This window comes from Saccopteryx leptura, chromosome 2 (genome assembly GCF_036850995.1).
Source record: "Saccopteryx leptura isolate mSacLep1 chromosome 2, mSacLep1_pri_phased_curated, whole genome shotgun sequence".
NCBI classification, from domain to species: Eukaryota; Metazoa; Chordata; class Mammalia; order Chiroptera; family Emballonuridae; genus Saccopteryx; species Saccopteryx leptura.
Window position 1 is genome coordinate 343,176,138 of NC_089504.1, and position 241,016 is coordinate 343,417,153.

Consider the following 241,016-nt stretch of genomic DNA (forward strand, 5'->3'; position numbering starts at 1 on the left):
ATAAGAGCAAATTAAAAACAAATCCAAATTTATCAAAAGAAAAGAAAGAAAGAATAAAAATCAGGGCCAAAACCAATGAAATTGAACACAGGAAATCAATTGAGAAAATCAACAAAACCAAGAGCTGGTCTTTGAAAAGATAAATAAAATCTATATGCCTGTAGCAAAGTCAACTAAGAAAAAAACAGAGAAAGCAAACTGTTAATATCATAAATGAGAAAATGGATATGGACATTACTAGGATAATACAGGAATATTATAAACAACTCTATGCCCACAAATTTGATAACCTAGATTAAATGGACCAATTCCTTGTAAGAGACAATCTCCCAAAATTCACATCAGAAACAGACATTCTGAATAGGCCTGACACCATTCAACTTCAAGATGTACTATAAAGCTGCAATAATCAAGACAGTGCAGTCTTGGTGAAAGAATGAACAAATAGATCAGTAGAACATAATAGCCCAGAAATAGACCCACATTAATATAGTCAGCTGATCTGCAACAAAAGAGCAAAGGCAATACCACAGAGCAAAGACACTTTTTTCAACAAATGGTGCTGGAACAATTAGACAGTTATTAACGTGCAAAAAATACTAATCTAGACATAGATGTAGCCTGACCTGTGGTGGTGCAGTGGATAAAGTGTCAACCTGGAATGCTGTGGTCGCCGGTTCAAAATTTGGAGATTGCCTGATCAAGGCACATAAGAGAATTGATGCTTCCTGCTCCTCCCCCTTCTCTCTCTCTCTCTCTCTCCCTCTCTCTCTCTCTCTCCCCGCCCCACTAAATGAATAAAGTCTTTACACATAGACATAGACCTTATAGCCTTCACACAAAAAAACTAACTCAAAATGGATCATAGACCTAAATATAGATCACAAAACTATAAAAATCCTAGAAGATAACAGGAGAAAACCTAGGTGACCTTGAGTGTGGTAATGACTTTTTAAATATAAAACCAAAGTCATGAAAGATACAGTTGATAAACTGGACTTCATTAACATTTTTAAAAACTTTAAAAAAATTAAATTAAATTTTTAAAAAACTTCTGCTTTGCAAAAGATGATATCAAGAGAATGAGAAAACCCTGGCTGGTTGGCTTAGTGGTAGAGTGTTGGCCTGGTGTGTGGATGTCCCAGGTTTGATTCCCCATTATGACACATGGGAGAAGTGCCCATATACTTCTCCACCCTTCCCCCTCTCGCCTCTCTCTCTCTCTCTCTCTCTCTCTCTCTCTCTCTCTCTCTCTCCCCCTCCTGCAGCCATGGCTGGATTGGGGCAAGTTGGACCCCCCGTGGTGAGGAAGGCTCCATGGCCTCCTGCACTAAGAAGAGCTAGGTTGCTGAACAATGGAGCAAACAGCAGATGGGCAGAGAATCGCCCCCTAGTGGGCTTTCTGGGGTGGGGGAATCACTGTCTGGGTGCATGCAGGAGTCTGTCTCTGCCTCCCCTCTTCTCACTTAATACAAAAATATAAAAAATAAAGGAGAGAATGAGAAGACAAGCCACAAACAGGGAGAAAATACTTGCAAAAGACACATTTGATAAAGGACTGTTATCCAAAATATACAAAGAACTCTTAAAACTCAACAAAAAAAGTAAACAACCTGATTGAAAATTAGGACTTGGCTCTGAACAGATATCTCACCCAAAAAGATATACAGATGGCAACTAAGCATATGAAAAGATATTCAACATCATATGCCATTAAGGAATTGCAAACTAAAACAATGAGGTATCACTACACACTTATTCTAATGGCCAAAATCTAAAAACAATGGCAACACCATTTGGCAATTAATGTCCAATATATTTATATCCTAATACAGAAAGTACACCCTGGAAATATACCCAGGAGGAATGAATACATATATCCACCGAAAGGTATGCACAAAAATGTTAGAAGCAGCTTTGTTCATAATAGCCAAAAACTGGAAACAACCCAGATGCCCATTAGAAGTAGAAAGGACTGGCCCTGGCCGGTTGGCTCAGTGGTAGAGCGTCGGCCTGGCGTGCAGGAGTCCTGGGTTCGATTCCCGGCCAGGACACACAGGAGAAGCGCCCATCTGCTTCTCCACCCCTCCCCCTCTCCTTCCTCTCTGTCTCTCTCTTCCCCTCCAGCAGCCAAGGCTCCACTGGAGCAAAGTTTGCCCAGGTGCTGAGGATGGCTCTGTGGCCTCTGCCTCAGGCACTAGAATGGCCCTGGTTGCAACAGAGCGACGCCCCAAGATGGGCAGAGCATCACCCCTTGGTGGGCATGCCGGGTGGATCCCGGTCGGGCGCATGCGGGAGCTTGTCTGACTGCCTCCCCGTTTCCAACTTCGGAAAAATACGAGAGAAAAAAAAAAAAGAAGTAGAAAGGATAAATTGTGGTATATTTTTACAGTAGAATACTACATAGCAATGAAAAGGAATGAATGACATATAACATGGTAATCTTAGACATAATGCTGAGTGAAAGGTTACCTGCAGAGGAGTACACACTGAATGATTCTACATACATAAACTCTAAAAACAAGCTAAGCTCTTTATAGCAATAGACATCAGAATACTGGTGACATTTGGAGGGGAATATTGACTTTGAGTGAGCTTGCTAGATACTAGAAATATTCAATATCTTGAGTGGTGGTTACTGCGTGTGTGTGTGTATGACATATATACTAACTCATCAAACTGTACACTTCAGATGTGTATACTTATTGCCTGACCAGGTGGTGGCGCAGTGGATAGAGCCTCGGACTGGGATGCGGAAGGACCCAGGTTCGAGACCCCGAGGTCGCCAGCTTGAGTGCGGGCTCATCTGGCTTGAGCAAAGAGCTCACCAGCTTGGACCCAAGGTCGCTGGCTCCAGCAGGGGGTTACTCAGTCTGCTGAAGGCCCACGGTCAAGGCACATGTGAGAAAGCAATCAATGAACAACTAAGAAGTCGCAAGGCGCAACGAGAAACTGATGATTGATGCTTCTCATCTCTCTCCGTTCCTGTCTGTCTGTCCCTGTCTATCTCTGCCTCTGTAAAAAAAAAAAAAAAAAAAAAAGAAAAAAAAAAAGATGTGTATACTTATTTATGTGTAAGTTCTACTTCAATTTAAAAAAATAAAAATAAATAAATGACAGTAGCTCCCCCATCAAAAAAAAAAAAAAAAGACACGATGAAATCTTTATGTCACTATCTTAAATAAAAATGACAAAACAAGACATTTCCAAAACACTTTAAAATATATAACTTTGAAAACAATATGCTCATCTGTATAGCATCTAAAATTTCTCTACAAACACTGGGAATTCAAGCACCACATTTTGGTTAGTGCATTCCAGGCACACTAGGGGTTTTATATGAGATAGTGCTAGAATATGAACAAACCAGGGAAGGGGTTGGGCCAAGTAGAGAGCTTGTAGTTAGGATTGTGCTTTGTCACCAGCCTGGGCTGGGGTTGTGAAATGTTGAGGCTCTGCTCCAAGGCACAAGGCAGAAAACTGGAAGGGATGGGAGGATGAATTGGGAGAGGAGGCAAAGAGAAAAAGGACCAAGGGCAGATTCCCTCATGCTCTGGCGCAGAGTCCACGTCCTAGACTTCTGACCTCACCAGAGACGCAATAGATGTAAAACAAGCCAATCTGTTTCCAAGTAGGAAGAGTGCCAGGCATGAGTTTTGCTGCCCAAGGAATGAAAAGTCAATAATAATTATTCTTATGATTCATGTTTATCCTGTTTTATTCCAAAGCACTTTATCAAAAGGCCCTTTGGCCTGGCCAGTAAGTTCAGGTCCAAAATCCAGGTCACCTGGACTCCAGATCTGTGTGTGGAAGACTTGGAAATTTCTTGGGGGGCGGGGGGGTCTAAGTTTCTCCCACTGTAATTGTAGCATGTGACATTGTGAAGAATTTTACAATTCTACACATATAATTTCACTTGACCCTTCAACCCTGGTGAGAAAAGCAGAGAACATAGAATTGCTATTATAATTTTATAGATAAGGAAACTGGGATCAGGTGAGGTTAAGAGACTTCATCAAACTCACACACTATTATTAACAAGAAGGGGAAGCTGAGATGCTGGGAAATTGGGATTTATTCCAAATCCTTTGCAGTTTCCCAGTTAAAAAAAAATGTCAGCCTGACCTATGGTAGTGTAGTTGATAAAGCATCTATCAGGAATGCTGAGGTCACCAGTTCAAAACCCCCGGCTTGCTGAGTCAAAAAGCACACTAGAAGCAAATGCTTCCCGTTCCCTCCCCTGGCTTTCTCTCTCTCCTCTCTCAAAAATCAATAAATAAAAAAATTTAAAAGAAACAAAAATCATTTTTGGAAGGAAGAAGGGAGGGAGGGAGGGAGGGAGGAAGGAAGGAAAGTCCCTGTAAGATGGCTTGGTCCTACACAAAATGTCCTGTTTATGTTTCAAGAGCAGAACTGGGTTTCTGGGGCTGAAACTTTAAAAAAATTATGTTTTTTCCAGGCGGGGGTGGGAGGATAACTCTTTAACAAAAATATCGAACGACGAGTCAAAATTAAATACAGGACCTTGGGGACGACCCTGAAAACGAAGGGCCCTGAAGCCTCAGCTGTATTAGCATTAAGGTAAATCCGCCTCTCCTACAGGCCCTGCCCACTAAAAAATCTGGACACACCAGATCTTGAAAGGGTTTTCCTCCTTGTTTATGAAACGTGGCAGATGTGGGCTGTGGAAGTCCTGGGAAAGGAATCTCATTTCTCCCAGGAGACAAGAGGAATTACAACAGCAGCGAGGCCGTTTTGTGAGGATGGAGAAGGGTGTGTGCCGGGGGAGAGTCCAAAGGGGCTGGTGACCCAGCTGGAGGAGATGTGGACAGGAGCAGTGTTGGTGTGGGAGACTGGCGGCCTCAGAGCAGGAGCAATGGCTGCCCCCGGAGCGATGGTCCAAACCGTAGGCACGCCTGTTAGAAGCAGGCGTTCTTTAGACTGTCTTCGGATTCCCTGCGTCCAGATAAACCTTCCTCTGAAGAGGGAAGACTGAGACAGACAACCACAGTCAACAGCAGTGGGAGGGTGGATCATGGTCCCCGCCCAGGCCTTTCAGTCCCCGGCCCGCAGGATGGAGTGCGGGAGGCCTACGTGAAAGCTACCCCGCTGCAGCTCCGACACAGAAGCCGGGGTGCCAGGCTCCACTCTCGGCTCCTCGCCGCCGGTGTGGTAATAGAAAAGAAGGACCAGGCGAGGCGGGGGAGGGCGGTAGGCAGCGCCCGTGGCCTGCTTTCCCAGGGCTGGCCGAGCCTTTTTGACAAGCTTATTGCGTGGAGGGGATTGGCTGATCCCGGCGTGACGCCGGTTAACAACAAAGGTGGAGTTGGAAGAAATTAGATTAAAGGAGAGAAAAAAATTAAAGGGGGAGCTGGCAAGGGACTGGAGGCAGAGGCTGAGGGAGAGATGTGCAAAGCTTGGTCTCCTGGCTCCGGCTTCGCCCGGGGAGGGAAGCCCCTTCCGAAAACCCACCAGGATTTTGCTCTGCACCCCTACCCCGGCCCAGCTAACGAAGCCTGGGTACGAGGGATGGCTGCCGCTTCTTGAGAAACCCCAACTCCCACCCTGACACCCCTTGATACGGCTCAGGAGGAGAACTTTTTGCTCGGACTCCTCGGATCCTAAACCCGGCGAAGGTGAGGGACATTGAGAACGACGCGAGGCTCGCTCTAGACCCGGAAGGCCCTCGGTGGGGCACCGAGATCGGACGAGGCGGGGTGCTCCCCTGGTTTTTCTAAGTGTTGCAAATCTAAGAGCTTATTTTTTGCCGTTTTGTTTTGTAACACCCCCCTCCCTGTGCTCTCCGCCCCCCCCCCCCCCCCCGTTTCGGCTTCAGGGTTGCAAAAGCAAAGAGCAATAAAAAAAAAAAAAAAACGCACACACTCAGACACACACCAGTGGCGACAGGGGAGAGTTGGAAAGACGCAAGAGAGAAGCAGGAGGCAGCGGGGAGGGAGCAATGGGAGAGCGAAGCAGGCAGGTTCCCTCGCAAATCCCCCTCCGGCCCCACGTCGCCTCGTCGGCCCCGGCAGGGGAGCGAGAAGCCGGGCGAGCAGATGGAGGAGTGGAGCTCGCTCTAGGCAGCGGGCTTGGCCGGAGAATGGAGGAGCCGCCAAGCGACCGGCTGATTGGAAGAGAAACGCAGAGCGATGGAGGCGGGGGTAGGAGGACGATTTCTCTGCGGGGACTGGCGGCGGCGTATACGCCCGGGTCGGGCGCTGCAGAGCTTGGCTAGCTTTCAACCCGCGCTCGCCGGCTCCAGCCCCGCGAGCCCCCACCCCTAACGCTCCCGACGGCTCCGCAGGTGAGTGCGAGCTGGGCGCAAAAGACCCAAAAGTCTCAACACGCCCACCCTGCCAAAAAAGAAAAAAAAGAGAAGTATTTTTCTTTTTATTTATTTTCGTGCATCCCCCCAATGCGGAGGGAGGGAAAGGGTGAGGCTGAACAGCCCGGAGGAGGCAGAGGGGCCAGGCGAGGCCAGAGTGGCCCGGGAGGCGGCGGCGCCGAGGCGGCACTGACGGTCGAGCGCTCGGAGCGGCGCCGCGCTGCGCCGAGGCGGGCGGGCGGGCGGGCGGAGCGGGGCGGGCGGAGCGCGGCGCGTGGGGCTCGCCATTAGCCGTCGCTCCGCTTCGCCATCTCGGGCTTTGTCTGGCGACTTGCTGCCCCGGCGTCGGCTGCAGCGGAGCTGCGGCTCAGCTCTTACGCCCGCCGCACCCCTAGGTGCCCCTGGCCCGCGCTCCCATTCACAAGCCCGGTAAGTGAACCCCGGCGCCGCGGATTTCGGGGGAGAGGGGTTGCTGCGAGTGGCAGTGGCGCCGATCTCCATGCGCTCGGGCAGGCCTGGGGAGACATGCCGGGCTGGATTGAACCGGCTCCCAGAGAGGCTCCTCCGCCGGAGCCCGTCATTCCCTCGCCCTTTCTGGGGTGTAAAAAGCGAAGGGGAAAAAATTTTTTATATAAATTTACTGGGAAGACATTTTGTAGAGGTTTTTTTTTTTGTTTATTTTTTAAGTTTCGTGTGTGTGCTGTTCGACAGCGAGGAAACCGTGAGGTAGGCGCCGAAACCTGGCGCCGCGATCCGCGTGCGTGCGCCCCAAGCTGGTCGCCACGCTCCGGGGATGAGGGTGGGCGAGGACCGCCCGCTCCTGGAGGCGGGAGAGGGAAGCGGATGAGGGCTAGCGTGGATGCCCGAATCTGAGCTGGGAGAACTTGGGGGGAGCTCCGGAGCACGGCTACGGACAGCCCTTAAGCCTCCCTGACCACCGCGGGGCCACTGGGCACCCTCGGCTGCCGCTCCTCGCGCCCTCCCTCCCGCGCCGGCCGAGCATGCCAGTTCCCCCGCGGGTCTGGCGAGGTCGCTCTCCGCACCCGCCCGCCCCGGCTCCGAGCCCCGCCGCCATCCGGGCTGCTGCGTGTCTCCCTGCCCCGGCCCCCCCCCTTCCCCGGCAGCAGCAGCCGCTGCCGCCGCCGCCACCACCACCACCAACACCACCACCACCACCACCAACACCCCTCCCCTCCTTCCTTCCCTCCGCCTCGGCCGCCCGGGTCCCCCCAGCTCCCGCCCCTCCTCCCAGCTGCCCCCCGCGGAGCCCGCCCGGGCAGGCTGTGGGAGGGGAGCGGAGCCGGCGAGGCGGGCGGGCTAGCGCTCACTCCCCGGGGGTCGGTGTGCGCTCCACGGGGAAGGACGCGCTCGCTGCCCCGCTTCTCCCGCCCCCCTCCCGCTCCTCCTCCTCCCTCCTCCTCCCCGCTCCGGCGGCGGAGGCTGCGGCGGCGGCGGGGGGTGTGCGAGCTGAGGCCGGGGCCGGCGGGCGGGCGGCGGGCGGGCTGCCTGCAGGCGGAGGGCGCTGTGCTTTGTGCTTTTCGCCGCGAGGAGCAGCAGGCAGCAGCCACTGCCGCCACCACAGCAGCAGCAGCCGCCGCCCCAGCACCGCCGCCGCGCCCGGAGGAGGAGCTGCTGCCGCCGCGGGAGGGAGCTGCGGCTGTGCCCGGCCGAGCGGGGGAGGGCGCCGCCGCTCAGAACCGGGGAGGGAGCCGCCGGAGCGGGAAGTCCGGAGGCCGCGCTGCGCCGAGTAACCGACGCGGCTTGGGACGCATCCGCGACCAGGGCCGGGCGGCGGGGAGCGAACAGCGGGTACGGTGGACGCCCGGAGGGGGCCCGAGGCGACCTCCAGGCAAAGGATTGGGCGGAAGAAGACCAGGGCAGCGGAGAGGACCCCGAGAACCAGGGGAAGGGAGGACAGGAAGCGAGGCCGGAGCCGAGCCCCGGCCGCGAGCGGAGGCCGCACTTCTCCGAGCCGGCAGGCGCAGTTCTCGCGGGCCGCCGGAGGGGGCGGCGGAGCCGGTGAGCGCTGCGCCCCCGCCTCCGGGCCGCCGTCCTCCCGCCCTCTCCTTGGCTCAGCTCCCCGGAGGCCGGGGCGGGGGCGCCGGCGGGGCTGGGCCGCAAGCTCGGGGGAGGAGGTGGCGGTTGCCGCCGCGGTCGCGCCTTTGCGCTGGCTTCCTCCGTGTGCGTCGGGGTGGCTGGGCGGTGGCGGCCCCTCCGGCCTGAGTGGGTGGCTCGAGGACTGGGGGGCAGGCCGCTTCTCTCCGGCTGCTAGCCCGGCCAGGCGGGCAGGGACGGCGTCGGGAGCCCGAGAGGGGGGGCGGCGGGAATCCGAATCCGGTCCCCGGGGGCGGTGCGGCCGCTGCGCTCCCGGGCCGGCGGCGGCTGCGCTGCGTCCGGGTCCCCGCCGGGTTGCAGAGGCGGGGGGAACCGGCCGGGGGGAGGCGGGAGGAGGAGACTGCGGCGCGTGCCCGCTTCCGCGGCCGCGCGCGCCCTTTACCCGCCCTTCCTCCTCCCCCGCCCTCCAGCCTGGGGCCTCCCCCGGGCGAGCGCACTGGGGAGGTTTTTCTTTTTCTTTCTTTTTTTTTTTTTTTTTTTTTTTTTTTGCCTGGGTGGGGGAAGGAGAGCGGAGGGCGGGCGCTAGCTGCACGCGGGAGCTGGGAGCAGTCTCTCGCGTGGGCAGGGGAGGGCGCACGCTGCTGAGTCGGGATGCAAGAGCCGGGGGAGGGGTATAGGAGAAAAAGGAGGAGGGTCTTCTCACACCCACCCACCCATTAAATCTTACTAAGAAGGTCCTGACAGAGTCTCTGAGAGTGAAGAGTGGGAACTTGTGCTCCCCCCCCCTTGGGGGAGGGAGAAATAGAAAGTCCCTCACTTCTCTGCGTCCTGAGTAGAGACTGGTATCTCTCCTAAAGGGTGAGGTGGCTTTGAACCCGTTGCCTGGCCAGCGTGACCTAGGAGGTGGCTGGACGGCTGGAGAATGAACGGAGAAGCTGACTGTCCCACAGACCTGGAAATGGCCGCCCCCAAAGGCCAAGGTAGGAGCCCTCACCCTTAGCCCTCTTTAACTTAAACCTGTTTTCCCACATGGCTTTCTGCAGGGCCCACTCTCCTTCTAAAGGGTTTCTCCAGTCTGCATTCTCTGAAGTGAGATAGAGGGAGGCTGTCTATGAGAGTCAAGCATCCCACACATTGGGGTTTTCACTCAATCCAAATTATTATGCCCTCTATTTTTCACACTTCATTCCCCTCACGCTAAAGAGAGAAAGAGGCCGCTGCAAGCCTTCCTTCTGGGGTTCCCAGGCAGCCTGGGGTATGTCCTCCCCTAGTGTCTTTGGAATGAGAGGAAAGATGAGGGATGTGGAGGAAGGAGAAGAAAAGAAATTGGGAAGGATTTTCAGAGGTTTTTATTACTTAAAGGACATGGTTTTTGGTGAGGTAGTTGGAAAGGGTGTATTGGTGGTTTGAGACCCCAAGCCCAAGAGAATTATGTATATAATGAAACCCTGCCCCACTCAGTAGAAATCAGTGTGTGTGGACACAGGCGGTAAGATGAAGCTGAGCATCTGGAAAGGCCTATGGCCACTGAGAGGAGAGAGGATTATGAATTTATGTGACCTACCCTGCAGAAACTCAGGTTACCAGATGTAAGTGCAAACGAGGAACCCTTTTGACTCCTAGCCTTGGATAGCTGTTCTCTGAGCTTACCTTCCAGGGTAGCCACCCTCCAGAGAGGCCCTCTGGAGCTGCATTTCAGTAGCTGGAAATAGGTAGGCCAGATTCCCTTTATTGTCTATATGGGGAGTTAGGCTGAGAAGACAACTCAGAATGTTGACAGTTCTTCCTAGAGCAAGGCCCTGGGAGCCTTTGCTCACCTACCTTCTTGCCTTGCCTTCTAGCTTCTCTTTATGGAAACGGAAGAACCGTTCCCATTCCTTTTTTTTTTCTCCTTTTTTTCTTACTTGCCTGAAATTCTCCTTTGGTCTTTATTGAGAGGCTGAAGGGTGGTGGTGATACAATACCCATGTCTCTAATGTTAGTTTCCAGCTGTGCTGAAGAGAAACATCTGCATTGGTTCTCCTTACTGCCCACACCCAATCCTCAGTTGTTGAACACAAGGCGTATCTACCTAGAACTTACTTGGACTTGAACTTGGTGACACGTTTAAAACAGTTTTCTCTTTGCCTCTCTGATAAGCTAGCTATTTTCCCACAGGGCCCCAAATCACAGGAACTTCATTTTCTCCACTTCTATACAATAAATAGTACCTTGTGGCATTCAAGTCTGGCTTTATAGGTGTGACGCTTTCTGGATGGGAATCCCTGCTGTAATTTATATGGCCATGGTTTCTCCTTAGGGTTAAGCCATGTTTTGTCTGTGTTTTCAAATGGGAGGTACCCAGGGACTGGGATGCTCTGGGGAGGAAGAGTTGAGCACATGGGACTGGGGAACTGATGGGGGCATAGCATGAGCCAGGCATGATCAACTTTCTTACCCATCCCCAGACCGCTGGTCCCAGGAAGACATGCTGACTTTGCTAGAGTGCATGAAGAACAACTTACCGTCTAATGACAGCTCCAAGTTCAAAACCACTGAGTCACATATGGACTGGGAAAAAGTAGCATTTAAAGACTTTTCTGGAGACATGTGCAAACTCAAATGGGTGGAGATTTCTAATGAGGTAACTGATACTCCTTCCTGACATATAGGAAAATACACCTATACGGCCCTCTACCTTAGCCTTTATCGTGGGGAAGATAAAACACAAGTTTATAAACAGGAAGGAAAGAGACTTACTGAGGTGCTCATGTGGTCGCCCTTGTGTATTTTGGGAGGTGGCATGGTTGACAACACTGGCCTAGAGTTCTCAGTTCTGCCACTTTCTAGCTCTGTGGCCTTGAATACTTACCATCTTGGAGCTTGTGTCACCTGAGCTGTTCTGAGGATTGAATGAGGTGCTGGCATGGACAACCACATTGAGGTCAGGTGGTCACCTTGTTGCTGTCCTTTGGTATGTTTGACTGCCTGAGCCTCTACAGTAGACATGGGCCAGTGCTTAGGTGTCTGCCTGGATGTCGGGCTATCTGAGTTGTGTGGCTGTTGGCCTCTGCCTCTTTCAATAAATTCAGTTTAGTGGAAAGTAGAGGAGACCCATTGGAAAGTGGGGATATGCTAACTGGGTAATGTCCCCTCTCCTGAACTTCCTTCCCACTCATCTCCCTTCTTCTAGGTGAGAAAGTTCCGTACATTGACAGAATTGATCCTTGATGCTCAGGAACATGTTAAAAATCCTTACAAAGGCAAAAAACTCAAGGTGAGTTTTCAGGAGGAGGAACACAAGGGGTAGGAGAGGAATGGTCCAAAGAATAGATGGTGTCTGACCTTCACTGTGTCCTTGTCCCGCCTTCCAGAAACACCCGGACTTCCCAAAGAAGCCCCTGACCCCTTATTTCCGCTTCTTCATGGAGAAGCGGGCCAAATACGCGAAACTTCACCCTGAGATGAGCAACCTGGACCTGACCAAGATTCTGTCCAAGAAATACAAGGAACTGCCTGAGAAGAAGAAGGTGGGGGGAGGGGGGCTAAGGTGGCCGGGAGGGAAAAGGCTGGGAGCAGCTGGTGTTGTGTGGGTCAGCTGTTGGGGCAGGGTATGGGGCTCAGATGGAGGGACTTGGCATCAGGACATGGGTGGGTCAGCAGAGCAGAGTAGTGTCTTGGGCAGCCACACTTGCTCGCGCACTCCCAGGCCCACACACCATAAAGTACAGGCACTGTCACAGGTGTAACCCGGGCTGAAGCAGATGCTGGGACTAACCACAGTCCACAGTGTTCTTTTATACAACTCTGCTCTGCTCCCGTGTGTACGTCCTCACTGTTAGGCCTGTGTAGCAGTTCTTCACCATCTGACATGTCCTGACATGGTCTCATTTGATGCTTGCAGTATCCTTATAAAGGCAACCCTAGGAGAACAGGTTATCCCGATTTTGTGTGCAAGGAACTGGGGTGCAAGAAGGCATTGTTGTGTCCCAAGTCACACAACTAATAATGGTATTATTAGGACTCAGGGTTGGTGCTCTGGGCTCTCTGCCTCATGCTCTTCTCATTGCTGTATCCACATGTTAGGTGGGCCTCCTTCCCCATGCACAAACGTTTGACCAAGGATACACGTTCCTGATCACCTCATGCTATCCCAGACCATTAGAGGCTGTTAACCTTGAACAGAGGTTGCCCTAGCCTCCCAGACAGGGATGGATGATCAAGTACAGTGAGGTCAAGCAGTCTTTCAAAGAGATAGGCAGTAAAGCACTGGAAGAGCATGTAGCTGGAACAAGAGTGAGGCGGGGTAGGGAGAGGTGGACATGAAGAAGAGATGCTAGACGGCGGAGATGGAGCCAGGGAGAGGTGGTGAGTGGCAGCAGGAGAAATGAGACAACAGAGTTGTCTACAGCCAGCTCTCAGGAGGTGGCACTAGCCATGGCACTGTGAGTAGCCCTTTGCTTGGTTTGTGCACCCTGGCATGTCCTTGGTTCTGAACCCAAAAAAGGAACAAGCTTGGCTGGATAAAACCAGCTGTCTGCAACTGCTGCCTGAGCCGAGCAGGAACCCGAATTGCTGGAGCTGTTCTTGACCTTTTGATGAGGATATTGAAGAGCTGACTATACGAACGACACCCAGTCACTCGTGGGAAGGGAGGGAGAGGCAGAGGGGCTGAGGACCAGGGAGGGACAGAAAAAACTATGCGGTAGAGTGGACAGTGTGCTGGCCTAGGGGACGGAAGACCTGGGCCTCTCTTGGCTCCCACTGAATTGCTCTGTGTGGCCTTCGGTAAGTCACTTATCCAGTCCTGGTCTTATCTGACTGAGGTGTGGAGGCCGAGCCTGAGCTCTCTGGTGCCTTCCAGTTTGAAAAGCTGCTGTTGTGTGTGAGGAGGGCTGAGATTGAGAACAAGTAGGCTGGGCTCTGCTCCCAGTTTTCTGCGGGAACCTCAGAGGAAAACGGGGCTCTCTTCCTGTGTCCGATGTTTTTTCCAAGAGGCAGGGACTGGCCTCAAATCACCACTACCCCTGGCTCCCTGCAGTGCTGATGCTTGTGAGTCTTGGAAAAGTGGGGAGGAAGGAGGAGAGATGGACAGTGAGCGGGAGCCAGGACAAGAGGTGGATGAGGAAGGAAAAAGACATTGGAAAGGAAGAAGTGGAAAGGTAAAGATGCAGGGAGGATGACAGTTGGAAGGACCAGGCTAGTGGAAGGGGTAGAGGAGAAGACAGGGAAGCCTAGTGGCAGGGAAGCGATGGCTGAGGAGGGAAGGGGGATGGTGTCAGAATTGTGAAGGACAGCTAGTGACCCAGAGATGGTGGGTAGGGGGAAAGATTCCAATTTAGGAGACAGGTCTGTTAGGATATAATTTGCATTGCAAGAATTCATCCTGGGTTCCCTTCAACACACTTCCCTCATGCCTTAGAAGCAGGGCTCGGCCTGCCCCTGGTCCAGTGGGCCATCTCTGAGGGCCAGACCAATATCAGCTGCCACAGACATAGGAGGGAGCAATAGAGGCACATCCTACACCTCCTGACTCCTCATTGTGGGAGTTTTGAGGTGGAGGGGTAGGTTTGAGGGGAGTCCCAGTCCTGTCACTGTTTATTGTGTGACTGGGCAATGTCATGTTCCCCCTTTAGGACTCTTGGCCTGTCTTGAAGGGAATAGGATGTAGGTGGTGTTCCAGGAGACTCCCTGTAGCTTCCACTAATCTGGGATACTGTTGAGTCCCACTACCTCCCACCCACGCCCTAGAAGGCAGGCCAGCATCCCCTGCCTGCCCATGCCACCCTCACATTTGTCTATGTCACCAACTGGGAGACAAAATAGCAAGGAGGACTCGGTGGCTTTTGTAGCTCAGACCTTGGGTTGTGGATGACCCCGCCCCCTCCTCCCCCCAGATGAAATATATTCAGGACTTCCAGAGGGAGAAACAGGAGTTCGAGCGAAACCTGGCCCGATTCAGGTAAGGCAGTGGAGCCCAGAGAAGGGCCATAGGGCACTGGGTGTAACAGGATAGGGTAATACCTCAACCTTGCCATCCTTGAGGCATGGAAGATGGACGAGCCTCATGTAAACCCTAGTGGGTCATGCTCAAGGGCAGGGACAGTCAAGCAGCCGCTGTCTCCAGTTGATGGGCCTAGAAGCCTTGGCGGGTGGTGCAGCTAGGTGGGCCTACCCTGGCAGGATCTCCCACCTGCTCATTGTTGCTCCCCCCCATGCCCTGGCTAGGGAGGATCACCCTGACTTAATCCAGAATGCCAAGAAGTCGGACATCCCTGAGAAGCCCAAAACCCCCCAGCAGCTGTGGTACACCCATGAGAAGAAGGTGTATCTCAAAGTTCGGCCAGATGTGAGTGTCCGGCCAAGGGGTGAGGGCAGAGGGCACATGGTGGTGGCAAGGGGGGAGCCGCGCCAGGTCGGCTGGGCACGGAGCAGGAGAGGAGGCCCCTCCCCAGGGGTGGGCTGCATGGACAGGGCCTGGGCCAGCTGCGTGCAAGCGTGTGCGTGTGTGTATGTGTGTGAGCCTGTCCCCTTGCACCCAGGCGGGACCCCCGCCTCTCTGCCTTCCCCTCCTGGCCTGTGGGGGACACTCTTGTGACCTCCTGTGGCCTGAGGGGGCGGGGGCCTCTGTGCCCCCCACCCCACTCCTTTCCCCCTGCCCCTGGCTGCCTGTGTGTGTCTGACGGCTTTTGGTTTGCAGGCCACTACGAAGGAGGTGAAGGACTCCCTGGGGAAGCAGTGGTCTCAGCTCTCGGACAAAAAGAGGCTGAAATGGATTCATAAGGCCCTGGAGCAGCGGAAGGAGTACGAGGTTAGGCTTCCGCTGCGCTCCTCCCCATCCGGCTCTTCATGAGCCTCTGCCCTCTGACTCTGGCCTCCGCACTCTGCGGGAGGCAGTCACTCCCCATCCCTCCATTGAGGGAGGGGCCTTCTGGGCCCCTCACCTCTGCCCCTACCCTTTGCCCCCCCTCCATGAGATCTCAGGCTAGGGCAGGGCAGGGCACCACATCTCGTGTGACATAGACACACGGCCACCCCCCAGCTTTGCTCCCTGCCTCCCCTTCCCAGCGGCTCTCCCCTCTTCCTGGCCCTAGCTAACCCCACACCCCGTTGCCCTCCATCCCCCCCACCTCACTCTGCAGGAGATTATGCGTGACTATATCCAGAAGCACCCTGAGCTGAACATCAGTGAGGAGGGCATCACCAAGTCCACCCTCACCAAGGCTGAACGCCAGCTTAAGGACAAGTTTGATGGGCGACCCACCAAGCCACCTCCGTGAGCACTGCCCTGGGGTGGGTGGGTGAGTGGGCAGGTAGAGAGCTGGCCGGTGAAGGACCTCCGCCCACGCTCTGGAAATGAGGAAGCCTTCTGCCCTGGGCAACCCTGTCGCTCACATGGATGCTTCTTGCTGTGGTTCTGATAGGAACAGCTACTCGCTGTACTGCGCAGAGCTGATGGCCAACATGAAGGACGTGCCCAGCACAGAGCGCATGGTGCTATGCAGCCAGCAGTGGAAGTTGCTCTCCCAGAAAGAGAAGGATGCTTACCACAAGAAGTGTGACCAGGTGAGCTGTGGCGGGGACTAGGACTCTAGAGGGAAGACTCCTGGAGACCCTTGGGGGCCTTGGGGATTTGAAGCCTGAAGTCTGACCCCTGCTTCAAACTTGTGCTTGGTTTAGTATCTGGGTAGATCAACAGATAATGTCAGACCTTGTGCTTACCATCTATGGAGGGAGATAAGGCCTCATCCAAGCTCTAGATTAGTGGTCCCCAACCTTTTTTGGGCCACAGACCGGTTTAATGTCAGAAGATATTTTCACAGACCGGGCCTTTAGGGTGGGACGGATAAATGTATCACGTGACCAAGACAAGCGTCAAGAGTGACTCTTAGCCCTGGCCGGTTGGCTCAGTGGTAGAGCATTGGCCTGGCGTGCAGGAGTCCGGGGTTCGATTCCCGGCCAGGGCACACAGAAGCACCCATCTGCTTCTCTACCCCTCCCCCTCTCCTTCCTCTCTGTCTCTTCCCCTCCCGCAGCCAAGGCTCCATTGGAGCAAAGTTGGCCCAGGCACTGAGGATGGCTCTATGGCCTCTGCCTCAGGCGCTAGAATGGCTCTGGTTGCAACAGAGTGACGCCCCAGATGGGCAGAGCATCGCCCCCTGGTGGGCATGCCGGGTGGATCCCGGTCGGGTGCATGTGGGAGTCTGTCAGACTGCCTCCCCGTTTCCAACTTCAGAAAAATATAAATAAATAAATAAAAGAGTGAGTCTTAGACAGATGTAACAGAGGGAATCTAGTCATTTTTTAAAAATAAAACATCGTTCAGACTTAAATATAAATAAAATGAAAGTAATGTAAGTTATTTATTCTTTCTCTGCGGACCAGTACCAAATGGCCCACGGACCTGTACCGTCCGCGGCCCTGGGGGTTGGGGACCACTGCTCTAGACGGTTTGCTCAGGGCTCCTGTCCCTAAGCATTGGAGGGTTTCCGGTGAGCCTGCTGCCAGACTGATCCACTCCCCTTCCTTTCCCAGAAAAAGAAAGATTATGAGGTGGAACTGCTCCGTTTTCTAGAGGTGAGTAGAGGAAGCAGTGGGCAATGAGAAGCCTTGGATTGGTGGGCAAGGCCCTTCAGACAAACTGGGAGCAGACTAGGAACTGGGCGTGCAACCCCATGCTACCTCTTCTCCCTCTGGACCAGAGCCTGCCTGAGGAGGAGCAGCAGCGGGTCCTGGGGGAAGAAAAGATGTTGAACATCAACAAAAAACAGACCACCAGTCCAGCCTCTAAGAAGCCCTCCCAGGAAGGGGGCAAGGTGGGTAGGGAGCATCACTGAGTGGGTGGGGGTTGGGAGGGCAGGCTCCCTATCAACACTCCGCGGACTCTGACCCTCTTTGTACATCTACAGGGCAGCTCAGAGAAGCCCAAGAGGCCGGTATCAGCCATGTTCATCTTCTCTGAGGAGAAGCGGCGGCAGCTGCAGGAGGAACGGCCAGAGCTCTCAGAAAGCGAGCTGACCCGCCTGCTGGCCCGCATGTGGAATGACTTATCAGAGAAGAAGAAGGTCAGGCTGCCCAGACCAGAGGGGCTGCCAGGCGACTGTGTGTGGGCCGCTTCTCCCCTAGGGGCTGGCTGCGTTTCTTCACCCCTGCCCTGTGCAAGCCACACTTGTGCCTGGGCTCAGACGCTGGGACTGGGAACCCAGCAAGCCGGAAGGCGGGAAGCTGTCAGCTGAGGGCTCTTGACTCCCTGGGGAGCGGAGCTGCTGGGCTTCTGGGCGGGGCTAGCCCTAGGCTGGAGACGTCTGCACCAGCCAGCCCACGCCTCTGCTTGTCCCACCCTTGTAGCCATGGGGAGCCTTCAACCACTGGATGGGGAACGCGTGCCCCCTAGGGGTGGCCAGAAGGCTGACACCTGGTGCCATCTCTCTGCAGGCCAAGTACAAGGCCCGGGAAGCTGCACTGAAGGCCCAGTCAGAGAGGAAGCCCGGTGCTGAGCGCGAGGAACGAGGCAAACTGCCTGAATCACCCAAGAGAGCAGAGGAGATCTGGCAACAGAGCGTCATCGGTGACTACCTGGCCCGCTTCAAGGTAGCAGGGAGTGGGGAAGGTGTTCTGCAGCCTGCCCACGCAGGCCTCCTCCAGCCCCAGGTACACCTTCCATAGATGACACCCCTGTCTGTCCCAGAATGATCGCGTGAAGGCCTTGAAAGCCATGGAGATGACCTGGAACAACATGGAAAAGAAGGAGAAACTGATGTGGATTAAGAAGGCAGCTGAAGACCAAAAGCGATATGAAGTGGGAAGAGGCTTACAATTAGTGTGGTGTAGTGCGGTGGGGTAGGGTGGGGTGGAGCTGGGGCCGCCTCCCTCCCCTGAAAACTTGATAGGTCCTTTGTGGGTGTGCAGCTTCCTTTATTGCATGGAACGTGGGCCCAAAGCCCCAGCCTTGGTGTGTGACCCAGAATACGTCTCTTAACTTCTTCCTCTGGGCCTCAGTCATGCATCAGTAATGTGAATGTGATGATGTGAGTCCCATGAATACAATCATGAATGCTAAGGGCAGTGCCCAAGACAGGTGTAAATTGTTAAGAAGTTGCTCCCTGACTGTGCCTTGGGTTCTCTTCCTTCCTTGCACATAAAAGGAGAGCCATCTGAGGCACTGATGGCCTAGGGCAAGAGATAGGAATATGTTACAGGGTGGGGATGGGAAGACTAACCTTTCCGGTGTGCCCCTCAGAGAGAACTAAGCGAGATGCGGGCACCCCCAGCTTCTGCAAACTCATCCAAGAAGATGAAGTTCCAGGGAGAACCCAAGAAGCCTCCCATGTGAGTCTGGAGCTCCCCCTGTAGGGTGGGGAGTGCCAAGGCTAGAGGGCTGCTTGGATGGTACCCTGATCCTCACACCACCCCACTTCCCAGGAACGGTTACCAGAAGTTCTCCCAGGAGCTGCTGTCCAATGGGGAGCTGAACCACCTGCCCCTGAAGGAGCGCATGGTGGAGATAGGCAGCCGCTGGCAGCGCATCTCGCAGAGCCAGAAGGATCACTACAAAAAGCTGGCTGAGGAGCAGCAGAAGCAGTACAAAGTGCACCTGGACCTCTGGGTCAAGGTGAGCGGGCAGGGGACACTTGGAAGACTGAGGCATCGTGCTGGTTGGTCTGCATTGATGATTTCAGTGTCCCAGCAGTCCCACAGGGTAATGACTGCTACGAAAGATAAGGAAGCTAAGATTCAGAGAGGTTAAGTAACTTACCCAAGGTTACACAGGTAGAGAATAGAAAAAGCTAAATCAGACTGCCTTTTCTTTCCCAGCTGGCACTCTCCGAGATTCTAGTTTGGCTCCCGTCTGAGCTTTGGTTTAGCAGTCAGATCTGTAAAGTGGTGAGAATCAATGATGTCCTTCCAGCCACCCAGGCAGATTGGCCAAGGACCAAGGGAAATAACAGGTTTTAGGTATTCAAGAAGTTTGACAAACCCCAGACTGCCTTGTCAGTGACTCCAAGGTTGATGTTGGGGTGGGAGTGATGATGTCAGGCTATGGGGGAGGGGAGTCCTCATGGGGGGCTTCTCTGCGTTGAGGAAGACCCTGACTCAGGAACTTTTCTTTGAGTAAAATAATAGGAGGGATATGAAAAACAATAGTTTTAGGACAGGGTGGCTAGACAAGGATTCAGAGTCTTAAACAGAAATGCTGGAGCTGCTTCTCAGAGCCCAGGGGTTTTCTGCAGAGACCCAAACTATAGGGACAGTGGGAAGGATAAGGATGGTTAGTGGTACATGCCTGGCCCATTGCCTGGCACTGGGTCAGCAGTAGTTTGGAGGGTGTCCCAACCTGTACCCCTCCTTTGTCTCCCCCAGAGTCTGTCTCCTCAAGACCGCGCAGCGTATAAAGAGTATATCTCCAATGTAAGTCTGGGAGCAGGGTTGCCCTGGGATAAGGGGTGATTGGGGGCATCTGGGGCTCAAGGCTGCTCCCTTTGTATTTCCATCCTTTCCTACAGAAACGTAAGAGCATGACCAAGCTGCGAGGCCCAAACCCCAAGTCCAGCCGGACTACCCTGCAGTCCAAATCCGTAAGGAGTCCCTCCCAGAGTGGGCAGGTGGAGGTCCTCGTGCCTGGCATGGTGTGGCAGAGATCACTGATGCGCCTCTGTCCCTCCCAGGAGTCTGAGGAGGATGAGGATGAAGATGAGGATGAAGAGGATGAGGATGAAGAGGAAGAAGATGATGAGAATGGGGACTCCTCGGAGGATGGCGGGGACTCCTCCGAGTCCAGCAGTGAAGATGAGAGCGAGGATGGAGATGAGGTGAGGTGGATGGGCATGGTGGGAAGGGAGGGTAGGGCCCTGCCAGGATGGCCACTTGGTGACAACATGTTCCTTGCCCCCCTCCAAGAACGAGGAGGATGATGAGGATGAGGATGACGACGAGGATGATGATGAAGATGAAGACAACGAGTCTGAGGGCAGCAGCTCCAGCTCTTCCTCCTCGGGAGACTCCTCGGACTCTGACTCCAACTGAGGCTCAGCCCCACCGGGGCTCCCCTCTTCAAATGACCCACCTTTGTTTCTCCCCCTTGTTCTGTCCTCTAGCCCCTGGCTTCCCCCACTTTCTTTCTTTCTTTCTTTTTAAACAAAATACAGTGGGGGGAGGGGCTAGAGGAGCCCAGGCCAGGACTCTGCAGCCTCAGAGACATTAGTCCTGGGAGCCCTCCAGGGAGTGCAGCCATCAGACTGAGCCACCACTGGACTGGACCGTCCCACCCCTCTTCTGCACTTGCGGTTCGGGCATGGACAATGGACCTGGGAGTGGGGTGGGGTCCCAAAGAGTTCAGTGGGGCACTCTACACCTGCAGCCCGACTAAGGTGGGGTGGAAGCTAGGGGAGGACCCCTCCCTTCCCAGAATGGTTTGCTGCCTGGACCCCTACATTGGAACTGGAGGCAGGAAACTTGGGGAGAGGAAGGCGGGTGCTTGTGAGAACATAGGCGCTGCCCCATAGCTCTTTCTCCTGCCCCCTGCAGGAAGGAGCTACCTGGACCCATTCATGGGGGGAGGGACAGAGGTGTTTTTTATATATGTGTATATATTTTTTTTTTAAGCTCTGAGCTGTCAACGAGACGTTTCCTACCGATCTCGGCTGCCGTCTCTGTTGTCATTTCTGGGAGAGGGAGGGTTGGGGGGTAGGTTTGGGACTTTTTAAAAACTTGATGCGTATGGGTGTGTGTATGTGTGTGTGTATGTGTGTGTGTGTGTGTATGTGTGTGTCCTGTACATAGCATGGGTGCACCTGTGGATGTGTGCAAAGGCACATGTATATGTGTGTGTGTAAAAGAAGGGGGAGCCCGTGTCAGTCCATGAATCTGGTAAAAGGGTTGGTGAGGGCCAGGGAGACATTGATCCTGGTGGGAACAGGATGGAGTGGCCCCTTTCTCCACATCCTCTGCTTTGCCTAATCTCTGATTCAATTTGGGGGAGGGGGACATGTACTGAAGCAGCTCTCGGGTGCTTCCTACCAGCTTCCCTCTGCTAGGGCCATATAACTCTGAGATGCTGCTGGTCTATATCCAGCAGAACAGCAGAGAGGGGGACAGACCAGGTGAAACTTAAAGCTTTTATTTGGTGGAAAGGCCTCCCAAACTGATCCAAGGGGTCACCTGGCCACCCTAAGCTCAGCTTGGGCTTCGAGAGATGCCTTGCAAGCTCTCGCGTCCCTTCTGCCTGTCCCCATCTCTTCCAGCTCCCCGCCCACATTTCCTTTGATTTCTCAGGTCTGCTCCCCTCCCGCCCCCAAGCTCGCAGCTGGAGAAGAGGTCTGAAGAAGCTGCTTTTGTAGCTGTCCTAACTTTTCCAGCCACCCCTAAATTTTTGGTACCCTGATTCCTAGACTCTTAAGTCATACCACCTTGTCTCTGTGGATTTAACTTTTTTTATTATTAAATTTTGACTTTTTTTTTTTTTTTTGCAATCATGTCAGCGACCTATTTAATTGAGGCTCTGTGCTTTTCTGCCTTCCCCCTCTGAATGAAAGCTGGGGGGGGGGGTGAATCCTGCTCCCAAAGGAATGCAAACAATCTTTTCCTTGGAGATGGTGCTGGGGGTTGGGGGAGCTAGGGAGGAACACTCACTCCTGCTCCTCTTTGTCCCTATCCTGGAATTGGGCACAGAGGTTCATAGGTTCTAATTTTTTTTTTTAATTAAATGTATTGGGGTGACTTTGGTTAATAGGATCATATAGGCTTATTCTATTTCTTACCAAGAGCCCTGCAAAGAATCCCATTTCCTGTTTGCCCCTGTGCTGTTGTGTTTTAGTGGAATGTGTTTTCATTTAAAAACAACTTTGAATGGGGCGCTTTTTTTTCCTGGTTTTGAAAATTGAAAAATTCTTACAGTACAAACAGGGTGGTAGGGGTGGGGGTGTTGGTGCTGTAAGAGGTCACTCTGAGTGCATTTTGGCACTGGGATGGGATGGCTGGAGTGGGAGGACCTCTGCTCCCACCCCCCTTTTTTTCTAATATTTAAGGAGTGTTTTTGTAGGTTTCAACAACAACCACAACTTGAATTTGTATCATGGGAAGGGGAGGGAGTGGCTTAGAGGTGTCTGCCTAAGCTTAAGGCCAACTGTGGAAGTTTTGTTTTCCCTTTTTTTGTACAATAAAGTAAAAAACAAAGTTTTGGCTGCTGTGTGGTCACTGGAATCAATGAAGGTGGGAGGCAGGGTGACCCAGCAGATTAAATGTGGAAAGACCCTTGAAGCCAGCTTGTTTGCCCCTTTTCTAGAACCATCTTCCTCTTTCCTCAAGATTCTATAAGCAACCTACCTTCATATTGTTCTGTGCTACCGTTCTTGCACATTCTCATTTCAGTTTGTTCACTTTGGGTTGTCAGACCAGATCAAATGACATTTTCAGAATGCATTGCCTTGGGAAACGGGGGGTGACAAACTGTTAGGGTCAGGGTTTCACCCTGGTCATGCAAGGGCTTATCATTGGGAATTGGGGAAACTCTCCCACCTTGAATCCTCAGCCTCACCCAAGGTTAGGAGTGACTTTCTTACTCCACCCAGATGTCTCACGGGAAGTGGGCTGGGCCTCGCTGACTTGCTCCACTGTTAAGGAAGACGGCCTTCCCTGGACAGTCCTTGGCTAGCTTCCTGGAACCACTAAGGGCTGAAGACCCAGGCCCTGTCCAAGAGCTCTTGTCTCAATCGCACAACCCTCTCCTATTCTTGGCAAAGCTTCTGAAAATCTCATTGCCCCTCATGGTGTCCCATTTCCTCACCTCCCACTCACCACTCTACTCCCCTGAGATTACTCTAAAATCACTAACATGTTCATCATTACATCCCATGGGTGGTTGTCTGTCTCTTGACTTCTATTCTGGTATCAGATCCTCCTCATTCTATGAACCTCCAATGAACACCCATAGGTAAGCATACCAGAAGGTGGTATCTACAGAAACCAATTTTCCAAGCTGCAGACCTGTACAGACTTCTGTGTATCCTCTGGGATATCTTGCAGGCATCTCACACCTCAAGATGCAAAATGATCACCAACCATCTAGTTATTCAATCTAGAAACCAGGGTTTCAACCTTGACTCCTCTCTCCCTTTCACTTCCACATTTCTTCCTTTGCCTAAACCTTTGTCCATTCTACTTCCTATATCTCTCTGAAATCTGTCTACCCTACTCCACGATTGCCATCTCTCATATTCAAGGCCACAACATGGTTCAACTTCTGCCAAGATCTCCTAAAGCTGGTCTTCCTGCTTGTACCCTTGCCTCCTACAGTCTATTCTGCACACAGCAACCCAAGATGTCTTAAAAATAAATCTGCCTGGCCCTGGCTGGATGGTTCAGTGGTAGAGCATCAGCCCAGCATGTGGATGTCCCGAGTTCGATTCTGGGCCAGGGCACAGAGAAGAAGCAACCCTCTGCTTCTTCCCCTACCCCCTCTTCCTCTCCTGCAGCTATGGCTTAATTGCTTCAAGCAAGTTGGCCCTAGGAACTGAGGATGGCTCCATCGCCTCCCCTCAGGCGCTAAAATAGCTCAGTTGCCAAGCAATAGAGCAAGGGCCCCAGATGGGCAGAGCACCCCCCAATAGGGGGCTTGCCAAGTGGGTCCCAGGCAGTTGGGGCACATGCAGGAATCTGTCTCTCTGCCTCCCCACCACTCACTCAAAAAAAAATAAAATCTGCCCGACTGGTGGTGGCACACACAGTGGATTTCAGTGCTGAATTCCCAGGTTGAAACCCTAAGATAGCCTGCTTGAGTGCATGCTCATCTGGCTGAGTGAGGGCTCACTAGTTTGAGCACAGGGTTACTGGCTTGAGCATGCAATCACTGACATGATCCCATTGCCGCTGGCTTGATCAAGGGTTCACTGGCTCAGCCTGAGCCCCCTGGTCAAGGCACATATGAGAAGCAATGAATGAATGACTAAAGTGATGCAACTACAAGTTGATGCTTCTCATCTCTCTACCTTCCTGTCTCTCTCGTTAAAAAATTTTTTTAATCTGAGTATTTCTGTACTTAATAATTAATCATGTCTTACTATTACTATTATCCTACGAGGTCTGGGTCTACTTTCCTTCTCTCGCCTTCTTTTACATTACTCTTCCTAATGACTTACAATTGTCCACTCAAGTGATCTCTTTTGTTCCTCAAACATGCCTACCATAGGGCCTTTGCACTTGTTCTCTCTGCCCAAAATGCTATGTCCCCAACTCTACCATAGATGGTTTTCTCATTTTTCAGGTCTCAGCTCAAATGTCACCTCCCAAACAGACCTTCCCTGACCAACCTCTCTAGAGAGGTCTCCTTCTACAGGTCCTTGTTTATATATTTGTTTACTTGTTTATTTTTTTTAATTAAAAAATTTTTATTTAATGATCTCAGAGAGGAAGACAGGAACATTGAGCTGTTCCTGTATGTGCTCTGACCAAGGATTGAACCGGCAATCTTTATGCTTTGGGGCAATGCTCTAACCAACCGAGCTATCTAGCCAGGGCTACTCATTTATTCTCTATCTCCCCAAGTGGAAGATATCTTATCTATATCTACTTATTCATTATAATCCCAGTAAAACTGCCTGGCATACATTTGACACTCAAGAAACTTTTTTTTTTTTTAATTTTATTTATTCATTGGGGGAGGGGGCAGAGCAGGAAGCATCAACTTGTAGTTGCTTCCCATATGTGCCTAGACAGGGCAAGCCCAGAGTTTTGAACTGGTGACTTCAGCATTCCAGGTCGATGCTTTATCCACTGCGTCACCACAGGTCAGGCAAGAAACATTTGTTGAATAAGTGACTATGGCTAACAAGGCAAGGCCCTAAGGGGAATATGTTGCCCCTGCTGGCTTCTCTGTCTCAAATCCATCCATACCAACCACCCAGGTCTCAAACATACCACACTCTCTTCCCTGACCTGTACACACTCTACCTATATACACCATAGGTCCCCTGCCTAGAATGTTCTTCTTCATCTCTCCACCTAGGTTAATTCAGGTCTCCATTTTAAAGGATCACTTACTTCAGGGAAGTCTCCCCTAATCCCCTGTCCAAAAAATCTCCATGCCACTGTTCCTTCAGCAACCTGGATGCCATCACACTCAATTTTACTTCTTCCATATCAGGCTTTTGCTAGGCTGTAAATTTCACTAGGACAAGTATGTCTCTCTGTAACCCCAGGGCCTTACTCAGAGCCTAAATCAGTGCAGTCCTTAGTGTTTATTGACTGAGCAGCCCAGGCCAAGTGCTGAATGAAGAGTATATTCCTGTTGTAAAGGACTTTGGTCTGAGGGTGGCCACAGGTGGGTAAGTGAAGAAGGAAGGATTTAGGCAAAGAGGGAGGGGACAGGAAGGCTTCCTGGGTATGTGTAAATTCCTTAGGGCGGGATATACTGGGCACATTTAGAGATAGATCAGCTTCATTGGAGTGAAGAATTCCTAATTCATACTGTAGAGGTACATGAAGGCCTGGCCTCACTCTTTTCCTCTGGACCCAAGTTCAACCATCTCTGAGTTTCCTTCAACTGATCCCATAGTAATTCCAGCATATCCCATATGAACTTTGTTGTTCTCCTGTATCCTCACATCCCCTCAAAATTCCTCATCTAGGTTAAAGGTGTTTTCAGGGTGTCTTTTTCTTTTAACCTAAACAGCTCAATAATAAAAATCTACTGCTTCTAAGTTTATAGACAGACTCCACATACCTAAGTGATATACAAGTCTGTTCAAATGATTCCCTGAGGATCCTCATGGCCTATAGGTTTAAAGCCCACAAGTTCCTCAACACACCCTTTAGTCCTGTGTGGTCTGACCTACTCACCTCCTGCTGCTTCCCCATTCATTCTTGTTCCAGCCAGTGCCGAGACTGAGCCATACTTCTGAAGCTTGCTGTTTAGGATGTCTAGTGCCTTCTTGGCTTACCTTTACTTGGTTCATCTCCCACTGATCAACTCTTACATAATTTGATCCCTCATCCTGGCCACCGGTTTCCTATACAGATCTCTCTTGTTTTCATCACATTGTTTGGCAATTATTTTCCTATGGGTCTCTCTATGCCACAAATTGTGATCTTGGGGAAGTACAATTATCCTATTTCATATTTGCATCTCAGCAAGGATAAAAATTCTTACAAATCTCCTTAAGAATAAAAGCTAAGATTTACCAGGCATATTGAGAAGGGTTTCACATGTACACTGTACTGACTTGTGAATCCTAAAGAGATAGGTACTATCATTACACCCAGTGACAATAAAGGAAACCGAGGCAACAGAGCCTATTTGTCAAGTCCACAGATTTAAATTGATCTATTCCTGGTCTTAACCACTTGTACTATCTACTCTATAAAAGTTTGCTAAAGATTAAGTAGCCAGTGATGGTTCCAAGGTATACGATTTAAGTCGTTTAAACCTATCTTCTGAGGGAGAAGGTTGTCATACCATTTCCAGGACTCCAGACACAGACTGACCAAGATGGAAACGCTAGTCTAGGCATCTACTGCGGCTAGAAGGCTGGAAGGTAAAGGAGGACTATGAGAGTGGGCAGATATGGGCACACTCAGGAGAGCAGCACTGGGTCCGGGCGGAGAGAGGGAGACGGGGATGGGGGCGGGGGAAGGGTCTGGCCGGTGCCAGGCAGTCTGTATAAGAGATGTGTGTGTGGTGCTGGTGATGGTGGAGGTGGTGAGGGGTGTCCAGCGTGGGTTCCGGAAGCAGGAAAGGCGAGCAGGTGTGGATCTAAATTAGGATGAAGGCGGGGATGACGCTCTGCTCAGAAGAGCACAGCTCCCTGAGGGCGGAGGACCCTCATCTCGGGCGTCTGTTGGTTCGCAGGCCTGGAGTGGGCTGAGACCTGTCCAGAAACAGGGGGAATGGGGATTTAGATGAGCTACTTCAGCTCCATGCATTCTTTTGCTTGAGGTGTTAAATGAGCCCGACTTTAACTCTGGCCTCTTTACAGAAGTGGCTTCACGCTTCAGGGCTGGGGAGTTGAGGGGGGAAAGAGCCGGGAGCCCCGAGGGAAGGGCGGGGGAGCCTGGGCCGGAAGGCGTCCCAGGCTCGGCTGGGAGCCGGCGCTCTCTTTAGACGCCACCCGCTGCCCCCGCCCCGGAGCCGGCCGGGACGGCACAACGTCTCCGCCCCCAGCGCACCGCGCACCTCACCTTGAACGCCGCCCCACCCACCGCCATCCTATTGGGCTGACCCGGCAGAGGAGAGAGAACGATTGGTCGAGGTGTCTCCTGAAGGCCCCGCCCATATCCCCGCCCCCGTCCCCGTCCGCCGGTACTTTGGACGGCGGCGTGGCGCCCCTCCTCCCCGCTCGGTCCCCGCCCCCTGGAGCAAATGCTGCCGAGCTGCGGCCGCGGGGCAGATGCACGCGCTCAGGCCCTTCTAGCAGGCGCGAGCCGTCGCTGGGCGCGCGAAAGCGAAAGAAGGAAGAGGAAGGGAGGGCGGGGGCGGAGTATTGAGGAGGGGCTGGAGGAGGAAGAGGAGGAGGTTGGAGCGCGCTCGCGCTTGGCCTCGGGCCCGCGCGGAGGGAGGGGGAGAGGGGCGCGCGCGCGCACGCTCGCGCTCTCGCTCGCTCCATCCATCCATCCTCCGGTCGCGGCACGCGCGCGCGCTCCGGGCTCGCGCCGCACCCCCCGCCCGGGAGAGGCGGGCTGGAGTGGGGGGCGGGGGGAGGGGCGCGCGGACGGCGCGCGGACTGCGCGCGGGCGGGGTGAGGTGAGGAGGAGGAGGAGGCGGCGACGGGACGAGAAGGGAGGGGAAGGGGCCATGGCCGCCCGGTGAGGCGGCGAGGCGGGGGGGCGGCCCGACCCCCCGGCCCCGGGCCCTGGGCCCCGGGGAAAGGCGAGGACGGACCGACGGACATGGGGCTCCGGAGCAGCCGCCGCCGCCGCCGCCGCCGGAGGACGCGGCCCTGAGAGGCCGCCGGGCCCCGGCGCGGCCCCCCGGGCGGGGTGAGTACGGGACGGAGACGGACGGGGGAGGGGCCTGCGGGGGGCGGGGCCCGAGGCGGGGCTTGGGCCCCCTCCCCCCAGGTCTGGGTCAGCGCCCCTTCCCCTCCCCCCGGGCCGACACGGAAACGCCCGGCTTCCCCCGGCTTCCCGGCCCGGCCGGGGGCCCCTACTCTCCCCCTGTCTGGGTCCCCCCGGGGCGGGGCAGGGCCGGCCGGGGAGGGGGCGCGGGGCCTTTGTTAGGGAGCCAGGCCCCAGCCCCCGGGACAATAGAGACACCCTCCCGGACTCCGCTCCCCGGCCGGCCGGGGCTGTCGGCGGGTGGGGAAGGAGAGGGGCCGGGACGCGTCCCACTCTGCCCACTCTCTAAGGGTCGGTCTGTCCCGGACCGGCGCCGGCCTCCGGCGGCTCGGCTCTCCTCCCCCCAGTCGGTATGATGCAGCAGCAGTGCCGCAGGGACGGGGGAAGAGCCGAGGCCGGGCCTCCTACCCTTCCCAGTGCCCCTGGCTCATTTGTCAGTCCCCACCCCACTCTAGGCCGGCTGCTCCTTAAACTCGTACCCACCGTTCAGAGGGGCCTTGGACTGTGGGCGCTGTTTCTGAATCCTTTAGTGGGGGTTCCTGGACTTTGGGGCTCTTGGAGAGACTTCCGGGCAGGTCCTGAGGGAGGGAGGGTGGCTATCTAAAAGAAGAACAGGTAAGGGGAGTGCTCACTCCTGGCTTGCCATCCCACCGAGCTCTACCCTTCTTCTTGCTCATGGTGACTAGAAACGTCCCCTTAGCTCTAGGTTTCTGTGGGCTCTGCTCCCCTCCTGTAGTGGCAGACTTATTTCAAAGGAAGACAGGGTGAAGGTTGTAGGGTACTAGGGCCATTCTTACTTCTGGTAGCAGTACCCCCCCAAGTGGACATCCTGGCTGAAAGCAGAGGTGACTCTGAGGAGAGTCTAGGGAAAGGGGGGGCTGTATTTAGGAGTCTGTGCAGTTTTTTGCCACACCCTGTGGGGCCTTAGAGTTCCTTCTCCTCCCCCTGCTGCATTGCACCATGGGAATTAAAGAGGGGTTTGAGTTTTGGGGACCTGAGATGAGCTGTAGACCCAGACTCTGATTGGCAGTAGAGTCCAGGGCCTGAGTTAAGGTCTGGGAAGAACTAGGCCGTCTTTAGGTTTCAGGCCCTGAGGACCATCCAGACTTAGTGAGCCTAGGCCTTAGGGAGGGGTATATACTGATGCCAGGATTAACCTCTGGGCAGCGAGGTACAGAGGGGAGGTGGCAATGTTCAGAGGTACCTTGGACTTACACCAACACCCCCACCCCCATGTGTGCAGCCGTGTTGCCGCCCGCTGTGCTATGAGCAGTCAGAGCGCCGTCTCCACAAGAGTTTACAAATGAAAATGGAGGAAATGTCTTTGTCTGGCCTGGATAACAGCAAACTAGAGGTGAGGGCTCCCCCACGTGTGCCTCTAGTTCTTTCTCTTGATGTCTCTACGTCGCTATATCTGGCATCCACACCAAGGAGGAATTTGGGTAGTCAGCCTTGTTCTTTAAAGGGAATAGGGCCAGCTGAAAAGGCCCAAGGATTCAGAAGAAGAAAGAAGGCAAAGTCAAGATGGGGAAAATGGCAAAGAAAGCATTATTTTTAGCCAGGGCCAATTGGCAGGAGATTTGGTTGGTGAAACTTGCTTTCAGTCCATGGGGCTGTGACTCGCATGACCCTGGCTGTTCTCCCCTGCCCCCAGGCCATCGCTCAGGAGATATACGCTGACCTGGTCGAGGATTCTTGTTTGGGATTCTGCTTTGAGGTACACCGGGCTGTCAAGTGTGGCTATTTCTTCCTGGACGACACGGATCCTGATAGCATGAAGGATTTTGGTGAGCTTCAGGGTTGAAGGAGAGCAGTCTAGCCCTGTCCTGGTAGTGCTTATAGGTTCTTCCTCTGGAAACTGCATCAGATGTAGAGCCTGGGGCTCCTGTGAGCTTAGCCAGGGAGTTGGAAGAGGCCATGGGGCCATGGGTGGGAATGAGGTGAGGGGCCCCTGCCTGCCCTGATCGCCACGCCTCTCCTGTCCCCAGAGATCGTGGACCAGCCGGGGTTGGACATCTTTGGACAGGTTTTCAACCAGTGGAAGAGCAAGGAGTGTGTTTGCCCCAATTGCAGCCGCAGCATCGCCGCTTCCCGCTTTGCTCCTCATCTGGAGAAGTGCCTAGGAATGGGTCGGAACAGCAGCCGTATCGCCAACCGCCGGTGAGGGCGTCTCCCCCTGCTAGAACCAGAGCTGCTGGTCTTTTGCAGCTTATGGTGTACTCCCCTGGGGGTATTTGTAGGACATAGAGGGTGGGTCATGCTTGGCCCCAGATGTTCCAGTATATGGGGGCAAGAGAGAGGTGTGGCAGCCTTGGTCCTTTCTCTTTCCTACCTTTGTCAGGATTGCCAATAGCAACAGTATGAACAAGTCTGAAAGTGACCAAGAGGATAATGACGACATCAATGACAACGACTGGTCCTATGGCTCAGAGAAGAAAGGTGTTTGGGGATCTAGGGAAACCTGGGAGTATTGGGGTGAGGTGGGCCAGTAAGAATTGGGTATGTAACAATCAAAAGTTATATTTTGAATGAGGGGGGAGACTGTAGCTTTGTACTTTTTTTTCGGTGCCCTTAGATGGGGAACTTAAAGTGACCCTGCTCTTTATCCTTTTGTCCTACACAGCCAAGAAGAGAAAATCAGACAAGGTGAGAGCTGGGGCAAGCATGGGGGAAATTTGGGCAAAGGACAAATACCCTCCCCTTTGGGCAGGGAGTCCTTGGGTATCTTGACTCAAGTCTGAGGTCATTGGGTACCTCTGGGTTCTGGGATGAGGGTGTTGTGGTGGGCAGAGGCTTTGGGGGATGGGGAAGATATGGGTAGAAAGTAGGAATTTGAGGATGTTTCTTTGTCAAATCTTTTTTCCTTCCCTGGGTTCTCGGCTCCCCCTTATCGTTACCCTTTCCCCAAAGCTATGGTATCTCCCATTCCAGAACCCCAATTCCCCTCGAAGATCCAAGTCTTTAAAACACAAAAATGGTAAGTGGGGCTGGAATAACGTTAGTGATTCTAGCTGTGTTTTCTGGGACTCATTGCTGGGGGGCGGAGGTGGGAACTTGGGGGACAGTGGTATTGAGGGAGGGCCTGTGATCCTTCTGTCACCCCCACTTCCTTTCTGGTTATTTTCAGGGTTCTCTGTCTGTACCTCTGCATCAAACACCCTTCCCCTTCTTTTTTCTTCTTCAGGGGAACTTAGCAATTCGGATCCTTTTAAGGTGAGTGAGTAGGGGCTGCCCTTCTTAGGTTCTCTCTCATTTTCCTTATAAGTTGGTTGGGATTTAGACAAGTGGGATCAGAATGCTGAAAGCCAGAAGCACTGGATAGGGTATTTAGGTCTTGCATATTCATTTTCTTTTTGGGCCCCAGCCCCTCGCCCATGTGTATGTGGGGTGGAAACTGCTGGGAAGTCTTAAGGCCTCCTCACTTAGAAAGAGTTGAGAGGGGCTGGTTCTCCACCCTGTCCCCATCCTACTTTGGCTGCTGCTTCGCTAACCTGTACCTCTGGTTCTCCCCTAGTATAACAACTCAACTGGGATCAGCTATGAGACCCTGGGACCTGAGGAGCTGCGTAGTCTGCTCACCACGGTGAGGGACCAGGGAAGGGGAGGCCATTGGGAGTGGGCTGGAGCCACAGGCAGTGGTCAAGACCCTGGAAGAGGCTGGTGACAGCAATCAGGGCCATATAGTTCTCTCTCTGAAATTAGGTTTCCTGGCCAGTGGTGGTCTGGAACCATCTGCTCTGAACACCTTGGGGCCATCTCTACTTGTGCAATCTAGTATTTATATAGAAGAAAATATCTAGTGTGTAGAGTAGGTTCCCCTCCATCCCTCCTTTCAGCTTATATTCCTCTTCCAGCAATGTGGGGTGATTTCTGAACACACCAAGAAGATGTGTACAAGGTGAGCTCAGACCTAGAAAGGGGGCCAGAGGGGCCTCTTACACACTCACTCTGGGCATGGGTCAGGAGTACCCCTGGACTTGAGCAATGGGACTCCCACCTTTTCCCTCCCCTCTAATGGTCAAGCCTTAGGCCATAATCTGGGGGCTCTCCCTTCATTCCTTCCCTATTATCCATTCTTCCCACCTCTGCTGAGGGTAGGGGCTTCACCTGAGTTCCTCAGACCCTTCCTGCCTTGTCAGGGTCTGATCACTCTACTTCTCACCAGGTCCCTGCGCTGCCCCCAGCACACAGATGAGCAGCGGCGAGCCGTGCGGATTTATTTCCTTGGACCCTCAGCGTAAGTGACCCTCCAAGAAGGGTGGTGGGTTATGAAAGGTTAGGCTGGTGATCGGTATCTGTAAAGTTCTTCTCTGGTCCATCGCCTTTCCAGCGTCCTTCCAGAGGTCGAGAGTTCCCTGGATAATGACAGCTTTGACATGGCTGACAGCCAGGCCCTGATCAGTCGGCTTCAGTGGGATGGCTCCTCTGATCTCTCACCCTCTGATTCAGGCTCCTCCAAGACGAGTGAGAATCAGGGATGGGGTCTAGGTAGGTGATCCAACTGGGCCCGAAGCAAAAAGAATGGGGACACCTTGTGTTTTCTTGCCACAACCCTGGCCTCATCCTTTGTGTCTTTCTCTTCAGGTACCAACAGCTCTGAGTCACGGAAAACCAAGAAAAAGAAATCCCATCTGAGTCTGGTAGGGACTACCTCCGGCCTGGGCTCCAACAAGAAGAAAAAGCCAAAGCCGCCGGCACCCCCGACGCCCAGCATCTATGACGACATCAACTGACTTGGGTGCAAGGGATAGCCTTTGGCTAAGCAGAGCCCTCTCTCCCGACCCCCACCCAGGTGGCATAGCCTGGCAAATGGACGGCTGCTGGGGGTCTGGGCTTGGGAAGCTTGGTGGGCCAGGCAGGCAGAGGATCAAATTATGCGCCCCTGGGGGGTGTCAGGGTCCTCTGTAATGGAGTACGACCCCTCGGCATGCAGGACTCAGACCTGGACATATTATGCCTTGGACATAAGTTTGGTGGGGAGGCGGTTTTCATATTTATTCTGTGAGTTACTGGATGTCCAGCTAGGCCAGGGGCCTGACCTGGACAGTCTGCCAGGGCACTGCCTGCCCCCCACCCCAGGAACTGGACTAAGCCCTGCCGAGGAGCATTGTGGCTACCGGGAGGCTGTGGGTTAGAAGCTGAGCCTGGAGGGGTCCTCCCCCAGCTGCCCTCAGCAATGTGAATGGGTCCGGTGCTTGGAGCTGAGGGGCAGGGCTGGGTGTGTCCTGTCTATGTGCAGAATCCTATCAAATGCCCCAGATCCCAGGGGTAGGCAGGCACAGCGAGCTGTCTGCTGAGGTAGGCATCCAGAACTGCCACCGCCTTTCCTGCCCCTCACAGGGGCAGCCCTTTCCCCTCAGTCCCAATGGGCCTCCTCGGCAGCAGGAGCTGTCCTTTTGTTGTTGGGTGCCAGGAAAGGGCCTCCAGCCTCTACAGCTTCAAAGAATGGGTAAGAGGAGGGTAGGAAGAGGGAGCTATGTATCAAAATGACTCCCCCTGTCTTCTCTCCCTGACCCAGGGCTGGTGAGGAGTGGGGCCCCAAGGTGAGAGGGAACGGTGCTGCTTTATTTGAAATGTTTTCTTACCTCATTCCCTGCCCCAGGAAGGGGCTCAGCCTCACCCTCCTGGGGTGGCCCCATGTTCCTCCTGCCTACCCTGCCCCACTGCCCCTTCCAGGGCAGCCCATGTTCCCAATTGCTGCTTGCCACCCCCCTTTCACTTTGACCAGCTTCAGTTCCTCTCTTGATGCTCCTGCCTCCGAAGCCTGCCCTGTTTCCCCCTTCCTTAACTGCTTTTAAGTTATTTATTCTGTACTTGTGGTTCGGGGCTCTGAGGAAAATCCTGATCTTTTACCTCTTCCCCTTTGCTAGGAGTGGGGTGGGAAGAGAGGGTAGTCTCTGCTCTGTCCATCCATGGAAGGGGAGGGGTATGATGTCTAGGCATTGCCCCTCTGTGAACTGTCATGCCAGTGTGCCCACCTGCCTGGTCTACATCCTGAAGAGATGTACCATTCCACCTCCATGTGGGCACCATCACTCCCAGGAGCTAAGCTGGAGGAATGCAGTCTGGGCTGGGATCAGAGCTGACTGACACAGGTGGAGTCGACCCTAAGCCAAGTTTTCTGGCGTTTGCTGGATGTGTCCCCTGCTCTCCTCCCAGGAGGAGTTATCCCACATTGGGTAGCTAGTACCCAGGACTGGTTGGACTGATTCAGGTTAGGGATCCTAGAAGATTAAGGGAGCAGCAGAGATGGGGTTGTATCCTGTCTGGAACCCCAACTTCCCCTTGGGGTGGTTCTCCTAGTGGCCGACGCCTGGTTACAAATTGGTTTTTAACCCAAGAATTGTGATTATTTTTTAAAAAGCCAAATTTTGGCAGGAGTTAGAATAAATCCTGGGGCCTGGGCTCCTCTGTTCTTGACCCTCCAGTCTTCTCCCTCTAAGGGGAAGCCAAGAGGGAAAGGAGGATCTCAGCCAGCCTCCAGCCTGCTTCCAAATTATGTTTTGGAAGTAGGTTGAAGGTGAAGGGAGGAAGGCCAGGGGCCATTCTCCCTTCTGAGGCAGCTGCAGTTCAGGCCCTAATATACCCTTTCCCCCCTGGCCGCTCCCTTCCCCCCTTCTGGTGGAGGAGGGAGAAGTGGGAAGTAGTTTGGGAACTGGTTTGTCCACATCCACTTCCCCATTGTCCCTCGGCCCACCCTCAGGGCAGAGCCCCCTGCCCAGGCTGGGTAAGAGGTGGGCTTGGTCCAGCAGGGACCCTGAGGGAACAAATCCCTTTCCTTCCCTGGAGAGTATGCCCCCCTACCATGTAGCTGAAAAGGGGCTAGGAGCTCCCCACTACCCTCCCTCTAACAGCAGGCTGTGTGGGTTTCAATTCCCATCCTTCCCACCCTGGCTAGGTGTCGTCCACCCTGTATCCTATCATGTGTCTGAGTGTGTGTGGGGGGGGTTCTGTACTAATTTCCATGGCCGGTGGCTTTTCCTTCCATGCATCACTCCCCCCCGCATGCCCAGGGGCCACCCGCCTGGCATTACCGCATGCTGGGGTCATTGGGGGAGGGGGGTGGGGCTCACGCTGTCCTGTGGTCTTGAGATTTTTATTTTTGCATATGTAATCCATCCTGTACAGGTAGCTAACTTTGTAAACGCTGTGTATTTCCCTACCCCCATGGCTGCTGGTGTAAATAAATTGCATCTCCCATTGGTAGCCTGGCCTACCCACCCTCATTACCATGTTGCTGGGGGCAGAGCAAAGCCATTCTCTCAATGTCACAGAAGGAGGCTCCACAGCCACAAAACGGAACTTTATTCAGTCAGACACTGACCCTCCATCCAAAAGCCCAAGGCAAGGGCCTGGGGCACAGTGTCCATACCCAAAGCTCCTTGGAGTTGGGCAGGGTGGGTCATTGGCTGAGGGTCAGAGCTGTTTCTTGCTTACAGCCTTAGGCCTAGGGTAGCAGCAGCTGTGGACTGGCTTCTCCCAATGCTGGAGGCTCGGCTTTGTGCCCATGCCTTTCCTGACAGAGCTCTATAAAGTATTGTTTTTAAAAAAATATAAGCAAAGTGCTTTGAAAAAAGGGAGAACACCCTATTCCTGCTACAGAGGTAGAGGAATAAGGAAAGGAACTAGGTGCCTACAGGGCAAACTGACAGTCTTCACTCCTGCCTGTGTGCTTCGAGTCTCAAGATGGATATTCCACTAAGGAACTGAAAGATATTCCAGGTTCCCTACAGAAGTATGTTGGGAACCATGCTGAGCTGCCCTGGCAGACGGCCCTGGGTGCTGAGGACAAGCATGCAGGACAATGGGAAGAGTTAGGGTCACAGCTAGAAGGGAATCCTCAGAGCCCAGACTCCCCACTGAGCTGGGCCACCAGCATGTCTCTGAACTGCAGGGCTCTAAAATAGTGAAGGAAGATGACATCATTTCCACCTGAGTTGTGCTTGCAGAGGGGACGTCTGTACCCTCATGGATGTGAAGGGGAGGCCCCATACCTGCTTCCTATGTTCTATGGAAGAGGACCCACCATATCCTTTCCAACCCTCCCTCCTGGGCCCTTAGGCCCAGCTCTGGCCAGGAAAGGGAAGGCCATAAATGAGGAAGACCATGCTTTTCATTTTCTTCCTATGTCCTTATCGTCCATACATGCCAAATACTAGGAAGCTGAAGAAGACGGTGACTCCCACCAAGGAGACAGTGGCAGGTGCTGTGAAGAACTGACGGTAATTGATACGGAAGTACCATACCACACCCAACAGTACCACAAACACAGGCACCATGAGGCTGCCCACACTGACACCCAGGCTAGGGGGCTCAGTGGCTGAGGAAGGGGTCAGGGAAGCTGAGGGGCCTGGAACAGCTGACCCTGGGGGTGAGCGGTGGCAGTGAATCACACAGTTGTTGGTAATGTTCAGGGAACGCAGTGTGCGGGCTGGGTCCTGCAGCAGGCGACCCTGGTAGATCAGTTTCATCTGGTTCTCTTGTCCAGGGAAGTATTTACTGTAAGGATGCAAGAGAAGGAAAGACTGGGCAAGGAATTTAGATACATAGGCCTGAACCAACAAAGTAGGGCAATGAGGGGAAAAACGGAAGCATGAGTTTCAAAGAAATCTCACCCATTACTAATAGGGGCTGGACCTGACACTTCTCTGTTGTTCCCATGTCGATACCAGCCTCCTCTGAGGCAACCAAAAGGCTAGGGACATAGGGTATGAACAGCCTCCCACTTTCCAGCTCACTCACCTTTTTAGAGTACCCACAGTATCTTCTGGTCTGGCCACAGCCAACTCCTCGGTGTCATTGAGGAATTTGAGCCGAACATTGATGAAACTGGGGCTGGGAGGCAGGCAGGTGCTATCCTCAGATCTCAGAGGGGCTTCTGGACTGATGCTCTCTGGGCCCATTTGTCTTTTGGGCAGGCCTTGGATGTCAAGCAGATGCTCAAGGCTAGGCTCAACATCACCCCCAGCTCCAGGCTCCCCCGAGGATTCTCCCCCACCTTCTCCAGCCTCTTCAGCCTTCTCATCATTACCCTCTGATGGATGCGGGAGTTCAGTTGGCTCTGGGGTGCCTTGGCCCGTCACCAGATGGTCCACATGCCCCACATGGAGGATGGATGTGTCGCCAGCTGACACAATAGTGCCCAAGAGCTGGTTGCTACTGTTGTCTGCTACGTAGGTAGAGAGCCAAGCTAGGACCAAGGCTAGAATCAGCACCACCACACCTGCTACCACAGTCACCTCATTACCCACACCCTCAATAAGGGTGACATCAGAGAGTTCCATGGCCTGGCTGCTGACCGCGTCCACACTGCAGGAACAAAGGGGGATAACATCAGCAGGGCCTGTGGGGTTGCAACCAGTTTCTAGTTTGTTTAGGTTCTGACCCAGCTCTGAAAGAAAAACAGTTCACTATCCCGTAGAAGGGGAAACAAACCTTCCTGAACCCCCAACCTAAAGCTAAGGACTTACCCTTGATCTCTATTGTGGAACTATTTCAGGTTCTACACCCTTTCTCTCTCACATTCCAACTCCCCTGAGTTTTTCTAATGGATCATTAGAAAAACCTTACAGCTTTGTTGCTGTTGCAACTGCTTGTTGCTTTTTTGTTAGGTGAGGGAAAACATTTGCTTCTTTGAGCCCTGAGTTTCTCTAATACTTCTATCACGTGGTCAAGCAACTATGCCTCTTTGAGGAGCCTCCAGGTGGCCTCCAAGAGACCAAAAAGCCTCTAATATTTTATTTTGGAACCCCTTTGGAGGCTAAGTGTAACCACTCTTGCCAGACCATCTAATTTAAAACCCTATCTCACTTACAGTCACATATCTGGGTCTAGATGTCAAAAGCCAAATAAAATTAATTACAAACAAATACAGAGTTAGATCCTCCCAAAGGGACAAAAGAGTCAGAAAACCCCAAAGGCCCTGTAGAGGTCATCAGCAGACACTGTGCTGCAGGCATAGTGTCTGCCTCCTCCAAAACTCTTCTGGCAAGCTCTGGGGAGCAAAGTGGGACAGACACCAGACACACACCTTCCTTGGTCACACTACAGGTTCACAACTAAAAAAACCACTACCTGAGTGGAACAGATTTGGAAATCTCCCCAAATAGCTGTCACAATCCATATCTCAATCTCTCCTTTTGTACTGTGTAGGATCTGTTGGCAGTTTTTTAGAAGGGCAAGGATCTCGGCTTGCTCCTTGCTGTACCTACTCCTACTCATTCCCTTGAAGAATCTGCTGCCTTCACCGCTGTCCCTGGGCAAATCCAGTCTAATGATTATCATCATTACCCGACTATTCTCACAGCAACCATAAAACTTCCTTATATTCATCTACCAGTCCATTTCTCTTTATCAGACTCCTGGAAGGCAGGGATCACATGTATTTTTCTATGTCTGTAGTGCCCAGCCATACAACATAGTAGTTACTCAAAAAATATTTGTGGAAAATATCAACATCCGACTAGTTTCCACATCCTTATTTAGTAAATGGACCCTGAGTCAGGAAAAAAACACATAACTAATTCATAATACTGGTCTTGCCTCTTACTGACTGGCTCTGTAACCTCGGACAACCTTTTCATCAGTAAAATGGGGTTAAAAATAGTACCTACCTCATAAGGTTGTTTTGAAGATGACGGGAAATCATCGAAGCAAAATACTTAGCAGAGTGCCTGGCACATTGCAATGTTCACTAAATAAGTGTTATCAATTATTGATCACACCCACAATTAACCCCTAATGGTAAGAAGGTTAACGTTATTAACCCCGATTTACAGAAAAGGAAACTGCGGCGAACAGAGACGAAAAAGACAGGCACAGACCCAGGGAACTTTCGTGGGGAAAGGGCCGGGCAGAACCCCAGGTCTCCCGCCTCGAAGGCCTTTGCTCCCTCCTCAGCCTGTGAGCGACCCTGACCGCGCGGTGAGGGGGCGTCCCCTGCCTTCTCTGGGACGAAGACTCCGCGTCTGGGCGGTCCTATTCTCGCGGCACTGGAGAGGGGTCCGTTGGCCCACACGAGCGGAAAGGTTGCCTGGTCCCAGCCGCCGTACCCAAGCCCACTTCTCCCAGCCAGTGAGGGGTAGAATCCCGTGAGGGGATCACAAACCATCCACACCCCTCAAACTTTGGGGCGGGGCTGGGGGCTGAGGGCGGAGCTTGAGGACGCGGGGAGTCATGGGAAATTAACTGGGGATTGGACCGGTACTATGCTTGGATAGGGAAAAAGTTCCTCACCTGAAATGCCAGACCAAGTGTTTTGACTTCGCCAGGATGGCCCATGGACTCACCTTTCCATAGGGGGCCACGGAAGGGGCTGGCTACCCCCGATTCTATCCAGGGTCCAGTCTCTTCCGGCTTTCCCCGGAAGCTGTTAGAACCAGAGACAGGAAGTCCCTCCTCCGCGCCTTGCACTGATGACGCAAACTCTACGTAAGACGGGATGACGTAAACGCATTCTTTAAAAGGGACAGGTTTCTCAGCGGAAGAAGGGGCGGAGTTATTGTTGGCGGGCTCTTAGCCCTCCCGGGACAAGGCCACGCCTAGTGGGCGGGGTCCGAGGAGCTCTGGGTTGCGGGGCGGAGCCAGGAAGGAGTTAGAGGAGGTGCTTGAAGCGGGGCGTGGTTTCGGGTCTGGAAGATTGAGCGGGCTGGCATCACTGGGCAGAACCCGAGTAGCACTTCCCTGTTTCCAGCCTAGTTCTTCCGGCCTCGCTCCCAGCCTTCCGGTCTGATGTGATTTACTACTGCTCCGGGTTAGTGGAATCAGTCAAGAATGGTCTTTCTGACCTCCAAGAATTCAGGGCTTGTCGGGAGACAGACAAGGAGACAATTCAATCACCATCCGGTGTTCCGAGAATGCGGCCCCAAGGTAGCGTGGGACGTGGGTAAATTATGCAAGAAAGCATTTCAAAGAAGGCACAGATTCAGCGCAGGTTTAGAGCACAAGAAAAGCAGGAGTCCAAATAGAGGTTCAGCTTCCAAGAACTTATCCAGATTTTTGCAATTACTTTTTATTTTCTTTTTAAAAAACATTTATTTTTAGATTTTAATTTGTTGGAGGGAGGTGAGAGAGAGAGGGAGATTGAGAAAGAGCGGGGAGAAGCAGGAAGCATCTACTGGTAGTAGAGTTGCTTCCTGTATGTGCCTTAGATCAAGCCCAGGGATTCGAACTGGCGACCTTTGCATTCAGGTCCATGCTTTATCCACTGCACCACCGCAGGTCAAGCTATACTGCAGTTTTAATTTGCACGTCCCCGATTGCTGGTGATGTTGAGTTATCGTTCATTTACTTGACAGATATTTGAGTGTCTGCTCTTAATTTGCTAGGCATTGTAGAGGCACCAAGTCAGGAATGGTAATAAAACGGATGTTCTGGCTTTCACAGATCAAGGGAATAAAATCTTTTAGCTGCACTACATTCCCCAATATTTTGCCTTTTCCTTGTATTTATGATTTGGTGTTTTTATAAAACTTTTTCTGTATCCAGGCCCTGGCCGGTTGGCTCAGTGGTAGAGCGTCGGCCTGGCATGCAGAAGTCCCGGGTTCGATTCCCAGCCAGGGCATACAGGAGAAGCGCCCATCTGCTTCTCCACCCCTCCCCCCTCTCCTTCCTCTCTGTCTCTCTCTTCCCCTCCCGCAGCGAGGCTCCATTGGAGCAAAGATGGCCCGGGCGGGCGCATGCGGGAGTCTGACTGTCATCTCTCCCCGTTTCCAGCTTCAGAAAAAAAAAAAAAACTTTTTCTGTATCCAGACCTATTCATCTTTTCTTTAATGCTTTTACCCTGGGAAATCTCCCAAATAATATACATAGCCACATATATCTTTTGTTTTCTTTAAGCAGATAACTTGTTGTAGTTGTAAATATAACCAAAAAATGCTGAGTTTGGTGGGGGTCAGTCTGCTTTGAGGGGGTGGACAGCTCAGAATCCTCCCCTGAGACAGAGGCTTCCAGCTTGGGCCCAGGACTAGAGAAGATTTCTCTTCTCCAGCCTTTTAATTTTAGTGAAATTAAACTGAAAATGCCACCCAGAGAGGAGAGGTTGCTGCTCTGCATAAGGAGGTAAAAGCCTGTCTTTGTGTTGGTCAAAGGGCATCTCTGCAGATGTAACGCTACAAAGGTGGAGAGGCTGGGTAACAGCTGCAGGAGGCCAACCTCAGGACTCCTGACTTTTCTCCACCACATGACTCCAAGTGGTAATGGCATTGGGGACCCCAGGGTCTCTCACAAAAAAGAACAGAAGTGCAGACTGTTAGGAGGCCCTCATCAGTTACCTTCTGCAGTGGGAAGGGACTTGGGTTATTCTTATACCCTTTTTCCTATCACAAGAATAACAGTTGTTCAGTGCAGAAAACTTGGGAACCACAGAAGAAGACAAAGTGGCAGAAATAAACATGGAATGATAGGTATCTCGGTCACATTTCAACCTAACAACATCCACACGTTGGTACTGTTGTGCATAAGTAATTTATTTGCATTCATAACAACTAGCTTAGCTTGAAAGGCTTCCTCTTAAAGATAAATGGTAGAACATTTGACTCTAGAACCAGAGGAGAACATGGGGGGAGCAGTTGATAGCTAGTCCTCTTGTCACAGACTCTCAGAAGTCACGAGTGTAGTGACCACTGTTTAAGACACCATGCGTCACTGGGGTGGGGGGTGTGCAACACAACCATAAATGGGAACCAGACATCATGCATTTATTCTTCCTTCAACAACCATTTACTGAAATGCCTGTTCAAGGAATATAGTGCCAGTCTCAGCCTAGTTGAGGTGGACACAGGCTCTAAAGTATGATATCAAGGAAGGCTACTGGCCCTGGCCAGTTGGCTCAGTGGTAGAGCGTCGGTCCAGTGTGTGGAAGTCCCGGGTTTGATTCCCGGCCAGGGCACACAGGAGAGGCGCCCATCTGCTTCTCCACCCTTTCCCCTCTCCTTTCTCTCTGTCTCTCTCTTCCCCTCCTGCAGCCAAGGCTCCATTGGAGCAAAGTTGGCCCGGGCGCTGAGGATGGCTCCATGGCCTCCGCCTCAGGTGCTAGAATGGCTCTGGTTGCAACAGAGCAGCAGCCCAGATGGGCCAAGCATGGCCCTCTGGTGGGCATGCCCGGCGGATCCCGGTCGGGGGCATGCGAGGGTCTGTCTCTCTGCCTCCCTGCTTCTCACTTCAGAAAAATAAAAAAATACAAAAAGAATTTTAAAAAAGGAAGGCAACCTACTAGGTTGGTCAAATAGTGCTATTGAGCTGTCTCGAGGATAAAATCAGCTTCAACTAGGGCAGAAGAAACAACAACATATATATATGTATGGGAGGGCGTACCAAGGAGGGGGAACACCTGGAAGCAAAGGGTTTCAAGAGCATGGGTTTCAAGACCATTCAGTGTGCTCCCCCTTCAAATGACTGACAGGTTGGACAGAGGCAGTAAGCTAGAGGCAGAGTCTGTCACTCTTTAGAAAGCTGAACAGATGCATTAGTGGCAGGGGATGAGGTGCAACAAGGATCACCACCGCCTGACTTGGGGCCTGGGTGGACGGAGGGACTATCATCCACTTAGGCAAAGAAGAGGGTGTGGGTGAAGGCTGAGTCTGCAAGCTTTCCCATCGGAGAGAGGAGCTGAAGCTCAGGTCAGGTTGGAGGTCAGCAGTTGGCTCAAGAAGCCATTGGAGTGATGAGCTAGCCAGGGAGGATATGTGGAGTGTGGACAGAGGGTCTGGAACTGGTTTTCTAGGGCTGGGTGTATGGTGGGTGGAGAGAGCTGGACAAGCTATGGGAGCAGCCTGGCGTGCTGCTCACTGGATGCGCTCCTCCACACGCAGCAGCAGATAGTCCCTGAGGAGCTGGGGCAGTGGGAGGCAGGCGGCGGCCTGTCGGCAGCGGTTACCCAACTGAGCACGCACAGCCAGCCGGGCCAGGTGCTGCAGCCGCCTCGGCTGGTTCACCATGCCCAGGGCAGAGCTGTAGAAGGCTTCATGCTCCTAGGGTAGGAGTGGAACAAGGTCAAATGGCTCAATACCCTTAACTCTGCCCTTCCAATTGGGGGCCACCTAGTGGTAGGGCCCTGGGATTTTGTAACCTGTCCAATTTGGTGCATCCTGAAGAACTCAGATTCAGAACCAGAGGGCCTGCAAGAGTCATGGGAGCTGGGGCCACATTGCAGAGCCCTGTCATAGCCGTATCTGCACCCTTCCCCACTCCAAAGATGCTAGCACAGTGCCTATTGAGTCAGAGATGCCTGATACATGTCTGTGTTGATGTAAGAGAAAGGCTGAGAGGTGTGTGGAATTAGAGGCTGTTCTGAATTGTGAAGGGATAGGGGGACCCCAGAACAATCTGCCTGTCCTCCTTCAGCCCAGGGCCCTCCTGCTCCTCCCCTCAGAAAGCCCATCCTAGAGGGATAGGCCATCTCCCCCAGAGTCCAGGATGGGTCTGTGCCCTGGGGTGGACATACCTGCCGCAGTTCTGGGCGTACTGCCTCCATCCAGGTATCACAGGATGGGACACAAGGGTAGGCATTAAGAAGGACTTCCAGGGCCCGAGGGAAGTTGGCACAGTGTTTCAGCATCTAGGAGTCAAAAGAGGGTCTCAGGAGCACTATGCCTCTCCCAACCAGGGGCAGATCCAAGTCTAGAGACTAAGGTCTGAGTCTCTCGTACTTTTTCATGCCTCAGTTTACCCCACCTTCACGGGTGCTCCACAACCTCCTGGCCCCAGCTAGTTTCCTTGGGACCTCTTTTCTCCCTTGGTTATCTTCCCCCATAGACCTCACTGGTCCTTCCCAAGGTGGGGACAGACCTCTGGCCACAGAGGGAGCGTGGGCTCTCTGTCTTATGGTCCCCTCTCATCTGCCCTGGGGCAGTTCCACAGACAGGTTTCCCCAAGCCAACTGGGGCCTCCTTTCTCCAGCTCTCCCTGTATACCTCAGGGTGCACTGGCTGAGCTCCGTAGTCCAGCAGCGCCGCCAGGAGGACTTCGGGCTCCCAGTTGGGGGTGTCCTGGACAGCCTGCAGCGCGCAGTCCATGGGGGTGTGCCCCGCTGCGTTGGGGACCGCAGCGCAGGCCCCGTGGCGCAGCAGCAGCTCTGCCAAGGCTCCACAGCCATTGGCACAGGCATTGTGCAGCGGCGTGTGGCGTTTGCGCCCAGCTGCCCCAGCATCAGCCCCGGCCTCCAGGAGCAGGTGCGCCACAGCCTGGTGCATCCGGCCACTGCCCAGGCCCTCGGCCCCTGCGCAAGCTGTGTTTAGGGCCGTCTCACCCTGGCTGGTGCGCAGGCCCACATCTGCTCCATATGCCAAGTAGAGAGCCACATGCTCCGCCAGGCCCCCTGCCGCTGCTACGTGCAGGGGTGTCATCTCGCTGTCCCTGGCAGCCACATTCACGGTAGCTCCCACCTCCAACAGTAGCTTGGCACACCTAGGGGCAAGGCACAAGGTGCCAAGGCAAATCCTGAGGGACCAAGGCCTGGCCTGGGTACCCTAATTCTACTGTCATCCCTTACCCCCTTTTTTCTCACCCCCTGAAGTTGCAGGCCAGCCTGGTGTCCACTATCATCAGACTTACAGAAACTTGTGACAGACAGAAGGGCTGGAGAGCCCATCAAAGTCACTAGGAGCATCTTCAGTTTTCATGTGAAAAACTTCAGCCCAGAAGGATCACAGTGCAGGCCCTGGCTAGTTGGCTCAGTGGTAGAGTGTCGGCCTGGGGTGTGGATGTCTTGGGTTCAATTCCGGTCAGGGCACACAGGAGAAGTGTGTGCTTCTCGACCCCTCCTCTCCCCCCCCTTTTCCCCTCCCACAGCCATGGCTCAACTGGTTCAAGCACATTGGCCCAGGCACTGAGGATGGCTCTGTGGAGCCTCTGCCTCAGGCACTAAAAATATCTTGGTTACCAGTATGGCCCCAGATGGGCAGAGCAACAGCCCCAGATGGAGGCTGGGTGGATCCCGGTCAGGGCGCATGTGGGAGTCTGTTTCTCTATCTCCCCTCCTCTCACTGGGAAAGGAAGAAAAAAAGAAAAAGAAAGGTCATAGTGTAGCCAAGGACACATAGCAAGTGGCTACACCAGAATTAGTACTCACTGCCTCAGACAGTCCCTACCAGGGTCTAACCTGATGCCCCAATCACACTGGGACACTAAGGCCTGTCCTGAATAATTTGAGAGTGGTCTAACATTTTGATAGCACACATACACAAAGTTGAAAGCCCACTACTACTGAGTACACTGTGAAACAAAAAATTAATGAGTATGAGTCAGAAAGAAAAAGTAGAAGTCCTAATATTTTTCTTTTGCCTCCAAACTTGAAAACCACCCATCCAGACCAGCCACACCCACTCCAACAAAAGAAGACACTTGGGAACCCACCTACTCCACTTTCAAACAAACAAAACCAAACAAAAACCAGATTTAAGGAAGCACGCTTTTTTCAATCTTCTAGTTCCTGGAAAAAGTATGGGCCAGAACACAGTAAAGGTAAATATTCATTAACCACCATGGGATAAACCAAACACACAACAAACTATTAATAAATTAGTGATGAAACTAAACTAACAGTAACTTAGATTTTAAAAGCTAGAATGGCAGCCACTGGAACTCAGAAGCAGATCCATCAACCCCAATGAAACACTGATGACCAAGTGTACTTCCCCAAAACAGCCAGATTTCAGCTCTCCTTCAGTGCACATGACCAGTAGGCACTTTGTTCAGTGGCCAAGAGTGGATTAGCAGCCAGTCATCCATAACTACTGAACTTATTTCTTTGGCAAGTTCTAATCATGGGCTAAGTTTTGTTTTCAAATACTAAATTTAAATAACACTGAAAAGCTAATTCACTAGGATTTCAGTAAGCAGAACAATTCTCACTTTACTTAAAAGGATAAAGTCTGCTGGAAAGTGTACCACATGCCCATAAGAACTCAAGAAAGGGCTGGAAAATTTGGATTACTCTGGGTCCACCGCTGATCTAGATCTAAGTGGGGTGAAGTTCCCAGCATGTGGGTGATGGAATATCTCCCAGGAGCCCTTGACTCCTTACCACGGCTAACCCTGTCTGGGGACCTGTTGTAAGAGTATAAATACCACCATGTAGGAGGTCCAAGAAACTATTGAGCTTTAAACAGGCGGAGGAAGAGATGTGGGGGACCTTATACTAAGGTTGGAAAACACCAGGCTAGATCTTTTTTGATTTCTACCTCAAAACAGCTAGGAATCTGGCTATGAAGGGTTCACAGGGAATAAGAGACAGTAGTTGGAACAGGGTTTTCCCAAAAAGCAAAGGGCTTCTGCCTTCTGGACTTAGCTGATATGACCTTGGACAAGTCACTAAACCTTTTTTTTTTTTTTTTTTTTTTCTATTTTTCTATTTTTCTGAAGCTGGAAACAGGGAGAGACAGTCAGACAGACTCCCGCATGCGCCCGACCGGGATCCACCCGGCACGCCCACCAGGGACGATGCTCTGCCCACCAGGGGGCGATGCTCTGCCCATCCTGGGCGTCGCCATATTGCGACCAGAGCCACTCTAGCGCCTGAGGCGGAGGCCACAGAGCCATCCCCAGCGCCCGGGCCATCTTTGCTCCAATGGAGCCTTGGCTGCGGGAGGGGAAGAGAGAGACAGAGAGGAAAGCGCGGCGGAGGGGTGGAGAAGCAAATGGGCGCTTCTCCTATGTGCCCTGGCCGGGAATCGAACCCGGGTCCTCCGCACGCTAGGCCGACGCTCTACCGCTGAGCCAACCGGCCAGGGCCACTAAACCTTTTTGAGCCTCAGTTTTCTCATCCATAGAATGAGACCTGTCTCTCAGGTTGTTGTGAGAACATGAATACATGAGGTACCTCTCCCCTTCTGGTCATGTGAGCTGCAGACACACACACCCTTCCCAAACCATATCAAACCCTGGGCACTTACTGCAAGGACTCAGGGGCTGTGCAGAGGTGCAAGGGGGTTGTGCCTTCCTCAGACAACACATTGGCTTTGGCGCCGAAGGTCAGCAGCAGCCGCACACAGTCAGATTGGGCATGGGCACATGCCTCATGCAAGGCTGCCCGGCCCCCAACCCGAGCATCCAGCTCAGCACCCTGCTGAATGAGGTGGCGGGCGCAGTCGGTATAGCCTCGGGCCGCAGCGATAGTGAGGGGTACCGTCTGGTTGGTCTTGGGGGTTAGTACCCAAAACCCTGTGGAGAACAGACAATGTTTGGGTTGGCGGATGTGAGGCTGGCAGGCAGGGCAGGCTGCTGTGAACAGCTGGTGCTGGCTTTTCCTCTGTACCCCTGGCTGAGCACAAACTCTATGCCAGGCTCTTCCTGTGGAGAGGGGGTCACTCAAGCCCTGATTTGGGAGTATAAATAGGAACAGCCTTTTAGAACAGTTTGTTAATCTGTAACAAAACATAGTATGTGTGTCATAGGGTCACATCTCTAATAGTTGAAGCAAAGCAGAAATTTAGATCCTGTGGTAACTGTGAGAACATATATTCTCCAGGGGTTTTGAACCCCCAAATCCATGGGTGGGGTTGGAGACAATCCCTTGTGGATCAAACGGGGCAATCAAAATTGAGGTATTTGTTTTACATGGAAAACCCTCTGGTCAGAATAGATCTTAAGGAAATCAGCTGGCAAGTACACAAAGATATTCATCATATTGCTATTTAAAAATAGTCTTTAAAAAAGGAACCAAATTATCCAATTTATTTGGGGTATAGTTATAGAAATCATGGCATATCCTTACAGTAGAATTTATGCCCCTATATAAAATATTATGTCAACTTATGGTTATTTACATATGCTACATAAAAAAATCAGGTTAAACATGGCATATAAAAATAAATAAATGGATCAATGAACAACTAAGGTGTCGCAAAAAAAAAAACCTGATGATTGATGCTTCTCATCTCTCTCTGTTCCTGTCTGTCTGTCCCTATCTATCCCTCTCTCTGACTCTCTCTCTGTCTCTGTAAAAAATAATAATGAAAAAAATTTTTTAAATAAATAAAAATAAGCCCTGGCCGGTTGGCTCAGCGGTAGAGCGTCGGCCTAGCGTGCAGAGGACCCGGGTTCGATTCCCGGCCAGGGCACATAGGAGAAGCGCCCATTTGCTTTCCCTCTGCCGCGCTTTCCTCTCTGTCTCTCTCTTCCTCTCCAGCAGCGCTTTCCTCTCTGTCTCTCTCTTCCTCTCCAGCAGCCGAGGCTCCATTGGAGCAAAGATGGCCCGGGTGCTGGGGATGGCTCTGTGGCCTCTGCCTCAGGCGCTAGAGTGGCTCTGGTCGCAATATGGCGACGCCCAGGATGGGCAGAGCATCGCCCCCTGGTGGGCAGAGCGTCGCCCCTGGTGGGCGTGCCGGGTGGATCCCGGTCGGGCGCATGCGGGAGTCTGTCTGACTGTCTCTCCCTGTTTCCAGCTTCAGAAAAATGAAAAATAAATAAATAAATAAATAAATAAAAATAAATAAATGGCATATAGATTATAATTTCATTCTGTGTAGGAAAAAATATATAGAAAAACTGCATTAGAATTGTGTTCCTATGTAATTAATATGTGTTAATAAAACATACAAAACACTAACCAAGCCTCATCTCTGTTTAGGAGGGGGCTAGAATGAGCAGGGGGAAGGGATCATGTAGTTCATGATCTGCAGGCAGGGCATGGGGCTGAGATGCTCCCCCTCTCCTCACCCCCACCTCTTCCCTCTCCCCCCTCTTCTGCCCCCACCTGCTGCTCCCTACCCTGTTCAGGCGACCAGGCCAACTGGTTGTTCACAGTCTCCACAATCATGTTGGCGGCATCTTCATCTTGGAACAGGGCTTGGACCTGTTGCAGGTTGCCGGAGAACAGGGCATTGTGGACCGCTGGGTCTCGGCAGGAGTGGCGAGGCCTAGTGAGTCGGGCCTGGGAACTTGGGGGGCACCTTTGGCTCCGGCGCTGCTGGGCCACTGCCCGGCGCCGGTCCTCCCACTCCAGCCACTCTTGCTGCAGGCGGAGAGAGCGCGATGTGGAGGAGGTAAAAGGGAAGGTCGCTTCTGCCATGGGAAGGGGCCCAGGGGTCTGGTCAGTGGCAGCCGGGCAGAGCCTGGTGACTACCACCTTGTTCTGAGGAGCCATCCTGCCCCCTCACCCGTGACCCAGAGAGAACAGCAGCTGAGGCTATAAATAGGCCCTTTGCTCTCTGGTAAACAGGTTGCCCAGAGTCCTGATTCCAGAGAAGGTGTTGGGCTAGCCCCTGCCCCTGCTGATACCCTCTAGTTGGGTAGCAGGCCCTCAGGTGAGGCCATTCCTGCACCCCAGGGTCCATATCCTCCCATTTCTCAGGAGTGAGCACCTTGGGTTGGCAAGATCTGAGGTGAGTGAAGCAGTCAATCAAAGAGACAGACAGGGCCTGGAGGAAGAGCCAGAGTTCCCCAGCCTCTCTGATGTTGGCTGAAGGGTAGAACCCAGCCCTGGAAATAAGGGCAAGGTAGAAATAGTTCGAACAGCTCTTCCCAGCATTCGCAGTAATAGTGATAGCTCTGCACATGTATGCACAGGATTTTACAATATATTTAAATCGCTTTTATATCTATCTTTACTTGGTGACCATACTTTCTGGCTCACCCAGAAAAAAACAGTAAAGTTGGTTTTGGCAATGAAGGATATAAGCAGGCTAATTATTATACTTGAACACCACTGAAATGGGTGGTCTTTCTTTTTTTTTAAGATTTTTATTTATTCATTCTAGAGTGAGGAGAGAAAGAGAGAGAGAGAAGGGGGAGGAGCAGGAAGCATCAACTCCCGTATGTGCCTTGACCAGGTAAGCCCAGGGTTTTGAACCAGTAACCTCAGCATTTCAGGTCAACACTCTATCCACTGCGCCACCACAGGTCAGGCTGGACTTTTTTTTATTTTTTTATTTTAGAGAGAGAAAGATAGAGAGAGGAACTTCGATCTGTTCCTGTATGTGCCCTGACCAGGGATCAAAACAGCAACCTCTGAAAAACAAACAAACAAACAAAAAACCCCAGCAACCTCTGGACTACAGGACAATGCTCTAACCAGCTGAGCTATCCAGCCAGGGCAAGAGATGGGTGATCTAATGCAGGGGTCAGGAACCTATGGCTCGTGAGCCAGATGTGGCTCTTTTGATGGCTGCAACTGGCTCGCAGACAAATCTTTAATAAAAATAATAATAATAGAGAAATGCAAATCAAAACTACAATGAGATACCACCTCACACCTGTTAGATTAGCTATTGTCAACAAGACAGGTAATAGCAAATGTTGGAGAGGCTGTGGAGAAAAAGGAACCCTCATTCACTGTTGGTGGGAATGTAAAGTAGTACAACCATTATGGAAGAAAGTATGGTGGTTCCTCAAAAAACTGAAAATAGAACAACCTTATGACCCAGCAATCCCTCTACTGGGTATATACCCCCAAAACTCAGAAACATTGATACGTAAAGACACATGTAGCCCCATGTTCATTGCAGCATTGTTCACAGTGGTCAAGACATGGAAACAACCAAAAAGCCCTTCAACAGAAGATTGGATAAAGAAGATGTGGTACATATATACTATGGAATTCTACTCAGCCATAAGAAATGATGACATCGGATCATTTGCAGCAAAATGGTGAGATCTTGATAACATTATACGGAGTGAAATAAGTAAATCAGAAAAAAACAAGAACTACATGATTCCAGCCTGACCAAGCGATGGCACAGTGGACACAGCGTCGGACTGGGATGCGGAAGACCCAGGTTTGAGACCCCGAGGTCACCAGCTTGAGCGTGGGTTCATCTGGTTTGAGCAAAAGCCCACCAGCTGGAACCCAAGGTCGCTGGCTCCAGCAAGGGGTTACTCGGTCTGCTGAAGGCCCGCGGTCAAGGCACATATGAGAAAGCAATCGATGAACAACTAAGGTGTTGCAATGCGCAATGAAAAACTAATGATTGGTGCTTCTCATCTCTCTCCGTTCCTGTCTGTCTGTCCCTGTCTATTCCTCTCTCTGACTCACTCTGTCTCTGTAAAAAATAAGTAAATAAATAAAAAAAATTAAAAAAAAAGAACTACATGATTCCATACATTGATGGGACATAAAAACGAGACTAAGAGACATGGACAAGAGTGTGGTGGTTACAGGGAGTGGGGGGGTGGAGGGTAGGGGGGGAGCAGGGAGAGGGGAAGGGGGAGGGGGAGGGGCACAAAGAAAATGAATAAATAATAAAAAAGAAAAAAAATGTATTAAAACAAGAAACTACCTTCAGTGAGTTCCCCACCCCTCACCACACCCAACTCCTAAAAGGGTTCCCATGCTTGCCTGAGGGCTAAGGGCTTGTGGGGACTCCAGACCAAAGACACCTTTAAGCTGGGGACCTATTCACTTCCAGAAGAAAGTTGTTTTGCGTCCAGGAGCCTCTAGGGGGAGGAATGAGGCCATGAAATAACATTAGCTGCTGCGGCTGCCAATCCAGGGAAGGGGAGGCAGGAGAGATGCCAGCCGCTGCTTCAGAAGCTCTCCTAACGAGAAGAGCTCACTCCTTGTGCAGGCGGGCTGGCCCCACGGCCCCTCGCCCCTCAGAGTGGGCCTAGCCTTATCATGCCTTGGCTGCAGTGGCTGGTCTGTCTCCCTCAGTACTGTGGACTCCTCCTGTCTCCTCTGCCCCTGCACTTCCCTCACTGGCTCTGCAGCAGTCCTTGCTCAGTTATCTCTGACTTCTTCCTCTCCCTAGTGCCCTCACACAAACAAGTTCCAGGTCCTGTTCTCACATTCTCAATTACCATTTCAACATCTTGAACCTGGACCAGTCCAGCTTCCTACCTGATGATCCTTCCTCTGGCCACAGCCCCTCTGCTTCACTGTCTACATGGAATGATCTAACTAAAATCCTTAATTCCTGGCCCTGGCTGGTTAGCTCAGTTGGTTAGTGTCATCCTGAAATTCCAAGGTTGCGGGTTCATTCCCTGTTCAGGGAACATATGGAATGCAACCAATGAACGCACATCTAAGTGGAACAACAAATGAATGCTTCCCTCTTTCTCTCTCTCTCTCCCTTCCTCTCTCTCTAAAAAACAATAAAAATAAAATAAAATGGCTAATTCCTAGCTTGAAAACTCCTGCTGACTCTTTTTTTTATTTAAGATTTTACTTACTGATTTTAGAGAGAGGATAGAGAGAAAGGCAGGGGGAGGAGCAGGAAGCATCAACTCGTAGTAGTTGCTTCCTGTATGTCCCTTGACCAAGCAAGCCCGGGGTCTCGAACCGGCAACCTCAGCATTCCAGGCTGACACTTTATCCACTGTGCCACCACAGGTCAGGCAAGCCCAGGGTTTTGAACTGGCAGCCCCAGCGTTCCAGGTCGAGACTTTATCCACTGTGCCACCACAGGTCAGGCAAAACTTCTGCTAATTTTTGACAGCTCCCTTCTCCAGCTGAGCCCGTTCCTTGGTTTGGCCTCACATCACATAGCATTCTCATCGTGACTCCTCACCCTTCCCTGCCATTCTCTCTGCTTGGAATTCCCTTCTGACTCATTCCTCAAAGTCCACCTCAAAGGTACCTGCTCTGAGAGACATTCCTGCAGCAGCCCCAGATCCCCCGCTCTTCGGGTTCCGGTTACTCCCTGTCCATGAACTTTGTAAAGCACTTGTCCCAGTGTACTGTAGATGACAGTCTGCTGTGCCGGATGTGGGCTCCAGGGAGGTTCTGAAATTATTCAGTTGTTTCTGGTCCCAGCAGGGCCTGGCACACAGTAGGTCTTGACATGGTGTTTAGGGGCACTTGGCACTTAGCAGGCTAGCCTCTTATGTGTAGTGCATTGACTGAGGGCCCCTGTTCTCTGCCAGAGCAAACACTCATCTGCCTGTCCAAGTGGGTGGCAGCAGCCTGGGCTGTTTCCAGCACTGCCCTTACCCTGCTGTCATCCACTCTGGCCCCAGCTTCCTGGTGGTATTCCAGGGTGGGGGATCCCAGAGAAGGAATGAGATCATGCACAGAGAGGGCTTGGCGATCCTCAGAGAAAGGCGCCTCTATAAATGCAGCAGTGATTAACCCTGCTGGAACCTATTCAGCGTTTTAATTGCCCCGCCAACGGCCTGGCTGAGCACCCACAGCTGGGTTCCCAGGGTTGGGAGTTGGCAAGGCCGGATGGGGCCAGGAGGGGCCGAGATGGGGTGGGCGTCCCTCCCTCCTGAGGCACACAATAGTCATGGTGTTTGGGGCCCGTGACTGTGTTCACCTTCCAAGCCTCTCTGTAACCTTCTTGTCACACAGGCCTGAAGGTGCTGACTGTAGCTGTCCCCAGAGACCATGTGTTCTGTCTCCTCTCTTTAGCCTTAATTTCTCTCTCTCTTTTTTTTTTTACAGAGACAGAGAGAGGCAGAGAGAGGGACAGACAGACAGGAACTGAGAGAGATGAGAAGCATCAATCATCAGTTTTTCGTTGTGACACCCCAGTTGTTCATTGATTGCTTTCTCATATGTGCCTTGACCGTGGGCCTTCAGCAGACCGAGTAACCCCTTGCTCGAGCCAGTGACCTTGGGTCCAAGCTGGTGAGCTTTTGCTCAAACCAGATGAGCCCGCACTCAAGCTGGCAACCTCGGGGTCTCGAACCTGGGTCCTCCGCATCCCAGTTTGAGGCTCTATCCACTGCACCAGCACCCGGTCAGGCTAGCCTTAACTTCTTAAGGGCAGAAAAACTGTTCTTAGTGTTCACTTCCCGAGGCCTTTACATCAACCCACACATGAGCCCAGAGAGAGCCAAGTGCCAGGAGCAGTGCCAGGTGATTGGATACCCAGCCTGCCGTCTTGGAGCTCAGAGCTGTGGGACGATGAAGCACACCACAAGAAACCAGGACACCACTCAGGACTGAGAGCAGTAGAGACCAGGGATCAAGGGGTTGAATGGGGAAGGGCACTGGAGGCTTGGCAGAGCATGGGGTAGTTTAGGTGCAGAAAGACCACATGTAGCCCAGATCTAAGCTACAAAGGCAGAGCTGGGAAGTCAGCAGCAGGCAGAAGAGAAAGAAGTGCAGGTAGGAAGACCAGATGGGAGTGTGAAAGGGCAAGGTGCTGATGAATTAGCCCTCTATTGCTCCTGGGCTTAGAACACAAAAGCCTCTTAGGGCAGGGCCCTCTGAAACCATCAGTTAGCTGAGCATGTTCTTAAAGCATTTGTTCACTCCAGCCCTGAGACTGCGATCCATGGGATCAACCTCTCTTTGGGAAAAGAGAGATTAATACCTTCCCCCAGAGCAGCACCAAGCCCATGAGAGGTCCTTGACTCACAGATGCTTAGTGAAGACAGGTGGAAGCAGGGGAGTCTGGTGGTCAGACTGGAGTCTTTAACCCACACCCCCTCATCCATGAGTTGAGAGAATCTTCCCGTCTTCTTTAAAATATATATATTTTTAGATTTTTTAAATTCTTTTTTTTTTTTTTTTTTTTGTATTTTTCTGAAGTTGGAAACGGGGAGGCAGTCAGACAGACTCCCACATGCGCCCGACCGGGATCCACCCGGCACGCCCACCAGGGGGCGATGCTCTGCCCATCTGGGGCGTCACTCTGTTGTGACCAGAGCCATTCTAAAGCCTGAGGCAGAGGCCATAGAGCCATCCTCAGCGCCCGGGCCAACTTTGCTCCAATAGTCTTGGCTGCGGGAGGGGAAGAGAGAGACAGAAAGGAAGGAGAGGGGGAGGGGTGGAGAAGCAGATGGGCACTTCTCCTGTGTGCCCTGGCCGGGAATTGAACCCAGGACTCCCGCACGCCAGGCTGACACTCTACCACTGAGCCAACCAGCCAGGGCCAAATTACTCATGGTTTTTAGAGAGAGAGGAGAGACAGAGAGAGAGAGAGAGAGAGAGAGATAGGAGAGACAGAGAGAGAGAAGGGGGGAGAAGCAGAAAGCATCAACTCCCATATGTGCCTTGACCAGGCAGCCAGGGTTTCGAAACAGCGACCTCAGTGTTTAAGGTCGACGCTTTATCCACTGCGCTACCACAGGTCAGGCGAGAAAATCTTCCTTTCCTTCATTTCAGAAAAGCAAAACAAAATTGCCAACTTGGTACTATTAGACCTTTTATACCCCTTGTTCAATTCTGGCCTAAAAGGTGGAATAGAGCCCGGCCTGTGGTGGTGCAGTGGATAAAGCACTGACCAGGAACGCTGAGGTCACTGTTTCAAAACTCTGGGCTTACCTGGTCAAGGCACATATGGGAGTTGATGCTTCCTGCTCCTCCCCCTTCTCTCTCTCTCTCTCTCTCTCTCCCTCTCTCCTATATAAAATGAATTTTTTAAAAAAGGTAGTATAGAGAAGCTATAGTGACCAAGAGTTTCTTGGCAACAAAATAAATAATGTAGTGTTAGATTATAACCCAAAGCATAAAAGAAATACCCAGGAGTTGATACTGATACAAATGAATTAATAAAAAATGAGGGAATAGCCCAATCTCCCATGCAGAGTTCCAAATTATCTATGTGAATATTCTTCCCTTAAGGAATGTAACTCCTCATGCCTGTATGTGCATCGCACACAGCGACTTCCTTCTAAAGAAGGCAGCACGGAAAGGGAAGAGAAAGAAGTGTAACTTTACAGTGGAGAAACCTGAGAAACCTGACAAACTCCACCTCAGCCAGCTGATCAAGGCCAACATCAACCCTTGACATGATGTGATGAGACTAGCACCTTAACTCAGTAGTCTTCTTCCAAAAACATAACACCAGTCTAATCATAAAAAAAAAATCAGGCAAATTCCAGTAGATGGGCACCCTATAACATGCCTGAGCCTCACTCCTCAAAGTTGCCAACGCCATAAAACAAGGAAAGTCTGAGATACAACCACAGCCAAGAGGCTAAAGGCATGATGACTAAACGTATTGTGGGATCCTGGAACAAAGACAGGACCTCAGGAGAAGACTGAGTAAATCTGAATAAAGTATGGAGTTCAGACAGTAATAATGTATCAATCTGGTTCTTTAATTGTGACGAGGCTACCAACTAATGTAAGATGGTAATAATAGGGGAAACTGGGTGTGACACATTATGGGAACTCCCAGTAATATCTGCAATAATTCGGTAAATCTAAAACAAAAGTTTATTAAAGAAAAAAAGATGGGAGGTGAACACATAATACTGTGTACAGAAGATGTGTTATACAATTGTACACCTGAAACCTGTATAATTTTGTTAACCAGTGTCACCCCAATAAATTCATTAAAAAATAATAAATAATTTAACACCTTCAAAAATAAAAATAGCCCTGGCAGGTTGGCTCAGTGGTAGAGAGTCAACTGGAATGTGGATGTCCAGGGTTTGATTCCCAGTCAGGGTATACAGAAGTGACCATCTGCTTCTCCTCCTCTCACCCTCCCCTCTCTTCTCCTCCCACAGCCATGGCTCAACTGGTTTGAGCACGTTGGCCCTGGGCGTTGAGGTTGGTTCCTTAGAGCCTCTGCCTCAGGAGCTAAAAATAGCTTGGTTGCAAGAATCAGAGCATAGGTCCCAGACAGGGGTTGCCAGGTGGATCTCAGTCAGGGTGCATGAGGGATTCTGTCTCACTATCTCTCCTCCTCTCACTTAAATAAAATAAAATGAAAATAAACGAGAGACAAAATGAGTAACTTGGTTCTGCATGGTCGAAGCACCACTGGAAGGGTGAACAGGACAAGGAGCAGCAAGGAAAGAAAGGAGATGGAGGCAGGGGAAGTGGATGACTGCTTTATTTCAGAAGAACGTACCGTAGCCACACCCCTGCCCCTGTGAACCATGGACATGGGTAAGCTGGGCAGCTACAGGCCTCAAGAGACAAAGCCGAGGGAAGTCTGAGTGTGCTCCTTCCCTGTCCACTGCTATAGTGTAGCTCCTCTCAGCATCTCAGCTGTACAGGGACTGAGGAGTAAAGGGACCAGGCCCAACATCCTCTAAAATCAAGATGAGGTAGGAGAGTGACACACTGCCCCTGCTGGCAAGAACAAAAGAATGGCCTGACCAGGTGGTGGTGCAGTAGATAGAGCGTTGGACTGGGATGCAGAAGACCCAGGTTTGAGACCCCGAGGTCGCCAGCTTGAGCGTGCTCATCTGGTTTGAGCAAAAGCTTGCCAGCTTGAACCCAAGGTCGCTGACTCAAGCAAGGGGTTACTCGGTCTGCTGAAGGCCCACAGTCAAGGCACATATGAGAAAGCAATCAATGAACAACTAAGGTGTTGCAACAGCACAACAAAAAACTAATATTGATGCTTCTCATCTCTCCGTTCCTGTCTGTCTATCCCTGTCTATCTCTCTATGTAAAAAAAAAAAAAGAAAGAAAGAAAAAAAAAGAAGGTAGGAGCAGGAAGCATCAACTCCCATATGTGCCTTGATTAGGCAAGCCCAGGGTTTTGAACCAGCAACCTCAGTGTTCCAGGTCAACGCTTTATCTACTGTGCCACTATAGGTCAGGCCAGGAGAGCCAGTCTTAAAGCAAGTTCTGGTATGCCAAAGATGATCTAAAGTGACAGCAGTGCAGATCCCAAGGAACATGGGTGTTGAAAGTGGCCAGGCTGGGAGCAACCACAGAAGTCCTGAGCTTTGCCTGTTCTCCAATCATGCTGGTCTTCCTCCCCCATGGGCACGATCAGACACAATCAGAGCGTTCCCTGGGTGCTCAGAGGCTGCCTGCTCATGGCGGGTGCCCTGCCTTGGAGCAGTCCCAACTGCTGGTCCCGCAGAAGAAGTCCTCAGGGAGCTCACTGAGGAGTCCATCCAGGTCATCTGCAGGGATGGAGAGGGTGGGAAGACTGAGTGACAACATTATAGCGCCACATGACTTCATTCTGAGGCTTCTGCCCTTTAAGAAGGCCTGGACCTGGCAGCACAGTCAGGAAGTGCCTCTCCCTGGGCAGTGGTGCCTGGGCCAAATGGCCTGCGGCTGAACTGATCTCCATCTTCTTTCTGCTCCCAACATATGCACACATAACAAGAGGCAGGGAAAAATGCCCGGGCCATTCTGCTGAGAAAGAGGCTCCCTTTGGGCCTCAGTGGTCCCTCTCTTTCCATCTGGAGGAACAATGCCTGAGCAGAAAGGCTTCAGAGGACCCTGGTGCAACCCTATCATTGGCAGAGGGAGAAACAAGGCTGGAGAAAGCATTCGATGTGTTCAGAATCACATCTATGAATCTGGCTTCTCATCTGAAGATTGGGAGACAATAGCATCCCCTCCCCCAAAGTGCCTCTGTGGATGTAGGGAATAAAAGGACCCGTTCCTGACTGGTCCTCAGGTGGGTGCTTATGTCTGGGAATTTGGAAACTGAGCTGACCTCAGGAATCCCTGTTGCTCCTATTATTGTTAACAATAGCAGCTAACACTAAGTGCTTGCTCTGTGCCAGACACAGGGCCACACATGTCACACTCATCGCTTCATTTACATCTCACAGTACCCTCCTTCATAGGGCATCCCGTGGTAGTTCCTGTTCCAGTTCCCACCCTATCTGAAAGAACAGGGTTAACGAGGTCAAACCACTTGCTCAGGGTGCGCATCCTTAGGCTCCATCTGATGCTACAGCCACAGCTGTCAATAGAAAACTCATGCCTAATGGATGGGCTCAGGCAGCCTTAGGATTTAGATGGGAAACGACACCTGCAGAGCCAGCTCCCAGTCTGGCTGAGCACTCGATAAACATTTTGTTGGAGGGACAGAATCAGTTCAGGGCACTCAAAATTTAAGATGAACAGCACTGTTCGCAGGGAAATAGGACTGGAATTTGATGATAACAAAACAAGTTGCCCCTCACTAGCTACATTATGACTATTTGGAGACACACTATGTTAAATGGAGGGAAATGAGCAGTCAGGAAACTGGGAATCAGAGTAAGAATTAGTATTTCTGTCTCCCAGCCTTGTCCAGCCACCATCTGCTGCCCCCTGGGCAGGTCTGTCTCCGCAGTGGATCTGTGACACCAGCTGCAATATTCTACAGGCGGCTCTCCCACTCTTACTGCATGACCACCAGCAACATTCTGATGGTGATTTGACTTGTCGTCAAGCTTAGTTACAAGGAGAGAGTGCAAGTTTCCACAGAAGATTCCAGCATAAGGAATACTTTTTCATAAATAAGTGGGCTTTGGGCTTTATCCATTGGTCTGTGTATTTGGTTAATGTGGAGATACCCACACTTAACTCCATGAACTTTGGGGCCAGAATGCGTTGAATTTATGAAATCAAAAAGCTAGGGACCACGGCCCTGGCCGGTTGGCTCAGCGGTAGAGCGTCGGCCCGGCGTGCAGGAGTCCCAGGTTCGATTCCCGGCCAGGGCATACAGGAGAGGCACCCATTTGCTTCTCCACCCCTCCCCCCTCCTTCCTCTCTGTCTCTCTCTTCCCGTCCCGCAGCCAAGGCTCCATTGGAGCAAAGATGGCCCGGGCGCTGGGGATGGCTCTGTGGCCTCTGCCTCAGGCACTAGAATGGCTCTGGACGCAACAGAGCGACGCCCCGGAGGGGCAGAGCATCGCCCCCTGGTGGGCGTGCCGGGTGGATCCCGGTTGGGCGCATGCGGGAGTCTGTCTGACTACCTCCCTGTTTCCAGCTTCGGAAAAATGAAAAAAAAAAAAAAAAGCTAGGGACCAGACTTGGACTGTGCTGGCTTGAGTGACACTGCCTCCTGAGGAACAAGCTGGTCTTTCCCTAAGACATCTGTGTTTGCACTGCTCAGCTCTGTATCCTGACTCCCAGCATTGCCTGGAAGGCCTCTGAGCTTAGTCAAGATGTGAAAATCTGCCTCTGTGGTTTGGCCATCAGCCTGCAGAAAACTCAAGGTGTGGCACAAGGATGGTGTCCATTCACTCCTTGTGTCTAACAGCACATGGCCTGGAAATGGGGGAGACCAGCGGATCACACTCCACTTGCTTTATCTGGCCCCTGTCACATGGTTAGTCTGTGGTCTGCAGGTTCACCCAAGAAGACACCACATCTGGTTTCTGTAAGATTTCATAAAATCCAAAGATTCATGGGAGGAACAAGATGCAGCCAGAGAATCTAGCTGAACAATTAAAGAGGAAACAGAAGGAGAACTTTTGCTCCTGGGTGGGCTGACTGCCTTACCTGCTTCTGGGAGTTCTTTGGGGGATGCCCCTGACTCTGGGTTCTGTGCTGTTCTGAGGTCTTTCTCAGGCTTTACAGTCTCATGCTGGAGGCTGCCATGGACGCTGCCTGGATCCTGCGGGCAGACAATCTGGTTACCAATGCCTGTGCCCCTGAAGCCCCTCTGGACAAGCACTACTTCCACCCAGATAACCTCAAACGAATAGGTGGGGGCTTAGGAAAGACAGGATGGAGGAGTGTGGCAAGGGCTGGTGCTGCGGGAGGAAGCTACAACAGCTACATCCAAAACAACGGATAATTAAAATCACAAAACAGAAACAAAAAACCTTTTTGGCTGACTTTCTTTCCTAATTCAATTTTTATCTGCTGTTTCAGGGAATCTATGTAATTGGAACAGAGAGTAAAGGGGCCATTCAGAAATATGTTGAGGAGTTAGCCTGGGATTAAGAATTAGCTGTTGGCCCTAACTGGTTGGCTCAGTGGTAGAACATCAGCCGGGCATGTGGAAGTCCCAGGTTCAATTCCCAGTCAGGGCACACAGGAAAGGTGACTATCTGCTTCTCTACCCATCCTCCTTTTCTCCCTCTCTCTTCCTTTCCCACAGCCATGGCTTGATTGGTTAGAGTGCACTGGCCCCCGGCACTAAGGATGGCTCTGTGGAGCCTCTGCCTCAGGTGCTAAAAATAGCTCAGACCAGCATGGCCTCAGATGGGCAGAGCATGGGCCTCAGATGGGGGTTGCTGGTGGATCCCAGTTGGGGTGCATGTGGGAGTCTGTCTTTCTGTCTCCCCTCCTCTCACTTAGAAAAAGAAGGGAAAAAAAAAGAATTAGTTGTTAACAATCCCCAAACTAGACAATGTTTTTATTTTTACCCTTTTTTTTTCTTTTAGTGAGCAGAGGGAAGGCAGACAAACAGACTCCCACATGTGTTCCAACCAAAATTCACCCGGCATGCCCACTAGGTGGCAATACTCTGCCTATCTGGGGCTGTTGCTCTGTTGCTCAGCACTGGAGCCATTTTTTTTTTTTAGTGCCTGAGGCCAACTCGTTTGAACCAATTGAGCCATGGCTGTGGGAGAGGAAGAGAGAAAGAGAGAAAGAGAGAAGGGGGCATGGAGAGGCAGATGGTTGCTTCTCCTGTGTGCCCTGACCAGGAATTGAACCTGGGACTTCCACATGCTGGGCCGAAACTCTACCACTGAGCCAACTGGACAGGGCCCATTTCAATTTTTTTTTTTTTACAGAGACAGAGTTAGAGTCAGAGAGAGGGATAGATAGGGACAGACAGACAGGAACGGAAAGAGATGAGAAACATCAATCATCAGTTTTTTGTTGCGACACCTTAGTTGTTCATTAATTGCTTTCTCAGATGTGCCCCGACCGGGGGCGGGGGGGGGGGGGGCTACAGCAGCCCGAGTAACCCCTTGCTCAAGCCAGCGACCTTGGGTCCAAGCTGATGAGCTTTGCTCAAACCAGATGAGCCTGCGCTCGAGCTGGCAACCTCGGGGTCTCAAACCTGGGTCCTCGGCATCCCAGTCTGATGCTCTATCCACTGCGCCAATGCCTGGTCAGGCCCGTTTCAATTTTTTTAAAAAAAATTTCATTTATTGATTTTAGAGATGGGAGAGAGAGAAAGAGAATGGGGGGTGGTTGAGAAAAATAAAGATAATTTTTTTGAAGGGAGGTGCTTTTGAGAGAATATGGAAGGTTAAAAAGAAAGATGAGCCTGCCCTGTGGTGGCACAGTGGATAAGGCATCAACCTGGAATGCTGAGGTCACCAGTTCAAAACCCTGGGCTTGCCGGGTCAAGGCACATATGGGAGTTGATGCTTCTTGCTCCTCTCTCTTCTCTCTCTTTCTCCCCCCCAAAAAAAAGAATTAAAAAAGAAAAAAAGAAAGATGAGGAAAATGGAAGTAGCAAGTTAGAGCTAAAGGTATAACTTGTCTAGAAGTCATTAATTCTAAACTATTCGTTTTATAGATGAAGCAATAGTAGGGGAGGAGACAGGACTTGCCAAGCTTACATTACAGATTAACAGCAGAGCAGGAACATGACCCAGGTCTCCTGACTCCCAGGCCAGGCCATGACCCCAGCCCAGGATCCCAGGAAGGGTGGGAGTGGCCATGAGCAGACGCTATATGCCAAGTCAAGCTCCCTGGAGTGGAGCTGCCTGTAAGCCCAGTCTCCCTCAGTTCCCAAACGGAGGGTTCCAACCTGAGTTCTGTGTGTGTATCCCATCACTTAGCAGAGGGAAGATGCAGAGCAAGTGCTGGCTCACCTATCTGTACCTCACTGTTTTCTATACTGCCACTTGTAGATCTGACCCTTAGTCACTTACTGAGGGCCACCACCCCTGATGGACCCTCAACTTGATTAGTTCTCAGTGACTCTTATACTTTCCAATGGTCAAGTCTGCCATTAGACTCTCAGGGATCGCCAAGAAGCTGGCTGTTCCTCTAGGTCTTGTTACTGTGTCATATGGCAGGCAGCTGGACCAGGGACAGGAGGAGATGGCCCTGTCCCCAAAGGCATCTTCAGCTCAGGGTGGAGACAGGGAAGAAATCAGAAGACCCATACAGAAGATGGCTCTACCAGTCCTCATTCCATCCCACTCCTCTTACCTTGGGGAAGGGCTGAGACGGCTTGAGGAAGGTCCCATCCCCACAATCTGGGCTGTAAATATGGACCAGGTTGTTGGGCGTCACATTGAGGTAGTGGTTTCGGAGTGAAGGAGAAAACACTCCAATCTGGAGTGAAGGAAGGGGAAGGTCAGTGCCCTAATGAAACACTAGGTGCGGTCAGCTGGCCACCTGGTCCCTGTTTCTCCCTTGGTAATCTCTGCACCAGGGTCACACAAACTGCTCCTGCCCCAGCCCTAGTGTCAGAGTAGAACCACTTATCACACCCTCCTTCCTGCACATCCCAACCACCCCCAAAGAATGGAGTCAGGCCTCTACTCAGCTCTAGTAAGCCAGGGTCCGGCACCAGCCCAGGCACTCCTTGCCGGGTACTGGGAGGGAAGAAAGCCACAGACAGCTCGGGGTCTCCTCCAGGCAGGACGTAGAGAGCAGCTCCCCATACCTGCTTTAGCAGCAGCACTGAGCCAGGCTTCAGCTCATTCTGGCGTGTCTCGAGCAGCAGCCTATGCACCGTGCCCTGCATCTCTCCTGCAAACACCACATCACCCATCAGTCTCAGGGTCCAGGGCTGCACACTGACTGGTCTGGGTACTGGCTGGGAAGTGGGCTGCTCACTATATCAATTTCCCCAACTACAAATCCTCCTCACCTCCTGACCTCAATGAAGGCCACTCATCAGCCAGTGATACTGTGCTCAAGCTGGTGAGCCCGTGCTCCAATTGGAGGAGCCTGCGCTCAGGCTGGTGAGCCTGTGTTTAAGCCAAAGGAGCCTGCACTCCTGGCGAGTGGTGTTTCCAAGCTGGCGCATTGGTATTTCAAACCTGGGACCTCAGTATCCCAGGACCTAACTCCTTACCCGTGGGGTCCTTGAAAACCACACTGGCGTCCATCGTGCTCCGAGTCAGGGATTTGATCATCACTGCCATATTGGGGACCTTGTTCCTGGGAAGCTGCTTTAGGGCTGCCTGATTGAAAGAAGATGCATTTGGTGAGCCAGCCATGTCCCAGCTATAAGGTTCCCAAGTGTGCCAGGGCAAACTGGGGGGTGGCGAGTGGCAGAGCACAGGTGTGGTGATGATCTTCCTTTGTGGAGAGCAAAGAGGCAGTTTACAGAGCTTATCTCATATCCTTCCAGCATGTCTTCATTTCTCTCCCCCCATCTCCTTTCTTTTATGTCTGTGCTTTTAAGTAGAGCTCTATCATGGCAGACCATGGGCAAGGTTGTGTTAGCACATGTACTGAAATGTGTCTGCACAAGACCCGACCTCTGGGGAACACTTAGGATAGCAGTGTGCTACCACACCCCATCCAGGGCCTGGATGTGCAGAGACATGCCCATAGTACACTTTCTCCGTCTGCCTGAGCTCAATACTACAGATGGTAGTGGAAAGGTAAGTGAATGGAAGATACAACCAAAGGGCTGCCACTCATAAAAAGGCCTGGGGTAAGGGGGAGCAAAGTTAGTGAAAAGGATGAAAATGATCTTCCTTTCGGGTCTCAGCACCCAGGACCCTTACCTTCCGCAGCACCATGACAATGCTGTAGGTACAGAGGAAGCAGGTGGGGTCTCTCTCATCCAGGCCCAGAGCAGATTTCATGGCCAGCCAGGGTCCTCGCACAAAGTCCTCCTCCACCGATGCCTGGGAACTAGCAACAATCTGGCACCAGAGCAGAGGGAGAGCCAGCATGAATGGGTCTACTTTGCTACAGACCTCATTAACCCTTTTAGTAGTGAGTTTTTTTCATGTTCACTGACCCCTGGGAGTAAGGTTTTTTTTCAAAAAATGAAATTAGTTCCAGTTTGTGTGTATGTGTGTGTGTGTGCGTGTGTTTACAGAGACAGAGAGAGGGTCAGAGAGAGGGATAGATAAGGACAGACAGACAGGAACGGAGAGAGATGAGAAGCATCAGTTTTTTGTTGCGACACCTTAGTTATTCATTGATTGCTTTCTCATATGTGTCTTGACCAGGGGCTACAGCAGAGCAAGTGACCCTTTGCTCAAGCCAGAGACCTTGGGCTCAAGCTGGTGAGGTTTGCTCAAATCAGATGAACCCGCGCTCAAGCTGGCAACCTCAGGGTTTCAAACCTGGGTCCTCCACATCCCAGTCTGACGTTCTATCCACTGTACCATCTCCTGGTCACGCCCAGTTACAGTTTTTTTTAACTTAAAATCATGTTTGTTTGATAACCAATTTATGGAAACAAGAAGAACATACATTTGCCTTTTTTAATGTTGCCTTACACATTTTTTTTTTCTGGAGTTGGAAACGGGGAGGCAGTCAGACAGACTCCACATGCGCCCAACCGGGATCCACCCGGCATGCCCACCAGGGGGCGATGCTCTGCCCATCTGGGGCGTTGCTCTGTTGCAACCAGAGCCATTCTAGCGCCTGAGGCACAGGCCACAGAGCCATCCTCAGCGCCCGGGCCAACTTTGCTCCAATGGAGCCTTGGCTGCGGGAGGGGAAGAGAGAGACAGAGAGGAAGGAGGGGGGGGGTGGAGAAGCAGATGGGCCTTTCTCCTGTGTGCCCTGGCCGGGAATCGAACCCAGGACTCCTGCACACCAGGCTGACACTCTACCACTGAGCCAACCGGCCAGGGCCACCTTACACATTTTTAAAACAAATCAATCGTACTCTGGATGATCAGGAGGCACGAGGACGTACGTGAACGTTTGTACTCCTCAAAGGGTTAAGGCAGGATGGGGGGGCAGGAAAAAAAGGGCAGTTTCCTGCAGCATCATGGCCACAGTGTCCCCGTTCATTTATCTCCAAGATCAGAAAAAGGTATGTGAAATCTTGTTGCATATCCCATCATATCACACTTAGTGACAATAGCAAAGGGCCTCTTTATTTTCTTTTATTTTGAATTAAGTCCTGACTTTAATTATGATACATTGAAGCAAAAGGCTATCCATGCTTGTCTCCTGTATTAGACTTGAAAAGTCTCAGAGCTAGGAAGCCCTCACATACATTTATAGGTTTGCAGAGTGCCTTAGTCATTTTGAAACCAGTCATATTTTATTTGGGATATCTGGTTTTGACTATTAACCTTCTTACAGAAAAAAAAAATGCTTTGATTCAGATGAGTATTTACTGCTTTGGGTCTGTAATGGATTGATGGATCTGTGGAACAGCAGCAAAGAGAAAAACTGCTGCCGAGAATTAAAAGCAAAAGTGGGTCTGAACGGCCCTGGCCGGTTGGCTCAGCGGTAGAGCGTTGGTCTGGCGTGCGGGGGACCCGGGTTCGATTCCTGGCCAGGGCACATAGGAGAGGCGCCCATTTGCTTCTCCACCCCCCCCCTTCCTTTCTGTCTCTCTCTTCCCCTCCCACAGCCAAGGCTCCATTGGAGCAAAGATGGCCCGGGCGCTGGGGATGGCTCCTTGGCCTCTGCCCCAGGCGCTAGAGTGGCTCTGGTCGCGGCAGAGCGTCGCCCCTGGTGGGCGTGCTGGGTGGATCCCGGTCAGGCGCATGCGGGAGTCTGTCTGACTGTCTTTCCCCGTTTCCAGCTTCAGAAAAATACAAAAAAAAAAAGTGGGTCTGAGGGAAGAGCAGGTCAACCAGAATGCCAGGGAGGAGGGAGGCTGGGCCTCACCTACTGAAAGGGAACTCACTGGAGGCAAGATGAAGGCAGATCCTTTTCAGCTTAATTCCCAGAAACCTGAGAAGAAGGTTCCTGAGATACAATTTCCTAATACTTATTACATTCTCCTCCTAAGAAAAAGCTGGGCTTTTTCTTTTTCCCCCTCCAGAGACAGAAAGATAGGGAGATGAGAAGCACCAACTTGTAGTTGCATCACTTTAGTTGTTCTTTAATTGCTTCTCATATGTGCCTTGACTGGAGGGCTAGTGACCCCTTGCTCAAGCCAGCGACCTTGGGCTTCAAGCCAGTGACCACAGGGTCACTTCTATGATTCCACGCTCAAGCCAGTGATACTGTGCTCAAGCTGGTGAGCCCGTGCTCCAATTGGAGGAGCCTGCGCTCAGGCTGGTGAGCCTGTGTTTAAGCCAAAGGAGCCTGCACTCCTGGCGAGTGGTGTTTCCAAGCTGGCGCATTGGTGTTTCAAACCTGGGACCTCAGTATCCCATGTTGATGCTCTATTCACTGCACCACCACCGGTCAGGCTGGGCCTTTCTTTCCTGGATGGGAAAGAAGGCTGGCTCATGGCATCAGTTATCACCCAGCTGGCATCAGGATAGGCTTCACTTTTATGCTAGTAAAGTTGTAAACCTCCCAAACTGTCTTCCCCAAATACCCTTTGGTGTGTGACCCCAGGGAACAGGCCTAGCAGCATCAACTCTGATTCTCAACTCCTGAAACATGCAGGGATGTCCTTCACTCTTAAATGACGCTCAGGAAGTTAACGTTTGCACAGATTTAGTTACCTCTGTCCGGAATTTAGCCAGAGCACCATGAGTCGGAGTCTGGGGCGTGGAAACCATGATGTCCTCCATATTTTTCCCACTATGCTACAAGGGGAGAGAGAAGAAGGCGAGAGCAAGCTCAGCAGCTGTTATTTACAAGTGCAGCTTCTTGTCTGGGTTACATAATGAGTTCAGGAAAACTATCAGGGACAATTAACACATATTACATCTCTTCTAACAAAGTCTCAGGAGCCTCACTGGCAGCTCAAGAAAGACACGTTGGGGATTGTTTTGGGAATGTGAGGAGCTACAGCTGGCATAGGAGCAAAACCCAGGGCTTCCTGAAGGAGGCAATGACCTGAATAGAGAGGTCTGTGATCGGCAAAGGAACAGCTTTCTATAAGTCCCTTCTCAGGGTCCCAGCCCTTCCCTATAGAGATCCTGCCCAGGAAGAATGTGGATGGCCTCCTTGGATTTCCCTTAAACTGCTAGGGAAGAGCAACTAACAGGGGCAAACTGTTTCAAACACCTTTTTTTTTACAGGGACAGAGAGAGAGTCAGAGAGAGGGATGGACAGACAGGAACAGAGAGAGATGAGAAGCACCAATCACCAGTTTCTCGCTGTGACACCTTAGTTGTTCATCGATCGCTCTCTCATATGTGCCTTGACCGCGAGCCTTCAGCAGACCGAGCAACCCCTTACTCGAGTCAGCGACCTTGGGTCCAAGCTGATGAGTTTTTTTGCTCAAACCAGATGAGCCTGCGCTCAAGCTGGCAACCTCAGGGTCCCGAACCCGGGTCCTCCGCATCCCAGTCCAACGCTCCATTCACTGGGCCACACCTGGTCAGGCTGTTTCAAACACCTTTAAAATGCTAGGAAAGGGATGCACCTACCATGAGCAAACCAGATCCCCAGTCCACTGATCTAAGATCTGAATCAAGACTAATTTGATGCATCCTGTCACCCACACTGCTGAAACCCAAACTCTCAGCACAGCCACAGCTTCCCCACATGGGTCCCACACAATGAACTGTTCTGTGGCTCTCCAAGAGCATACCGCTCCTGTGCCTCTGCGCCTCTGCACATGCTCTTCCTTTTCTTCCCATTGAAATGTCTTCCAAAGCTCAGCCTTACAACATATGCACCTGTTGACCTACTACTTGTCCATTCAAAGCCTACTCAGCAAGCCCAAGGAACCACTCTCAGCACCCAGAAAATGACCTCTACTCACACAGCATTTTATGAGCATCATTATTATGCATAATTGTTCGTTTCTTCGTGACTGCTTCCTCCCCTAGAAGAAACTCGTTAGGACAGGAACTATTTCTATTTTAATCTATATTCTCATTTCCAAGCAAATTGCCCAACTTAGCAAATATAAGTGGGTGAATACTCCTGCCTCAGTGCTAACAGGTGCTCAACAAATTATGAATATTATTAAGTTCTCAGAGCCTTAAGCACCCTTCTTATGTGTGGTTTTCAAATATTTAATTCTGCCTTCCCACTTCTGTTGGTTCTTCCACAGATCTGAAGACCCTCCCCCTTGCATTTCCTTCCTTCCTTCACTCGTCCCAGGGTGCAGATATTCTGGGACTGGACAGTGTTGGGACTCTGCTTCTTTCCTTTGCCCCTCAACATCCTGGGTGGCCCTGGCTTCTGCCAGAGAGAAGCTGTCACTCACTTGGTGAGGCAGGATCCCTGCAGGGCCTGGGAAGCGACGTGTTTTGGCTCTGGGGGCGGTGCGGGTGGGCTGCTGGGGTGTCCGGCTGGCAGCAGTGACCAGCTGTACCAGGTGATTGGTGACTATGGGCGTCTGCAGAGATGCTTGGGGAGCCAGGGAGAAATGAGGACCCTTACGGGTGCTGACAGGAGACTCGACAGAAGTCATTGGAGCTCGGGGTTGTAAGGGCCCCCGAGGGAAAATCCCAGAGACAGTCCTCGAGAGCGCAGAAGAGCTGGAGTTGGGAGTTTGTGGAAAATTAGGTTTGCCACTTAAGCGGGCAGTCGGAGACTGGAATGACCGACTGGGAAGACGATCCTGAGGGCTACTCTGAACAGGCCTGCCAGGAACTTGGAAAGCCTGGGGTCCTCGAAGTGGAGAACCTTTGGGACAGACTTCCCAGTGGGGTTGCTGAGCAGGAGCTGAGAAGGCAGTTGGGATAGGGAGGTTACCCACGGCACCAGGTCTTAAGTGGGGCTGTGGAGCCCTATGGTAGACAACAGGATCTGGAGGCTGACCCTGGGCTGACATGTTATCAGTTATGTGGGTGGCAGTCATGGGCTCCTTTTGGCAAGATCTGCTCAGATCAGCTATCCGAGCCTTTTTAGCCAAAACTGAGTCTTCCTGCTGCCAGGTGGACAGGGTTCCTGTGGCCTCACTGTTAACTCCAAGTTCCAGCTCCATGCCAGACTCTTCCAGCTCCATGTTTGCCAGGACCTTATCAAATTCATCTTGTTCAGGCCCCTCAAAGCCACCAATCGCCTGCTGTTTTCTCTCAAAGGTAAGCAGGGGGTGGGAGGCTGAGGACTGTGGTCTTGCTGGCCCTCTGAGCACTTCTGTCAGTGTCACCCTTCTCTGACCGCCAGCCCAGCTGCTGGAAGTTGAGATAGGCCTTAGGGGGGTTGTTCCTGCGAAAGGTTGGCCCCTGACGGCCCCGAGCATGCTGGAGGTAGGAAGGTGGAGTCCCAGGGCTGGTAGGTCCGAAGCCTCTGAAGCAGCAGTGGGGCATGATGGCAGCTTCCCAGAAGACTGTGCCTGCTCAGTCTCTTGTGGCCTGGAAGAGACAGGTCTGAGGCAACCAGCATTCACAGGCCCTGAGCCAGCAAACCGGTTTTCAGTGTCCTCCACAGCAGACAAGAAATCCTACAAATAAGCAGACACAGTGGGAAATCAAGAAACACTCTGCTTTTACCGTTTCAGGCATGTGGCATGTATATATGAGCAGATACACACAAGTAAGAAACAAAGGCACGAAAGGCAATGGCGGAGTCTCTCACCACCTTTGCTCTTGCCATGGGCCTACCACTAGGCTTCTACCAGAAATATTCCCATGCTAAGTCTTCAGGTAGCTTCTCTCTTTTTATTCAATCTCAAGTGGGGGTTGAGAGGTAGGGGGTAGACAGTGGTGGCAAGCTGGGGGAGCAGGAGAAGCAAATGTACCACGGCACCAAGGAGTCACACAAATTACCCATGGTTACAAGGAGACTAGCTTTCTGGTGTCCAGCCTGTAAAATAGAGACCTGTCCAGCTGGTCACGCTGCTTGTTCTCAGCCCACTCCTCACCCCCACCATACACATATACACAGCCTTCAGTAAGCCAGGGAGGCCTAATAGGCAGAAGTTAAATATAGCTTTTCAGACAAGTTAAATTAAGTATGGATTCCAGTTGGGAAGCAAGGTGAGATTGACACCTTCAAGAGCAACAGACCTGTTCCGAGGGTGTTTCTGAGTCAGAACTGCTGATTTAACTGACAGGAAGGTCCCCACCGCCCCCGCCCCCTGCTGCCACACTGGATTGTCTGGGCTAGAGAAAGGTTTTTCCCTACTTTGTGTATTATCAGGAGAGGAGCATACTCTAGCACAACTACCTTAGGATCTTTGCAATAACAATATCAGAATTACTGCAGCAATGAAATCTTGGTGATCCTGGGAGTTGATGGATCTCTTTTCTCAGGAGGAACCCCTTTTTAGACATAATGTCATCTGCCTTGGGGAGGGGGAAAGGGACTGGTAATGGAACAGAAACTTGAGCTGTCTGAGTCTTCCCCTATTTTAAAATTTTTCCACGGATTTGAAAGAGGAGACGGGAAAGAGAGAAGCATCAACTCGCCATTCCACTTAGTTGTATACTCATTGACTGCTTGGGACCTTGGCGCTCCAGCATGATTATCCACTGAACCACCTAGCCAGGGCCGCCTTCACTCTTAATTTCATTAACAGCCTAGCAGTCCTACCATCATCCAGTAAGAACCAAGAGGGTCACTTTTTCAAGCCTGTAATCATACATCTCCAAAGCTGAAAGACAAAGACAAGGACACTGCTCCTTGACAAAGCTGGCAGTTTTGATTTATTCGTAAAAAATATCAGTCAAGTCCCCAAGTGATAACAAAGACCTCTAACATTTGAAAAAAAAAAAAAAAGACCTCTAACATTTGAAACCTCGCTGGGTGCCAGGTACCATGTAAACATTTTACTAGGATTTTCTCAAGAATTTTGACATTGGGGCCCTGGCCGGTTGGCTCAGTGGTAGAGCGTCAGCCTGGCGTGCAGGAGTCCCAGGTTCGATTTCCGGCCAGGGCACATAGGAGAAGTGCCCATCTGCTTCTCCACCCCTCCCCTTCTCCTTCCTCTCTATCTCTCTCTTCCCCTCCCGCAGCCAAGGCTCCATTGGAGCAAAAGTTGGCCCAGGCGCTGAGGATGGCTCCATGGCCTCTGCCTCAGGTGCTAGTATGGCCCTGGTTGCAACAGAGCAACACCCCAGATGGGCAGAGCATTGCCCCCTGGTGGGCATGCCGGGTGGATCCCGGTCGGGCGCATGCGGGAGTCTGTCTGCCTCCCCGTTTCCAACTTCAGAAAAATACAAAAAAAAAAAAAAAGAAAAAATAAAAAAAGAATTTTCACGTTGGTCCTGTGAATAGGTACTGTTATTATTCCTGTTTTTTGGATGCAAATACTAAGACCTAGAGACGTTAAGTAGCCACAGAACCAGGAATAGAACCTATACATGCCCTTTTCACTATGTCTTGGGGCCTCATAAATGGACCGATTTTAAGAGGTCTGACAAAGATTGTTTTCCCCCTTCAAACCTCATGTTCAGAAAGCCTCAGAGGAAGGGGCGTATGATGTTGGGGCTGCCAGTAAGGGCCCCTGATGCAACATTCACCATCATACTCAGCACAAATTAGGCATCTGGACAAATTCTAAATGAGATTTTTTTTTTTTTTTACAGAGACAGAGTGAGTCAGAGAGAGGGATAGACAGGGACAGACAGACAGGAACGGAGAGAGATGAGAAGCATCAATCATTAGTTTTTCATTGTGCGTTGCAACACCTTAGTTGTTCATTAATTGCTTTCTCATATGTGCCTTGACTGCGGGCCTTCAGCAGACCGAGTAACCCCTTGCTGGAGCCAGCGACCTTGGGTTCAAGCTGGTGGGCTTTTGCTCAAACCAGATGAGCCCGCGCTCAAGCTGGCAACCTCGGGGTCTCAAACCTGGGTCCTCTGCATCCCAGTCCGACGCTCTATTCACTGCGCCACCACCTGGTCAGGCCTAAATGAGATTTTTAAAGCAAAGCACTGGGAGGCCCTGGCCGGTTGGCTCAGCAGTAGAGCATCGGCCCGCATGTGGAGGTCCTAGATTCAATTCCTGGTCAGGGCACACAGGAGAAGCGCCCATCTGCTTCTCCACCCTTCCCCCTCTTCTTCCTCTCTGTCTCTCTCTTCCCCTCCAGCAGCCAAGGCTCCATTGGAACAAAGTTGGCTCCAGGCGCTGAGGACGGCTCCATGGCCTCTGCCTCAGGCGCTAGAATGGCTCCAGCCTCAATGGAACAACACCCCAGATGGGCAGAGCATCAGCTCCTAGTGGGCATGCCATGGGGATCCTGGTCAGGCGCACGCGGGAGTCTGTCTAACTGGCTCCCCACTTCTAGCTTTGGAAAAATTAAAAAAAAAAAAAAACAACAAAAAACAAAGCACTGGGAGACAAAAAGTAGGCTTGAATGGCTTGTCATTGATAAAACTGAGCAATTTTATTCTATAAATGTCGTTTAGTAATTTCCATGTATGTTAAGACTCAAGTCAGGGGACCAAGACTTCATCTTGGCTGTTGGTGCTTTATTCTTATTTTTTTTTATTTATTCATTTTTAGAGATAGAAGAGAGAGACAGAGAGAAAGGGGGAGGAGCAGGAAGCATCAACTCCCATATGTGCCTTGACCAGGCAAGCCCAAGGTTTTGAACCAGTGAACTCAGCATTCCAGGTCAATGCTTTATCCACTGCGCCACCACAGGTCAGGCATGGTGCTTTATTCTTAAGCGGGTTAATTTACTTTCTGGGCTTTACTCACTAAAATCCTACTCCTTTGTGAAAAGGATTTGGGGTCCCAATTTTGGGCCTCCCATATGAAACTAGATCCTTTGGATCTAAGTGGGAAGAGAGCTGTGGAGATTGCTAGTTCAGCAATTGCTGGCTATACCCAGAGGTCAGAAATACCTCTGCTGGCTCCATCCCCAGAAATTCTGATTTAATTGGTGTGTGGCAGGGCCTCAATAGCAGTGATTCTAATGTGCTAACTTCAGATCTAGTCTAATCCCTCAACTTCTGAGGAGAGTGAGGGAAGGAAAGAGCATTTGAGTCAGAAGAGTGCTTCGCATATTGCAAAAGAAGAAACAGGAGGCCAGAGAATGAAGTAATTTGCCCTAGCTCACATAGCCAGCTGGTGATCCAAGGCCTCCTGCTATTTAATAACTGTTCTGTCTCTGGCTCTCCATAGACTTTCTTCCCACCACAACTATATCATTAAGGTGAATTAGGCTCTGGCTGGGTGGTTCAGTGGATAGAGCATCGTCCTGACATGCTGAGGTCGCAGGTTTGATCCCTGGTCAGGGCTCATAGGAGAAGCAACCAATGAGTGCACAACTAAGTGGAACAATTAAATGGGACAAGATGATGTTTCTCTCTCTCCCTTCCTCTCTCTGTCTCAAATCAATGGGGAAAAACGGTGAATTAAATCATCCACTAACATAGCTTCCAGGCAAGGGCTCTTATAATTTAAAGGTATGACAATCAAGGAGGTCAGCTCTCTGGCTTTTTACCTGTTTCTAAGAGATTTACATTTCTCATCATTCCTCAGCCTTCCACAAACCAAAAGCAATGTACATATCAAGTGAAAGACTGGGTCAGCCTGACCAGGTGGTGGCGCAGTGGATAGAGCATCGGACTGGGATGCAGAGGGCCCAGGTTCGAGACCCTGAGGTTGCCAGCTTGGGCACAGGCTCATCTGGTTTGAGCAAAAGCTCACCAGGTAAGACCCAAGGTCACTGGCTCAAGCAAGGGGTTACTCAGTCTGCTGAAGGCCCGCGGTCAAGGCACGTGTGCGAGAGCAATCAATGAACTAAGGTGTCGCAATGAAAAACTGATGATTGATGCTTCTCGTCTCTCTTCGTTCCTGTCTGTCTGTCCCTATCTATCCCTCTCTCTGACTCTCTCTCTGTCTCTGAAAAAACAACAACTACAAAAAAGACTGGGTCAGATTGCTTCAAAATGTTCTGGGCTTGGATGTTTACAATTTAAGACCTCCTCTGTTCACCAACACTTCTTACCTCATCTTCAAACTCCTCCTCCACAACAAATAGCTTCTGCAAACTGCATGACTGAAAGGAAAACAAAGCAGTTGAGGTTGGAGGAGAAATAAAATTTGCAAGTACACCCTGTCCTCACTCTTCTTCTTCCTAATTCTAACAAAACCATCAGGTGTAATGTCTTTGGTTTGTTTTGCTAGTGTTGGGGAGGGAAAAGCTATGACAGGAGATGGGATTTACTTAGAGACTTAGGTGATTTCAAATCCTTTCTCTGTAAAATAATCTACTCAGCCCCATCTAATCTTAGAAAAAGGGGGAAGAGGAAAGAAAAGGCTGCCAAAGGAAGCATGGGTCATTCTTTAGACTCAGCACTGCACACATGGGCATAAGGATTTTGCAACATCCCAAAGATCTGGTCTGAGGAATTTGTGAAATAAGACACGACCATAAATCCAAGCATGCCTAGCACAATGGTCTTGTTTCTGAAAGCCAAGTCAGTGATTTTCTTCCATCTAATTTCATGCCCAAAGGTTAGGGTCCTCGGAAGGTGGGATGCCCCAAGTCCACAGTTTCTTCTTTCTGGGTAGCAGGGTTGCAGTGGCCAGCTTTAAAATGTGTGTCAAATTCAGAGCCAAGAGCTGTGCCTAACCCCTGATGTCCAAGCAGCAAGAGCTACAGTTAGGGACATCTACCCCTAAGTGTCCTAGAAGCAGAGTGTTTGGGTTGGAGGGAGGGTCTGGCTCAGGAGGCGTTGACGTTTGAACGCATCGGAAAGATAAACATAAGTTCGCCAAGAAGAGATAAAAGGTAACAAGAGGGAAACTGAGGCCCTGAGAGAAGTGGATGGAGAGAGCCTTTCCAGGGTCTCAGGGCGCGTCCGCTCCAGGCCCTGACTCGAGCCTAGGTCTCCCGATCTCACCCAAACCCTAAACCGGCCCTGCACATCGGCCGGGTGAGGAGCTGGAACCCGGAAGGCAGTTCCGGGGCCCTGGAACCAAGAGGCCAGGCGACCCCAGGCGCGGCTTTACCATGGCGACAGCGGCTGGGCTTCCGCCAGAAGGTCTGTCCAGCAGGCCCCAACTCAAGTGGTCGGCCTCGGACTTATCCCGGGGAGGAGGGTGGGAGTCTGGAAGCCGGTATCTCCGGGCCGAGATCGGAGACGTTTCTACGACCTGGGAAGGTACCGAGAGAGGGTCGTCGGGAGCTGAAGACCTGCGCCCAACGCCGTATTCGAAGCCCCCGCCACTCCAGTATCTCCGCCCTCTTAAAGGGGCGGGTCTATTTTATCCTGCCGACACAAAGGCCCTTCATCGGCCAGTCTTCCGCCCGGGCCTTAAAGGGAAAGTGAAGAGCTCTTGGTCGCCCCCGAGTGGCCGCTCGGCCGGGTCAGCTGGTTCAACATGCGTTTCGGTGACCTAGGTTGGCAATTTGGTCCTCTTATGTCTAATCCTGCCGACCCTCCACTCTTATGTTAAGCACGCTAGGGACTGGATAGTTGGGTGTGACTCTCATTCACACCAGAATCTACCCCGTTGGTTTGTCTGTCTGTTTACCCGTCCCTCCCTCCATCCATCCATCTCTCTTTGTTTGTTTGTTTTAATATTTTTAATTTTTTTTTTTTTTTTTTTTTTTAGAGAGGAGAGAGAAAGGGAGAGAGAGAGAGACAGAGAGAGAAGGTGGGGAGGAGCTGGAAGCATCAACTCCCATATGTGCCTTGACCAGGCAAGCCCAGGGTTTCAAACCGGCAACCTCAGCATTTCCAGGTTGATGCTTTATCCACTGCGCCACCACAGGTCAGGCTGTTTGTTTGTAGAGAAAGGAAAAGAATGGGACAGATAGGCAAGAAGGGAGAGAGATAAAAAGTATCAATTCTTCATTGCAGCACCTCAGTTGTTAATCGATTGCTTTCTCATTTGTGACTTGACGGGCAGGTTGGGGGGGGGGGCTACAGCAGAGCAAGTGACCCCTTGCTCAAGCCAGTGACCTTGGGGTCAAGCCAGTGACCATGGGGTCATGTTTATGATCCCACACTCAAGTCAGCAACCCCACACAAGATGGTGAGCCCATGCTTAAGCCAGCGATTTCGGATTTTGAACCTGGGTCCTCTGTATCCCAGTCCGACACTCTATCCACTGTGCCACTGCCTGGTCAGGCCATCCATATATCTTTGCAACACATTTACTAAGTAAACATGTCCGGCCTGGCCTTTGGTGCACAATGGATAGAGTATCAGCCTGGAATGTTGAAGTTGCTGGTTTGAAACTTTGGGCTTGCCAGGACAAGACACATAAAGCAAAGCAATCAATGAACAACTGAAATGAAGCAACTGTGAGTTGATAATTCTCGTCCCCCTCCCCCACACACACAGTAAAATCAATAAGTAAAATCTTAAAAAAAAAGATGTCTGGCTCTTTTCATCTTTCATGTTTCAGCTTAGATTTCAGATCTTCCCTGTCATCTAGTTTCTCATGCAGCACCTTCCCTATCACTATTTTCTTCTCAGCACTTTTTATAATTTATAAATGTCATGGTTTCATCTTTATTGTGTGTTCTCACTAGAATATGAGCTCCCTAGAGGCAGGAACCTTGTCTTGTTTGCCCAAGTTTGTATCCACAATCACACAAGTTTGTATTGTGTATAATGCACAATAGAGTTATTGAATGACACAATGGTTACTATGTATTGGGCACTGTGCTCAACACTGAGGATAGAGAAATGAATGACTGAAGAAAACAAAAAAGAGAAATGAATGACTGTGCCTTCAAGTTCACAAACATATCAGGAAGACACAGATCAAAAGATAGAGTCCAGGAGAGTTATATAGAGAGATGGGCAGAAGCCTAGTGAGCTGGGAAGGCCAGCTTTCATCATAAAGCTTGCTGTGGTTAATGACCCTCAGTCTAACCTCAATTTCTCTTCTTTTTTTTTTAAATTTATTTATTCATTTTTAGAGAGGAGAGAGAGAGGGAGAGAGAGAAACAGAGAGAGAGAGAGAAGGGGGGAGGAGCTGGAAGCATCAACTCCCATATGTGCCTTGACCAGGCAAGCCCAGGGTTTCGAATCAGCGACCTCAGCATTTCCAGGTTGACGCTTTATCCACTGCGCCACCACAGGTCAGGCTCAGTTTCTCTTCTTGCTTGTCACTACAGGGCCTAGTCAGAATGACGGCTAGGGCTGCATCATTTTTGTTTGTTTGTTTGTTTGTTTGTTTGTTTTTAAGTGAGAGAGAGAGAGACAGACAGACAGACAGACAGACAGGAAGGGATAGAGATGAGAAGCATGAACTTGTAGTTGTGGCACTTTGGTTGTTCACTGATTGCTTTCTCATTTGTGCCTTGACCAGGGGGGCTCCAGTGGAGCCAGTGACTGCATGCTCAAGACAATGAACTTGGGCTTCAAGCCAGCAACCATGGGGTCATGTTTATGATCCCACACTCAAGCCAGCAACCCTATGCTCAAGCCAGTTGAGCCTGTGCTCAAGCTGGTGACCTTGGGGTTTTGAACCAGGGCCCTCGGTGTCTCAGGTTGACACTCTATCCACGGTGCCACCACCTGGTCAGGTTGTAGTTCTGAGAACTCAAAAGGCAGGAGAAAGGTTGCTGACTGGAGTTCTTAACCATCTGATCTGAGCCAGCCCTGAATCTTGCCCAGGGTGGTTTGGCCTGGCCTCACCTCTGACAGCCTGTGGTTTCCATCATAGCTTCATGTGGACCAGTTTACTTGTCATATGTCAGAATGGAGGCTAGAACGGCAATGGAGAAGGTTCCTAAATTTCATCCAAGTTAAGAATCCCCTCAGTGCTTCTGAACTGGAAGACAAAATCCCAACCCTCCCATTTACAGGCCTCCTTTCCTCACAGGAATCCCAGACACAGTTCATCCTGAACCACTGTGGATAGTCCTGGAGACCTAGTTATAGGGCTCAGGCTGACAGAGGTCACAGAGCCTAAAAGGCCAAGAGGAATAATGATAACTTCTATCCACACCAGACTCTACAGCTTTCCAGTTTTATCCAGTAACTCATTTTGTCATCACAAAAATCCTGTAAATAGCGAGGGGCAGGTATTACTTTACGGAATAAGAAACCAAGGGGCAGAAAGGAAAGAGATTCTCTCAAGATCACATAGTCACTCAGGGTTGGATCTTCTGGTTGGAAATCCTATGCTTTCTCCTCCATCACGTTTCTAAGTTAAATAAAATTGGCATCTGTTGCCCCTACCTCCTGATAAAACCTGGATTAGGGTTGGACAGTAGCCGGAGCAAATTGAAAATGTGGACCTGGAACATTTTTGAGATGGCCTGACTGGACACAGTATGGAGGTTGTCTGTAATTTTAGAATTGGGAAGGACCCCCATACTGAAAGGTTCTCCCCCAAATTAAATGTCTTCTCCTTCTTAGCACTATAATCTTAAAATAAAGGCAAGGGCCAGGTCTCCATGGTGATGGGGCCCAGGCCCCCTTCCTCCTCTTAGAAGAGGGGTTAGTGGGCTTAACTCTAATAACCAAGCTTGAGGATAATACGTAGTTAGATTGAAAAGGAATGTGTGGGTCCAGGGAAAAGGAGGATGGGTGCTGGGACTTGGGCAGAAGTACCCACACCAGAAGACACCAGATCCGCAGGTGTGAAGTAGGGTACAAAGGGGAGTAAGTGCAATGATAGTATCTCAAGAGTACTGTGATTTAACCTGGCATGATAATAGCCAGTACTTTCTGAGCATTTTCTGAGTTCCAGGCAAAGTTCTGGGGACTTTACATGTATCAACTCGCTTGGTCATTGTAACAAGCGTTAAAGTAGGTGCTAGGGGCCCTGGCCAGTTGGCTCAACGGTAGAGCATCGGCATGGTGTGTGGAAGTCTCAGGTTCGGTTTCTGACCAGGGCACACAGGAGTGCCCATCTGCTTCTCCACCTTCCCCCTCTCCTTTCTTTCTATCTCTCTCTTCCCTTCCTGCAACCAAAGCTCCATTGGAGCAAGTTAGCCCAGGTGCTGAGGATGGCTCCATGACCTCCGCCTCAGGTGCCAGAATGGTTTCAGTTGCAACGCCCCAGATGGGCAGAGCATCGCCCCCTGGCATGCTGGGTGGATCCCTCTCCCGCACACGCAGGAGTCTGTCTCTCTGCCTCCCGCTTCTCAATTCAGAAAATACAAATTTGTATTTTCTGAATTGAGAAGAAAGAAAGAAAAGAAAGAAAGAAAGAAAAATGTAAGTGCTAGCATCACTTTTGCCTTACAGAGGAGGAAAGCATCAATGTCTTGCCCAAACTCACACATCTAATAGGTGGTAGAGCTGAGATGATGAACCAGGCAGTCTGGCTCCAGCCTCTACAGGCTTAACCACTATGTTTTTTTGTCTCTTAGAATTCCAAGAAACTTGTTTCTTAACCTGGGGATTAAGGAAATACAGGATGGGGCAAAAGTAGGTTTACAGTTGTTCATATGCCAAATAATACCGTAATTAATAATTATAATTAATAATTATAATTAATAATACCTTAATTATAATAATGCAAGTAATTAATAAGAATAACCTCTGTGTTTTGCATACTCACAACTGTAAATCAACTTTTGCCCGACCCCATATAAGTGCCCTATAATTAACTGCAAAACATCATGTGCCTACCCACATGTGCCTTGTTCTGAGAAAGAATTCACGGCTTTCCTTCCATTTTCATGGATCAGAAGTCTGTTGCTTTGTTCTATTTCAGAACCAGGATGCACCCCTTCATCCCTCATTTTGTCCAGATGCCTTACTCTGCATCAGGCCTTACTATCTCCTGCCTGGAGATAGTAGCCTCTTGCGTGGTCTCCCTAGTCCAAAGATTCTCTTCCCTTCTGTTCATTCTTTCTAACATGCAAATGGGAAACTATTTTTTTTCATTGTAAAATTCTTCAATCCCCCCTCTCCTGCTTCAGTCACTGGAGGATGACATATAAGATCCCCAGTTCTGGGATGCACTGGCATCTGCTTCACTGCCCTATCTCACCCTTAACCAACTTCCCAGTCAGTATCAACCCTTCTTCATCCCACTTATTCTTCATGCTTTGTGTCACAGGCTGCCTCCTCTAAGAAGCCTTCCTTAACTGCCCCGGGCAGACCCAGGTTTCTTTCTCCTTGGTTTCCTACATTTGGCTTCTAGCTCCACAATAGCTTGGGTTTCTTGTATGCCTTCTACTGTTTTCAGGTTTCCCTCACACATCCTTGCTGGACTTTGAACCCCTTCAGGGCAACAACTATGGTTTTTTACTTTTGTAAACCAGCACTTGGCACAGGACCTGGCACGTGGAAGACACTCAGCAAGCATTTGCTGAATGACTTAATGCCATTTGTAAGGAGAGAGTGTAAATGAGTCTGGGCAACTCCATACTCACTTCTGCAAATACCTGTAGTTGCTGGATGAGGAACCTCACCTTCTTAGATACAAAGGAGAGCGTACTGGAGCATGTGCGCATACAGCATTCTGCATTGACTATGGCAGGGTCCCCAAACTACAGCCTGCATGTGGCCCCCTGAGGCCATTTATCCGGCCCCGCCGCACTTCCGAAAGGGGCACCTCTTTCATTGGTGGTCAGTGAAAGGAGCATAGTTCGCATTGAAATACTGGTCAGTTTGTTGATTTAAATTTACTCGTTCTTTATTTTAAATATTGTATTTGTTCTCGTTTTGTTTTTTTACTTTAAAATAAGATATGTGCAGTGTGCATAGGGATTTGTTCATAGTTTTTTTTATAGTCCGGCCCTCCAATGGTCTGAGGGACAATGAACTGGCCCCCTGTGTAAAAAGTTTGGGGACCCCTGGGCTATGGAATTAGACAAATCTTGGTTCATATTTGACCTTTCTGATAACTGGCTGTGTGACATTGAGAAAGTTACTTTACCTCCCTGAACCTTAGTTGTTTAATCTATAAAAATGGAATAAGCCTGACCTGTGGTGGCGCAGTGGATAAAGCATCGACCTGGAAATGCTGAGGTCGCCGGTTTGAAACCCTGGGCTTGCCTGGTCAAGGCACATATGGGAGTTGATGCTTCCTGTTCCTCCCCTTCTCTCTCCCTCTCTCCTCTCTAAAAATGAATAAATAAAATTTAAAAAAAAATGTGTTTTAAAAAATGGAATAATACACCTTTTTCAGAGGATCACTATGGGGTTAGATCAGGGGTCCCCAAACTTTTTACACAGGGTGCCAGTTCACTGTCCCTCAGACTGTTGGAGGGCCAGACTATAAAAAAAATATGAATAAATCCCTGTGCACACTGCACATATCTTATTTTAAAGTAAAAAAACAAAACGGGAACAAATACAATATTTAAAATAAAGAACGAGTAAGTTTAAATCAACAAACTGACCAGTATTTCAATGGGAACTATGCTCCTCTCACTGACCACCAATGAAAGAGGTGCCCCTTCTGGAAGTGCAGTGGGGGCCGGATAAATGGCCTCAGGGGGCCGCATGCGGCCCGCGGGGCCGTAGTTTGGGGACCCCTGGGTTAGATGAATTAATGTAATAAAATGGCCAACTTCATGGCACATTGGCAAGGGCTCAACAATGTGGGTTCCTTCTCCCCCTACTTGAGCTGGCAAACATGCTGAGATTTGTTATGCGAACCACATGGCTTGAGTTTGTATCTATTTCAGCATATTTGCAAATGCATTTTGCCCTAATTTGTATTTTTATCGTATGAATAGTTGTATGCAAGTCAGTGTGCTGATAGATGTGTTTCTGTGTTTCTCTTGACATTCACTTTGGTATGGAAAGTGGCATACACTGGCATGGTTGTACATACACTGAGAGTCTTGCATGGGTGTTGCATGTTAAGTGAGTGTGTGGAATGTGTGTGGAATGAAATGTGTGTTGTGTTCTGCATACAAGGGCAGGGGTCTGAGTGTATGGAAGATGGGGAAGGGCTGGCCCATTTGTGTGGCTTTCTGTATGTGTGAAGGTAAACACAGTGGAATAGAATTTTCTGAGCTGATGGAAATATTTTCTATCTGCACTGTTCAATACAGTAGCCACTAACCACATGTGGCTATTGAGCACCAGAAATGTGGCTAGTGAGAGTGACTAAAGCAGTAAATTTTTAATTTTTTCAATTTGTTGTTCCACTTTATGCATTCATTGGTTGATTTTTAAAAATTCATTGATTGATTTTAGAGAGACAGAGAGAGAAAGAGAGGGGGGAGGGAGATAAGGAGAGAAGCATTCGTCTGTTGTTCCACTTATTTGTGGATTCATTGGTTGTTTCCTGTAGGTGTCCTGATGGGGGATCAAGAAGCAACCTTGGCAGATCCAAATGACGCTCAGCCCCGCTGGGCCAGAGAACAACGTTTTAATTGTATTTAAATTTAATTAACTTGAATGGAAATAGCCACAGCTAGACTATAGAGAGGAAGCTCAAACTTGTTCTCCACAGACCAGTGGTGTGCAACCCCCTTCCTTTTAACAGGGAAATACAGGTCGCTGGTTCGAAACCCTGGGCTTGCCTGGTCAAGGCACATATGGGAGTTGATGCTTCCAGCTCCTCCCCCCCCCCCCCTCTCTCTGTCTCTCCCTCTCCTCTCTAAAATGAATAACAAGGAAATACATCTAACGTGTCCTAACCCCAGCAGATAAATGGACCCGCTAGAGCCCCGCCCGCGACTGTGTGCGAGTGTGAGAGGTACAGAGGGGGCCTTCCGCCTCCCTTCTCCCCAAGTCTCCAGGCGCGCAGTGAATCAGCCTGACAATGAAGTGAGTCATTCATGAACTGCTCCGGCGACCCAGCAGGTGGGAAGCTAACGTCAGCCAGCCGCCCAGCCCTCTGTTCAACCCCCCAGTGGGATCGCTTAACCCCACGCACTGCAGATGTTGAAGAAACTGACGCGGGCGAATCAAGTCACCAAAACTCACCTCATTAACCCCTCCCTCTGGTTTTCAATCCATTCATACCCCAGCCCCTTTCTCCCCTCAGGTGTCGTGTGAGTCAGTCATCTCAAGATCTACATCCTCAATCCAATCCCCACTGCCCTAAGCATCCCTGAGCTGTTCTCCCTCTAGGCTGGGGGGTGGGAGAGTAGGGGCAGGGAGTCTGGACCCCTGATGGGGTGCCACCATCTGCCTTGGGAAGTGGGGCGGACCCGCTCAAGGCCGAGGGGTGGGCGGGCCTCACTGGCTGGCTGGATCTTCAGAGCTGCCATCCAGCTTGCTTGGAGGAGCGTCAAACAGAGGGGCAGCGGGGAAGGAGTTGCTGAAGCTGCTGCCTGCAGCACCTGTGGCTGGTGGTGAAGAGGGGATGTGGAGGGGGGGCAAGAATATTCCTGTGCTTTCCAAGGAAGTCCCACACAGTGTCTCCCCAGTACTTGAAATCTTCAGAGCCTGGCAGCTTCTCTCCTCTGCACTTCTTCACCTGTCCCCTCAACCTGTACTCCACTACTCCCCATCAATCAGCTTTTTTCTCTTGGACTGAACCTTACCTCAGGATTCTGACTTGGACAATTGGGTCTTATGGTGGCGAACCTTAGTAGGTCAGAAAATACATCATAAGTTTTAAAAATATGTGGACCTTTTGGCCCTGGCCGGTTGGCTCAGTGGTAGGGCATCGGCCTGGCGTGCAAAAGTCCCGGGTTCGATTCCCGGCCAGGGCACACAGGAGAAGCGCCCATCTACTTCTCCACCCCTCCCCCTCTCCTTCCTCTCTGTTTCTCTCTTCCCCTCCCGCAGCCGAGGCTCCATTGGAGCAAAGATGGCCCGGGCGCTGGGGATGGCTCCTTGGCCTCTGCCCCAGGCGCTAGAGTGGCTCTGGTCGCAACAGAGCGATGCCCCGGAGGGGCAGAGCTTCGCCCCTGGTGGGCGTGCCGGGTGGATCCCGGTCGGGCGCATGCGGGAGTCTGTCTGTCTCTCCCCATTTCCAGCTTCAGAAAAATACAAAAAAAAAAAAATATATATATATATATATATATGTGGACCTTTTGACAAAACAGTTCATTTATTTTTTAAATTAATTTTATTTATTTATTCATTTTAGAGGGGAGAGAAAGAGAGACAGAGAGAGAGAGAGAGAGAGAGAGAGAGAGAAGGGGGGAGGAGCAGGAAGCATCAACTCCCATATGTGCCTTGACCGGGCAAGCCCAGGGTTTTGAACCGGCAACCTCAGCATTCCAGGTCGACGCTTTATCCACTGCGCCACCACAGGTCAGGCACAGTTCATTTCTTAAAAAGAAATATTTTATTTATTTATTTTAGGGAGGAGAGAGAGAGATAAAGGAGCAGGAAGCATCAACTCCCATATGTGCCTTGACCAGGCAAGCCCAGGGTTTCAAACACATGACCTCAGCATTCTAGATCCACACTTTATCCACTCAGCACAAAAACAGCTCATTTCTAAGGATACCTGTTTTATCCTAAGAAAATAATAATTGATGTGTGAAAAAATTTAGCTACAAGAATGTGCATCACAGCATTATTTAAAATGGAAAAATTGGAAACAATCAAAATGTTCCTCAAATGGAGACTGAATAAATAAACTGTGGTAAAACAGCACAATGGGATACTAGGCAACCACTGAAAATGATGTGCAAGAAGATTTGATGCCATGGGAATATTTTCATGAAAAATTAGATTGTAAGATATCGTGTACAATGTGATACAGGTTTTCTTGAAAAAATATGAGCATGGAAAAAAGATTAGAAAACTATTTACTCAATTATTAATAATTATTCTCATTGGATTATGGATTTAGAAATGGTTTTATTTTCTTCTTTGTATTTCTCAGATTTCCACCTCCCCAGAATTTCTACATTAAGAGTTATGACTCTAGCCTGATCAGGCAGTGGCACAGTGGATAGAACATCAACCTGGAACATTGAGGACCCAGGTTCAAACCCGAGGACACTGGCTTGTGTGTGGGCTCACCAGCTTGAGTGCAAGGTCACCAGCTTGAGCGTGAGATCATAGACATGACTCTAGGGTCACTGGCTTGCACCCAAGGTCACTGGCTTGAGCAAGGTGTCATTGGCTCAGCTGGAGCTCCCCAGTCAAGGCACATATGAGAAAGCAATCAATGAACAACTAAGATGTTGCAACTATGAGTTGATGCTTCTCACCTCTCTCCCTTCCTGTCTGCCTGTCCCTGTCTATCCCTCCCTCCCTCCCCCTCTTTCTCTCTCTCTCTCAAAAAAAAAAGAGTTTATGGCTCCAGCTGGGTTGCTCAGTGAATAGAGTGTTGTCTCGATGTACCGAGGTTGCATTTTCAGTCCCTGGTCACAGCACATACCAGAAGCAACCAGTAAGTGTACAACTACATGGAACACCTAAGTGGAACAACAAGTTGATGCTTCTCTCTCTTTCTTCCTACCCCTTCCCCTCTCTCTCTCTCAAATTAGTGGAAAATTACCTCAGTTGCTAGCATCATTGGGAACTACCAAGGTTGATGGGGAAGCAACCAATGAATGCTCAACTAAGTGGAACAACAAATGAATGCTTCCCTCTCTCTCTTTCCCTTTCTCTCTCTGTTTCTCTAAATATCAATAACAAAAGAAATTTAAAAATATTTGTGACTTGTGCCTGACCTGTGGTGGCGCAGTGGATAAAGCATCAACCTGGAGCACTGAGGTAACCAGTTCAAAACCCTGGGCTTGGCCTGACCTGTGGTAGCGCAGTGGATAAAGCATCGACCTGGAAATGCTGAGGTCGCTGGTTCGAAACCCTGGGCTTGCCTGGTCAAGGCATATATGGGAGTTGATGCTTCCAGCTCCTCCCCCCTATCTCTCTCCTCTCTCTCTCTGTCTCTCTCTGTCTCCTCTCTAAAATGAATAAATAAAATAAAATAAAATAAAATAAAAAAAAACAAAAAACAAACAAAAAAAAAAACCCTGGGCTTGCCTGGTTAAGGCATATATGGGAGTTGATGCTTCCTGCTCTCTACCCTTCTCTCTCTCTCTCACTCTCTCTCTCCTCCTTCTCTCTAAAATGAATAAGTAAAATCCTTTTTTTTTTTTTTTTTTTTTGTATTTTTCTGAAGCTGGAAACGGGGAGAGACAGTCAGACAGACTCCCACATGCGCCCGACCGGGATCCACCCGGCACGCCCACCAGGGGCGACGCTCTGCCCCTCCGGGGGCGTCGCTCTGCCTCGACCAGAGCCACTCTAGCGCCTGGGGCAGAGGCCAAGGAGCCATCCCCAGCGCCGTGCCATCCTTGCTCCAATGGAGCCTTGGCTGCGGGAGGGGAAGAGAGAGACAGAGAGGAAGGAGGGGGGTGGGTGGAGAAGCAAATGGGCGCTTCTCCCATGTGCCCTGGCTGGGAATCGAACCCGGGTTCCCCGCACGCCAGGCCGACGCTCTACCCCTGAGCCAACCGGCCAGGGCCTAAGTAAAATCTTAAAAAATATATTTGTGACTTGTTACAGCAGAAAAAATAAATTTATTAAATGTTTTTAAAAGCTGTTAGTGAAGGTGGTAATGAGAATTAACAGTGAATAGGCATAACATTGGGGTGATGAAATATTTTTAAATTGGATTATGTGATTATTGTACAACTGGGTAAATTTAATAAAAAATATTAAATTGTACACTCAAAATGGATAAATTATTATTATTTAAGTGAGAGAAGAGGAGATAGTGAGACAGACTCCCACATGCACCCAGACCAGGATCTACTCAGCAACCCCCACCTAGGGACGATGCTCAAATCAACCGAGCTACTTTTAGCACCTGAGGCTGACCTGCTTGGGCCAACCAAGCCATCCTCAGCACTCAGGCCAATGCTCGAACCAATGGAGCTACTGGCTGTGGGAGGGGAAGAGGGAAAGAAAGAGGAGAGAGAGGGAAAGAAAAGCAGATGGTTGCTTCTCCTGTGTGGCCTGACTAGGAATTAAACCCCAGATGCCCATATGCCAGGCTGATGTTCTATCCACTTGAGTCAACCAGCCAGGGTCTAAATGGATAAAATTTATGTTGTATAAATTATACCTAAAACGTTGTCTAAAAGCTCTTAACAGAAGCCATTTGCTAGGCTGTCTGCCATTAAGTTCAGTCTTCCAATCTGACCTCAAGGTCTAGGGGTAGAGATAACAGACAAAATACAGAAAACCACTTAAATCTGAATTTCAGATAAAGAGTAATTTTTTTTAATTAATTTTTTTTTTTAGCAAAAGAGAGAGAGAGAGAAAGGTGGGACAGACAGATAGGAAGGGAGAGCAATGGGAAACATCAACTCATAGTTGCTGCACCTTGGTTGTTCATTGATTGCTTTCTTATATGTGTCTTGACTGAGGGGCTTCAGCTGAGCCAGTGACCCCTTGCTCAAGCCAGCAACCTTGGGCTCGAGCAGCGACCATGGGGTTATGTCTATGATTCCAGCTCAAGCTGGCAACCCTGCACTCAAACTGGTGAGCATGCACTCAAGCCAGATGTGCCTGTGCTCAAGCTGGCAACGTCTGGGTTTCAAACCTGAGTCCTCAGCATCCAGGCCAAACTCTATCCACTTTGTAACCGTCTAGTCAGGCAAGGAGTATTTTTTTTTTCAGAGACAGAGAGAGAGTCAGAGAGAGAGATAGACAGGAACAGACAGACAGGAACGGAGAGATGGGAAGCAGCAATCATCAGTTTTTTGTTGCACATTGCAACACCTTAGTTGTTCATCGATTGCTCTCTCACATGTGCCTTGACCGCGGGCCTTCAGCAGACCGAGTAACCCCTTGCTCGAGCCAGTGACCTTGGATCCAAGCTGGCGAGCTTTTGCTCAAACCAGATGAGCCCGCGCTCAAGCTGGCAACCTCAGGGTCTTGAACCTGGGTCCTCAGCATCCAAATCCGATGCTCTATCCACTGCACCACCACCTAGTCAGGCAAGGAGTAATTTTTTTAAGAAAGATTTTATTTATTGATTTTATAGAGAGAAGAGAGGGTGGGAAACAAGAACTATTAACTCATGCCTGAACAGGTGGTGGCGCAGTGGATAGAGTGTTGACCTGGGAGGCCGAGGACTCAGGTTTGAAACCCCAAGGTCGCTGGCTTGAGCATGGGATCATAGACATGACCCCATGGTTACTGGCTTGAGCCCAAAGGTCGCTGGCTTGAATCTAAGGTCTCTGGTTTGAGCAAGGGGTCACTGGCTCAGCTGGAGCCCCCACCTCAACCGGTCAAGGTACAGATGAGAAAGCAATCAATAAACAACTAAAGTGCTGTAACTACGAGTTGATGCTTCTCATTTCTCTTTCTTCCTATCTGTCTGTCCTTGTCTGTCTATCTCTCTCTCTCTCTCTCTCTCTCTTTCTCAACACACACACACACACACACAAAGTATTAACTCATAGTTGCTTCACTTTAGTTGTTCACTGATGGCTTGTCATATGTGCCTTGACTGAACAAGCCCAGGATTTAGAACCAGCGACCTCAAGTTCCAGGTCAACTCTCTACCTCCTGTACCACCAGGTAGGAGTAATTTTTAATATAAGTATAAAATAAATAAGTTTAAAAAGTCATGAACTTTTTTTTATGAACTCTTAATATAAGTACTCTACAAAATTATTACTGATTTATCTGAAACTCAAATTTAACTGGGTATCTGTATTTTTACTTGCTATTTCTGGCAACCCTTGACTGGAGTCTTTGCTCTTGCGGAATCCCTGGGGCAAGGAAACAAACTAGGGATGGATATCTAGGCTTGCACCCCTATCTGTTCCCAGGGCAATTCTACAGAGCCTGGGAGAGTGGGGTGGGGAGCTGAGGAGCTGGAAACAGCAGGTGAAAGAGGGTGGAAGGTGAATACCTTGCTCTGAATAGAAGTGGCCAATAGTGTTTCAGCAGGTTCAGAACCAAGAAGTGGTAACACCAAGGCTGGAGGTAAGGGTAGGCTTACTCTCTGTGGTGCTGTGGTAGACCTTCACACAGATACTCCATGTTATGCCCAGCAATCCAGTGAGGAACATGTCATTGTCCATTTTTATAGATGAGGAAACAGATCCTAAGAGATCAAGTACATTTCCAAATTCATAGCTAATAAGTGTCAGAACCTAAGTTCAGGTCAAGGTCTTTACCCTCTCACTGGGGTAAAAGCCAGTTGTTAGACTAAACAGACTCTGGTTTCCCATAATCTAAAGTCAGATCCCTGCATCTTTACTAACTGAATTTGTGGCTTTTGGCACATTTCTTAATTCTCCTGAACTTCAGGTCCTTCATCTTACAACTGGGGACAATAATAATAGCACAAACCTTGTGGGGTTGGGAGGATGACATGAAAGTCTGTTTTCTGCTGCTCTGTCTGTCCGTTGGGCGGGAAGTATCCTCATGGATGTGCCAAGCACACTACTACTTAAGGATGATGAAATGTGCCTTTTAGACACATGAATTGAAGACTTCCTCAATCCTGGGAACTCTTTGCGGAGAAAGAGAACATGGCTGTCTCTGTTGATTTGGGGGAGATTCCTCAAACCTGAGGAGACCTCAGCTGGCACTGTACCCAAGGAGCCTGGGTTTTGCCTTGGCCCTGCCACTTACTAGTTGTTTGAGCTTCCTGGGCAGCTGTCTCCTTATAAGATGGAGTACATAATATCTACCTTATACAGTTGTTGGGAAGCTGAGGCAGTGGTTAACAAGACAGCCCCATAACACTTACTTCCACAGTGAATGGTTTTAGCAAGGGCCTACACTGTGGAATCATAACAAAAGATATTTTTTTCTCTGTGAGGAAGTCTAAGTTCCTTAAAGGCAGATTCATTTCTATATTCCCAGCATCCACTACATCTATTCAAGAAACATGTAGAATGAATGTGAAATTACTCAATCCCATTTACTTGAGAAGGGAAACTCTGAGGGCTCATCAGAACTATATATGGTTTATTCTATTAATTAGTGGGCATTTGACCACTGGGGACCAGAGTGATAATCTCAGGTACTTACAGAGAAGGGGGCTAGCTAGAGTGCTGGGCTTGAGAGCCCAGCTCTCCCAGGCCTGTTCCTTATGCTTGGGGGGCAAACAGAGAGACCTAGGTTTGCATTCCTGTTCTTGCTTACATAAACTCAGTGGGCAAGGTATTTAATTCCCTCGTCTATGGAATGGGAAGTGCCTAGCAGAGGTGTTCCACATGAGACAGTTATTGACATATGTCATTCCAGACAGGGAGATTTTTTCCTCTTGTTCTGAGATCTTGAGAGAAGAAATTCCAGTCTTCAGTGCTCCCCAGTCTTTACTGAGTACCTGCTATATGAGAGGTGATGTGCTAGGTGCTAGAAAGGCAAAAAGAAATATAAGCTCTTTTCTCAAATGGCTCATAATCTGCTTGGGGAGGCAAAACATAGCGCTGAGAAAGCAAAATCCCAACTCAACCACCAATGAGAGACAACATAGGTTGTATAAAAGTAACAACAAATGGGTGGCACCATCATTACAGGACAGAGGCAGGAGGACCCCTGTCTTGGAGTGACATAGTATAACTTTGTGTGGATAGGCTTTCTGCTCAGGATCCATTGTCCCGTCAAAGAGTGCTCACCTTGATTTAATCTTTTAACATTCATTCATTTCATTTAATAGTCATTAAGTCTTTTTGTTGTTGTTCCTGGCACTGTGCTTGGTGGAAATGTATGCTTTTTGTATTTAAGAAGCTTACAGAGATGGACACTTACTCAATAATGCCATAAATAGATGTATATTTACAAATTGTTATCAGAATCAATAGAAGCATATATAAAGTAAGCTATGGAGATGGGTTTCAGGAATTAGCATGTTGAACAAACTCTTTAGGTAATCTGTAAGAACCTTATTCTGGGCCAGATACAGATTTCAGTGAGAAAATCGGAGACTTCGAACACTCTTAATTAGATTTGTGTTCTAAAATAGGTCACCCTGGTTTTAAAAAAAAGGCTAAGATGGATGCAGAGAGTGGACTAATTGGGGAGGCAGATATAGTATCTCAGGTGAGAGGTAATTTGGCTTAGTACAAAGGATGGGGCTGGAGTTGTGTCTGAAGAAACTGATTCATGAAATTCTTTTTTTTTTTTTTTTTGTATTTTTCTGAAGCCGGAAACAGGGATAGACAGACAGACTCCCGCATGCGCCCGACCGGGAGCCACCCCGCACGCCCACCAGGGGGCGACACTCTGCCCACCAGGGGGCGATGCTCTGCCCCTCCGGGGCGTCGCTCTGCCGCGACCAGAGCCACTCTAGCGCCTGGGCAGAGGCCAAGGAGCCATCCCCAGCGCCGGGGCCATCTTTGCTCCAATGGAGCCTTGGCTGCAGGAGGGGAAGAGAGAGACAGAGAGGAAGGAGAGGGGAAGGGGTGGAAAAGCAGATGGGCGCTTCTCCTGTGTGCCCTGGCCGGGAATCGAACCAGGGACTTCTGCACACCAGGCTGACGCTCTACCACTGAGCCAATCATGAAATTCTTTGTAGAAAAAAACCTTTATCATTTATTCCAGAAACATTTATTTATGTTATTTATTTTTTTCTGATTAGATAACTAATACAAAACTTCAGGCACATAGGAAAAGATAAAGAAAACAAAGGTAAATATTTTGGTATTTATTCTTCTGGCTTTTTTCTCTACATACATACTCAGACATATAGATTTAGTTTGTTTACAATAATGGGGCAATTCTGTAGTACTTGTTTGATTTCTTATTTTCAAGAAAACAATATAGCCTGACCAGGCGGTGGCGCAGTGGATGGAGCGTCGGACTGGGATGCTGAGGACCCAGGTTCGAGACCCCGAGGTCGCCGGCTTGAACGTGGGCTCATCTGGTTTGAGCAAAAGCTCACCAACTTGGACCCAAGGTCGCTGGCTCGAGCAAGGGGTTACTTGGTCTGCTGAAGACCCACGGTCAAGGCACATATGAGAAAGCAATCAATGAACAACTAAGGTGTTGCAATGCGCAACGAAAAACTGATGATTGATGCTTCTTATCTCTCCGTTCCTGTCTGTCTGTCCCTGTCTATCCCTCTCTCTGACTCTGTCTCTGTTAAAAAAAAAAAAAAAGAAAACAATATATCATAAGCATCTTTGCAGGTCAACATAGACATATCATTTTTAATATCTGAATGGCATTACACTGAGTAAACATACCCTAAGTTTATTTGCCAATCCCCCACTGACAGATATTTAGGCTGTTTCCAACTTTCCACATCATTATAAACAATCTCTTTCCTTCCATACTCATTTTTTTTTTTTTAAAGAGACAGACAGGGAGAGAGAGAAAGTTGATGAGAAGCATCAACTTATAGTTGTATCACCTTAGTTGTTCATTGATTGCTTCTCATACATGCCTTGATGGGGGGCTCAAGCTGAGCCAGTGACTCCCTGCTCAAGTCAGAGACCTAGGGCTCAAGCCAGTGACCCTGGGATCAAGTTGATGATCCCATGCTCCAGCCTGCCACCCCATGCTCAAGCCGGATGAGCATGAGCTCAAGCCAGCGACCTTAAGGTTTTGAACATGGGACCTCAGCATCTCAGGTAGATGCTCTATCCACTGCACCACCACCGATCAGGATCATACTCGTTTTTGAACACATACATATATATTTCCTTAGAATAAATTTTCAGCCCTGGCCGGTTGGCTCAGCGGTAGAGCGTCGGCCTAGCGTGCGGAGGACCCGGGTTCGATTCCCGGCCAGGGCACACAGGAGAAGCGCCCATTTGCTTCTCCACCCCTCCACCGCGCTTTCCCTCTCTGTCTCTCTCTTCCCCTCCCGCAGCCAAGGCTCCATTGGAGCAAAGATGGCCCGGGCGCTGGGGATGGCTCTGTGGCCTTTGCCCCAGGCGCTAGAGTGGCTCTGGTCGCAACATGGCGATGCCCAGGATGGGCAGAGCATCGCCCCCTGGTGGGCAGAGCATCGCCCCTGGTGGGCGTGCCGGGTGGATCCCGGTCGGGCGCATGCGGGAGTCTGTCTGACTGTCTCTCCCTGTTTCCAGCTTCAGAAAAAAAAAAAAAAAAAAAGAATAAATTTTCGTTAGTGGAATTACTGGGTTATTGACAAACTGTCTAGGTTCAATCACAGGTACTCATATTGTTACCTAAGGGGAGTTGTAAGATGAAGATGGCACTCAAGTCAAGGACCAGAAGTCTTCCTTTTGAAGGCCTTGGACTATTACAATCATAGGCTGGCTCTTCCTAATCTTTTCTTTCCCTGGCATGGATGTAGTGTGTGCTATCTGAACTCAAGACCTGTCCCAGCCATCCAACCCCTCCAGCCTGGCATCTTCGCTTGGTACTGACATCTTCCTTGGGGCCTCTGTGGCCCTTTCAGCCCCTAGGAATCCGGCTCTCAGTTCCCTCCCTTGCCACGGTAGGGCGTGTTAGGAATAAACTTAAGCAGGCAACGATTGCACCATCCACGGTTTGAAAAGGAAGTCGAGGAAACCGGGGAGGAAAATCGAGCGTCCCAAAGTCTGAGCCCCAGCAGTCAGACCCGGCCGCCTGCAGCGCTCCTTCCAGAACTTGCTAGGCTCGTATCCTTTGCTTTTCACCCCCTTCTCAGCCCAGCTCTTCGCTGGATACCGGACCTTTAAGAAGCTGTCACGGTGGCGCTTCTGGCCCCGCCCCGGAGGGAGGGCCTAACGGGAGGGGAGGGGTTGGTGGATGCTGAAGCCGGGAGGGGGGCGGTCTGAATCTATTTTTAGCTCGGGGTCGGGTCACGTGGTGCGAGTGACGTCTCCGAATGTTGTTGTTGGTGGCGGCGGCGAGCGGAGCCGGAGGAGCGCCGCAAAGATGGAGGAGCCGTCGGGTAGGCGCTGCCGCTGTTGCCGCCGCCGCCGCTGTCCCTGCTGCCCGCGAAGCCGGAGCTCAAGCCACAGGGGGTGAGCGCACCGCACCACCCCAGATCCCACCTCCCCTGGGCCCCTGGGACGTGAGGCGGCGCACCCTTCTCCTACCGTCGCTGACCGCGGGCGCCTCGCGTTCCGCGCCCCCCTTCCTTCCTCCCGGCTCTCGGTGCCTGGCGGTGCCCCCCAGGAGCATCGCCAGCCGGAGAGCCGGGCCTTCGGATTACTGCGCGCCCCTCCCCGCCCCTCCCATGCAGCGGCGCCTTACTGCAGGTAAGGGAGGGGCCCGCCTTCCAGTGACCCGCACTCGCAAGTGGCGCGTACGCGGCCGAGGCTGTCTGATTTGCCCCCTCCCAAGTGGCGCATGTTGCGTTGTAGAGCGATTTGAGCCCTGCACCCGGATTCTATGCAGACTCTTCTTCGTTGGACACCCAACGAAGAGGTGAGGTACTCTGAGGTGAGGAGCGCTGCCCACCCCACAGCGCTTCTACCCAGACCTAAGAACGCGTTCTTCATTTTTGTGTCCTTGAGTTCCGTGCATGAGGAGGGGGCCTACGGGCCCACCTTACTTCTCCTCTCTCTCATTATTCTCATCCCCTCCCCCGTGAGGCGTTACTGCGTTTGTTCCCACCTTCTTTTCCCGTCTGACACCCCGGAGCCAGAGACGGAGAGAGAGAGAGAGAGCGAGAGCGAGAGAGAGAGAGAGAGAGAGAGAAGGAAGGGAGAGAGAGAGAGAAAGAGAGAGCGAGCGCGCGCTAGGAGATACCAGCTCCCTGTTTCTTGTCTGGGGTGGGTGCTCCCCATTTTTCATCCTGGGTCTGTATCTCATGGAAATGGTGATACTGCCTCTGTCTTTTAACTTAGGGGAGGCCACTTTCCTACCCCACCCTTCTCTGGGGCCCTGGGGAAGATGAGAACTAATCTGTGAGTCTGATTTGGGGGGGGGGGAGAAGAAAGGAAGGTGGGAGTGCCCCATTTGGGGGAGAAGGTGACCACCTGATACCCCCACTATTGGCCTTCTGAGATACGGTGATGAGTAGCAGCTGCAGTTGCTTTTGGGGGGATGCTCAAGACTACTGTTCTCCTGGGGCTTGGAATTAGCTTTGGTGATTGGGGGTGGTGATGCTGGTGTTTGGATTCAGGGTCCAACTGGGAAGGGAGGATGGAGCCGAATTGTAGGAACAAAAGGAAGCAGGGCATGGGAGATCCAGTAGTCTTGGCCAGAGACTCCTGACCAGACTGCCTTGCAAGACTTAAACTAGGGGCTGGATCTTGCCCTGGGCCTCTTCACAGGATATAGGCAGGGAGGGTCTTCAGTCTGTGTTCTAGGCACCAGGGCCCCTGAGCCTATGCTGGTTGTCCAGATGCTGGGCTGGGGATGGTGGATGAGCCATGTTGGGGGCTGCCTACTTCTTCATTCTAGTCTTCCCTCCTCCTCTTCCTCCTAAGCACAGAGCTTGGGGAGATCTTGGTTTGCTTCCTGCCCCTTCTCTTGAATCTTCTCTTTGCTCCGTTCTGCCTTGGATTTGGATTTGGCTATGTCTTGATGAGACAGGAGAGGGTCTCTCTGAGTTGGGGGGGTGCCCAATATCTCCATTCTGTCTTGGCAATGTATGCTTGCCAGGGACGAGGTACCAGGTGCAAGTTACTTGGGGGCGATGACGGAGAACATGTTAGCTCTGTGCCAACCTTCCTTTCCTCCCCATTTCCCCTGTGGCTGGATCCCATAATTTGGAGGGAGTGGGGGGCAGCAGTATCACATGCCCCACTCTCTCTAAGGAGCTGCAGAGACAAAGGTTTGATTTCCCTAGGGGTGGCATCTTTGTGTGTTTAGAAATGGGGCCTGGGGATGGGGGGGTAGTTTGTGTTTCTGCATAAGGGGGGAGGGGGACCAGCTATAGGAGCTGGGGGGAATACAGTCTGTGCCAAAGTACCAGCTGCTCTTTAATAATTAATTCTTCCTACTCACATCCTTTTGAGGAGGGATGTCTGGAACACGGCATCAAGCTCAGCCAGCCTGCTAGAGGACGCACTCCTGTTGGTGGGGGTAGGGTGGGGGAGAGAATGCAAGGGGGGCGGTTCTTGGCATTTTTGGAGCACTGTTGCTTGCTCATGAATGAAAACCTGATGCAGCCTGTGAGGGGGCCTATTGTAGCCTGTAGCTGACTTTGGCTAATTAAACTTTCTCTGCCTTTCTTCTCCCCCACTCCACCTCACCCCAGCCCTGGCCCCAGCCCTCTTTTGAATGGGGACCCTGTCTGGGAGTGCTGGAGAGGGGGTATCGTTCTGCCTGAGGTTTTAGGGCAAACAGACCGGGTCTTCTGCCCTCTGCTTCTGCCTCCTTCCTCCCTCTCCTCTTATCCCCCCCCTTTTTTTTCTAGAAATAGCAGCCTCCTCCATCTGGTTTGTGCAGATGCCTGGAGCTGTGTCTGAGCAGACAAACAGAAACGGGCTGATTGCAAAAATGAATTTGCCAGCCTGGTGCCTTTTTTCCTCCTCTGTTGCCCTCCTCCCCCTTCTCTTAGTTTGGGGCCTGGACATCCAAGTCAACTACCCCTCATGGTTCTGATAACCCCAGGCTTTTAGTGGTCCAGTTTGGAGAAGCTACATGGCAATGGAAGCTTTTGGAGGCTGGGGGAAATGGTATCTCATGGCCACAGTCAAGAGGGGTCAAGATGAGAGATCATTTGTGCCTTGGGATGGGATGTCTGGGCTTGTAGCTTTCTGATGAAGTCTTTGGGCAGATCTCAGATTGTGAGTAATCTCAGGTTCACAGGATTTGGTTCAGACAGTTCAGACAACTCATCTGGCCACCTGTGACCTGGGAAGGGGATCCTGTCCACGATGCTCAGACTTGGGCCTGCCTCTAGGAGGGTCCAGAGCTGGTGGTGTATTAGAAGAAGCCTGCCATGTAGTGCTGGAGTCCAGAAAAACCCTCAAAGGGACACCTGACTCCCCAGGAATTCCAGGGGAGCTGTTTGAGGGACAAGATCCCTGCAGGGCAGCTCTGTAAACTGGTGGCCTTTGGGGTATTATATTGTTTCATAGCTCCCTCACTTTGCCCTTCTTCTCCCACCCTCTGCTAGAGTTTTTATTGCTCATGAATGGGGTGTATGGGGGGTGTCCCCTGGGGGTTTTGCTCTAACTCACTTGACTTAGTCAAGGGTGAGATGCTTTTCTCATTCTTTGCCTTGCCATCCTGGCTGGAGGTTTGAGGTGGGTTTGGATCCTGGGGTGGGACAGAGGTATGACTGACAGAGTTGATGGGGTAGGGACAAGGCCATGAGGTGTACCTACTTATAATGTCAAGGAAGTTGGGCTTCTCACTAGTTTGCCATATAGAAGCCACACAGCTCTTGGTCCCCAACTGACCATGGAGACCCTCATCTAACACTAGTTAGCAGTGGTTTTTCTCTGGCAGAGGAGGGACCAAATAGGCCAAGTTTTAACCATCACACTGCCCTTTTTCCACTTTATGCCCCAACTTAGACAAGAATCTATAGCTGTCCTGATCAGGCAGTGAATGCTGCTTTTTTTCCCATGAGGCCCCTGTTCACTGGGGAGGCTTGCTGGGGGTATTGGCAGACACTCTGCAGGTGGACAGGGCCCAGGGGTCTGCTGCATCCTGCAGGGTGGGAGGAGTCCTAAGCCCTTGGGAGTTCTAGGAACCCCTCCTTTCCTCTTCTCCCGAGGGGTGAGGATAATGGGGGTTCAGGACTGATAACTTAGTTTTTGTACCTTTGAGGCTCTGTCCTGCTGTGGAGGTGTCTTTTACTAGGCAGATGGGCTGAGCCACACAGGCTGCTGGGAATCGTGGGAATATCTGAAGCTCTGTTCCTCAGCCCACGGAAAGGGTGTGAGCAGGACTGGGCGCCAGCCTCGGGTGGGCACCGGCTGGGCACGGGCTGAGCAATCTGCCTACGCTGGCCCTGCCAGGGCACCAGCAGCCCCACCTGCTGCATTCCTGAGCTTGGCCCCAGCCCTGCACAGCCTCTTTTGTCCTTGCCCCACACCTGTGCCTGTCAGGAGCCATTCAGTCCCTTCACTGTCTCCTCCTACCTCCCCAATCTGAGTGCATCTGTAGCTACAGAGTCTAAACCCTGTGGATAAGAGCAAGGAGCAAGTAGGCCTCTGAAGATTTGAAGTCTTCTTAGTGTATGTGCATGTGTGTAAGGGCATGCTTGTGTGTGTGTGTGTGTGTTCTTGTGTCCCCACCATGGCTGACTCCATACTTGCTCCATATGAATTCAAGGCTTACTGAGAATTTATCTTGCTAGGAGGTGGGGCTATCTAGGGGCAGAGCTGATTGCCTGTTCCTGGCTGCTGGAGCATAGTTAGGGCTTAAACATCCAGCTCCTGTCAGCCTCATCTGATCACTTCCTGCTACTTCAATTTCACTGGGTATTGGAGGGCTTACCTTAATTTGGAAGAAAATGAATGAAATCATATCTGGGGGTGGGGATGGTGGGCTGTTTAAAGCCCAAGTGGGTGCGAGCATAGTATCTGAGGCTTGAGGACTAGCTTGAAAGGAGTGGTGACAGGTTGGCAAACTCATGGTCTGTTAATACTGAGACATTCTCTATTACATTATTAGCCTCAGCAGACATACTGCTGGGCCTTTTGGTGCATTTGTACAAACTGGAGAAAGGTGTCCATTATTCTGGTTGGGCTCAGCCTGAGTGACCCATAGCCTCATAGGCAGAGCACAGGCTGAATTTCAGACCTTGCACAGGGTGCAACCTGTACAACACATTGAAAGCCCTGGGCTTGGGCCCTGGACCCAGGTCTGGAGGCGCTGGATGTGGGGTGAATATCGCCTTTCCAAATTTCTGGAAACAGCATGAGTTATGGGTAGAAAACATTTTCCCTCTTTCCCTGACCAACTGCTAAAGAGGGGGAGACCAAGATAGAAGCATCACATTTCGAGAGTCGGCCAGAGAGTAGGGAGGAGATGACACTTACCTGAGAGTTCCAACTCCGGTTGTTGGGGCTGGGATACCAGTTTCTCCCTGAACTTCGGCCCGGACTCCAGATCAGCCCTGTGTCTGCACTGCCGTGGACAGAGTTCAGAGCCTCCCTGTGCTTTCTGCTTTGGGCACATCCAGTCCCACATGCGGCACCCTTGGGAGTCTATACCTGGCAGTGGGTATTGTCACCTGAAAAAAAGAGTTTGGGTGTGACTACTGCGGCCATTTCTCTTCCCTTGAGTGCTGGCAGTCAGAGAAGAAATCAGGATTTGGTCCAGTTCTGCTGATTCCCCCTGCGCCCCTGGTCAGTAGTCCCTTCTTCTCTTCCCCAGATGTAAATTGACAAGCTTTGAGGTCTCCTTCAACTCCCAGATTGCTGAGTTGGGGGCCTCTAACCCTGCTCCATCTCTCCCCAGGGATGCCGTTTTGAGTGCCTGACCTACTCGCCCCGAAGGATGGCCTCGGATGGGCATTAGAGGCACAGCGGCCCCGGGCTCCTGTCCCGTCCGTCTGTCTGTTATCGTCTGTCTCTCTTGACATCACCGCAGCTCCATCCCCTCCTGTCCCAGTCCCCAACGCCAGCTTCCTGCAGGCCCAGAGCCGGCATGAACTCTCCCACCGAGTCGGGTAAGAGCTGGGAGGCTGGAGAAGGGCATCCTGGGGTGGCTTTGTCTGCTATGGACTGTGCAGGCTTAGAGCCCAGGCCAGTCTGAGCTGTAAGGGACCAAGAGAGTCAGGAGTGGAGAAGCATTGCAAGAAAAGGACAGGTGATTAATGTTATTGATCATGGGGTACAACTGAGAATTGATGGGTCAGCAATCTGGACTGGCCCTTAGAGGGCATGGGCCCAACTCTGTTTCCATGCCTGCCCTCTCAGCTGGGGGCTTTTAGCTTTATCTCTGTCCTGCCCTGATCACCAAGACAGGCAGGCCTGCGAGGGGGTATGGATCCCTGAGTGTCTCTGGAAGGTCTGAGGATGATGTTGGACGTTCCCTACCGTGGCTGAATGTGAAACTTCCTTTTTGTGGTGGTGGCTCTCTTCCTGGTTGTATGTTTCTCTGTGTCCCGTATTTTCTTTTTAGTGGAGGCTTGTAGGGTCTTTGGCCTTGATCTGCATTGGGTGTGTAGTATTGGGGTGGGGTGCGGTGACATGTAGGTAGAGGAGTCTTGGCTCTCTCCTTTCAGTCAGGTACACTATCCCTTCTCCTCTTGGGCCCTAGACATGGTGGATTCCTACTGGGGTCTTTGACTCTGAGATTTCCTATTCTTCCCTGCTCTTAGGAGCCTGCTCATGCTGCTAGAAATAGTCTCTGGGTGGGACTCCAGGCAGCTTTGTATGTGGGTCTGGTGTTTGCCCATGAGGATGTATTCAAGTGGCCTGAGCTGGACCCTCAGGAGTTTCACAGGAGGGTCATGGGTCAGTGTGGTCAAAGTAATAACTGCCTTCTTTCCTTGAATGCCTCCTTCTGTACAGTCTTAAAGGGTGAGAGTTCTTCTTGTTCAATAACCTGTCCTGTTCCCCACATCTTTTTCTATATGGGTAGAGGGATATTTTTCCTTCTTTATTTTTTGTTCTTCTTTTTTTTTTTTTTTTTTGAGATAGGAAGAGAGAGATGAGAAACATCAATTCATAGTTGCAACACCTTAGTTGGTCATTGATTGCTTTCTCAAACGTGCCTTGACCAGAGGGCTCCAGCTGAGCCAGTGATCCTTTGCTCAAGCCAGAGACCATGGGATCATGTCACTGATCGCACACTCAAGCCAGCGACCTCAGAGTTTCAAACCTGGGTCCTCAGTGTCTCAGGCCATTGCTCTATCCACTGCGCCACTGCCTGGGCACGTGATATTTTTTTCTTCTTTTAGAGATGAGGATCCTAGGGCCTAGAGAAGAAAACCCATTTGCAGGAGAGACAGAAGCAGTACCACAGAGGAGTCTGTGCCCTTTCTCATTTCCTTCCCCTTTGTCAGTTCGCTGGACCTGATGCCTTCTGTGGGGCCCTGGTGCTGGTGATACGTGGGAGAGGCCCTGACCAGGTTCCTGAGGGGTTCGGCAGACTCAGGGAAACTGGAAGCTGATGGGATTGTTTGGTTTTGTGCCATTTGTTTTGGTCAAGGCTGTGCTGCCTCCCCTTTCCCTTCCCAACATGATATGCCCGGGGCATCGGCTGCGGGCAGAGTAGAGTGCCAGCTGGAGATGTACTGAGTCAGCTCTGCCTGAAGAACCCTCCTGCAGAGGTTGTGCGGTTGTGCTTCCCTCTCGGGTCCTCCCACCTCTGCCCTTGCCTGCTTTCAACCTGTAGGGGTTGTGCCAGGTGTTATTCATGCAGAGGTCTGTGTGACTCCAATGCTGGAGTGTGGGCTGTTGAGCATCGACTTCTTGCTTCTTCCTCTGAGGCTGGGCTGCTAAAGGAAGAGGAGAGGCCTAGTGGGTTCTCATCAGTCCCTTGCCCGTCTCATCTGGCCACTGCCCACTAGTAGGGTCAGTTGTGCTCAATGGTAGTGTCAGCTACACCTTTCCTCTGAGCTGCTGTGCTGACCTGTCAGGAGCCACCTCCAGTCGTACCAGGCCTGGGGTCTAAGACAGGGCCAAGGGAACAGAAGCTTCCCAAAGCATCTGTTGGTGGCTTGGGAAAGACATTTCCCAGCTTTGGGATTTTAGTCCCTTAAGTAAAGGCTAAAATAGTCAACCTCGATAGATGAGGTCACTAGGTTGCCTTTCCAGATGTTGGTGGTCGCAGTTTCGCTTGCAGTTACTTCTGATGGCGGGAGTGTGGTAGTAGCTGGAGGCTTCCACCAGTGCAGGAGTCGGGCAGCCCGGGAGCAGCTCCTGAGCCCTGCCAGGAGGGGCCTCCCGACTGGGGCCTATAGAATTGGCTGCATCTCCTGTCCAGCTTTTCAGCTCCCCCCAGTAGGGGGAGATGCTGTCTTCTCGTGTTTGCGAAAGAGGGGGTCAGAGATAGGGGGCCTCATTTTAGGACTGTGGAGAGGCCTCAGAAGTGGGATCATTGCTTGGGAGCGCTCCCTGAGGCCCTTCCACTATGTTTTCCTGGGGCTCTGAGACTGGCTGTCCCACTTGTGGAGTTAGAACTGCTCCAGGGACAGTCACCTCCACACAGCTTGTCCTCTTTAAGGTCCCCACATCTGCTGTTCCCAGAGCTCAGGGTGGCATCTGGGCTGGGACTGTGGGTACCTGGCGCCAGGCAGAAGCTTGGATACCATGTGCCTTTGGGCTCCACGGAAGTAAAATGAAACCACGAATTGTAGCTGGAGCATGTGGTGTCATCTACTTCCCCTGTGGACACCCTGCAGAGAGGCCCAGGAAGAGCAAGGGACCACGGGGCTGGGGAGGGAGGTGGGCATGATGACAATGGTTAGTCCCAAGGGCCTGGATGGCCTGCCCCTGAGCACTCCCCCCCTTCTGAATCCCCAAAGATTTGTTCCTCTTTCCTTAGGACACAGAATAGCACTGTTCTTGGGTTCCCCTACATTTCTCTCAGTGTAGGAGCTTTCCTGTTTGGTAACTCCTTGCGGACTATCCCTCACATGTGAGACTCTGAGCTCAGCCTATGGGAAAACAGAAGAAGAATAGAACGTGTTTCTTCCCTGCCCTCATAGCAAAAAAGTTAGTAAGAGAGAGTTCTGGGTAAGGTGCAGCAGGCAGAGACTCAAGGTGATTTACTCCTGGGCCTTACCTCTCCTCCCTGGAGAGTGGAGCTGATTGGCTTACCTCTAGACTGGGCCAAACACCAGCATTTGACCTGATTTGCCTCTTTCTCTAGTCCCGAGTACAGGCAGGGCCCACTGAAGGGGCTGCCTGCTTCCCTAAGGAGGCCACTCTCCCTGGTACCGGGCTTCTCTTCAGGCAAAGGGGGCTTGAGGAGTTAGGCTTTCTTTATTTTTCTGGAACTGATCACTACTTCTTCACTCAGTAGGATTGAAGAACTAGCAGAGTGTGTTCCCTTCCTGGGCTTGGCCCGACTAGGTTGGAGGAGCTGCCCTGAGTCCTGGAATCTAGGCCTGCTCTAGTCACTGCCCTGTCTTCTGTGCTGTGGCCCAGAAGGGCAAGAGTGAGGCCCGCTGTGCGAGCCAGTCTAGGTGGTGACAGGGCCCCAGGAGAAGGTAGCCAGATTCTTTATCCGTAGCGTGGGAAGGAGACAAACTTCATGACAACACCTGCCTGCCCAGCACCTCCCAGCACACTCTACACTTTCTCTTCTTCCCTTTCCCAGGAGGGAGGAGGGAGGGCAGTGGCCGCCTCCTCTCTGGGTGACCAGAGAAACTGGGGCATGGGCGTAGGGTGGAGCCAAGAACCTCGGCGTCCTGCCTCCCAGTCTCGGGCTCAGGCTCTGCCTCTGAGCCCCTGGGGAAGACGGGCAGCCAGCCCTGAGGAGAAAGTGGGTCAGTGCCAGCGTGGATTGGGGGTCTGGGCAATGGACTCCTGTCTCCACTTAGGTGCCCCGCCTCACCTGTGCACTCGCTATACATTGGGGTCTGCTCCACTTCCTTTTCCTGGCTTCATCTGTCCAAAAGGATTGAAGGCTTAGAATGGGATGGTAGGAGGAGGCTGGGTCAACCCTGAGGGGATGTGGAAGATGCCAAAATAGTTGTTCATGTTTTTCCTGGACTTGGTTTCAAATGAGAAGGTTTAGCCAGCACCTAGCATGGGACCTGGCATATGGCAGCTCCCAGGTGATGCCAATGGGCTTTAGTATGACAAGGCTCAAAGGGCAGGCAGGCCTGATGTCTCCAGGACCCCAGGGACGCTGGCACCCCACACTCCATTCAGAGTGGTCCTAGAAAATCCCTTGACTTTCATAATGTACACAAAGCAGATCTTGTTGTCTTCCTTTTGGGCCCAAGAAATGAGAGCCCGGAGGAGCCCAAAGAGCCAGGTTTGGGTTCCCCTCCTCCAGATGTAGGGGGTTAGGAGGCCTGACCCCAGCCTCCACGGGACAGAACAAAGTCATTGTGGTTCTGAGGGGATGGTGTTGGCTCCAGATGAGGCTCATGTACCCCATGTTTGGTGGGTGTTTCGTAAGGTTTGTAGGATGACACATGGGAGTGCTGGATGGGTGGGGATGCTGAAGAGACGTGAACCGCGAGGAGAGGGACCATAGAGCAGGGAGGATTGAGGTTAGACATTAGCAAGATCTTGTTGCATCACTTGAATCTCAGAAGTGAAAAAAGACACTTGAACCTATCCCAGGCCTCCTCTCTTACTCCACTGGAAGATTCTGGGAGCTGCATTGAGGATTTTCTGGCTGTGTCTGACACTTTGCTTCCACTTCATGGTGATAGTGGAAATCATAACAGTGCTGGCACTTGCCCCAGCTCCTGGCTCTGGCCACTTCTGGGTGCCTAGTCTTCTGGGTGCTCCTGTCTTCCCTAAGCAGAGTGTTTTTTCCTTATACTTCTTGCCGCTCCGGGTTCTGGGGCCCTGCTTTGAATCATCGTAACTGGTGACTTCCTCTCTTTCAGAACAAGGCTCCCCTGCCGTACTCTCCTGTGCCTGGGGCAGGCAGAGAGAGCCAGGACAGGGCTAGCCAGCCCTTCCGGTTGCTCCCAGCGTGGGTGGGTGGAGTCCTGGGCTGGGAGGGGCTCCTGCCCCTGGCTTTCTGGGCTCCTTTGAGTCTGCTGCCTGTCACCCCACTGAGGGGACCTTGGCCTTCCATTCCCTTTCTTTTAAGAAAGCCCGGTTGGCCAGGATGGGTTTGGGGTTGGGGGTGGTGAACAAGGTACCTCCCAACTTCAGACCCACGTGGGGGCACTACTCCCTCACCATTTTTATAGAATTCACCTTGGCTAAGAAGCTGAGGCACCAGGTATTTGTTTAGTTCCTGCTCCCCTCTCCCCTGCAAATATACATCTTGCCAGCCAGTCTGTGACATGGCAGTGCCCAGCTCTGCTACCTCCCCTGTCCACGCACTCCCCACCTGAGGACAGGAAGCACCTTTGCTATCTCTGGCTGGTAGAAGCTGCTTGGGAAGATGGGCTTCAGGAGCCACAGCCACTGTGTCCTTGGTTGGCTAGTTCCTCCCCGGATCCCGACAAGAGGGTGAGGTCATCCAGTCCAGGGAGAGGACAGGTGTCCCTGGCTCCATGCCTGGAGTTGGGGGCAAGAAGGGTTCAGGAGGGGGCTCCAAAATAGCAACTGTGACATCAGGAAGGGGGAGGGGGGCACAGACCCAGGAATAACCAGGCTATTAAAAGGCTCCAGTGAGGTCAGGGGGCCAAGTGGGATCTCTGTACCAGTGGGAGGCACAACCTGAGGAGAATGGACAGGCCAGCAGTGGGCAGTGTAGGTGGGTATCACTGGTTCTCGTGGGGCACCAGCTATAGGTCACAGTAGCACCCCAGAACAGGACCTGCTCTGTCAGGTCTGGTGCTGGTGGGGAAGGGCTGGAAGCTGGCAGCCTCTTGCTTCATACACTGATGGAGTACAGTGGGCTGTGGTAGTTAGCGTTAAGATGTTCCAGCCCTACCATTTAAGCAGTTATATGACCAAGGGTGAGTGACTTCATCTCTTGGTGCCTCAGTTTCCCCACCTGCACCTATCTCCTGAGGTCATCTTGCAGAATAAATGAGGTGATATATGTGCTGCTGTTAGAATTACACCTGGCACATTGTAGGGCAGGGGTTGGGAACCTATGGCTCGCGAGCCAGATGTGGCTTTTTTGATGGCTGCATCTGACTCGCAGACAAATCTTTAATAATAAAAAAAATAACCTTAAAAATATAAAACATTCTCATGTATTACAATCCATTCATTTCCTACTGCTCATGTTCATGGTTGCGGGTGGCTGGAGCTAATCACAGCTGTCCTTCGGGACACCACCAAATTTTTATTGGATAATGCATAACGTACAGGGGTTGTTGTATGGCTCTCATGGAATTATATTTTAAAATATGTGGCGTTCATGGCTCTCTCAGCCAAAAAGATTCCCGACCCCTGTTGTAGGGTAAGAACTACCTGCACTCTGAGAATGGGCAGGTGTTCCCAGGTCCCCTTCCCTGGGCGAGGGTGAGTCCCAGCCAGGAAGAGTCTCCTGCCCTCTGTGAGGGGCTTCTGGAGGTAATACCCCAATAGGTTGGTGGGAGCTGCCAGTTAGCCACTGCCCAGGGGTCTCCCTGCTCATGGAGGGCGTGAAGAGGCACCTCCCAGCTCTGAGGGAGGGCAGAAGTTAAATAAACTCCTGTCAGGCTCTTAGAAGGACTCCAAGGGAGATGCAGAGTTAGGCCTGGTGGCCCTGTCTGCTGCTCTCTCTGAGTCCCTTCCTGTTCCTGTGCCTGCTGTGGATGTGAGAGGGGAGATAGAAAAGGAATTATTTTTTGGTCTTCAGTTTCTCGCCTGCCAGAGCTGCTCCCAGATGCAATGGGTACTCTGGTGGTGCCCTTCCTCAGCCTAGCCTCTGGCCACTAGGCTCTGTGGCCTTGGCCCTGAGAGCAGGCCCTCCCCTGTTCCCATCCCCCTGCCTGGCGCTTCCTCCTGGGGTGGAACGCGCCTCCCCCCCTGGGGCCTCCGCCAGGCCCAGCTCCTGGCAGCCAGCCTGCAGCTCCCTGAGCATGCTCCACCTATTTATAGACAGGGCCCTCCCCCAACTGCTATTTCAGTCTCCTGCCAGCTGCCGGCGGCTCATTCGGGAAGGAGGAGCAGGGAGCCAGTCCCAGAGCTGTCACCCAGGGCTGGGAGGGAACACAGAGAGCCCGCCTGCCTGCTGAGCTCCCCTTCCTGTCCCTTAAGTGCTCAGCCATACTCCAGCTCCTGAGAGCTGGGAACAGGCCGATGGTCCCATGCCCCTCTAGGGGAGAGCTGGGCCTGTAGCTCCGGGGCCTCCTGGCTCCTCCTGCTGCCAGGAGTGCCCAGGCCGGATGAGGCACCTCCCCAAGTGTGGGTCCCAGCAGCAGTGGCCTGAGGGAGCCCCTGAGCAGTGAAGGCCTGCCCACTACCTTCCCTTTGGCTGACTTCCGCCTCAGGCGGCCCCCTCCCTGGCATGCTGCTGGTGCCCAAGGCTCAGGGGCTGGTGGAGATGCTGCAAACCATCTATGAGACAGAATCCTGTTTCTCAGCAGATGGGATGTCAGGCCGGGAACCATCCTTGGAAATCCTGCCTCGGACTCCTTTACACGGCATCCCTGTGACAGGTAAGTCCCTCGGTGTCCTCACCTGCCCTCTGCCATTGGGCATCCTTGTCCCTGGGGCTGAGCATCTTCTTCTGAGCCTCACCCAGATATGGTCTTGTTTAGATCTTTTGGGGGAGCTTTGTGTTGAGAATATGGCTAGTCGGGAGCCACACTCACTGAGATGGGTTTTCTTGTTCTCCCTTCAGCTGCACTATGCTGCATCTCTTCCAGTCCCTCTGGCCTCCAGCAGGGTCAGCATTGGCTGCTGGGGGCTGTGGACTGCTAGAGGATCCTGGCCTAGTTGGCACTATGGTCAGAGGGGAGGAAGTGGGTCAGTGACCTGCCTCCAGGCTGCCCGACCCCCAAGTCTGGGCAGAGGAAGAAGCCATAGCTGAGTCTTCACACAAATAAAGGCTACCTTAGCTCCTCTGGCTGGTTTCTGAGGGTCAGAGGGCCCAGTGCAGTGACTTCTGCAAGTCCCTAGGCAGGAGGCCCCTGGGAATCAAAACACCTAGGGAAGAGGCTTGTGCAGCTGTGGTAGAGTTAGGCAGAGGCTGGCAGCTGGGTGTCAGGGCCTTGGCTGCTCTAGGCATTAGCTCCCCTGAATCTTTCCTTTCCCCAGGCCTTTGTTTGTTCCCATCTCATGAGGGCAAACAGATGTTTTCATATAGGCTTAAAGACCCTGTAACCTGGCTGCTTCTCAGCAGGGACTTTTTTGACTCTTGGCTGGGGGTGGGGTCCCCCAGAGCTGGGCCACTCCCTCCTTCCCTCCCTCCCAGGAACCTGTTGGCAGCATCAGGCCTTTCTGGCACAGCCTTCCTACCAGGCCGGCACCACAAGATGCTTCCTTGAGGGACGGGCCTGCTGGATCCATGCCCGCTTGGCCCCTCCTGGCAGTGGCTTGGCACTTGGGTGTGTGTCTCTGTGTGTGTATGTATGGAGAGTCTTTGCCTCTGGATATGTGGGCGTGGGTCCTAAGCTTTGAATTGGAAGGTGGGAGCTGTGATTTGGCCTTAAACCCTCCAGGGATAATATTGTTGCTGAACTGGGACGTGTTAGAAGGTGAATGTTTCGGGAAATTTTAGAGTACCCTTGGAACAAGGCCTGCCATCTGCCTGGGCAGGGATGTCCATATAGTCTCCTAGGGTAGGAGCATAACCCTGGGGATCAGCCCAGCAAAGTCCCTGCATAGTCCCCTGGGAGGGAGTGTAAACATCAAGGGCTGGTCTAACTCTGGTCTAGTTAAGTCTGTAGTTCTAGCTAAAGACCCTGCCTGCTGACCCAGGAGTCAGCGTGGTCTCTTGGAAAGCAAAGGACTGAATCTGCAGAACATCTGCTTGGGGGCAGCTCTGCCCCATTTGCAGATGCCATATCAGTCTACCCATCCTGCCCTGCTACCACTGTCCCTTGTCTCCCAGCAGCAGCTGGTGGCTGGCCTGAGGTTTTCCCCTCAGGTGTTCTCTCACCTCGCACCTTCTTTCAAGTTAAACCCCAGGCTGGGATCCCGCTATCCTCGTTCCTACGACTGCCTGTGCACACATAGAGCCTCCCAGCCAGTCTCTCCAGATCCCTGTCTCCCCCCACAACACAGACACTGCATAGCTTTCTGAGCGGTGGCGTGGTCCATGCTGGCAGGAGGGAGGCGTGAGTCACCTCAGCGGCTCGGGGAGAGGGCTAAGAATGTTCCCCCCTGCGCAACTCTGATGCTGTGTCCGTGACGCGGCTAGGGACAGATATAGGCCGGGAGCTCGGCTGCCTTGTTGTTTTGTTTTTTTTTTGGCGCTGGAATGTAAATAGATGTTTCAAATAGAAACACTTTAACCTTTGGGTTAAAAAAAATCCACCCCAGATAAACATGGCCATGAGGGCCCAGGCCGCCTCCCCCTACCCCGCCCCGCCCCCCAATGTCTTGATCAGCCTCTAGACAGGATGCAGGAGCCTGTGGCTAAAAAAGCAGGTGTCCAGGGACGCTTTTTGGACAGTATGTATCATCAGTCCTTTGCAGCATGAGGGGCTGAGGAATTGGGGCTTACCAGGGTGGATTCTGTCTATGCCAGCAGCAAGTGTGGAACCCCATTTTATGGGCATCCTTTGCTCTCTGGGCTGTCTTGTTCATGGCCGTTTCCCAGCATTAGCACAGTGCCTGGCACATGAATGAATGAATGACTGATGCTTGAGGGGCTGGCGTCCAGGGCTGATGGCAGGATTCCTAGACTCTATTCTGGGGCTTGGCCCTCTGGGTAAATGGACAGGTATGGTGAGTTGCCCCAGCAGGTGAGCCAGAGCCTTAAGGTGGAGCCCATGCAGGATGCAGGGCTCTGCTGTTCCTGTTTGAGTATGGGGACAGATCACAGTGTAGGTCTTCCTAAGTCTAGTGCTATCCTAGGTCTTCCTGAGGGCTCCTCCACATCAGTCTGGCACACAATGGGCACCCCCTCATATAGGTCTGGTCCTAGCTTGGGGAGTCTGGAAGCTTGAACTCCAGGGTGCTAGGGGATCCCCTTCTTCCCTTCTGTGGGCCCTGGATAATTTCCCTCCAGCCTGGACTGGGCAGAGCGATGATTGGGCAACGTGCAGGATATTACATGCAGGCATGGAAGAGGAGTCTCCTTTCCCCAGTGAGGAAGGGTGTGCATCCTGCTTGTGCCAAGAAAAGATGCTGTGGATTTTGGGGTGTTGAGAAGTGCCATGGGGTGTGGGTTTGGTATTGGGGTTTCCCCTGGCTATTCTTATTCACGTTCTTCAGACCATTCCAAGCTTCACTGGGTGTATGGGTGTGTAGGTGTAGGGTGTAAGGAGTGTAGGAAGGGTGAGACTTCAGTGGGAAGGGAACTAATATTATAGTGTACTAAGTGGCAGGATATCAGGTGCTTTTCTTACTTTATCTTTTCTAGGAAGGTATTAATAGCCATGATTTGTAATTGGAAAAGATCAGAGAGGTTGAAGAACTTGTCCATGGTCACAGAGTGACAGCTGCGATTCGGATTCACGTCTCTGTGTAGGGCCACTGCCAACCCACACAAGAGCTCCTTTGTGCAAATTTAAAAAGTGGCCCTTCTTTCAGGTGGCTACATCCTCATGCCAGAATGCATGGTTTAGCAACTGGATTGTGGGCTAGATTTCAGTCCTCAACTTGCTCCTTCAGTCAGGTGCCCTTGTGCAATACACATCCTGCACAACTGTATGTGGTAGGCCTATCCTCTGTACCTTCCAAAGTTTGTGTTCCTAGAGGATAGAGACCAGTCTGGCCTTGGGGAGGTTCCTGAGGTTTCTGAGAGGAGACTGTTCTCTATAAATACTGGGGACCACTTGGCCAGCGGTTTCCCTTCCTGCAGGGATTTTGGCCTAACAGAGGAAGGGGGCTCAGGTATAGAGTTGCACACCCTGTCCCATTCAGACAGCCTCCCCTGCCCCACCCCCTCCTACTTCATCCCCTCTTCTTGTTTTTGAGACCCTCAGCTGTCCCTTCTCTGCTGCACAGCTGCCATATAGGAAATCAGATTAACTATGTCCACGTACACAGCTGTAACAGCTGTCAGGTTGGCAGCAAAAATGAGCCTCAGAACACCGGGAGAAAGTAGTTCTCAAACTTTCAGTTGCACCAGAATTACTAAAGGAATGTACTAAAATGCAGGTTTCCAAGCCTTGCCACCCACCCTCAGGCTTGGATTCTGTGGGGTAGCACAGCAACTAGCATTTTAGCACAGCTCAGGTGATTCTGATGGGAGTTGACTCAGACCATGCTTGGAGTAAGGGCTGTGTGGACAGCGGTCATGTAGACAGTGGTCACGGAGCCTAGTAACCTACCAGTGGGTGTCACTAGTATTCCTGAGGCCTCAATGGGCTTTAGGACTCCACAGAAGCACCTACGTTGTTGCCCTAGTCAGAGTCAGATCCTGCTCCTAGCAGCCTGGCGGTCTGGAAAGGGAGGATGTCTTGAGATGCTGGGGAGCAGGTGGCTAAACCCCAGCCGGGTGGGGGATTATGGCAAGTGGCCAGGTGGGCAGGCTGCCCTGCTGGATGTTCCGGGCTGGGTTATGCACTGAGGCCCCCGCTGTCCACCCCAGGTGTGTAGTGAATAGTCCCAGCAACAGCTGCAGACTTGGAATGGTTAGCATGCCTTTTAATTGCCTCTAGCTTGGTGCCCAAATGCTTCCTGGAAATGACTGGGCTGGGAGGAGAAGTGAGTATTTCTCCCCCATATAGCAGCTCAAGACCAATGATAAATTCCATCCTTACCAGTGAGAGAAACTTTGTGCTTTCCACTTGGGCTCCGCACCCCCAAGGCTTAAGGTCCTTCTGAGGCACAGTCTGCCTCAGGTTTTCTGGGGGTTTTCCACTTGGCTCCTTTCCCTCCTGTGCTCCTGGGTCCTAGTGTTTTGGGGCCCCGAGATCCCTGGATCCTTAATACTGAGTTTGGCTCCTCATTCCATCTCTCATTAAATTCAAGAGCAGCCCTCAAAGTTTCTCCTGTTTTCTAGTGGGAAATAGAAAGAGCCAGAAGAGCTGGTGTTAAGCCCTGGCTGGTTCCTGCACCTCCTTTCCAGGTGATGTTGGACAGATCTCTTCCGTCTGTGGCCTTACTGTGCTTCTCTGTCAACTGGGGAAGTTAAGTTGCTGATTTGCAGGCTCTCCCTGCATTAACATTTGAAGAGTTTCTGAAGTTATTTTCATGTTGCTTCTGCCTTGCAAGAAGAGGGGCCCAGGAAGATGTGGAATAGTACTGGGAGGGAGGTGTCGCCTGCAGCAGGCACAGTCAGTTCAGGTACCAGGGAAGACTTTCTGGCTGCTTGGAACTGGGGCCCTGAGACCAAGGCTTAAAATTCATGCCCATCTGTGCTAAGTAATGCTTTTGAGGGGTGGGAGGGATTCCACCGTTGTGGGCTGAGCTGCAGAGGACAGAGTGGCCTTTCTTGGAGGTAGTAAAGCAGGAGAGAAAGCCTGGAAAAGCCACCTTTGGGAGGAGTCTGTTCCCAGAGATTCCTTCTTCAACATTGGGCTCCAGCTGCTGGTTACTCTGGCTTGTGCTGTGTGGGGCCCACAGGAAGGGCTTTGATTGGGACAGAACCGCAGAGCAACCTTGGGACAGTCTGAAATGAGAGAGCTAAGACCTAACTCTGAGAGATGTCTGAGCCTGACTTCCTTAGAGTTCAGACAATCTGTGAATTTGGCCCCACATAATTTTGAGTATTTTATTTCATTGACTTTGGAAACATTCTGAGAAGTGGTCCATAGGCTTCACTAGACTGCCAAAGGGGACCAGGAGATGTCAAGAGCCGTTAATAATAGCCGTGACTAGCACCTCCTGAGATTTTCCCAGGCCCTTTGCCAAGCTTCTCTGCATGTGTTACCACCTCTCCTGAGCCTGACAGCTCTGGAAGGTAGGTGCTATTCTTACTCCCATTTCACAGATGCTTGCACGAGCACAGGGAGGTGCTTGGTCCCTTATACTAGGAAGTGGTGTAGCCTGACCTGAACCCTGGTCTTTTACTCCAAAGTCCTTGCTCTTATGCATTATGTGATGTGTGTTACATGAGGCGTGAAAATTGCTAGGTGAGAGTCATTCCCAGCTTGCACATGTGGAAATGCTGTCTGAATTGTGGTAGAACCTGTTGAGCCTAAATTGGCCTCACTAATCACGTAAGAGCGCAGAAATAGATCATGGGAAACCGTCCTTAGTGGGGAGGGGTCATCGGTGTCATGGGGAGGAGTATGAAATGCTGTTTCTTGCCTCCTTCGCAAATCCCTCAAGACCAGGAAAGGGACGAGAGCCTTTCCCCATTCTCCAGAGGGACAGAATGAGGTCATTAGACATTTAAGGAAGCTGCTGACTCCCTAGCCTGCTCCTGAGGGCACTGGTGCTGGTGGGAGGCGCTGCCCTCTTGGGTGGGCTGCTGGCTTGTTGCTCTCCAGAGGGGCCAGTTATCCAGGTCTGGTGCATACTGAGCACCTGGGGTGCCCCATTGGAGCCAGGCTGCACAGGCTAGTGTTTGTTTATTTGATTGATTTGAGAGAAAGAGAGAGACAGAAGTAGAAACATCGATCTGTGCCTGTATGTGCCCTGATCAAGGATCAAACCCACAACTGTGGTGTATTGGGAGGATGCTCTAACCAGCCGAGCTAGCTATCTGGCCAGGGCTGGCTAGTGTTTGAGGCTGCCTGCTTGAGCTGGGAGTCAGGACATCTGGCTTCAAGTCCCTGCTACTTAGCTGGTAAAATCTACTGTACAGGAGCCTAAAAGTCTTGGCTTCCTCATCTGTGTAACAGGAGGGTTGAAACAGATGATCTCAAAAGCCCCTTTCACTCTCCCTTCTTTTGTTAGGGTAGCTCCTCAGATCCAGGGCGGCTTATCCACAAAAGTCTCATTTTTGTCCTGTGTAGACATTCCAAACAACTTAATGTATGCCTCCCTCATGTTCTACGTACCCTTGGTCCCTTCTTCCTCCCTAGACATTTCTGGCTGGTGGCTCCTGGGAGCAGGGTCTTTTTAGAGCCAACTGTTGAGCTTTTTATAGATCCGCTGGGCAGATCCACACACTGCTGCCCTGCTCCCTCTAGGACTTCTCCAAGGGGAAACGAAGATACCACTTGCCTGCTGCCAGTGTTTGGGTCGCAGGGATTCTGCAGTTGGTGACTTCTCTGAGAGAGGGCTTGGATCTGGAGCACGGCTTGTGTTGTGTTCGTGTTCAGAGCAGGAGGAATTCTTGGCCTTGTTCTTGGGCAGCAACATCTGTTTTTATTTTGAACCCTTATTCCCAAAGGTGCTGCTAAAATCTGCTTCGTATGTCCCAGAGCCACTTGTGTGCTTGGGCTTGTGTAGTGTCCCTTTGCCTGGACACTCTCTTTGTAGTCTAAGGCCGTGTTGGCAGTTGTTCTGAAGATTGCCCATAAGCACCTACATTACCTCCCCTCAAGAATCCAGGCTGTCCCTGCAGAAGGCCAGAGGACAGGATGATGTTGCTGCTTGTTCCTAAGGCCCCCATTCCCAGGAGGAAGGGTCAGAGTTCCCAGGACTAGGCAGAGTCTGGAGCAGGGTAGATGATGCTTCTGCTGTGTCAGCTGTCTGGCTTACTTTCTATTCCCTACAGCTCTCTGTCAGAAGAAGGTGTGGGGGTAAAGGGGGGACCAAGGGCCTCGCCTTCTATGTGAGCCCTCCCCTGGCCTTTCAGTGGTCCTCTTGCTAGTGAATTCCCAGCCTGTTCTCTTAAGGAGTCTGCCCTTCCTCCCACCCTCTTCCCTTTTCAGAGGTTCTTCCACCTTTCTCAGTCCACCAGAAGGCGAGCAAGAGTCTCCTCTCATGACACACCCATTTCCCCTTCCAGGTGCTTGGTTCTGGTGGCAGCCACTGCCACCTGCTCTACTCACTTCAAGCTGGCAGAGGGCACAGATCCTTGAGGGGGTGCAGGGTCAGCCAGGCTCTAGGTTTTGTGCCCAGCGGACTAGGTTCAGGGGTTCTGCGCCTTTCTCCCACCCTTTCCCTGACTCAGCTGCTCAGCTGCAGCCCCTTCCATCTTGGATAGAGCCAGGTTACTACCTGGTGGGCCCTGGGGTGCTGCATCCTGTACAGGCTCCTCAGGGCCTGAAGATGAATATTCTCCAGTCGCCTGTGCTTCCTGCGTGCGTGGGAACAGTGCTATGTGCTGGACCCCGCTGGCTGCCCGTCACCTGCATACCAATGGGGCTGCAGCTCTCACTGCAGCACAGGGCCTAGCCTCCTAGTGGCGGTGGCTGGGTGGGAGCCCTGGTGGGAGGTTCCCCTCGCCTGAGCCCATGTCCTGTCTGCCAGCACTGCTGGTGGCAGTTTCATCCTGAGAAGGATTATCTGGGAGCCAGGGGTGCTTGGACCCCTGCCCTTCCCTGGGCAGCAGGCTGGCATCAACTCTCGCAGCCCCAGCATTGCCGGGAGCAGCAGGTTGAAGCCTGTCCACCTCTTGGTTGGGGCCTTGATGAGTGTTTTCAGGGCTCAGGAGACCCGAGGCTAGTGGCTGGCTCTTTGCTGCCACGCTGCTTTGCACCCTGGATGGTGCTGGCCACCTTTGCAATTTCCTGGTGCTGGGACAGGACATGGGTTGGGACGAAAAGGGGATGAGAGAGAGAGAGAGAGAGAGAGAGTGTGTGTGTGTGAGAGAGAGAGAGAGAGAGAGAAAGAGTGTGTATAGCCCCACCCTCTTGGCCACATCTGGCCACTCCTGCAGATGTGGCTCTGGCCTCCTGGCCGCAGAGTCGTCAGTGTGGCTGGCGGGCAAACCACAGAAGAATGTACCCAGCAGTGCTGCGGGGGAGTAGGGGCTGGTACGGACTGAGAGAGACGTTCTGCTCAGGCTTCACCTCCCACCCCCAGGGGTCTCGGGCCGTATGCAGGCATGAGGCCAGCATGGTCTTGGCCTTCAGCAGACCTAGCCCCTGCCTTCACGACACTCTTTCAGTGCAGTTTCACTGGACAGATCTAGGCCCAGAGACTCCATAGGGTGTGGGAGCCTCTCCTAGCTCAGCCTTTCACCCTCTCACTGCTCTCTGGACTCCTGAGGTGGTGGTGGAGGGGACCTGGACAGAGGCCTGTTCTCAGGGCAGAAGACACTGGCAGCCATTAGCATGTTGGGTCCTTTCTTTAGCCTGGGCTGGAGTGGGCCTTGCCACAGCAGTCTTTCCCGATCTCTATGGCCTTCCTGGGCTGGAGTGAGGAAAGTGAGAGCTTTCTTTGGAGTAAGAAATGGAAAAGAAACAAGAGGGGTTTGACTCGCCTCTCTCACTTCCTCCTTCCCAGGCAGTGGGTAGCCTGCCTTCCCCTTCCTGCTGGCATCAGGAGGCTTGTGGGGTGTGGGCTGGGTTTGGGGCTCCTTGGTGTGGTGTTTGCCCTGGCAACCACAGGGCAGTGATGGGAAGTGACATTCAGTGACCAGATCACAGTCTAGAGGGAAATTAAGAGGTCGAGACCTATTCTTCCCATTGGAATCTTTTGCTACCCTCTGGGGCCTGTCAGCCCATTGTCCACATGAGGGTCTGGACCCAAGGTCTTGGGTCCCCTTTCTCCTTCCCAGTGGGTTGTCCCTGGGACTGGAGTTCTGAGCCCTTTGCCTCAGGTCCAGGCCCCCCTTGCTATTACCCTTCTTCCTGTCTGATTCCCTTTCCTTTCCTGTCTCCTCCTCCCACCTCCTCTCTGCGCCTGCCCTCCTATTCTCCCATTCTCTCATTCCCTCCTCCCCCTAGGCACAGCTGCTGTTTGGCTCACTCTATATATAGCGGCATTTTCAGGGTAATTACAATAAAACTGTTGAAAGGAGATAATCCAGCAAAGGAAGTGAGTCTGACTCCCAGCCCCCTCCTGTCCCTGGTTTGGTGCAGCCCTGCACCCCCTTTCCTTGAGGCCTCCTGCTCCCACCCCAACCCTCATTCCCATAGCCCCTCCTTTTGGCTTCCATCTGCCCTAGTTGGTATTGGTAAGAGAAAAGGGGTGGGTAGGGATGTCTAGAGGGTCTCCAAAGGCCTCCCCTGGGTTTACTGAGGACGCTGGCTGCTAGGCTCATCAGTTCTGGGACCAACCTTTGTGTCTCAATTTCTCTTCTAGTATAGGCTTCTTGGCGAGGAGTGTGTGGTGTTGAGAGGTGGGAGAGGGGTTACAGGCAGGATAGTGGTTAAAAGCATAGGATTTGGGTTCATATCCTGGTTCATCAATCACCTGGCTCTCTTTGATCATGTTACTTAAATCTCTTGAACCTCAGTTTCCGCCTCAAAAAAGTAATTCATATAAAACACCTAGTGGCGTTAACCGTCAATGACAACAGTACGTGTTGAGCACTTACAATCTTCTAGGTACGGTGCTTCACACTGATGCATCTTTTTTTTTATTGAATTTCATGGCTTCAACCTTATTTAATTACGGCAGGAGACTGTGTCCCAGAGCAGAGGGGTTGGACTTCCCACTTCTGTCTGTTGTCTTTTGGTCTAGTAGTCCTGCTGGAAGCTCTCTGGGTGCCAGGCACGGCTGCCAGGACCTAGTGGGGTCTGGGATCAGGCCTCCTGACCCTTTTCTGTCTCTTCTTCCCACAGTGGAGGTGAAGCCGGTGTTGCCAGGAGCCATGCCCAGCTCCATGGGGGGTGGGGGTGGAGGCAGCCCCAGCCCAGTGGAGCTGCGGGGTGCTCTGGCAGGCCCTGTGGACCCAGCGCTGCGGGAGCAGCAACTGCAGCAGGAGCTTCTGGCGCTTAAGCAGCAGCAACAGCTGCAGAAGCAGCTTTTGTTTGCTGAGTTCCAGAAACAGCATGACCACCTGACACGGCAGCATGAGGTCCAGCTGCAGAAGCACCTCAAGGTGAGCGAGGGGGGTGTGGGGGGATCACCCAGACCTCTAACCCCCACCCAGACCTGCTCACTCGTCCTCCCCCCCCCCACCCCTGCCCCCTATGCCTCTGCAGCAGCAGCAGATGTTGGCAGCCAAGAGGCAGCAGGAGCTAGAGCAGCAGCGGCAGCGGGAGCAGCAGCGGCAGGAGGAGCTGGAGAAGCAGCGGCTGGAGCAGCAGCTGCTTATCCTGCGGAACAAGGAGAAGAGCAAAGAGAGTACGGCCTGGGCCTTCTGGGGCTAGCCAGGACTCTGGCCTACCCCCCACCCCCACCCCAGCTGCGGGGTTCTGGCTCCAAGCGCCTAGGTCAGCTGTGCCTTGTCCCACAGGTGCCATCGCCAGCACTGAGGTGAAGCTGAGGCTCCAGGAATTCCTCCTGTCAAAGTCAAAGGAGCCCACGCCAGGCGGCCTCAACCATTCCCTCCCGCAGCATCCCAAATGCTGGTAATGGCCCTTGACAGACATGGGTTTTAGGGGTGCTCTGCTCAGGGGCTGCCTGCCTGCAGGCTGGAAAGGGGCTCCTGGCCTGAAGCCATATATGGGCCCTGCACTCGCCTAGGAAATCCCACTGCTGGTTTCTCCCATCGCTTCCCTCCTCAGGATCAATTTTCTATCCTTACGTACAGTGGTATTTCATAAATGTAGACTGCTAGGTTTCAGGTCTAGCTGACTGGGTGACAACTTAGATCCTTCTCTGTCCTCACCCCCGACCCCCCAGGGGAGCCCACCATGCTTCTTTGGACCAGAGTTCCCCTCCCCAGAGTGGCCCCCCTGGGACGCCTCCCTCCTACAAACTGCCTTTGCTTGGGCCCTATGACAGCCGCGATGACTTCCCCCTCCGCAAAACAGGTAAGCGAATGCCCAGCCTGGCCTCCAGGAATGTGGCTCCTGGGAGGTGAAGGTGGAAATGGGGAGGGCAGGGCTGCAGAGTGTGCCTGTTTGTGTAGATGTGTCTGAACCCTGGCTACCTTCTCCCCAGCCTCTGAACCCAACTTGAAAGTACGTTCAAGGCTAAAGCAGAAGGTGGCTGAGCGGAGAAGCAGTCCCCTCCTGCGTCGCAAGGATGGGACTGTCATTAGCACCTTTAAGAAGAGAGCTGTTGAGATCACAGGTGCTGGGCCTGGGGGTAAGGACTCCTCTCTCTGCCTGTTCTGATGGTCTGGGAGTAGAGGTGGCTCCAAGCAGGCCTCGCTGACAGCCACTTCTCCCATAGTGTCATCAGTGTGTAACAGCGCGCCAGGCTCTGGCCCTAGCTCTCCCAACAGCTCCCACAGCACCATCGCTGAGAACGGGTTTACTGGCTCAGTCCCCAACATCCCCACTGAGGTACAGGCCTGCTAGGGCGGGGCGGGCGGGTGGCCAGAGGTGCTCTTTTTCCCTTGGAAGGATGGTGGTTCATTCCAGTCTGTCTCGCCCAGCAGGGATTTCTCTTTCCAAGTAGACAGGCTGGAGGGACCTGTTGCCCTTGAGTGGGATATGCCCCATGGACCCCTCAAGGGCTATGACTCTTAGTCCCCCTAAGGTGGGGATGGGGGGGGCAGGGCATCTGTTAGAGCCCTCAGCCTTGGCCCCAGGTGTCCCCCCTGTGCTCATTCCTGTCTCTCCTGACTGCTCCCCAGATGCTCCCCCAGCACCGGGCCCTCCCTCTGGAGAGCTCTCCCAACCAGTTCAGCCTCTACACGTCTCCCTCTCTGCCCAACATCTCCCTAGGGCTGCAGGCCACAGTCACTGTCACCAACTCGCACCTCACCGTAAGTGTGGGCGCTCCTTTTTGGTGTTGCGTCTTTGGTCCTGGGTTTCCCCAGCTGGGGCTTTTGTCCTCCCAAGGCCCTGAGGGGGAGCCCAGATGTCCTACCCCAAAGCTGGGAAGTGGGCAGAGGGTAATTGAGGGATGCGGGTCCTAAGGTGGCAGGACTGGTGGGTAATATAAGCCCCTCCTTCACCTCTGTTTCCCTTCTCCATCCCCAGGCCTCCCCGAAACTGTCCACGCAGCAGGAGGCCGAGAGGCAGGCCCTCCAGTCCCTGCGGCAGGGTGGTACACTGACTGGCAAGTTCATGAGCACATCCTCTATCCCTGGCTGCCTGCTGGGTGTGGCGCTGGAGGGTGACACGAGCCCCCATGGGCATGCCTCTCTGCTACAGCACGTACTGCTGCTGGAGCAGGCCCGGCAGCAGAGCACCCTCATCGCTGGTGAGTGGGCAGGTGGCTGTGCAAGGGAGTGGGTCAGGCCCCCCTTCGGGGGCTCACGGCAGGACCATCAAAGTGATGCAGCCAGGAATACTTGACAGGCCTCTTATTTTCCCTGAATGGCATCATTGATTTCTTCCACAATCTACAGACTTGCTGAGTACGTACAGCCAGCTGGGCACTCTTCTGCACATCTGCTGCCGTGATGGAGCTCATGCTCCAGAGCAGCACTGTCCAGCAGAAAGATAGCACAAGCTTCATATGCAATTTCAAGTTTTGTAGTAGCCATATTAAAAACGTGTAAAAAAAAAAAGCCTGACCTGTGGTGGTGCAGTGGATAAAGCGTTGACCTGGAACGCTGAGGTCACCGGTTCAAAACCCTGGGCTTGCCTGGTCAAGGCACATATGGGAGTTGATGCTTCCTGCTCCTCCCTCCCCCTTTTCTCTCTCTTTCTCTCTTTCTCTCTCCTCTCTAAAAATTAATAAAAGAAAAAAATTAAGCCTGACCTGTGGTGGCGCAGTGGATAAAGTGTTGACCTGGAAATGCTGAGGTTGCCGGTTAAAAACCCTGGGCTTGCCTGGTCAAGGCACATATGGGAGTTGATGCTTCCAGCTCCTCCCCCCTTCTCTCTCTCTGTCTCTCTCTCCTCTCTCTCCCTCTCTGTCTCTCTCTCCTCTCTAAAAATGAATAAATAAAATTAAAAAAAAAAAAAAGAAAAAGAAAAAAATTAAAAAAAAATGTGTAAAAAGGAACAGGTGAAATTAATTTTGATGGCATGTATCTATCACTACATCTAGAATATCATTTCAATATATGATCAATATAAAGACATCGATGAGATATTTTACCTTGCGTTTCATACTATTTTGAAATCTGTGTGTATTTCACTCTTAGAGCACATCTTAATATAGACAGGCTGTATGTCAAGTGCTCAGTAGTCACATGTGGCTGGAAGCTATGGGATTGATCAGCAGAGCTTTGGACATTCAGTCCTTAAGTAGCCAGTGGCATCAGAAGAGATTCTGCTTAAAGGACACATGATCCTGGCTCCCAGGCTCCCTAACCTGTTGGGCTTTATGTCCATGACCAGGGAAGTCTTCTTGTAGTTGGGGAGAATTAGGCATTGTTCACTCGCATGGAGAGCTTGAGAGTACGTACTGTATGTGCAAACATAAGTGAATCAAAGGGAGAGAGTGGACAATCCAGGAAGGCTTGCTGGGAGCGGTGGCTCTGAGCTGTGAGACTCTTCAGTTATGGGGAAGAGGAATGGAGCTCAAGTTTGGGGGCAGGGTGCTCCAGACTCCCTCAGGGTTTTTCCTGTGTGTGTAGGTGACAGGGTTTTAGGAGGGAGAGAGTCTTAGAGTGAAATAGGGGGGCCTGAAAATGATGGTCACTCTCCTCCCTGCACCCCACAGTGCCGCTCCATGGGCAGTCCCCACTGGTGACAGGTGAACGAGTGACTACCAGCATGCGGACAGTGGGCAAGCTCCCAAGGCATCGGCCCCTGAGCCGCACCCAGTCCTCACCGCTACCCCAGAGCCCGCAGGCCCTGCAGCAGCTGGTCATGCAGCAGCAGCACCAACAGTTCCTGGAGAAGCAGAAGCAGCAGCAGCTGCAGCTAGGCAAGGTGAGCTGGAAGGAGCAAGTGTGCGGGGCTGTGCTGGGGCAGGGGCAGGCTGGCAGGAGGGGAGAGGGGGCTGACACCCTAGGCCACTTCCTAGGGCCACATCTGCCTAGAGGAGCCATCCTGCCTTTTCCTAGTCACGTAGCTCTGTAGGGGCTGGGTGGCTGCAGGGGAGAGGGGAGGGAAGGACTGACCCTCCTAGGCCACAGGCTGCATGGCTGCTCCCCTCCCAGCTGATACACCCTCTGCTGTGCTTCTAGATCCTCACAAAGACTGGGGAGCTGTCGCGACAGCCCACCACCCACCCTGAGGAGACAGAAGAGGAGTTGACAGAGCAGCAGGAGGCCTTGCTGGGGGAAGGGGCCCTCACTATACCCCGAGAAGGATCCACAGAGAGTGAGAGCACGCAGGAAGACCTGGAGGAGGAAGAAGGGGAGGAGGAGGAAGAGGAGGAGGGAGAGGAGGACTGCATCCAGGTCAAGGATGAGGAGGGCGAGAGTGGTGCTGAGGAGGGACCTGACTTGGAGGAGTCCAGTGCTGGTTACAAAAAGGTACCCCTCCCCCAGCCCCTGATCACCACCCCTCTGTCCTCTCTGCTACTTTCCACCCTCGCCTTCCCCTCTCCCTAGTCTGCAGTGCCCAGGCTGTGTGCCCAGGAAGCTTTCTGAAGAGAGCAAAAGGGGCTATGGAAGGGAGGGAGCTGCTGTGTTGGTCTCCCAGCTGTCTGTCAATACCAGTCTGCCTGCCCCTCCCTGCGTCTGTGACTCCCCCGCCTGTCTGCTTGTGTGTGTGTATATGTGTGTGTACGTGGCTGTATCTGCGTTACTGCCTACGTAGGGTCCATTGTGCGTTGGTCTCTGTGCGTGCGTTTGTGCGTGTGTACACACACGCCTCCACGGTTACTACAGTCTGCCCTGCACCTAGTGCGCCCTCCATTCATTGCGGACAGAGCTGAGCCCTCTCGGCCTGACTCATCCCTCCCCCTCCCACACCCCCGTCCTGTGCTTCTTACCTCAGTGCTACTCTGGCATGACTCATCACTGTCCCCCCACCCCTCCCCATCTCCTGGGAGATGGAGACAACGAAGGCTGGAGTGTCTTCTGTGCTTGGAGGAAGTGGGAGAAAGAGGAGGTTTAGAAGGGCTGGATTGCCCCCCCCCAGGCCCCAGGGCACCTGTCCTCACTTCCGTGGCAGGCTAAGCCTCAGCCAGGCTCCCTCCTCTCCTTCCCAGGTCTTCTCAGATGCCCAGCAGCTGCAGCCTCTGCAGGTGTACCAGGCGCCCCTCAGCCTGTCCACTGTGCCCCACCAGGCCCTGGGCCGCACCCAGTCCTCACCTGCTGCTCCTGGGAGCATGAAGAGCCCCCCAGACCAGCCCACCAAGCACCTCTTCACCACAGGTGAGCCCCTCCACTGCCAGCTGGTCTTCCACCTGTGCCAGGGGCCTGTGCATGGCATTCAGCCTGGTGGGGCTCATGAAGAGATAGAGTCCCTTCCCTAAAGGGACTGCCAGGGCCCCTCAGAGGCCTTTGTTTTCTCCCTGTGCACCACGACCACCTGTGGTAGTGGTGGCAGCCTCTGCCCCTCTGGGAGGGAGGGTGGTGAGTGACCTGTCCCTACTCACTAGGGCAGCATCTTTTTCAGGGCCCCCACCCACTACTGCTGAGGGACCACCTGACTTTGTGCTGTCACTGCCCACTGCCCAAATGGGTGGAGAAGCCACTGTTTCAGTTGGATCCTGCCCTTCCCCCTTCCCCTTTCTCCCTGTGAGGTCAAGAGTGAGGCCTGTGTCCATTCCAAAAAGTTCCTCTACGTGAAGCTGCCCCGTGCTGAGCTCTGAGGGGGCCACAGATTCCTGAGGATGGTCTTGTGTCACTAGTGGGGAGTGAGGGTGGGGGGAGCAGCACACAGGGGCTATGATAGGCGTGGGGAATGGAGGATGTGCTGTGAGTATAGTCTTGAGGGTACGGTGGACAGTGCAGGTGTCAAGGGCAGCCTGGTTGAAGCTTGAAAAACCAGGGAGGCTTGGACAGGCAGTGATGAAGGGAAGAATTTCAGGAGAGAAGAGGGGCAGGCGTGTGGGAAGGTGGCTGGAGTGGCCATGAGGAGGTGCTTGGGCCTGGGTGGCTGCTGAGAGCTCAGTGAGCTCTGCTGAGCATTGTGGCGGCGAGGCTGTGACGCGGCCCAGAGCAGAGCTGGCTGACAGGTGTGTCTCTGGCTCAGGTGTGGTTTATGACACGTTCATGCTGAAGCACCAGTGCATGTGTGGGAACACACACGTGCACCCCGAGCATGCCGGTCGCATCCAGAGCATCTGGTCCCGGCTGCAGGAGACTGGCCTGCTTAGCAAGTGTGAGGTAAGGGAGCCCCTCCTTCCTCCAGCCCTCAACTCAAACCCAGCAAAGGCCTTTGTGTCCTTGTCTGTGAAGCCTCTTTTTATGTCTGTCCACCCGAGTCAGGGCCAGTTCCCCTAGCTTCTTCCCAGTTCCATCTCTTGCAGCCTGTTTTCCCATGGTCCCCAGCTGAATGGGGGAGGGTCCTGGGTGGGTTCCCCAGGGGGCCAGAGTATACTTTCTCAAACACCTTTGGCTCTCCTGAGGCCAGAAGTGGCTCCAGGTACCCCAGGCTGTGGTGCAGAGGGGTCTGGGCATCCGGGAAGGCTGGGCTTCCAAAGTGCCACTCTCCTCATCTCCCCTGCCAGCGGGTCCGGGGTCGCAAAGCCACGCTGGACGAGATTCAGACAGTGCACTCGGAATACCACACCCTGCTCTACGGGACCAGCCCCCTCAACCGACAGAAGCTGGACAGCAAGAAGTTGCTTGGTGAGTGGCAGGCTGATGGGCAGGGTGTGGGCCAGGCCTTGTCCACTGCCTGGGTGGGATAGGGGGCTGTCAGGGAGACTGCCTGACCAGCGTAGGCAAGTGGGTCCTCATGAGCACAAGTCATCCCCATGGTAGAGGTGATACAGTGCCACATTGCATACTTCCAGTGGGCGCCATTCACATAGCATATGACATGATCAGAGTGTGCTGGTGGGTGGGGTACGTTGCAGGATAGGAGGTGATGGATTGGGTTTAGTGATAGGGGAGTGTTCTGCTCTTCTTCCCAACTGATCCAGCCCCAGAAGTAGGATATATCTCCAGAACAGGTGGTAGACATCTCTCAACGGGTGTGGGCTATGGAAGCCTGTCCTGTGCTTGGGTCTGGCCTTTTTCTGTGGTTGAGCTCACTGCCCTCTGCAGACCCCAACCCACAGCCCAACTTCCAGAGTAGCTCTGTTTCTCTTTCCTGTAGGCCCCATCAGCCAGAAGATGTATGCCGTGCTGCCTTGTGGGGGTATCGGGGTGAGTAGGGTACCTGCCAGGAAGGGGTGGATGGGTGGTTCTCCCAATTCTGGCCCCTCCTTTCCTGCCCAACACAGCTGCTGGCTGGCTGTCCAGGTGCCCACCCCCATTCTTGCCCTCCCCCTGCAGAGGGCACGCTGAAGCCTGCTCTCCTGCCCCTGCAGGTGGACAGTGACACCGTGTGGAATGAGATGCACTCCTCCAGTGCCGTGCGCATGGCGGTGGGCTGCTTGGTGGAGCTAGCTTTCAAGGTGGTGACAGGAGAGCTCAAGGTAAGTGTGGGGGGGGCAGCCTCAGCACTGCTTAGCTTGGTTCTGCATCCTCAGAAGGATGGGGCAGCCTTAGCTTTCCTTCCAGTAAGGCACTGTCCTTTGTAACCTCAACTCTCAGGTGCCAGAGATGGGAGATGACAGTTCCAGGTCCAGCTGGGGGGTTGAGGGGTAAAGGAGGACTGATAAAGTGGCACTAATGTCTGGTGCTTTCATGGGTATCTTAAGGCCAGGTTGGGTCTGCCTGTCTGCCCATGTGGCCCATGGCTGGCATTCCTATAGGTTTGTGTGATAAACGTTTCCGACCTGTGTTCTCTTCCCTGCCTGGCTTGTGCTTTTCTCCTTCCGTGTTCACCCATCTGGCCGTCTTGCCTGCCTGTCTCACTTGTCTCTGTTTCTGTCTGCACATCTTCAGAATGGATTTGCCATCATCCGGCCCCCAGGACACCATGCCGAGGAATCCACAGCCATGTGAGTGCCACCCCAGCCGTGCACTGGGCCCACTGCCCTCACCCCTTCTCCCTCTTAGCAAGGAGATGCGTGTGTCTGGTTCAGGGAGCAAACTGCTACTAAGGCTGACCTCCCTGCCCTTTTCTTCCCCCTCCTCCCAGGGGATTCTGCTTCTTCAACTCTGTAGCCATCACAACCAAACTCTTGCAGCAGAAGCTCAATGTGGGCAAGGTTCTCATCGTGGACTGGGTAAGCAATGGGCTGCTGGGGTCAGGGTCAACCTTCAGAAAGCCCCCACCCAACCCTGCCCCCTCTTCCTCAGGTGCCCGTGCTGGAGCTGGGCCTGATGGCTTCTCTTACTCCTCCTGCCGGAGCATTAGCCCAGCCCTCCATTTCCATGGGGCTACCTCCTCACTAAGAGACTCGAAAGTGGTTTTAGCCCCTGGTCCATCTTGGCCCCCACCTTGCAGCCTCAAGCAACTGAGGGGACTTCCTTCCTTGAACAGTAGAAACTGATCCACCATTGGTAGAGCCACTCTCGACTGAGGGCTGACTGTGTGTCAGGACACACGGTGCTACTCACGGCCAGCTTGTATAGTAAGAATTAGGATGTTTGTTTCTATCAATGGAGACACTGAGCTGTTGGGTGACTTACTCAACGAAGGTTGCTTAGCTTGGGATGTTGGCACTGGGTTTCAGATCAGGCCTTCTGGCCTCAGCACTTCTGCTCTTGCTCCTATGCAGTGCTTCTCAAACCCTGCCCTCTCGGCAGAGGGAGAGGCACCCACCACTGCCTGTGAACTGGGGAAGTAGCCAGGAGCAGTCCTCATCCAGGATAAAATCCCTTTGAAGCCCAACTTTGGCTTAGAAATTCATATTCCTGTTGGATTTTTCTTCAGAATGTATCTGTTTTCAATTCCTTACTAGCCCTAACAGTGCTCTGCACACTGTGTAGGGCGGGCCTTGGGGGAGAGGTGCCGCATTTGGGCCATGGCTTTGTATCTCCCCTGCACAGACCCTGGTTAGAGAAGCCTAGGGCAGCACTGTTGTGAGCAGAACGCAGATGCCCTGTAGCTAGTGGTGGGCTGCACTCCCAGAGCTCACTGTAGGGGGGGGGGGGCAGGTAGAATTTTGACCTTTGGGCCAGAGCCTGGGCCATTTTCCTGATGCTTTCCTCCTCCCCACTAGGACATTCACCATGGCAATGGCACCCAGCAAGCGTTCTACAATGACTCCTCTGTGCTCTACATCTCCCTGCATCGCTATGACAACGGGAACTTCTTTCCGGGCTCGGGGGCTCCTGAAGAGGTACAGCTCCTGGGCTCAGATATGGGGCCCTTTGGGGAGGTAGTAGAATGGGACCTGGCAGGGAGTCCTGGAGGTCCTTGGTGGTATTGGTAACTAGGGAATAGGGGCTCCTAGTGGGAGGACCATGCCAGGCAACTGCCCCTCCATGCAGAGCAGAGGTCAGTGGAGTGAGGGCTGGAGGCAGGGCTGCGGGTGGGGGCAACATCTGGGATCCCCAGGCAGTGAGAATAACCCCTCCCGCACCATGCTGCCAGGTTGGCGGAGGGCCGGGCGTGGGGTACAATGTGAACGTGGCATGGACGGGAGGTGTGGATCCCCCCATCGGAGACGTGGAATACCTAACAGCCTTCAGGTGGGGACTGAGAAGGGCCAAGGGAAGGGTGGGAGCCCCCTGGTCCCTGTTGTGGCATGGGTTAAAGCACTCAGTTTGTTGTAGGTGGAGGGGGTTGTCTTGGGTGGACACAGTGGGGGGCGAGGCCTGGCTCAGCCTCCTGCCAGGGTCAGCTTGGGCCCTCCCTTTGCAGGACAGTGGTGATGCCCATTGCCCACGAATTCTCACCTGATGTGGTCCTAGTCTCCGCCGGGTTTGATGCTGTTGAGGGACATCTGTCTCCGCTGGGTGGCTACTCTGTCACCGCCAGATGTGAGCTTGCTGGGGATTAAGGGAGGCTGAAACAGTAAGGATGGGGGTTGAGTGGGGGGCACGGAGCAGGTACAGACTGATATTGCATAGTTGGGAGGAGAGCTGGGACAGGCCCAAGACTGGAATACTCCTGGCAGCGGCCCCCCAGCTCCCTCCACCAACCCTGGCCTTGAGGGGCAAGCAGGGAGGGTGTGGGGCTGGTAGCAGAGGGTGTACCTCCTCCCGAGGCCTCGGGATAGAGCTTGTTGATACCTCCTGTTTTAGTGATGTTCCTTATAAGACATGTAATTGCATTTTTTTTTAGCTAGTCTGTTATGTTTTGTCTTTAATGGGCCATTTAGTTCATTGACATTAAGTTTTATTATGGCTATAAACACATTTAAGTTTAAATCTATCTACTGTCTTATTTTTTTGCTGTTTGCCTCACCTCTTGTTACCATTTCTCTCCTTTCTTACCTTCTCTTGAATTGGGTTTTTAAAAACCATTTCATCTCCCTTCATTCTTTCCTAAAGGTTTTGGCCACTTGACCAGGCAGCTGATGACGCTGGCAGGGGGCCGGGTGGTGCTGGCCCTGGAGGGGGGCCATGACTTGACCGCCATCTGTGATGCCTCTGAGGCGTGTGTCTCAGCTCTGCTCAGCGTGGAGGTGAGAAGTGCAGGGAGGGGCTGGGGGATGTGGGCCAGCAGGTCAGGAACTGAGGGGCTAGGAAGGAGGTCCCTTCCTGGGTCCAGCGGCACCGAGAGCCGTTGGGAAGGTTCTCCTGGTTCCTAAGGACAGATGGTAGCTTTATGAGTCGGGGTTCTTCCTGTCATGAAAACTAATCCAAGGCTGAATGGGGTGGTTAGAGTGGCAGGTACCATCACCCATTCTCCCCCTAAACCTTCTCTTTCTTCCCCTGCCAGCTACAGCCCTTGGATGAGACAGTCTTACAGCAGAAGCCCAACATCAACGCTGTGGCCACGCTAGAGAAAGTCATCGAGATCCAGAGTGTGTGGGGACAGGTGGAGGGGCTCAGATGTTACCAAGGGGGCAGAGCCTAAGGGTACACCAGGGCTGGGGATGTTCATATGGGGGTTTCTGCTCTCCCTGACCCCGTGCTCACCTCTCATTCACAGGCAAACACTGGAGTTGTGTGCAGAGGTTTGCCGCTGGTCTGGGTCGTTCCCTGCGGGAAGCCCAGGCGGGTGAGACGGAGGAGGCCGAGACTGTGAGCGCCATGGCCTTGCTGTCAGTGGGGGCCGAGCAGGCCCAGGCTGCTGCAGCCAGGGAGCAAAGCCCTAGGTGAGGTTCCTCCCACCTCTCTGTTCTTGCCCAAGCCGGGGACCCCACTCAACGATCCTCCCTGTGCTTGTCCCGCAGGCCAGCAGAGGAGCCTATGGAGCAGGAGCCTGCCCTGTGATGCCCTGGCCCCCATTCCTCTGGGCTTCATCATTGTGATTTTGTTTATTTTTTCTATTAAAAAGTCACACATTCAACTACGTGTGCCGTGTGGGTCTCTCAGCCTCGCCCCTCCTCCTCTAAGCTGTCTCAGGCCCCCTCCCCTATGGGCTCCATCTCAGTTCTAGAAGTTTGCTCCCTCTACAGGGTGTGGGGGTGCCCTTTGCAGCCCCTCGCCCTCGTATTGTGTCCCACACCCACTTTTCTGAATTCTGTCCTTTTCACCCTTGGAACCTGGGACAGCTCAAGGTGGGCATGGGGGCCCGGATAGTACCTTCTGGTTCTGGAGTCTCCCTGAGTGAGGAGGGAACAGGAAGTTCGGTGCCTTGGCTTCAGCGGACTTAGGGGGAAATGCCTTAATTTCGTCTTCCTTTCCTCTCTAGCTGTGAGAGGGTCCCTCTACAGTCTAGGATAGTGATTTCCAACTGGTGTTCCACGGTACACAGGTGTGCTCCAAGAAGTTTTAAAACATGCAATACCTGACTATTTAGTCAGGGGCACTGACCTCTTTTCCCTTATTGTCAAAAAATGACAACAGCCAACACAGTAGCCGTCTTGTGTGAATGAATCAAAATCATACCTATTTTTTTGTCAGTTTGGCAAAAAATATATTTTCTGGTGTGCCGCAGAATTTTAGTAACTAGTTTGTGTGCCATGAGAGATGAAAAAGGTTGAAAATCGCTGGTCTAGGATGTAGAGCGGAGGGGAGGTGGGCTCCTGCCCAGTGATGCCCCACCTTTTTTCCCCTCTGTGGTCTTCATAGACTCTGCACAGACTTCTTTCTCCTTTCTCCTGGCCTCAGCACCAAAGGGAAGGCTTGTGCCAGGGTGTGGGCCTCAGGTCTGTGGGCAGGGTTGTCTTTTATACTCCTCAGGGCCTGTTTCTCCTGCCAGGGGCTGGAGGGGATGGGAGGGGATGGGGCTGGACTCCTGGGTTCCCAGGTGCCTGGAGGAGCTGCAGATCCAGGCCTGCTTTCTATCTTACTGTTGGCCTCCCTGCCCCTCTGCTGGTGCCGACTGGGGAGAGGGGAGAAGGTGGTCAATGCAGGGGGTGCTCCAGGTGTGGAGAGCACCCCAGCTGTTCAGGACCAGTTTTCTCTAGTCATCCAGCATGCTGCAAGTAGGAGGGTCAGTGGCCCACCTCCCTCCTGGAACCTTTTGCTTTGAAGCCTGGGGATAGTAAGAATGGGGGCTCTAGAAGGGGCAGGGCCAGAACCCAGAAACCCAGGAGTCTGCCCTCCGCTGGAGCTTCCCTTCCTCCTGGGCTTCCTTTGCTGGCCACCAGCCCAAGGGAGCTATGACCAGGGGATGCTGCCCTTTCGATTTCCCAGGAGCCCGGCCTAGCCCTGTTTCTGGGGTTGGGGCTCCACAAGGCTTCTAGGGAGTGCTGTCCAGCCTGTAGGAAACCAAAGATGGGAAGTGGCTCCTAGGGGGCTGAGTCTTCCTCCCTCCTTCCCAACACCACATATATACACTTTCTTTCTTCCCATCCTTAGGGCCCCACCAACCTGTTTACATATTTATTACCCTAATGGGGGCCTGAGCAGGGTTGAGGGAGCCAGGGGAGGGGCAGGAGTCCCACCACCATCAGTTCATTGTGTGCTTGTCTTTTGTGTGTTGTTGTTGTTCTAGGTCCTCCTGGGGGGGTGGGGATGGGGCTGGGTTCAGTGTGTTAGGCCTCCCCATGCTGAGCCCCAGCTCTGGACCCTTGACCCTCCATCTTCCATGGCTGGTCTGGTTCTCATGTAAACTCACTCCTTGCTTTGTCTGCTATATATGGTTTTCAGTTAAGTATTTTGTAATCCATTACATTGTGTGTCCTTGTATAAATAAATTTGTTTCTGGCAGTACCTTCTGGGGCCAGTGTCTCTGTTTTCCCAAATGAAGTAGAGATTCTTATTTCCCCTCCTGGCCAAAAAACTGCTCTTCTCTCCAGCCCCTGGACTTACCAATTTAGGAAAACAAGAGGCTAGGGTGGAAGGGAATGGATCTCTGTCCAGTAGGTTAAAGACAAGATTTCACTGAATGTAGTCACAGTACCATATGGGACCTCTCATATGGCCTAGGGGAAGATGGTGTCCAGGGCTGCAGGTCTCAATTGAGTTTAGAGCCTTCCCCTTTCCTTTTGACTCTGCCTCGGTGGGAACAGCATTGGAGGGGGTAGAAGCCCAGCCAGGGTTCTACTTGCACACAGGAAAGTTCAGTGGAGATGTACACATAGACAAGACAGTCCAGAAGTGTTCAAGGGCTTTATTGGGGCCGCTGAGCCCCTCACAGTGTTGTAGGAACCCACTGGTCTTGCTGTTGCCTTTGATTTTTGGGGACTTAGAAGGGATGGCAGGAGGAGGACCTGACTTTCGGGGAGAGGCTAAGCCAGGTGGTGAGAGAAATAGGAAACTCAAGATGAGCAGGGGCTTTTGGGGGGCTGGAAGGGGATGGGGCTGCCTCCTGGAGTACAGAAGTCACGGAGTGTTGGCTTTGTAGGAGGCACCTAAAGTCAGGAAGAACGGATGGGTGGTGCTTCCTGGGCACTGAATATGAGCACCACCCAGGGCACGAGGGCCAGGACCAGGCATGGCCAGAGGGTATGTTTGAGGAAATTGAAGATGTAGAAAAGGCTGATCTGAGGGGGGTGGCCCAGCCAGTCCAGGGGGCCCAGCAGCCCCACGGCCAGCACAAGGCAGGCTATCTTTTGGCCATTTCCCAGGTATGCTCGCCGTACCTGGGCGTAGCAGGGAGAATGCAGGGCGATGCCCAGACCCAGGGCAGCCCCTGAATCGCGGCTCAGGGAGGCAAAAGGCCGGCTGTCCAAGTGCACCCATTCAGGCCGCTCACACCACTTGGAAGCTAGGTTGATGGACCTGTGGGGAGGAAAAGTTGTCAGGAGAAATGTTTCCCGAGAACAGGGGTCCCCAAACTTTTTACACAGGGGACCAGTTCACTGTCCCTCAGACCATTGGAGGGCCGGACTATAAAAAAAACTATGAATAAATCCCTATGCACACTGCACATATCTTATTTTAAAGTAAAAAAACAAATGGGAACAAATACAATATTTAAAATAAAGAACAAGTAAATTTAAATCAACAAACACCAGTATTTCCATGGGAACTATGCTCCTCTCACTGACCACCAATGAAAGAGGTGCCCCTTCCGGAAGTGCGGCGGGGGCGGATAAATGGCCTCAGGGGGCCGCATGCCGCCCGCAGGCCGTAGTTTGGGGACCCCTGCCCTAGAATCTAGAGAGCCAATGGCTCTCACCCCCTTTGTGGCCTACCCCCATGTTCTGCTGAGACCTCAAGGACAGTCTGTGTTTGTGTCCTTTTTAGCTACAGTGAACCAGAGACCCACCAAACTAGGTACAGGTGAGGCAGGACAGGCCCAGCCTGCCCATGTTTCAAAGCAGGACTTACCATGAGAGATCCAGGCCCAGTGTAAAGAGGGTCCAATAGATGAGGCTGGCACCCAGCAAGAGGGCCAGTGAGGTCAACCCGTAGAAGCTTAGCTCCCGCTCCACAGGCACCCGGGGGGCCATCAGCCAGCCCAGGACAGCACCTGGGGAAGTGGGGTGACAGCAGCTTCAAGGAGTTTGGGGACGTGACCCCCCTGAGCTACAATGCAGCTTGGCAAAATAAGGGAAGCCTTGGGGTCAGCTGAACAATGGGAAGATCCTCCACTGGTCCTCCCACTGTCAACAGCACCCTCTGGGCCCATCCTGTTGTCCCCCGTTGCTCACCAGTGATCAGGCCAGCCAGCACCTGGTGAGGGAAATGTGCTAAGAGGAAGATCCTGGACAGACCGACAGCCAGTAGGAAGGTGCAATAAGCCAAGCTTGGCATCACTCTCACCCAGCGGCTAAGAAGAGAGGCAAATGATCCAGGAAATTTCTGGACATAGTTTCCTGCATCACAAATTCCCAGGGTCCCCAGAACTACAGCTCCCAAATGGTCTTGCTGCTGGGTCTTTTGGATCCAGGGTACCACTGCCCCTGCCCCGCACTGGTGGGCAATGCCCAGGTGTACCTGTGGGCCTGAGTGGCCAGCTGGGAAGAGAGGGCTGTCATTATGGGCCAGAGGGCTGCTCCTGTGATCATGCAGTGTCCAGAAGGGCTGCCTGTGGGGGATACAGAAGCTTGTGGCGAGAGGTCAGGGGTGGAACCCACGTGTCCCTAATGATAGCTCAATATAACTACCTCGTCCTGGCTGAGAAGAGACCCTTCCCCCAGCACTGGTCCATAGCTTCCTCTGCCCTGAAGCTTTCTTCATCCTTGAGGCCATTGCTCTCAGGTTTCTACCTTGACCTGTGTCTCTTGGCTCTACTCTAAACAAGGTGGACAGCCCTGGCTGGGTGGCTCAGTTTGTTGGGAGTGTTGTTCTGATGTGCTAGGGTTGTGGGTTCGATCCCTGGTCAGGACACATAAGGGAATCAATCAGTGGGTGCACAGATAGGTGGAACAACAACTTGATGTTTTTCTCTCTTGCCCCTTTCCACTCTCTCTAAAAGTAATAAATAAAATTTTTAAAAAAAGGGGGAAGGGGGGGAGGGAGAGCTGGCACATTGGCATGGGTGCTCTCCTCCCCAAATTTAACTAGGTCTTCCTGGGTTTCTTTGTTCTTGGGTGGTAACTGTGAGGCTGGGCCTCTGGTTGGGCCACCACTGAAAAGTATGCTGAAACACTCATCCAAATTCTAAACAGACTGGGAAGGGGAGGGTTGAGGCTTCTCACCTGGACCAGTTTCACAAGAAGAGGGGAACTGGTGAACCTGAGCTGGGGCCTGGCTGTAGTACCCAGACTCATGGACCCACCAAAAGGGCCTGTCCCCAAAAAGGAGCCTAGAAGAGAAGAGATGCAAGATAATATTATGCACACACAGAGCTAGGGGGACGGGAGAAGATCAGCAGTGCTACTCTTACCGTTCCCACTGCAGGACCTGCTCTGCTTTTCTAATCCATAGGGAGCCCAGGACCTCTCACTGGGCTCCTCTTGGAGCTTCCTGCCTCTCCCCCTCTCCAGTTCCCAATTTCCAGCCTGGGTACCTACACCTGAATTATTAAGGTAAGCTTCTTCTGTCTGAAAACAGGAGTGGGGAATGGACAAAGGAGGCTGAGAAACAATAAGGAGGACAAAAAATTCAAAACCCCTTGGTAGGAGGTGCTTGGCTGGACTGTGGGAAATCACAAAGTGGAGGCTTCTGTGGCCAGAAAGAGAAGAGGTGGGAAAGCAGAGGGGAGGCTGGCAGAAAATCCAAGTGCTGGGGAGGGAAATACAGAAGGGACTGCTTTTCTCCACCAAAAACTGAGCCTTGTTCTCATACCAACCAGGTGCTCAATACGTAGTTGAAAATGAATGGGGGGTTTATCAAGTGTTTACCTAAGGGGGTGGTCTGACTCTTAGGGGAGTAAGACTAGAGAGGGAGGCTTATATAGACTCTGAGGGAGGAGAAAACACAAAGCAAAGGGCAATTAGGTAAGAGGACAATTATTAGACAACTGCTTTTCCGTTTCCAGTAGGGGTGAAAGCCTTGCAGAAGCCTTGTGGAGAAGAGTAAAAGGAAGGTAACTCCAATTGTTTTTCAGCAAGTCATTCCAGCCCATTCAAGTGTCTCATATGGGCCTCCTTTCCATCAGCCAGGTTGGGGACCTAGCAACAAGGGCTGAGGTGAAGGGAGGTGCAGCTACAAGTTCAGCGGGAGGTATAACTTACCTTCTGCACCCAAGAGAAAACAGGTGGCACAAAACCCCAAGAGCCCCACCCACTTGCCTGGGATTCCTGGCTTCTAAGTCTGTGTGAAGAGCCTACTAGTGAATGAAGGGGAAATAAAGAGAAAAGGGTGGGGGTGGGAGGTGGGAGAGATCCAGGCCTTTGAGGCACCTGGTGAAAGATCAGGGTTTGCACAAGACTCAGGGCCCTTGGGGTGGGGGAGCAGAACGCCGGTGGGCTTCGCTGTCTCACCATTTGAAGACGAGGTTGAGCCACTCGGTGATGAGACTGATCCAGAGCACTGCGATGCCCACGCGCCGGGAGGCGTAGTAGGCCGCGGGGAAGTAGAACAAAAAGAGGCTCTTGGGATCGCCCAGAAAGGTGACCCAGAGCCACAGTTTCTCCAGCCAGGGTAGCTGGTTCTGTAGTGTCTCCGCCATCGCGATGCCCGCGCCCAGCGTGGACTCCATGACGACCCAGGAGCCGGCTGGGCCGGGGTTTGCTTTCCCACAGAAGACGAGGAGTCCCGGAGACTAAGAAGCGACTAACCCACTGCCTTCCAAAACCCACCCTGGCGAGACCCAGGCCCGCCTTCCCCGTTATCAGCCGGTGCAAGCCCCACCCCCGGCAATGCCAGGCAGGCTCCCGCAAGCCCGGCTCTTGCCAATACGTTTCCTCTGGCTCTTTTCTTCGGCCTTCCTCTCTAAGGGGCAGCGCAGGGGACAAATCTTTGCGAAGGCGTTTCCGCAGAGCCCCACGTGGCCGCTGTTACCGGCACGTGGGTTTCTGGTGTAAACGGCTGCTATTCTGGGTCAAGAGACAGACTAATCTGAGGATCTGCTGGCAGTCAGGGTTCCTGCTTTGCTGCTGCGAAGATGCATGTGTAATATCCAGGACCAGGATTCCTGTACCACTTACCTTCCAAAGATATTATGAGATCTCTTGGAGAGGAGACTATGGACACCCGCTTCTCTGGGGAGCCAGGCATACCCCGTTGACATTGAAGTGGGACCCTAAATTTGCACACATGGCTAATCTGTCCGTGCCTTCCTCCCCAAGCCCGAATTCATCCACTGTTTTTATTTCTTATTTTTATATTTGTGACAGAAACAGAGAGAGGGACAGATAGGGACAGACAGATAGGAAGGGAGAGAGATGAGAAGCATCAATTCTTCATTGTGGCAACTTAGTTACTCATTGACTATTTCTCATATGTGCCTTGACTGGGGGGGGGGGGACTACAGCAAACTGAGTGACCCCCTGCTCAAGCCAGTGACCTTGGGCTCAAGCTGATGAGCCTTGCTCAAGCCAGGTGAGCCTACACACAAGCCGGGGATCTCTGGGTCTCAAACCTGGGTCCTCTGCGTCCCAGCAACACTCTCACCACTGTGCCATCGCCTGGTCAGGCCATCCACCATTGATTTGGAGGCTGACAGGTGAATCTTTTGATTTTGAGGAGTCTTACACACAGGACAGTCTAAGTCAGGGGTCCCCAAACGTTTTACACAGGGACCAGTTCACTGTCCCTCAGACCGTTGGAGGGCTGGACTATAAAAAAAACTATGAACAAATCCCTATGCACACTGCACATATTTTATTTTAAAGTAGAAAACCAAAACGAGCCTGACCTGTGGTGGCGCAGTGGATAAAGCATCAACCTGGAAATGCTGAGGTCGCCGGTTTGAAACCCTGGGCTTGCCTGGTCAAGGCACATATGGGAGTTGATGCTTCCAGCTCCTCCCCCGTCTCTCTCTCCTCTCTCTCTCTCTCTCTCTCTCTCTCCTCTCTAAAATGAATAAATAAAATTAAAAAAAATTAAAAAACAAAAAAATAAAACAAAACGGGAACAAATACAATATTTAAAATAAAGAACAAGTAAATTTAAATCAACAAACTGACCAGTATTTCAATGGGAACTATGCTCCTCTCAATGACCACCAATGAAAGAGGTGCTCCTTCCAAGTGCAGCGGGGGCCAGATAAATGGCCTCAGGGGGCCGTAGTTTGGGGACCCCTGGTCTAAGTCATGCTTCTAGTTCTAAGCTTGCCTTATTCCCCTCCTTGCATCCTCTTGCCTTCCAAAACCCCGCTGGGCAGATAAACCGTGAAATAGTGTGCTGGAAGAGGAGGGGCACACACCCTTGTCAAAATTTGGAATGATCTTATGGTGGAACACACAGAGAATATAGAAATCTCAGCTATTCCAGGCAAGGCTCTGTGTAGAGGCAGAGGGGGGTGAGGGAGGAGACTGTAGAAGTGACTTCTCAGTTCCTTCCTATCTCAAACAAATTTGTTCTCGGAGAATTTTCTGATGGGTGGATGAAAATGAGAATGTAAATCTGGATTCTTCTTGGAGATTTTATTTCATGAATTAAGAATTTCTGGGCCTGGCCTGTGGTTGCGCAGTGGATAGAGCACCGACCTGGGATGCAGAGGTCACTGGTTCGAAACCCTGGGCTTGCCTGGCCAACGCACATATGACAAGCAACCAATGAACAGCTACTGCAGGGGTCCCCAAACTTTTTACACAGGGGGCCAGTTCACTGTCCCTCAGACCGTTGGAGGGCCGGACTATAAAAAAAACTATGAACAAATCCCTATGCACACTGCACATATCTTATTTTAAAGTAAAAAAACAAAATGGGAACAAATACAATATTTAAAATGAAGAACAAGTAAATTTAAATCAACAAACTGACCAGTATTTCAATGGGAACTATGGGCCTGCTTTTGGCTAATGAGATGGTCAATATGCTCCTCTCACCACCAATGAAAGAGGTGCCCCTTCCGGAAGTGCGGCGGGGGCCGGATAAATGGCCTCAGGGGGCCGCATGTGGCCCGCGGGGGGCCGTAGTTTGGGGACCCCTGAGCTAGAGTGAAGCAACTACTTCTTGTCCCTCCTGCCCCATCTGTAAAATCAATAAATGAAATCTTAAAGAAAAAGTTCTGAGAAATAGAAGCTGGATATAAATCTTATTTCACTCCCTTGCTAAATGGTTTTTAATTACCCCATGGAGAAAGCCTAAATTTTCTAAGCCTTTGAAAGTTTGCTGTGGGTTCTAGCCAGACAAGCTTCAACAGCCTACCCCTGTATTCCATTTTATAATATTGTGGAGTGCCTGACCAGGTGGTGGTGCAGTGGGTAAAGTGTCGGACTGGGATGCGGAAGCTGGCTCAAGCAAGGGGTTACTCGGTCTGCTGAAGGCCCACGGTCAAGGCACATATGAGAAAGCAATCAATGAACAATTAAGGTGTTGCAACACGCAACAAAAACTAATGATTGATGCTTCTCATCTCTCCGTTCCTGTCTGTCTGTCCCTGTCTATCCCTCTCTCTGACTCTCTCTCTGTCTCTGTAAAAGGAAAAAAAAAATTAATTAATTAATATAATATTGTGGAGCTACTTCATGTTTCTTGAAATCACCAAACTCTCTTCTCTTAGGTGTCTTGGCATATGCTGTTCCTTATGCCTAGAACATTCTTTCCATACTTGTCCTTCAGGTCTCAGATTTTTCACTTGCTCCAGGAAGCATCTCCTAACATGCAGTTATGTATGGAAACCCATAATCACAATGCCATATAAAAAGTGAAGTGGCAGTTACATATGACTTATTATGGGGGGGCCTCATATGAAAGTTGTCTGAAAAAGACACAAGTATGAGAGAGTAGTATGTTTATTTCTATTAAATGATTATACTAATAAATGCCCAACATTAGGAAGTTGATGTCTCTTGCAGGGCAAGGAAACACTTTTGAACTTTGTTCAGGTTAAGTAGTGCCAAGCCTGGTTCTTTTCCTCCCTCTGGCCTAGAGAAAGGTCACCCTGTAGTTACTCAGACTTGAGGCTTCAGAATTTCTATATGGAGGGGGTGGTGAGGGTTAAGTAGATTAGGGATGGCAATTGGTGATAATAGGGTTTAAAATTTTATTTGCATAGCGTTTACATATGCTATGGGTGGGCCCCAAACTCTTGCCCCAAGGCATCCTTTCTCACTACCACTGCTCCTCACTTGTTCTCTTTGCTTTCCAGAGAAGAGGGAGGGAGATACAGAAGCAACCAGAGTTCCAAGGGTGATGGGTGATCATAGAGGAACTACCATTTATCTACCTACTGCAGGCCATGCATTTATACACTTTATCTCCTAACTACTCTATGAAGTATTATCTAATATAGTATACCTGTAAAAAGCGCCATTTTGTAAACAGGTAGACCAAATCTTTGCTAGTTGTGCAACTCTGGACAAGTTTAGTTTTTCTAAGACTTAGTTTCTTCATATGTAAAATGAGGATATTGATTCCTACCTTGAAGAGTTGTTGGATACTCAATAAGTTTAATACAGAAGGAATAAAGAAATAGGACCAAGAAAAAGAAAACAGAAAAAAAAAAAAAGAAATAGGGCCTGACCTGTGGTGGCACAGTGGATAAAACGTCGATCTGGAATGCTGAGGTCGCCAGTTTGGAACCCAGGACTTGCCAGGTCAAAGCACATAGGAGGCCCTGGCTGGTTGGCTCAGTGGTAGAGCATCGGCCTGGCATGCAAGGGGTCCCAGGTTCGATTCCCGACCAGGGCACACAGGAGAAGCACCCATCTGCTTCTCTACCCCTCCCCCTCCCCTTCCTCTCTGTCTCTCTCTTCCCCTCCCGCAGCAAGGCTCCATTGGAGCAAAGATGGCCCGGGCGCTGGGGATGGCTCCTTGGCCTCTGCCCCAGGCGCTAGAGTGGCTCTGGTCTCAACAGAGCGACGCCCCGGAGGGGCAGAGCGTCGCCCCCTGGTAGGCATGCTGGGTGGATCCCAGTCGGTCGGGCGCATGCGGGAGTCTGTCTGACTGTCTCTCCCCGTTTCCAGCTTCGGAAAAAAACAAAAAAACAAACAAACAAAAAAAAGCGCATAGGAGAAGTAACTAAGAACCAACGACTATGAGTTGATGCTACCTGCTCCTCTCCCCTTCCTTCTCTCTCTCTCTCTCTTTCTCTCAAATCAATACTTTTTTTAAAGACTTTATTCATTTCAGAGAAGAGAGCGAGAAAAGGGAGGAGCAGGAAGCATCAACTCCCATATGTGCCTTGACCGGGCAAGCCCAGGGTTTCGAAATGGCGACCTCAGCATTCCAGCTCGATGCTTTATCCACTGCGTTACCACAGGTCAGGCCTCAACTCAATACTTAAAATCTTTAAAAAGCCTAACCAGGCAGTGGCTCAGTGGATAGAGAGTCAGTCTGGGATGCTGCGGACCAGGCTCAAAACCCTGAGGTCACCGGCTTCAGCGTGGAATCAGACATGACTCCATGGTCGCTGGTTTGAGCTTAAAAAGGTCACTGACTTGAAACTCAAGATTGCTGGCTTGAGCAAGGGGTCTCTGGCTGGGCTGGAGCCCTCAGATCAAGGCACATAAGAGAAAGCAATCAATGAACAACTAAGGTGCTGCAACTATGTTGATGCTTCTCATCTCTCTCTCTTCTTGTCTCTCTCATACACACACAAAAAAGAAATAAGATCAGGTTTGGTAATAAGTTCAAGGTCATGTAATTTAGCAAGTGGCAGTTTGGGATTTTGGTTCCAGTTTAGCTAATTCTATAGCCAATGTTTTTCCACTACCACTCTGTAACTAGGTAAAATCATTTTGTGAAAGTGTCCTGTTAAGTCTTCTGGGCCTCCGATTCAGAGTTCACTCATCAAATTCTTGTGTCAAGATGTGCATATAATGGAGACTGCAGTTTTTTCCTTTCCCTTGTCATTCCACGTAGGTGTTTTACGTTTAACTTTTAAAACGGACACTGCAAGCACTTTACCAAGCAGGCACACATGCACAAACGTTAATTAACATTCCCCTTTTTTTTCTCTTCCTTCCTCTTCCACCCAGGATCCCGCCCCACCCAGCGCCAGGCCACGCCTTGGCGTGTGACGTCAGCTCGCCCCGTGCGTCGCGTCGCGGCGCTTACTGGGCGCCCGGCTTTCGCCCGCTGCTGCCGCCGCCGCCGCCGCCGGCCGCGGCTGCTCTCCCAAGATGGCGGCTCCTCCGGGCGAGTATTTCAGCGTTGGGAGCCAGGTGTCGTGCCGGACGTGCCAGGAGCAGCGGCTGCAGGGCGAGGTGGTAGCCTTCGACTACCAGTCCAAAATGCTGGCTTTAAGTATCCTTCCCTGCGCGGAGCCCGAGGCCAGGCCGGCGTGTATGTGCGTTGGGGGGGGGGGGGAAGAGCGGCGGCGGCTAGGGCCCTCTCCGGGCCTAGGGGCGACCGGCCACCGCGGCGCTGGGAGCGCATGCGCAGGGCCCTGAGCTCCCCTCCCCATCTCGCGGGTCCATCGGTCCGCTTTGGGGACCCTGTCTCCCATCCCTTGTGAGAGCTCGGCCCTGTGTGAGGGTCGGTGGGTGGAGGGGGGCTTGACACGCGGATGGCTTTTCCGGGGGAACGCTATGAGAAGGGATACAGTGATCAAGGGAGCGGGTGGGCGTAGGAGGAGGTTGGGGGATTTGAGCCCGGATGGAAGGGGGGCGGATAAAATCAAGTGGGGAGGGGGTATGTAGAGTAAGGGACTGTTAGTAGGGCTAGGGAGGAATATGGAGTTTAGGAGGGGGTGGTTACTGATGGGAATTGGTCCAAGGAAAGGGGGTGGGGTGGTGACCAAATGGGTCTCGCCTGTTTGGGGGGAAGAGTAAGTGCAGGCAGTTTGTATCTGAACTGGGAGTAGGGGCTTTTTTTGCTGGTTCGTGTTTGTATGCGTGGTGCCATTGGTGGCTAGGGGGTGCTGAATTTCAGGTTTCTCTGTCATTTAAAAATTGCTTTTGGGGGGATGTTTGCATTGGAAAACTGGTCCAGACAGATGACCTCGTTTTTAAGGTGCTTATGTAGGGATGTGTGGGTTACAGGTGAAAGAGTAAGTTATGCTCTCTTGCTCAGCAGAGCTCACATGGAGTCATGACTTTGCCATAGAAGTAGCATCCCCTTTTTGAAAGTAGCAGTAATAAACAGAATGGAAGAGATGACCTGCTTTTTTGGGTTGGAAATGATTTCTGAATTACTCCAGGAAGCTCAGTCTTGGAAACAAAATACTTCCTGATTGTAATAATTGTGCCACCCCTCCCCCTTTTATTTGAGCCACAGGTGGGTTTATTTGGAGTTTATTATTTTTTTTTAAGAATAATTCTTTGTAGCGTCTTTCAAAAGGAAGTTTCCTACTGAATGTTGTATTTGATTGGCGAGTATTTTAATTCATTTAAGCTCTAGTTGTAGATTTCTAGTTTAGGAAGATGACCTCTGAAACTAATACAGTAAGAACAATTGCTTTTTTTTTAAATATAAGAACTTATACTTGGATCAGTCAGATAAGATCTTTTTACATTAGTGGTTTAGTTGGAAGGGTTTGGGAATGAGGAATTACTCTGCTTTTAATTGGCATACAGTATGCTTGTAATAAATGGTTGGAAAATGAGTGAATGAATGAATGAATGGGTTAACTAGCTTGGTCACCTTGAGTCGGCTTCTTTTCTAGTGCTATAGTTTTGTGCAGAATGGGAAATCTCAACTCTGAAAAAGTGATAATAGCACTGTACAGATAGAGTATTACATCAAAAGCAGAAAGCAGCACTGTTTCTTCTACGTGGTTCATTAGGTTCAAGACAAGAAGTATACGTAAGGCATTAAAACTGCATTACACCTCTCATAAAACTGGTAGAGAGGTGACAGAAATCCTTTTGAGGCTTCCAATTTTGAATTGTAGAGGCTTTGAAAAGTTTGAGATCTTTTTGTTATGTTGAGCGGGAGGAAGGTGACAGGCAGAGATTTCTTGAGGAGAGTTGTGATTCTTGTAAGGCTGCCCCCCTCTTGCTCATGGCATACCTTTTACAAAAGCCTTGTGTGAATTGTGAATTGTGTTTTCCATGCTCCTTTTGGGTTGTGTCAATGCTCTGTCTGCCCCTGTTTTCCTTAACTTTATTTTCTCACCAGAATGCCCCTCTTCCAGTGGAAAGCCCAACCATGCAGACATCTTGCTCATAAACTTACAATATGTTTCAGAAGTGGAAATAATTAATGACCGAACAGAAACCCCTCCTCCCCTAGCTTCACTCAATGTTAGTAAGGTAAGGACTTGAGGGTAGTTCTGGCTCTCCAAAATGGTGGGAAAATTGAGTCTCATTGCCTCTTGGTAATACATACCATGTCCATTGTTTTGTTTTCGTTTTTTTTCATTGAATTACAATCGCTTATTCTGATATCTTTAAAAAAATGTTTAGTTTTATTCCTGGTTATCTTCAGGATATTTTAAGAAACATATTGATGCCCAAGTAGAGAAATAGAGTTTTGAGAGCTTGCTTTTGTCCTTTGTGAAAGAGGGCTTCAAAAAAAACCCAACTGGAGTTCATGAATGAACTTCGGGAGTTGGTGGGGTGGGGTGGGGTTCTTGCCTGTAAACCTCCTGAAATTGCTTATGTGCACACATTAATGTTTGTCCTAGGTGAAGATTTGGAGTATTTCTCAGGTTCTCAGGCATTCATGACCTATAAAAATTTGAAAACCACTGCCTTAGAGCTTCATTTTGGTCTTTCTGTTTGAATTGTGAGGTATAATAAAATTAACTTTTTTATTTATTGATTTTGAGAGAGAGAAGAGGGAGGGAGAGAGAGAAGGGAGAAGCGGGAAGCACCAACTTGCAGTAGTTGCTTCCTGTATGTGCCTTCACCAGGCAAGCCCAGGGTTTCAAACCTGTGACCTCAGTGTTTCAGGTTGATGCTTTATCCACTGTGCCACCACAGGTCAGGCCAAAAAAATTAGAGTTTAGGGTATTTTAATCTTGAATGTGCAGACTGATCTCTGAAAATCCCCAAATCACTTTTTTTTTTTTTTTTAAAAGAGTCAGAGAGAGGGATAGATAGGGACAGACAGACAGGAATGGAGAGAGATGAGAAGCATCAATCATCAGTTTTTTGTTACAACACCTTAGTTGTTCATTGATTGCTTTCTCATATGTGCCTTGACCGTGGGCCTTCAGCAAACCGAGTAACCCCTTGCTTGAACCAGTGACCTTAGGTTCAAGCTGGTGAGCTTTGCTCAAACCAGATGAGCCCACACTCAAGCTGGCGACCTCGGGGGTCTTGAACCTGGGTTCTTCGCATCCCAGTCTGCTGCTCTATCCACTGTGCCACCACCTGGTCAGGCCCCAAATCACTTTTTTGACTCGTTAGTTCTATCTGCCAGAGTTCATACTGATTAATAATAATACCCCAGGCTTTATTGTAGCCTTTGCAGTCCCCTGTACTTGGAACACTCATACCAAAATGACTGGAGCATTATCTATCAGGAGTTAGTTAAATGGTACCTATTCTAAAATGTCTTTGATTAACCAGGCTAAAGTAATTTGCCCTCGTTGTTCTCTTTATAATACCTGATCATTTGAGCTAAGGTGACATACCATTTATATATAGGTTAACCAGGGACATTTCTGAGAGTAAAGGGGATTGATTTTGTTTTACACTGGGGTAAGTAAAGATCAGTGTGTCCTGGGCACAGTGGGACCTAAGGTTGCCCTATTCATAGCCTTTTGTAATTATAATTGTTTATCATTTGTTTACTTTTCTATCTCACAAACATTTCTTTTGCCAGGATGAGAGCTATACCTGTTTTGTTCATCACTGAATATATAGAGCCTTGCACAGAGTAGGTGTTTAATAAATACAGTGTGTCCGTAAAGTCACGGTGCACTTTTGACTGGTCACAGGAAAGCAACAAAAGACGATAGAAATGTGAAATCTGCACCAAATAAAAGGAAAACCCTCCCAGTTTCTGTAGGATAATGTGGCAGCATGTGCGCATGCGCAGATGATGACGTAACACCATGTATACAGCGGAGCAGCCCATGGCCATGCCAATCCAGTTGTGGACGGCACAGAGGAAAGTTCAGTGTGTTCTGTGGCTCGCTAAATTCGAATCCGTGAATATCGGCACGTTACAACAAAGCGCCACCACATAGGAATAACATTAGTCGGTGGGATAAGCAGTTGAAGGAAACCGGCAGTTTAGTGGAGAAACCCCGTTCTGGTAGGCCGTCAGTGACGAGTCTGTAGAGGCTATACGGGATAGCTAGCTAAGGAGCCCTAAAAAGCCTGTGTGTGAGTCCACATCGAACTGCACTGAATAGGTATGAAACTAGGAGAGCTTTCCTTTTATTTGGTGCAGATTTCACATTTCTATCGTCTTTTGTTGCTTTTCTGTGACCGGTCAAAAGTGTACCATGACTTTATGGATACACTGTATTTGTTGAATGAATAAGTTAGACCTTTGATTTTAGTAGCAGCAGCTTTTCCTTAAGTCTCTTGAATTCGTGTGATGGAAGTTTTTCCCTCCAGAGGAGTCTTCTAATATATATTCTCTTGCCTATTTTGGGAGTGTAGTATGTTTGCTAAGAATTGAGCAATGCAAGGAAATACTTGGGCAACTGAAACAATAGAGGGTAACTGAGGCCAGCAGAATATAGTTAGTTACCTCAGGTACAGAGCTCCCTTCTTTCCAGGTTTTAGGGAAATAACCACATGTTTTTTTAGCGATGGCTGAGGATAGATTTGGAAGGATCTTGCATTTCATTTTAAAGACTGTTGCATACAGAAGATCCCATTCTTAGAAACAAAAGATTTTTTTATTTTTTTAGAGAGAGTGAGTCAGAGAGAGGGATAGACAGGGACGGAGAGATGAGAAGCATCAATCATTAGTTTTTCATTGCGTGTTGCAACACCTTAGTTGTTCATTGATTGCTTTTTCATATGTGCCTTGACCACAGGCCTTCAGCAGACTAAGTAATCCCTTGCTTGAGCCAGTGACCTTGGATCCAAGCTGGTGAGCTTTTTGCTCAAACCAGATGAGCCCGTGCTCAAGCTGGCGACCTCAGGGTCTCGAACCTGGGTCCTCTGCATCCCAGTTCGACGCTCTATCCACTGCGCCACCGCCTGGTCAGGCAAAACAAAAGATTTTTGTGGCCCTGGCCGGTTGGCTCGGTGGTAGAGCGTTGGCCTGGCGTGCGGAAGTCCCGGGTTCGATTTCCGGCCAGGGCACACAGGAGAGGCGCCCATCTGCTTCTCCACCCCTCCCCCTCTCCTTCCTCTCTGTCTCTCTCTTCCCCTCCCGCAGCCAAGGCTCCATTGGAGCAAAAGATGGCCCTGGTCGCTGGGGATGGCTCCTTGGCCTCTGCCCCAGGCGCTCGAGTGGCTCTGGTCGTGACAGAGCGACGCCCCAGATGGGCAGAGCATCGCCCCCTGGTGGGCGTGCCGGGTGGATCCTGGTCGGGCGCATGCGGGAGTCTGTCTGACTGCCTCCCCGTTTCCAGCTTCAGAAAAAAAAAAAGATTTTTGAAACCTTGGTTTAGTTAGGTACCACTTACTCGAGTATAGGAGCTGTTTGGATGGTCTTCTCTTAGCTAGAGATTTTAAAAGATTCAAGTGAAATAATTTATTCCTAGTATGTTGAGAGAAATAGGCTCTAAGTTATTCTTTGGTGTATATGAAATCTGTCACTAAATAAATGGGCCTTCAGTGAGTAGTAGAGGAGAAAGAGAAGATTACTTGGGTGATGATTTTTTTTTTTTTTAATTGAGACGAGGGGAGGCAGAGAGACAGACTCCCATATGCGCCCTGACCAGGATCCACCTGACAAGTCCCCTGTGGGGCGATGCCCTGCCCATCTGGGGCTGCTCCAGTTGCTCAACAACTGAACTATTTTTTAGCACCTGAGGTGGAGGCCACTGAGCCATTCTCAGTACCCAGGGCCAACTCACTTGAACCAATCAAGCCATGGTTGCAGGAGATGAAGAGAGAGAGAAGGGGGAGGGTGGAGAAGCAGATGGTGGTCGCTTCTTCTGTGTGCTCTGAGCGGGAATCGAACCTGGGACATCCACACTGGGCTGACACTCCACCACTGAGCCAACTGGCCAGGGCCTTGATTTTCTCTCTTTTTAAATTGGATTTATTGGGGTGACATTGGTTAATAAAATTATATAGGTTTCAAGTGTACAGTTCTATACATATAATCTGTACATTGCACTGTGTGTGGTTTATCACCCCAAGAAAGATGATTTTCTTTTCTTTTTTTTTGTATTTTTCTGAAGTTGGAAACGGAGAGGCAGTCAGATAGATTCCTGCATGTGCCTGACCAGGATCCACCCGGCATGCCCACCAGGGGGCGATGCTCTGCCCATCTGGGGCGTCGCTCTGTAGCATCCAGAGCCATTCTAGTGCCTGAGGCAGAGGCCACAGAGCCATCCTCAGCGCCCGGGCCAACTTTGTTCCAATGGAGCCTTGGCTGCAGGAGGGGAAGAGAGAGACAGAGAGGAAGGAGAGGGGGAGGGGTGGAGAAGCAGATGGGCGCTTCTCCTGTGTGCCCTGGCCGGGAATCGAACCCGGGACTCCTGCACGCCAGGCCGACGCTCTACCACTGAGCCAACCGGCCAGGGCTGAGAGATGATTTTCTTAAATTTGAAAGATACTAACTTCTGCTCTTGACCAACAAGTGCCACCATTTATCTGAGAGGGCTTGGAGTGGTATGGGTGGGATTGTTAGGAAGTTATATATTTGACTTCAAATATAAAATACATAGTTTGTGTAGTTATTTTTACTTATTTAGAGAGAGGATAGAGAAAGAGGAAGGGGGGAGGAGCAGGAAGCATCAATTCGTAGTTGTTGCTTCATGTATGTGCCTTGACCCAGGCAAGCCCAGGGTTTTTACTAGTGACGTTGGCATTCCGGGTTGATGCTCTATCCAATGTGCCATCATAGGTCATAGGTCAGGCTTGTTTGTTGTTATTCAGTTTGTGAATTATCTTTGCCTTTATAATTTTGCTTCCTGCTGGTCAGGTTTTATTTTTTCTCTTCTTTTCCAAGTGAGAGGAGGGGAGATAGACAAACTCCTGCACGCGCCTTGAGTGGGATCCACCCAGCAACCCCCATCTGGGGCCAATGCTTACAACCAGGCTATTTTTAGCTCCTGAGGTGGAGGCTCCAAGGAACCATCCCTCATCGCCTGGGACCGATGCATTCAAGACAATTGAGCCATGGCTGTGGGAGGAGAATAGAGAGAAGTGGGAGAGAGAGGGGAGAAGCAGATAGTTGCTTCTCCTGTGTGCCCTGACTGGGAATCGAACCTGGTACCTCCACCTGTCAGGCCGACACTCTGCTACTGAGCCAACTGGTTAGGGCCTCTGCTGGTTAGTTTTAGTTGTTTACTAGCATTAATGTTTATTAGTAGTTTACCCACTCGTTCAAGAAAGCAATAGGAAGTAATAGGTTGGAGAATACCAGAAATCTCTACTTTTTATTACATTGTGGCCTGCTTGCCAAGCCTTGAAAGAAGTTGCTGGGAAGAGGAGTCCAACTAAAAACTAGAATTAGGTTGGAGGGTGATCTTTGGATTTTCTTCTGATTCTTCCATTGCAGAGATGTTTATGAGTAACTATGTATATTGGCATTTCCTTGAAACCAACCTTTGAGGCTACTTTGTGATTCCTCCTTGGATTCAGTTAGGGTTAGAAGAGCCTGCTGGGCTGTTATTGAAAACAGCTAATCTGGGTAGCTGTTAACATATTGCTTAAATGACATGAAAAATTCATCTCATTTAAGAGCATGGTCTTGGGGGTTTTAAGATGGAGGATTGTTTAAGTATGTTAGACGAGAACTAAACTGCCCTGAGATCCCTGAAAGAAAACTGCTGAAGCTCACAGTCTAGGGGAGTAATTCCTGTGACCTCCACTTCTAGTGGAAGATACCATCACATGTTGGCTCATCTTGCTGATGTGTAGTAATTGCTCTGTTTAATTAAACCTGTTGATATAAACTGTATATTTTTACTCCGACCCAGCAGGAAATGGAAAAGAAGGCCTTTAAAAGGAAATGCTAAATTCCAGCCCAACTAGAGAAGGTATGAACTAGCAATTAGAGATGAGCCTGTTTTGCCCCCCCCCCTTTTTTTTGTGACAGACAGAAAGAGAGACACAGAGAGGGGCAAATAGGGACAGACAGACAGGAAGGGAGAGAAATGAGAAGCATCAATTCTTCGTTGCGGCTCCTTAGTCTCTAGTTATTCATTGATTGCTTTTTCATATGTGCCTTGACTCGGGGGCTACAGCAGAGCGAGTAACCCCTTGCTCAAGCCAGCAACCTTGGGTTTCAAGCCAGCAACCATGGGGTCATGTCTATGATCCCATGCTCAAGCCAGCAACCCTGTGCTCAAGCCGGATGAGCCCATGCTCAAGCCGGCGACCTCGGGGTTTCAAACTTGCGTCCTCTGTGTCCCAGTCAGACACTCTATCCACTGTGCCACCGCGTGGTCAGGTCTTTTTTGCTTTCTATTGGCAGTTCACTACAGGCTAAGAAGTCCTATGTCTATCCACAGCAGTGGGATATAAGAGGAAGCTTGGAAGAAGACAGTGGAGTTGCAGAAGGTAGAAGTTTTTAATATCATTTTGTCCACAGTAACGGAAGTTTTTAATATTTTATCTTCTCCACAGTAACATTGTACCTGTTAAAATGTTCCAGATTTCCTGACTATAAGAAAAAAGCATTTAGAATACAAAAGCACATCAAAGCCAGTCAGAAGTGAAGTTCAGTTTATTTGTTATGTGGCTTATTTGTTTACTGTTTCATGAGGAGAGCTTAAATATTGCTTGTGAATGAGAGCCCTAGGGTCCTCATGGTAGGGTGAATTAAGGTGATTTTTTAACAAGTGCCTTTGAGTTGACTTTGCTTCTTGTTCTTGGGATAAAGATGCACATGAGTTAGTACTGCTCTCAAAAGATGATTTCAGATGTCATGAAATGACATGTCAACGTTAACAAAATCCCCTTTTATGTAGCATTTATCAGACATTTACTGAAATCTGTTTTGTGTAAGGCATTCTGGTAAGCTCTGCTGGGGACCATACCTTACATTTTTCTAGTGCTTTACTACTCACAAAGAGCTTTGACACATCTCATTTTATCCTTACCACCACACTGTGTGATATTTAGAGTACGTTCTTTTCCTTTTAGTTTAACAGATGAGAAAACAGTCTTACCTGTTTAAGTGACTTGTTTGAGATAATGTGGCTAGTAGTGTGGGAATTAATATTTTCACATGCCACCCTCTGAACTAGTACTAATTGTTAGACATCTCATTTAATTCTTAACAACAGGTCTTATGGTGTAGGTACCATCACCATCTTAGAGAAAAGTAAACTGAGACTAGCTTAAGGTCATACAACTAGTAAGTAATATAGTTAGGATTTGAACTCAGATCTGATATTTTGACAGTCAAGTTTCTTAGTTTTTTTACTTCTGTGTTCTTAGCCCAGGGAGCTTATAAAGTAGTTTGGTGAAATGAAGTGAGTACCTTAATATGTGTAATTCTAAGTAATGTTTCTGAATAAAGAGAAACATCTGTGTTTTGTGGTCAGGGGCAGTGTGGTCTAGGTTGCGGCTCGCGAGCCACATGCGGCCCTTTGGCCAGCTTAGGAGTACTCTAATTAAGTTAATAACAATGTACCTACCTATATAGTGTAAGTTTAAAAAATCTGGCTCTCAAAAGAAATTTCAATCGTTGTACTGTTGATATTTGGCTCTGTTGACTAATGAGTTTGCCGACCACTGGAAAGAACATTGGAACCAAGCAGATAAGTCAAGTCCCTTCTTTGCTGGAATGCCGAGGTCGCTGGTTCAAAACCCCAGGCTTGCCCAGTCAAGGCAGATATGGGAGTTGAAAGTCCCTTCTTTGCCACTTAACCTTACTGAACATCAGTTTCCTCACTGTAAAAATGGGATGTTAGTACCTATCTCATAGAATTGTTATGAGGATTAGGTGAAGTTGACTAGACTTGGCTGATAGTAGTTCTATTCTGCATCAACTGTGAGTAGCCAACTGATGTTCCTTGAATTTGGGATAAGGGGCAAGATGAGGGAAGGGGGACGGTATGGCAAAGGGAAGGCAGCCAAGAACATTGTTGCTATTGCTATGTCAGTCTTTCCTGCATTAGATCTGTATTCGTTCAGGTATTGGAACTTGCCCACCCTAGATTGGGGAAAATCAAAGTTGTATTGGATAACATTAATATGTAATATCTTATAATTAAAAGATGTTTTTCCCTGGCCGGTTGGCTCAGCGGTAGAGCGTTGGCCTGGTCTGCGGGGGACCCGGGTTCGATTCCCGGCCAGGGCACATAGGAGAAGCGCCCATTTGCTTCTCCACCCCCCCCCCTTCCTCTCTGTCTCTCTCTTCCCCTCCCGCAGCCGAGGCTCCATTGGAGCAAAGATGGCCTGGGCGCTGGGGATGGCTCCTTGGCCTCTGCCCCAGGCGCTAGAGTGGCTCTGGTCGCGGCAGAGCGACGCCCCGGAGGGGCAGAGCATCGCCCCCTGGTGGGCAGAGCATCGCCCCTGGTGGGCGTGCCGGGTGGATCCCGGTTGGGCGCATGTGGGAGTCTGACTGTCTCTCCCCGTTTCCAGCTTCAGAAAAAAAAAAAAAAAAAAAGTTTTTAAGAGACCTCTTGTTGGTGTCCAGAATTAACTTGAATTTCCAGGGCAATGTGATGAGGTGGCATAGTTAAGTGAACACGTGCCTGAGTACTGGAGGTTAGACTGAGCAGTGACAGAACCTAGCAGGGTATTCCCAGACAGGTGTATGAATTCATTTGTTTAGGTCAATGCCTCCAGTGCACTGAGTGGGATGTAAGTCTTCTTACCACTTTGTTCAGTTGAAAAGGACTTTCTGGAGGAGATATGTGTGTGTTGGGCAAGGCAGGAAAAGGGACAAAGCATAGAAATGTTTTTTTTTAAAGCATAGAAAATTGAAATCTACAGATAAGCTGTCAGCCTCTTTTATCCTTTTTTTTTTTACCATATTCTTATTCTGTTACCTGTTTATACCTTAAAAACAGACAGTGAACCCTGGCCGGTTGGCTCAGTGGTAGAGCGTCAGCCTGACGTGCAGGAGTCCCGGGTTCAATTCCCGGCCAAGGCACACAGGAGAAGCGCCCATCTGCTTCTCCACCCCTCCCCCTCTCCTTCCCCTCTGTCTCTCTCTTTTCCTCCCACAGCCAAGGCTCCATTGGAGCAGAAAAGTTGGCCCAGGCGCTGAGGATGGCTCCATGGCCTCTGCCTCAGGCGCTAGAATGGCTCTGGTTGCAACAGAGCAATGCCCCAGATGGGGAGAGCATCGCCCCCTGGTGGGCATGCTGGGTGGATCCCGGTCAGGCGCATGCGGGAGTCTGTCTGACTGCCTCCCATTTCCAACTTCAGAAAAATACAAAACAAACAAACAAACAAACAAAAGAAACCAGACAGTGAATGATCAAATGGAACCAGGAAGAGATTCAGAGAATTTATCATTTCCTGGTAATGAAGAATGAGTTGGCTGCCTTTGAATAAAAATGATATTTGGCCTGACCAAGTGGTGGAACAGTGGATAGAGCATCAACCTGGGACATGGAAGACCCAGGTTCAAAACCCTGAGGTTACCAGCTTGAGCTCATCCAGCTTAAGCACAGGGTCGCCAACTTGAGTGTGGGAGCATAGACATGACCCCAAGGTCACTGGCTTGAAGCCCAAGGTCGCTGGCTGTAGCCCATGGTTGCTGGCTTGAGCAAGGGGTCACTGGCTCAGTTGGAGCCACCTCTTCAAGGCACATATGAGAAATCAGTCAGTGAACAACTGAAGTGCCACAACTACAAGTTAATGCTTCTTATCTCTCTCCCTTCCCTTCTTTCTCTAATGTATGTGTACTTTCTCTTTCTCTCTAAAAAAAAATAGATATTTGGAAAATATTTTTTTTTTCTTTTCCAAGTGAGATAGATAGACTCCTGCATACACCCCAATTGGGAGCCATCCGGGAACTCCTGTGTAGGGCCAATGCTCTGCCCATTTTGGGCCATGCTCACAACGAAGCTATTTTTAGCGCCTAAGGTGGAGGCTCCATGGAACTATCCTCAGCACCTGGGGCCGATACTCTTGAACCAGTTGAACCATGGGTATGGGAGAAGAAGAGAGAGAAAGGGGAGGGGGAGGCGTAGAGAAGTAGATGGTCACTTTTCCTATGTGCCCTGACCAGAAATTGAACCCGGGACATCCACACAGTGGGTCGACACTCTACCACTGAGCCAACTGGCCCAGGTCTGGAAAATAACTTTTAAAAAGTTATTTGTCCTGACCAGGCGGTGGCGCAGTGGATAGAGCATCAGACTGGGATTCAGAGGACCCAGGTTCGAGACCCCAAGGTCGCCAACTTGAGTGCGGGCTCATCTGGTTTGAGCGAAGCTCACCAGCTTGGACCCAAGGTCGCTGGCTCAAGCAAGGGGTTACTCGGTCTGCTGAAGGCCCACGGTCAAGGCATATATGAGAAAGCAATCAATGAACAACTAAGGTGTCGCGGCAAAAAGCTAATGATTGATGCTTCTCATCTCTCTCCGTTCCTGTCTGTCTGTCCCTGTCTGTCCTCTCTGACTCTCTCTGTCTCTGTAAAAAAAATAAGTTTTTTGGAGATTGGTCAGAGAGTGGAGGGGCCTGGTAAGGCTGAGAAAGAAGAAGTCACAAAGTTTACTTTGAAAAGAAATGGACATCAGTGCCTTAACTTAAGGTATGATGTCACACTGAAAGAAATATGAGTTCCATTAGTTTCAAAGCTAAGATTTAGCATAACCTTAGGACTTTCTGGTTATTTGAGGGTTAATTCTCAAGTATGAGTAAATTTCTGGAGGGTAGTTGAAAGACTGCATTGTAGCCTGTGTTCTTGAATCTGTCCTGTTAGCTGGGCCCTTGACCATGTATCTTGACCCTAACATGTTAAGGTAAGGAGTTATTGCCAAGGAAAATCAGATGACCCGGGCACCCTATGTTTAGGTATGTGTATATTGATAGGAGGTAGAAGGTGTTCATATTACATGTAAATGTGGGAAGGAAAATACCTACTTGTCTAGCGAAAGCAGAACTTTGTATTTATTTTTGTTTTTAAAGATTTTATTGATTTTAGAGAGAGCAGAGAGAGAAGGGCGGTGGAAGAGGAGTGGGAAACATTAGCCTCCTAGTTGCTTCTCGTATATGTCTTGACTGGGCAACCCTGAGGTTTCGAACCAGTGACCTTAGCGTTGCTTTATGCTTTATCCGCTGTGCCAACACAGGTCAGGCAAGACTTTTTTGTGTGTGTGTGTGACAGAGAGAGAGATACAGGGACAGACAGGAAGGGAGAGAGATGAGAAGCATCAGTTCTTCTCATCTTAGTTGTTGCAACTTCTTAGTTGTTCATTGATTGCTTTCTCATATGTGCCTTGACTGGAAGGCTACAGCAGAGCAAGTGACCCCTTGCTCAAGCCAATGACCTTGGACTCAAGCCAACGGCCTTGGGCTTCAAGCCAGCAACCATGGGGTCATGTCTACGATCCCATGCTCAAGCTAGCGACCCTGCGCTCAAGTTGGTGAGTCCACGCTCAAGCCGACAACCTTGAGGTTTTGAACCTGGGCTCTCTGCTTCCCAGTGGCGCTCTATCCACTGTGCCACCATGGTCAGGGAGGCAAGATTTTTTTTTTTTTTTTTTTTTAATTTTTTTATTTATTCATTTTTAGAGAGGAGAGAGAGAGGGAGAGAGAGGAGAGAGAGACAGAGAGAAGGGGGGAGGAGCTGGAAGCATCAACTCCCATATGTGCCTTGACCAGGCAAGCCCAGGGTTTCGAACCGGAGACCTCAGCGTTTCCAGGTCGACGCTTTATCCACTGCGCCGCCACAGGTCAGGCAAGACTTTTTTTTTTTAAGATTTTATTTATTAATTTTAGAGAGAGGAGAGAGAGAGAGTGAGAGAGGAGCAGGAAGCATCAACTCCCATATGTGCCTTGACTAAGCAAGCCTGGGGTTTTGAACTGGCGATCTCAGCATTCAGGTTGACGCTTTATCCACTGTGCCACCACAGGGCAGGCCAGCAAGACTTTTTAATTAGATAAAATTTTTCTGGCTTCTAGAAGTTATACTATATACAGAGAGTCCTTGGGTTATGACAGTTTAGACGTAGACATTTCAAGGTTACAACACTTATCCCGTAAATACTTGGAAAAACTGAGACGTGTTTTTGGCTTACGGTGTTAGCGTCATACTTACAGACTACATGGGTGAACTAGTTTGGTTGCGTGCAGCAGAAGAATACGCAGTAATGTGGCTATGAGTGAGGGAGTTGGTGTCTCCCAGTATGATTACCTGTGCCATTTTGGACTGTTAAAAAAGTGCAAGTGTTCTGTTTGTGTTAGGCAGGGTGTGTTTTGACTTACACCAAAATTCGAGTTATGTCACTGTTGAAACGGAATTGTTATAACCCGAAGACACCCTGTAATAACCTGTTGACTCACTTGATTAGAATATGTTGTCAAGGCCACAGTCCTAGTTAGAGTCCATCAGTAAGTTTTGCATCTGGCTCTGAGCAGATAGCTGTTTCCTTATACAGTAGAAGTGTTATGAAGATACAAGTGGGGGGAGCATGAAGAGGAAGAGGTCATCACTGCTGAGTGATGGAGTATGTTAAGTAGTGGTAGTGTCAGATAAAATCAGAGAGGCAGAGTGATTGCCATTTTAAAAATCACTAGCCTAGCCTGACCAGGCGGTGGCGCAGTGGATAGAGCGTTGGACTGGGATGCGGAGGACCCAGTTTCGAGACCCTGAGCTCACCAGCTTGGACCCAAGGTTGCTGGCTTGAGCAAGGGGTCGCTCGGTCTGCTGAAGGCCCGCGGTCAGGGCACATATGAGAGAGCAATCAATGAACAACTAAGGTGTCGCAACAAAAAACTAATGATTGATGCTTCTCATCTCTCTCCGTTCCTGCCTGTCTGTCCCAATCTATCCCTCTCTCTGGCTCTGTTTCTGTAAAAAAAATAAAAATAAAAAAAATCACTAGCCTATTTGCCTGACCGGGTGATGCCATAGTGGATAGAGTATTGGATTGGGACCCAGGGGACCCAGGTTCAAAACCCTGAGGCCGTGGGCTTGAGTGCAGTCTCACCAGTTGAGCACAGGGGTTGCTGCTTGTGTGTGGGATCTTAGACCTGACCCAAGGTCGCTGGCTTGAGCAAGGGGTCACAGACTTGGCTTTAGCCCCCCAGTAAAAGTCAGGGCACATGAGAAAGCAATCAATGCCACAAGTGGTGGCATCTTGTCCAGTGTTAAGAAAGGGCTATTTAAGTGGTTTAATTTTCCTGGCAGAGAACAGGGGTAGGGGAAAAATGAGGCAGTTGTTGTCGTGCTGGAATTTTGAGACTAGCTTAGGTAAATACTAGAAACTATTCTAGAGTGAAGGAAATTTTACCTCAACTAGAAAAGTAAAAGATCTGCACACTAAGCCAAGAGCTCACAGTGTGGTATGGTAGAACATGGGGAGTTTGAAGAACTGGGTTCTTTTTACAACTGGGCTGCTAATGAATTGTATGACCTTGTGTTAGTCACTTAACCTCTGGGAACTGTTAGTTCTGTGAATCACTAATAGTCACAGTTTCTTTTATTTTTATCTACCTTCCTTTTCTCTTCCACTATCTTCCAGGTGCTAGGAAGATTTAGAGCAGGGGTCCCCAAACTTTTTACACAGGGGGCCAGTTCACTGTCCCTCAGACCGTTGGGGGGCCGCCACATACAGTGCTCCTTTCACTGACCACCAATGAAAGAGGTGCCCCTTCTGGAAGTGCGGCCCATGGGCTGTAGTTTGGGGACCCCTGGCATATAGAGCAGGGGCAGTAAACTTTCTGTAAAGGTCTAGGATAGTAAGTATCTTAGGCTTTGTGGGTTATACATTGTCACAACTACTCAATTTTGCCTTTGTAGCAAGAGCAGCCATTGGTAATATGTAAATAAATGGGCATGATATTCCAGTAAAGCTTAACTGAAACAGATGGTTGGCTGCATTTGACTCACAGGCTATAGTTTGGGCAAAGAGGAGTGAACATTTTAGGGAAAGCTTCTCAGGTGTAGCCATGGGGTAGGATCTTGAGGAATAAATGGTGATTAATTAGATAAAGGGAGGGAAGTTAATGGAATCAAGCTGATTTGGAGGGTGTTCATTTTGTCCATCTCTGCAATTTAGAAACTTTTGCTATTCTATCAATGAGCTAAACTGGAAATGGTTCTAAAAAGGGAGGGAAAGGACTAGTTAAGTGCTAGTATTGGTATTAGTTGCTTTACAGCTGACCCTTGAACAGCATGGGATTAGGGTTGCCAACCTGCCATGTGATTGAAAATCAGATGTAACTACAGTGACCCTGCATATATGTGGATTCCCAACTGAAGAGTTGACTCTTGAACTATGTGGACCAGTTGAACAAAATCTGCATATAAATGTACCCCACAGTTCAAACTCATTTTGTTCAAAGGTCATCTGTATGTCTTACTGAACTCCAGCAGTAACCTCTGGGTGGTCCCCATACGAATGGGCTAAGGATCTGTAGAGGGTACATATTTTGCACAGGTTCATACAGTTAATGAGTAGTGGGCAGGGATTTGAGCTGGAATCTCTTTTTGGAGATTAAGAGTGTGGCCTTCTATTTTACTTTGCTTTCTCTGCTTGCTTCAGAGGCCAGCAAGCAATAGTGTATGGCTTCTTCACTGTCATTGAATAAAATCAAAACTTTAATCTGTAAGTGGAACCCTCATTTTGGCATGCAAAGTTAGAGGCATTTTCTAGCTTATTTTTTTCACTTATATTTTGGGAGATAGTTTGTGTAGGACTTTACACTTCAGAGGTAGGTGGTTAAGATCAAATTTCAAAATATGTCCCAGATAGTTTTCTCTCCTACAGAGCCATGTGGAGGTTACACAGCAGAACTGATTTCAGGTTCTCAGGATAGGAAATGACTCTGTTGGTGTCCAGGAGGTTTAGTTGTCTGTTATAGCTATGAATACATTTGGTGATGGAGTTGCAAAAAAATTTAACAAAAACTATTGACTTTGCTGACAACTAGTTTTTGTTTCAAACATTGTGAAAGATAAGATTTTGTCTGTAGTGTATATACTGACTGACTAGAGGCTGGTCTGTGTTGTATGTACAGCAGTAACAATAGGATGGTTTTTGGCCTGACCTGTGGTGGCGCAGTGGATAAAGCGTTGACCTGGAAATGCTGAGGTCGCAGGTTCGAAACTCTGGGCTTGCCTGGTCAAGGCACATATGGGAGTTGATGCTTCTAGCTCCTCCCCCCTTCTTTCTCTCTGTCTCCCCCCCCCCCCCCCCTGTCTCTTTGACAAGTATTGTGCAGAAGTCTGGAGTTCAGGTGGTGCGATGGCCCCTGGATTTGAACTATTCATCATAGCTCAAAGCACTCAACATATCTTAACATTCAAGTGCAGGAGGGTTGCTTGACTCTTCTTCTCTAGTCTTGGCACATCAGAAAATGGAATCTAGGGAATACCTATCAGCATTGACGTGAAATGCTTTCTCACACAAGATCTGTTTTCTTGAAAGTGTTCCTGTGAATTACCTTTAACAAAAGAAGTAAAAGATGTACTTGAGGTTTAGGGTGAGACTGGGGATCCTTTCAAAAAAAGAGAGGTTCTTCACTGAAAGGCAGACAATTGTGTTCTGTACTGGGGACATTGATGGAAATGCCAGAATTCACTGATAAAAAGAGATGATGGCAGCTGAGTGTTAAGATATTTACCAGGCCCTGACCAGGCAGTGGTGCATTAGATAGTGTCAGACTGGGACCCAGAGGACTGAGGTTTGAAACCCCGAGGTCACCAGCTTGAGCCCAAGGTCACTGGCTTGAGCAAGGGGTCACTCCCCCCCCCCCCCCCGTTCAAGGAACGCATAGAAAGTAATCAATGAACAACTAAGGTGCCACAAAAAAGAATTGATGCTTCTCATCTTTCTCCCTTCCTGTCTGTCTGTCTCTCTCACTGTCTGTTTCTCTCTCTGTCACCAAAAGAAAAAGAAAAGAAAAAAAAGGATACTTACCAGGCCCTGGCTGGTGGTTCAGTGGATAGAGTGTCAGCTCGGCATATGGATGTTATGGATGTGTACTGGGTTTGATTCTTGGTCAGGGCACACAGAAGAAGCAATCATCTACTTCTCCCTCCCCTCCCCCTTCTCTTCCTCTTCCCTTCCCACAGCCAGTGGCTCAATTGATTTGAGTGTGGCCCTGGGCACTGAGGATAGCTCTGTTCAAGTACATCAACTTCCAGTGCTAAAAATAGCTCAGTACTCTAGCATTGGCCCCAGATGGGGTTGCTGGGTGGACCCTGGTTGGAGTTCATGTGGGAGTCTGCCTCGCTATCTCACCTCTTCTCACCTAAAAAAAAAAAAAATATATATATATTTTCCCTTTTCAAAAATAATTTCTTTTGCATTCAAATTTATAACTATTTTGGACAATAATTTTTTAGGCTTATTTTTCTTAGGTGGAACTTTTTGAGTGTAGTGCAGGGTTAAGAACACAGACTCTGGAATCAGACTGGCTTCAAATCCACTCTCCCATTTGTTGCTTGGTAAACTTGTGCAAGTTTGTCACAATTGTGCCCAGTTTCTCCATCTATTAAATAGGAGTTCCCGTAGTCCCTATTTGTAGGGTTGTTGTACAGATAAAATTTTAATACAGTGGTACCTTGAGATATGAGTTTAATTTGTTCTGTAACCGAGCTTGTCAGTCAACTCGTATATAAAACAAATTTCTCCCATTTAAAATAACTAAAATAGATTTAATTAGTTCCAGCCCTGTGAAACATCCCAAACCATCCTAAATTATGAAAAAGACATGTTTTTAATTAAGAAACACACATATATACTTTACCAATGCATAACAAAATATATGGAATGAAAGAAAAAAATGTTACTTAGTACTGTATTCTTACCTTGGAGACAGACGAGTGCGGCTAATGGAGGTGAATGGCAGAGGAGGAGAGAGGGAGGAAGGGATGTAGGCACTGTAGACAAACTAAAACTGCACTTTATTAACACTAAATGTAAACTAAAACTGCATTTTCTTTAAACAAAACTAAAACTGCACTTTCTTAACTTAAAATGAAACCACAAAAACTTAATTGTAAAAAAAATGCACTTTCTTAACTTTAAACTTAACCTAAGTTTAACATTACGTTATTTTTCATTTAATTATCACCTGTTTTTGCCTTTTGGGCTGCAGTTTCGGCACTTTCACTCTTAGGACTTTTGAATAAAAATCTATCCAAAGAGGTTTGCTTTTGCCTGCCTTTTAAAATGTTACGGAAATGTGACAAACAAGTGTCATTAAAAAATGCTGAAGCCCGAGGCTCCATTGGAGCAAGGATGGCCCGGGCTCTGGGGATGGCTCCGTGACCTCTGCCCCAGGCGCTAGAGTGGCTCTGGTCGTGACAGAGCGTCGCCCCAAAGGGGCAGAGCATCGCCCCCTGGTGGGCAGAGCGTCGCCCCCTGGTGGGCGTGCCGGGTGGATCCCGGTTGGGCGCATACGGGAGTCTGTCTGACTGTCTCTCCCCGTTTGTAGCTTCGGAAGAATACAAAAAAAAAGAAAAAAAAGTGCTGAAGCATGACTAGTTGATTCCAACTCGTATCTTAAAAAAAAATTGTATGTTGGTCTGCTCATATCTCAAGGTGCCACTGTACATGTAAAGTGTGTAGCTGGGTGTCTAGTGTGGAGTCAACTCATGCTCGACAAGTTTAGCCCTTAGGATTTTGGTGTTCACTACTAGGCCTTTTTGGCTCTACCATTTTGGCGTTTGAGTCAATATTTTTATTAATTTTTATGTATTCTGGGACACAACTTCAAATGGAGTGCTTTTTAAAAAAATTTATTTTTTATTTTTCCATTGATTTGAGAGAGAGAGAAGCATCAACTTGTTCTACTTAGTTTCATTTAGTTGTGCACTTATTGGTTGCTTCTCATATGTGCCCTGACCAGGGATCGAACTTGGACCTTGGTGCACCAGGGTGATCTCTATTCACAGAACCACCTGGCCAAGTCCTGGGGTACTCTGTTTTCTGAGTTCTCAACTATCCAAGGTTATAAAGAACAGTGTTAGTAGAAACTTTGAAACGAGCTTTCAGCTAGGGCCCTGGTTGGCAAACTGCGGCTCGTGAGCCACACGTGGCTCTTTGGCCCCTTGAGTGTGGCTCTTCCACAAAATACCACGTGCGGGCGTTACCTCGATAAGGAATGTACCTACCTATATAGTTTAAGTTGAAAAAATTTGGCTCTCAAAAGAAATTTCAATCGTCGTACTGTTGGTATTTGCCCTGTTGACTAATGAGTTTGCTGACCACTGCGCTAGGGAATAAGAAGACTTGGGGATATTGGTAGTTGTAAGAAACACTTTTTTTTTTAGATTTTTATTTATTCATTTTAGAGAGGAGAGAGAGAAAAGGGGAGGAGCAGGAAGCATCAACCCCCACATGTGCCTTGACCAGGCAAGCCCAGGGTTTCGAATCAGCGACCTCAGCATTCCAGGCTGACGCTTTATCCACTGCACCACCACAGGTCAGGCCCGTAAGAAACACTTTTTAAGAGACCACTTGTTGCTAAGAATTAAGGCTTTTTCAAGAGTGCACCCAGAATTGAAACAACAAGCATGGGCCCTTAGGATGACACTTGTTCTTGGCTGCTCCGGTGTGCCATCCCTCAGCCGTCACCAGGCCTCGCAGGGAGCGCTGGCAGTTCCAGGGCAGCAGCTGCAGTGCTTCCTAACCCTCTGCACGGCAGCTGGTAGGAAGGCCCAGATACACAGAGACAAGCTGAGAGTGGCTAATAGGAGTCAGTAGGTCACATCCAGCAGGTTCCTTTCTGGGCTCTGCTTCCCTTGTTGTATCAGCTGTCACAGCCTGCTAAATACTTGCTGTAAGAATCCCTCTGGATTTCCCACAGCACCTGTGCTTTCCTGAACTGTGTGTGTGTGGAAATAAGATGGCCTAGCTGGTGACTAGATAACAAGATGAAGTGTGTATTTGGATGATTTTATTGTTGAGGCCGCTTCCTCTTTCCATGTCACTGAGTGCAGGAAGATGTGTGCCATTGGTATTCATTAATTCATTGACTTAAGGGGTAGCCAGTAGCAAGCATGACTATAAGCCTTTTAATATTGATGTGCTTTGGTATCAAGTTCATGCACTTTTCTCCATTGCCCACATCAAGATGCAGTATATAAAATGGCCATAGGAGGAAGCACTGATGAGATTAGGAATAATTGTTTTTATTGGAAAACATGAAAATGAAAGCAGAGGCAGATAAGTACATGTTGTTTTGTGTAGTCATTCCAATTAATCCATATGCATATTAGTAACAAATGTTTATAAGTTTGTATGATTTGGTTTGCCTGAACCCAATGTACTCTTAAACTTGGTGCCTTTTTTTTTTAAGACTTTATTCATTTTAGAGAGAAAGAGAGAGAGAAGGGGGAGGAGCAGGGAGCATCAACTCCTGTATGTGCCTTGACAAGGCAAGCCCAGGGTTTCGAACCAGCGACCTCAGCATTCCAGGTTGACGTTTTATCCACTGCGCCAGCCACCACAGGTCAGGCAAACTTGGTGCCTTTAATATTTGTAATTCAAACCAGTCATTGCCTCAGTTTTTATTGGGAGAGGCCAGTAGCCTACATGTTTGTATTGAAAATGGATGTAATGGCTCTGGCCGGTTGGATCAGTGGATTGAGAGTTGGCCAGGAATGTGGACATGCTCGTTTTTTTTTTTTTTAATTTTATTTATTCATTTTTAGAGAGGAGAGAGACAGAGAGGGAGAGAGAGGAGAGAGAGACAGAGAGAGAGAAGGGGGGAGGAGCTGGAAGTATCAACTCCCATATGTGCCTTGACCAGGCAAGCCCAGGGTTTCGAACCGGCGACCTCAGCATTTCCAGGTTGACGCTTTATCCACTGCGCCACTACAGGTCAGGCCAACATGCCCGTTTTGATCATGGGTCAGGGCACACATGAGAAGCAACCATCTGCTTCTCTCCTCCTTCCTCTTCCTCTCGATTGGTTCAAGAGTCACCCTGGGTGCTGAGGATAGCTCGGTTAGTCCAAGCATTACCCTCAAGCACTGAGGATAGCTTGTTTGATAGAAGTATAGAGTGTTGGCCCCAGATGGGGGTTGCCGGGTGGATCCTGGTCTGGGTGCATGTTCGAGTCTGTTTCTATCTCCCCTCCTCTCACTTTAAAAAAAAAAAAAAGAAAGAAAATAGATGTAGTATGGTGATTCTGAATTTAAAAAATTACAGTCCTGATGACCCACCAAATTTCTCTATTAAGGGCAGCTTATTGGTTCCCTCTGGCAGTTTGACAGTACCAATAACTTATTAATTTGGAATAACTGGATCATTACAGATATACATTAGTTTATAAAAATATGATGTGGGGAAATTTGGATCTGTATAACAGCTAACATGAGGGTAGAGTGATAATCATTTGCTTTACAAAAGGAGGCTTATCCACATTTTTCATCAGTTTTTAGGACCATGCCTAAAAAGAACAAGGTAATCTCCCTCCCCTCTCACTCCCAGTTTTGAGAAGAAGCACTTTAGATTCTGTTTGTGAGGGTAATCTTGCTCATGCCTAGTTGATGCGTCTTTTATAGAAGAAATGGACTCTGTACAACTTACTGTCTATTGAATATCAGATATGAGCATTTTTCAGATTGCCATGAAAATACTGTTTGTAAACTGACAGCTGGTGGTTTCAGGGTTTGTGGTGAGTCCAGGCCCCCTAAAGCACAATTGCAGGTAAAGGTAGAGTAGTTGAGGATATTGGAGTAAATTGAAATATATTTAACTTACACTGATTTCTGCTGAGTTTGCCAAAGCTCTCCCTTGTATCATTTAGCATTTAGGATCTCTTTGCACTATGAGTTGACATGAAGAAATCATTCTCCTTTGCTTTCAGATCCTTTAGATGAGATTGTGCAACTTAGAGGGGGGCGGTATATTTTGAAATAATTGTTATATAACCATTGTATTGCTATTCAGGCTGTCCAAACTAATCACTTCTGGCTGAGATTTATATCCATTTTATTCTGCCTCTAGCAAAAATTCAAACGTGGCTCCCCTCTCAGCCTCCTCCCTTCCCCGCCCTCTTTGGCTTAATTTGTGATTTCCATTCTTTTTTTTTTTTTTTTTTGGAGTCAGAGAGAGAGAGTCAGAGAGAGGGATAGATAGGGACAGACAGACAGGAACACAGAGAGATGAGAAGCATCAATCATCAGTTTTTCGTTGCGACACCTTAGTTGTTCATTGATGGCTTTCTCATATGTGCCTTGACTGTGGGGCTACAGCAGACCGAGTAACCCCTTGCTCGAGCCAGCGACCTTGGGTCCAAGCTGGTGAGCTTTGCTCAAACCAGATGAGCCCGTACTCGAGCTGGCAACCTCGGGGTCTCGAACCTGGGTTCTCCGCATCCCAGTACTACGCTCTATCCACTGCGCTACCACCTGGTCAAGCTGTGATTTCCATTCTTAAACATTCTGCATAAATGCCTGGTTTTCTTGAGCCAACTCATCTCTCTTACTGAATGAGTAATGTTATGTTTTTAACTTAACTATGTATGTTAAGTGACAAGAATATTTTACTCTTGAATATTCAGACTATGTATGTAGTCAACACAAGCTTTATAGGAGCAGCTTTGTCTGACCCAACATTGGGAGATGTTTTTGGTTTTCAGGGAAAAACATTTAAAACAAGACCTTAAGGTGAGATCTTCCTGCATGTTCATGTGTTCAATATCTGCCTGACCACCAGCAGCGCTGCAGGAGGGCAGCTCTACTGTTCTCCAGTTTTTCCTTCTTTCCTTGGAGACTTCAGATTTTCTACAGGGCTTTTGGGAAAGTGAGACTCAAGGAACCTCTTTGTTACCAGGGTTTTCTTGGTTACCAAGTAAGCTTTACTTGTTGTCACTTAAAGTATACCACCAATAGTTCTCTTTCCATAGAAACTGCTGAGTGCTTTCAAGCCACAAGGCTTTCTTGCAGCAGTTGGGATTGTCAGTGCTCAGGGGAATGCCGTTGGCTCTGTGCCTTTATGTATTTGTGAAGTTGTAGCCTGGTGGGGCCAAACAGTAGGACTGGGCTTGAAAGATTATTTACTGCTGCTGACTCTCTCTCCCTGTCCTGGGGCAATGTGAAAATGGAGCTCTGGCTTCAAATCACTTCAGAGTCTTGGCCTTTCTTCCTTCTTTGACCTAGGGAGACTGAAATGACAAGCATGTGTGAGCTAGCTCTTCTGTGCACAGATCCCCTCCTCTCTTAGCCAGTCTCTGAAACTCCCCAGTTCCTCATAATCCAATTGAAGGCCTCCTTTTCTCATCTTTACCGTCAAACTCACACCTCAGTAAAGTGCTTCATTTTACCAGCAAACAGATTCCTTGCTTACTTTTCCCCCTGTAGAGCAATATTTGGTTTATAGCTTGAAAGGTCACTGTTACAGCAGAATACAAATGTTAAAGAAGTCCAAGCATCTAGGTGCCTTGGAAATGTGCTAAATGTACCTCTGTTTGTATTTAAGAAGTTGTTGTTTCAAAACATTGTGTATGTGTGTGTGTCTTTAGTGTACTGTAGCATCAGTATTCTCAGATATTCATGTGTCTGAAAATCTCCAAATCATTTGACTTTTGGATGCATTATGTGTCTTTTTTTGTTTTGTTTTAACCATCTTGCCCAGCCTATTTGTTTTGTCTTACACTCAAACAAATTTGGACTTCAGGTCTCTAGCAACCAATAGTGTGGGGTGAGGATAAAAAATGTATTAGAGCACCAAGATTGACAGGGTCCTGCCCCTCTTGGGAGGGATTTCCTATATTTTAGTAGAATTTATTTTGATTCGTTTTTGATTATTCCACTAGAGGGCAGTTAAGGAACAGACATGACTTAGAATGTAGACCCTTTTTTAAAGAGCAAGATTCCTCCCTTTTTTTTTTTTTTTTTTTTTTTGGTATTTTTCTGAAGTGAGAAGGCAGAGAGACAGACTCCCACATGTGCCCGACTGGGATCCACCCGGCAAACCCACCAGGGAGTGATGCTCTGCCCCTCTGAGGCGTTGCTCCATTGCAACCAGAGCCATTCTAGTGCCTGAGGCATGGGCCATAGAGCCATCCTCAGTGCCCGGGCCAACTTGCTCCCATGGAGCCTTGGCTGCAGGAGGCGAAGAGAGAGACAGAGAGAAAGGAGAGGGGCAGGGGTGGAGAAACTGATGGACGCTTCTCCTGTGTGCCCTGGCCAGGAATTGAACCCTGGACTTCCACACACTGGGCCAGTGCTCTACTGCTGAGCCAACTGGCCAGGGCTGGAGCAAGATCACCCTTTAGCTCAAGTTGAAGGCAGACAATATCCATGGTTAGGTTTACTTGAGTATTGGCTCCCAGTGTGAGCACAGATAATGGTGCTTGAAGAGGAGCGTCGTTAGAGCCTCAAATCAGTGTTTTTGAGGATGTGGTAGGCATTAATTTCTAGCACAATAGCTGACAAATATTGTTAACTCAATCCTTTCATAGAAAATGTTTGTCTCTGTCACTTTGCCATCAGGTAGCTCCCCAGTCACTCTCTATCATATTGCCCTTCTCTGTTTTCTTCCTAGCTCTTAATCACTGTGTAAAGTTACCTAGTTTATGTTTTTGTTTATAGTCTATCTCCCCTTACCCCCTTCAGTGCTGTATCTGTAGCTTAGCGCAGTGAATGTCTGGCACATGGTAGGCATTCAGAATATTGGAAGGAAGGAACATTTGCTAGGAAAAGCAGTAACTATTCAGGTATATTGTGTGCATTTGTTTTACTTTTTTTTTGTACCTTTCTGAAACTGGAAACGGGGAGAGACAGTCAGACAGACTCCCACATGCGCCTGACCGGGATCCACCGGCACGCCCACCAGGGGGCGACGCTCTGCCCACCAGGGGGTGATGCTGTGCCCCTCCGGGGCATCGCTCTGTTGCGACCAGAGCCACTCTAGTACCTGGGGCAGAGGCCAAGGAGCCATCCCCAGCGCCCGGGCCATCTTTGCTCCAATGGAGCCTCGCTGCGGGAAGGGAAGAGAGAGACAGAGAGGAAGGAGAGGGGGAGGGGTGGAGAAGCAGATGGGCGCTTCTCCTGTGTGCCCTGGCCGGGAATCGAACGCGGGACTTCTGCACGCCAGGTCGATGCTCTACCACTGAGCCAACCGGCCAGGGCCTGTTTTACTTTTGATTTCTGAGAAAACAATCTAACCCAACCTGACATATCTGGCCTCCTTTTCCTCAACTTTGGTTCTGACCGATGGGAAGAATGAGGGTGGATGCTTTCCTGAGTCTCTCTCCTCTCCCCCGCTCTAGCTCGCCAGCAAAGCGCGGACAGAGAAGGAGGAGAAGCTGAGCCAGGCTTATGCAATCAGCGCTGGTGTTTCCCTAGAGGGCCAGCAGCTCTTCCAGACCATTCACAAGACGTGAGTAGGGGGAGCAGAGGGGTCCCTTTTTTGAGGGGTGATGCTTCTTGGCTCTGCTCTCTGGTGGCTGACTTTCAGGTAGTTTTGTTCCTGAAAGTCACCAGGGAAGCTGTACGTTGGCAGTACCTAGGCATCCAGGGATGTGGGTTCTTGTTGGCTTTATATACAGAATGGTGTAATTGTGGACAGGTTGTCTTCTCTGGGCTTCAGTTTCTCAGTCTTCATTTTCTTCATCTGTAACACTTAGTTTTGGATTAGACTGTCTCTAAAAGTCCCTTCCAGACGTAGTATTTCATAATTTAGAACTAGTGATTTCTTTGCCTTTTATGATTTTAATCTTGTACCATTCTCTGAAAGCTTGTACAGTTTTATGAAAGAAAAGTTGTATCTATTTTACTCTACCCAATTGTACATTGGGGTGAACATAGGGAGTTAAGGAGAGCAGAAAGCCACCACCTATTACCACCTCCTAAAAGACATTTTGTCACAGCAGAGTCATTTGACTCTCTGCTAGCTTTCCCTAGTTGCTGAAAAACGGAAACATTTGACACTCCCCCTCCCCTGCTGCCTTCTGTTACCCTATTTAACCACCTGGGTCTGGTGCACAGATGGCAGCTGGCATCAGAGCTGTTTGAGGCCATGCTGTGAGTATCTGAACATTTACAGGTATGTGAAGGAATGCTCTTAGTAGTATCAGCTGTCCTGGGTTTCCCTAAGTGCGAACTGGAATGGGTTTTCCCCGTCTGGCAAGTGCCCAGCTGTCTGATAATTGAGGGACCAGTTTGAGGAGCAGTTTCCATTTTAGGTGGTAGGCAGAGTACAGATTACAATAAGATGGAGTATTTGTTCTCTTGTCTTTCCAAAGGTGCCATTTCCCCCTAGGACAAAGGTTGGCAAACTCTAGCCCGCAGGCCAAATCCGCTTATTGGTTTAGATATCGTCTGGCAGTTTTTGTGGTGCAGTGGCAGAGTTCAGCAGTTGTGACAGATTGTATGGCCTGCAAAACTTAAAATATTTTCTTTCTGACCTTTTGTATAAAATGTTTACCAACACCTGCCTTGGACTGCTTCTTAAATCGAATCTAGTGGCCTGAGCCTAGCTGTTTATTTGTAACTCAATTTGGTTTGGACTTCTGGGGCTGCCACCAAGTTTTTTATGGTTTTCTGGGTCCCTAATACTTCAGAGCAACTCTTCTGGGCCCTCCTCAGAGTAAATGTGCATCAGTTTAATTGCTTTGTCTAGCCGGTGGTGCCCAGGAAATGTTTCTTGGCTACTCCTCTGTATGGGCTGCTGGCATCTAGTGTTGGCTAAGTGGTAAGCTGGGAACTTGGGGTCAGCAGAAGGTATGGGATTCCTGCAAGAGGTAACTTTCACCTGTTCTCTTTCCTTCCAGCATTAAAGACTGTAAATGGCAAGAAAAAAACATCATAGTCATGGAAGAAGTTGTTATTACACCCCCATATCAAGTGGAAAACTGTAAAGGCAAAGAAGGGAGTGCACTGAGCCATGTACGCAAAATAGTAAGTAAAGTAGCCATGGAACTTGAGATAGAGGGTGATTCCTTGGCCTTCACCCTCCAGCGTCAGGGCAGGACAGTGTGCTGCAGTCCCTGCCTCCTCTGACAGCCAGCTTGCGAGGAGCTCTGCCTAGCCTCCCTGCCTCCCTGCATGGTGCTGCTTTGCACCTGTGGCTTGGACACTGCTGCGGGGTGGGCCTACTGGGTAGTGTGGAATAAAGCCAGTGGTCATTTGCAATGTGTGTATCTGTACTGTGTGGCTTTTTGGAATTCCATAGTATTGGGCCTGAATAGTTCCTCTCATTTCAGAAAGGGCTGGGTGGTATAAATCAGTTGTCGTGGGCATCTCTGACCCTGCATATATCACCTGACTTTTTAGATTGAGTTGTAGTTTTTAGATTTATAATGAGCAGTGAAAGATCAAGACTAATTCCCCATCAGTTTTCCATTCTGTACTTGTGTGAAGAAGGGAGAGGGATTTTTGGATCGTAATAATCTCTCTTCAATTTCTATTTTAGTTTATAGATTCACCTTTTAGCCCATCTTAGCTGAAGCTGCAAAAAATGTGGCTGAAACAGGAGATCCCCCACCTGCCTTGTTGGAAGGGCCAGCAGACAGCAAGGGCAAAGGCGCCTGAATGATCCGTGGGCTGGTCAGCCAGGATGGGGCTGTCGAAACCTGGAGTGAACTGTTTGAGAGGCCTTGCGTGCCTATCGCCTTTTCTGACCTAGGCTGACTGGTCTCTTTCAGGTTGAAAAACATTTTAGAGATGTGGAAAGCCAAAAGATACTGCAGCGTTCACAAGCCCAGCAACCACAGAAGGAGGCTGCCCTGTCATCCTGAGTCCACATACATGGAGGACTCTTCCAGCATCCAGCCAAGGCGGCGATGGTGGTGGCGTCAGCGGAGGCAGGCCGGGGGAGGGAAGGGATCCTGTATTTCCTGCTGGCTCTTGTTAACAAAGGGTCAGCATTTCTAAATCTTAGACTTGAACAAACAAAACACCCAACAAAAAAGAACAAGAGAATAATTTAAAAGTTGAATCATTACTTGACTAACTGACTTTGGTCCACCATGTCCTTTTCACAGCCCCCTTCTGGAACAGTCACCTTGTTAATTTTATTTTTGAAAATTATTTTCTGGCTCTACCCTTTCACCTCTGACTTTCTTTTCCTAGTCTGTCCCTGCCATTCTGTTTTTATAAGTGGCTACACTTGCCTTCTGAATGATTGAAAGAAACTTTTAAATAATCTCTTCCAAAATAAAAGTAACAAGCTGACTGTGATACTCAAGTTGAGACTAGAACAGCAGACAGAGGTCTCACTTTAAATTTTTTTTTCTTTTTCTTTTTTTGCACAGGGCATGGCTTGAATTAGTTTTATTTTTCTTAACTTTAAATATATATATGAAAATATATATTAAAATGTTCTCTAAATATTTTCTGCTTCTTGCAGGTCTCTTTTTACTAGATCATGGCCACTCTTTCCACCTCATCCCTCTGGAAATAAATATATATGGCCCTCCCCACCACTCATAGCCAAGCAACTAACTTGACTTAGTTCACAGCAAGAATCTCCGTCAGCAGTTCGTAGAGCCAGTGGGTACAGATGGGATTTGGCTTGAGGGTTCCTGATGGTTTTTAGTCTTTATGTGTGTACCAGTCTCACACTTGGCTGAAACCTTGGGATTCTTCCTCTGCCTTTTGTCTCACTTCCTGGTGGTAGAAGAACCTCCTTACCACTCCCCTGTCTCCTAGACGGGAGAGTCTGCTGCCCGCTCTGCAGTGTCCTCTGCAGAACTGATCTGCACAGCAAATCTCTGCTCCTCCTTGAGGGACGATATTCTTTCATCAGAAACCTGGATTCCACCCATCCTGACTTCTCTTTAAGTGTGCATCCAGAATCACTAGCCCAGAAGAAAGCTTGGGTTACCTAGAGTTTCTGTTCTGCCAACCTCCTGCTTTTAGGCCCGTCCCCACTCCGTTTAAATTTTACAAGCTTATGACAGTTTGTATGTGCTCAGCCGATGGGCAGAAAACCTGGAAAGAATTTTGGACTTGAGCCCACCAGTTTGTCTGGTTTGGATAACCTGCTGAGAGCTAAAACTGGCATCCATTGGCCCAGTGGCGGTCCAGTGGGGCAGTGTGCCACCATCTGAGTATCGGGCACTGAGTGGGATGTGGGTGATGCTCACGTGACTGGCTAGAGCTTTGGGGGTGGGGTGGGGGTTAACTACTATTTTTTTTTGGCCATGATCTCTTTCCCCTTCCTTTTTTTTTAATTAAATAAATGGATCAAAATTAAATAATTCAAGCCGTGCCTTCAAAATGAAATTTTTTTTTTAGTATTGTTTAGCAAAACAATAAAAACCCAAATTTTTTTAACCATCACTCATGTCTCAGGTTTGTGAGTGCTTTAGAGGCCCCTGAGGGAGGGGATGTGTGTTTTCCTTTGGCTTTTCCCTTTAGAGTCTTTGCTTCCTACTCTTTACCTACTTTCTTCTGCTCCCTGAGAACTCAAACAGAAATAGATTACAAAATGTATAATTTAAGAAGAGCATCCAGGGTTGGGAGTTGTGTGTAAGTGGAGTAGGAGAGTAACCGGGCTGGGTACATGCATAAGAGCTTTTGTAACCGGACTATTTAAAGGAAAAATGAGAGAAGACTGAGAAGTGAACTTTCGTATTCACTTGCTATTGGCCAGAACTTAATTTAAATTATCTTGCTTTAGTCTGCATGGAAATGTAGACTTCTGGAGAAGGGAAAACAGAAGAGACCTTGCAAGATCTAGAGAGCCTAAAGGTATGATTAAAGGAGTGAAGGTGATTAATGGGAACTAGCAAGCCCAGTAACCTCTGTGCCACATGTCCTGTGTTATCACTTAATCTCTAGGTCTGTGAATGGGAGACAGTGGATACTAACTTTCTGGTAGGAAGCTTTTGTGACTCTTCAGTCTTAGCTTATGAAGTTTTGTGGGGGACTTTAACCCTTTGAGTAGTATGAACATTCATGTATGTCCTTGTGCCTCCTGACCAGAGTACAATTGATTTATTTTAAAATATGTAAGGCAACATTATAAAGCAAATGTGGCCCTGGCCGGTTGGCTCAATGGTAGAGCGTCGGCCTGGCGTGTGGAAGTCCCGGATTCGATTCCCAGCCAGGGCACACAGGAGAAGCGCCCATCTGCTTCTCCACCCCTCCCCCTCTCCTTCCTCTCTGTCTGTCTCTTCCCCTCCCGCAGCGAGGCTCCATTGGAGCAAAGATGGCCCAGGCGCTGAGGATGGCTCCATGGCCTTTGCCTCAGGCGCTAGAGTGGCTCTGGTCGCAACAGAGCGATGCCCCGGTGGGCAGAGCATCGCCCCCTGGTGGGCGTGCTGGGTGGATCCCGGTCGGGCGCATGCGGGAGTCTGTCTGACTGCCTCCCCGTTTCCAGCTTCAGAAAGATACAAAAAAAAAAAAAAAAAAAGCAATTGTATGTTTCTTGTTTCCATAAATTGGTTATCAAACAAACATGATTTTAAGTTAATAAAACTGGAACTGGAATTTCATTTTGTGGAAAAAAAACTCCTGGGGGTTAGTGAGCATGAAAAAAACTCAGTACTCAAAGGGTTAAGCAGTTTAAGAGACAGAGTTAGTACAGGCAGTGAGGTATAGAAGAACAAAGGCTTTGGAGACAAATAGTTGGGTTCAAATCCTTACATCTTTGTTTCCTTACTTTGTGACTATAATTTCACCTGTCAACTTTAGTTTCTCCAACTATAAAAATGAACCAATACCCATCTATAATTGGTGTGAAGGGTTAAATAAGATATTTTAAATGCCTAATAGTTAGAAGGTGTTCTGTAAATGTTAATGTAAATAGCTTGGTCCTGAGATGGTTAAATCTGGAGATAAGATTGGATTAGATAATTCTCAGAGGCTCTAACTTTGTTTTAGATGGCATTTTAAGTGAGGCTATTGCGTAAAACATTTGGGCAGGTGTAGGGGCCTCAGAGCCTGCCCTCTCAGTCTCTCACAGATCTCATCCTTATCTCTTTTCTGGAGTCTCTGAGGAATTTTGTTTTTTAGTATATGTGCTGCCTAAGTGAGCGTGAGTTTTGTTTTTTTATTAATTTTATTTTTATTTTATTTTTTATTAGAGAGAGAAGGGGACAGATAGGAAGGGAGGGAGATGAGAAGCTTCAACTTGTAATTGTGGCACCTTAGTCCATTGATTGCTTCTCATACGTGCCTTGACCACAGAGCCGCACCTATGATCCTATGCTTGAGCTGGTAAGCCCGTGCTCAAGCTGGCGGACCTTGGGATTTCAAACCTGGGTCCTCAGTGTTCCAGGCTGATGCTCTATCCACTGTGCCACCCCCCCGGTCAGGTTGATTTTTTTTTTTTTAATTTATTGGTCTTTAGTGAGAGAGGAAGAGAGACAGACAAGAATATCGATCTGCTCCTGTATGTGCCTTGACCAGGAATCGAACCAGCAACCTCTGTGCTTCTAAATGATGCCCTAACCAATTGAGCTATCTGGCCGGGGCAGAATTTCTTTGATTATAATTTCAAAACTACTTATTTTACAGACAGAAGGGGAGTAAGCTTTACTGGGGTGAGCGACCTGTGGAGAGTGCCACTGCTGCTTGTGGCAGAGCTGGAACAAAGCCCCAGGCTTTACTCACTCATGGGCTCCTATTACTGCTTTGTGAGTTTCCAAACTGTTGGCATGTATACTGTTGATGTCTGTTTGCCAGGTTTAGGATGGAACACAGAGCAGACAGGTGAGTGGCAGAAATTACCCCCTAGATTTAAAGAACTTTGAACTGTGAAGAGTGTGGTGCAGAAGTCTTCCATTTATGTTGAAATGTACAGGTAGTTTTGTACTGTCTCCTTGACTTTGAGACCTTCTCCTTCCTCTCCAGATAAATAAATTGGGCACTGCACCTCTATACCGCAGTGCCCAATTACCTTCTCATTGCCACATGTGCCTTTGGGTTTACTGCAGTTTAAGTCTGAGAAGCTCATTACTGATTTCTGTTTAGTGTTTTGAAAACTTAGAAATTGCTTAAGCACTTCAGTATTTGTTCAGGGGCTCCAGCCTGGGAAGCAGTGTTGCAGGATAAAAGTTCCTTGACAGGTTTCAGGCTAAGAATGTGTGTGTCAAAATCTGTTCTCTGATAAGACATGCTGGTTAGGAAGGAGTAGAGGGTTTTCAGTCATACAGAAACACAATCTACTGTCCTGTTGTTTGGGGGGATACTGTGGTGAGAATGTATAAAGTTAGAGTCTACAGTATACAAGCTGAGTGGTTGGTGCCAGAGAATTCCCTTTTAAGAAACCTGAAATCCTTGGCCTATACCGCCTAAACTTCAGGGATTTAACGTAACACCATGAAGTACCTTACAGGTGAGAAAGGGATGCTCTTGGGCTGCCTCCACTGGTGATGGACTACTGCTGGGTATAAAGTTTCAAAACAAATTCATTCTTTTATGTTCTTTCATGGTTTGTTACTGGAAAGCTAGAAAAGGCAAACATTTATCATCTACCACCTAAGACATTGTTAACATCTTTCAGATCCTCTAGATTCTAAGATGCTTTTTTCCTGCCCCTTGCATTTATGAAAATGCAGTGCACTTCACAATGTCAAAAGACTTGTCACCTCATTCCTTCATCCCTGGCCCAAAAATTCACTCTGTAATCTGTTGGCATGATAGACTTGTTATATATTAGAGGTATGAGGTTGGGTGATTTCTGAGATTACTTCTAGCCTCAATAATCATATCTTCTCTGTTTTGCTTCAAAGCCACCTCTGAGGCCCTGGCCGGTTGGCTCAGTGGTAGAGCGTCAGCCTGGTGTGCAAGGGGTCCTGGGTTCGATTCCCGGCCAGGGCACACAGGAGAAGCGCCCATCTGCTTCTCCACCCCTCCCCCTCTCCTTCCTCTCTGTCTCTCTCTTCCCCTCCCGCAGCGAGGCTCCATTGGAGTGAGGATGGCCCGGGTGCTGGGGATGGCTCCTTGGCCTCTGCCCCAGGCGCTAGAGTGGCTCTGGTCGCAACAGAGCGACACCCCGGAGGGGCAGAGCATCGCCCCCTGGTGGGCGTGCCGGGTGAATCCCGGTTGGGCACATGCGGGAGTCTGTCTGACTGTCTCTCCCCGTTTCCAGCTTCGGAAAAATACCAAAAACAAAAACAAAAAACCCACCTCTGATATCCTTGATAATTAAAATGGAAAGCAATTTCTGTAATTTGTTTATATTATATGTCATGTGGCATGTGTGACTTGTATTATATTTATCTTCACTGGCCTAATGGGGAATTTTGAGGGTCCAAGGCAAGGATTATGATTTATACATTTTTGTATTATTATTGCCAAGCACCCAGCCATTGAGATAAGACTGAAGGTAGAGTTTTGAAAGTCAGCAGTTTAATAATTTAGTTGCCTGAGACAAATTGAAAAGTGATCCAGGACTGACTGGGTTTTGAAGAAAGCTTGAAGTCAAGTTTGGAAAGAGGTCAAGGGATCAGTAAAGGACATGGGAGGAAATGGGAAGGAAGGTGTACCTTGTTCCAGCTTGAGAAGCATCAGGGCTTGCCCTCAGGTTTCTCCAGAGCAGATGCCAGCAACTAGGACCAAGGCTGGTCAGATTGTGCCTTCCCCAATTTTCAATTTTGTTGAAAAGCTTTGCCCTGGCCGGATAGCTCCGTTGGTTAGAGCATTGTCCTGATACACAAAGGTTGTGGGTTTGATCTCTGGTCAGGCACATGCAGGAACAGATTGATGTTTTTCTCTCTCTCTCCCCCTCTCCTCCCACCCCTCTTAAAAATCAATAAAGAAAAATGTCTTGCCTGACCAGGAGGTGGCGCAGTGAATAGAGCATGGGACTGGGATATAGAGAACCCAGGTTCAAAACCCCAAGGTCACCGGCTTGAGCAAGGCTCACTGGCTTGAGCCCAAAGGTTGCTGGCTTGAGCAAGAGGTCACTCACTCTGCTGTAGCCCCCTGGTCAAGGCACATATGAGAATGCAGTCAGTTAACAACTAAGGTGCCTCAACAAAATGATGCTTCTCATCTCCCTTCCTGTCTGTGTGTTCCTGTCTGTCCCTCTCTCTGACTCTGTCTCTTCCAAAAAAGTAAAAAAGAAAAATGTCTTAAAGTGGAACAGAGTTTCTTCCTGAACTGGTGAAGTGAGGGTAAGGCATACTCTAATGACTTCTCAACTGACCTCTCCTCTCTTGCCCCCAACTAATTCTGATGCTGACTCCAGAGGTAGTCTTCAGTGGAGGGACTAACAAGTAGTTTCTTTTTCTAATCTGGCCCCCTTTATTCTGGTCTCTGGCTAGAAGTAGTTGCTTATGCATTACTATGGGAGGTATGTGAACTGCTTTAAAGAGAATATTCTGGGGTGGACTCTAAGATGTGATTTAAGCTGAAATTTGAAGAACAAGGTGCCAGCAAAGTGCTTGGATAGAAGGAACAGCATATGGACAAGTTGAGGTTGACAAGAGGTTGAGATGTTTAGGAACTGCTAGAAGAGCAGTGGCTGAAGTCTTGTCAGCAGAATGGAGAGATAGGCAGGAACCACATCATGCAGGGCCTTATTGCCATTGTAGGACTGGAATTTGTTCTTGGCACAGTGGGGAACTGTTAAGAGGATTTTAAGATGTTAAGGGATTTAATCTGATGTTTGGCAACAACAGTGGAAGCAGAAAGACAGACTTGTGTCAAAAGGCTATTGAAGTAGTCAGGCAAGAGGTGGTGGTAACAAATGATTTCAGGACTGATAGGACTTGCTAATGGATTGGATGTGAGGGCAAGGTGGTGAGGGCAAGAGGAACTAAGAATGACTTCAGCATGGATGACCAATGTGAGAGGAAAAGGTTTGTGGAAAAACCAAGAGTTTTGTTAGGCCACTTGTCTTGCTCATGAAACACTGAAGAAAAGATGGCAGCTGGGCAGTTGTAGAGTGAACCTGGAATTCAGAGGGGAGGACTAGGCGCTAGCTAGACATTTAGTTGTTACCTTGTTATGAGCTCCATGAAGATGGGATGAGATCCATGGCCATGGTAGATAATTTGACCTCAGATAGGAGGGGGCCCTTCCTTCGTAAAGAGGAAGAAAGGAGAAGACTAGTACAGTTGAAGGTGAGTTTGTAGATTTGGCAGGGTGCTAAGAGTGAGGGAGGAAGTATCCTGTTGGCTCAGTAAACACTAAGGGAAATGCATAAGATTGCAGAGTTCCCTTTTGAGATTTGTACTCTTCCACTGAGGGTGTAGCTAGCCAGGTGCCCATTGTGTGACTTCGTGTTACTTTTGTTGAGTGACTTAGGTGCAGGCACAGAGGTGTATAGTTGGGTACAACCAGGGTGTTCCTCTGATTTGTATAGAGGGAAAAGGGATTTTAGCTGAGGATATTTGGAAGGGAATATTATAGTGATTGACTTTTCACCCCTGCAGTTGGATACAGTCATCAAATATACTTTGTTGTTTTGGTTTTTTTTTTCAGATTAGCCTTTATGAAAGTGTCTTGCTGTCATCCTCCATATACAGCCTATAGGAAATACACGCAGCCATGTAAATCAGGAGTCAATATGTGAACATTACAAAAATGTAGGATGCCTCCAGTGCCAGGGCTGGCTCAGGTGTGGTATTGGAAGCTCAGCACAAATACCGCAGCACTTCGCCATGCCAGTGATTGGAGCTCACATGGAATAGTCCAGCCTCCCAGTTTTGAGGATCTTTAGAGCATTGGCCACAGACTGCGCCTACTTCAGCGCTCTGGTTGATGAGCTTACTGCTTTGAAGAGCAACGTGATAGCTGAGTGTGCCCTTTTGTCCTCCAAGCAGCTGCTTATTTCTAGAACTGCGGCTACACGAGGCTCAGGCCTTCTGTGCGCTAGTCCTTGCCCTTTAGGATGTTTGCTTTTCCTGGCAGCCTTGGGTGAGGGCACAGGAGATGGCAGACTGGTAGATGTGGTGGGAGCTGCCTTGCTTCAGTTCAATGGTTTATTTTTAGCCAACGATTCCATTCCAGCCTATTAAGAGCTTTTAAAAATCTTGATTTTGTAATATACTAGTTATCCTTCTCCATGTTGTGTTCCAGTTTTTATAAACTGTCCTCCAAAGGGACATCATGAGAGATTTTAATATAAGATCCAGATGTTTCTCTATGACAGGCATTTAGTGACCCTGTTGAAAAAGGAAATCAGGTTATTTCAGTATCACTTATTTTTAGTGAAGTCACTTGGGCACCTAGTGGTCATGTTTTAGGTATCTTACCAGACATATTCAGTGAAGCTTTTTTGAATTTTGGAAATTGGAAATTTGCTGAGCTCAAGACTCTGGAAACCTTCTCTTTGTAATGTTTTCTCAGATTATTGGCAGTAATTCATCTAGTTTTTGTTTATTTTATTATTATTATTATTATTTTTTTTTATTCATTTTAGAAAGGAGAGAGAGAGAGAGAAGGGGGGAGGAGCAGGAAGCATCAACTCCCATATATGCCTTGACCAGGCAAGCCCAGGGTTTCGAACCAGCGACCTCAGCATTTCTAGGTCGACGCTTTATCCACTGCGCCACCACAGGTCAGACCTCATCTAGTTTTTTCAGTATAATTTGCTTAAACCAGGTAACTTGAATTCAGAGGGGCAGTCTGATCACCAAAGGCTCAAATACATATTCTAGGTAGGTGGTGGCTCAGCTGCTCTTCCCATTCTGGGGTCAGTCTGTAGACTCTGACATCTTAGAGGGGTGTTTGGCTGGCATGGGAGAAAGTGGGCCAGTCTTTTGGGGCACTGTAGCTAAGGGGTTAGGAGCATGGCTGGATTCAGAAAGGCTGGAGTTGTGTCAGATTTCACCTGTCACTAATTAGCAGTATGATTTGGCAACTTAGCTAGTTTTACCAAGCATCAGTTTCCTCATATGTAAAATGAGTCTCAGTTGAGGATTAAATGAAGCCTTTAATGAGACATTTGGCTCTTAGTAACCATTTTTTCCAGATGCCATTATTCTTTTAAAAATTTGCTGGGTGAAGCTAATGAGCACACTGGGGAATATAGAGAGAAAGTGACTTGTTTTGCCTCCAGGGCCAGACAAAAGCACTGGGTACAGACACCTGGCCTGGCTGCAGACCCCAGTCTGTTAGAAGGAGGTGCTGGGCACTCTTTGAAAGCCAGAGTGGAGTACTTGGACCTTTGGACTAGAAAGAACAACAGCGAGCATTCCCTTCTTTTGTGTCTAGACAAGACATAGGTGAATAATAGATGATGGCAGATTTATTCGGCAGGCAGTATAGAATGAAAGAGGACACCTGGCTCCTTCCTGGCTTGAGGGCGGGCTCAGAGGGGAGCAGGAAATAGAGCAGGGTATGGGGTTCCAGAAGGGAGAAAGGGGAGGGGCCTGTTAGAAAAGCAGAGCAGGGTCTTGCTTTCTGGATGTAAGGCCAGAAGGCCTTGGAGATTTCTTCAACTTGTGTCTCATCCCCCTTCTCAGGGCTATGGCTTCATGGAGAGCTCTTTACTGCTTTTGGGTGTGGGGCTCTGGCCAGAGGCCAGGAAGGCAGGTAACTAGAGCTGAGATTCCACAGCCATTCCTGGCCGGGGATGCATTCAGCAGGTGGTGTTAGCCTTGGGCTTCTGAGGCTTGAGGCCTTGACCTTTGAGGCTAAATTAGGCCAGGATCTAGTTGGGGCTCTACCCTGCAGGCGTGAGAGGCAACATTTCTCCTGGGGCCATGTGGGAAATAAGGTAGGGTGTGGAGTTAGAGTCAAAAAGAGTCTGGAGGATTAAAAAGGCCCATTTTCCCTGATTGCTCTTCATTCTAGTGGGAATAAGGGAATGAGAGGTGTCGTGGATGGGGGGGTCAGGATGCTGGGGTCTCCAGCTGAAATGACACTTGCCAGAAACCTAGGTAGCAGTTAAAATCATAGGGAATGGAGGGGAGATTCCTTGAGGACTACTTTGGGGGGGGTCCAGAAAATGATAAGACCCCTGAATAGTATCTGCTTTTATTGTCTCTCCTAGCTCCCTTGCTTGCCTAGGGTTCTGGGTGGAGGAGTGAGGCACGAAGGTCTGAGCATCCATAAGTGCCTGATGCCATCCTCACCCCAACCCTTCATGAAGCAAGGATGGGGCAGGTGTGGCCAACTCCCTCACAGTGGCCATGGCCACAGTAGTGGCATCAGCCTCGCTTGGGAATCTGGCAGCAGCATGCCCAGTACTACGGGCAGTGTGATGGATGGCAGGAGCCTCCACCTGTTCAGCCTCCCTTCCAGGCTTCCTGAGTCTCTGGCTCTTGGAATTGAGCCACAATAATTTCAGCCACCTGCTAGGTGGCTCCTCCAGGGCCTGAGGGGACTATAGGTACTGCTGCTTTCTCACAATGTCCTATGGAATCTGGCTGGTGGAGCACTGGGGGGCCTGGAGCAGCAGGTACCTCAGCTATAACCAGCTGGCTTGCCTGCCCCTGGAATTCTCAGCCATTGCCACCCTGGACCCCTGCAGCCTGTGGAGCCTGTGGAGCCTGGGGAACCTGGAACAGCTTGCCCTGAGCCACAGCCAGGCTTGGGACTCTTCTGCCTACGCTGGCTCTTGCTGTCTGGGCACCAGCTGCAGCAAGTTGGGGGTGTGGCTCAGGCCACCATGCCAGGCCCGGAGGACCTCTCTGACTGGGAATGACATCAGCGAGCTGGAGGCTGAGGCCTTTGCAGCTCTTCAGGTGCTGGGCCTCCTCTCATAGCAACAGGCTGTAGCACCTCAAGTTCAAGGTGATGACAGGCATCTGGACAGTGGGTATGCAGCTGTTGCTGGCCAATAACCTAAGTGTGACTGACCTGCAGTGGGCCTTTGGGAAGCTGGCCACATCTTGCATGTGGCCCACTTGACTTGTGCTGTACCGGGGAAACTGAAGGGGGCAGTGCTGAACAGTGGAGGCCCGGCTCTGCCTGGCCAAGAGAGCTACTGTGCTGGGCATCATGGGTACCATGCTGGTCACCATGGCTGTGACTGTGTTCATGGCTTAATGCAAGTGCAAGTGGGGGCCCCAGAGGATCTGGGGAGCAGGGGAGTCCTCTGGAGAGGTAGGGGACGTTGCAGTGGGGAGTTGATGCAGCTGGATTGGGGAGAGCAGATGGAGCTGTGGGAGAGGAAAAGGGATATTCCTTAAGGATTCTTTTATTTTTATTTAAAATTTTTTTTCTGAAGTGAAGAAGCAGAGAGACAGACTCCTGCATGCACCCGACCGGGATCCACCCAGCAAGTCCACCAGGGGGCGATGTTCTGCCCATCTGGGGCATTGCTCCACTGCAGCCAGAGCCATTCTAGCGCCTGAGGTGGAGGCAATGGAGCCATCCTCAGCACCTCAACCAACTTTGCTCCCATGGAGCCTTGACTGTGGGAGGGGAAGAGAAAGAGAAAGGAGAGGGGTAGGGGTGAAGAAGCACATGGGTGCTTCTCTGTGCCCTGGCTGGGAATCAAACCCAGGACTTCTACATGCTGGGCCAATGCTCTACTACTGAGCCAACCTGCTAGGACTTCCTCAAGGATTCTTATGTACTCAGCTGTCAGCCTAGGCAGGGGTGGGAGGAATGGTGGGTGGTGGGGACAAATGGCTGTGTTCATCTCTCAGCTTTTAGGACCCCCCTACTCATCTATTTACCTTTTGTGATCTACCACAATGCCAGTATTTTTCCCAGCCCTAGAAAGAGGGATTTGGCCCCTAGTCCTTAGTACCCCTCTGGGGAAGAGGGCAATAAAACAGGGACTGAACACCAGAAGGAATTGGGATGGGATGGGCATCTAGGAAAACTTTATTACTCCATGTCCCTAGCGCCTGCTCTTGGGGACTTGAGAAGGTGGTTAAAGTTATGGAGGTGGGCTGGGTTAGGGTTATTCCCATTGGCACAATCTGGGCAGGCTCTTAGAACTATTTCCTGACCTGTGGTGGCATAGTGGATAGGGTGTCAACCTGAAACACTAAGGTCACTGGTTTGAAACCCTGAGCTTGCCCAGTTAAGGCACATAGGAGAAGCAACTTGAGTTGATACTTCTCGCTAGCCCCCTCCCTCATAAAATCAAATAAAACCCTAAAAAAACCCCCTATTTTATGGACTTACATGGTCTCATTTCTGGTCCTCAACACCATAGCTCCCTCCCAAGGGCTGTGGATCTTGTCCCATTTGAATCAGGGATGGGTGAGGAGATTGGAATAATAAAGTCAGTTGGAAAGTTTGTATTCTGTACTATGTGCTTGTATTGTGGTAATGAAAATCTAGTTTATATAGTTGTCACTTGTGGGCAAGGAAGGTAGGCAAAATGACCTTTAACCCGGGCCTTTTCTCATTCCCTTGGTCTGGAGCTCCTATCCATTCCCTGTCCCCAATATACACTTCATTCCCTAGTGGTTTTTTTGTATGGATATATCCCCCCTCACATGTACTTTTTAATATACCTAGATTTTATTCTAGTGACTTGGTAAAAAGATGCGAAAAAGTGTTTTGTTTTCTAGCTTTCACTAGCTGATTGGGAATTGGGAATTTTTAATTTACATTGTCAGAAATGCTGTATAGATACGAGCCCTCTCTTTTCCCAAGGGAACCAGAAACAGACCTTAGTTACATGGCCTAGTGGTCTTCAGTATTGAAAGATTAATTTGTGTTGTAGGGTGGTGGGTGGGGTGCAAGAAGATAGGTGGGGGCAGCTTTGTGGTGGCAATCCCAGGATGCCCAGAACTTTTGCCCATTTATTTATTCAACAAAGTACTAAGTAAGTAGGATGAGTAGGATATAGTGTCACTTATTCAGCACACATTTCCTGAACACACCCAGTATACTATTCCCTGAGGATATAGTAGTAAACAGAAACCAGACACTGTCCTTGGCCTGGAGCTCACAATGTAGTGTTAATCTAATCATTGACAGAAGAATCACTAGTACTTGCTACTGTGCTAAGTGATTCAAAAGAAGGGTACCTGATGGTTATGAATGGGAGCTGAGAACTAATGAGGCCAAAGGAGAAGTGAGGGAAACTAGTTAGACACCTGCTGCAGTTAAACCCACAAAAGATGGTAGTTTGGGCTAGAGTCGGGAGTATGGCAGCTGAAGAAAATGGACTGATTTGAGATGCTTCCTATGTCCATAATGTAAGGTTTGGGTTCAGAGCAGTTTTAAAAACCAGAGCCCCGTTTAAAACTAAAATCGCAGATCTTTGCAAAAATCAGGGGAAACTTACATTGGGAAGGGGCCTGACAATTAGAGGAGTTTAAATCACAAGAAGTGTTTATAAAAGTCTAGTTACAGGCCCAGAGAAATTGCCTTCTGATAAGCAGTCTGCTGGGGTCAGCCCCCCATCACCACCATTTTAAGGGCAGTGCAAACCAGTGGGAGGAGGGGGACTGGCTGGCTTGGGGCCTTGGACCACCTGATCGGCCCGGACCTTTTCCGAAACTAGGAAAAGGCAGTGATGTCAGCTGCCTTTTCCAAGACCCCTGACTAAACTAAATACCCTACTCCAACCCTCCTGGGGGTTAATAAAGCTTGGTTTGATGCGACCGCCCACTGCCGGGGTCCAGCCCCGGGGGGGATCCAGGGGTCCCACAGGAAGAGACGGCGTCGGCGAAATCGAGTGAGAGAGCCGAATTCTTTTCTTTCTCTTTATTCTCTAGTTAGCATTTACTGCCAGGCATCTCTGCTCAATGCTAGTATAGCTCCCTTTTTATACACACACACTGAGTTACAATTACATGGTGTTAATCATTGCTTCTGTTTCACTATGTTTACAAGTTTCTGGATAACAGTTAATTTATATCTATAAATTACAAACCAGGTAGCAAATCATTCAAAATACAAAATAACTTGAATAGTGATAACAACATCGGTAAAAGCTTTTAAGGTATTAGTACTAAAAGTTAACTAACTTTACTGCTGTTGTGAGTTAAGGGGCAGAGAGAGATTAGCAGACGAGATTATTAAGGACTAACAATGGACAACCGTTTGCTCAGATAAATGGCTTTGAGTTTAAGCAGTGTCCTACTTTTTCTCACAAGATTCTAAAAGGCTTGCCTATAAAGAAATTGACAGAACATTAAGAATAGCTTTCACCCAAAGATATACAGAGTGCACTTGCAAGATAGCCTAGTAGCAACATAAGACATTAATTGTTATTACTTCTATGGATTTTCCTACATTTCTCTCATTATTAAAGAATTTTTTGAAAGTATGTAAATCTTATGAGAACATCTCATTGAGAAAGCCTAGCAATTGCCTTTAGTCAAAAGACAATTCTCTTAGTAAAACATTCTTTTCTTGCTGACTGCGCTTTCATCCTAGGCCACACAATGGGCCATTTTATTATACCTTACCTAAGATACTATTGTCTAGTCAAATATTACTTATTTATTATATTTAAACACTAGTTAAGTTCTACCTCTATTCTTCTCAGAGTGTATCACTATCTGCAGATCAAATAAGCAAGAAGAAAGGAATGTTTCTTTACTCTATCACATGAAAAGTCTAGGAGGAAAAATGTTGAATTAAGTGAAGGCCGAGAGGTGCTCTGTACACAGCCACTGCCTCCTACCTAGTCACAAGTCACAATCTATTCTTTCTAACATGATTAAGAAGGAATTCTCCTACAAACTTAACCCTTTATGAGGGATATCATAGCCAGCCTCTTATGTCTATGAGCCCAGTTCAAGGGGCTTACAGGCTTTTCTGTGGAACTCACACCCTCTGTCTCATTTCCAAAGAAATTACTACAAATCTACAGGGAAAGTACGGTACTATTATCCCTGTGCCACAAATAATAGCACACACCCAGAAAAAGGGGGGATATAAGGCCAGATTAATTCAAAAGATTAAAGGGGGAAGTATCGTGCCTTTCCTTGCGGTGACTTTGTCAACCCGCAGCTGTTGGTCTTACTGCGGTGACTCTATCTTCTTTTGCTGTGACTTTGTCAACCAGCAGTTGTGGATCTTCTTCTGCTGTGACCTAGTTAGCCAGCATTAGTGGATCGGCTCCCGACATCTCCCCCTTTTTTATTATTTAAATAAAGCTTTTGTATTTTCACCGTTGTTTCTCTGAGATTGCTGTTTAAGAGTCGGAACATGACTGGAAGGACAAGAAGAGTGATAATTGCCACAGCTATTATTATGCCTATATCAGTAGCCAGAGAGGTCAGGCCATGCATAGAAAACATACTTTTAATGTTTTCAACAAATTGATCAGCTACTTCTGAGGCAGAGACTAAAGAGCCTGAATGTCCTAAGTTTTGTATCTGCTGATGTAATTCCCTCAAATCTAAACTAATATCACTATTATTCCATACACCTAACAAATGATTCTGTACATTATTCCATGCTATGATAGACTGATTGTATTCTAAAGGAGTCACACATATCCACCTGAATCCTGCATGGCATCTAAGAGTCATTCTAGCTTTCATAGCTAACAACTCATTACATATGTGAATAAAAGCCTCCTCTAAAGCATTCACTTTCAATTCTAACTTTCTATCTATAGTCTCCTGTACTGCTAATGCAAGAGATATATTACGAGATAAACTATCCACATGATTTGCAGTGTGAACTGATTGAGCTAAAGCAGTGGTGGAAGCAGCTACAGATCCTATAATAGCAATAAGAGCAGTAATTCCCAAAATCAATTCGGCAACAAATCGCTTTCCTCGATGGTGAGCAAGCGCTTCAGAAGCAGCCTGTAGTGCATGCAACCCTGGGTCATCATACCAAGGCTGAGACAGACTAACAGGTAACATCACATAAGGTGGCTGCTGCAAAATAAACATGACTTGAGCTTTGGTGTCATAAGATAGACAGTTTGTTAAAACACAGCGAGAGCAGGAAATGCTAAATATAGAATTATAAGTACTAACAGAAAGATTACTGTCTATTGTAGCAATCAAGAGTACATAAGGAGCCTGTACACAAGCCTGAACAAAAATATTCTGAGCAGGATAAGGGTAAGGCCTAACTAAATATGCTGGTGCAGCAGCTGCAATTAGCTGCCAAAGCTTTGTTTGATACCTGGTGGTTAATTCATCCTGATAAGTCAGCTGTGCAGGTATCCATCCAGCAGACTGCCAACGTGTGACGATTTTATTTAAAGGATTATATTTATCTGACCAACTGTAATCGTCTTTCATTTTCTGTACTAATTTTCTATAATCATATTCAGAATAAGGACTAGACCAATCTTGTACAGTGAAATTAACAGCATATGCAGTATAATTCATATAATTGTAATATGCACATTCTTGCCATGGGGGAAAACCAAATCTATTCTCTACAGACCACCAGTAAGGCTCTTGAGTTGCCTTTTTTGGAGGATAAAGTTTACATGGGTGAAATCCCTTAGGAGGCAATGTAACAGGATTATACTCATGGGTGTCAGGGCCTCCAGGCATTAAAATTGTGAGAGACCATAAGTCTCTTGTAATGTGTCCAGGTTTATTACTTTTAGGAGAGTCAGTCAAAATAGTCTTAAGTGTAGTAGGAAAACACCCAGAAATCTTGTGAGTATTATTAAACATAAAACATATAGGTACCTTATCCGTTTTCCCATGAAATGAGAAATTTGAATTAGTTTTATGCATAATAAAAGAACTACATGATCCTCCCAAAAACTTAGTATGATTATTAAACACAGGTATATCATCTCCTCCCCAAGTAACAGGCTTAACTAATGGTGGATTTGGAATATAAGCCCAATAAGATTTGTTTTGTTCAGTAGCCTCAACATTAAGTACCTGAATTGAAAGTACAGCTAGCATAGCAATAAACATATTAACAGGGTTACGCTCTATATTTTGTTGACGACAAATTGAATCAGCCCTTTCAGACAACGCCTTCAACTGGCCCCAGGTTGGTGGGTTGACAGTTCGAGTAGAGCGAGCCATCCGTTGATAGGGAGGTCGTCTAGCTTCCTGTAGTGACAATCGCTGCATCACTCGAGTAACAGGATCATACAGAGAGCTCCTTGATGACCTCTGCTGGGAAGTCACTGATGACGCGGGTGGCACAGAAGTCTCCTTCTGGCTGGGAGGGGGCAGCAGTGGCAGTGGAGGCCTCTGGTGAGACATGGCGAATCAACCGGTCTGGGATCCAAAGAGGCGAGTCAGCGTCCTGTGGAAATATACAAGCATACCCTCTCCCCTGGGTTAGAATTACATCTGGACCTTTCCATTGACCTGTCAATAAATCCTTCCACTTTGCCATTGGTTTAGGCTTATCCAGATCCAGATTCCAGTGTCTCAGGTGTTGAATAATTCTGTATATTAGCATTCAAAAGAATTTTTTTAAAGTAAAAAGCATGATAAAGAAGATTTGCAGGAGTTCCAGTATATGAGTTTTCTGTATTCATAAAAACATTTCTACTTCATTAATTAACAGGCAATTTAAAGAACACATTAAAGCTGGAAAACTCTAGTGACTTTTATTATTTTTCTATAGTAAAAAAATCTATACCTTTGTTAGGCAAATCTACTCTGCTTCATGCTCTGCAGCGGCAGCAAGCAGCCTGAAGCTTGAAGCAGTTTAGTCAAAATTAACAAGTTTTTAGGATTTATATTTTATACTATTTAAATTTAAATGAGCGCGCTTTACTTGTTTCAATTAAAATTATAAATTTGTAGGGATGATATTTTTATAATATTAGAGCCGGCATATTCAATTTTTGCATGCAAGAACTTAAAAAATCACATTTAGACAACATTAAACAAAAACCAAACACAAACAAGAATCAGACAAAGTAGACAAATCAGACAAATTAGAGAGAAACCCGGGATTTTAGAGATTAGAGTATGGCCTGCTTGATTTTTACACAGGGCTATTTTGATTGGAACATATTGGATAGAAACTAAACAGAACTCTCTCTTGAAAAGTTTCAAGAACGGCCGTTTATGAGATTCTGTTTAGTCATATTCAAACAGGTGTTCCCTTTGCCCTCTTTTCAGGCATAGAACAGGAAAGAAATAAAATGAGTTGAGAGAAAGAGGAGAACAAAAAAAACTGTAATTTTTTCAAACTCTTAAGTCCTTCTATTTACTAAAGAAAATCAGATAATAACACAACTTTAAAACTCATCTCAGTCTCTAATCATTCTTAAATTCTAATAGCTGGTACAACCGGCAGCCGAAATTCCTCCATTTCAACCCCCACAAGAGGCTTGCTTCTCATATTTTGCATGGAGGCATGGGTGGTTCAGTGGTAGAATTCTCGCCTGCCACGCGGGAGGCCCGAGTGAAGTCTGAGACAGACCGGAGTTGACAAATGGATTCAGGCTGGCCCCAATTGTTATCGGGGCCTGAGGCTGGCCCCCTTGCCAGTTTCCCTGATTGCTACTTTGATTACTTGTCAGATTTAAATTATGTGGGGGCTGCCATTCTATTCCTAAATTTGGTCCTAACGGCTGTCCGTTTTTGTGAAATTTAGAACGGCACTGCTTTGCCCAATGATATCCTTTTTGACAGCGTGGACACAAAGTCTTAGGCAATGGGACATTATTATTAGCATTATTAATTATGGGAGCTGTCCCTTGCACTCCTGGGCCTGCTTGCCCACTCTTGTTAGGGCATTGTCGGCTAAAGTGGCCCGTTTGATTACAAGTAAAGCAAGTAAGACTTCCCTTAGAGGAAGCTTCATTGACAGAAGGCATTTTTCCTTGATACATAGTCTTAATAAATTGAGGATACGTTTCTCCTTTTAAAGCTGCAGCAATAGTTACTCCCTGAACAAAAGCAGGATTTACATCCTGACAGGCTTTGATGAAATTCCCCATTGTTCCTTCTCTCCTCACTGACCACAACATGGCCTGGCAAGTAAAATCAGCATCTTCATAAGCCAACTGTTTAATTATAATATCTCCTGCTGCCTCATTTGAAATAACTCTTCTTACTGCTTGAATCAACCGAGCAACAAACTCCTCATAAGGTTCATCTCCTTTCTGTTTTACTCCTACCACAGTAACATCTCCACCAGACGAAGCTGGCAACTTTCTCCAAGCTGATATAACACAACCATTCACTTGTATCAAAGCTGGTTTAGAAAGTTTTAACTGTTCACTAACATCAGCAAATTCTCCTTCTCCCGTAATCATTTCTCTAATCACAGGATTATGTGTCCTCCTGTTCCTAACTGCCTGTTGTTTAGCTTGCTCCTCATATTCAGCTCTCCAAAGGAGATAATTTCCTCCAGATAAACAAGCTTTAGCCACTTGTTCCCAATCATAAGGAGTCATCCAATTATGAGAAACTGTTTCCACCAAAGACATAGTATAAGGAGAGGTGGGTCCATATTGACTGCAAGCCATTTTCAACTCTTTCAATAATTTATAAGAAAGCGGCTCCCATGTAGGATCCTCCTCATCAAATTCACCAGCCACAGCCACAGGGAAACATAATGCCAAATCAGTTTCCCCTTGGTCGCAAGAAGCTTGAATTGCCTTCTGCAACCCTGTTAACCCTGATGATTTTTTCTTTTCATTAACATCTGGTGATTGTACTGGTAGAGGCAAAGACATTTTAACAGCCTTATTTTCATCCTTTTTGTCAGTCTTGGAGGGATATAATATGGGCAAGACTGTTTTTGACTTCCAATCCTCATTATCCCTATTATATTTAGCTGCCTCATCTTCTAATTCAGCCTCATCTTTTGGAGATAAAAGATTCTCACTATCATCCTGATGTTTACTTAATTTTAAAGAGGCCATAGCATGATTTGTAGTATCTTGAGACTGCCTTTTACTTCTAATTAACGGAGTCTCTTCTTTTGGAGGAGCAGTTGCCTTAGAAAGTTTATGCATCTCATGTTCTGGATTTAAGGCATCTTTAATCAAGCTCCATAAAGCAAATGTATCAACTGGAACCTTTTCTGGTCCATGTGCCTCATAATAAAGTTTTAAATCTTCTCCAACTTGAACCCATTTCTCAAAATCAAGCGTTCCCTCATCTGGAAACCATGGAGAACATTTTTGTACGAATTTCATAAAACGAGCTACTTGTTTAGTGGAAACATTAACTCCTTTTTTGGAAAGTGTATACTTAATGACTTTTATAAAGAGTCTTCTTTCTTTAGACTCAGTATGGCCCATGACTTCTCAAAATCTTAAGTTCTGAAATTCTCCACCTATCCTCACCCTGTCTTTCTTACAGGGGGGTCTGCAGCACCCTGAGTGGAGTCCTAGCCGTCCCGAGACAACGAGGGGGGATTACCTGTAGGTCCCTGTATCGGGCGCCAAATGCCGGGGTCCAGCCCCGGGGGGGATCCAGGGGTCCCACAGGAAGAGACGGCGTCGGCGAAATCGAGTGAGAGAGCCGAATTCTTTTCTTTCTCTTTATTCTCTAGTTAGCATTTACTGCCAGGCATCTCTGCTCAATGCTAGTATAGCTCCCTTTTTATACACACACACTGAGTTACAATTACATGGTGTTAATCATTGCTTCTGTTTCACTATGTTTACAAGTTTCTGGATAACAGTTAATTTATATCTATAAATTACAAACCAGGTAGCAAATCATTCAAAATACAAAATAACTTGAATAGTGATAACAACATCGGTAAAAGCTTTTAAGGTATTAGTACTAAAAGTTAACTAACTTTACTGCTGTTGTGAGTTAAGGGGCAGAGAGAGATTAGCAGACGAGATTATTAAGGACTAACAATGGACAACCGTTTGCTCAGATAAATGGCTTTGAGTTTAAGCAGTGTCCTACTTTTTCTCACAAGATTCTAAAAGGCTTGCCTATAAAGAAATTGACAGAACATTAAGAATAGCTTTCATCCAAAGATATACAGAGTGCACTTGCAAGATAGCCTAGTAGCAACATAAGACATTAATTGTTATTACTTCTATGGATTTTCCTACATTTCTCTCATTATTAAAGAATTTTTTGAAAGTATGTAAATCTTATGAGAACATCTCATTGAGAAAGCCTAGCAATTGCCTTTAGTCAAAAGACAATTCTCTTAGTAAAACATTCTTTTCTTGCTGACTGCGCTTTCATCCTAGGCCACACAATGGGCCATTTTATTATACCTTACCTAAGATACTATTGTCTAGTCAAATATTACTTATTTATTATATTTAAACACTAGTTAAGTTCTACCTCTATTCTTCTCAGAGTGTATCACTATCTGCAGATCAAATAAGCAAGAAGAAAGGAATGTTTCTTTACTCTATCACATGAAAAGTCTAGGAGGAAAAATGTTGAATTAAGTGAAGGCCGAGAGGTGCTCTGTACACAGCCACTGCCTCCTACCTAGTCACAAGTCACAATCTATTCTTTCTAACATGATTAAGAAGGAATTCTCCTACAAACTTAACCCTTTATGAGGGATATCATAGCCAGCCTCTTATGTCTATGAGCCCAGTTCAAGGGGCTTACAGGCTTTTCTGTGGAACTCACACCCTCTGTCTCATTTCCAAAGAAATTACTACAAATCTACAGGGAAAGTACGGTACTATTATCCCTGTGCCACAAATAATAGCACACACCCAGAAAAAGGGGGGATATAAGGCCAGATTAATTCAAAAGATTAAAGGGGGAAGTATCGTGCCTTTCCTTGCGGTGACTTTGTCAACCCGCAGCTGTTGGTCTTACTGCGGTGACTCTATCTTCTTTTGCTGTGACTTTGTCAACCAGCAGTTGTGGATCTTCTTCTGCTGTGACCTAGTTAGCCAGCATTAGTGGATCGGCTCCCGACAGCCCACACCCAGGCTTTTAAAATAAATTTTCCTTTTGGAATACACCAGCCTTGTGTTTTCAGTTCTGCTCTCCCCAGTGCCCACCCATAGACCAGGGAAGGGGCTTAGCACGTCTGCTATCTCATACGGGATAAGGCAGTCCAAACCTGGTGTTCTCTCCAGGTCTGACCTAGTTGGGGGTTTACACCGACCTGCTAGTTGCCAATAGAAGCTGAAAGGAGGCTTTCCCTTTCCCCAGGGGACCAGCCACCTACAGCTTTAACCTAACACACATCAAATCTCAGGGAACATAGGAAAGGCAGGCCAAGACCAAACCCCTACAGGTGACTCTTAGAACCCCTTACTTTGTACTTAACAGAAGCAGAGGATTTCCTCTGGCTTGAGTATGTACACCATTTATTGAACCCTTACTAGATGCTAGAACCAGCGGCACATTTAAATCTCACAAACCTGAAATAGATGTCATTTCTATTTTACAGATGAATCTTGGGAAGTGTAGCAATATACCTAAAGTTAACAGGTTGGAGTTAGGATTGGAGCCCAGGTCTGTCTGCACTCAAAGACTAATTTTCTTCATTACATCAAGTTATGGCTCAGGGTTTCTCATGTCCTGAACCCACTGTTCCCTCCTCTAGTTTTCAGTTTTGCAGCAACAAGGAGAGCCCCTTGAGCCCCCATGGGCAGAGGGAAAGGCTGAACTGTTACTAGAACAGCTCCGTAGCTCCAGAACTAGTGAACGAGAACCTTGTTTCCCAGCGGAAGGGGAGGGTGATACCCGCGAGACCGGAAGTTGCATGTCGCACCTCCGCACCGCCCTCCCTGACCGGATTGAGGCTGCAGCGGACTGCCCTTTCCCAAGATGGCGGCGAAGGTGGGTTCACGACGTTGGATCCTGCAGTTGCTCATGCAGTTGGGCTCGGTGTTGCTCACACGCTGCCCCTTCTGGGGCTGCTTCAGCCAGCTTATGCTGTACGCCGAGAGGGCAGAGGCGCGCCGGTGAGTGGGCCCCCGCGGTGGGAGGCGGTACGGCATACCCCAGAAATGGTGGTGCGGTGACGTGGGGAAGAAGTTGGGGCCCCTGGGCTGGGAGGAATTGGGATCTCGGACTTTTTAGGGACTCTGGTCCGGAGCAAGGTGGGCATCGAGCATAATGTGGGGCTCCTGGCTATGAGAGAGGGCTCGCTCCCGTTTGCGGGAGAAGTGGAGCTGGCATGGAACTCAAGGGGTCTCAGGGCTCTCTCCCACCCCTTTCTGACCTCGTTGCTTACCTGCTCCCGGTTTACAGGAAGCCCGACATCCCCGTACCCTATCTGTACTTCGACATGGGGGCGGCCGTGCTTTGCGCTAGCTTCATGTCTTTTGGAGTGAAGCGGCGCTGGTTCGCGCTAGGGGCCGCACTACAGCTGGCTATTAGCACCTACGCCGCCTACATCGGGGGCTATGTCCACTACGGGGACTGGCTGAAGGTGAGCGCCTTGGCCCTGGGCAGGCCTTTGCTATGGTGATGGGGTGAGCCTAAGGCGTGTGGAGATTATTACGACTGCAAGAATGGAAGGACTTTAGAGACCACACAAGTCTTTTCTTTCAAATTGTGGAAACTGAGGTCCAGAGATGGGAAACAGACTTAACCAATGTCAGCATTACAGGTGGAACCAGAACCCAGGTCACCTGGTGTCCAGAAAGAACCCTTTAAACCATTAGTTTAATAATCTCAGACTCAGGGCAAAAGGAACCTTGGTCTAAAGATCTGATTTTATGAAATTTAAGCAATCCTAGTACAGCATTTAAGCCTGTAAATGACAGAAACTGTGCCAGGCATTGTGGGCTTGGAGATAGGCTGTTTGCTGGGTAGGGGAGGCAGATGTGTGAGCCACTACAGGACAGTGAGATCACTGGGTTTTTTATGGAATAGATTATACTATGTAGCAGAAAGAAAATTGGGATTCTAGTTTGCAGGCCTAGGCGCGGGAAGGACACAACACTTGGTATCTGGGTTTTGCCACTTACTTTCTGTAGGATCTTGGACAATTTTATTAACTGCTCTGGGCCACTTCTGATAAAAAGAATTATCTATCTCTGCTGTACCTGCCTACCACACTTGGAAATGGTAAGAGGGTTCATCAGATGGAAGGGGATGTATAGAGAGGACAGTTCTGTGCTCTGGGCAGTCAGGAGATATGTGGCAGGTGCAGTTCCTGACTGGGGTCCCCTTGCCTTGGCCTAGGTCCGCATGTACTCACGTACAGTTGCCATCATCGGTGGCTTTCTCGTGCTGGCTAGCGGTGCTGGGGAGCTCTACCGTCGGAAACCCCGCAGTCGTTCCCTCCAGTCTACCGGCCAGGTCTTCCTGGGCATCTACCTCATCTGTGTGGTAGGTTGGGGGGACTGTTGGCTGAAGGTGCTTGATTAGGAATAAACTGTGAGCCCATGTTTGGCAGTACCCAGGGAGGTGGGCAGAAGAAGACCTTGCATGTAGGTTCTGATGGCCTGGCTCTGGTCAGTATTTTTCCAATAGTATTGCCACCTGGGGGATAAAAGGTTGGATTGGCCATTCAAACTCTAGCCTTAGAGCCAGGAGAACAAGATGAATTGTACCTGTCATGGCTCCAGTTCCCAGAGAGGTTCAGGACCCAGCTGGGGCTCTGCCACTTAGAACTGATGAGGGCTGCCTAGGGTAGCAGTTATGGTCCTCCCTGGTGTCCTTACTGGAGGCCAGTGTGGATGGGGATGTGAACAGGGCCCAGTCTCCTTGGCTTCATCTTAGTTACTGGGCACCATATTCCATGTACAGAACTCTGGATTTAGAGGTGAGAGCCCAGTCTGGTTATCAAGACATACCTCCTATCTTCTGAGCTCCCAGAGCGAGGAGAGATATAGGCCCTAATTTCATAGAGCTCCCTAGTGTGAGGGGGAAGATGCAAGCCCTACTTTCAGAGAGCCTCAAGTCTGAGAGAGGAGTCAGAAGCTCACCTTGCAGAGGCTGACTTATGGGTGCCATCTCAGGCGTGGTCTTCCGACAAGTCCCTTAACCTAAGAAGATGGTGTGTCTCTAGGCCTACTCACTGCAGCACAGCAAGGAGGACCGGCTTGCGTATATGAACCGTCTCCCAGGGGGGGAGCTCATGATCCAGCTGTTCTTCGTGCTGTATGGCATCCTGGCCCTGGCCTTCCTGTCTGGCTACTACGTGACCCTGGCCGCTCAGATCCTGGCTGTACTGCTGCCCCCGGTCATGCTGCTCATTGATGGCAATGTTGCCTACTGGCACAACACACGGCGCGTTGAGTTCTGGAACCAGATGAAGCTCCTTGGAGAGAGTGTGGGCATCTTTGGGGCCACTGTCATCCTGGCCACTGATGGCTGAGTTGCACAGGGATAAGTTGAAACGGGTGCAGGGAACCACTGAGGGCCACTCTACCTTCCTCATTGCTGGCCCATTCATGTTTATGCTTTTCCATCAGTTTGTTTGATTCTTTGCTCTGTGTGTATGTGTATGTGTTGTTGGTAAGAGGCAGGTCTGTTCCCTAATTTCTGGGTTCAGCCCTTGATGGGGGGGAACCCCTAATGATGATGCTTTGTAGGGGTTTTTTTCCTGTTAGGAGGAGAGCTGAGTCCAGCTGCTCCCCTGGGTCTCATGTCCCAGAGAAGAGAGTAAGGCAGAGCTAGGGTAGGAAGGAGTACTGAGAGTGGGAGACCGAGGAAGTAAGACTAAGAATCAGAAATGAGCAAAAGTGAAAAATTCCTTCTGAACCTGGCAGATGCAGCTAGGCTTTGCATTGCTTTTCGGAGACTGAGTATACGTGTTGACATGTGGATCGGGCCCAGGAGGAGCAGAGGGGCTAGTCTCCACAGAAGCCACGTGGATTCTCAGGATATTGCCAGAGGCAGAAATAACACTAGCTGTCATAACCTTGAGATCAGAGCAGCCCCCAGTATACTCAGTTGTGAAGGGGCGGGGCAGGCAGTGGCCAGCTTCTTGCCTCCTGCCTTCTGTTCCCAGCTCCATGGTTGTCCTGGTGGTGGTGAGTGCCCTCCCAAACACCAGACCACACAGTCCTCCAAAAATAAACATTTTATATAGACATTTGGCTTTGCTTCTTTTGTTCTTCCCACAGGGCACTTTGCCATTGGCTGTGATTGATCTGGGGTTTCTTGAAAGACCTTATCCAGTTAGCCCCATCTTGGTCCTCCCGTGATCTTTTTCCTATTGAGAGTTCCCACAGTCCTTTGGCTTTCTTCAAGGATCTCCTAATCCTCCCTGTAGTATATTCTTTTGACTTCTCAACTCAACCCCTCTTGTAGCTTATTTTTCCTCCTCATTTGGTGTCAGCTGTTTTTGAAGAGATCCTTGGTGAGGGGCAACTAGAGGAAGGGAACTAACATTAAGTGTCCACAATGAAGCCGAGGATTTTACATTTTGTAGATGAAAAAAAAGGAGAGCCTGACCGGGCGGTGGCACAGTGGATAGAGCGTCGGACTGGGATGCGGAAGACACAGGTTCGAGACCCTGAGGTCGCCAGCTTGAGCACGGGCTCATCTGGTTTGAGCAAAAAGCTCACCAGCTTGAGCCCAAGGTCGCTGGCTCCAACAAGGGGTTACTCAGTCTGCTGAAGGCCCACGGTCAAGGCACATATGAGAAAGCAACCAATGAACAATTAAGATGTTGTAATGCACAACGAAAACTAATGATTGATGCTTCTCATCTCTCCATTCCTGTCTGTCTGTCTCTGTCTATCCCTTTCTGTCTGACTCTGTCTCTGTAAAAAGAAAAATAAATAAATAAATAAATAAATAAATAAATTGGGGAAAAAAAAGGAGACTTAGAGAAGGTAAGCATCTTGCATCAAGCATAGGGCAAACCCAGCCACAGAGCTGGATTCCAGGTCAGGTCTGTCTAATACCTATGCCCAGATGTATACTATCATCACCCCTCTACTGAGGGAAGACAGGCTGCTCTTGGGGGTTTGGCTCTCTCAGCTCCTGGTATGCTATGGTGGCCTCTTTTTATTTTTTATTTTTTGTATTCTTCTGAAGTTGGAAACAGGAAGGCAGTCAGACAGACTCCCACATGCGCCCGACCGGGATCCACCCAGCATGCCCATCAGGGGGTGATGCTCTGTCCATCTGGGGTGTTGCTCTGTTGCAACCAGAGCCATTCTAGTGCCTGAGGCAGAGGCCGTAGAGCCATCCTTAGCGCCCGGGCCCCCTTTGCTCTAATGGAGCCTCGGCTGCAGGAGGGGAAGAGAGAGACAGAGAGGAAGGAGAGGGGGGGGTGGAGAAGCAGATGAGCGCTTCTCCTGTGTGCCCTGGCTGGGAATCGAACCTGGGACTCCCGCACGCCAGGCCGACGCTCTACCACTGAGCCAACCGGCCAGGGCTATGGCGGCCTCTTAATTGACCCTCTCCTACTTGTCCATGCACCTCCTGGAAGAAAGCCCCAGCAGCCATTATGGTACCTGGCACGTCATAGGAGTCAAAAATGTTCAGGGAAACGTCCAGCTTTGGGATACTCCCTGTCTGCGCCCACAAAGTTGGAGACATAACCTCTAGGGGACTGAGAGGGGAAGACCCAAGTCGGCATGGTTCTGAGTCTGCCTGAAAGGGAGCTGGGGCTACTGTTGGTCTGGTCTGTGGAATGGAAGGTGTTTCCTAACTAGGAATAGGGGAGCCCCTCGGGGGCTGCATTGAGGGACATGGTGAGAGCATTCATCCTGGGGTCCTTCCAGCTCATTTAGCTTCTCTATTCTCTCTAGGAGTCCCCTGGTTCCTCAGCCCTCAAGATCTTGCTCCCAGACAGCCACTGCTCATTTTCTTTCAAGTGTAAGCTGACTCTCAGACAAGTATTTGCATTTTAATCAAGGCCTCCTGAAAAGTTGCAAGACCCAAAGGAATTAAAATAAGTGGTGGACTATCAGACAGATAGGCATATTTTGGGCAACGAGACTCAAAACAGCACAGAGGCCACAGAAATTGACTACGTTTAAGGTTAGCCTTGAGTAGAGCCCTTGAAGGAAAGCCCTCCCCTGCCCCCCCAAATCCCTAGACTGGAAATTGAAGGCCATCTGGTTGTGACTTTGGAACGGGCAGGGATATTAGGTGGACCTTTCTCCTTCCTGTGCTTGTCCTACTTCACCCGCCCGCCTCTGGGCAGAGTAGAGTAGGGGCTGCTTCCTCCTCTGCAGATCACTCAGCCAACACACCTGGTCCAGCTTGTGGCCGCCTGAAGTCGCCTCCAGCAGACATGGCTTTTGGTCCACCCTGGCTGTCCCAGGGCCTGCAGTGCTGGTCATGGGGATCAGCTGCCTGGGTCAGAAGCTGGCTTGCAAAAGGAGTCTGGCAGCCCCTTGGCATGATTGACCAGCTCATAGGAGTCTCGGATATCGGCCAGGCCAAACCAGAAGAAGATCCACTGCTTGTTGGAAAAGCTTCCATCACTGTGTTTGAAGTACCTGGTCGGGATGGTGGTGGGAGCTTTAGTGCAAGACCAGTGCTCATTTCTCACTGGTTCATTAATTGAGGACCTCCTACATGCTAGACACCCTGCTAGGACCTGCTGTCTGTTACCTGATTTTATTCTCACAGGAGCAACTAGGAGCCTGGTGGTGGTATGCTTTCACAGAGAAGCAGCTGAGGCTCAGAGAAGTTAGGAAGTTTGCCAAGGTCACACAGCTATGGTTAGAATGAGGTCACCCCCTTGTTCTTTCCACACACTGCCTTGGCATTGCAGCCAGGGAAGGGGTTCCTGTTCACCACTTGGTGGCCACAGAGCAGGTAATGGGTAGTGGGGAGTGAGGGGATAGTTGCTGAGGAAGAGAGGAGAGGGGGTTCTCCTGGAGATGAAGTGGGCCTGAGGTCAGAGTGGGCAATGGGGCCTGGAGTAGAGCCTGAACAATCAGGATTTCTTGGGACCCTGGGAGAGTAGGGGCAGGGTGCATTTGCATCAAGGAATCCACTGTTGCAGGGCTGGGGCAGAGGCGGGGGTGGGGGTGGGTGGTTGGTGGTGGTGAGTGTTCTGTGTGGTCAGCCTCTGAGGAAACCTCAGGCTACGTGTATGGTCCTGGGCAATGTCGGCTACCGTGGGCAGGGCCTTTCCCTGGGGAAGGACAGCTAGGGAAAGAAGATTGCCTAGCCTTCCTGCTGAGCGACCCCCGGGGGTGGGGGTGGGGTGGCCAGGTCTGGAGAGAAGGGGGCGGTGCCCCGCCCAGAGTTGGGAGGGGTAGTGCTTACCAGGGATTGATGGGGTTAGTTACTCGGGAGCGCCAGAAAAGCGTATGCAGGTCCCGACGCAGACACTCCCACAGCATCTGGCCGGAGCCTTGGCCCTGGCGGCTGGAGCTCACCACAAACTTGTCCAGATAAGGGGTGCCCCCCAGTACGGGCTCCGTGGTCAGAATGGCGGCAGCATTGTATCTGGTGAAGAACGGGAGAGGCAGACTCGGACTTCTTGGTCCCAAGTACCCGGCTCTTTCCCTTGATCCCTGCCCTCTGGGGCCGGCAGGCTCACCCCTCAGAGACGTAGACGGAGTGCAGCCGCGGGCGTAGCGAGGTTAAGTAGTCGTCGCGGAGCTTCTTGCCGAAGCTGGTGTTGACAAGATTCACCAGGCGGCCCTTGTCCAGGCTGTCCAGGCTGCACACTCGCAGCATCCGCTCCACGTTCTTGAACAGGGTCCCGGACCCTGAGGGTGGGATGGAGGAAGAGCGGTTAGTTTAGCTCAAAACCTAGGTCCTATCCATTCCTCTGTTTGAGCGGTCTGGTGGGGGTTCCAGATAGGGTGGGGCTGGTGGAACAATTACCCTCTTTGAGAGATCTCCAGTGAACTTCTTTCTATGGTATATATAGATTTTGAGTGATGTTGCACTCAGGGTGGATGTATTTCCCAGGCAGTTCGTCCTTGAAGTTCAGCCCACCACCTGTAGTCCCACCTACTTACCCTAGTCCCGCCCCGTACTCCCCAAACCCAGTAGTACTCTCCTAGTCTGTTCCATTCCACTTGGTTCCGGCCCCCCAAGCTCTACCCTCAATAGTTCCTCCCACTCCAAGTCACGCCCATCCATCTAGTTCCTCCCACGTTCCAGCCCAGCGTGGCGCACCTTGTTCAGCTCTGCTGGATTCAGCAAGAGCTGGAAGCCTCGACTGGGGAGTTCCTCTTTGGCCTCCTTACTGGCAGAGGCCACTTCTGCTTACCCCATCCTGCGCGCCGTTCTCACTCCTCGAACCCAGGCCCCACCCGTCCCCTGCCCTTACTTACCCTTGTTGCTGAAGAGCTCGGTGAGCAGTGCGCTGGCATTGGTGATGGCCGCTGAGGAGTAGCGAGGCAGGCGGCTGAGCACGTCCACGATGCGCCGAATCTGCTGCCGTTCCTTGGTGCTCACCCACTCCGCATTGGTCACGAGGTCCAGATCAGTGGGCAGGTTCACGTTACTCAGGACCTGCGTCCAGGGCTAGGGGTTGAGCCTCCGGCCTGCCCCACGGACCTCTCCTTGCTGATCCCTTTACCCTTGACTCCTCCCAGAGCCCTCGTCCAGAGAGGGCTCAGATCTGGGCACCACCAGCACTCCATTCCTGACCCACTCGGCTTGAGAGGGGCTCAGCTAGGCCAAGAGTTGTGAGGAGTGAGGCCTGAAAAGAGGGGACACACCTTGTGACTGCTGTCGCGCAGGCCGCCTGAGGTGTTGAGGAAGATGATTTTGATAGGCTGCAGCTCCTTGGCCAGCGCTGCGGTCACCTCCGTAGAGTCCAGGAGCACGGAGCGGCGCGCAGTCGTCTCCCCAATGGGGCACAGGATGGGGATGCTGCCCGACTCCAGGCACCACTGTAGCAGGTCAGTCTCCACGGAGACAATGCCCCCGTAGCTGTGGGCCAGACGTCGTGTTCAAGAGGGCCTCCTTCAGGCCTCCTGGGCTGGGGTAGGGCAGACAGAGTCGCATGATCTGAATACTTCGAGAGAGGCAGAGCCGGCACTAACCTGGCATGGGGTGCTGGCTCAGCGGCGCCCAGCACCGACCCACCACCAAAAAATGGCACAGCTGTGGCTGCATTGTGCCGCAGTGCGTCCACCAGCACCTTGCAACTCTGGGCAAGCTGTGCCTTGGCCTCCCAGAAGGAAAGACAGCCGGAGGGCGCCGTGGGAGCCGGCAACCCCAGAACCACCAAGGGCTTCATGTCCATGCGATGCAGGAAGGCCAGTGCGAAGGCCAGGCTGGATACACCCTGCTGGCACTTGAGCACCTCCTCCTCCACCTGCGAAGAAGTGGACGTTCAGAAAGTATGCCACTGACTCTGACTCCTGCTGCACCCTCTTTCTCCTACAGCCTGGCCCTCAGGGCCCTCTGGGTGCCCCCACCCTGCCTAGTAGCTGTTAGGCCCCATTTCTGGCCCACCTGCTCTGCCCTTTGCCCTGTTGGGTCTTGCTATCCTCTTATCTCACAGTAGTGTTCCTCCCTGCGACCTTGGACTCTAGGACACCTTGGGGGGAGGGGTGACGCAAGTGGCTCCTGTTCAGGCTCCCCACTTGCCATCTGAATCTCTAACTGTGCCCATGGTAAGAGGCCTTCTCCAGCGAATCACACTTGGCGGATTATCGTCCCAGGTTCCACAATCAGGCTGGGTGCCAGACTTTTGCAAGAGCTGTCTTGCCCAGTCCCGGGCACTGGTCCGGGATCCATCGAGCTCTTTGCTGGTTCTGCTGTGCATGCAGTCTGCTGCTGTTCCTGCCTGCCTAGCGACATGTCGCCCTACAATCCCCATACCCTCGCTGTGACATGGCAGACGCCAGGCTCCTCTCACCTCGATGACCGCGAAGGGTTTGTCCGCGGAGTGGTGGTAGGTCTGGAACTGCGTGAGCCAGTGGTGCGCCTCCCCGGGACTGGCTCCGCACTGATTCAAGAAGGCCTGGATGTCCCGCTGCACCAGCGAACGGCCGCTTGGGGACCCCGGGGGTGCAAGGGGTGCGGGGGGTGGTATCCATGGCGGCTCCTTGGCTTCAGGCGAGTCCGTATCATTCTCGGTACCCACGGCCTCTTCTAGTGCCGGCTGGGCGGGCACCCTGGCGGTGCTGAGTCGGCGCCCCGGGCTGGCGCCCCTCGCTGCGCATCGGCGGGTGCCGCTGCTCAGCTTTCGGGTGCCCCCAGTGCCTCTGGGACTGCACAGCCTTCCAGCAGCAGCGGTGGCATGCACAGCCCAGGCCAGCCGCATCATCGCCATAACAACCAAAATAACTCGCCCCCCACCCCCCACAAGTAACCTTCGGTTCAGAGCTCTGGGATCTGGGGGCCTTTTAACCTGCCGCGAGGAGGGGTTGGACTGGACCTGCCCTGGAGGCTTGCGGCAGGGGGCTCAGAGTCGCCTCTGGTAGCGTTTGAAGAGGGTCAGACCATGGGTCAGTGGGCGGGGCCCACAGGATCCCCCGCCCCTGCTGGGGGGGTTATGGATTCCATTAGCAAGGGTCACATGGCTGAGATAAAGGGTGATGGCATCTTTAATCTGCTGCCAAGGCCGGTTCCAGGAAGGGCTCAGCGGGCTGGGGGTGACTTTGGTGGCCTGCCGTGTCGATTCTTGAATGATTAAAGGGGAGTCTGACTAAGGCAAGAGGGAGATCAAGTGGCAGTTACTTACCCCCACCCCGGACTGTGGGAGGGTACTGGAAGGAGAGGTGGGGGCTGAGTGAAAGGAGGGTGGAGGAGTGCCAGCCCTCCCAGAGGGAGGGAATGGCTCTGTCCTGTCGTCCGAGATCAAAGAAGATTGGAATCATGAAGTTATTAGTGTTTGCTAACCCCTGGCCACTGAGTACCACCTTGAAGAATTTTGTCATATCTTCAAATCACCCCTTATTAGCATTAAATTTTTTCTTTAAACTTTTTTTTTTCCTCTTTAAACTTTTTAAACTTAAAATTTATTGACAATATGGATGGACCTTGAGAACATTATATTGAGTGTAAAAAGTAAATCAGAAAAAGCTAAGAACTGTATGATTTCACACATAGGTGGGATATAAAACTGAGATTCATGGACATAGATAGAAGTGAAATGGTTACCAGGGGGAAGGGGATGTGGGGGATGGGGATGGGAGAAGAGATGGGGAAAAGGTGTAAAGGACAAATATAAAATGACAGAAAATGATTTGACTTTGGGTGATGGGCACACAACATAATCAACAGTGCAAATGCTACAGAAATGTTTACCTGAAACCTATGTACTCTTATTGATCAATGTCACTGTGTTTAAATTAATTTTCTAAATAAAATAAATTTTTTAAAATCCATATCAGGACTGTAACTAGAAGGCTAGAAAGAAAGCCTTAAGAATACAGCAAGAGCCTGGCCCTGGCTGGTTGGCTCAGCGGTAGAGCGTCGGCCTGGCGTGCGGGGGACCCGGGTTCGATTCCCGGCCAGGGCACATAGGAGAAGCGCCCATTTGCTTCTCCACACCCCCCTCCTTCCTCTCTGTCTCTCTCTTCCCCTCTCACAGCCAAGGCTCCATTGGAGCAAAGATGGCCCAGGCGCTGGGGATGGCTCCTTGGCCTCTGCCCCAGGCGCTAGAGTGGCTCTGGTCACGGCAGAGCGACGCCCCGGAGGGGCAGAGCGATGCCCCGGAGGGGCAGAGCATCGCCCCCTGGTGGGCAGAGCATTGCCCCTGGTGGGCGTGCCGGGTGGATCCCGGTCAGGCGCGTGCGGGAGTCTGTCTGACTGTCTCTCCCCATTTCCAGCTTCAGAAAAATACAAAAAAAAAAAAAAAGAATACAGCAAGAGGGCCTGACCTGTGGTGACGCAGTGGATAAAGCATCGACCTGGAAATGCTGAGGTCACCGGTTCGAAACCCTGGGCTTGCCTAGTCAAGGCACATATGGGAGTTGATGCTTCCAGCTCCTCCCCTCTGTCTCTCTCTCTCTCTCCTCTGTCTCTGTCTCTCTCTCTCTCTCTCCTCTGTCTCTGTCTCTCTCTCTCTCTCTCTCTCTCTGTCTCTCTCTCTCTCTCTCTCTCTCTGTCTCTCTCTCTCCTCTCTAAAATGAATAATAAAAAAAAAAAGAATACAGCAAGAACAAAACAATGCAATTAAATTCCAGCTGCGTGGTGTTACCTGCTCTCTTGGTAACACAGAATGGGTATTATTATTAACCCCATTGTACAAAAGTTGGAGCTGGTCTTTGAAGCACAAAATTTCTCCAGATTCATGCTCTGTAGCAAGAATTAAAAGGGATTGCCTTGTCTGGTGGCTCAACAGATAAAGCGTCATTCAGGCACACTGAGGTCATGAGTTTGATTCCTGGTCAGGGCACGTATGAAGCAATGAGCACACAGCTAAACAGAACTAAGTGGAACAAGTTGATGCTTTTCTCTCTCTCTCTCTCTCTTTCTCTCTCTTTTCCTCTTTCTTGAGGTAGAATTTTTTTTTCTTTCAGGTACAGAGAGTCAGAGAGAGGGATAGAGAGAGGGATAGATAGGGACAGACAGGAATGGAGAGAGATGAGAAGCATCAATCATCAGTTTTTTGTTGCAACACCTTAGTTGTTCATTGATTGCTTTCTCATATGTGCCTTGACTGCGGACCTTCAGTGGACCGAGTAACTCCCTGCTCAAGCCAGCGACCTTGGGTCCAAGCTGGTGAGCTTTTTGCTTAAGCCAGATGAGCCCACACTCAAGCTGGCGACCTTGGGGTCTCGAACCTGGGTCCTCCGCATCCCAGATCGATGCTCCATCCACTGCGCCACCGCCTGGTCAGGCTCTTCCTCTTTCTTTCTCCCTTCTCTCCCTTCTCCCTTTCTCTCTCTTAAATCAATGGAAAAATTAAAATAATAATAATTAAAAAGAGCCTGACCAGGCAATGGTGCAGTGGATGAAGTGTCAGACTGGGATACAGAGGACCCAGGTTTGAAACTCCGAGGTTGCCAGTTTGTGCACGGGCTCACCAGCTTGAGTGCAGGGTCGCTGGCTTGAGTGTGGGATCATAGACAAGACCCCATGGTCTCTGGCTTGAGCCCAAAGGTCTCTGGCTTGAACAAGGGGTCACTCGCTCTGCTGTAGCTCCCCTGTCAAAGCACATATGAGAAAGCAATCAATGAACAACTAAGGAGCTGCAACAAAGAATCGTTGCTTCTCATCTCTCTCCCTTCCTGTCTGTCTATCCCTATCTGTCCCTCTCTCTGTCTTCACACACACACACACACACACACACACACACACACACACACACACACAATAATAAAGAATTTAAAAGCATTTTCAAACTTTAAAGAATGTAATTTGTTGTTACTTATTACTGTATCTTTGTGCTGCCTCAAAGCACTTTGTGTACTATCAGTTGTACACATCCTACCCAGGGTACACTCTGACCGATGGAGTCCCAGCTCTGTTGTTTTAGAGGGGGAAACAGCAGCTGCAGAGTGGTGCTGTCTTGGCCAAGGTCACACAGCTTTAGTGTCATGGCCAGCCGCTAAGCATCCTATGTTCCCACCCCCTGCTCATGACTTCCTTCTGTACAGGTCTGTGCTGCCTGTGCTAGGAAGCGTGGGGAGCATAGTTCCCTGGGGCTCTGCCTGAATGGGGATCACTGGGCTGGGCTTCTGCTCACCTGAGGATCCCAGAGGATGCTGGGTAGGGACTCTCTACCAACACACACACGCACCCATCCATGCCATGCTCTCACAGGCAGGAGACTTGGCAGGGAGAGGTGGGGGGCTAACCTTTGTGATCTCCATGAACTTTTTTCTTTTTTTCTACTTAGAAATTCAGGGTCCCAAAAAGGAGGGAGGCAATGGCATGGAGGGTCTGTACCCCTTACCCGTGGGGCCACCTCCAGAGCCTTCCCCCCTGCTTTACGACTGCCCTTCTCACCTCCATCACACACATACACTTGCCAGAATCTGCCAGAGGAGGTGGGCCTGGCCTCTGGGGCACGACCACTTCCCTCCCCTCTGGCCTCAGGAGCCCAGCCTCAGAGGTGCCTCCCTTCTTGGGCTCTCTATTGGAGCCCCTCTCCAGAGTGCCCAGCCTCCCTGCCCCCTGCCCTCAGGATTCCTCCCCAATCTCTCCCCTTTGCTTCTCTGGGTCTCTGCCCATTCCTGCTCCTTCCCTCCAGCTGTGGCTGATTCCTGCCTCCTGCCAAGTGGGAGCCCCTGTGAGGGCAAGGATGGTTTCTTCCTTCAAACGGGCCTCTCTGAGGGCAGGGTCGATGTCTCCCTTCTTAGACTAGGGGCTTCCTGAGGGCCTACCCATTTCAGTAGCCAATAGCACCAGCCCCATTTCCCCTGGACAGGAGGCAGACACTGGCTGGGGAGCTGCTGCTCACTCTGGGCTTCAGCCCAGAGGGCTGTGGCCCTAGACAGCCAATGGGGACAGGAATAGCCCAAGTAGATAATTAACTCCAGGCCCATCGAGTGACCCTGGGGCCACCGTGTCTCCACTGCCTCTCCCTGGAGAAGGCCAGCCCCTGGTTGGGAACTGGCCCTGCTTTCTGGAGGAGATGAGTGTAGGTATACAGGCCTATAGGATCACTGTTGGTTTGTGGTTACACACAAAACATTTTTTTCCTCTTTGAAGCTAACTGTTGTTTTGTTTTTCAGAGCAAAGTCTATTGTCATGTCAGTGTGCCCAAAATCGGATTCCTGGCTTCTTACCAGGCCACCAGATCTTGGGTATTGGAAATACTGGGAGCAGACAAAACCTTCCAACCCCTTCAGACACCTGTCCTCAGCAGGGACCTCAGCCCTGAGCACAGGAGCTAGTTGGAAGGGCAAAGGCTTTCCTTTCCATTAGAGCCGTCCTTGGCAGCCACTCAGTAAAGGTGGGCATAGAGGTGGCAGGACTCTGGGCAGGTGAAGAGCCAGGGTTAACAATTGAAAGTCTCAATCACAGCATGTGAAGGGAGACACCCACAGATACACAGAGTGCACAGATATAGAGACCCACACCATCTACTGAGATGCAGACAGTTACACAGGTGTGTGGACACAAAGGTGTATGAGATACAGAGTACATGGCATCTATAGTTACGTAGACACCCTTGTGTACTTAAAGAGATACATGTGTGTAGACACACAGCAGCATTCAGAATTGTGCATGTTTACAGAGGCTCTCCCAGCCACTGTGTTATACATAGGAACACAGACATATACAGGAAAAGATATTGAGAACACACAGATATATACGCAGCTGTAGTCATTGACAACTACAGGGACACTTAGATGTGGAGACATAACTGTACACTGTGTAAGCACACACACATACACACACCCCATACGGGATTAGAAGCAGACATACATGTCTAAGCACACACAGAGGCACTTGGCCACATTCATTCATATGCCAGACACTACTCTGGCAGGTGAGCAGTGTTCAATAAGCACTTATTGAATGAATGAATGAATGAATGAATGAAGAAAGGACAGAGAAAGAAGTAGAGCTGATGGGAAGGGTAGTTTGGCTCTGTGGTTTGCAGAGTCTGTGGTATCTGTGTTTGTGAGGTTGACCCTAGGAATTCCCAGGCAGCCCTTTCTATCTATAAGTAGGTGGAGGCCAGTGGGCACTGTCTCAGAGCTATACCTGGAGGTTGGGACAAGTGGGAGTGTTCAAAGGCCTTTTCAGTCAACCACAGGGTTGTGTTTTTTTTGTTTTTGTTTTTTAGCACATACTATATGCCAGGTGCTGAACTGAGTGCGCTGAAGATGCAGTCCTATTTTTCCTGCCTGGAAGTCAGAAAGCCTGGGCTCTGTCACTTCCCAGGCTGCAAAGTTTTGGGCAAGGCTTTTAACTTTTCTCACCTGTAAAATGGGGGAAAGAGAATAAAACTTAATCTCAATGCATTGTGGTAAAAAAGGGAAGTTCTCTGTTGGCATGCAGCCAGCAAATCTAGACTGTGGAACTTTATAGGACAAACAATTGCAAGAAAGAAAATAGCAGTGGGAAGGCTGAATATATAGATTAAAAGATGCGTTTTTAGTCTTTTTTAATCATACTGGGATTCTGATTCAACAAAACCATAAAAAAATTAGGGACATCTTGAGAACAAAGGATATTTGGTATATTACTTTAGGTGTGATAATGATTGTATGTTATACTTTTAAAATATTCTATATCTTTTAGTCTACAGACTCAATATTTATAGATGAAATGCTTCAAAATAACCCTGGAGGAGAGAAAGCGGCTGGGGGAACAGATGCAGCAAGACTGGCCATAAGTTAGGCATTGATTCTTTGTGTGTGTGTGTGTGTGTGTGTATGAGAGAGAGAGAGAGAGAGACAGAGACAGAGAGAGACACAGATAGGGACAGATAGGGACAGATAGGAAGGGAGAGAGATGAGAAACATCAATTCTTTGTTGGGGCACCTTAGTTGTTCATTGATTGCTTTCTCATGTGTGCCTTGAAGGGGGGGGGGCTCCAGCACAGCCAGTGACCCCTTGCTCAAACCAGTAACCTTGGGTTTCAAGCCAGCGACCTTTGGGCTCAAGCCAGCGACCATGGGGTCATGTCTATGATTCCACACTCAAGCCAGTGACTCTGCACTCAAGATGGTGAGCCCGCACTCAAGCTGGCAACCTTGGGGTTTCGAACCTGGGTCTTCCACATCCCAGTCCAACGCTCTATCCACTGTGCCACAGCCTGGTAAAGCATTGATTCTTGTTGAAGCTGATGGTGGATATTGGAAATTGGTTATAGTACCTCTCCATTTTATATACGCTTGGCCATCTTAAAAATAAAAATGATTGAAAGAATTGCCGTGTGTGCAATTTCCCAGTCTGACATAATGTAAACACACAATAAAAGTTAGTTTGCTTATTTCAAGCACAGTTTTACTCCAAGACATAAATCTATGAAATACTATATGTTGAACAAATACAGTACATAGTGTAAGATGGAGAGCACCCCTCTGCACCGATTTAAAATGTTCAGTTCCAAGTGTGCTATGAGCCTCTTGTCCAGCAGGGGGCTCCCTACTCTCACTGGCTCCTGCGCTGGGGGGTTGTCAAAAGAAGAGTAATCTGAAGTGTAGGAGAGATGTTGCTAACAGGTTAGCATCTGAATAGAGACCTTCCCCCAGAGATGATTAGGAGAAAAGAGACAGGTAGGTAGGCAGGTAGGTAGGTAGATAGATAAAAGAATTTGTCCACAACCCCATGATAGAAAGTGTCTTCCTTCAGGTTACTCTGGAGAGTGGCAGTGCTTAGCAAAGGTATATCTTGAAGATAATAAGAGCAAACTCTTTCTTGGGTACTGTTACAAGCACGTGACAGGAATTTAATTCTCATAATAAGGTCATGAAGTAGGTGTTGTCATTATTACAGAGATCCTAGGGGGTTGGTTTTAGGCAAGTGGAGATAAGGTGCTTTCAGGTCACAGGTGGAGCTTCCTAGCTGCCCCGACTGTGGCATGAGCTGCCGCGGAGCCCACAATGGATGTCAGAGGGATCCAGGAAAGAGACTTACCAGGAACCATCCAGAATCCACAGGTGGAGATGTTTCAGGAAGATAAGGGCAGCCCATAACAGACACCTCAAAGCCTGAGACAAGGCCATTGAGTGAAGCCAATGGGTGGGGAAGTCAGGTGGCAGAAGGGAGAGGAGGGGCCTGAGATGAGACCATAGCATGAACTCCTGGGGAAATTGTGGCCAGAGAAAGAAGCAGACCCTGGTTACTCAAAGTGTAGTCCATGGCACCATGTGAGACCTGATTAGAAATGCAGAATCTGCGGCCCACTCTTGGCCTACTGAATGAGAATCTGCATTTTAATTAGATCCCAGGGGATTCTATACGTATTAAAGTCCAAAACTAGTGGGTGCAGAGATATGAGCTGATCCCTAGAGATCGGAGAGGTGGTATTCAGTATGAGAATGTCCCTAGCGAGTTTGAGGCCACAGAGGAGGTGAAAAAGGCAGAGGTGAAGACACTGCAGTGGAGCCAGACTGAGGGGTGTTGGGTGTGAATTTTAGAGCTGTGCGGGGTTAGGGTGCTGTGTGGGACTCGAGGTTAAGGTAGTGTAGTCCTAGGTGGTACTTCCTGTCCCATGAGGGCTATCTCTATGTGAGCCCCAGAGCAGAGAGGAATGTGTGGAGGTGTTGTGTGTCTGTGTGTGTATGAGGAAATTCTATATGGTTAATCCTATTATGTGCATGTCCCAAGGTGAGGTTAATGTGTAGGTAGGGGATTGTGGGGTATCAGGGCTCAATAAACCGTCGTAGTTTGATGAATAGTCAGCCTCTTGGACTTAGGGAACTCAGGGCACAGATCCCAAACTACCTGTTCTGTCCCTCAGTGGGTAGAGGATGGAGATTCCACTGAGCGCCGGCAGGTTGTAGTTCCACACTATTGCCACAAGGGAGCGATGCCAGCCCGGCGGTACCAGGTCCACGTGAGTACCCACTGGCGGTGTTGGGTCCACTGCTGACATCCACCCGAGAGGCGAGTGGGAACGCACCCTGTGTGACGGGTGTGGGCATCAACTCCTGGTCCCCTGTGCCTCGGCTTACCATCCCTTTCCCTGGGCTCCAGCCAACCCCACCCACCCCAACCAAAGCCCTCCCAGAACCATCTCTCTTGGATCTGCATACCCGAACTCTTTTATGTGAAAACGCAGCCTGGGGTGGGGCGGAGTGAGGGTGCAGCCTAAAGGGGGAGTCGGGGGCAAAGGCGTTAGGAGGAGTGGGAGGTTTTATTTGGAGCAAAGGTGGAGAGGCCTCAGGAGTCATCAGACGGGTTATGTTAATTGGGTATACACTGTACTAGGCAGGGTGTTGGGCGCTTGGACCCGGGGGAATAAGGCGTGGTCCTTGCCTAATAAGGACTTGCACTCCCCACTGTAGGGGTAGGTTGAGGTCAGTGGTGTGGGTATGGTTAAGGAGACCTGGGGAGCTGCAGGATTTTGAGGTGAGTGGCCTGATCCCAGCTGGGCTCTTGGAAGATAAGGAAGGGATAGGTGGTGGCGTGGGAGTGGTTGGTGGTGGGTGGATTTCAGCCAGGGAGACCAGAGGCTTGAGAGTGGGAATGGAAAGTGGAGCTGGTGATTGCAATTAGGGTATACTTAGAAAGAAAAAGAAAAAGAAAAAGAAAAAAAAAGCCTGACCACCCGGTGCGGCAGTGGATAGAGCGTCGGACTGGGATGCGGAAGGACCCAGGTTCAAGACCCCAAGGTTGCCAGCTTGAGCGCGGGCTCATCTGGCTTGAGCAAAAAGCTCACTAGCATGGACCCAAGGTCACTGGCTCCAGCAAGGGGTTACTTGGTCTGCTGAAGGCCTGCGGTCATGGCACATATGAGAAAGCAATCAATGAACAACTAAGGTGTCGCAACGAAAAACTGATAATTGATGCTTCTCATCTCTCTCTGTTCCTGTCTGTCTGTCCCTATCTATCCCTCTATCTGACTCTCTCTCTCTGTCCCTGTAAAAAAAAAAAGAGCTAGTGGTGGGGAGAGGTTGAAGAGGGTAAAGGGGGTCAAATATATGGTGACTGAAAGAGACTAAACTTCTGGTGCTGAGCACACAATACAAAATGCAGATGATGTATTATAATATTTTACACTTGAATCTTATTAACCAGTGTCACCTCAATAAATTTAATAATAATAAAAAATTCAACAAAATATAAATAAAACTTTTATTCATTATAAAAATAATTTAGGAAAATTACTGAAACTGGGTGAACAAAACTTACCTAGACTACTAATACAGCTGCTATTTACATTTGGCCTATTTCCAAGCTTTTTTTATACATGAAAAAAAATGACTGTGTTATTGTGTGCATACAATTAATTTTCCTGATTTTTCACTTATTAGGATGTCATAAACTTTATTTTTAAGAGAACAAATCCACTTTTACTTACCTTTCAATAAGTTTAAATTTTTTTTAAAAAATTTTATTTTATTGATTTTAGAGAGAGAGGAAGGGAGAGAGGGACAGAGAGAGAAAACATCAATCTGCTCCTGTATGTGCCCTGACCAGGGATTGAACTGGCAACCTCTGTGCTTCGGGAAGATGCTCAAACCAACGGAACTATCTGGCTAGGGCTCAATAAGTTTAAATTTTTTAGGGTTACAGCATTTTACAGATTCTGTGTCCAATGGCCTTAGCAAGAAAGTTACTTCAGAATTTGGCATGAGCCTGACCAGGTGGTAGCACAGTGGATAGAGCGTTGGACTGGGATGCCAGTGACCCAGGTTCGAGACCCCGAGGTCGCTAGCTTGAGCAGGGGCTCATCTGGTTTGAGCAGAAGCTCACCAGCTTGGACCCAAGGTCGCTGGCTCGAGCAAGGGGTTACTCGGTCTGCTGAAGGCTTGCGGTCAAGGCACATATGAGAAAGCAATCAATGAACAACTAAGGTGTCACAATGCACAACAAAAAACTAATGATTAGCCCTGGCCAGTTTGCTCAGTGGTAGAGCATCAGCCTGGCGTGCAGGAGTCCCGGGTTTGATTCCTGGCCAGGGCACACAGGAGAAGTGCCCATCTACTTCTCCACCCCCCCTCTCCTTCCTCTCTGTCTCTCTCTTACCCTCCCGCAGCCAAGGTTCCATTGGAGCAAAGTTGACCGGGGTGCTGAGGATGGCTCCGTGGCCTCTGCCTCAGGCGCTAGAATGAATGGCTCTGGTCGCAACAGAGCAACGCCCCAGGTGGGCAGAGCATCGCCCCCTGGTGGGTATGCAGGGTGAATCCCGGTCAGGTGCATGCGGGAGTCTGTCTGACTGCCTCCCCGTTTCCAACTTCAGAAAAAAAAAATACAACCCCCCCCCCACAAAAAACAAACTAATGATGCTTCTCATCTCTCCGTTCTTATCTGTCTGTCTCTGTCTATCCCTCTCTGACTCTCTCTCTGTCTCTGTTAAAAAAAATAAAGAATTTGGCATGAACCATCCACTGTTAACTTGAGCATAGGGTTCCCTTTCCCCAGATGACTCTGTTTTTCTTCGGTTTGCCACCAGGAGTCACTGTGTTGTTTGTCTTGTACACCTAAGCACATCTCTTGCCTAGATAGAACTCAGTTTTATTTTGAGCATAAACACCTTCAATTTTAAGAAGAGCTATGTATTCCCTCTGAATCCAGAGACCCCTCCCCCTCTTATACCCAGCAAAAATGACCTTGGACCACAGCCTTCTAATTTGTTGTTTTAGAAGTCCTGTTCTAGCAGGCCTCCACAGGCTCCAACATGGCAGAAAAAGGAAGAGAAACATTCTTTATATTATTATTATTAAACACTTGATTTGCATCCAACTTATATATGATTATAAATAATGTTGTAATTGGCAATGTGTTTCCCTTACATTGTTGATTTTTTTTTTTAAGGATGGATATATCTGATCAAAGTTTATGAAAAGTTTTAATTATATTGTGGGTTTGGGGAGATGCATGGTGTGGAGAGGAAGCAAAAACAAACAAAATGAATACAAGAAGTATTATTAAGGTTGAGATCTTATTAAGGTAACAGTTTGTGTCTTGCTTTTGCCATTTACCATTAAATACTAAGCTGTTTCTCATCTCATAAACTTCATAATCATCTTTTGGGCAACAGCATAATGTGATACCGTAAAAATATTTCAAAATTAATATCAAAGCCTCAGCAATCTTGAAAAGGAAGAATAAAGTGGGAGGTATCACACTTCTGGATATCAAGTTATACTATAAGGCCATTGTACTCAAAACAGCCTGGTACTGGCATAAGAAAGGCATATAGATCAATGGAACAGAACTGAGAACCCAGAAATAAACCCACGCTTTTATGGACAACTGATATTTGACAAAAGAGGTAAGAGCATGCATTAGAGTAAAGACAGCCTCTTCAACAAATGGTGGACAGCTACCTGCAAAAAAATGAAACCAGACCACCAATTTACACCATTCACAAAAATAAACTCAAAATGGATAAAAGACTTAAATGTAAGCCATAAAACCATAAGCATCTTAGAAGAAAACATAGGCAGTAAGCTCTCTGACATCTCCCACAGCAATATATTTGCCGATTTATCTCCATGGGCAAGTGAAATAAAAGACAGGATAAACAAATGGGACTATATCAAACTAAAAAGCTTCTGCACAGCTAAAGACAATAAGAACAGAATAAAAAGACAAACTACACAATGGGAGAATATGTTTGACAATGCGTCTGATAAGGGCTTAATAACCAAAATTTATAAAGAACTTGTAAAACTCAATACCAAGAAGACAAGCAATCCAATAAAAAATGGGTGAAAGAAATGAATAGACATTTCTCCAAAGAGGACATACAGATGGCCAATAGGCATATGCAAAAATGCTCAACATTACTAATCATTAGAGAAATGCAAATTAAAACCACAATGAGAGCCCTGGCCGGTTGGCTCAGCGGTAGAGCGTCGGCCTGGCGTGCGGGGGACCCGGGTTCGATTCCGGGCCAGGGCACATAGGAGAAGCGCCCATTTGCTTCTCCACCCCCCCCTTCCTCTCTGTCTCTTTCTTCCCCTCCCGCAGCCAAGGCTCCATTGGAGCAAAGATGGCCCGGGCGCTGGGGATGGCTCCTTGGCCTCTGCCCCAGGCGCTAGAGTGGTTCTGGTCGCGGCAGAGCAACGCCCCGGAGGGGCAGAGCATCGCACCCTGGTGGGCAGAGCGTAGCCCCTGGTGGGCGTGCCGGGTGGATCCCGGTCGGGTGCACACGGGAGTCTGTCTGACTGTCTCTCCCCCTTTCCAGCTTCAGAAAAATACAAAAAAAAAACAAAAACACAAAAAAACCCCCACAATGAGATATCAGCTCACGCCAGTTAGAATGGCGCTCATCAACAAAACAACACAGAATAAGTGCTGGCGAGGACATGGAGAAAAGGGAACCCTCTTGCACTGCTGGTGGGAATGCAGACTGGTGCAGCCACTGTGGAAAACAGTATGGAGATTCCTCAAGAAATTGAAAATCTAACTGCCTTTTGACCCAGCTATCCCAGTTTTAGGAATATACCCCAAGAACACCATAGCACTGTTTGAAAAGAAGAAATGCACCCCCATGTTTATGGCAGCATTGTTCACAATAGCGAAGATCTGGAAACAGCCCAAGTGTCCATCAGTGGACGAGTGGATTAAAAAGCTTTGGTACAGGCCCTGGCCGGTTGGCTCAGTGGTAGAGCGTCGGCCTGGCGTGCAGAAGTCCCGGGTTCGATTCCTGGCCAGGGCACACAGGAGAGGCGCTCATCTGCTTCTCCACCCCTCCCCTTCTCCTTCCTCTCTGTCTCTCTCTTCCCCTTCCGCAGCTGAGGCTCCATTGGAGCAAAGATGGCCCGGGCGCTGGGGATGGCTCCTCGGCCACTGCCCCAGGTGCTAGAGTGGCTCTGGTCGCAACAGAGCGACGCCCCGAAGGGGCAGAGCATCGCCCCCTGGTGGGCAGAGCGTGGCCCCTGGTGGGCGTGCCGGGTGGATCCCGGTCGGGCGCATGCGGGAGTCTGTCTGAATGTCTCTCCCCGTTTCCAGCTTCAGAAAAATACAAAAAAAAAAAAAAAAAAGCTTTGGTACATATATCCTATGGAATACTACTCAGCCATAAGAAATGATGACATCGGATCATTTACAACAACATGGATGGACCTTGATAACATTATACTGAGCGAAATAAGTAAATCAGAAAAAACTAAGAACTATGCCTGACCAGGCGGTGGCGCAGTGGATAGAGCGTCAGACTGGGATGTGGAGGACCCAGGTTCAAGACCTCGAGGTCACCAGCTTGAGCGCGGGCTCATCTGGTTTGAGCAAAAAGCTCACCAGCTTGGACCCAAGGTCGCTGGCTCGAGCAAGGGGTTACTTGGTCTGCTGAAGGCCCACGGTCAAGGCACATATGAGAAAGCAATCAATGAACAACTAAGGTTGCAATGCGCAACAAAAAACTAATGATTGATGCTTCTCATCTTTCCATTCCTGTCTGTCTGTCCCTGTCTATTCCTCTCTCTGACTCTCTCTCTGTCTCTGTAAAACAAAACAAAACAAAAACCAAAAAAACTTAGAACTATGTGATTCCATACATAGGTGGGACATAAAAATGAGACTCAGAGCCTGACCTGTGGTGGCGCAGTGGATAAAGCGTCGACCTGGAAATGCTGAGGTCGCCGGTTCGAAACCCTGGGCTTGCCTGGTCAAAGCACATAAGGAGTTGATGCTTCCTGCTCCTCCCCCCTTCTCTCTGTCTCTCTCTCTCTCTCTCTCTCTCTCTCTTTCTCTCTCTCTCTCTCTCTCCTTCTCTCTCTAAATAAAAATGAAAAAATTAAAAAAAAATGAGACTCAGAGACATAGACAAGAGTGTGGGGGTTATGGGGTGGGGGAGAAGAGAGGCAGTGGGTTGGGGGAGGGAAGGGGCATAAAGAAAACCAGTTAGAAGGTGACAAAAGACAATTGGACTAGACAATTGGACTTTGGGTGATGGGAATGCAGCATAATCAAATGTCAAAATAACGTAGAGATGTTTTCTCTGAACATATGTACCCTGATTTATCAATGTCACCCTATTAAAATTAATAAAATATAATTAAAAAAATTAATATTGAATATATGCTCTTAGATATTTACGATGCATTCAAGTTTTTACTATTATAAAGAAACTGTGGTACTCATTTCTGTGCTTATATTTCTGAATTGAGTTTCAGTAGGTGCCTGGAAACTGAGTTTCTCGGTTAAAGTTCATGAATAATTTTAATGCTCTTGAGTCTTTGAAAGTTGCTTTTCAAATGGGTTGTCTTAAGATACACTCTCATCAGCCATGAATGAGCTAGTGTGACTATTTGCCAGCACTCTTGCCAGGGTCTGCATTCCAACTGGGGCCGGAAGGTTGAGGGGCTGGGAGCCTCTCACCCACAGATGCCCTCTTTTGCTGAAGCTGGGGCTGGGCGCATGTCTGGGTTCAAAGGACAGGGTTGGGAGGGGGCTGAGGCATGGAGGCGCTGCTCCTGCTGAAGCTTCCTGTCTCAGGGGCTCAGAGACATTTATCACAGCCAGGAGGAGAAGTAATTAAGCCAGAGAGCAGGAAGGGTGGGTGGAGAGAGAGCACTGATTTTCTCAGGAGGCTCCTGGTGCAATTAAAAAGGGCAGGGGAGGGGAGAGCTCTGCCCAGCCTGGGAGTATCAGTAATAGAGACGTGGCTTCAGGACCCCAGTCATCCACATCTGAGCTTATCACAAGAGGAGGAGTAGACATGGAGGCCGGAGAAATGTGCTGGCACCTGGCTCCGTGAGGCAGTCTGAGAGAGAGAGGAAAGAGCTCAGGCCAGAGCCACATATGGCTGAGCTTGAGCCCTGGCATGGCCATCTACCTGCTATGGATCCTGGGGCAGGTTGCTCTCTAAGTCTCAGTTTCTTTATCAGTAGAATGGAGCTAATAACATGGACCTCATGCTAAGAAGATTAAATGTGAAATGCTTAGCAGTACACCTGGCATGTGGCACACACATGTAGAGCTGGAATTCAGAAAGTACTTTGTGTGGCTGGGCATGAGATCCACATGTGAGTGGGCAACTGGTTGGAGTGACAGGAACATGTGGGCTTCTATGACAATGGCCCATGGTGCTGAGTCCTGGATCAGGCATAATAGCCTCAGGTACGGTTTAATGAACACCTACTCTGAGTTTGTTCTCCATTATCTGTGGTCCTTACAGTGACCTTACAAGGGTATTTATTATTCTTATTCTCATGTAGAGTTGAGGAAATTGGAGCCCAGAGAGAAAGGTGGCTTGCTGAAAGTCAGTGGGATATTACCTGACCAGTTGTGGCACAGTGGGTAGAGTGTTAACCTGGGACACTGAGGACCCAGGATTGAAACCCCAAGGTTGCTCACTTGAGTCCAAAGGTCACTGGCTTGAAGCCCAAGGCTGCTGGCTTGAACCCAAGGTCGCTGGTTTGAGCAAGGGGTCACTGGCTTGGCTGGAGTCCCCCAGTCAAGGCACATATGAGAAGCAATCAATGAACAACTAGCGTGCCACAACAATGGGTTGATGCTTCTCATTTCTCTCTTTCTCTCTAAAACAAAACAAAAACAAAAAAACATCAGTGGGCTATGAAGCTGGGATTCCAGTTTTGCCCTGTCTGGTGTCACAGTCCTCAAATGATCCTATCCTTTAGGCTGCAAGGCTATAGAAATTCAGGTGCACCAGGCACAGAAATCGGATGACCAAGTAAGTCCTAGGTCGAACCATGGGGAGCGATGGGCACCTCACCTCCTCATCAGACATCCCAAATGCCATCCCTCAAAAACATACACTTGGGCATGTGTCTTCAGGAGAGAAAGACCTGGACACTGACCTCTCTATGGGCCAAGGGTGTGGGGGTGTTCCCACTCTGTTGCCTGATCCTGGAGAATCTTAAATCGGTTTCTGCTGGGTACTGGGCCTGGCCGCTGCTTTTTCCCTGCTGAGACTGCAGCCCCTAAAGCCCTCATTCCTGGCCAGAGGCTGGGGCCTGGCTTTGGAACTGGGTCAGAGGGTGGTGGTGGTGGAGGTGGTTGAAGTCCTGGGGTCTTATGACAAGATGAGGGGAGAAGGGACAGGTTGCTGGTGGACAGAACAAAACCCTGCCTTGCAGGGGCAAAATTTGGGAGAGACACGCGTGGCCAGGGTGAAGGTTCCATTGTGTGGGCCCACCTGAAGGCAGTTTTCAGGAAGTCTGGGGCCCCACGGAGGAGTGAGTGAGGTCTCCTATCCCTAGGCCAACTTCAAAAACATGGTTCCCTGGCCTGGGCTAGATTGCCAAAAAGACAGAGGAAACAATGCTTTGCAAATTATACATTTTTTTGGTTTTTATTTCTTGATTGCTTTTAATTTTCTCAATTAAAACTTTAAAAGTAATATTCTTTTGTTTTTAAATTTTTATTCACTGATTTTACAGAGGGGGCGAGAGTGAGAAGTAGCAACTCATACATGCTTGCTTATCCTATGTGCCTTGACCAGACAAGCCCAGGGTTTCAAACTGGCGACCTCGGCGTTCCGGGTTGAAGCCCTATTCACTGCACCACCACAGGCCAGGCAATATTCTTTGAAAATTATGAAAATTACAGAGAAATATTGAGAAAAAAAATCACCTGTAATATCATCCCAGGAGATAAACACTCTTAACATTTTTTTGGTATTTTTATTTATTTATTTAAAAATTAAACTTACCTTTTTTTTTTTTTTTTTTTTTTGTATTTTTCTGAAGCTGGAAATGGGGAGAGACAGTCAGACAGACTCCCCCATGCGCCCCACCGGGATCTACCCGGCACGCCCACCAGGGGCGATGCTCTGCCCACCAGGGGTTGATGCTCTGCCCCTCCGGGGCGTCGCTCTGCCGAGACCAGAGCCACTCTAGCGCCTGGGGCAGAGGCCAAGGAGCCATCCCCAGCGCCCGGGCCATCTCTGCTCCAATGGAGCCTTGGCTGCGGGAGGGGAAGAGAGAGACAGAGAGGAAGGGGGGGTGGTGGAGAAGCAAATGGGCGCTTCTCCTATGTGCCCTGGCCGGGAATCGAACCCGGGTCCCCCACACGCCAGGCCGACGCTCTACCGCTGAGCCAACCGGCCAGGGCCTAAACTTACCATTTTTAAGTATAAAATATCTCTACAGGATTTCTTCACATATTTATAGACTTGGAATCATTCTGTATGCACTATTTTTTGTACTGTGCTTTTCCTCCATGCAGGCATATGTCATAAATGTTTTATGTCATTTAACACTCTTCTAAAACATGATTTTTAATGGCTCACAAAAATGGTACGTCTTTTATATATACTATAATTTCCCTGTTGTTGAACTTTTTTTTTTTTTTTTGTATTTTTCTGAAGCTGGAAACGGGGAGGCAGTCAGACAGACTCCCGCATGCGCCCGACCGGGATCCACCCGGCACGCCCACCAGGGGGCGATGCTCTGCCCATCAGGGGCGTCGCTCTCTCGCGACCAGAGCCACTCTAGCGCCTGGGGCAGAGGCCAAGGAGCCATCCCCAGTGCCCGGGCCATCTTTTGCTCCAATGGAGCCTTGGCTGCGGGAGGGGAAGAGAGAGACAGAGAGGAAGGAGAGGGGGAGGGGTGGAGAAGCAGATGGGCGCCTCTCCTGTGTGCCCTGGCCGGGAATCGAACCCTGGACTTCCGCACACCAGGCTGACGCTCTACCACTGAGCCAACTGGCCAGGGCCTTGGACATTTTGAGTATTTGTATCATGTCCCTCTTTGTGTATGTGTTATTGTTGATACCTTTGTGCTCATCTCCAGGTATGTGCACTGTTTACACTCACAGAAATGGAACCCCGGACAAGAGGGAACACATGGTACTCTATACTAGCCTCCCAAAAGGCCTCTTACAGTCTCATCTCTAGTGTTTCTGAAGAGGCTCGCCATGGCCTGGGCAGCACTGGCGTTATCATTTACAAAACTCTCTGCCAAAAATTTTATAATAAAAAAAAGTAGGTCTTTCTTTTAATTTGTACTTTTTGATTAATAGTGGGGTTGAATAAAATATTTTGCACATTTACTAGTCATATGCGTATTGTATTTGCTCACTTTTTAAAATAGGGATCTCTGTCATTTTCTTACTGATTTGTGGGTACTCTCCATATATTCCAGATCGTAATGCTTCTTTGGTTGCATATGTTGGTAATATGTTTTCTTAATTATTTTAAAAAATGTTTATTTTATTGACTTTAGAGAGAAGAAGGGAGAGAGCAGGAGAGAGACAGGAGCATCTGTTCCTGTATGTGCCCTGACCGGGGATCAAACCGGCAACCTCTGTGCTTCGGGACGATGTTCTAACTGAGCTTTCGGGTCAGGCGTGTTTTCTCAATTTTGAGACCTGAATTTTACCTTAGTTTTTTATTGTATAGAGGAGTGTTACGTTTTAATATAGTCCAGTTTTTAAATTTTTGCTTTATATTTTCGATTTGTTTTTGTATTTAGAAGGCCTTTTCTTTTTCATTATAGAAGTAGTATGAACACTTTTCTACAAATTTGGAAGAGAAACAATGTTATGCCTGGTACCAGCACTTCATGCAACCAGGCTGGATTTAATTAGGAACAAAACTGAGATTTAAGGATTCTACCAGCAGCCAGACAGGCAGTTGCCATAACCTCAGAGTGCACTGGTGCCTGACACCCAGGTGCAGTGGGCAGGGCACACAAGTGGCCTCACAGAGGCCTGCGTTGGGGCTGCAAACCCCCTCATCAGTAAACCCAGCAGTAGGCCAAACGGCTGGTAGGGGAAGACCAGTGCAGGCTCTGACTTCAGACAGTATCAGGTTCAAATTCATGTGCTAAGGTTTTCAATCTATATAAGCAGAGTCTATATAAGCTCTGTAAGATGGGGGTGATAACAGTGCCCCCCTCACTTAGTTGTTGGGAAATAAAATAATAATAATGCTTCTCAGGAAGCCCTGTACCCCAAGTAAGCCTCAGTCAAGACAGATTTAATTATTGTTAGTAGCAGGGGTGGTGGTAGTAGTGTTTAGAATTCCTGAACAGCCTCCTGCTGGGAATCAGGTCACGACGTGGGTCCTGGGCTGTGTAAGACAACCGCAGGGGGAGGCCAGGACACACAGGTGTACCCGAGGCCGCCTGGACTGGGGGCCGCAGTCCGGCCCTGGGGGCGGAGGGTGGGCAGGGAGAGGGGCCGGCTGAGCGGGACCGGCAGCAGAGGGGAGGCGCTTGAAACACTCCCGGCCTCCCCGGGGTCGGAGCTCCTACCAGCGACCCCATCATTTTTCCGGATCCGCGGGGCAGGGGGGCCGGGAAGTGGCGGTGGCCTCAGCTCCCTCCGGTCCTTATCAGCGATGGCCGGATAAAGCGAGGCGGGGAGAGGTTCCGGGGGCTGCGGCTAATGGAGGCTGCGGGCCGGCGCGCGGGCGCCCTGTTTGCGGAGATAAGCGCCGCGGGCGGCTGGCCGCTCTGTACACAGATGGCACTTAGCTGCGCAAACACTCGCCGCTCGCCTCAGGACTCTCCGGCCGGCCTGTCCCCGCTGGAGGACCCCTGGGAGGGTGGGGCAGGTGACAGTGGTAGACAGTGGCCAAAGCGGTGGAGTGTGGAGTGAGGGGTGGGAGAGTGTGGCGTGGGCGCGTGGGAGGCGTGGAGGTGAATGAGCCCGTGTGTGTTGTCACGTTCCAGTGCAGCAATGCCCACGTGTGGGTCTGAGTGGGTGTGGACCCCTGCGAGTGAGAGTTGAGTGCCTGAGCTGTGGAGGGTGGGCAGTAGATGCACTGGTGGGGAGTGGGGGACTGTTTCTGTGGTGTGTGAGCACCCTAGACACAGCCCTCAGTGTCCCCTCCAGCCAGGCCCTATTCCCTCTGCTCCCAACAGTGGACCACTCCCCACTGCTCTCTAACAGACTTCAGCCTCTCCCACTGGGGACAGGCAGCCAGATCTCTGGATTCCCAGCAGTGGGAGGCAGAGGCTATCTGTGTCCTGCGGGCAGGGTCTGTGGGACAAGAGGCCCCAAGGCTGGAGGTTACATCGGGAAGGGGCCCTGGCCTGTCACTGCCTCCTCACCCAGGGCTGTCAGCTCTGCCTCCAAATTCCTTCTTGGCACCTCTTTTGCTGCCAGCTACCTTCAGGACCTCAACAAGCTGCTAGAGGCTACACACTTGGTGCCACCACCCTCCTCCTTAGGTCACCTCATGCCTAAACTTGTCTGAGGGAGAAGCTGTCTTACCTAGGACAAAATGAGCAGCTGACCCCAGGCTAGAGAAGCCTGCGGAACCTAGACCGGCCATGGGCATCAGGCCCAGACTCCCAGTTGAGCACAGAATCCTGGTTGGCCCAGCCTCAAGCACAAGCCTTAGAGACATCTCATTAGCTTGACAGACTGTCCAGTTCTGTCTAGTCATGCCTGTTTCTGTTAGATCGCCAAATCTGCTTTTCTCCCCTAGCACTCCTGCTTCTGCCACAATCTTGGCTAAACTTTCTCCGGTTTTGCTTGAGTCCTGCCTGAGAGCAAGGCCTCTGTGTACCAGTATTTAGTTTGTGTACTGTACAAGAGCGCTGAATCTCAGGGACACTGTTTACATGGCTGACATAGAATAGTATACATATGAGCATGCGGTGGCCTCCCCATCAAGTCCTGGATCAGTAGGGGAGCTCCTTCCTACACAGGCACCCAGGGCCACACATATGCTTGAGAAAACACTGGCTCACACATGTACAAGTGCTGTCACCCCATCCAAGTTGTGCTGAGTCTTCTTCCTTTTCTGACAGCCTGCCATTCTGGGATGCGATTTCCAGCACATCCACTCTGAAATGGGGGTGCTTGCCAATTAATGTTGATAGCATTCAGCTCAGAGGTGATGTGTGTGGATGAGAATGTGGGCCCAAGTGTGGTGGCTAAGGCTGCCATCCACTGGAGCTCTGGAGAGCTCCTCGGGCAGAGATGAACATAGCTGGGAGTGTGTCAATGCAGTGACAGTTTCATCCACATCCTAAGAGAATGTATATGGTCTGACTGTTGATTTAAAATGTTTATGGAGCCTGGCCTGTCGTGACACAGTGGGTAAACTGTTGACCTGGAATGCTGAGGTTGCCTGTTCGAAACCCTGGGCTTGCCTGGTCAAGGCACATATGACTAGCAATCAATGAATAACTAAAGTGAGACAACTATGAGTTGATACTTCTCACACCCTCACCCCTCTCTTCTCTCTCTCTATAAAATCAATAAATAAAATATTAAAGTAAACAAATAAATAAAATGTTTATGGAAATTGCTACATTGCAATGTAGTGATCATACCAAGAAGAGTTAAAAGGCAAGCCACAGAATAAAAGATATTTGTAGAGGATTCATATCCAAAATATATAAAGAACTTTTACAAATCAATAAGAAAAAAGTAGACAATGTTTTTTTTTATTTTGTTTTGTTTTTGGAGAGAGAGATGGAGGGACAGACAGACAGGAAGGGAGAGAAATGAGAAGCATCAACTAGTAGTTGTGGCACCTTAGTTGTTCACTGGATATGAGGTGCCCACAATCCAGGGCACAGATACCTTTGCCTTTCTGGTGCAGGGTGTTGAGGGCTATTCTGTGGTGGGCACAGGAAGGAGCCCTGACCCAGCCAGGGAGTGGGGGTGAGTGGCCTCTACAAATAGCATTTCCTCCTACTTTTAGAGTTGTTGCAGGAGGAAATAAAACACGAGATGTAATGGTGGCTTACCAACAGCAAAGTACTGTAGAGAAGTTTGTTGCTTTTTTCTCTGAGGCACAGACCCAGATTGGATGTAGGGGGCATAATTCCCAATGCCATGGAGGTCTGCCAGCAGGAGGCGTAATCTAGGGGAGAAGGTCCCGGGGACTTTAAGTATGGATGGAAGTCATGGATGCTCTTCCCTGGAAGATGCAACTCAACACAAATTTTGGCATGCAACTTTAAGGGGTTCACAGTCCCCTAAGCCCACTGAAGAACCCCATTTAAGAACTCTTTCCATAGAGAAAATCTCTATCTTGGCCAGTGGTGGTTTTAGGAGACTCAGGCTCCAGGACAGCAGTTTCGAGAAGTTTTCCTGAATGGTGTCAACTCTGGAGCCAGGACTTTTTTTTTTTTTTTGTATTTTTCTGAAGCTGGAAACAGGGAGAGACAGTCAGACAGACTCCCACATGCGCCCAACCGGGATCCACCCGGCACGCCCACCAGGGGCTACGCTCTGCCCACCAGGGGGCGATGCTGTGCCCCTCCTGGGCGTCGCTCTGCCGAGACCAGAGCCACTCTGGCGCCTGGGCAGAGGCCAAGGAGCCATCCCCAGCGCCCGGGCCATCTTTGCTCCAATGGAGCCTTGGCTGCGGGAGGGGAAGAGAGAGACAGAGAGGAAGGAGGGGGGGAGTGGAGAAACAAATGGGCGCTTCTCCTATGTGCCCTGGCCGGGAATCGAACCCGGGTCCCCCGCACGCCAGGCCGACGCTCCACCGCTGAGCCAACCGGCCAGGGCCTGGAGCCAGGACTTTAAGTAGCAAAACCCCTGTAGCAGTGGCAGAGATGGCTGAGACTGGGCTGCGGTTTCAAGGGCAGAGGGGAAGGAGCAGTGTGAGTGGAGAGGAGGCAAGAGAAAGTGGGCAGAGGAGAAGGAGGATGGAGCCTAGTGCCAACAACTGGACAGGTCTGCGGTGCCTGTGGCTGGGCGGGTGGTTGTGGTGCTGGTGGGGACTTGTGTGGGGGTAGGCATCAGAACAGGCTTCAGGCCAGTCTCCTCCAGCTGGAGCAGCACCCCTCTGTGTCCTGTAAGAGGTGAAAATTCCTGGGCCGAGGGTTGTCAAGGCAGGCCCCAAGAACCCTAGTTTCTGTGCGTCTGACCAGGAGGCCTTGGTCCCCATGGGAGGCGCCAGGAAGGCGACATGTGGGTTGTTTCTTGTTTTCTCCTCTCTCTGCTGTCTCCCTCCACCTCCTCTCTGATGGATGGCACAGACTGTCTCAACTAATGGCTTTCTGTGGAGCCCTTAGAACTAATGAAGCTGCTAACAAGTAATTCAGTAAATGAGTCGACGCCACTTTATCACTCCCCCCACCCCCACAGTCTCCTCGGCCAAGGGCCAAGGAGGAGACTACAGACTGCACAGTGGACACTAGGGACATGGAATGGGGTGGAGATGGAGCCTGTCACTTGAGCTGGGCAAGGGAGGATGAGGGAGGGAGGAGGGGAGGAATGGGTGAGGAGGAAGGGGAAGTGTGTAGAAAGGGAGTTAGTGAGAATGGTGAAGAGAGGTGGGGAGATGCAGGTGGCAGAGATTGGGAGAGGGGAGGAGAGGGGATATTTAGGGTTAAGGGGTGAAGTGAGGGTCCCCTCAGGACCAGACACTGGAGTGCAAATATAGGAAGCCCCAAGTTGAGGATACTACAGTTTGGATGGAGACAGATATAGCCATTATTTCAGTTGTCAAAAGAAGCCTGTGACACGAGCTTTAATTGTTCCCCTTTTATAGTCAGGCTCAGAAAGGTTAGTCAAATTTTCCTAGAGTCACACAGCTGAGAAATACAAGTGAATTGCAGACCCAGAGCAGTCTGACTCCAGAATCCATGCTCTTTTCCACTACCCCTGATTTGCAGGTGTGTGGAAAGAGAACAGATTATTTTGGGTTTAACGGATTTGTCCTGTTAATGCAATTATTTGGCTGAGGGCAGAGGTGCCACAGCTTCCTTGTGTCTGGACTTCAGCAAGGCCTTTGGCAAAATCTCTTCTGACATTCTGTGGATACAAAGGTGGCATTGGGGGAAATGGCTCAATGGCTCGGAAGAATTCCTAACTGATGGAGCTGATTTTAAAGGCAGGTGATGGCAGAGACTAGGCTATCAATGGGAAGCAATGACTTTGGACCATGGGGCTGTCTGTCTTTGGTTCTGTTCTGGTTAACATTTTGTTCTTTTGGGCCTGGCTGGTTAGCTCAGTCTGTTAGAGCATAGTCCTGAAATGCCAAGGTTGCGGGTTCAATCCCTGATTAGGGCACATATGAGAAGCAACTAGTGAATGCACAACTAAGTGGAACAACAAATGAATGCTTCTCCCCCCCTTCTTCTCTCTGTCTCTCTGAAGCCAATCAATAAAGAAAAAAATAAAAATAAAACATATTCTTCTTTTGCCCTCTCCTGTATTTATTTTTTATTACCCAAATAATATATGTCTGCTGTAGAAAAATATAAACTATTGATAAGCAAAAAAAAAGAAAAACTATACTAAATCTCACTAACAACACTCACTGAATAGTCTTTTTAACTTGCTGTAACTTTGAAAGTTTTCCTAATAAAATGTTGGGGATAAAAATCCCACAACGAAAGGTAATCCACTGTTCACATTTAGGGTGCATTCTGCCCATCTCTTTATTGCAAAAGATAGTAATAAAAATGTAGCATTTTATTGGACACTTACAATGAGCTGGCAATGTTGCCGAGCATCTTACGGACATCGTATCATTAAACCCTCATAGCCCTTTACAAGCATTTTTATGATCTACTTATCACATGACAAATCTGAGGCTCAGAGACGAGATAACTTGCTTTGGCCACAGAGGCTGGGTGAGCAGCCGAAGCAGAGTTTGAACCAGGATTTGTCTGACTCCAGAACTGAACGCTGAGCAACTATGGGACCCTCAGAGTCACAGCTGCAGGCCCCTTGTTGCTGTCTTGTCCCCTGCATACCATCTCCATGGCTTTCTTTGACAGTGGTGCTCCTAAGTGTTTCCTGACCTTGAAGCTCCCCACCAGGTGGTGTGGGGGAGGCCTCAGCTGGCTGCTTTGCTGGCCTCGCTCTGGGATCCATGGCGGAGCGGGTATGAGCCTCTCAAGTTCTACAGGAGCACAGTCATGTTCATTCATTTTTGTTTTTTTTTGCATAGTTCTTTGACTGCTTTTATGCTACAATAGCCAAGGTAAACAGAGGCAACAGAGACTAAAATATTACTGTTTGTTCCTTTATAGAAAGGCTGCCGATACCTGTTCTAGAGAGAAGCCTGGGGTTTGGGTATATACCATACCACAGGCAACTGTCACTGCATTTTATAGAAGGACTTGCAACTGCGGGTGAGGGAAGGCTTCATAAGAGAGCTTCTACCATTAAAAGTAAAAATCCTGGCCCTTGGCTCAGTGGTGGAGCGTCGGCCTGGCGTGCGGAAGTCCTGGGTTCAATTCCCAGCCAGGGCACACAGGAGAAGCGCCCATCTGCTTCTCCACCCCTCCACCTCTCCTTCCTCTCTGTCTCTCTCTTCCCCTCCCGCAGCGAGGCTCCACTGGAGTAAAGATGGCCCAGGCACTAGGGATGGCTCCTTGGCCTCTGCCCCAGGCGCTAGAGTGGCTCTGGTTGCAACAGAGCGATGCCCCAAAGGGGCAGAGCATCGCCCCCTGGTGGGTAGAGCGTCACTCCCTGGTGGGCGTGCCGGGTGGATCCGGGTCGGGTGCATGCAGGAGTCTGTCTGATTGTCTCTCCTGGTTTCCGGCTTCAGAAAAATACAGAAAAGTAAAAATCCTTTCTTTCTAGGTATTACTGCCTCTTATACCTGGCTCCTAATACAGTGGTTCTCAAACTTTCTGAAGTCGGAGCACATTTAAAATCCTACAAATAATTGTAGGCACACTATATACAAATTTCTGAGAAATATGTTATAATAATTAAGTCAAATATTAAGGAAAAAAATATAAAGTCCAAGCTTGCTTTTATGGTAATTAAATAAAATAAATACGACAAAATTAAATTTATTCTGACATTAAAAAACATTTTTTTTTTTTCATTTTTTTTCTGAAGCTGGAAACGGGGAGAGACAGTCAGACAGACTCCCGCATGCACCCGACCGGGATCCACCCGGCACGCCCACCAGGGGCGATGCTCTGCCCACCAGGGGGCGATGCTCTGCCCATCCTGGGCGTCGCCATGTTGCGACCAGAGCTACTCTAGCGCCTGAGGCAGAGGCCAAGGAGCCATCCCCAGCGCCCGGGCCATCTTTGCTCCAATGGAGCCTTGGCTGCGGGAGGGGAAGAGAGAGACAGAGAGGAAAGCGCGGCGGAGGGGTGGAGAAGCAAATGGGCGCTTCTCCTGTGTGCCCTGGCCGGGAATCGAACCCAGGTCCTCCGCATGCTAGGCTGACGCTCTACCGCTGAGCCAACCGGCCAGGGCAAAAAACATTTTTATGTTACATTTATTGAGTTATGCTTTTTAGAATTCGTAAAAAAGAGGGGTTAAAAATAAAATAAAAAAAACAAGCCTGACCGGGCGGTGGCGCAGTTGATAGAGCATTGAACTGGGATGCAGAGGACCCAGGTTCGAGACCCCGAAGTCACCAGCTTGAGCACGGGCTCATCTGGTTTGAGCAAGGCTCACCAGCTTGGACTCGGAGTCACTGGCTTGAGCAAAGGGTTACTGGGTCTGCTGAAGGCCCACGGTCAAGGCACATATGAGAAAACAATCAATGAACAACTAAGGTGCCACAACAAAAAACTGATGATTGATGCTTCTCATCTCTCTCTGTTCCTGTCTGTCTGTCCCCATCTATCCCTCTCTCTGACTCTCTGTCTCTATAAAAAAAATATATAAATAAATAAATAAATAAATGACAAAAAGTTATCTTTTTATATATATAGATACATTCTTAGGAAGATTTAGTAAATTTGGCAGGTCCCGGTGCAAATGTGTTAAGTTTTTTCATTCTTGTGTTTATGAGAAATATGAGCCTGATGTGTCCTAGCAATTTCTTCAATGTTTGGGCATATATTTGATTTTTTTTTTATTATATATATTTTAAGACTATTCATTTTAGAGAGAGAAGAGAGGGAGGGGGGGGAGGAGCAAGAAGCACCAACTCCCATATGTGCCTTGACCGGGCAAGCCCAGGGCTTTGAACTGGTAACCTCAGCATTCCAGGTCGATGCCCCATCCACTGCGCTACCACAGGTCAGGCTGGGCATATATTTGAAAGGCAAACTGTCATTTCCTTGTCAATACATTGAAGAATTCCTCTCTTTTTACTCTAATTGTGTTGAGTGCAGAAAACCCCCACCGTACACAGGATTTTAACTTTACACCAAACAAAGAATAGAAGAAACTTGCCTCCAGTCTTTCTGGGGAACATGGGAGGTAGTGTAAACAATCCAGCACCACAGCTTAACAGCCTTTTGCAACCTATCAGGCAAGTGAGGTGGGGGGTTGGGCAGACTGTCAGTTTACAGCCAATTCCCCACATCTCTGTCCCCCAAAAATCTAAACTCCAAATACCCTGTTAGTTTTTTGGTCCGCAATAGGCACATATTTCTCTGGAATACCATAGAGCGCACCTGGAAATCTTCTAGGGTGCACCGGTTATATTAGGGCGCCCTAATATAACCGGAATCCATGCTGTGATAGTCAGGACAACTCTCATTGGCGTCCCTTACCCATGGTCTCCCTTGCCCTCCATAGTGCTCTGCACATGATGGCACATGAAAAAGAGTGCTCCTGCTTGCTTCCTGACCATTTGTCCAAGGAGATGACAACGCTTCCTTCAATGAGGCTAATCTTCCTTTGGAGAGATGTGGCCATTTTTCAGTGGTGTCCACTGGTTATCCCTCATTTTCTGCTTCATTCTGTGCAAAATGCCAGAGTGTTTTTAAGTAAGAGGACATTTGTACTCAGGACAAAATGAACAAGGCTGCATTTCTATAAACACCATCATAATAGCTAGTCTTTTCCTGGGCTGTGGCCAGGGATCAAAGTAGCATGGAGAGTTTCACGTAGACTAATGAATGAGGTGCCTTAACAATCAGAGAACAGACAGAGCCACCATCTAACTACTGTTGACATCCATTGATTTTCTGCTATCTTCTCTAGTGGATTTTCTCAGCGAGATAAAAGGCTGCCAGCACTGTACATACATAATTAGAATTATTCTTGGGTGAGACATGGGCCAGACGATTGAAGCCATGAGGAATGCATGAGTGTGTCTGCACACACCACCGTTATCTCTTGGCTGGTTTATTGCAACAAGTTCCTAACTGGCCTCTCTGCTTCTGACCTTACCCCACTTCAGTTGCTTCTCAACAACACAACAGTCAGAATACTTCTTCTTTTTAAAAAAAAATTGATTTTAAAGAAAGAGGAAGAGAGAGCAGAAATAAATATTGACTTGATGTTCCACTTATTTATGAATTCATCGGTGGACTCTCGTATGTGCATTGACCAGAGACTGAACCAGAAACCTTGGTGTATTAGGAGGACACTCTAACCAACTGAACTGTCAGGCCAGGGGCACGGCTGGAATACTTCTTTCAAAATATAAGTCAGCTCACATTACTTCTCCCACCAAAGCTCTCATCTCATTCTGAACAAAAGTCAAAGTCCTTATAGCAGCTTATGAGACCCTATATTATCTGATCTCCCGCTGTCTCCATGATCTCTTAACTTCCCATTGCTCTCTACTCCAGCCACACGGGTCTCCTTGGCATTCTGCAAGTCGCAGGGGCATACTCCATCTCCGGTCTTTGCACTTGCTCTTTCCCTGGAACACTTTTCCCAAGGCAGCGCCATGATTTGCTTCCTCACTTCCTTCAAGTACCATCTTATAGGTGAGGCCTCCCCAAACCACACAAAATAAGTCCTTCCTAGTCCTCTTTATGCTCCTTACCCTGATTTTTTTCTATGGCATTTATCATCATCATACTACATGCCTCCTTATTGATTCATTTATTTTCTATTTCCTGCCACTAGAATGTCAGCTCCACAAGATCAGGGGTTTTGCCTGTCTGATCACCGCTCTGTCCCTGGTGTCTAGAATAGTGCCTGACACAGCAGAAACTTATTTAAGTAAGTGTTGTTGAATGAGGATTGAACCACTTTTCTTTTTCTTTTTAAGATTTTATTTGTTGATTTTAGAGAGAGAGGGAGGGTGAGAAAGAGAGAGAGGGAGTGAGATCACAGTTGTTTTCCTTTAGTTGTTCATTGATTGTTTCTTGTATGTGTCTTGACTGGGAAAGCCCAGGGTTTCAAACCAGCGACCTCAATGCTCCAGGTAGACGCTCTACCCACTGTGCACCACAGGTTAGGCTAAATCATTCTTTTTTTTTTTTTTTTTTCAGAGACAGAAAGTGAGTCAGAGAGAGGGATAGACAGGGACAGACAGACAGAAACGGAGAGAGATGAGAAGCATCAATCATTAGGGTTTTTTTTGTATTTTTCTGAAGTTGGAAACGGGGAGGCAGTCAGACAGACTCCTGCATGCGCCCAACCGGGTTCCACCCAGCATGCCCACCAGGGGGCGATGCTCTGCCCCTCTGGGGCATCGCTCTGTTGCAACCAGAGCCATTCTAGCGCCTGAGGCAGAGGCCATGGAGCTGTCCCCAGCGCCCGGGCCAACCCTGCCCCAGTGGAGCCTCGGCTGCAGGAGGGGAAGAGAGAGACAGAGAGGAAGGAGAGGGAGAGGGATAGAGAAGCAGATGGGCGCTTCTCCTGTGTGCCCTGGCTGGGAATCGAACTCGGGACTCCCGCATGCCAGGCCAACGCTCTACCACTGAGCCAATCAGCCAGAGCCAATCATTAGTTTTTCATTGCGCGTTGAAACACCTTAGTTGTTCATTGATTGCTTTCTCATATGTGCCTTGACCGCGGGCCTTCAGCAGACCGAGTAGCCCCTTGTTGGAGCCAGCGACCTTGGGTTCAAGCTGGTGGGCTTTTGCTCAAACCAGATGAGCCCGTGCTCAAGCTGGCGACCTCGGGGCCTCGAACCTGGGTCCTCTGCATCCCAGTCCGACACTCTTTCCACTGCACCACCGCCTGGTCAGGCCAGGCTGAATCATTCTTGCTGCATGGCCACCTGCTGTCTATAGGACGTTGGGCATTAGGTCTTGCTGAAGGGTGGAAGGCAGTGGACTAGTGCAGCCCAGCGCATGGCATATCAAAGAGAGGCTCTTGTGTGGGAGTGAGGCAGGGGAGGAGGATGAGTGGTGGAATACACAATGCTAAATCTCTGGGAATGAGTAGCATGGTCTACCCTATCTTAATGAATAGCCCTTGAATCCACTGGGAAATGGGAATGGTCAGCTGGGGTCCAAATCCATGACTTCCCTGACCCCTGCATGTTTCTGGGGTGGCCTTGCTAGGTGTTCTGAGAATGGGGACCAAGGGAACCCCAGGGATTCTGTCCCCGCATCTATTGTGGACAAATTGGAGGCAGGTGCTGGTCCTAAGTCTATAATAATTATTATTTTGGAGTTTCTTCCCTCACAGATGTCAGCCACTTGTCGCCCAGACACGTCTCATAGTGACTGAGTCAGGGATCATCGATGATGGTGGGTGTGTGAGTGAGGGATAGCTGAGCCCATTGATTGAGGACTGAGACGTCCTCCCCACTAATCAACGAGTTACTAAACTCTTCAGTGAGGAGGCAGTGATTAATAAAGCAGTCAGCTTGCTCTGTACTGGGGAGTGGAATTGATTGTGGGGAGGGACATGGTGAATAAGAAGGGTTTATGAGGTGTGGGAGGCTGGCTCTTGGTCCACCTTGAGGGGATCCCCTTGGGTCCCATTTACATTCATGCTACAGGTAAATGGGACCCAACTTCTTCAGAGGCTGTACCCTGAATCTGGGCCCTTCCCCATGCTCTACTTTCTCCACGGTTTCTCCTCTCTTCCTCATCTCAGACTCCACTTCCCAGGGCATGAGGGGGTTCCTATAGTGCCACTGTCTCCCTGTGGACACCCCACAGCTCCTGTCAGGTAGCCTTGCCTCCTCTAGCCTGCAGGGTCCTGGTCCAGGCCCCAGGTCCTGGGATCACAGCGGCCCTCTCCACCCCCACGGTGAGTACCTGTCTTAGTCTTTCCATGGCTTCTGGAGGAGGCGAGTTCTTTTATGTCTGCTGTCAGCTTTCCAGATTGGACCCAGGTTTGTCCCTCTGTGTTTGTCTCTGCCCCTATGTCCTGGAAGCTCCTCAGACTGGGGCTCTGCAAGGATAGTGGAGGGCCCCTCCCAAAGTTTGGGGTTCCCCAGTGATACTGCTGCACCCCTCACCTCAGACTGGGGATCCCCAAGAGTGTGGCCATGACTCCTCTGACACTTGGGTTCCTGGAGAACAGGGCCGTGCCTTGTCCCTCAGATGAGACTTCCTTAAAAAGAATGACTTTTCGCCATGGCCGGATAGCTCCGTTGGTTAGAATGTCATCCCGACATGTTAAGGTTGCCAGTTCAATCCCTGGTCAGGGCACATGCAGAAACAGGTCAATGTTTTGATCACTCTCTTTCTCTGAAATGAATAAATAAAAAGTGGTACTGAAAAAAAAGAAGAAAAAAACATTTCTCTTCCCTCTCTGGGTAGAGTCCTGATGTCCTTTTCCACTTCCATGCTCAGCACATTGCCCCGGCCTTTCTTGGGATGTGCCAGGCCCGTGGGGCCTGCCTGGCTGATAAGGAGCCATTTCCGGAGAGTGCAGGTGATTAACCCATAAAAAGGTGATTGAGGGAGCCCTGGACTCTCCATCTCTGGAGAGCTCTAAAAATAACACCCACGGCCATCTGTCCTTGAGGTTGGAGGGCTGAGCCAGAGGCAGGAGAGGACAAGATGGCTCCTCCTGACCTCATGGGACCCCTGGAAGCACTGAGGCTCTGGCTGGGCCTGAGGGAGGGAGCTGGAAGGGGCTCCTCGCTCTTCCTGGGGGAGCAGGTGAATCTGAGAGGGGAGACAGGCTACAAAGTTAGCCTTCCCTTTTCTGCCCCTCCCTGCTCCCGGGGAGGGAGAGAGAGAGACAGGTGGGGGAAGAAAGGGAGAGAGCGAGAAGCATCAATTTGTTCCACTTAGCTGGTCCATTTTAGTTGTGTACTCACTGATTGCCTCTTCTACATGCCCTGACCAGGCCCATGACCTCAGTGCACAGGGATGATACTTTATCCACTGACCTACCCGGCCAGGTCCCTGTGCCTGACTTCTGAGCCCTATGGTTATTCCAGGTAGTGATCCTTTCTGTGCCTCATGACTGAGAGGGCTTTTCCTGGGGTCTGCCTCAGGCCTTTTCTCTTGTTTGAATCCTGGGCAACCTTGGCTGTTCCATTACCTCACAGAGCTTCCATTTCCTCGTCCAAGTCAGCTCATGGTGTTGGTAGGCCCAATGCGCCATATGTGCTTAACAAATGGCAGTTCTTCCCCTTTCCTTCATAGGCCTTGGTTGAGGATCTTCGCCCCAGAGCCCAGTGGAGACTGTGGTAAGCTGGGGATCGTGACACGTGCTTGGGCTGCCCTGGCATCACTCAGGCCCAGCAGACACCACTGCCTTGAATGACACCTGCAACGGTATGGGGACACACTGACCTGAAAGGGGTCTCTACTTCAGGCCTGGCTGCAGCTGGGTCTGTATGTGCCAGGCTGGACGCACAGGTGACCGACTCAGCCGCTTCTGGGGAGGGGACTGGCTTCTGCCTCTTCCTGCCCCTCTCTCGCTCTTGAATGGAGAGGGGTCGTAGGGAGGGGTTCTCCAGGACATCATAAACAGTAGGTTAAAGGCCAAGGTTACAGCTCCTTTCCTTGCCTCCAGTAGAAAAAGGCTTTCCTCGCAGGTCCTGTCACTCCTCAGCCCTTCTCCAAGGTATTGCTGAGCAGGGGCTGGAAGGGTTGCGTTTCAAAACAGTGGTCACAGGTCCCGCAGGCTAAAGAAACTGTGTTTGGCCTCTCGCTCCCCAGTCAGGCTATGAAGATGGAATCTCATCCTTGGTCCAAGGGGCTGTCTTAGGAGTCTAGAGCAAAATGTTTTACTTTCTCAGGAGGTTAGAGCTGCACTGGCAGCTGTGGGCTGAAGACTGGGTTCAGGTTAGGTACCGGGACCAGGAAGAGCCTGAGTCTGAGCATGGCAGCTCACCTGCGAAGTGGAGACATCACCCACTGCTTGGGTGTAAGCCCGGGACCTGGCGGGGGTGGAGGAAGGGAGGAAGAAGGGCCCTCCCCCGCCTGGCTCCCCCCTCCCTCCCTTTCCTGGCAGGGATATAAGCCTGGCTGCAGCCTGACCTGCAGCAGCCCAGCCCTTGGGACTCCTGCCTTCCACCTCCTGCTCATCTCTGCTTCCGGAGCTATACTGTGAGTGGCCCTAGGGCCCAGGAATGGTCAATGGTCTGGTGCCAGGGAACCCAGGATATTTTGTGTGGAAACTGAGGCTGGGATGGTAGAAACTGGGGCTGAGTGGCAGGCAGCTGGTTTGGAAGGGAGCCAGCAGAAGCTGGAAGGAGAGAGGCTCCAAAGGGCCCCTGCCAGCGTAGGCCTCTTCCCCCTTCTCACCACTGGGGCAGCACAGGTGCGAGGAGGGGAGGCAGGTAAGGCTCATGCCTCCCTGATAGATGAGGAAACGGGCCAGAGATGGTGCAGTGCCCGTGAATACACACTGAGCCAGTGACCCACGCTCCAGTGCCACTTCTGCAGATGGTGCTGGTGCACAGGTCGTGGCCCGCAATGATCACAATGCTGCTGGCTTTGCTGGTGTGCCTGGTGGCTCTGGCCGACGCCTACCCACCTCCACCCGAGCCCCCCGGTGAAGACGCCACGCCCGAGGAGCAGAGCCACTATAACGCCGAGCTGCGCCACTATCTCCATGCTCTCACTCGGCAGCGGTGAGAGCCTGTGCCCCGAGGGCGGAGCAGGATTTCTGGGGTTCCCACCCTCGGTCCCACTTCAACAAGGGAGTGGCTATACCTAACCACGCCCATCTCCGACCCCGCCCCCAGGTTTGGGAAACGCGACGGCCAGGAATCGAAATCGGGAAGGATCTTACCCAGCCTCCCCGGCCGTGCATTCAAGTTGGGGTAAAAGCTCCCTCCTCGCCGCTTGCCCAGTCCCCTGGCCTGGTCCTGCTGCCACATGTAGCCCACCCTGCACCGCCATCTAGAACTTCCCTCAATTTCGTCTTCCCAGAGATCCGAGGCGGGGCTCCTTGACATTGCTCTCCTTTCCCTCCCACAGATCTGGAGGCCTCACCATGGATTGACACCCACTACCTTCATCGACCTCAACTGAATGTTTGCTCCAGGCCCCGGACCCTGAATTTCTTCCCCCTGCCCGCTGCGGCAGGGGAGGCTTTGGGGGTGGGGTCCTCCTTCCATTTCTCCGTGTCCCCACTCCCCACTGGGCTAGAGGGCTGTGCGTGGTCCTTCCCTGATTCCCAAATAAAGAGCAAATTCCATTGAACCGGCGGAATTTGTGCATTTGTATTTCATTTTGCTTCTTCTGGAGGTGGCATCCTGGTGGGAGTGAGGGGGCATCCTGGTGAGAGTGGAGGGTGGAGGTGCAGGAGAGCTGTGAGGAGACTCTAGTGCCTCAAATAAAAGGCTCCCCAGGGCCGGGGTGAGGTGGGGGCTCCCTGTGCTGAGCTAAGAGAAGACCGTTCTGCCCGGCACAGGGAGTGAACAGTGCCCAGACAGTGTTCTGTGTGGAACTCTCCAGCGGGGTGGGATGAAAGTTCTGGAAAAGGGAAAATAAGGGGCAGGAAGAAAAGTCACCTGGAGGATGGAGAGGGTAGCAAAGAGCATGCTGGGTGCCCAGGAGGGCAGAGGGAGACAGAGCACTCCCCAGATGAAGGTGGTTGGGGCATGTGCTAGGCATGAACCTTCAGGGCAGCTACTCAGAGGAGATGTATTGCTAGCCCCCAGGGCTGTAGTGTGTGGGGGTGTTGGGGAGGAGATGTATTGCTAGCCCCCCAGGGCTGTAGTGTGGGGGGGTGTTGGGGAGGAGATGTATTGCTAGCCCCCAGGGCTGTAGTGCGGGGGGCGGGGGGTGTTAGGGGCCGGACAGGATCCAGGATGGGGCTGTGGAGGAAGTCGTTTGGGAGGTGAGGTGTGTGTGTGTGTGTGTGTGTGTGTGTGTGTGGTCGTTGCTAACATCTGGCATCCTCTGCAGGAGGGACAGTGGCACCTGGATGCTGCCCTTTTCCTCAGCAACTACCCTCCCCCACCTTGTTGAATTCACACTCAGTGCATAAGTTGCTAACTGTGCCTTTCTGGTGACAAGGCCATGGGGACACCCTCCTATGCACCCACCTCCCTTCCTCTGGACTAGACACAGAATTCTGAAAGCACTGTGTATGTTTAAACTGGAGTCTAAACGTCAGCACTCCACACTGACGACTATGAGGAATCCCAGACTCCGCCTGTAGGCTGATCTTCCTTGAAAGTTTTCCTTCCTAGCCTTTCTCTTCCAGGAAGCCTGCCTTGATTGTCCTTGCTGTGTATTCTTCCTGCCCTCTGTGGTCATCCAGCTCTCATGGACACTGTTCTGTTCTGTCCACGTCTCTGTATCCTGTCTCCCTTCTAGGTCTGGGGGCCCCTTGAAGAAAAGGCCTATATCTCCCGGTCAGACACAGCCTCCTTTGTCTGTGTGCTCTCCTCTCCTGGGCCTCTAGTTCAGCAGGACCTGGCTGAGCCTGAGCCTGGAAGCTGGGGAATGAAAAGGAGAATCAGGTTGAGGCCAAATCCCCAGATTCACAGAGGGCAAAAAGGGCAGGAAGGCTGGGTGTTGTCACTTCGGAGGGTGGAGGCCATGCATAACTACATATTTACAGTAAGGGGGCTCTAAGAGCAGACCCTAAGGCTAGGTCTGCCATAGCTATAGGAGAGGCTCCTGCATGGAAACAACCTGCCCCAGGTGGTGTCAGAGCTCTGACTCTGTCCTCTCCTGCAGTGCCCTCCACCCTCATTGGAGGCCGGGCCAGAAGCCTTAGGTGGAGGTAGGTCCTGGGGCTGGTGCAGGTCACAAGCTATGCAGACTCTGATGCTCTAAGCCTTTGCCCAGGCCACCCCCCTTGCCTGCAGAGCCTTTTTCCCTTTCTTCAGTCTGGAAATCATCTTCAGAGTAGTGTTCACCTCCTCCTAGAAGCCTTTCCTGATTTCTTTGGGGTAGAGTTAGTTTCTCTGCTTTCCTCTCCCTCCTGTACAGTCATTATTTGAGACCCACTTCCCGTCTCACTTTCCCTCTTGTCTTCTCGCCTCCAGTCCCACCGCCCCTGCACCAGGAAAGGTAGGATGGGAGCATGAAATGGCTGCCATGAGCTTTGGTTCATTTTGTCATCTGGTGAGTGGGAGGATGTGTATCAGTGTTGGTGTCTGTAGTTCCCTGTCTGTTGTTCTATCTGGGAGGACTGTGGTCAGTTTAAGATCAATGCAAGAGACCCCTAGTAGAAATTCTGCATGACCATAGACGATTTCTGCCCATCTCAATGTCTGGTTGGCCCTCAGTGACACGGGTTAAGCTCTCGCTTGTGTGGAAGAGTGTTGAGCAAGTGGCTAATCCCCTGCTGATCAGACTCAACCAATGTTAGAGCAGCAGGAGCCTTAGATGTAATATTAATGGTGATGATACCAATAGCTATCTTTAAAAAAAAAGCACCTATGTGCTAGACACTGAACTGTTTTAAACATGCATTATATTGCTAGGATATTGATTTGGCTCCCCTCCCCCTTCTTTTTCACGTGAGAGAAGGGAAGATAGAGAAAGACTCCTGCATGCGCCAACCAGGATCCACCCAGCAACCCTTGTCTGGGGCCATGCTTGCAACGGAGCCATTTTTAGCACCTGAAGTAGAGGCTCCATAAAGCCATCCTCAGCGACATAGGCTGATGTGCTCAAACCAATCAAGCCATGGTTGCAGGAGCAAAAGGGAGAGGAGGGGGGAGAAGGGGGAGGGGAAGAGAAGCAGAAGAGAAGCAGGTGGTCCTTTTTCTGTGTGCCCTGACCAGGAATTGAACCCAGGAATCAAACCTGGAACCTCCATATGCTGGGCTGATGTTCTATCCAGTGAGCCAGCTGGCCAGGACTGATTTAGCTTCTTAAATAGAGACAGAGTTAATAGTGGCTTAAATAATATAGAAGTTTATTTCTTTCTTACATAAAATGCAAGTGGCATCTGGGTACTTGGCAATTCTGCTTCGTGAGGACATCCAAGAGCCCAGAGTCCTATTTTGTGGCTTTCCCATGCCTTCATCTATGTGATAGAAGATGGCCTACCATCACCACTTCTAGTGTTCCAGCTAGTGGGAAGGGGAGGGATGGGGAAAGGGTTGATTATGTTGGTTATTATGCTACATAACAAGTTACTCTAAAACTTAGGACCTTAGAACAACCATTATTTTTACCCATGATTTGCTCAGAATTGGGAAGGACTTGATTAGGCAGTTGCCGCTTGGAGTCTCTCACAGTGAGCGTCAGTGGCTGGCTGGGGCTGCAGTCCTCTGAGGGCTCCACTGCGCTGCCGTCTGAGAAGGCTCACTCACATGCCTGGTGGGTGCTGCTGGCTATTGGCTGGGAGCTCAGCAGGGTTGTTGATGCTGCACCTACGTGTGACCTCTACAGCATGATGTTCCTGGGGTAGCAGGACCTACACGGTAGCTTTGGAGATACTCTCGTGAGAAGGGGTATGGAGGACATGATGCTGGCAGATTCCTTGCAGTCTCCTGTGTGGGGTCCTCCATTCCACTCGTTACTATACACTTGTCTTTACTCTGTGACCCTAAGGGTTGCTGAGGGATTCCTTTCCTAGTCTCATCACAGGCCTCACTCCATCCTCAACACTGCCCAATGGTATCCGTCCTGTCGCAGAGGGCATGGGGTTGGGCAGGGGAATGGGAGAGGGACCACTGTCGTTTTCATTTCGGTTGACCTGCAGGTAAGCACTTGGTGTCTTCTCTAAGCAGGGCTGCATGACAAGTCCTGGGAACTTACGAAGATGAGTGAGTGAGAACCAACCATCGCTGTTCTGGACATGGCCATACTGTTTAGAAAGCAGGTCCACTACCTCTTCCTCTTCAACTGCCACAACATCCCAGAGAGGACCCAGGAAAGGAATCTGTTGTTTGCGAAGGAGAAAAATGAAAGCTATAGGTTCAGTTGACATTGTGAAGTACCTGTCATTTTTTAGGCAGTGACAAAGCTGTTTACCAAACTATAAATAGCCTCAGTACTTGAGTCAATCCCCAGATCCACCATCTGTCCTTGGGGGCTGGGGCCTGAAGAGGATAGTGGCCAGAACAGGTCCCACCAGGCTATAGTCCCGCGGGAGCAGATCTTTCCAACTAGGGTTGGAGCATGGCGCCCCCTGGTGGCGATCTTCAGCCACTGCCGGCCTCACTGTTGGTCTCACCTGGAACCCGGCACTAATTCACCTCTTCTTGATCTGCGAAGTTGGAACCAAAGACCAGAGAAAGCCTTGTGGAGACAGAACCACCTCCAATATTTGATTTGTGGAAAGTTAGCTGTCGGGTGAAGCATTATTGTTCTTGTGGCCAGAAATCAGAATTGAGAGGAATAAGCAGAACATGGATGTTTCCTCAATATCTTGAAGACAATCAAAAGTCAGGTCCCTGTGGCATCACCTCCAGTCCTCACTGCCCCCATCTAAAATCCCTCTGCAAACACGCACTTTTGGTGTCTTCATCTGGACCAGCAGAACCTCGGGAGTGACAGGTCCTTTGCTCCCTTCTCAGGCTTCTGTGTGTCATACAGGTGCAGCCGGTTACTACTCCTTGTGAGGAAGGGACACAGAGTGGGGACACTCACAGGGTCCTGGGTGGGGGTGGGGGGACTGTTGGGACCCGTGGGGTTGGGAATCTAGGCTAGAACTTGAGTCCTAGATAGCTGTGTGACCTTGGGAAAGAGTCTTCACCTCCGAGAGCCTCATGTTTCTCAGCCAAAATACTGGGAAATTATAGCAAAACTTTGACAACCCCACCTAGAAAAAAAGAGTCCAGATTCTGGAGTTAGACTTTATTTCAAACCCTAAATCTACCACTGACTAGTGATGTCAGACTTAACGGCTCTGAACCTTAGTTTCTGAATCTGTTAAATGGGTTGTTGTAGGGACTCAGTGAAGTGATTGAGCTGGGAGTACTCTGGAAAATTCAAGACTCTACAAATGATGCTGGTGTTTATCAGTCCCCCGGAACGGGAATCTGAAGTGGCTACCAGAAGCTGGCACCCCCATTTCCCCTAGCCCCAGGCACATCAGCTCTGATTTTGCATCCTACACACCAGCCAGAGAATGGGTTTCTCCTTGCCTGGGTCCCCACTCCTTTCCACATTGCCTGGTTACCTCAGGCATCTCCCCCATTTCCACCTGTTCTAATGTCAGGCTGGAAAGGAAGCCACCAGTCCCTGGTCTCAGAGCCCCAGCCTCAATCTTCTGCCCCGAGGGCATTCATTTGATGCTTTGGGTTACTACTTGGGGGTGGGGGGAATGTTCCAGGACTTGCAACCAGAACCCTTCATTCATCCTGAGGCCCCCAGACCCCGTCTTCCTTGGACCAAGCATGCTTTGGTGCC

The 241,016-nt window shown here is 49.9% G+C and overlaps 12 protein-coding genes and 1 long non-coding RNA gene across 39 annotated transcripts; 7 read left to right on the forward strand and 6 right to left on the reverse strand.

Annotated features, from left to right (window-relative positions):
• Positions 1 to 4,691: 4,691 nt before the first annotated feature.
• UBTF (upstream binding transcription factor) lies at positions 4,692 to 22,531 on the forward strand. 7 transcript variants are annotated; one of them, XM_066363986.1, is made up of 21 exons: positions 4,692 to 5,636; positions 9,238 to 9,360; positions 10,828 to 11,003; positions 11,553 to 11,636; positions 11,734 to 11,889; positions 14,257 to 14,321; positions 14,588 to 14,708; positions 15,060 to 15,170; positions 15,502 to 15,635; positions 15,784 to 15,925; positions 16,895 to 16,936; positions 17,062 to 17,175; positions 17,269 to 17,424; positions 17,795 to 17,950; positions 18,048 to 18,158; positions 18,600 to 18,688; positions 18,782 to 18,971; positions 19,721 to 19,768; positions 19,864 to 19,935; positions 20,026 to 20,169; positions 20,258 to 22,531. In XM_066363986.1, the coding sequence occupies exons 2-21, from the start codon at positions 9,303 to 9,305 to the stop codon at positions 20,381 to 20,383; spliced, it is 2,295 nt and encodes a 764-aa protein (XP_066220083.1). In that variant the 5' UTR covers positions 4,692 to 5,636; positions 9,238 to 9,302; the 3' UTR covers positions 20,384 to 22,531. The 7 variants fall into 7 exon arrangements, with proteins under 7 accessions (XP_066220083.1, XP_066220084.1, XP_066220080.1 ...); XM_066363987.1 differs by lacking the exon at positions 4,692 to 5,636 and adding an exon at positions 5,928 to 6,304; XM_066363983.1 differs by lacking the exon at positions 4,692 to 5,636 and adding an exon at positions 6,436 to 6,754.
• LOC136392319 (basic salivary proline-rich protein 1-like) lies at positions 7,650 to 9,097 on the reverse strand. The gene is made up of 2 exons (XM_066364410.1): positions 9,094 to 9,097; positions 7,650 to 8,851 (listed from the first exon to the last, which is right to left on the reverse strand). The coding sequence occupies exons 1-2, from the start codon at positions 9,095 to 9,097 to the stop codon at positions 7,650 to 7,652; spliced, it is 1,206 nt and encodes a 401-aa protein (XP_066220507.1).
• A 5,206-nt stretch (positions 22,532 to 27,737) lies between the features above and the next one.
• ATXN7L3 (ataxin 7 like 3) lies at positions 27,738 to 35,611 on the forward strand. Of its 6 annotated transcripts, none has more exons than XM_066363990.1 (13): positions 27,738 to 28,327; positions 29,649 to 29,759; positions 30,060 to 30,192; positions 30,394 to 30,565; positions 30,747 to 30,844; positions 31,029 to 31,051; positions 31,316 to 31,382; positions 31,533 to 31,618; positions 31,920 to 31,988; positions 32,260 to 32,303; positions 32,571 to 32,642; positions 32,736 to 32,893; positions 32,990 to 35,611. In XM_066363990.1, the coding sequence occupies exons 2-13, from the start codon at positions 29,709 to 29,711 to the stop codon at positions 33,136 to 33,138; spliced, it is 1,122 nt and encodes a 373-aa protein (XP_066220087.1). In that variant the 5' UTR covers positions 27,738 to 28,327; positions 29,649 to 29,708; the 3' UTR covers positions 33,139 to 35,611. The 6 variants fall into 6 exon arrangements, with proteins under 6 accessions (XP_066220087.1, XP_066220090.1, XP_066220091.1 ...); XM_066363993.1 differs by having other exon boundaries at positions 27,739 to 28,327; positions 31,337 to 31,382; XM_066363994.1 differs by having other exon boundaries at positions 27,742 to 28,327; positions 31,590 to 31,618.
• An 82-nt stretch (positions 35,612 to 35,693) lies between these two features.
• Positions 35,694 to 39,776, reverse strand: TMUB2 (transmembrane and ubiquitin like domain containing 2). Of its 6 annotated transcripts, none has more exons than XM_066363997.1 (4): positions 39,641 to 39,776; positions 39,019 to 39,098; positions 37,148 to 37,714; positions 35,694 to 36,904 (listed from the first exon to the last, which is right to left on the reverse strand). In XM_066363997.1, the coding sequence occupies exons 2-4, from the start codon at positions 39,051 to 39,053 to the stop codon at positions 36,538 to 36,540; spliced, it is 969 nt and encodes a 322-aa protein (XP_066220094.1). In that variant the 5' UTR covers positions 39,054 to 39,098; positions 39,641 to 39,776; the 3' UTR covers positions 35,694 to 36,537. The 6 variants fall into 6 exon arrangements, with proteins under 6 accessions (XP_066220094.1, XP_066220099.1, XP_066220098.1 ...); XM_066364002.1 differs by lacking the exon at positions 39,641 to 39,776 and having other exon boundaries at positions 37,148 to 37,325; positions 37,437 to 37,714; positions 39,019 to 39,610; XM_066364001.1 differs by lacking the exon at positions 39,641 to 39,776 and having other exon boundaries at positions 37,148 to 37,325; positions 37,404 to 37,714; positions 39,019 to 39,610.
• A 316-nt stretch (positions 39,777 to 40,092) lies between these two features.
• LOC136392014 (uncharacterized) lies at positions 40,093 to 51,294 on the forward strand. Of its 2 annotated transcripts, none has more exons than XR_010748912.1 (3): positions 40,093 to 40,273; positions 50,101 to 50,172; positions 50,860 to 51,294. It is a non-coding gene; the product is annotated as an uncharacterized lncRNA (long non-coding RNA). The 2 variants fall into 2 exon arrangements; XR_010748913.1 differs by lacking the exon at positions 40,093 to 40,273 and adding an exon at positions 49,611 to 49,725.
• Positions 41,851 to 49,491, reverse strand: ASB16 (ankyrin repeat and SOCS box containing 16). Its single transcript, XM_066364004.1, has 5 exons — positions 49,112 to 49,491; positions 47,296 to 47,563; positions 44,317 to 44,809; positions 43,848 to 43,961; positions 41,851 to 43,374 (listed from the first exon to the last, which is right to left on the reverse strand). The coding sequence occupies exons 1-5, from the start codon at positions 49,485 to 49,487 to the stop codon at positions 43,189 to 43,191; spliced, it is 1,437 nt and encodes a 478-aa protein (XP_066220101.1). The 5' UTR covers positions 49,488 to 49,491; the 3' UTR covers positions 41,851 to 43,188.
• A 6,419-nt stretch (positions 51,295 to 57,713) lies between the features above and the next one.
• On the reverse strand, positions 57,714 to 75,969 carry HROB (homologous recombination factor with OB-fold). The gene is made up of 10 exons (XM_066366309.1): positions 75,768 to 75,969; positions 74,761 to 74,811; positions 69,121 to 70,302; positions 67,460 to 67,543; positions 64,589 to 64,729; positions 63,928 to 64,036; positions 63,514 to 63,599; positions 63,054 to 63,179; positions 60,432 to 60,546; positions 57,714 to 58,105 (listed from the first exon to the last, which is right to left on the reverse strand). Exons 1-10 carry the CDS (start codon positions 75,768 to 75,770, stop codon positions 58,014 to 58,016), a joined length of 1,989 nt encoding a protein of 662 aa, XP_066222406.1. The 5' UTR covers positions 75,771 to 75,969; the 3' UTR covers positions 57,714 to 58,013.
• Positions 75,970 to 94,345: 18,376 nt separating this feature from the next.
• On the forward strand, positions 94,346 to 129,185 carry HDAC5 (histone deacetylase 5). 7 transcript variants are annotated; one of them, XM_066364011.1, is made up of 27 exons: positions 94,346 to 94,497; positions 99,845 to 100,055; positions 107,496 to 107,570; positions 117,597 to 117,856; positions 117,960 to 118,101; positions 118,214 to 118,328; positions 118,603 to 118,733; positions 118,864 to 119,010; positions 119,098 to 119,210; positions 119,504 to 119,635; positions 119,853 to 120,075; positions 121,489 to 121,700; positions 121,958 to 122,248; positions 122,929 to 123,094; positions 123,918 to 124,051; positions 124,396 to 124,516; positions 124,989 to 125,038; positions 125,203 to 125,310; positions 125,723 to 125,778; positions 125,919 to 126,006; positions 126,946 to 127,065; positions 127,320 to 127,417; positions 127,590 to 127,708; positions 128,222 to 128,355; positions 128,613 to 128,697; positions 128,826 to 128,991; positions 129,070 to 129,185. In XM_066364011.1, the coding sequence occupies exons 2-27, from the start codon at positions 100,034 to 100,036 to the stop codon at positions 129,107 to 129,109; spliced, it is 3,348 nt and encodes a 1,115-aa protein (XP_066220108.1). In that variant the 5' UTR covers positions 94,346 to 94,497; positions 99,845 to 100,033; the 3' UTR covers positions 129,110 to 129,185. The 7 variants fall into 7 exon arrangements, with proteins under 7 accessions (XP_066220108.1, XP_066220113.1, XP_066220112.1 ...); XM_066364016.1 differs by having other exon boundaries at positions 118,864 to 118,995; XM_066364015.1 differs by having other exon boundaries at positions 117,963 to 118,101.
• Positions 129,186 to 131,381: 2,196 nt separating this feature from the next.
• G6PC3 (glucose-6-phosphatase catalytic subunit 3) lies at positions 131,382 to 135,552 on the reverse strand. 3 transcript variants are annotated; one of them, XM_066364019.1, is made up of 7 exons: positions 135,100 to 135,546; positions 133,873 to 133,979; positions 133,169 to 133,259; positions 132,883 to 133,001; positions 132,560 to 132,701; positions 131,869 to 132,007; positions 131,382 to 131,637 (listed from the first exon to the last, which is right to left on the reverse strand). In XM_066364019.1, exons 1-7 carry the CDS (start codon positions 135,315 to 135,317, stop codon positions 131,545 to 131,547), a joined length of 909 nt encoding a protein of 302 aa, XP_066220116.1. In that variant the 5' UTR covers positions 135,318 to 135,546; the 3' UTR covers positions 131,382 to 131,544. The 3 variants fall into 3 exon arrangements, with proteins under 3 accessions (XP_066220116.1, XP_066220115.1, XP_066220117.1); XM_066364018.1 differs by having other exon boundaries at positions 131,382 to 132,007; positions 135,100 to 135,545; XM_066364020.1 differs by lacking the exons at positions 131,382 to 131,637; positions 132,883 to 133,001 and having other exon boundaries at positions 131,839 to 132,007; positions 135,100 to 135,552.
• A 5,220-nt stretch (positions 135,553 to 140,772) lies between these two features.
• Positions 140,773 to 171,079, forward strand: LSM12 (LSM12 homolog). The gene is made up of 5 exons (XM_066364023.1): positions 140,773 to 140,974; positions 142,790 to 142,923; positions 167,065 to 167,174; positions 168,568 to 168,694; positions 169,441 to 171,079. The coding sequence occupies exons 1-5, from the start codon at positions 140,851 to 140,853 to the stop codon at positions 169,531 to 169,533; spliced, it is 588 nt and encodes a 195-aa protein (XP_066220120.1). The 5' UTR covers positions 140,773 to 140,850; the 3' UTR covers positions 169,534 to 171,079.
• A 21,130-nt stretch (positions 171,080 to 192,209) lies between these two features.
• On the forward strand, positions 192,210 to 195,463 carry TMEM101 (transmembrane protein 101). The gene is made up of 4 exons (XM_066364027.1): positions 192,210 to 192,377; positions 192,667 to 192,847; positions 193,606 to 193,752; positions 194,435 to 195,463. The coding sequence occupies exons 1-4, from the start codon at positions 192,241 to 192,243 to the stop codon at positions 194,741 to 194,743; spliced, it is 774 nt and encodes a 257-aa protein (XP_066220124.1). The 5' UTR covers positions 192,210 to 192,240; the 3' UTR covers positions 194,744 to 195,463.
• Positions 195,464 to 197,345: 1,882 nt separating this feature from the next.
• Positions 197,346 to 202,405, reverse strand: NAGS (N-acetylglutamate synthase). Its single transcript, XM_066364026.1, has 7 exons — positions 201,167 to 202,405; positions 200,346 to 200,620; positions 200,019 to 200,232; positions 199,629 to 199,809; positions 198,884 to 199,055; positions 198,607 to 198,789; positions 197,346 to 197,828 (listed from the first exon to the last, which is right to left on the reverse strand). The coding sequence occupies exons 1-7, from the start codon at positions 201,581 to 201,583 to the stop codon at positions 197,675 to 197,677; spliced, it is 1,596 nt and encodes a 531-aa protein (XP_066220123.1). The 5' UTR covers positions 201,584 to 202,405; the 3' UTR covers positions 197,346 to 197,674.
• Positions 202,406 to 234,734: 32,329 nt separating this feature from the next.
• Positions 234,735 to 235,899, forward strand: PYY (peptide YY). Of its 2 annotated transcripts, none has more exons than XM_066366312.1 (4): positions 234,735 to 234,794; positions 235,120 to 235,321; positions 235,436 to 235,513; positions 235,671 to 235,899. In XM_066366312.1, the coding sequence occupies exons 2-4, from the start codon at positions 235,134 to 235,136 to the stop codon at positions 235,693 to 235,695; spliced, it is 291 nt and encodes a 96-aa protein (XP_066222409.1). In that variant the 5' UTR covers positions 234,735 to 234,794; positions 235,120 to 235,133; the 3' UTR covers positions 235,696 to 235,899. The 2 variants fall into 2 exon arrangements, with proteins under 2 accessions (XP_066222409.1, XP_066222408.1); XM_066366311.1 differs by having other exon boundaries at positions 235,134 to 235,321.
• Positions 235,900 to 241,016: the final 5,117 nt, after the last annotated feature.

Excerpts from the sequence above, each read along its gene's own strand:
- ATXN7L3 (XM_066363990.1), top strand. The coding sequence starts at position 29,709 with ATGAAAATGGAGGAAATGTCTTTGTCTGGCCTGGATAACAGCAAACTA. Across the intron at positions 30,845-31,028 it reads CTATGGCTCAGAGAAGAAAG|CCAAGAAGAGAAAATCAGAC; the intron begins GTGTTTGGGGAT and ends TGTCCTACACAG. Across the intron at positions 32,894-32,989 it reads GAATCAGGGATGGGGTCTAG|GTACCAACAGCTCTGAGTCA; the intron begins GTAGGTGATCCA and ends CTTTCTCTTCAG.
- G6PC3 (XM_066364018.1), bottom strand. The coding sequence starts at position 135,317 with ATGGAGTCCACGCTGGGCGCGGGCATCGCGATGGCGGAGACACTACAG. Across the intron at positions 133,260-133,872 it reads TTCTTGTGAAACTGGTCCAG|GCAGCCCTTCTGGACACTGC; the intron begins GTGAGAAGCCTC and ends TATCCCCCACAG. Across the intron at positions 132,702-132,882 it reads GCTGGCTGGCCTGATCACTG|GTGCTGTCCTGGGCTGGCTG; the intron begins GTGAGCAACGGG and ends CCACTTCCCCAG.
- HROB (XM_066366309.1), bottom strand. Across the intron at positions 64,730-67,459 it reads TGGCTAAATTCCGGACAGAG|ATTGTTGCTAGTTCCCAGGC; the intron begins GTAACTAAATCT and ends CTCTGGTGCCAG. Across the intron at positions 63,180-63,513 it reads CAGTGCTGCTGCTAAAGCAG|ATTGGAGTGTTTTCTCCTTC; the intron begins GTATGGGGAGCT and ends CCTTCACTCCAG.
- HDAC5 (XM_066364010.1), top strand. The coding sequence starts at position 107,420 with ATGCTGCTGGTGCCCAAGGCTCAGGGGCTGGTGGAGATGCTGCAAACC. Across the intron at positions 127,709-128,221 it reads CTACTCTGTCACCGCCAGAT|GTTTTGGCCACTTGACCAGG; the intron begins GTGAGCTTGCTG and ends TCTTTCCTAAAG. Across the intron at positions 128,992-129,069 it reads GCCAGGGAGCAAAGCCCTAG|GCCAGCAGAGGAGCCTATGG; the intron begins GTGAGGTTCCTC and ends CTTGTCCCGCAG.
- TMEM101 (XM_066364027.1), top strand. The coding sequence starts at position 192,241 with ATGGCGGCGAAGGTGGGTTCACGACGTTGGATCCTGCAGTTGCTCATG. Across the intron at positions 192,378-192,666 it reads GAGAGGGCAGAGGCGCGCCG|GAAGCCCGACATCCCCGTAC; the intron begins GTGAGTGGGCCC and ends CCCGGTTTACAG. Across the intron at positions 192,848-193,605 it reads ACTACGGGGACTGGCTGAAG|GTCCGCATGTACTCACGTAC; the intron begins GTGAGCGCCTTG and ends GCCTTGGCCTAG.
- NAGS (XM_066364026.1), bottom strand. The coding sequence starts at position 201,583 with ATGGCGATGATGCGGCTGGCCTGGGCTGTGCATGCCACCGCTGCTGCT. Across the intron at positions 200,233-200,345 it reads GAGCCAGCACCCCATGCCAG|CTACGGGGGCATTGTCTCCG; the intron begins GTTAGTGCCGGC and ends TCTGGCCCACAG. Across the intron at positions 199,810-200,018 it reads TGCGCGACAGCAGTCACAAG|GTCCTGAGTAACGTGAACCT; the intron begins GTGTGTCCCCTC and ends CCCTGGACGCAG.
- LSM12 (XM_066364023.1), top strand. The coding sequence starts at position 140,851 with ATGGCGGCTCCTCCGGGCGAGTATTTCAGCGTTGGGAGCCAGGTGTCG. Across the intron at positions 142,924-167,064 it reads CTTCACTCAATGTTAGTAAG|CTCGCCAGCAAAGCGCGGAC; the intron begins GTAAGGACTTGA and ends CCCCCGCTCTAG. Across the intron at positions 167,175-168,567 it reads TTCCAGACCATTCACAAGAC|CATTAAAGACTGTAAATGGC; the intron begins GTGAGTAGGGGG and ends CTTTCCTTCCAG.
- PYY (XM_066366312.1), top strand. The coding sequence starts at position 235,134 with ATGGTGCTGGTGCACAGGTCGTGGCCCGCAATGATCACAATGCTGCTG. Across the intron at positions 235,322-235,435 it reads CATGCTCTCACTCGGCAGCG|GTTTGGGAAACGCGACGGCC; the intron begins GTGAGAGCCTGT and ends CCCCGCCCCCAG. Across the intron at positions 235,514-235,670 it reads GGCCGTGCATTCAAGTTGGG|ATCTGGAGGCCTCACCATGG; the intron begins GTAAAAGCTCCC and ends TCCCTCCCACAG.
- TMUB2 (XM_066363997.1), bottom strand. The coding sequence starts at position 39,053 with ATGATTTCCCGTCATCTTCAAAACAACCTTATGAG. Across the intron at positions 37,715-39,018 it reads CTTCAAAACAACCTTATGAG|TGTGGACGCGGTCAGCAGCC; the intron begins GTAGGTACTATT and ends TTGTTCCTGCAG. Across the intron at positions 36,905-37,147 it reads ACTGTGGGTACTCTAAAAAG|TAAATACTTCCCTGGACAAG; the intron begins GTGAGTGAGCTG and ends GCATCCTTACAG.
- ASB16 (XM_066364004.1), bottom strand. The coding sequence starts at position 49,487 with ATGGCTCCTCAGAACAAGGTGGTAGTCACCAGGCTCTGCCCGGCTGCC. Across the intron at positions 47,564-49,111 it reads GGCCTGGTCGCCTGAACAGG|GGTTTTGGGTACTAACCCCC; the intron begins GTAGGGAGCAGC and ends TGTTCTCCACAG. Across the intron at positions 43,375-43,847 it reads TACGCCCAGAACTGCGGCAG|GAGCATGAAGCCTTCTACAG; the intron begins GTATGTCCACCC and ends CTCCTACCCTAG.
- UBTF (XM_066363986.1), top strand. The coding sequence starts at position 9,303 with ATGAACGGAGAAGCTGACTGTCCCACAGACCTGGAAATGGCCGCCCCC. Across the intron at positions 15,636-15,783 it reads CGACCCACCAAGCCACCTCC|GAACAGCTACTCGCTGTACT; the intron begins GTGAGCACTGCC and ends TGGTTCTGATAG. Across the intron at positions 17,425-17,794 it reads ACTTATCAGAGAAGAAGAAG|GCCAAGTACAAGGCCCGGGA; the intron begins GTCAGGCTGCCC and ends ATCTCTCTGCAG.